Genomic DNA, 231,244 nt, shown 5'->3' on the forward strand with positions numbered 1-231,244 from the left:
AACTCTGCGAGGCCAAGCCCCATTGCTCAGCTTTCCCAGAGGCATCTGCTTGTACACAAGAGGATTCGGGAGAAGCTACCAAGTGAGGGGGCCCAGTCCGTGGCCTTTCAAGAACCACTACTGACATGTAATGGGTAGCCATCGCGGGACAAGAAGCTCCTTCTCCAGCTGGCCAAACTGGCGGGCACCCACTCTGCCCACAATTTGGAATGATTTATGCCAAGTCAGGGTCAAACTGCGCCCCAGTCTTGCGGCGGGCCGGCTGCAGAGTGCATTGCCTCACTCAGTCCTCACAGTAAGTTTTACCTCCCATCTTGATTTGTCAGCTGAGGGGCTGGGCTGCAAAGAGGAACGTGTCTGGTGACACAGCCTGCAAGTGGCAGAGGCAGGCCGGAGGCTCTCCTGGTGCACGTCCTCGAGCTTTCTGCCCCATGTAGGGACCTGGCCCCTGGAGCAGGGACCTGGAGGGTGCGCCAGCTGTCAGGTCAGGGCGGTGTTAGACCCTCCAAGCTGTCAGCGCTGACAGGAGCATGGCCCAGGGCAGGCAAGGAGCCGGAGGTCTGAGGCTCGAGGGCCCGCAGCCATCCCCACCTGCACCCACTCCTCTGAGCCCCAGCCCCCGCCCAGTGTGGTCAAACATACAAGGCATCCTGGGACATGCTTCCCTGAAGCCTCCCTGTTCTCAGCTACAGAAGCAGTTCATGCACTCACTCATTTAGCAGGCATTTATTGAGCACTTACTGTGTGCCATGCAGTGGTCTGGGGATTCAGCAGTTAGCAAGAGGCAAGGGCCTACCTTCTGGGAGCTTCTATTCTAGTGGGGATAAGCAAGGAGACAAGGGAATGGACCTCATAACTACTCATGAGAGTAAGTGCTAGGAACAGGTCATAATACTCACCCAACAGCTTTTTCTGCCCTCCTGGAGATTCTAATGCACCAACGTCCCTTGATGGCAAGACAGAGGCAAGCTGCTGCAGGAGGGCCAACCCGACAGGGCCTCTCTGAGGAGGTGACATTGCCATGAGAAGGAATTCTTGGTAAGAACTAAGGGAAGGGCAATCCAGGCCAAGGGAACGGCAAATGCCAAAGGCCCCGGCGGAAAAGAGCCTGTGGGTTTGAGGCACTGACAAGAAGTTGAGGCTGGGAGCCAGGGAGATGTGGGGATGAGGCAGAAGCAGGAGAGGAGATGAGGGAAGGCCCGGGATTCCAACATTTGGCACTACAGCCCACGGGGAGACACCACCTTCTGGCTCAACCAGCTTGCCTGTTACCAGAACGAAAGTCTCCTACTATCACCCAACCCGGGCTCCCTGCGGTGCGCGCTGGTGTTTTCTACTGTCTGCTCTCCTGTCGTTAAACGGAGGCAGAAAAAAGAAAGGAAAGAAATGCAACCCACGCGATTAACCTCCTGACCCGCTGAGGGACGCAATTTAAGGAACACTATCGTGGATGGTAATGAAGATTCGCGTTTGCGTTCCCAGAGCAATGGGAGCCCACGGAAGTGTCGGGGAGGGAGAGACTGGACCGGACTGAGGTTTTAAAGACTGTTGTGCTGTTGTATGCCAACCGGAGTGACCCGCGGGACAAGACAACGCACCGAAACGGGGGGTGCCGAATCAACGACAGGGCTGGGGCGCGGGTGGGGCCGGCGAGGGGCAGCAAGCAGCGACCCCACCGAGGCCGGGAGGAGCTGCAGGACGGCGCACGTCCGACCCTGGGCCCGGGAAAGCCCTTACCGCGCTCCGCTCCCGCCTCCCGGTGCCTGCAGCGCCCTCCTATTGGCCGAACCGCTCGGGCGCCGGGGCAGGTGCCGCGTCAGCCTCCATCACCCGCAGCGGGCTTGAGACGGATGCGCGCGGAGCAGCCAGGCAGAGACGGTGCCGACTCTGAGCGGGCAGTGGCAGAGGACATGAAATGGCTTTGGGAGTAAGGGCGCCGGCGGAGCTTCAGGCTAGCCAGGGATCGGATTGGGCTCCTGTAAGGAAAAGGTTTTGTTTCCTCTTTGAAGGCTCACGGGAAACACAAGGTGCGACACTGGCGGAGGGAGCAGGATGGGGTGGCGTGGAGAGAGCGATGTCAAGGCACACAGGCCTGGAGCCCAGCCCTGCTCAGCGCCGTGAGGGCGGGGAGGATGCTCACAGTATCCGGCCGCTCCGCCGGTCAGAATGCCACCGAGCTGGCTGTGCGACGTGTCCCCTCTGTTGCTGGGCCACAGGCAGCCCAGGGCAGAGGCGTGGCTGGGAGCAGGGGACCTTGCGGGTCGGGACAGGGCAGCTCACAGCTGACTATTTTGGTCCGTCCATTCCCGGGTATCCTGGGTGTGTCACCCCCAGGTGTGTCATTCGGTTAAGGGGATCATGCTGGGATATTCTGAAGGCAAAAGCAAAGACAGAGACGGAGCTCAGCCTGGGATGGCATTGGGGTGGGGGGCCCAGCCCAATCCAGGGGGATGAAGGAAGATATGTGACATTCCATTATCTCCACGACCCCGACATGCTCGGGGAAGGGGCAGGAACAGAGGCAGGCCTGGATGGCGCACTTTCCCTTCATGGTCGTTTGCAGATGTCTTTATCCCTCTGTCCAACTACAGGTTAGAACCCAGTCGTGAGTCATGGGATCCCTTCAGTAAAGTGTAATCAGCATTGTTAAGAACAAAAAACAAAGAAAAGGATGCTATCAAAAGGGAAGGGAAAGAAAAGGTGTGTGTGGTCGCTACCGAGAACAGGCTGTGTGCTGGGTGCTGAGGAGAAGGTAGCAGACAAGACCCACACAGCCCATGCTCCAGGCACTTCCATAAACACCTGTCAGGAAGGAAGCTTAACCTTAATGCGGATGAAGAAAACCAGCCACAGACTGAGGCAGAAGGAAAGGGGAGCAGGAGGCATAGTTACACTGCAACGTCGAGATGGCTCCTCTTAGGGCATTTACATGGAAGGGCCCGGCCAGGCTGAGTCCCACAAGAGCATTCCTAGCCGAGACCTCAGCACGTGCTAAGGCACTGAGGTGAGGCAGACTGACAGGCCAGTGTGTCCGCAGCCTGGTGAGCACAGGGAGTGAAGCGGAGGTAAGCAGGCCAGACGGAAAGGCTTGCTTCCAGCCGAGGGCACTGGGAAGTTGTGCAGGGCCCTTTGCTACCCTGCCATCAGCCCTGGATCCGAGGTCCTGGGCACCCCATGGTCCAGGACTGCCACATTCTCTCTGCCTGCTTCCCAGTGACTTAGGAGTGGGCTCTCCCTGGTTCAAAACAGAACGCACCACGTGCCTGCCCTGAGCTGAGCCCCGAGTAGGGCGCTAAGGGAATGGAAGTCTGGTACCATGAGTGAGAGCATGCCCAGCGTGCCCACTGCTGGGACCGTAGCCACATGCGTTCACTCAGTGTCACAGACTCTTCTGTGTAACTCACGCACACAGCAAATAAGCCAAAAGGTAGAGAAGGGTGTTCAGTGAATAACCAGTGTTCCTCCTATTGCCCCCCCCCGCCACAGCGCCCCTTCCCAGAGGCCACCCTGTGGCCATTTCTATGGATATGTTAAGCAGAAAAGGATGGCCTTCTTTAATACACAATGTGGATTCTAACGCACACGCACACGCAAGCACACACGAGCACGCATACACGTGCTGCTTAACACTCTCCCTGAGGCCGTTCCATATGGATACGGGGGACATTCCCTGACATCTCAGACAGTTCCACTGTGTGTATGACTCACCATTCACGGTCAGCCCCTCCCGTGGCATAATGGGCTGGCTGGGCAGGGTAAGGGGAGTAGGGGCATCAGGTCAACGGTATTTGTATTTTTTAAAAAGATTTATTTATTTATTTTAGAGACAGAACGAGCATGGGGAGGAGCAGAGGGAGAGAATCTCCAGCAGACTCCCTGCTGAGTGTGGAGCTCAACACAGGGCTCAATCCCAGGACCCTGAGATCATGACCCGAGCCAAAATCAAGAGTTGGACACTCAACCAAGCTAGCCACCCAGGCGCCCCAAGGGTATTTGCATTTTTAAAGTGGACTAATACCTGAAAGGTATCTCACTGACTTTAGATAAGAAAATCAAAGAGGCAGGGGCTCCTAGGTGGCTTAATCTGTTAAGCCCCTGGCTTTTGTTCTTAGTTCAGGTCTTGATCTCAGCGTCCTGAGTTCAAGCCCCATGCTGGGCTCCATGCTGGCCATGGAGCCTACTAAGAAAGAGAGAAAGAAAGAAAGAAAGAAAGAAAGAAAGAAAGAAAGAAAGAAAGAAAGAAAGAAAGAAAGAAAGAAAGAAAGAAAGATTGGGTTAACTGACTCCTAACCCTTTTGCCCACCAGCAACCCTGCCTAGCTCCCATTCCTCTTGTGGGCTAGGAAGGAGGAATCACTGGCCGGGGAGGGGGGATCACTGTCTCACCCCTGTAGGGCCCAGCCTCTATACTTGGGGTAACTGGAGGCCTCTGCCAGAGCATGTAGTCTCTGAATCTTCCTGCATCTTCTCCCACCGACCCCCACCCAGCCTCAGGCCATCCTCCATCCTCAGGATCAAGACCTCTTCAGCTGCCTGAAAATGGGTCTTTAGCTGGTCCTGGTCCTCGCTGGGACTTTTTTCTATGCCTCTGGCCACTTCTTGCAAAAGCAAATATTTTCCAGACAGTACTGGGCATGTTGCCAGTGTCGGAGAAGCCAGGAAAATTCAGGGGCGCGAACAGCTAGGGCTGCAGAAGTCTGATTCGGATTGCGGTCTGGGCACTAGGAGCACGTGGCAGTCAGGCAGCGGAGGGGTCTGGGGTGCAGGCCTCCCCCTTCCATGCAAGGACCCTCAAGAATATTCCCAGTTCCGTCAGCATGACTTATCACTGCCTGGTGTACTCTCTGGGCATTTGAACCATGTCAGTGAACACACAGGCAAAGATTTCTGCCCTTGAGGAACTTGTAGTCTATCAGAGGAAGATAGGAAACAGACAGCAGAAAGACTCAGACAGACAATGATAGGGAAGGTCAGAAGAGAGAGATATTGTGGAGAAATAAGAAGTGGGGCCAAGTGATGTGTTCAGGTCGGAGATGCAGGCTGCAATGTGGAACAGGCCAGTAGGACCGGGGCTTGTTGAGAAGGTGACAGCAGTCTTGAAGGTGAAGGGAAGAGAAACAGTGCAAAGGTCCTGAGGCAGCTGGCCTGGTGTAGTTGAGAAATTCAAGGAGGCCAGTGTTGCCACAGCAACACGGGGAGAGTCAAAGGAGAAGGGTGAGGTTGGGTGATCCAGGAGACCACTTGGAGGCTCTTTCTGTAAACTGGATGAGGATGTCTGAGGCCGAGCCGCAGGCACAGTGTGGAGCCAGCAGGACCCTCAGCGGGACCAAGAGCTTAGCCCAGGCCAGGCTCTTCCAAGCGCTTTGCCAGTATTACTCCATTTAATGCTCACATAGCCTTAGAGGCCGGTGCACTCATGGTCCTGTTACATAGATAAGGATACCAGGCACAGAGAAGTAACGGAACTCACCCCAGGTCACACAGCTCAAAGATGGCAGAGGCCGGATTTGAACCCAAGTCCCCTGAAGCCAGAGCTCAGGCTCTTGAAGAGCTACATGTTTTGGACAAAAAAGTCACAACCCTCACCCTGAGAGAAGACATTTGTAAAGACAATAGAACAAAGAGTCCTTGTCAGAGAGACGAGCTCGGGTCTGACCCCAGGCAGTCTCCCCAGAGGCGGGAACTCAAGCAAGCCCCTTGACTTCCCTGAATCTCCATCTCACCTTGTGAGGAATGGGAGCCGTGATGGTAGCTACCTGGCACAGAGCATGGCTCGAGGAGGGGGTAGAAGCATTGCCATCCACCTGGGATGCTGCAGGCTGCCCACCAGAGCGGCAGGCAGGGCTGGACAGGGGACCAGAGTAGGGGGAGCCTGCATCCCAGGGCCTGGGGAGAGCCGTTGGCAGACAGGAGCCAAGAGTAGTGGTCACCAGAAGGATGCTGGGTCACAGAGTGGGGCCTGCATGGAGGGCCTCTCGGGGATACTGACCACCGGGAAAGGCAGAACAATGTGGGGGGGCGAGGCCCCAGACACACAGACCAGCCAGCTGTGCGGCCTTCACGTGTCCAGACCTGTCTGGGCCTCACTCTCGGCCCAGGGGCAGCTGGCTGAGACAGAGTGCCAGCTGCGGGTCGCAGAAGCTCCGGCCAGGATGAGGAACTCAGCTCAAGCTGGTCGTAAAATCCTTTTGTGTTATTCTTCCCCCCGGAGGGTTTCTGTCGCTCGGGACTGTTTCTTAGGAGCACTTTTTGAAGCTCATGTCTTTACAAGTGATCTCTGCTCTCTGCCAGGAAGCTTCGGGGGCTCGGCATGTTCTGCAAAATACAAATATGCAAATGTGCCAGCGGGGTGTGGCCACTGAGGCTGGAAGTTTGTCTTGTTCGGTTGATGTGGGCAGACTCTCACCCGCACGGGGTCCACCCTGCCTCGCTTCTTCCTCTGCTCCGGCCCCTGGCTCGCACCGCGCAGCTCTGTGTCTCGCCCCGAAGAGGAAGTCCTCTCCTCGTCCTCGGGTCGCCAGCTTCTGCCTCCTGCCTCCTGGAGGCTTGTCAAGCACATCCCCCGTGCTCACAGATCCCATCACTGTTCGGTATTATCGCTTGATTGTGTCCATCTTTCTTTTCTTTTTATCTTCCTTGCCCATGTGCCGTGGATTTGAGGCCTGCTTTATCTCATCAGTGATGAAATCAGCCACTTTCTGATACTTCTGTGTCAAGCAGCCTATTTATTCTGAGGGGAGAAACTTTTTTTCCTCTCCTCAAAACAACCCTTCAGAACGATACTACCCTCCGGGACCAGCCTTTTCCCAGTGACACCATCCGTGTGGGCCGCTCGTATTCCATCTTTTTGCCAGTGACTTTCAAATTCCTATCTCCTGCTGGGATCTCTCTCCTGAATTCCAGTCTTTAGAATCCGGTCACCTGTCGTCAGCACCGACCCTTGGTTATTGCTCTCCCTGACCCCAGCAGGCTTACCCCTAGTATCTGTGGAACTTGGGGTGAGAGGAAAATGGAGGCACCACCCACCTGCTTCTCCTCCCTTCCCGGCTCCATCCAGAGTCTCAGGGGCCAGTGCACTCAGGCATGGACCCTGGGGCCCAAGTTCTGTCCCTACCCACGCCCGCCTCCACAAGCAGCACCGTTCCCCTCCCAGGCCTAACGGGGCATATGCTTGTGATGCAGTGTCCCTTTGGGAGGGTCAGGCCTAGGAGTGGGCTCTGAGTCATCTGGGCAGAGAACTCTGGGTCCGGATCCTGAAAGGTCACCCCCATCACCCTCTTCCTGGCTCCACGGCTGACCATCACTCAGTCCTGTAGATCCTCTTTACGCCTCTCCCTCCCCAGTCCCCAGGACGTTGTCCACACCAACTCCCTCTCATCCAGAAGGCAGAGCGGCGGCTCTTCCCACATCTACTCTTGTCTGCTCCAATCCATCCCAATTTTTGAAAGATGTTCATGAGCATAAGCCCCTAGTTAAGCGGTTTCCCCTTGCACAACACAGACTCCGCCCCCTGCAGCCACCCCACACCCCTCCTTGCACTCGAGTCCAGCCCACTGACCAGGGCAGGCACGTCATCCCTCCAGGCCCTCCCATCAGAAATGGAGCGGCTTCTCCATCCCTTGAGTCTGGGCTGGGCTGTGATTCACCCTGTTCCACAGAAAGTGGCAGCAGTGACGTGGTGCCACTCTGAGCCCGGGTGTCCTAGGCCTTGCAGCTTGCATTCACACCCCTGCCCAGCTGCCGAGGGCCAGGCCTAGACTAGCCCACAGGGGAGCAGGGGAGCCCTCTCTCACCCAGGGCCTCCGAGACCCCCCCGCTCCAACAACCTGCCTGCTGAGCTCAGCCACGTGCAGGTGCAGAACCACTCAGCAGAGCCCCGCACACGCGGCTGATCCACAGAATCTCCAGCAAAATCAGTGGCTGTGGTTTTAAGCGCTACATTTTAGAGTGGTTTGTTACATTGCAAAAGCTGACTGACACTTCAGGGTAGTTCCTGGAGCTCCCCAGGGCCTTCCTGACCTCGGGTGTCTCATGCGGACCACTGCCCCTCTCGGTCCTGCTTCACCCTGACCTCCCAGCTGGGCTCCTTCCCGGACTGTCGACTTGGTCTGAACTGCTCTGTAAGACGCCCGCTCTGACCACCCTGCCCTCCGTGTCAGCTTCCAGTTATCTCTGTCCCCGCTCCTGGGTCCTCCTAATCTGTCATCCCTCTCATGTCTCCGCCCTCCTCCTCCCCACCTCACCCCGCTCCCCCTCACACTGGCCTGCCTCCTGGTGAGTGCAGGGGCCTCCCTCCGTGCTTCTCCTGTCCCGTGAAGCCCTTTGCTCCCTCCCTATGCCCGTCTTCACATGATCCACATCTCTGCTCCAACGTGCTGAGAGCTCCATGGGGCAGAGACCATCACAGACCTCCAGCTCCTACCATGTGTCCAGCACATAGTAGGAGAGCTCAATAAATGTTTGCTGAGTGAAGAAATGACTGAACAAATGATTTCCATCTGAGTCAGCTTTCTCTCCAGTACTGCTGACAGCAGTAACTGTGAGCTCGGGGTGGGAGTGCAGGGGTGAGCTGCAGTCTGGCTCAGGGCCGGGCAAGCCCCGGGGGGGTGGGGGAGGGAGCAAGAACTCCTCCATCACCCAGAGGTCACTCACCGGGAGCTCAGGCCAAAATCATCTCCGCAGTCCTCCCTGGCTTCTCTGTCGCATGACCAGCACCCAGCAACATGCTCACAATGTTTCTGGGACCCTACGCTTCTGTCTCTTCCCAATGCAGCAGCCACGAAAACCCTCCTAAAGCATGAGTCGGCACACATCTTCCTCTCTCCAAAGCCCACCAACAGCTTCCCACTTCACCTAGGGAGGTGAAAGCCCAGACAATGAGCTGCAAGGCCCTGCCACCACCCTCCCCCTCACTTGCTCTGCACCCTAAGCACTGCCCGTCCTCCCTCCACTCCTGCATCCCGCTCCCCCTCAGGGTTCGCCCACACTGGCCCTCTCCTGGATTCAGGTCTCCCAGGAAGAGGTTGACTCATGCCATCACCATTTTCAAGTTGCTTTGCCGAAGTCCCCTTTCCCAGAAGGCCCCCGCTGACCGCTCCGTACAAAGTAACAACTCCCCACCCCGGCCAGACCCTCTCCGGTCCCCTCACCAGGCTTTTTAACTGGCCATCGCCTCTTCTCCATCTGGCCTGCTGCCTGTTGGGCCGTTTATGCATTGTCTCTCTTTCTCCCTGAGAAGGTTAGCTCTTTGAGGGGAGGGATTTTACTTCTTTTGTTCTTTGCTGCATTCCCATCGTGCCTGCTGGTGATGAATGCTCAATAAGTCTTTCTTGAATGATTGAAGGAATAACGTCACACTGCTCAGCCTGGGGCCACCTCCAGGGGTCCTTCCAAGGCCTCATCTCAAACCTCAGCCCAAGCAGCAGCACCTGCCTGGCTCCAACCCACCACTGACAGCCAGGCCAGAGAAGGTCCCTGCTGTCAGCAGCTCATGTCTTATCTGCTCCTGGACGTGGGGGTGCGGGGGAGGATTTCCTGTGCCCCTCTGCCCCGTTCTGGCCTCACCAGAGTTCCCATCACAGCAGCCACACTCTTCCCTAAAGTGACCTCCCCCTTCTGCTCCATCGGGGTCAGGAGTGACTGCAGGGAAACGACTGCTTTTCTGGCTCTTGCTAAGCCGTGGTGTGTTCCAGAGCCCAGCATCTCTGCCCGTCGCCTAGGTCGGAACGTGCCTCCTGAAGTCTTAGGAGCATGGCTCTCTAGCCCAGTTCAACAGACCTTTCCTAAATTCCTGCTCCAGTCCATGCTTGGGAGGGAAGAGCTGTGCTTGCTCATGTCAGACTTGGAGTGGGCAGAGGTGAGGTGCATTCAGGACCACCGCACTGCAAATGGGGCCAGCATGGGCCAAAAGGTTGCAGCGTATCTCTCTCCAAGTTCTTGTCACCTCCTTGTCACCAGCAAAATCTGATCAAACTTCCTCAGAGAAGCAGACCTAGCACTGTGCCTTCTACTCTCAGGCAATGCGCTGCTGGGTCCAAGCACACTGCTGTAAACAGGAGGGAACGTCAAGGCACTGGGGGATATGAGGGTTACTCACACTTTCTTGCATTAAGTTTAAAATTTTTTATATTGAATTGAATATATTATGATCTCCGTAAATGCAGGGAACAGCCTACTCACCTTCGTATCCTCAGGGCCTGCTTAGCCAGGAGCTGGTGTACGTAAAGGAATTCTGGTGGCATTGGCTACATAACAAATACCCCAAAACTTAGTGGTTAAAACAATGACCGCATTTATTTTGCTCACAGATCTTCAATTTGAGTAGGGCTTGGTGGAGATAGAACACTTCTGCTCCACTTGGCATAAGCTGGGGTGATTCAAAGTCTGGGAGCTGAAATGATCTGAAACATTGCTCATCATAGTGCTGGGAATTGACGCAAATTCTAGGCTGAAGTCTTAGCTGGGGTTACCAGCCAGAACACCCACACATGACCTCTCCATGTGGCCAGGACTTCCTCAGCACACGGACACTGGTTTCCAGGGCCGAGTGTCCTGAGAGAGAGCCAGGAAGTAACCGTATCATCTTTTCTGATGGGGCCTGGAAAATCATACAAGCTCACTCCGGCCACATTTGTCAAGACAGCTGTGCAGTCCCCCAGGCTCAGGGGGTGAGAAATGGCATCTGTATCCTAATAGACAGTCACCAGGTTCTAGAAGTGCCTGTGGGATAAGACATATTGCTCTGGCTATTTTGGGGAGATATTATCTGTCACAAGGGGCTACAAAATGCCTTCAGCACCCCAGAAGAAAAAATCAATCCCACCTAGAATTCTGTACCCAGCAAAACTAGCAATTAGGTGAATGTCTGGAAATTCTCAAAAGTTTACATCCTGTGACTTTCTCTCAGAGAGTGTTTGTCCATTAGGAAGTGGTTGCAAGGGTCTGTGATCATGACATAGAATGGAACTGATGACAGAAAGATCAATTGAATAAAATAGAGCCTGGACATAGGCCTACATGTAAGCAGATACTATCTGGCCATGATAACATTGCAGATCAGACTGGCAGAAATTTAAAAGCCTGACGATACAGAGTGCTGGCAAGGAACCAGATCAAAGAGAACTTAAATTCCCTGCTCACAGGGTGTACATTGGTGCAACCACTTTGGAAAACAATTTGGTATTACCCAGGAAAATGGAACAAATGCACGTCTTCTGACCCAGCAATTCCACTCCCCAGTGTGCACCCAAAAAAAAACTCTTGTATCTGTGCATCAGGAAACATAGACAAAATTGATTTTAGAAGCATTGTTTGTAAAAGAAAAAAAACAGACACAGCCCAATGTCCACAACAGTAAAACAGATCAACTGCATTACAGTCTTACAATGAAATGCTACCGTGTAACCATGAAAATGAATGGGCCACATGCACGTGAGCTGAGGTAGACCAATCTCTCAATGCTGAGCAAAAAAGCAAGTCCGCAAAGAAGAAGTGTAAACGCTCCCGTTTCTATGCTCACCACCAGGCGAGACGAAACAAGCTGCCGTCTAAGAACACACACGTGGGTAATAAAACTAAACAAACCAGGCAAAGCACATCCCAGAAGTCAGGGTGAGGACCTCCCGGATTTCTAAGAGACTGGACAAATTCTGGCTCTTAGCCTGGATATTTGTTCTTCTTCTTCTTCTTCTTTTTCTTAATAAAATTATTCTTGGGGCGCCTGGTGCCTCAGTCAGCTGGGCATCCGACTCTTGGTTTCGGCTCAGGTCATGATCTTGGGGGTCCTGGGATTGGCCCACATCTAGCTCCATGCTCAGCACAGAGTCTGCTTGAGATTCTTTCCGTCTCCCTCTGCCCCTTCCCCCACTCTCTCTCAAAATAAATAAATATTTAAAAATAAATAAATAAAATACTATAATACATTCTGCAGTATGATTTCTATATTTCGTAATTTAAAAAAAATGGATAAAACTACGAAGGCAGAAAACAAAGTGTTTAATTTCAGGGAGAATAGCAAACATTGTACAGGGAAGGGTCAGAGGGGAGCAACACTAATAGGACAAAGAATGGGTTCTCAAACCCTGAGTCAACCACACGGGAAGCTGATGAACAGAGCCCAGGGTTGCATGGGGTGTTCCATCTTCACCTCCCAGGATAGGGAGTCGGCTGATACTTACCTACAATTCAATCAAGAGACTGAAGTTTAAACATATTATTTACAGAAATGAAGACATATATCAGAAGAAACAACCAGAAGAGTTGAGAAGAGAGGAGGGTGTCATGGGGCAGGGAAGTGCTGGTTTTTATCATACAGCTCAAATAAATGTCGATTAACATTTAATAAACAGTCGTTGGGGAAAGTTGCAGTTAAGTCCTTCAGAAATGCAAATTAAGATGATACTTGGGATTTTCCTCGCCATCAAATTGGCAAAAAAGAGAGTGGTAATCCTCGGCATTGGTAAATGCGGAGGTCGCCAGCACTTTCCCACGCCACCACGCCACCACGTAGGTGGGAGTGAATTGGCACTCAGGACGTTCTGTGCACTTGTCTATTTTTCAGGGTTCTGAAGCATCTAGGTTGGTTTTGGAGGTGGTTCGTATTAAGTTTAATTACTATTGGTTTAAGGGTGCTCTGATTAGTCAGAAGACGGGGGTTTGGGGTTAGGCATGGGTTTGCCCTAAGAGGCGCAGCAAAGTTGGGGTACAGGCTCCTTGGGTTAGTGTTCGGGGAGGGTCACTTTCAAAATGTGAGCCTGAATCGGGCTGTGGAATATTAAGGCTCTGATGGAGCCAAGGCTAGGATGAACGGCGCTGGGATGGGGGTTGCTAGGATGTACATTTCCCATGAGGTTTGAAGCAGGCCGCTCGAGATAATGTGTGTTCCCATGTGGGCAAAAGGAACGGCATAGGCTTGGAGACATCCCGCCTGCCCCCAGCATCTCCCTGCGACCTTCTGCAGCAATTCAAGGCAGGCGTCTTCGGTCCCTAGGCGGGACGCTGTGGCCCGGGAAGGGGTGGCTGCGCTCACGTCTGAGACCTCGCAGGAGCGCCCGCAGGACTTCGGTCTGCAAGTCAGCTCGCGCTCGCGCTGGCATCAGCCGGACACCGGCCTCGGGCGCGGGAGCCAAGGTCGAGGTGGCACTGTTTGCGCGGTCCCGCTTGACGTGAGCCCGCAGGGCAGCGTCTTTTCAAGTTGTTTACAAGCCTGCGTCACCCGGGAACCTTTCATCGCTACCTAGGACACAAGGTTCCTCTTTTGTAAGTCCCCTTTGGGCAGAAGGGCATTCGCCGGGCCGGGGACTCAAAGGGGTTCAGGGCGCCACCCCGTGGTAGATTCGGAGAGCGCACACGCACCCATCTGTCCATTTTTCCTTTTGCCCATCTATACCCACCCCAAAATCTTCCCACCATACATGCATCATCTATCCACCCACCCATCCACCCACCTCTCTCCCCCTCCACCCAGCCATTGCATGTCCACCCATCAACACACCACCCACCCGTCCACCTACACATGTGTAACTCAGCCATACATACATTCTCCATCCATCTACCCACCCACTCATTCATCGCCAAGAATTTTCATTGTTTCATGTAAATATTTATTTTTCCATTCGTATCCACTCACCATCCACTATCCATTGACATTTGACAAAATATTTATGGAACACCTTCTGCATGCTATGTACTGTGCAAAGCGTTAGGGCTAAGGGGTCACAGGGCATAGTTCTTGTCCTCAGGACAGGTCCTCTAGACCTACAGGACAGCAGAAGAGACACACTCACAGAGGCCCTTGTGAAATGGCCATTGATTTGAAGGGAGTACGGGGCACTGTAAGAATGTATCAGCCCAGACCTGGGGACCAGGGATGGCTGGGCTGACAAATGATTTCTAGGCTGAGGTTTAAAGAATAGCCAGGGATAAGCCCGGCAAAGAGGACTAGGAGGCCAGCAGCTAGTGTCCTGGCACAGGATGCCACAAAGGCAAAGGCCTGGAAGCCAAGTGGGCTCCGAACAGAGCGGGTGGAAGGTATTTTGGCATATATGCAATATACGGAGAGCTCCCTGAGCATTCACGGGAGAGCCTGCGCTGGGCTCTTCAGTGCTAGATGGTTGGGGTATCAACACATCGTCCATTCAAATCCCCGCACCCCCGTCTCCTTGCTGACACAACTGATGGGGTCTAGGCTTGTGCCTTCTTCCCCAGAGCCATATGCCCCAGGGCTGGGATCTTTCACAGAGTTCTCTGTGCTAGGACTGGTTTAAGCAAGTGTGAAGAATCTCTTTCCCTAAGGAAATGTGACAGGTGTTCTGAGGGGCTTCTTGTTGTGTGAGATGATATTCCCTTCTTATTTAAGTCATTTTCTCATGGAATTTTCTGTTTCTTGAAGCAAAATGCAACCTAAATGGTGTCAGGAACCATTACTGAGAATCTCCTTCCCTGGGATCCTGAAGCTAAATGACATGCTGTTATGGGACACAGTCCAGGAAGGGACACCCTGCTGCCTCGGGTCTCCTGGTCACAAAAGAAAGAATGTCCTCCCCACCTTAGCTGCACACCAGCACCACCCCCACCTCCTCAGCACCATGGTCCCTCCACCTCATCCTTTCTCCTCTCCCTCTCTCTCTCTCGATCTTGCTTCCTCCGTGCTCTCAAGCCTGGTCTAGTCTCAGCCCCTCTTCTTGGATGACCACAATCCCCATGACCACCTGGGACCTGCACCCCCCACCTCAAAGCCTGTGAAGACCAGGCACTGGTGCACCATCTTTGATCCAGAACGATGCCGTTGCAATTTCCCAGCCAGCGCACAGAATCTCCCGAGTCCTGGCCTTCCAACTCCTGAGCTGTGGCACTGGGTCTGCCTCTGATGACCTGGGCTCCAGCAGAGCTGCAGGGAAGAACTTGGTCAGATCTCCCAGTCCCACTGTGGGTCAGCACCAGTCCTGCCCTCAAAAGGCAAGATAGGCCCGTGGCCAAGGCCCTTGTGTCTCCTCCTTCCTCAACCATCAGATCACGCCCAGTACTTCCTAAAACTACTCTCAAACAGGCTACTGACAGTCTCCTATTTGACAAATCCAATGAACACTTTTCAATCTGTTAGTCACTCAAGAGCATATCTTCTTCTTCTTTTCAACACATTTCTTGAGATATTCACGTACCAAACAATTCACCCATTTAAAATGCATTTAGTATATTCACAGAGTTGTGCAACCACCACCATAATATAATTGTAGATGTTTTCATCCCCCATAAGAAAAATCCTATGTCTCCATTAGTGGTCACTGCCAGTTTTCCCCCAACACAATTCCTCCCTGAGCACGTGGCAACCACTCATGGACTTTCCATCTGTGTGGATTTGCCTTTTCCAGGCAAACAGAACCAAACAATATGTGGTCTTTTGGAACTGTCTCTTTGCACTTAGCGTAATGTTTTCAAGGTTCATCCATGTTATAGTATTTATCAGTACTGTATTTCTTTTTATTGCCAAATAATATTCAATGTATGAGTGTACCATATTTTGCTGATCCATTCATCAGCTGATGAAAATCCAGGTTGTTTCTTGGCCATTATGAAGAATGCTTCTCTGAACATTCACATACAAGTTTTCGTGTGGACATGTTTTCATTTTGCTTGGGTCTATACCTAGGAGCGGGATTGCTGGGTCATGCGTTAACTCCGGTGTAGTTCTTTGAGGAGCTGCCAGACCGTGTTCCAAAGAAGCTGCACCATTTTACATTCCCACCAGCAATGTAGGAGGGCTCCAGTTTCTCCACATCCTCTCCAGCACTTGTCATTACCGAGTAGAGCGCTCCTCGTGGGTGTGAAATGATAGCTCACTGTGGTTTTGATCTGCATTTCCCTGATGACTGGGTGTGCTGAGCCTATTTTCATGTGCTTGTTGGCCATCTGCATATCTTCTTTGGAGAACTATCTATTGAGATCCTTTGGCCATCTTTAAATGGGATTATTTGCATTTTTCTTAATGAGTTGTAGGAGGAGGTCATTATATATTCAAGATACAAGTCCTTTATCAGATATATGCTTTGCAAATATTCTCTCCCATTCTTTCCACCTTCTTGATGGTATCTTTTACGGCACAATAGTTTTTAACTTCAATGAAGTCCAATCTATCTCTTTTTTTCTTTTGTCACTTGTGCTTTTGGTATCAGAGCTAAGGAATAGTGGCCTAAGTCGAGGTCACAAACATTTACCCCTATGTTTTTTTCCAAGACTTTCGTACTTACTTTTAGGACTCTGGTTCCATTTGAGTTAATGGGATGGGATGGGATGAGGTGGAGCCCAACTTCGTTCTTTTGCATGTGGAAATCCAATTGTTCTAGCACCACTTGTTGAGAGACCATTTCCCCCCCATTGAATTGTCCTGGCACCCACTCTTTAAGTTCTCTGTTCCTTTGACTTTCTGAAAAACACACTTGCCTGGTTTTCTTCCCACTTTTTGGTGTCTTCTCTCTCTTTCTGCTGCAGAGGGACCCTTCTTCCCCTGGCTGTAGTGTCTTGCACTCCCAGGGCGCCCCCCTCCTTGGCCCTTCACACCTGCTCCAGGGATGTCCTGCAGGCACCTCGCAGCCATGTACGACTCCACCTGTTCTTCCCCCCGCCCCTACTATCCATGTCATTGCAGATCCTCTGGGAAGCAAATGCCAAGACAGAAAAAGATGTATAAGAGATCCGTTGGGGAAAAATGCCTGTTTGGATAAAGGGCAGGGAGAGCAGGAGTCAGTGGGAAGAGCCTCATGCCCTGTGGCAGGACTGAGTCTGGGAAGAGAGCAAAGAAAGGAAGGGAGGTGGGGTGGGCAGAGCCCCAGGCTGCAGCTCTGAGGAATCTTGTCCAGGCTAACAGGAAGCTCTGGTGCAAAGCTCACCCATTGGAGGAGTCCTGTGTGAGGCAGAACTGGCCTCTAATGTTCCCACAGCACTGGGGCACTGGCTGGGGTGGCCCAGGGAAAGCAAGGCCTCAGTATAAGCTGTGCTTTGTCCCAGGCGTGCAATAGTTGGAGCCTGTCAGCCAGCTACACTCCTAGAAGCTTCTCTACGGAAAGGAGACCTGAGCACACACTCCCCCCACCCCTCATTTGCATCTCAGCAACATGCTCGGGCTGCCTGAGTCTGGTTACCTCCCTCACCCCCACAGCCAGTCTCTGCCCTTGTACCCCACATGTAGCTTGATCCAGCCTCTCTCTCCACCCTAACTGCCTCCACCTTCGTCTAAGTCAACGTCATCTCTTGCTCGGAAACAGCTTCCTAGTAACGTCTCCCCAGCCCATCCTCTCCACGAAGCGAAAGATGGAACGAAATAGTAAATCTGAAGGTGCCTTTGTCTTCTTTGTGCTCCCTGAGCAGTGATGGGAGACCCCATCACCTCTGGAACAATATTCTAGCCTCTGTGACCTGGCAGGCACCTGCCTACCTTTTCCTGGCACCCCTCCGTGCCCTCCCCATTGCCTCGGTCACCACATAGCTGACTCTCCAGCCTGACAGGGTTGCTCATGCTCCCTGAACGCAGACTGAGTCTCCCCTGCTCCTCAAACCCCTCACCCACGGCTCTATCTGCCTGCTTACATCCCATGCATCCTTTAATCTGGTCCCAATGATGTCACCCACCAAGACGTTCAAGCCAACCGAATCTCACCCTGGCTTCAAGACCTTCCTTATTATCCCACTTAACACTGTAGTCAAATGTGGATGCGAAGAGTCACTCCTGTTTTCTCCCCAGATGCCAATGAAATCATCTGTCCATCTGAGCCGGCAGGAAAGCATTCTAACGACCATGACATAGAAAACATGGCCAGAACACCCCAAGGGCAGGCGAGGCCAGTGGGGTGGGAGGGGTCCCCAAGAGGGAAGTGGCCTGGTGCTTCAGACTCACTGGCCACAACTTGGCAGCCTCCCCTCGATACACAGCAGATGGAGGTCCTGCAGACGCCAGCCTGAGCTGGGGCGACAGCCTCATGCAGCGGGTCAAGTGGAAACAGCACACGTGGTCAGGCATGCCCGTGGAGAGCTCTGACACACCGTGGAGCAGAGTAGACACGGGTCGGTCTCCTTCCATATCCTGCAACACCAGAGGCAGAAGGAAGAAGCAAAAGGAAACCCAGATGCCAGGTGCCCGGGCAAGTGAGGCATCTTACCGCCAAGGTGCCAACGCAGTCCTGGCCGGAAGGTCACCGAAATCCCCCCGCGTGTCTGCCTGCCGCAGGCTCACTCCCTTCTGCTCTGTGGTAAGCCTCGGACATGCAGGGGCTGTCGGGGTGTGTTGCATGCTGTCCAGAGCGCTTGTCGTGGTGGGTGGCACCACGTTTGGGGAAGAGGTTCTAAAGTCAGCTTGAGATATTTGGGCCCAGGGGTCAAACCGTCCAAGGCAGACAAGGGCAGGCAAGGCTGGGATGGGACCCAGGACCTGGCCCTCCCCAGCTGAGTGGTGGTCTGCATAGCCTGGGCTAGGGAGTCACACTGCCTGGGTCCGAGTCCCAGTTCTGTCACTTATGGGCTGGGTAGCTTTGGGCAAATGGCTTCACGCCTCCCACCCTCAGCTTTCTTACAGAGACCACAGCAACCTGGCCAGGACGCCCTATGTGCACACAGGACCAGGCCTGCAGATGGACCTTCTCAGTCAGACACAGCCCTCAGATCCTTCTGTAATATCGGCACACAAGTATATTTGAGGCCCGACTAGGTGCCAGGTGCTGTGCAAACCACACAATATCCTCCCAGGTCACTATTAGTAATCCCACTTTTTAGAGGGGGAAACTGAGGATCCGAGCACTAAGTAGCTTGTCCAAAGCCACAGAGCCAGTGAGCAGCACAGCCAGGATCTGGACCCCACCCAGTCTGACGCCACAGCCCATCTCCTTGGCCACTGTCCTCTCCTGCCTCTGACTAACGGGTCCAGAAAACAGAAGCCCTCGAAGGCTTTCAAAAGAGAGGGAATTTAATACAAGGAACGAGTTACACGCATGAGGGAAGTAAATAGATGCCAAACTGGAAATGGCAAGGCCATCAGAAATTAGCAAGAGCAGGCCCCAGGCTGAGGGGGGAGGTGGTGTGTGGGGGCCCAGGACCCAGGGCTCCCGACTAGGGCTAGAGCCATGGCAGGCCCGCCCAAGGCAGCCACGGTCTGGGGAGCCACAGGAAGCAGAGGGAGCGGACGGTGCCCTGGCTCCCTCGTACCTCCCGGCCTCCAGTCTCCTCCGCACCAGACCTGCCCAGCCAGCAGAGGCACGTGATGTCCCGGGGGTGGACGTAAAGGAGGCAGGCTGTAGTCTCACCGACAGCCACACCCGTATGCTTCAGGTCTGCTTCCCAGGAAGGCAACCCCTGGCCTGCGTCTTGAGAAATGAGTAGGAATTTGCTAGCAGAATAAAGGACATCCCCCCAAAAGGGGAAAGGTGGGGGGGGAAGGCATAGAGTTGGTGATACGGGGTCAGCCTTGGACTGGGTGCCGTGCAGCACGGATGCAGCTGCTCGTCCTTCCAGCCAGCCACCTACACCTTTAAATGCCCTTCTTGGGTTGGGGGACTCCCCACTTTAGAAGCCCCCACCTCCCACCCTAGAAGGTCTCTCTCCCAGGCTCCCTTTCAGCCAGGGTGGAGACAGGGACCCATAGGCTCCTGCCTATGAGACAGAAGGTGCTGGCTGGTGACCCAGGTTCTGACAGTCAGACTCCCACAGCCACACTCTGAATCACAGCCTTTCCACCTGGACACACGGACAGCCAGCTTTAGCCTCCGCTCCTGGCCACACCATCTTCCTGCCTGGTGCCCCGTCCCCTGCAGGTTCCGGGAGCCCCTTTTCTTCCCCTGTCTCCTTTAACCTGTTCTAGTTGAAGTCTGTCATCCGTTACCGAGACCCCTGACTGAAACATTCCCTTGAGGAGGGAACTATGAATCAGAAATACAATTTCTTGGGGCGCCTGGGTGGCGCAGTCGTTGGACGTCTGCCTTCGGCTCAGGGTGTGATCCCAGAGTCCTGGGATCGAGCCCCACGTCAGGCTCCTCAGCTAGGAGCCTGCTTCTTCGTCTCCCACTCCCCTGCTTGTGTTCCCTCTCTCGCTGGCTGTCTCTCTCTCTCTCTGTCAAATAAATAAAATCTTAAAAAAAAAAAAAGAAAGAAATACAATTTCCCCTTTAAGAAGATCCTCAGCTTTTCCTCAAATATTTTATTATGAAAAATTTCAAACTTCAACATACAAAAATAATTGAAAGGATTTTGTAATGAACACTCACACACCCACCACCTAGATTCTACAGCAAACACACCTGTCTGCATCGCCTGTCTGTCCATCTACGTGTGTGTCGCCATCAATCCCTCTCCTTTTAGATTCGCCTTTAATCTACAAATTGTGTCTATAGTTAGGTTTTTTAGGCTAAAATGGTAAGTTAAAAAAAGAAGACCATATTTTCTAGAGAGTTCTCTAAACTTCTACATAACCGACAAGCCAAAGCGAAGACAGGAAACACACATTAAGTAGAGAATGTGTCTTTACTACGAGGTACACTGTTGGGCAGACTTACGAAGCGGGACCATGCTGGGCCCATATTAGGAAGCACACCTTTGCACTTCTTGGCCTTTTTCAAGGTGTATGCATCATTGCTTTAGATAATTGCATAGAATTATAAAACACTTCCCGGTAAGAGCCAGTATGTGTCTGGTTAAGAGCAAAGATAAAACTCCACTGTGGTAAAGCCTGTCTCTGGTGCTCCCTTGCTCTGATCCAATCTCCCCACAGACAGCAGCGGTAATAACAGGGGCCTACCTCACAGGCAGGCTGCATTAAATGGGCACAGAGAACAGTGCCAGAAACACTCTGTGAAGGTTCACAGATAATCCACAATAGTTCATAAATGTACCTGCTAGTAACAATGAATTGATAGTATGCTCAGTAGCTTTTCCCTCTTGGGGTCACCTGTTTTCGGGAGTCCTAAAACTCTCATTGGAACTCCGAGTATTTGAAATAAACCCTTCTGAAACTCTGCTTTCCTGTCAGTCACTAATTAGTAAAGCTCCTGTGGCGCTCCCTGAGAGCTGACCCCAATGCCCAGCTCTCTGTTGGGCTGCAGCCGAGACAACAGGCTAAATCCTTTAGGACTTTAAATGACAGTGGAAGGAACCTCTATCCTGGGGCTAAAGGGAAGCCACTAGTCTGTTCAGGTACAGCTAGCTGCCATAACAAATCGTCCCCCGCACATACATGTGGGCACACACACACACACACACTCATGCACAAGTCACGTGTATGGCTTGGCATAATAAAAATGCCCTTCCCCCTTGTACAAAGCCGGCTGTGGATGTTGCCAGTGGGACGCCGTCCTCCAGTGGTGATTCAGGGATCCCCACCTCTTCCATTGCGGGGAACCCCTCCACACTCCGTGGCACTGGTCTCCCAATCCACCCCCCTCCCAGAGCCGGGAGCTGCCGGGATTCTCACTGGCAGTTACTTGCTCGCAGACTGCTCCAGAGCACCGAGTACCTCTAGAAAGAGAGCGCTGACTGTGCCCCAGCTCCAAGGAGCCTTTGTCAATCTGCAAATTCCCTAGACGCGTGGGACAGTCTGGTGACCATGGTGAGAACTCCAGGAGGGGTTCTCCTGTTTTGGAGGAACCAGGGGCCTGAGCTGGGGAGTCAGAGGGCACACCCTACATGGCCACATCAGCTGAAGAATCTGGGCTGTCTAAACTGGATCCCCTGCTCTTTATCACCCCGCCCCGCCCCTGTCTGCAGATAGCCCTTGTACTACTAACATCTCATTCAGCCTCGGGGTAGTGATTCTCAAGCCGTGGCCAGCATTGTATTCACCGGGAGGGCTGGTTACCGCCCAGGCTGCACGGCTCCGCCCCCCGGACTTTCCGCTTCGGGGGCGGGCACATTAGCTTTTCCAACGAGTTCTGCTGGGCCCGGGACCACACTTGCAAGAACCGCCCCTCTAGAAAGTGAGGCCAGGTCTGTTTTTGCACCACATGCATCCCACGGTGCACACTGAATAAATGAATCGGGGGACGAAACGAAAAGAGCAGGAGGAGTGCGGAATAAGGAATGACGGAGGAAGGAAACTTGTGCCCCAGGCCCCATCCCAGACGCTGGCCAGGCGGCGCCCGAGCTCTGACCGCGGGGCTCAGGCCTCTTCTCGGCGGCGGGACCCGGCCGCCCGCAGGCCCCACCCCCATGCAGCGGGGGCTCCTCGGCGTTGTGACGTCATCGCCCTGGCGGGCGGGGAGAATGGTTGCCTTGGCGACGTAAACCGAACGCCCCGGCGCTGGGAGCCGGGAACTGCGGTGCGGAGCTAGCCAGGGTGCGCGGGGCCGGTGGGTGCGCGCGGCGTCGGGCCGGGGGTGCGCGGGGCCTGGGGCGGGTTCCTCGGGCGCCCCTTGCAAAGCCCGTTTGCAAGGCTGCCTGCTCTTCCTTACTCATTACTGGATTTGCTTTATCACACACCTTGCTGCCTAGCCATCCCTCCAGCCGTCCTTGCCTTGGGCACTTCCGCTGTGTGGTCCACGGCGCATCCCCGCCGAGCTGGGGCGCTGCGACACGGGGCGCTGCTAACTAGTGCCTCTGCAGCGCTGGATTTCCTCTCTGCCTGGCTTGTAGCAGAATGTTGCTGGAAGGGCGCAGGCTTTGGAGTCAAGGAATCTTGGGCTGGAATCCCAGCCGTGGTCCTTCCTTGCTGTGTGACTTCGGACACCTCGCTGAATCTCTCTTTACTTCCATTTTTGCAAAATGAAAAATTAATTCAATGAATAGTTAAGAAGCTCCAAGGCTATGCCAGGCACTTCGATGAGCGCATTGGCTCCGAAGGAAAAAATACCCCTGTTCTCTTGGAGCTTACATTCAAGGGGGTAATAGGCAATGCAGCGATTTTTTTTTTAAGTGACAAATCAGATAGTGGTAATTGCAGAGAAGAAAGTAAAGTGAGGTCCTATGGAGGTGGGGAAAAGAAACTCTTTTGGATGGAGTGGTGAGAGAAGGTGTCTCTGAAGTGGTAACGTGAGCTCAGAGCTGAGGGAGAGAACCCTCCTCCACAGCTGGGTGTGGGTGAACATTTTTTTGGCTAAGGAAGTGGTATATGCAAAGGCCCTGAGGCAGACCAAGGTTGGCATGTTCTAGAAACGGAAAGTTAGGCAGGACAGCTAGAACTAAGTCAAGGAGGGGGGAGGCAGGGAGCTATAGGTGTTGGCCACATGGTAGACCCTCAGTAAATGCCAAGCGTTCTCAGCCACCCAGGGGCAAGGGGAGCTGAGGGCCTGGGGATCATCTGGCTCAAGCACTGTGTCGCTCCTCAGGTTGGAATCGCCTTTAGCCAAAACCAAGCTTTGCAACAAGCCTTTGTTCCTCTGCCCAGATGTCCAAGATCGTGTCTACTGTGGTCTCCAAGGGTATGACTTACAACAGTAAGTATGGGGCTGGTGTGGGCTCAGAGTCAAAGACGGCCTCACGAGCCTGGGACAGTGACATCCAGACTTAATTGAGGGTTAAGGTGATTCCAAATCAGGCCATGAGGCAGAAATCCTGGGTGTGCCAGGTTCTCTAGAAACTCCATGTTTTATCCCCTAGGGCTGCTGTAACAAAAGCCACCCCCCACTGGGAGATTTATCGTCTCACTGTTCTGGAGGCTGAAGTCCAAGATATAGGTGTCATTGACGGGGTTGGTTCCTTCTGAGAGCTGAGAGGAAGACTCTGTTCCAGGCTGTCTCCTAGGAAGCTTCTGGTAGTTCGGTGTTCCTTGGACTGGGAACGTGTCATCGCTACCTTCATCATCACCTGGCGTTCTGCCTGTGTGCATGCCTGCTGCAAATTTCCTCTTTTAATTAAGGTCGGGAGTCATATAGGATTAGGTGCCCACACCACTCCAGCATGACCTCATCTAAGTCACGGCTGCAATGACCCTGTTTCTTAACAGGGTCACCCTGTGAGGTGCTGGAAGTTAGGCTTTCAAGTCTTCAAAATGTTCATTGGGTTGGGAGGGGGGACACAATTCATCACATAACAGGCTTTGTGGAAGCTACCCCAGTGGGAGTGGGTCTCTTTCAGCCTCTCTGCAGCTATGGTCACTGGGCTGAGCCCGAGGAAGTACCCACGGGCTCCAGGCCCTTGTGGGAGATGTCCTGCCTCCTCGGAAGCCCCACGTCTGCTGCCGGGGCTCCCGCTGGCTGGCACGGAGGGAAGCCGCTGGGGCACCTCTGGGGGCCACGGGGGCTGGGCTGGGCAGAATGGGCAATGCTGCCTGCGGTCACCTCTGTGCTCTTTACTGCCATCTGCTTTCAATTTAATTTGTTTTTGAATAGGTAAAGGATTCCCATGGTTCAAAATTCGAAAGTGTTCAAAGCCCCATCTTGTGAAAGCCCCCCCAGATACACAGTGTCCCCTCGTCAGAGGAGGCACTCGTCTCTCACCTCCTGCTACACATGCTCCCCGCACACGCTCCGTGCGCACAGGCAAATACACAGAGATGTGGCTTGTACAGTTTGTCTTTTTCTCACACAAACGGTAGCACAAGAAACAGGCTTCCTGCACCTTGCTTTTTCCATTAACCCTGACGTTGTGGAGACCCTTTGTCATCAGCACATCCTGAGTGCCTTTAGACTTTCAGTGTTGTGAGCAGAACGGTGATCCATGGTGTGAATGTATTATAATTACTTAACCAATCCATGCGATTGGGCATTCAGCTTGTTTCACAACGTGTGTGCTCTCAACACTTGTCCCCGCCGTTGCAGTGGTGCCCTCATTCACTCTGCTCCAGAGCAAATTGAAAAATGAAGACAGTCTGAAATGGAGTTACCTAAATAAATAAATAGCTTTGAAATGTTTGCAGATAACAAATTAACTCTAGACACACACACACACACACACACACACACAACAATTCAACTGTCACAAGACAGCTGAAGGCTTTATAAACTATACAGACTCGTCCTGCGGGACGAGGAGGGTGACTGCATGGGGGGCACCCTGTGACCCTTCAGATTGGGTGTATCACTTCCCTTGGTGTTGACGTGCAAACAGGAGCCCCCCCCCCCCAAACTGATCTCCATGGTCTGGGTTGAAGGTCTGTGCATCTGCGAGGAAACCAGGCCAGGCAGTTATGGCCAAGTGGACAGACCCATGGCAGGGGCGCCCAGCCAGGCAGGCAAGTGGAGTCAGCCTGGATGGGGGCACATCAGCCAGGGGCTCAGATCAGGAGGACGGTTGAGCCTGACATCCTGGGTTCAGCTGCAGGAGCTGGGGGCTAAGGTAGGGGCCAGAAAGACTCTGGGGGAGAAGGTCCTCCTGGGACAGAAGGGCCTGGGAACACTGAGCTCTGAGCTGGGCCAGGTACAGATAAGGTTTCTGGAGCCCAGCTGAGAATGTCCCAGCTGAGGGTGGGAACGCCGGGGTCAGACACGCCTGGGGGAGTATAGCACTTCAGAGCCTCAGCTGCCTCATCTGTGGAATGGGAGCAATCCTGATTCCCTAAGGCTACTGTGAGCTGAAAGGGAAGCTATGGGTCAAGGGCTCAGCTCCTTGATACTGCTATTATTAGTGTCTCCACTCACTACTATGACACCCACCATGCCACCTTTCGGGCCTTTGGCTAGTCCCCCAGTGTATAAAGTCTGAGTCAGAAGAAGATGCTCGGGGAGTGCAGATGGAGGGGCTGTTAAGGGGTCTGGGCGAAGACTTAGCTGGAATTTGAAATCAGAGAAGTGAGCTCTGGGTTTGGTCTTCATTCACAAATCCTTATTAAGTGCCAGCTGGACGCAGGCTTGTGGTCTAAGCACTGGGGACTCAGGGGTGAATAAACCCCCCCTCCTCGTGGGACTTACACTGTGACGAGGGAGGCAGACATTGCAAATCAAACAGCCAGTCTGTATTTACAACAGCCAAGAAGCAGTAGAAAGGAAACCTACTGGAAGCTTTGGACAGGGGGCAGGGTATCATTTAAACAGGAGAGGTAGTCTGGGAAGGCCTCTCAGAGGAGGTGACATTTGATGCCTATCCTGAAGGATGAAAGAGGGAGAAGGGCATTCTAGGCAGTGGGGAAGGGCCAGCAAAGGCTGAGGTTGCAAAGTTAGAGGAAGAGAAAGAAGGCCAGTCTGGAACAACTTGACTAGGGCTTTATGGACAGTGGGGAGGACTACTCCATTCTGTTAAGATGCCGAGAGGGGTTGAATCAGGAAGATTGCAGTTTCTGGGTTTTATGACTTTTATGAGTAGGGATGCCAGTGTCTGGGACACAGGCAGAGGGGCTGGTTCACCAGAGCCTCCCTGGAGACCCTGGGCAAGGCCTCACTCCTAGTGCAGAGGGTGGAGGACACTTGACAGAGACCCTGGTGAGCCCGAGGAGCCCGTGAAAGCCCGGACCAGACTCAAGACTTCCCAGTCAGGGCTTGTGGGGCGGGGTCTGCAGGAACAGAACATGAAGGGGGTTGGAGAGAAAAGCAATGGACAGCTCCCCCCTCGGGGCTGCTCCAGTCCTGGGACACTCCCCTTCAGGTCTTGTCACTGCTGTCCCTGTGCCCTGAATGCTGCTCTCCCCCTAGATCTCCCCGTGGCTCCCTCCTCCACGTCCTTTAGGCTTTTATTCAAATGTCACCTTGTGCTTTATTTTTCTTGGTACCGCTTTCCACCTCCCACGTGCATCACCCACCTTCACGTTCACCTTTCCTTACTGGTTTCTCTCTCTCCAATGGAATGTAAGCTCCACCCAGGCAGGGGTGTTTGTCTGTCTTGCATGCTGCTGTCTCCCCAGAGCCTAGCACATAACAGGTCCTTAATAAAATTCTGTTAGCCTGAAAGCTTTCCCCTGAAGGTCAGGAATAGGGCCAGGGTGTCTGTTTTCACTGCTGTTCAATACTGTGTGCTGAAGTTCTAGCCAGAGCATTTACTTATTTGTTTTTTAAAGATTTTATTTTTAAGTAATCTCTATATCCAACATGGGGCTCAAACTTACAGCTCCAAGATCAAGAGTCACACGCTCTACAGACTGAGCCAGCCAGGTGCCCCTAGCCAGAGCATTTAGACAAGGAAAAGAATTAAAAGATATCCAAATTGGAAAGGAAGAAGTGAAACTATCTTATTCACAGATGACACGATCCTATATGTATATAACCCCCAGAAACCCACAAGAAAGCTGCGAGCGCTTACAAGTGACTGCAGCCCGGTTGCAGGGTGCAAGAGCAAAGCATCAATGTTAGTTGTGTTCCCACACACCAGCGCTGAGCAATCCAACGTGGAAACGAAGAAAGCAAGCCCGTTTACAACGGCATCTAAAGAAGAAAATAGCCACGTATGAGCTGACATCATGGGAGATTTTAACTAGAGTAGGAAGCTCCAGGAATCAGCCTCTCCTCCAAAATGACCGCTGAGTCCAAAATCGGAACTCTGGAGCCCAGACACATGCCGTTTCCAGGGCAGGACCTGAAGGAGGGGCTGGGAAATTTGGGCGAATTGTGGCATTTTGTGCCACAGCCTCCAGCCCAGCAACAACGGGGAGGGCAGCCCACGTTCCTGGCGTGGCTTGCTGGCGCCACGGTGGGCAATAAGGACCTTTTCCTCCCCAAACCCAAATGTGTGTTCCGTTGCTGAGAAGCCAGCGCTGAGGTTGGCCGGACTTTCAACTCTGGGAGCTGGAGTGACTTCCCTGCCAGCTCTGTCAGTCAGGATTAAAGAAACAGGACCTTCCCTCTCGGCCCTTCCAGACCCAGACATTTAAGGAAATCTTTGACAAAAGATCCGCATCCAGAACGCATCCAGAATTCCTAAAGCTCAACAACAAAAACGAACACCCACGCTTAAAAACAGGCAAAGGAGTTGATGGACATTTCTCCGAAGATCTTCCAAAGAGCCGATAAGTACATGACATGATGCTCACACTATCCTCAGTCATTAGGAAAATGAGATATCCCGTCACACTGGTAGGATAGCTATAAAAAAAAAATCCAAAGTAACAAGTGCTGGCAAGGATGTAGAGAAATGGACCCGTGTGCACTGCTGGCGAGAATGTAAAGGTACACAGCTGTGGAGAATGGTAGGGTGGTCCCTCAGAAAATTATGCATAGAATTATATGATCCAGCAATTCCATGTCTGGGTATATACACGCAATTATTGGAAGCCCAGCACTCTGTCCTATTGGTGTTTGTCACCCGTCTAGAACATAGGCTGAGGAGGCTTGCCAGCACCTGCTACAGCACCTCCCAGTTAGAGTGCTCATACATCAGCCAGCAGACACTGCGTGAGGGAGGGTGTCACCTGTCCTCCCCCCGCCCCACCCCCGCCAGCTCTCAGAGGCGACCAGAGGGTCCTCAGCACCAGCCTGGACACCGCTCCAAAGCCCACCGTCAGAGACCCAGCTGCCTTCTTGTTATCATGGATCCGATGCTGGGAGCTGGGATGGACAGGCGAGGTTCCTGTTGGTTTAAGACGTAGATTTCACTTTTTTCTAGACAGTTCTCCTGAGGCAGGGGAAACAAAAGCAAAAATAAACTATTGGGACTACATCAAAATAAAAAGTTTCTGCACAGCCAAAGAAACAATCAACAAAACTAAAGGCAACCTATGGAATGGGACAAGATATTTGCAAATGACATATCCGAGAAGGGGTTCGTATCCAAAATATATAAAGAACTTGTAAAACTCAATGCCCCAAACCAAATAATCCAACTTAAAAATGGACAGAAGACATGAACAGACATTTCTCCAAAAAGGACATCCGGATGGTCAACAGAGACATGACAAGATGCTCACCACCACTCATCGTCATGGAAATGCAAATCACAACCCCAGTGGGGTATCACATCACACCTGTCAGAAGGGCTAAAATCAGCAACACAAGAAACAACAGGTGTTGGTAAGGATGTGGAGAAAAAGAAACACTTGCGCTCTGTTGGTGGGAGTGCAAACTGGGACAGCCACTGTGCAAAACAGTATGGTGATTCCTCAAAAATTTTAAAATAGGATTACCCTATGAACCAGAAATTACACTACTAGGTATTTAACCAAAGAATACAAAAATACTAATTCAGAGGGTTACAGGCAGCATTATCTACAATAGCCAAGATAAGGAAGCAGCCCACGTGTCCATCAACTGATAAGTGGATAAAGAAGATGTGGTGTATATCCAATGGAATATTCCTCAGCCATAAGAAATAGTGAAGTCTTGCCATTTATAACAACATGGACAGAGCTAGAGTGCATTATGTCAGTCAGAGAAAGACAAATACCATATGATTTCACTCATATGTGGAATTTAAGAAACAAAACAAATGAGCAAAGGGGGAAAAAGAGCAAGAGCGAGAGACAAAGCAAGAGGTGGACACTTAACTAGAGAGAACGCACTGATGGTTATCAGACGGGAGGTGGGCAGGGTGATGGGTGAAACAGGTGATGGGGGCTGAGGAGGGCACTTATCATCATGAGCCTGGGGTGATTTGAGGAAGTGTTGAATCGCTGTATTGTTCACCTGAAACTAATCTAACAGTGTATGTTAACTGCAAAAAGAAAAAAAGCAATCATGAATACACCATGTAGATAGGTCAATGTAATGAGAAAGAACTACTGAAATGCAAAGGCATAATATGGATATTATAATTGACATACAAATAAAAAATATAAAATAAGTAAAATGTAGGTTTCATTACTACTCAGGTATGGCAAGATCAGCAGACAAGGGGATGGCTGCCGTTGGAAAGGTAGTTTGTGATCTTCCCAGATCCCCGGAAACAGGAGGCAGGGCACGGGAGGCAGGGCCCCATAGGGTAGGACCGGGCTAGGTCAGAAGGCAGAGGGAGCGAGGGAACTGAGGGCAGGAGCCTTTGTTGTGATTTCCGTGGGAAGGAGTGAGTGACGCAGGTGTGCAGGCTTAGGGTTGACTGGTTTGAGTATTGTCAGGACTCTGTGGCATAGGGCTATCCTGAGTTGTCTGGGACCTGGCCCTGGGCGATTAGAGCAGGGGCCAGTGGCCCTGGGCATGAGAACCTGACAGTGGAGGTGGGAGGTGGACATGTGGGCTCTGGATTAGTGGATCTGCATTTGTAAAGCACACTCCTGGGCACCTCCTTTACTCTGTGTAAGGATTGGCCAGCCCCAGGGTGGAGAGGAGGGGACAGTCCCTGCAGATGCGAGAGCGTCTGGCACAGAAAGTACAAAACATCGTTAATGACCGTCCTGGAACAGTTACCCACCTTGTGAAGGATCGTGACCCCTACATAAAAGCAGATGTGACACGTGCTAGAGAGGGGAGGGCCATCTCTGGGAGAGCATGAGGTGGGCCCCTCTGTCCTGGATGAGGGGGTCAGGAGGCCTTCCAGGGTCAACAGCAGATGAGGGGGCTTGGACTCCAGTGGGGAGAAAAAAGCAAAGGAGACAGCACGTGGTATTGCCTGTGGGAGGGTCCATGAGATCTTCCAGTGGCCAGAGGGTAGTGGGCGGGGAGGGGGGAGGTGAGGCTGGTAGCAAGATGAGAAGCTGCAGAGGTCGCTGCGTGAGATCATGCAGGGTCTCCCAAACCCTGCGGACTGGGGTTCTGGACCTACAGAGCCTGGGAAGCCCCTGAAGAGTGTGCTGGAGGGCTACCGCCGTGTAACAAATTACCCCAGAACTTAGTGGCTCCAAACAACAGTAAACCCATCTTAGCTCCGTTTCTTTGGGTCAGGGGCTCATGAGGGGCTTGGCTTGGGGATTCTGGCCCAGAGGGTCTTCTCCGCAGTCATCTAAAGGCCTGACCCGGGCTGGAGGATCAGCTCCAAGCAGACCCGGTCGTACGGCCACAGGCTGGGGCTGACCTCCTCCAGAGCAGGTGATGCCAGAGAGGCAAGGCAGGGCCCAAACGTCCCCTCTGACCTCACTTCAGAAGTCACATGCTGTCACTTCCTCAGCTGGCCACACAAACCAACCATGACCCCGTGCTGGGGGGTGTACCGAAGGGTGTGAGTGCCCCAGGCCCGGCGACACTGGCCGCTGCAAAGGATGGAAACACGTGACTGGTTTTGTGAATTGTGTTTTAAAATGGTCTGCCCAGCGCACCTGGGTGGCTCAGTTGGTTAACGGTCCGACTCTTAATTTTGGCTCAGGTCCTGATCTCGGGGTCGTGAGATCGACCTCCGCTTTGGGCTCCGTGCTGGGCATGGAGTCTGCTTGGGATTCTTTCTCTCCCTCTGCTCCTCCCCTCTCTCTCTCTCTCTCTCTCAAAAAAAGAGGAAAGAAAGAAAGAAAGAAAGAAAGAAAGAAAGAAAGAAAGAAAGAAGGAAAGAAAGGAGGGAGGGAGGGAGGGAGGGAGGGAGAAAGAAAGAAAGAAAGAAAGAAAGAAAGAAAGAAAGAAAGAAAGAAAGAAGAAAGAAAGAAAGAAAGAAAGAAAGAAAGAAAGAAAGAAAGAAAGAAAGAAAGAAAGAAAAAGAAAATTCTGCCAGGCTGCTCAGTGTGGTCAAGACTCTCCACATACCTTCCTCTTTGGGTTCTGGACTGTCTGGACTGTGTCTCTCCTTCGCCCTCTCATACCCAGGGATGGGCCAGGTTTCTACTGTTGAAAGCACTGAATTGCCCCTCTTTGCTTCTTGGATCCCTCAAATCACTTCACCTGTGTTAACCTTCTGTGTCCTGCCGAGATTCCAGTGGTGGCCCTTCCCCAGCTGCATGGTCCCTTTCTGACTGTGCACCTCTCCCCCCCATTCACAGCCACCCCTCGGGAGCTGGCCAAACCTACCACGCTCCCTAACCCAGTGGAATCTTGGCTTCTGCCCCCTCACCCCACCCTGCCAATCTCACTCTGGGGGCGTGGCCAAGGCCTCTCCAAGGCACCTCCCCTCAGACGCTCCCTCCTTTTCCCTCGCTCCCCTGGGGGCGGGCGGGGCTCTGGTCTTCTCTGGCCCGTCCTTCTGCTCTGCCGGCCTCCTTGCCTAGCTCCTCTACCGACGGGGTTCCTCAGGCTGTCCTGGGCCGCCGTCTGCCTCGACCGGGAGCACGGTCTCAGTTCCCATCTATTCGCGAGTGACACATTTCTGTCCTCTGTTCTCCTAGTCCCCAGACCTCCATCAAGAGTGGCCTCTTCAGGGTCCCTGTTTGGCGGTGCCCACGGGCGCCTAAACCCAGCACCTCCGCTGGAGCTCCAGGCCTCTTTCTGCCCCAGACCCCTCCTTCCCTTCTCTGCCACCTCAGCAAACAGCACCTGCCGCACAGGGGTGCACACCCTAAGGGACGGAGTTATCCCCGGCGCTCCCTTCTCCCCCGTGCCCACATCCAGTCCCTTACCAAGCCCCGGGCTCTCCTGAAGAGCACTGCATCCACCCCTCCCTCCCATCCCTGACTCCCACCACCGCTATCAAAGCCACCAGCCCTCTTCCGTGGGGGAGCAGGAGGGGACCGGCAGCGGGGACGACAGCCTTGCCGGTGTGCAGGGGAGGTGCTCAGTGAGTCCCATAGTGAAGGAGAGGGAAGGCTGGGACCTGGGGCCTGCGGTGGTGGCCCATCCCTCTTGCAATTGAACTGCAGAGAAGGGGGCTCAGGGGAGTAGTGAGGGAGAGACCCCTGGCTGCTGGAGAAGGAGCAGGTCAGCCCCTGGCTTCCCCAGGAAGCTGGCCTCTCCTCTCCCTGCCACACCACTAGGGAGCTGCAGGAGGCAGGAGGCAGGAGGCAGGAGGATATTCTGATGGCTGATGGCGGGAGCCCACACCCAGGCTCCCACTGTTGGGCGACTGGATGCTAAAGTTTTATCAATTTTTTTCTAAAGATTTTATTTATTTATTTGACAGAGATAGAGACAGCCAGCGAGAGAGGGAACACAAGCAGGGGGAGTGGGAGAGGAAGAAGCAGGCTCAGAGTAGAGGAGCCTGATGTGGGGCTCGATCCCATAACGCCGGGATCACGCCCTGAGTTAAAGGCAGACGCTTAACCGCTGTGCCACCCAGGCGCCCCAAGTTTTATCACTTTTTATGATAACGCTTTGCACCCAGTTCACCTCCCCCTATTTCTCCTGGAGAATTTTTCTAAAAGTAGGCTTACATTTTTAAAACTTTTTAATTCAGGGTGCCTCGGTGGCTCAAACAGTTGAGCATCTGCCTTCAGCTCGGGTCCTGATCCCAGGGTCCTGGGATCCAGCCCTGTGGTCGGGGTCCCTGCTCAGCGGGGAGTCTGCTTCTCCCCCTGCTTCTCCCCCTGCTTGGGCTCTCTCTGTCAAACAAATAAATAAAATCTATAAAATTTTTTATTTAAAAATTTAATTCTGTTAAAGTACTAGAAGGAAACAGGAATTTTTTAAATGTATTTAACTTTCAGATGCAGAATTCCTTTCTAAGCAAGACACAGAACGCCAAAGCATTTCCTAAGCAAACATGAAAATGTAAGGAATTTTCCTGTAAGGAAAATACGTGATAGACAATCCAGAGGAAATTGTCATGTCAGCTGGAGCAAAACTATCTTCAGCAGCTCTGACAAACAAATGAGCTACTGTCCTCTCATAGATAAAGGTTCTCAAGATCGTTTAAAAACTACAGCATCCCGATAGAAAAATGGGCAAAGGGTACTAACAGAGAGAAGCAAATGGATAATTAACATCTGAAAAGACACACAATAGTTTCCATAATTAAGAAGTGCAAATTAAAACTGAGATGCGTTTGTCACCTGTCACACTGATAAAACTCCAGGTGTGTGGGACACAGTCCAACTCAACTTGGTAATAGAGAGTAACCATTGCACAAGCTTGGAAACTGCGTACGACTGGAAACAGCCTCAGGACCCACCAGGGGACCTGGCTAAGGAGCAATGAGACTTGGACATGAGCAGATATGTTTTTTTTTTTTTTAACTTTTTAAAAATCGTGGTCAACTATCTATACATAACAGAATTTACTCTTTTGAGCATTTTTAAGTAGACAGTTCCGTTGTAAGCACGTTCACACTGGTGTGCAACCGTCCCTGCCATCCGTCTCCAGAACTTTTCACCTTGTAAAGCTGAAACTCCATTCCCAGTAAACACTAACTCCCCAACGCCCCTTCCGCAGCCCACCATCCTACTTTCTATGTGTAGATACTCCACGACTCGAGGGACCTCATGAAAGTTGTCCTTTTGTGACTGGCTTCTTTCACTGAGCACAGTGTCCTCAAGGTTCATCCATATTGTAGCCTGAAAGCAGATGCATTGTTCAGTGAAAAAGTAAGGGGCATTGAAGAATGTGTATTCATGGGGTGCCTGGGTGGCTCAGCCAGTTGGGTGTCTGCCTTCAGCTCAGGTCATGATCCTGGGGTCATGGGGCAGACTTCCTGCCGAGCCCCACATGGGGCTCCTTGCTCGGCAGGGAGTCTGCTTCTTCTGCCTGCCACTCCCCCTGCTTGTGCTCGCTCGCTCTCAAATAAATAAATAAAATCTTAAAAAAGAATGTGTATGCATAAAATACCTCTGGGTAGGTGAACAACGATCCATTCGGTAGTGAGGGATTCAGGTGAGGATTGTCTATCAGATCAATGTTCATCATAACACATCAAACGACATTGTTAAAAATGTCGCTATGTGTGTGCACTGCTTTTCAATTCAGAAAATCACCCAATTTTATTAGTTTGGGTTTGTTTGGTTTGGGTTTGGGTCTATCTAAATACTAGTGGTGTCTTCTGCTTTTAGGATATGGTTAGTTAAATGTTGCTACCTGGAAATTGAACCCCCGAGTCACTAAGATAGAAAATACTGACTGAATAGCCTGTGCTCCTGAACTCTCCCCATAGCCTCGCCTCTCCTTACCATTATGTATGCGGCTTGAACTGCAGGCATCAGGGTTTTCAGCCCCATGACCTTGACCTTCCTACCAGTGACACAGGACAGCTCTCCTCCTCATTCTCCCCGTGTCCCATCACCCAGCTGCTTGGGGTCTGCCCCTCAGTATCACATCCCCCACCTTGCGAGCCCTGCCTTCCCCTCACATCCCAGGTCTCCTCCTCCAAGCTGGTCCAAAAGGACTGGCTCCATGATCTCCCCACCAAAGCACACCCCCAGGCTCTCCAGCAGCCTCCACCCCCTCTGCCAGTGGCTGGCTGCCCTCCCCAGCTGGCATAGACTGGAATCTCCAAGCTACAGATAGATGATTTCTGAGTTGGGGTAGGAGGAAGTATCAGGCCCAATGCCCCCTTCCCCGTGGGTATCCGTGGAAGGGAGAACAATAAGGAAATGGGTGTCTCTGAATCTTCTGTTGCGGCCCTTAGGGAAACCCTGGGAGGCTCACAGCAAAATTGTGGGCCACGCCATGAGGCAGAGAGCCTGGGTCTGTGACCTCCCCATAAAACAGTCCTGCACTCCTCTTAAGGAGCAAACGGAAGGATGCAAAAGGGAAGGCACAACATGTGTTCTGTGTGCTGGGCACATGTACACGTGGACCCTTTCCTTGCACAGTTATCACGACTTGCCTGCAAAGTCAGCACGGTCATCTCAGATGGGGAAACGGAAGCTCAGAGAAGCTGAGGGACTTGCCAGGGCCACTCAGCAGGCAGGCGAGGATGCCGGTGCCAGCGCCTCTCTCCAGCCTCACACTGTATTCACAGCTTTACTTTTGTCTCTCCCCAGAGAACAGCCTGGAGTCCCCGGACAACAGTTCTTCTTCCATCACTGAAGAAAAAAAGGAGAAACATGGGGAAAAAGGTAAACATAGCCCTCAAGCTGGGAGCTGAAGTCTAAGCTGGTGGGAGTCAAACATCTCCCCTCATCAACGTAGTCTCCAGGGCGAGCAGCAAAGGGAAATGCTCCTAGTTCCATTAGGAATTGAGTTACTGAGACCTGAAATAATAGTAACATGTACAAAGTAGGATTTGTTTTTCCTCCAGTAATTGGAAATATGGGAGGCAGTCCGGAGCTCCATGAGGCTCTGCAAACAGCAGTTCTAAGAAATCACTCAGGTGATCAGTTCCCAAGTCTTTCTGCTCCACCAGTTTTAGTCTTAGGGTTTTCAACTGCAAAGTTATCATGTGGTCACAAAATGGCTGCTGCAGCTCCAGCCACCACATCTGATTTCAGACAGGGAGAAGGGATAAAGGGAAGAGCAAAACTGCCCACCAGCCAACTCAGCCCTCCTTGGAAAAAGAGCCTTCCCAGAAGCCCCACCCAGCAATTTCTGCCTACATTCCATTGTCTAGAAATTTGTCATGTGGTCATCAGTATCTATAAGGGAGGCTGAGAAGTATAACTTTTCAAAGAGGCACATGCCTGCCACCTGTTAAGAGGAGGAAGGGTAGGCAGCCAGCTGCTCTTACTGCTTGCACTGAGCCTCACCCCTCGACCTGCCGTGCTGCCCCCAGGCTTGCACGCCAGTCTGACCCTTCTGCAGAGGGGCTCAGATGTGAGCATGCTCCCTGAGCCTACCTCTCCCAGGCTGAGCCCCTCCCGTCAAGCTTCCCCCACCCCCGTGTTCCCTCTTGCTTCTAATTATGACAATCCAAACTGGCCCAGAAGCAGAGACTAAAATGCAGTGAATGTGGGTGCCCATCACCAGACTGGACAGTAGAGAAGATTTGGCCACATTTGTCGCATCTATCCTTTTGCTTTTTTCTTTTTTTGTCTTTGCCAGAATATTTATTTTATTTGATTTCAATTCCAGTATAGGTAACATACAGTCTTATGTTGGTTTTGGGTGTACAATATAGTGATTCGACACTTCCATACACCATCCGGTGCTCCTCACGACAAGTGCCCTCCTTAATCCCCATCACCTATTTCACCCAACCCGGCACCCCTCCCCTCTGTAACCAACACTGTGTTCTCTATAGTTAAGAACCTGTTTCTTGGTTTGCCTCTTTTTGCCCCCTTTGTTCGTCTGTTTTATTTCTTCAATTCCACATACAAGTGAGATCATATGGTGTTTGTCTTTCTATGACTGACTTCGCTCGTTGAGTGTAATACTCTCTGACTCCATCCACGTTGTTGCAAATGGCAAAATTTCCTTCTTTTTGCGGCTGAGTAATATTCCTGTGTGTGTGTGTGTGTGTGTGTGTGTGTGTGTGTCACATCTTCCTTATGCATTCATCTGTCCATGCACAGTTGCATTGCTGCATACTTGGCCAGAATATATTAAAGTAAAATCCGTGCATGTCATTTCATCCTTATATCCCGCAACATTCATTTTTCAAAAATAGGGATGTTTCCCTACAAGGCCACAATGAAGTTTCCCAATTATCTCAGAAATGTCTTCCTAAAGAAGAATCGTTCTAATCAGGATTCAAATGGGATCTGATCGTCTTCACTCTCTTAAATCTAGCAGAGTCCCTCCCCCATGTCCTTTCATTTTCTGTGCCTTGACTTATTGAGAAATGGTTAATTACCTTGTAGAATGTCCTCCGTTCTGTATGTGTCTGTTTACCTCCTGGCCATTGTCATGTATTGAAACCGTTCCTCTGCTCCTCATATTTCCTTGACTTGGACATAACCCGACATGCTTGATATCCCATTTTGTCCACAAGAATCCTTCCACCTCTCACAAGAAGACTGTGCATCCAGCTGTCTCAGTGGTGGCCACGCTCACTGGGCTCAGGTGGTGACCGCCTGGCCCCCTGTCCGATTCCCATCAGCCATTGACCCAACAGCGTCTTCTACCCATAGACGCCTGTGCCTAAATTGATTGCTACATTAAGGGTGAGGAGTCTGGGCTTTGGTTTGGTCTCTTCACTGAGGTATAACCCACAAAATGCACAAACCTCAGGCATACAGTTTGGTAAGTTTCAGTACAACTTTGTAGCTTCCATCCATCTAGAACATCTCCGTCTGCCCAGACATTCCCTTTCCCCCAGAGATAACACTGTTCTGCTATCACCAGAGAACCACTGTATCCACTCTCGAACCTTGTGTAAATGGAGTCCCATTCTGTGCCCTTGCAGTCCTGTCCTGCTCACTCAGCATCACGTCTGTGGAATGCCAGTCACCGGACTCCCTTCTTTGTTGTGCCATGTGTACCCTATTGTCATATGTCAACAGGGTATTATTCTTTCTGGAGTAGATGGACATCTGGGTTGTTTCTGGTTTTTCCATATTACAAATAATACTGCAGCGAACGTTCTTGCACATGTCATTTAGGGAAAGTAGCACTCATGTCTCCTGGGTAGGAAGGAGTGGAATTGCTGGTAGTATGTTTAACCTTCGTAGATACCGTTGAACAGTTTTCGAGAACATCTGTCCCATTTTACAGTCCCACCAACAGGTGTGAGCATTCCAGATGCCCCGGATCCTCTCCAACAGTCGGCACACTGTCGATACTTTCACTGTAACCCGGGCCTTCGGATATGTATTAGCATCTCACATTCCCTGTGACCAATGAGGGCGATTACCTTTCCATATGTTCACTGATGACTCTGTGTTATAAAGTGCCTGTTCCTGCCTCTGCTCACTTTTCTATTGGGTTGTCCTTTTAATTTAATGATTTCTAGGACTTCTTTACGTATTCTGGAAACAAATCATTCACCAGTTCTAAGTATGCAAATACCTTCCCTCACTTGGTAGATTGCTTTTTCCTTTCTTGGGGTGCCTTTTAATAAACAAAATTCCTAATTTTCATGGAGTTCACTTTACCAATCATTTTCTTATCATTGGTACTTTTGTGTCCTATTTGAAAGCTCTTTGCTGACCTCCAAGGTCCTGAAGATACTGTATCTTATACAAGTTCTGTGTTCACTTTACAACCAGACCTGCAAATCGTCTCTAATCTAATAGTAACCATTTTGTTTGTGGATTCTTTGGACTTTCTCCTCTACATTTACAGCACCTTGAGATGACATTATTTGCCCTTCCTTTCCAATCCTATACTTTTTATTTCTTCTTCTTGCCTAACTACAACATTGAATAGAAGTGCAAAGATAGGTATCCGTGACTTGTTCCTGATCCCAGAAGGGAAACTTGCAATATTTCCCCTAGAAGTTTCTTGTAGATACCTGTATTCCTTTCCCGTGGCTGCTGTGCCACAAACTCAGTGGCTTAAAGCAACACAAATGGATGATCTCACAATTCTGGACTCAGAAGTCTGAAATGGGGGCACCTGAGTGGCTCAGTCGTTAAGCATCTGCCTTTGGCTCAGGACATGATCCCGGCATTCTGGGATCGAGCCCCACATCAGGCTCCTCTGCTGGAAGCCTGCTTCTTCCTCTCTCCCACTCCCCCTGCTTGTGTTCCCTCTCTCTCTGGCTGTCTCTCTCTGTCAAATAAATAAATAAAATCTTAAAAAAAAAAAAGAAATTAAAAAAAAAAAGTCTGAAGTGAATCTTACAGAACTCGAATCAAGGGGTCCACAGGGCTGTGTTCGTTCCGGAAGCTCTGGGGAAGACTCTGCTTCTTTGCCTTTTGCAGCTTAGAGGTGCCCGTGTCCTTGGCTCCTGGCCCCTTCCTCCGTCTCTCCAAAGCCAGCTGCACAGTCTGCTCTGGTTTCCGGGATGTCACTCCAACCTACTCCTCCTGCTTCTGGCCCTCCTGCCTCCATCTTATAAGGACTCTTGTGATTACGTCAGGTCCCTCTGTCTAATCCAGGACCATCTCCCATCTCGAGGTCCTTAACTTCACCCCATTTGCAAAATCCTTTATCACATCAAGGAATCTAGTCCCAGGTTTGGGGTTTAGACATGGACATTACTGAGCTCACCACACTTCCCCTTATCAGATTGGGAAGTCCGCTCCTCTTCCTAGGTTGCTACGACTATGATTTAAAATCAGGTTTGAATTGTATCAAATACTTTAACTGCATCCTTTGAAAAGATCATATAATTTTCTCCATCATTCTGTTAATGGGGTATATTGTATTGACCGGTTTCTAAACGTGAAACCGACTTGGCATTTCTGGAATGACCTGCTTCAAATGACTGCCAGTCTCGGTTGTAGGCTCACCCTCCCATTCACACTTTTCCATTCAGAAGCATTCCTACTCGCTGGACTGCAAATGCACTTTCTGTTTTGGGAGCCAGTCTCCACATCACTGCTTATAGGTTGAGCGGCTTGCCTCTCTGTCCCTCTGGTCCTCCTCACTGGGAGTAACAGCAACTCCCGCCTCAGGGCTGTTATGAACATTAAGACAGGTGAAGTCCTTGGTCTGGCCATGGTAAGTGCTCCGTGCTTGCTAACTAGCATAATTAATCTCTTCGATGGGGACATGGGACGTGGAGCCCACGCATGGACTGGCCAGTATGGCCACATCAAGACTAAGTTTTCCCTGCCTCTCTTGCCCAAGCTCAGTCCTCACTATTCTGAATTTAGGGCCCCTGCCTGGGGTTGCTGGACAAGTACAGGAAGTGAGAAGAGTGAGATGAGGAAGTGAGGAGGGGGCGAGTTGCAGCAGTCCTGTCCAGGACCCTCATGCCCCCATTTCTGTGCCCAGAGCCATCACTTCCCGAATACCTTCTTCTCCACAGCCCAGCCTGGTTGGGCCCTACTTCCCCACTTCACCCCATCCCGGCCACCTTCCCTCTTCCAAGTCTCCCTGGCAGCTCCCGCCCCCCGCCCATCCAGACTCATCCCTTCTTGTCCAGAGTTGTGTGCAGTGTCTGAATGTATGTTCCATCATTTCTGGGGGATGGGTTGGCCTGGCTGGGGAGACAAGCCGTGTGCCCAGGGCGCCATCTACACCCGCCTCCCCAGGCCCCTGATGTGGACAGAGAGGCCCGTTGGCAGCGTCTTCTGGAACCTCACTATCAGAAGCCAATTCAGCGTGTAAAAGAAAGTCATGATCAGTCATGGGACCAGAGTCCATGCTTCAAACCAAACCTGCACAAGCCCCGTCCCACTTCTTTTTTTTTTTTTAGATTTTTTAATTTATTTCTTCGACAGAGACAGAGACAGCCAGTGAGAGAGGGAACACAAGCAGGGGGAGTGGGAGAGGAAGAAGCAGGCTCATAGCAGAAGAGCCTGATGTGGGGCTCGATCCCATAACGCCAGGATCACGCCCTGAGCCGAAGGCAGACGCCCAACCGCTGTGCCACCCAGGCGCCCCATGCCACTTCTGTCCCTCCTGTCCACTCCCCGATGGCTCTGTGTCCGGCACCACCCGTGTGACCTGTCCCTGTCTTGGGCTGCCTCCTCGTGCATGCTGCCCTCTCCAGCAGTCAGGCCGAGACCTGTCGGGAGGCCCCTGCCGGCTCCCTCCCCTCAGCGGGGCCCAGGCATAGATCATCTTTCTTTACTCTTCTCACTCAGAGTTTTAAACTATTTTGACAGGATTTAATTCTTAGAGAGAAGTTGAAAGAATAGTACAGAGATGTTGTAGACTTGGAGCTTTTCTGCCCCCTCCACATGATGGGTGCAGGCGAAGCATCTGGGGGGCCGTCCGAGTGACCCCTGGGTCACACTGGTCAGAGAAGGCCCACCCCTCTCGCTTCTGCTCTTGCTCACTCTGATGGCCTGCGCATCTCTACTTTTGGTCGTTAGTAAGGACGGATCTTGTGCGGCGGTACTCTGAGACCCTCAGAGCATAACTTCAAGTCCCCTCCGCAGTGTCGTTTTGCTGGTGAGGGTATAAAATGGGACAGACGTCCAGAAAGGCAGGTCAGCATAAGACTCCGAATCTTGGAAATGCTCACGGCCCCTGGCCCTGTTCCCCTTGGGAAAATCAGCGGCCGCCAGCCAGCCCGTGATGGCACACTGGTGCCTGGGGCGGCTGCTGCCCTCGGCCCACGCCCGGCCCTGCTGAGGTCATGCCTTCCTGCTGAGCACATGGGGCCCACAAAGAATTAGTAACTGCGCAAGCATCTACTGAAGGTGAAGTGTTTTTTTAAAAGATGTGAAATTATTAAAAATAGGTGTTGGAAATTACTAGAAGAAAATACCCCCGGAAGGTCACCAGCTATTGTTTCAAAGTGAAGGAGTTATTTTGTTATCATACTCTTCTACTTCCAAGAATGTTTTGTTTTGTTTTGTTTTGTTTTGTTTTGTTCTGTCTTACAACGAACCCCGTTTCCTCTAAATCGAGGATAGGGGGAGAAGGCATCCGTATTTTTAAGCCCTTAGTTTGGTGCCTCCTGGGTTCTGTCCCTGCTGAGCTGAGCAGCAGGGACTTCTCCCTTACCCACGGGGGTAGAGGGAGCAGCAGAGCTGGGGTCTTTGGCAGCCCCCATCTCCCAAATTCCTGCCTGCCCCCCACCCCCCAGGCCTCAGGTGCTTTGCCTCACGTGCCCACAAACTCAGTCTTCGCCTGGGAGGCTCCTGGAGAATCCTGCAGACAAGGCAGTTCACCCGGTCTGCCCACTGCCCACTGCCCTCTGCAGGGAAGTGCCTCTGCTCTGGAGTTGGCCGACCTCCCGCCAGCCGCCCCATCACTTCCCTTCTCTTGCTTCTCTCCTCTACGGAATGGGGGTTCCTGAGACATTAAATGAGAGGGGCCAGAGGTCTGCAACACAGGTGGGGCTGTGTGCACCCACTCTCCTTCAGACGCCAGGGACAGAAGGCCATGACCAACTCGGTGAAATCAGACGTGTGAGTTTGTGGAGTTGGAAGGTCCAGGGTCGGACTTCAGGCACAGCTGGATCCCAGAGAACAGTCGTCACTAACTTGTGCTTTTGAGTTCCTTGTGCTGCGCTGGGAGGGCGCCGGGACTCCCGAGGCACAGGCCACCGTTTGGAAGAGCTGGTTCATCTCTCCAATGATGTATCTCCCTCCCCAGTGACTGTGATTGTTCCTGACCGTTCAGCTAACCCTTTCCACACGTCTGGAGATGTGGATTTCTTCTTGCTCAGAGAACAGGAGCAGAATAAGTCTCGCACAGTGAGTATCTAGGACTGAAGCGTGCCCACAACTCTTTTCTCCATCACACATGCAGAGCCAGATTGCCCTTCTCAGAAGAGTGCTTGCTTTGGGTCACTCTCTCACTCTAGCATAGTCAATGGCTCACCATTTTTTGTTAAAGATTTTGTTTATTTATTTAGAGAGCACAAGTTGGTGGGGGGACAGAGGGAGAAGGAAAGAGTCTCACGCAGACTCCAAGTTGAGTGCACAACCTGTTGGGCTTTCCATCTCACGATCCTGAGATCATGACCTGAGCTGAAATCAAGTCAGATGCTTAAACAACTGAGCCACCCAGGAGCCCCAGTGGCTCACCATTTAAAAAAGACCCATTCAAAAGCCTGGCTAGCTCTCCAGTCCCAGACCTGCCCCGCTGCTCTTACCCAGTTCTATCACCACTGTTCCTGGGCTCGGCAGAGTGGGCTCTTGGAAGCCGCTGTTGGCCTTGCTTCTGCTCCCCTTGCATGAGATGCCATCCGCTCCTGAGACTCTCCATCCTGCCAGGCCCATCTCAGACCTCAGGGACCCTCGCGCCTCCCCCAGGAGACCACCACCCTCCCAACTGCTCCAGCCTTGCACAGTCCACCTCACTGGAATCCTTGAAGGCCAAATACACACACAAACATGCACACACGCGTGCACACACAGCCCGCACGCCCCTCAGCAGCACCGGAGTCCTGGAGCCAGCCCCAGCCCCCAGCCCGTGCCTTGTCCGCACCCGGGCATAGTCTGTCCTGCCTCCCCATCCAAGAGCCATCAGTCCATCCCCACCCCCTGCGGCATGCCCGGGGCTAGTGAGCGTCCCTGCAGCCAGGCTCAGGGAGGACTCACCCAGAGTCAATTTCACTGAGAAGTGGTCAGCAGGAACCATGTTTCTGGGACACGCTCTCGGGGGCACGGGCATGGCCAGTGTTCCAGGCTCCATCCTGGGCTGGTTCTGTCTGCCCCAACTCAGGGCTCAGTATCTGAGATTCCTTGGAGAAGTGGCTCCCACTGAGACCCAACCAATGACCAAAGACACATAAGGAAATTCACATTTTCCAGTCCCACCCCAGACCTCCCCATTAGAAGCTCCGGGTGGACCACCGTGAGGGTTTTCCCCACCCTACTGCCATGCTGTGTACCCACGCATGCCCTGGAAGGAGGCGCTCACACAAAGCCACACTGAGCAGCACACGCTTCTCCGAGGCCTCCAAGTGGGGAAACGCGACAGACACACACACACAACTTTCTCTGACGTTGACTTTGAGACCTTTCTCTTTCACCAGTGTGAGATTGGATTTTCTTCTCCCAGCCTGGCCCTGCACAAGGTTGCCTCTGCCTTCTTCTTAAATCCTCTAACCTGACACCCCTCTCTACACAACAGCAGAGCCCCCCAGTCTCACACTGACCCCAAGCAGCTGCCCAATTTCTTCTAAGCACAGACCTTCTGCCACTGGGATTCTAGCAGGTGATATTTCCCCACTTTGTTATTCTCCACAGCCATGCAAGCTAGTGGCCCCCGGCTGAATCCCCTCACAGCTGAGTTTTCCCTAAACAGCCTTCTTTCGAGGCCAGATGGGTTGTTGTCTGGCAGGGTCAGCAGGAAATAGAAATGCCCCAGGAAAGGCCAGATGAAGAGGATTCGTGAAGGCCTGTCTGACCCTGTGGGCTACGGTGCCCAGCCATGGAAGGATGTGGAGACCTCCAGGGCTTGGGCAGGGCTGGGCGCCCCTGCAGCCAAAGACCTGCGCTAGGCCTCAGGGAAGAAGAGCCCCCACCTCCGCACCATCCCGGGACCCTCCCAAGTGAAGGGGAGCAACCCGAAGGCAGGCTGGAGTCCAGGCGAGGGAGAGGAGCTGGAGGGGGCAGATGCCCAGTGACCTCACCACTGCCAACACTGACTCCTGAGCTTGCAGGTCAAACTCGGGATCTGGAGTTTTATTTATGTATGTTTTTAAAGATTTTATTTTTTTGAAATGTATCTATTGAGAGAGCATAAGCTGGGGTGTGGGGAGAGGCAGAGAGAGAGGGAGAAGCAGGCTCCCCACAGAGCAGGGAGGCCACGCAGGGCTCAAGCCCAGGACTCCGGGACCATGACCGGAGCTGGAGGCAGATGCTTAACTCACTGAGCCACCCAGGCGCCTCATGGATTTAGAGTTTCTTTTGGAAACTAGGAAGCTCTAGTTTCCCTGAACCTGGCGGTGTCAGATCTAGCAAATCACCACGGAGTGTGAATTTCAGATAAGGGTGAGTCATCTGTTAGGAGTATGTCCCTGCACTATTGAATGCACATGCAACTGGACATCCTGTACTTCACCTGGCGAACCCCACCCCACCCCCACCCTACTTTCTGGAAGCACTTCCTGCCCGCTTTCCTCCCAACCTCGGGAGCTGTGCTCAGGGCCCCCGGGCGCTCCCACAGGCACACACAGCTCCACAGCCTTCTCTGCGCGCAGTGAGCGCGCACCCCGGACCACGTGTGCACCTCGCCCCCCCGCCCCCAATCCGCGTGCGTATTCCCTCCAGGCCTTGGACCTTGGGACTCACGGCGATGACGCCGAGGGGAGGAGGCTGTCCCAGGCTTGATGGGGAAGGGGGTAGAACTAGATGCTGGCCCCACCCGACTCCGCCTGACCACGCCCACTAGGAGCGGGAGCAGAAGACGACCCTGCAGGTGCACCAAAAGATGACCTACTCGTCCAAAGTGTCGGCCAAGCACACCAGCCTGCGCCGGGAGCTGCAGCTGGAGGACGAGATGCTGGACCAGGAGGTGCACGCGGAGGCGGAGCGGCTGCGCGCCTTCCGCGACCACACTGCGTGGAAGCTCTGCATGACCAAAGGTGCCCCCTTTCCCTGGAGTCAGGTCTTGCCCTTCGTGAATGGGCAATACTTTTAAATTGCTTAGGCAGGGCTGCAGTGCTATGGGTGGTGGGGTGTGTGTGGCTTGTCTGTGTCCGACCCCTGCCTCCCACCGTCGCACAGATCAATTCCAGATGGACTGCAAATCTAAGAGCCTTTGAGTCCCAATATTGCACGCATTCAGAACATTAACCGTGCACGTGAACGCAGACTGCACACGTATAAAATATGGTCCCTCACTTGATGGTAAAGAGCGTCAGCCTGGTACTAAGTCCCCCCGAGTTCAGATCTCAGCTTCAGCACCGAATGACCTTGCCGTCCTGGGCCAGCTCCTCAACTCCTTTGCACAGCAGCTTCCTCTCCTGGCCAATGACAGTGCCGGCCTCCTGCGTTGTTTGATTCAATGTCTTTAGATGCTGCACACCATGAGAAGGAACTGTGTGTGTGAGCTGTTATTAATCTTATGACTCAGTAGCAAATCTTAAGTACTGAATATGCATTAATATTCTACCAGCCCAGACGGTAAAGTCCAGGAACCCAACTGGACTGCAGGTGTACTGAATGTGAACATTAATCAAAGAGACCCCCAGCCCCCACCCCGATCCCACGGCTTGTTTTTGGGTGGGGAGCCCTGAGCTCACTTTGACACTTTTTGTGCCCAGCTCTGCATGAGAGGGAACAGCAGCGCTGCACATTTTTCATTTCTGTCTCCATCCTCCCTTCCTAAGACCTAGGAGAGGCAGGCTGAGTCTGGATGGGGAAGATTGGATCCAGAGGGTTTAGGCACAAGACTTGTCTATATCCCAAATTTGACTTGCAGTGGGGAGCTGGGTCTCCTGGAGGAAAGGGCCTTCCCACCAGGTGGCCCAGGGAGACAGAGGCCAAGCCTGGTCTCTGCCAGGCTTCTAGACTTAAGATTCCCCCACCACACCAGGGTCTCTCGGACTGGAGAGGGTTTGAGAGACAACACAGAGAGCCACATCGTTCCATGGCCCTTTCCTCGGTTCCTGGCCTCTCCAAAGTCAGGGCACTTCTAGGCCTTTCTCTCCAGAAAGACAAGGGGAAGAGTCTTCCGTGGCCCTTAGCCCCAGCTGCGTTGCCTCTCTGCTTGCCCTCCCGGTGTTCCAGATGCCCAACTTAATTTCCTCCCACCTGGCTTAAACCCTGGTGTGCAACGTAGCAACTACCTAAATTGGATCCTGGGGGCTGACAGTACCCCAAAGAGAGATCTTGCTGCCCCATTTTTCTCTCTCAACCCTGATGCAGGTGCTGGCCTAATAGGTTTTTTGTTATTAGGTCCAGCTGGATGAAATGTCCAGGGCGGGGGTGTCCAAAGTCTCACTCCAGGTGAGAAGAGTACTACAGCAAGAGAGGCTCAAGTCAGACATAGGAAAGGACTTCCCGCCTGGCCCAGTCTCCAGCCATGCAGAGTGTAATATATAAACAGAGCCTTCTCTCCTTTTGCTAGAGACAGAGCTCAATCTCCCAGAGTCCCTGGGCCTCCCAGCAGAGCGTATGCCAGGAGCAGCACCCTCGGCCCAGCTCGGGTCTCTCTCGCACTGCCCACCGCGCCCCCCAGAGGCCTCCCTCCTCTCTTTCCAGAAAAGAAGATGGAATCTGATAACATGAGCAACTACATTAATCAGAAGCGGCAGCTGTTCCTCATCCAGGTTGGCCCAGCTGCAATGCGCAGGGGCCCGGGTGGGGGGGCTCTCCCAGCAAGGAGCCTGACTCCCACTCTGGTGGCCCTCAGTACGCCCTGGACATGAAGCGGAACGAGATCCAGCGACTGGAAATGCTGGCGGCCAAGGAGGAGGCGGAGCTGGAGCAGGCAGAGAAGTCCCTGGAGAAGGACGCAACCTTGTTCGACGAGTTTCTCCGGGAGAACGACCGCAGCTCCGTACAGGCCCTGAGAGCGTGAGCCCCCGCGGAGCGGCAGCCCGCGCGCCGGCCCCGGTGTCCCCGGGGACTGTGCACCTGCGCCCAACCTGCCTGCCTTCGCCCAGCCCTCTTCTGCCCCCTCCCCCCGCCCCGGCCCCCGGCAGCTCCCCCGCTCCCCCGCCCCCTCCCCCGCAGCGTACACGCCCCCATTGACAGTCTGCGATTGGCTCCCCGCCCCCACCCCCACCCCCACCCCCAGGGCTGAGAAGGAGACTAAAGCGAAGGTAGAGAAGATCATTGAAATCCGAGAACTGACCACCCAGATCACGAACATCAAAAGGTGAGCTCAGAGGGCGAGCCTGCCGCTCCCGGTCGCCGCCGCTCCCCTCCGCCCCACTCCCGTAGCCGAAAGGAGCCTGGGCACAGCGCAAACCTCGCCGCTTCACCTCTCAAACCTAAATAGCTTAGGGACTCAGGCCCTGCGGGATGCAGCTGCCCATTTTACAGATGAGGTGGCAGAAGCCAAGAAAAGATTCGGTGACTTTCCCAAGTCCACACCACTAGGAGACAGGAGAGTCCCCAGGGTCCGCTGCAACTCCAAAGTCCCAGAGGGCTGTAACCCTGGAGGTCTGACCCACACCGGTCCGCAGGGGGCAGTGTCCTCTCCCCCGCACAACAGTGCTGCAGTGCCTGTTCCCAGGAGGGCAAGGAGCACGCCAGGCTGGGCAGGGTTCGGAGGCAGTCCCCTCTGGAGGGGTGTCCCCGCAGGCAGAACCTGACCTCACCACCTCCTCCCCGGCTCTAGTGAAATCTCCAAATTTGAAGACACCTTGCAGCATTACAAGACCTACAAGGACTTCCTATACAAGCTGTCGCCCAAGGAGTGGTTGGAAGAAAAGGAGAAGCAGCACCTGGATCTCAAAAAGACCAAGGAGGCCCCCGAGCCCCCGAAAGAGAACACTTTATTCTCCACAACAGGGGACAAAGGTAGCAGAAAAGAGAAAGCAGGTCCCTGGGTCCATCTAGACCCCAGGCCCAGCTGGCAGTGGCCTTGGAGGGGTCCAGGCCTCACGCTGGGCCCCTTTCATGCCTCACAAAGCCCCACCCAGAAGCAGCAGGCCCCCCTTAGGGCCTCATGGCTCAGCCCACAGATCCACTCGAGGAAGATAGGGCCTGCTCTAACTCAGACCCCAGGGGCTTTCCTCCCATGCGTGTCTTTCTGAAACTGAGGGGAAGAGGGTTGGGAGGGTCCTGGGGAACCCTGTGCCCTCAAACAGTGTTGCCGAAGGTCTGGCTCCAGCCGAAACCACCTGGACCCCTCCCTTGCTTCCTGTAGGACCAGGGAACAAGAGCAAAACAAGCTCCAGAGGTACGTGGCTGCCCCAAGCCGGACGTGTCCTGCCCTGGGCTGGGGTGCGTGGAAACCATTCCTCTGCTTCCTCCAGATGGGCAGGGCCCAAAGAAACCCTGGAAGTTCCTGCAGGTGGCCCGGGTGGGGCGGCTCCTATCCAGCACCGTCAGTCTCCAGCACAGCAGCCAGCCCACCATGAGTAGTGGGCTGGACTCCAAAGGGTGAGTGGGTCTAGGGTAGGGCAAGGAGGTGGCTGGGGCCTGCTGGGGAGTCCTCGCCAGTGGCTCCAGGCCAGGAGTGCCCAGGACAAGCCCAGCCCCCCGGGAAGGGTGAGACCATGAGGAAGGGCTGTGCCCAACATGGAGGATGTAGAGTCAGACGTCAGCACCAAAATCAAGATGTTTTCTAAACAGTTTTATTTCTGTCCGATTCTATCAACTTAGCCTAAGGTGGTCCACTCAGGTGCTAATGGGACAGTCGAATATAAACGGGTGCAGGCAGCCCAAGCTGGGTGCACTGAACGGGAGGGCACGTGACCCTGCCAGCCCTCGGTGGGCAGGGAGGGCTGCTGGCCAAGGAGGCCAGAGCTCCAGAGCCTTTCAAGAGGAGCCAGATCTGGATTTTTACAAAAATTACCCAGATTTAAGTGTGACAGTTACTTTCCAATCTTGTTAGAAACTCAAGAGGGGACAAACAGAAACCCCAAACAGATCCGCGAGCCAATGCAGACCTGCCCCCACCCCACTTAAAAACCCCTCTGCTTGCAAGGCCAGGGCCATACCCCCCACCTCCCCCTGCTGCTGGGTCACCCCCAGTTACTCCTCCTCCCTCACTGAAAATTTGTTTAGTTTTAGGGGTTTTCTAAGTAATACATTCAGAAACATCGCAACTGTATGGAAAGGTATAAACGGAGAAGTCTTACCCTCCCTGCCCCCCAGCCCCAGGCCCAGTGCATGTCCTTCCAGCCCCTCCCCACCCAGACTGTTGGGCCACGAAGCCACAGCCGGCGCCGCAGTGAGATTCGTTATCTACTGTATACTCCAGCCCCTTTTCCTTTGCGTGAGGGCGGGGGGTGGGGGGAGGGAGAGAGAGAATCCTAAGCAGACTCCCCACTGAGCCTGGGATCGCGACCTGAGCAGAAATCACAAGTCTGACACTCAACCCGCGGAGCCACCCAGGCTGCCCCGTCCAGCCGAGTTTACGTTGACAGCACACTGAATCGCAGGAGGTTGCTGTTCGGTAGCTCACACGAACACCGCATTTCCACGGGGTCCAGCCTAAGTACAAGCAGAGGTGGTTTTCTGACACCCATCCACCCGTCCCTCCTTTTCCCGGAGAGCTGACCCTGCACCTCTCACACCTCTGTCTGTCCGTCAGCAGCACAGCCAGGGGTGCACACGGAGGCGGTCTCCTCAGCTTCCCCCGCTGGCTAGCCCCTGGCCTCTTGGTGCCGCTGGGGCGATATTCATGATATGCGATTATGCGGAGGGACACTGACCACAGCTCAGATGGCCGTCAGGCGCTTGCCTTCACGGTACCAGCAGCCACTGCCAGGGCGCTCACGTGTCCCATGCAATCTGGACCCCTCCTTGGGCCATCGTGGTGAGACTGGAGAGCCAAGGCAGGTGGCTGGCAGGTGGAGACCCAGGGAAGAAGGGCTGCTGCTGCAGCATGAGTCTGAGGGCAGTGAGCTGGCAGAATTCCCTCTTCTTCGTGGGAGGTCAGTCTTTTTCTCTTCAGGCCTTCAACTGATTGGACGAGGCCCACCCACATTATGAAGGGTCATCCGCTTTACTCAAAGTCTACTGATTTGTTCATCTCATCTAATAAACATCTTCACAGAAACATCTAGAATAATGTTGGGCCTAGGCAAGTTGACACAAAATCCACTGTCCCAGGGGGTACAGGGTGGGTCTGCTGGTCCTGCAGAGTCGTTCCGGTGTCTGACAGCTATCTCAGTCATCCTGCATGCTCCAGATGAAGGCCCTGCCTCCTCCTGGGACCAGGTTCCAACTTCAGTGACTCTTGCCCTATAGCCCCTCCAGCACCCGCCTCTGGGACCACCAAGCACCTCTCGCACACCTCCTGCATTTCTTCCTGCAGGGCCCTGACACCCCACATATGCACACCAGTGTTCTCCAGCCATGACCAGTGACCACGAGACAGACCTCCTCGTCCCCCAGCCCCCCTGCCCCTTCGCCAGCCAACCCCTGCCTCCCTCCCTGCTCCCTGCCCCCTTGCTACCCCGGTCAGCCACCCCAAACCGCAGTGCCTACTAAAGGGTACCCACATGGCAGGTGAGAAAACCGGGGCACACGCAGCCAGGTGGGGTTGGCACCCTCAGGTCCAGAGCCTACAGGAGCTGGGAAGCTTCAGCCAAGCAGTGACATGATCAGACTTAGGTCTTCTTTTATTTTTTTTCTTTTATACTGATGCTATCGGCAGATCACAAAATGAACAAATCTTAAGTGAACAACACTTGAATTTTTACACACATATGAACCCATGTAATCACACTCAGGTCCAGACATAGAACATTCCTGGTGCCCAGAACCCCCTCAGGCCCTCCTCAGTCAGACCCCACACCAGTAAGTTCACACTATTTTCGGTGTGAACAGGGTCTTCGTTGCCCTGGGACACTCCCCCTGTTCTGAAACTCTGTGCACGGAGAACAGCACCGTGTGCTCTCTTGGCACCTTACGGGCCAGCAGTGCCCTGAGGGTGAACCTGGGCAGGTGGCCAGTTCTCTAAGAGGCATGTTCCTCATTTGCCGAATGGACGTCAAGTGTTCAGTATGAGGCACAGGCCTCGCTGAGTGCTTGGGTTGTTACTGTGGCCCTTCCTCTAGGAAGTCCTCCAGGGTTCCCCCTCAGGGCTCCCACAGAGCCCTGCACTTACCACCTTTCCACATTAGGTAGGTCAGAGCCTGGAGTCAGGCAGGCCTCAGCCTGGGTTCCTAGGGCTGGAGCCCAGATGCCTCCGGCTGTGAGCTTGCCCCGCCTGCTTCTCAGCCAGCAGGACCTGCACATCCAGGGCAAGGGCCCAGGCCAAAGGTGGCCGGGAGGGGCAATGAAAGCAGGTTTGGGAGTCAGTTGAGGCCTGCTCCCCTCCAGAAGGGCTTTTAGGGCCCCCACTGAGTGCTCAAAGCTCACAGTTTTTCCCGCAACCCTGAGGGCCAGCCCAGGATAGTCCCTGCCCCTGTAGGGTGCTCAGGGTCAGTCAGAGGTGGCTGCAAGTATCACGGGAGAGCTCTGAGTAGGACCATCAAGGACAAGTGCCAAGGGCAAATCTAGATAGGGGCGGTGGGCGGAAAAAGCCCTGAAGGTGGCTCTTAGAAAAAGAATAGGAAATGGGGCAGGGCAACCCTAGCAGTGGTAGCTGTGGGTACAAAGGTCCTGAGTAGGGTCAGCCCCCAGAGAAATAGAAAGAGAGCTGGTAGGACAGGAGCGGAGTAACTTCAGGGGTAGCAGAGGGAGGCGAGGGGGCAGTGGGGGGCCCTATAGGCTCCAGGGAGGAGGCCGAGGTTTATTCTAACTGAAATGATGTGAACTAATCGAATTTCGAAACTCTCCCCTGACTGCTGTGTGACAGCTATGGGGCCAAGAGGGGAACTAGTGTCCTCACCTGGTCAGCTGGTGGGAGGAGGAGGGGATGAGGGCATAGGCAGCAAGCGGGAAGGTGCCCTGGTGATGCCCGGAGGCTTCACCAGTGGGGGCGGGGTAAGACGACCACCAGACCTCTGCCCCCCAGGCTGGCAGCAGTGCCCTGATCCCACATCTCTCTGCAGGTCAAGCTCTATCTCCACTATGTATGAGGACCCAGACAGCGACGGGGAGGTCAGTGGCCCCGCTCTGGGGGGGGCTGCAGAAGCCGGTGCCCCTGCGCTGCCCAGCCAGCCTGCACACACGGCTCTGGTTGCAGGAGCTGGAGCTGTACTTCACAGAGCCCCAGCAGCTCCTGGATGTCTTCACGAAGCTAGAGGAGCAGAACCTCTCACTCATCCAGAACACGCGGGAGATGGAGGAGGCCCTGGAGGATCTGAACTTCACCCTGAAAAACACTCAGATTCGCATGTAGGTCTCCTGCCAGGGCTGACTGGGCCGGGGGAGGGGAGGGTTCCATCACTGGCTGTCATCCTGGGCCCCCATAGCCACTGGGAGCTGAGCCGTGCAGTCGCCCACCCTCCCATCCGGGGCCCTGGTCCTGCACTAGCTTCCACTTTCTGGAAAGCTCCATGGGAAGCCTGACTCTGGAGAGAGGGCGTGTCCTTTCCGGCAGGCGAGTTGGGGGATGGGAAGAGGTCAGGTGGAGCCTCATGGGGCTGGGCCCCTCCCCACCTAGAGCAGCCTGCAGCCTGCAGCCAGCGGGAGGCATCAAGGAGCTCCCACGCAGGTGCATTCCACCGACGCCAGGCCCAGCAGGGCTGGGGCACTAGGTGAGGCCCATCAGGAGCAAGGGATCATCCCTTCACACCCAAACACGGGGTGAGCTCCTATTCTGGGTCAGACCCAGGGCTAGCTTCTCCAAGGATAAGCAAGGCCCTGCCTCATGGAGCTGACATTTGATGGTGACAGGCAGACAGAGCCTCGGATGTGACTCGTAGATACTGACATGCGCCAGAGAAAAACGGTGATATGAGAAGGAGGCTGAAGTGGAGGGGCAGGGAGGGCTTCCAGGGGAAAGCATCATTGACCTGGGCACTTCCTGAGCATGGAAGGCCGCACAGAGATCTGGTAGAAGAGGGTTCCGGGCAGAGGAAGAGCAAGTGCAAAGACCTAGGGTGGAAGCCAGCCGAAGGCTTTGATGCCCCCTAGGGAGTCAAGTTCTTAAGTATGCACGCCTTGTTGGCCCACATCCTGCCATGGAGACTGTCCCGCCCAGAGTCTCCTGCAGGTGAGGCAAAACCATCGGTGCTCTCAGGCAGGACTGTGTCTCCTAGAAAGCTGGGAGTCACACTGACAAACACCCAGATCCACATGGAGGTCTCCTGCCAGGGCTGACCAGGTGGGGGGAGGGGAGGGCTCCATCACTGATGTTTTTCAGTGTGAGTCCCTTCCATCTCAGAGAGAGAGAGAGAGAGAGGAGCTGGGGAGATGCAGGCAGCCTCCCGGATTCCAGGAACCTGGCAGGAGGACACACACACGTACCTGCACAGCAGAATCCTGGAGAGGAGCTCCAGTCACTGGTCTTTAGCTGAGATACCCCTGAGCACCAGCGCTTTATTTTTATTTCCAGGAGAGTCATGGCCTGTATGCATTAACTGCCATGAACTCAACTGCCCTATCTCAGCAAGAAAAGAAAAGAAAAAATATAAACATATACTTTTAAAAATATATGCAGCAAATAGAAAATCTGAATAGGCCTGTATCTATTAAGGAAATTGAGTCAATAATTAATAACCTTCAAACAGAAAGCACCAGACCCAGATGGGTTTACTGCCAAATTCTACCAAATATTTAAGGAAGAAATTTTGCCAATTCTCACAATCTCTTCCAAAAGAAAGAAACAGGGAATAATACTTTTTAACTCATTCTGTAAGACCAGCATTAACCTAATTCCAAAAGCAGGCAAAGACCTTACAAGAGAAGGAAACTACAGACCAGTATTTCTCACGGACGCAGATGTAAAAATCCTTGACAAAATATTAGCAAATTGAATTGGACAATGTATAAAAAGAATTGTACATATCAAGCGGGATTTTTCCCAGGTGCGCAAGGCTGTTTCAATGTTTGAAAATCAATTAATGTAATCCATCATATCAACAAGCTAAAGGAGAAAAATCACATGATTATATCAACAGATGCAGAAAAGGCATTTAACAAAATCTAACTCCCTTCATGATGAAAGCTCTCAGTTAACTAGGAATAGAGAACTTCCTGAACTTGATGAAGAACATCTACAAAAACCTTACAGCTAGCATCATACTTAACGTTTCCCCACTAAGATCAGGAACAAAAGCAAGGATGTCTTTTTGGTTAGAGAAACAGGTACTAATGTCGGTCTTTCATAAAAGGGAAGTGGCCTAATACAAAGTTTAGAAAAGCAGGAATGCCTGTATACGGACAGGGAAGAAAGAAAGAAAACTTTGTTGGCAGATGACATGATCTTCTATGTAGAAAATCTCAAGGAATCAACAAAAAACTCCTGGACTAGTAAGCCATTACAGCAAGGTTACAGAATACAGAGTTACTATATGAAACTTCACTTCCTACGTACCAGCAATGAACAAGCCTGACTCCCTTCCTGGAAACCATGCCAACCTTCCTCCAGGAAAACCCAGCCCAGCCAGTAAGTTGGAAAACGAACAGGAAGCAGCTCAGACGCCCTGTCACTGCAGTGAGCCAGAGGTGGAGACGAGGGTCCGTCTTGCAGCAGCCAGGGTCCCCAGAGCAAGGCCAGCCGCAGGGGAGGCACCAAAGCTTCAGAAAGCTCGTGCCAGTGCTGACCTCTGGCTGAGGCGAGACCTTGTGTGGGCTGAGTCTTGGCAGCCATGCGAGGCTCCTGCAACCATGGCTACCCCTCAGACGTGAGTCCCCACGGCTCAGGGGAAGCCCAGCCGGCACATCCGCCTCCAGCCCAGGCTCCATCTCGACACACAAAATGGCACGACTCATCTGAGTCCCTGGTATTGAACTTGCACCGACTTGCAGCTCAAAGGACACACAGACAGGAAAATGTCACCAGAAACGTGAGAAAATACATTCACTAAGGGATGCGGGTGAGAAGGCTAAGTGAATCAGGACAAGCCTCTTGGCTCCTCACGAGAAGCTGCACCCCTGCTGCGAGAGAGGCAGACCTGGGTGCAGACAAGCCCAGGGCTCAAGACCACAATGAGGGCTCTCTGCAGCCCGCCGCTGAGTGAGCGAGGGGGACCATGTCCATGGGACAGCTCCCAGAACTCTGAGGGAAAGGACAAGGAGTTGAAGCGACAGGACCCCGGGGAGACCACGTGCAGGGCACACGCGGAAGGAATTCCAGGAGACGGCCACACACAGAGCGGAGGACCAAAAGCCAGTGTAGTGACGGATGAAAATCTCCCTGTGCTGAAACAAAGAGCAGGCCCACAGGCAGGGAGAGGGGCTCACAGTGCACACCACCCACGGGGCGCAAGAGCGAGCAGAAGCAGCCACAATGTCAAAGCAGACAAGGAGAATGAACAAAAGCCAGGTACCCATGGGCGCCTGGGTGGCTCAGTCGGTTGTGTCCAAGTCTTGATTTGGGCTCAGGTCATGATCTCAGGGTTGTGAGATCAAGCCCCGAGTCTGGGCAGGGAGCCTGCTTAAGATTCTCTCTGTCTCTCTCACCCCTCCCCCCCACCCCATCAATCAATCAATCAATCAATCAATGCCAGCCAGCCATATAGGAACCAGAACTAAGTATGTGTCGCCTGTTTCCCCCAGGATCCTAAATGCCAGCCAGGGTCTAGGAGAGCATCACTCTTGAGTTTGTGGGGGCAAGAGGGTCTCCTTTTTATTTCCTTTTTCAATGTGATAAAATCCACGTAACACAAAATTGACCACCTGAACCACTTGTAAGTGTCTGGTCCGGTGGCTAAGTACGTTTGTGTTGCTGTGCAGCAGTCCCACCGTCCAACCCTCCAGCTCTTTGCATCTTGTACAACTGAAGCGCTCTCCCTGTGACGAATCCCTCTCCATTCTCCAGCCGCTCGGTCCCTGGCAACGCCACTGTGCTTCCTATCAGTCAGAAAGGGTTTGACTACAAGTACCTCATAGAAGTGGCATCAGACAATACTTGACTCTTTGTAACTGGCTTATTTCACTTAATGTTTTCAAGTTTCATTCATGTGGTAGCATGTGTCAGAGTTTCCTTCCTTTTTAAGGTTAGATAACATTCCATTTATGTCTAGACATGTTTCTCCATTCACCCATCAGGCGCCCTTGGGTTGCTTCCGCACTTTAGCTCTTGCGAGTAACGCTGCTGTGAATGTGGCTGTGCAAATGCTTCTTCAAGACTCTGCTTTCAGTTCCTCTGCATAGATTCCCAAAAGTATAACTGCTGGAGCTTACGGTATTTCTGTTTTTAACTTGGGGTGCTTTCGCAAGTGGAATTGTTTGGATGCTATCGTAAATGGGACTGTTTTTGTTTTCCTTTGCAGAGTGTTCGCTATTTGTGTATAAAACTGCATTTTGTTGACTTTGTTGACTTTGTATCCTGCTACTTTGCTGAATTCATTTAATTCTAACAGCTTTGTTGTGGAGTCTTTAGGGTTTTCTTCAAAGAAGATTATGTTTTCTGTAAACAGCTAATTTTACTTCTTGTCCAACTTGGACGCCTTATCTTTCTTTGTCTTACTTAATCTCCCTGGCTGGAACTTCTAGTACCGTGTTGAATAGAAGTGGTGAATGCAGGCATCCTTACCATCCGATCTTAGAGGAAAATCTTTCAGTCTTTCACCACTGAGTATGATGCTTGCTGTGGGCTTTTCATATATGGCTTTTATTATATAGAGGTGGTTTCCTTCTATCCCTATTTTACTGAGTGTTTTATCATGTTTGTCAAAGCCTTTCTCTGCACCAATTGGGATGGTCATGTGATCTTTTTCCTCCACTCTGTTGATGTGGTGTATTACCCTGATTGATAACACACCCTTGCATTCCAGGAATGAGTGCCACTTGCTTCTAATCCTTCTAATATAAGTACAGTATAACTATACTATAGGATTTTTCTAATGTTTGATTGAATTCCGTATGCTAATAAGTGTGTGTCACCTGTTTCCTCCAGAATCCTAAATGCCAGCCAGGGCCTAACAGAGCATTTGTTGATTTTTTTGCATGAATGTTCATAAGGGAGGTTGGTCTATAGTTTCTTTTCTTGTAACGTCTTTGACAGGCTTTGGTATCATGGTTATGCTGCTCTCATAGAATGAATTAGGAGGTGTTCCCCCCTCTTCAGTATTTTGGAAAAGTTTAAAAAGGATTGGTATTAGATTTCTGACTACTGATTCAATCTTCTTACTAGTTATAGGCCTATTCAGATTTTCTATTTCTACAAGATTCAGTCTTTTTTAAAAAATATTTTATTTATTTATTTGAGGGACAGCAACTGAGAGAGAGAGAGAGAGCACAAACTGTGGGGGAGGGGCAGAGGGAGAAGCAGACTCTCTGCTGAGCAGGGAGCCCGATGTGGGGCTCCACCCCAGGACCCCAGGATCATGACCTGAGCAGAAGGCAGACACTTAACCAGCTGAGCCACCAGGCGCCCCTACATGATTTAGTCTTGGTAGATTTTGTGTTTCTAGAAATTTGTCCATTTTACCCAAGTTGTCCAGTTTGGAGGCTCACAGTTGATAGTACTCTCTCCTAATCCTTCTTATTTCTGCAGGATCAGTAGTGATGTTCCCACCTTCATTCTCATTTTAGTAACTTCAGATTTTTTTTCCTTAGTCCATCAAGCTAAGCGTTTGTCAATTTTATTGATCTTTTTGAAAAACTGTTTTCTATCCTCTATTTTGTCTTTCTCCTCTAATTTGTATTAAATCCTTCCTTCCACTAGCTTCAGGTTGAATTTGTTCTTTTTCTATAAATTCCTTAAGTTGTAAAGTTGGGTTGTTAGTTTGAGATCTCTTTTTTATTTTTTTATTTTTATTTTTTATTTATTTATTTTTTTAAAGATTTTTTTTATTTGACAGAGAGACAGTCAGTGAGAGAGGGAACACAGCAGGGGGAGTGTGAGAGGAAGAAGCAGGCTCCTAGCAGAGGAGCCTGATGTGGGGCTTGATCCCAGAACACCAGGATCACGCCCTGAGCCGAAGGCAGACGCTTAACGACTGTGCCACCCAGGTGCCCCGAGATCTCTTTTTTAAATGCAAGTTTTATCATCATAAATTCTCCTCTTAGCACCATAAATTTTGCTATGTGTCCAAAAAGTTTTGCTCTGCTGTGTTCTCAGGTTTCTTCATCCCTATTTTTTTCTAATTTCCCTTATGATTTCCTCTTTGATCCATTGGTTGTTTAAAATGTGTTCTTTAATTTCTACAACTTTGTGAAATTTTCCAGTTTTGCTTTTGTTAACAATTCCTAATTTCATCCAGTTGTTGACAGAGAAGTTTGTATAATATCTATCTTCTTAAAAATCTATTGAAACTTAGTCTGTGGCCCTAATATTTGGGACATCCTGAAAAATGTCCCATTTGCCCTTGAGAGTGTATGCTTCTGTTGTTGGGTAGAGTTTTCTGTGTATGTCTGTTACTTCTAGTTGGTGTACTGAAATGCTTAAGTCTTCTGTTTCCCAATCTTCTGTCTGCTTGTTCTTCCACTATTGCAAAGGGGATACTGAAGTCTCTAACTATTATTACAGAATTAGTTCTCCCTTCCATCTGTAAGTTTTGGCTTCATATATTTTGGTAGTCTGTCATTAGGTGCATAAATGTTTATAATTGTTATATTTTCTTGTTGTATTGGACATTTATTAATATATAAGGTCCTTCTTTGTCTCTGGTAATTTTTTCTGTCTGATCCTAGTATTGCTACCCTTGCTCTCTCTTTTGGTTACTATTTGCATGGAGTATCTTTTCCCATCCTTTCACTTTCAACCCATTTGTGTCTTTGGATCTCAAGTGAGGCTCTTATAGACAGCATATAGTTGAATCATATGTGATCCATTCTGCCAGTCTCAGTCTTTTGATTGGAGTTTAGCCCATTTACATTTAAAGTAATTAATGATATGGTGGGACTTCTGTCATTGTACTTTTTGTTTCCTATATGCCTTATAGTTTTTGTCCCTCATATCCTGCAATACTGTTTTCTTTGTGTTTAGTTGATTGTTTGTAGTGACATGTTTAAATTCCTTTCTCATTTCCTTTTGTGTATATTCTATAGCTGTTTTCTTTGTGGTTAGCATGAGATTATATTTAATATCCTAAAGTTGTTACCACTCAAATTTGAATCTGTACCACCTTAACTTCAATAACATACAGAAACTCTGCTCCCTTACAGTTCCATCTTCATCCTTTTGGTTGCTGATGTCACAAATTTATGTCTCCATACATTGTGTGCTCTAAAACATAAACTAAAAATACTTTTAAATGTATGAGTCTCTTAAATTATGTCGAAAACAAAGAATACAGTTACAAACCAGTGTTACATGTTTACTAGCTTTTAAAATTGTCCACATTATACCTTTATTGAGATTTTTACTCTGTCATAGAACTTTAAGTTACTGTCTGATTTGCTTTCATTTCACTGTGCAGGACTCCCCTGAGCATTTTTGGCAGGGCAGATCTCATGGGAACGAACTCCTTCACTTTTGTTAATTAGGGAATGTCTTAGCTTCTCCCTCACTTTTAAAGGACAGTTTTGCCAGATACAGAATTCTTGGTTAACAGTTTTTTTTTTCCTCTGAGCACTTCGACTATATCTGTCTTCTGACCACCAAAATTTGTAATGAGAAATCTGCTGATAATCTTATTGAAGATCCTCTGTATGTAATGATTTGCTTCTCTCTTGCAGCTTTCAAAATTCTCTGGCTTTGGCTTTTTTTATCCCATGATAGTTTGATTATAATAATGTCTCAGTGTGGGGCTCCTTGATTTCCTCTTACTTGGAGTTCCTTGAGCTTCTTGGATGTTTATATTCATGTCTTTCATCCACTTTTAGAATTTTCATCCATGTTCTTCAAATCTTCTCTCTGCCCCCTTTTCTTTTCTCCTTCTGGGACTCCTATGATGCATATATTAGTCCTCTTGATGGTGTCCCACTCATTCCTTAGGGTCTGTTCACTTTTTTCTATCTTTTTCTTTCTGTTCCTCGGTCTTCATAGTTTCCACTGTCCTATCTTCAAGATCACTGATTCTTTCTTCTCCCTGCTCAGATCGGCCTTTGAATCCCTCTAGTGAATTCTTCATTTCCCTACTCCTTTGTGCATTGTTTTTGTTTATATGAATCTTGTGGGCTGTCTCGGTGTTGAGAAGCATCCTGCAGTGTAAACTTAGGTCTTTTCTGAGACTTTCCCTGGGCATGCATGGTCACTTTCTAATTTTTCCCATATATGCTGTTGTTTTTGTCTGTCCTTGGTCTTTAAGGTCTGGCTCTCCAAGGGGGAAAAAGCAAAAAATGAAGGGAGGAAAAAGCAATGGCCCCTTAAATCCCCTGGAAGTCAAGTGGGGGGTGAGGGGTTGGCTTGCAACAATGAAGGGAGATGAAACAATGGCTGCCCGCCTATTTGCCTGTACCTCTGTGGTCAGACATAGCAATCACAGATCAGGGCACAGATTCCCAATATTTGGAGGACAAGGTCCTTTTGTGCCCACCCTACCTCCAACAGGCTGTGTGCTAGCTGCTCCAGAAAACCTGAACAGCTGCCTGCCACATGGCTGGGTGATGGCTGGGTAAATGTTATTATGCTTAGAGCTGAAATGGATGGAAATTAACCATAATTACCGTCCAAGCCTTCCCCTGGAAGTTGCAAGCTTTCAGTAGACTCCAGCGTTCCAAAATGGCTCTAGCAACAGGTTCTGCCAGTGCGATTACTGTCTAGTGGGGAGACAGATTCATGATGCTCCTGCTCTGCCGTCTTTCTCTATTTCAAATTTTTAAACTGTTGTTCTTTTTGCTGCTATTTCTGCAGGAATACGGTAACTATTTCTCTTTTGCTTGGTCTTTTGAATGATCTTGATTCCTATTTGGTGGTCTTTGCCTTTTTTTTTTTCATACCAGTCTAGTAAGCTTTCTGGCTATACGTCCCCAGGTATTTATGAAGAATCATTTTGTTACCTTTCAAAAACTTGTTATAACTTCTGCAATTCAGCCCCACAGCTCTAAGAAAATTTCATACATATAAACGTACAAAAGTAGAGAGAATAGTACCATGAGTCCCCAGGGTCCCATCACCAGCTTCAGCAGTGATCAACTCAGAGCCAATCTCCTTTTACCTAGATCCCACCAACTTCTCCATCTCCCATATTATTTCAAAGCCAATTCCAGGCATGTATCATTTCATCTGCAAATATGCCAGTCAATATCTCTAAAAATATATGGACTCTTTAACATAATCACAATACCATCCTCACATTTAGAAAAACCAGTAATCCTTAATATTAAATATCCATAATCCATAAATGGTTGGAGTTTTTTAACTTAGTTTGAATTAGAATCCAAATAAGATCATGCTCTGCAATTGGCTGTGTCATCCAATCCCTTTCGATCTATAGGTTCCCTCTCCCATCCTGTTGTCCTCCTGCAGTCCAGCCATTGAAGAAACCAGGTCACTCTTCCAGCACTGAAGTGCTCCTTAGACTCTGTGTGCACTGGATTCCCCCCTAGAATCTGCATTTCTGACAAACATGCAGGTGAGATACAGGCTAGTCTGAGGATCAACGCTGAGCAGTATGTCCCTCATGCTTTTGCATTCCCATAAACTGGTAAGATCTAGTTGAGAAAACACTGTGACCCAACAACTTTACATCTAAAGACGACTAGTAGGGAAAGGGTATCTTTTTTTTTTTTTTAAGATTTTATTTATTTATTAGACAGAGATAGAGACAGCCAGCGAGAGAGGGAACACAAGCAGGGGGAGTGGGAGAGGAAGAAGCAGGCTCATAGCAGAAGAGCCTGATGTGGGGCTTGATCCCGCAACGCCGGGATCGCGCCCTGAGCCGAAGGCAAACGCTTAACCGCTGTGCCACCCAGGCGCCCCGGGAAAGGGTATCTTTTTATCCCAGTTACCCTGATAGGAAATAGATCAACAACGAAAAGTCGCCCACCACCTGAACCACCACATCCACATAGCAAAGGAGGGTGAAAGCAGAGCAGCGCTGCGCCAGCTGTAGGATCACACTTACCAGTTAAGGCGATGAAAGTGAAGGAAGTATTAACAAAAAAAAAAGTTAAAACTGAATGCAAACATGTATCTTTTAGGACGAGTACCACTGACCCTAAACGTACCTGCCCCTACAACGGGCACATGTGGTTGGAGGGAAGTTGGTCCTGACACCCAGGACGTGCTCTCTGCTGTCATCCCAGGTGACCTGCATGAGTGCCACCAACACCTGGGCAGGCAGGCTGTGTGTTAGCTGCATGTGGTCTCTCTGGCCACCCCCCTCAGCCCCTCTCATACTCACAAGCTTCTGGTCTCGGCCGTCCACCCCAAAGCCAGGGAAATGTAGCCTGGAGGGTTCCTGGGAGTGGGGGAGCTGCTGGTGCTGGTGCAAATGATAGGCCATGGGACCCACAGTGGGTAAAGGAGCAGCAGCCCATGGTGCTTTGCTTAGGGTTGGGAAAATGTCAGTGGGTTCTATCAAGAAATGGGGGAAGAACCACAGAATCACCATGGGGGTGGCAGGGTCCCTCTGGGCCTCCCGGGCACTGCTGGTGGAGTGGCCAGATGCAGCTGCCCACACTGGGTGGACCCATGCCAGCCCTAAGAACAGGGATTCCTGCTCGGGAAATCCCAACATATGATGGTCAGTGTCTGCCATGATTGTGCAAGATTTTTATTTAATATTATTCTTTAAGTTTAGTATTTCACTTAAAAGTTGATTGTTGGCATTCTATTTCTAAATATATGCCCAAGGGTACATGGGTGGCTCAGTTGGTTAAGCGTCTGCCTTCAGCTCATGATCCCGGGGTCCTGGGATGGAGCCCCATGTCAGGCTCCCAGCTCAGTGGGGAGTCTGTTTTTCCTTCACCCTCTGCCCCCTTCCCTGCTTGTGTGCACATGCACTCTCTCTCTAATAAATAAAATCTTTAAAAATAAATATATGCCCAAGAGAATTGAGAACATGTCTTCACAGAAACCTGTCTATGAATGTTCACAGCAGCATAATTCCCAAGAGTCAAAAGGTAGGACCAACCATATGTCCATTTGGACAAAGTATGGTCCATCAGCACAGGGGACTGTCACACAGTCCTGAAAAAGAATGGAGTTCTGATAACATGCCGTAACATGGACAGACCTTGAAAACATTCTGCTGAATGAAGGAGCCAGACACAAAGGCTGCCACTGTATGGCTCCACACTTATGAAATGTCCAGGACAGACACACACTGGGGGGAAAGGGAAGGATGGAGAGTGATTACTAATGGGGACCGGGTTCCTCTAGGTGATGAAAATATTCTAAAATGAGATGATGAAGATTGTGCAATTGTGTAAATATCCTGACAACTACTGAACTGCAATTTTTTTAAGATTTTACTTATTTATTTGAGAGAAGAGCCCACGAGCAGGGGGAGGGGCAAAGGGGGAGGGAGAGAATCTCAAGCAGACTCCCCACCAAGCGTGGAGCCGACCCCAGGATCAAGCTTATGCCCCTGAGATCATGACCTGCGCTGAAATCAAGAGTCCGATGCTTAACGGACTGAGCCACCCAGGTGCCCCTTGATTTGTGCATTTTAAAAGAATTTTATAGGTATGTGAATTATACCTCAATAAAGCTGTTACTTATTTTTTGTAGTGTTAATTGTTAAAGATCTTAAATCTTAGTCCTGCATCTCAGCAGCATCTCTGGCCCCTGGGCACGCACTTTGCAGTCATGGCCCCTTAGCCCTCAGGACAGTAGCGAGGCAGTGAGGCTCAAGAGAGGTGAAGTGCTCAGAGCTGCGCTGAGTGGGCAGGGCCCTGCCGTCCCCCATCCAGGGACAGGGAGGTCAACCAGCTGAAGCAGTGGGTCACCACACTGATGATGTCCATCACCAAGGAGGAGGAGTCGGCCGCCGAGCTGGAGCTCAAAGCCCGAGTCTTCCACTACGGCGAGTACAAGGGTGCTCAGGAGGTAGGCTCCCCGTCAGCAGCCAGAGGGCAGCAGGCGTGCAGGGAGGGCGGGGGACCATGGGACTGGGGCCCAATCCATTTAAGAGCACATCTGGGAGCACCCAGTGCCCCTCACCACCTTCCAAGCTCTGTAGGCGTGATCGAGGGGCACCAGCTGAAGAAGGCCCTTGGTCCCCAAAGCAGAGCCACCCTGTAATTTTATGCCCCTTGGCCACTCAGCTGACCAGCACACCTCCTCCACTCCTTCTTTCATTCAACAAATACATCTGTTTTTTCAACACAAAATGTCCAGAAGGTGACCCTGCCCGGAGGAAGAAGTCATGTCCCTAAGCCATCCTGAAAGAGTGAGAATTCTGAGGGCACAGAGGGCCAAGAATGTTCCAGGCAGTGGTGCACCCTTCCTGACAGTGCACTTGGGGCCATAGTCACAGTCCTAGCTTCCTAATTCATTCAAGTTACTGTTGAGCACCTACTGTGTGCCAGAACCAGGCCAGGTACGCAGGATGCCACAACACACAGGCCGGTGCACCCCGCCTCCTCCCAGACAGACTCACTGGGTGCTGGCTGTGCCCCACTCCTGGCCTGAGCCTGTCTGTCTGCTAGTCCTCATTTAATCCTCACGCCCAGCCCATCTGCCCAGGGCCGCATAGAAAGTAGCTCATGGGACAGTGTCCTGTGGGGAGCTGAGGTTAGTGCAGGGGCAGAACAGAGCCCCAGAGGAGGGGACTGGGCCCCATGCGCACACCAAGGCAGCTGGGGTACAGCCCCAGTAGTGGCTGGAACCCTGGGTCTGGCTGACCACAGGAGGGCAAGGACAGCTCTGGCCAAGAAAAATCCAAGTGTCCAAGCTGTTTCTCCCATGCTTGCTGAGCGTGCTGGGCAGGGCTTAGGGAGGTCAGCCACGTCACAGCAAGGGCACTGGGTGCGGCAGGCTGCGGAGCGGGGTGGGGGGGACAGAGGCCCACGCGACCCCTCTGCCAGCCTGCCCGCCTTGCAGGACAAGCTGTTGGAAAGCCTCAACCGCAAGGTGCTGGATGTGTACCGGCACTGCATCGGCGCCCAGCAGGAGTCCAGCCTGGGCACCGTGCAGATGCTGACCATCATCGAGCACCACCTGGATGAGCTGCTGGAGAACCTAGAGCGGGTACCCCAGATCAAGATCGAGCAGGCCGAGAAGGCCAAGGAGAAGGAGCGCCGCCTGAGGTGAGAGCCCGGCTCCTGCCCCACCCGGCGAGGTCTAACTGGGCCTCTCACGCGGTAGGGAGGGCGCTGAGGGAGAGGACACCCTCCACACCCCTGCTCCTGCTCTGGGCTGGCCCAGGCTGGCCCTGAGGACAGAGGTCAGATAATAGACCTGTCCTCAAAGAGCTCCCAAACCAGGGGAGAGAGGACCCTGGTGCTCCATGCTGAAAGACAAAGCCAGGGGTCTACCAAAGAGGGCACCGAACTTAGCCCCAGTGAGGGAAGGCCCTCGTCTGAAGTGGGAGATGATGTGGGCTCAGGGAGCCCAGGAGCCAAAGTGAAGGTGTGGACAGCATGGCCTCAACCCAAGGACAAGGGACAGCAATGGCCATTTTCCCTGTTGGATTGGAGAGGGAAGAGACTGGCACTGCCAGAGCCCAGGGGAGGGAAGGTGAAGACTCGGGGAGAAACTGAGGAAGCCCAGTTTAGTGGCAGGGGCAGGCAGGAACACTTGGCAGTGTCAGAATGTTGGACACAGGCAGCATGGACCCATTCTCCAAGGGGAGGCCCAGGGAGCTCCCCAGAGACCCACTGGCTCCTCTGACCTGGGGGGCTGCCCAGTTCACTCACTCCATGCAGGGCCCTGAGACATCCGCAAAGAGACATCTGCCTCTCCCACAAGCACAGGGGCTCTTCTTCTGTGTCGCCTGTTCCATACCTGGGTGGGAACAGGCACGGGGCAAAGGTCTGATGACCAGAAGCACACACAGGTCAACCAGTGACCAGGGATGGGGACCAAGGAACGTGGTCCTCCAAGGGTTATGAGCTGATGGACCTGAGCCAGGAGCCCCTAAGAACAAGAGCAGAAGCCAACCTGGCCTGGCAGGGAAGAGTGGAGAGGAGTGGGGAGTTTTCTCCTAAAGGGAGGGCCATGGCCTGACTGAGGGCTGCATGCAAGGAGCTGGGAAAGGGATCTGGGAGCTTCCCCAGGCGCCTCCAGTCCTTAAACCGTGTTGCGCTGCCCCTGGCACCAAGACTCCGCGAAGAGAAGGTCCTGATGCAGAAGCAGCTGCAGGAGGAGCGTCTGCAGCGGGCCCAGGCCCGGGCCCAGGCTGAGATCAAGAAGAAGGTAGGCAGGGTGGCCCCGGGGAGTCACTTGCCGGGGGAAGGGCCCCACGACCAGGCACAGTGGGGCTGGGAGGGGCTGGGGGCCTGCAACCAAGCCTGGCTCACCCCCTTTGCAGGTGCTAATTGCTGAGGTCCTGGGGGAAAGATGGGGCCGTCAGAGTAAGGCTGGGATAGAGCAGTGTCTCCCGTTCCTGGTCCACCAGCCCTGCTGCCCCTCAGGACCCACTTCCTCTGCAAATCCTCCCCTGGGGTTGCCTGCCTTCCTGTACACGAACTCCTGGTGGGTGACGGCCTGGCGAGTGCCCTCCCAGCCCTACCCAGGTGCAGCCCTCAGCTCCCAGAGCAGGTGGGAGCAGCTCAGCCCCCGCGGGGTCCCACCATACCACCGACACTACAGCCAGACCCCAGCCTCCAGCCCATCACCCGTCACTAGGGTTTCCCCTGGCTGCCCCATGGGGAACAGGCTAGAGCAGCCATTTCCTTCTGGCCCTGGCAGCAGGAGGTATGCTCCCTAAAGCAGGCCTAAGCCCAAATACAGCCCCCAGCAGACAGATGAGGCCGAGGGGCTGCTCTCTGAATACAGTAACACTCTCCACGCTGTCACACGGGGACGGCAGACACTGTGGGGTCTCCCCCTTAAATCCCTGGAGCAAAGGAAGCGGCCTCCCTGTTTAGCCAGGTACATCCCGTGTTTCCAGGTGCACCCCACAATGCACACGTATCTACGGGCCCACGGCCCAGGGAGCAGGCTCTGGAAATGCTGGGGAGACTCACTCCTGAGTCATTTCAGAACAGCTCCAGCCCTGAGCCCACAGGCTGACAGGGAAGGCCGGGACGTCCCCTGGGCCCCATAGCCCCAGAGCACCAGCTTCCAGGCACGCTCGGGACACGGGCATCTGACGCCTCAGGGCCTGGGCAGTGCCTCCCGGTGCAGGGAGGCCGCGGGGCACAGGCTCACAGAGCCCGCTCACTCTGCAGAGAGGCAGGAGACTGGTGAGTCGCTCCCGGCCCCCAGCTCTCAAAGCAAAGCGGGAGCCTGAGCATGTGCTGATGGACGACGACGAGGAGGAGCAGCTGCTGTTCTTCACGTAGCCTCCCCACACTGGCTGGCCATCGCCCGCAGCACAGCAAGGACAGCAGCAGGAAGCAGGGGCAGGGCGGGCTGGCCTGCGGCAGCTGTCACCATATCCCCGTGCCCCTACCAGCCTCCCACTGTACATTTACTTACTCGTGTGAAATAAACGCCCCCTCTTTGGTAGCCTCATGGCCTGTTGAACGAGGCAGTCTGGTTCCACCGTCCACACCCTGCCCTCTAATCCCTGAACCCTCAGCCCATGCTTGAGGAAGGAGCTCATCCTGGCCCTCGGGTAAGGTGGCTGCTTTGAGACAGACGGCCAAGTCCACACTGAGATGTGATGTGCAAAGACAAGGAAAGGAGGCAGCAAGCTGGGAGGAGGAGAGGGTTCTCACTACTGAAGACAAAACATGACGTCCACGCCACACACACACTTCTGTGAGGTAAAGCCAAGCGACACTGCCAGTACCTGACTATACAAAAACTTTTATTCGTTTGTACCACAAGTTGGGCCCACTGCCACCAGGGAACCCAGTGCCCAGAAAACTGACAGCCAGTACCAATCACATCGTGGTGGTGGACATTCCCAGGGGGACGTTCCGGGGGAAGTTCCAGGGACCCACCCCAGAGAGAGCATCTCCGTGGCCCAGCCCCTCCTCCCATCGGAAAGACAGTGCAGTGTGGCCATCGGGCCACCCGGCCCCCAAGGGCCACCCTGGCAGGCAGGCTGGCTCCTTGTGGAGGGAGGGGGCTGCTGGGCAACCTGGAGGCTGACGCAGCACAGAGCTCTGTGGGTAAAACTCTTTATAAATGGGGCCCAAGTTCCTGTGGGTGGAGAAGCACCTTGGAGACAGCACCTCAGAGCAGGGCAGAGAGAGGACTCACCACCAAATGCTGGGGTCATTCCCAAAAGCCCAAGGCCAAAAACTCAAAAATAAAGAAACACAGGCCAGGCAGAGTTTGGACACGTCCAAGTCCAAGAACCAAAACGGCATGTGAGTCAACGTGCGCCTCCAAGGCACAAGACAAAAGACAGCACTTCGGAGCGGCCCTGTGGCCAGTCCCGCTGACAAACAGATAAATCCGTTCTAGGTCATCAGCTCGCCGCCGGTGCAGAAGTGCACGGGACAGCGCGCGCCCATCTGCACCTGCGGCGTGCGTGCCGTTCTCCCTGTCCCCCGTGACTGCGTGCACGCAACCGTGACTGTAGAAACCGGGCACAAATTCTTAATCAACACGCACACTCGGATACAGAATTTAGAAAAATGTAAAGTTTTACCTCTACCATGCCCAAATTAGGGGCTTTAAATTTGGCCTCTCTGCGAGGGCTCGCGAACAGCGCCCCAGTGTGTGCCCCTCTGCACCCCCCCCCCCCCCCACGGGGCTGCCCGCCCGCTCTGCCAAAACAGGGATTCGAATTTGGCTTCACTGTGACAACGGGACGCTTCTGCCCTAGGGCGTGACGGAATCAGCCCAACCACAACCGCCACCCAAGGGGCTGGGAAACAGCCTGTTAGCTCTCATAAAGGGAAACGGTTTCTAGATCTCTCTCAGGCCAAATGCTGAAACACAGAAGGAGAAAGATCCCATTTGCTTTTACTACAGATGAAGTCCTATCCGACAAGGGAAGCTGTGCTCTACCCTACTTCCCGCCGAAGGCTGTTTTCCTCCTGCGGCGCGGGCTCCGTGGCTTAGATCACAGGAACGACGGCTGTCTGCGCACCGCCAAGCCCGGGAAAGGCGTGTGCTTTGCCCTGAGGGGCGATTTCAAGGAATACTGCCCCAAACTGGTTCCTGATAAAATGTACCAAAAACATGTTTGGGAACCGTGCCCCAAAGTCTCGGAGGAACTAGGCTAGCCTTCTGAGCAGAAACCCAGTGGGGTCTCCCCCAGGCCTGTAAACCACGTCAGGGAGTCTCGAGGCTGCAGACTGGAGGCGTGGCCTGCAGGCCCCAGGGCAGAGGGCCGCTGTCACTGCAGGTCCCGCAGGTTGATGGTGCTCCCCGCACACCGCACCTCCTCAGGCCCGGCAGCCCCTCCAGCTGCAGGAAGCACCTCCTGAAAACCAAGCAGAGCGGTGAGGGGCAGAGCTGGGGGCTGGGCAGCGCAGGACCGCCTCCCACAAGGCAGCCCTGCGGCCGCACACAGCCAGCCTCATAACCCAGTAAGGCCCCTGTCACTTGCCTAAAGCAAACTTGTTTTTCCCTTATTTTCACATACATCCCTTGAAGAAAGAAACTTTAGCATAAACAAAAAGGCGGCAAAGTGAACTTAATGATGCTGTGTTGCAGGTCTCCTCAGAAATGTGATGTCCTTGTCTCACTAAGAACCCTCTCCGCACTCTGCATGGGGAAGCACCTCTCCCGGTTCCTGCCTGTCTGTGGGCCTCATCAATGGCGGCGCCACGGCCCACCTAACCCACCTCCTCCGGCTAGAACACTCCCACAGCATTAGATTCAAGGCCATGGGGAACATCTTTTGGCCAATTATTTGTCCACTACCAGATTTAAGAACGATCTCATGAGTGGGAATACCAGGCAGAATGGAGTCAACATCCGTGAGGTTTTCTGAATGCACATTCCCAAACTGCATTTGAAGGAACCCCCACTCCAGCTGTCTGGGAGCCCCACCCACCCCTCTGTTTCCCAGCACTTAACTCGGTATTTATTTTTGACCTTTTAAGGAAAATGTTGAACAGCCCAATTTGAATACAAGAAAACTAAATTACCATGTGTAGGAATTTTAAAAATATGTATTTAAGGCAGAACTGTTAGAAATTTGATAAGCTACCTACTCTATGTTACAGCCAAATCTAAACTGCCCGCCGCCACCTATACTTGGTTTATTCACTTATTTAGCAAACTAACATTCCTGGCTGTGTTTCCCCATAGGTCCAAACTTGGCTGGCCCGGGGGCGCGGGGTGGCACAGTCAGTTAAGCATCCCACCCTTGGCTTCCGCTCAGGTCTGATCTCAGGGTTGTGAGATCGAGCCCCATGTTGGACTCTGTGCTCAGTGCAGAGTCTTCGTGGGTTTCTCTGCCTCTCCCTCTGCCCCTGCACCCCCCCCAAATAAATAAATAAATCTTTAAAAACAAAAACTGGCCAGCCTATTTCCCGTAGGAGAAAGTGACTAGAATTTTTTTTATATATATTTCAAAGAGCATTTTTTTTTTAAGATTTTATTTATTTGTCAGAGAGAGCAAGCGAGAGCGGGCAAGCACAAGCAGGGAGAGTAGCAGGCAGAGGGAGAAGGAGGCTCCTTGCCGACACAGGGCTCGAGCCTAGGACCCTGCGATCATGACCTGAGCTGAAGGCAGAGGCTTAACCAACTGAGCCACCCAGGTGTCCTGTGACTAGAATTTCTAAATATAAAATATTTGAAGAGTGTATTAAATTTCACCTTATTTACAAGTAGGAGCTACACTGGGGAGCAACCCTGAGCTTTATTCTTAGTCTTTTATTTCTTGGTCATTTACCCACTTTTTCTAGAAAGCAGCAAAACATCCTGGCAACCAACCCAATGAGTCTCCCCTTGAGCCCCACCTCAGTGACAAGCCTCAGAAACCCAAAAGCATCATGACAGTCTTACTAACAAACCCAGAGTTGTAAGGCATCCAGACCTGGAGGACATAGACGGGCACATCGACAGCGAACAGGGGGTGCAGGGTGGAAGGCTGCGGGCCGAGAACCAATGGCGAGGCTGCTTCACCTGAGGAGTCATCCTGGGGAGGCAATGGCATGTTTCATTTACCAAGCACAGCAACATTCCTCACCTTGGCCTGAGGAGTCCCCGTCACTCTGATATACACTCCCTGGATTCCAGGCGAGGCCACATAGGGAGCCAGGTGAGGCCTAAGGACCCAGCAGTCACTGGAATCGGGGGCTGGGGGCTGTTCACCCCTCCTCCTGGTCCTCAGTCTCTCACCTTGTTCCCAGCTTGAGGCTCACACCACCTGCCATCTGGCTGTTCCCCACTCCTAGGCCCTTCCCCTAGAACTCTCCCACATTCAATAGCTCCCCTCAGCCTAGGCCCCGATTTTCCTCCTGTAGGTTGTTCCTGAACTCTGGTGGAGGCTCTCGGCGCCCTCCCTGGGGGCTCTCTGGCTCTCCAGCGGCCACCTCACAGCACACAAGAAGGCCCACCTCTGCCCCAACCCACAGTCAAGCTGGAAGGGACAAGAGAGCACAGGTCTGTGGAGCGGGGGAGGCTCCTAGGCCCCTGATAATCAAGTAAGAAAAGGGACACCATCTGACATTTCAGCTTTCATCTCCAGCCCACGGTGGCCCACAGCCCCACCGCTCAACTCCCAGTGTCACCGCCACCATCAGCATGACCCATCCCCTCCCCAGCCTCAAGAACCTTCTGTGCTGAGCGCCATCATTCCCACTTCACAGACAATAAAACTAAGGCCCAGAGTACTTAAGTACCTTGCCCATGACAACACCAACTGGTAAGGGAAAGGTGGAGAATTAAAAGTGAGTTTTTTCCACCTCAAGGCTCCCACCTTCAACTGGGTGTCTCTTAAACAGCAGCTTCTCCATTTCCAACAAGCGCCTTTTCTGCAACGGTACCAGCTTCCCTGAAGCCTCCGCATCAGAAGCTCCAGTCCTGCCTTCCCCACATCTCGCCTGTCAGCCGTGACCGTGTTCAGAAGGGCTCGCTGCTCCCCCCACTTCCACAGCCCCATCTTGGAAGAGCCCTGACCTCTTCACTGCTCCAACCCCCTGGCCCCACACCTGGAAAGAGACCTGTTTTCCTGCTCACGTCTGCAGACCGGTCTTCCTAGGTCCCGCCCCCACCAAATGCTTACATTAGCTTCTTATTTTCTGTATGAGCAAGGCCACTCCCTGGCCCCGTCTTCCAGGCCCTCCGCACCCCTTCCAGACTCTTCACAGCCAGCTCGGCCCTATCTCCTCACGAAGCCTCTCGCAGGACTACAGAACCTAAGGATCTGGCCATCCTATTCTTCGGAGTCAGCTCGGCACTCAGAAGTCCTCGGATATCTCTGTGCCTCCCCAGGCACGCGGTACTCTAAGGCCCTAGAGCGCCGAGAACACAGGAGATGCTCAGGGGAGAGGGGGCACGTGATCAGGCCAGGTCGGAGCTACGTACCCTCAGCCTCCACGCCTCTTCTCTCCCCAGACAGTCCCAATTTATTGTCCCTCTTCCGGCCCCTCAGAAACGAGACTGCAAACAAGGGTGCGCACAGGGCTGTGGTCAGTGTGTCCAGTGAGTGTTCAGGGAGTGGCTGCCGGCCGCAGGCACCTGCTGGGCCCCGGGCACAGTCCAGGGGCTGTCTGGCCTGCCCTCTAGGGGCTCATTTTGTAGGGAAGAAAGGCCCGGCGGGGGAAGCCAGCATCTTTAAGCCATAAAGCCTATACCCTTGGCTGCACCGCGAGCGCTCCCCAGACACAGGACTGCCAAGCTGCGTGAGCAAGCCCCTTCACCCCAGCCCTGACAAGAGCGGTGGGGTCTGCGGACGGGTGGGGCCGTGCGAGGCCTCCCGTGGCTCACCGTGGGCAGCGCGAACAGCTGCAAGGAGGCTTGAGGCCGGACCAGGGCCTCACCCCCACCTCACGGCACTCCCAGGAAATGTGGCACACAGACACAGGGGCATGGGGACACGGAAGCGTCCATCCTAGTGAAGACGAAGCTCAGACAAATAGAGTGGGACAGAGCGGGAGGAAGGGAGGGACCGGGGTGACAGAGACATCATCCAGGGCTTGGGATGGTCTAAAGCAGGGTGGGGGCAGTTCCCAAGAGGAAGGAGCACTGGAGGGGTAGAGGCTCGGGAAACACCGCTCAAAGCCCGGCTCCCAGATCCCGCCTGGTGACCACCATGGTTCGCTCGCTGGCTCTTACCTGCAGTAGCTGGACCTGAACGCACTGCACACCGGCCACCGGAGCTGGTCCTGGCAGGCCTCCGCTGGGCACCACGACGTTCCCACACAACCAACCAGTCTGGCTGGTGTGGAAATGAGTAGGACTGACTTTGCCACCGTTCATTTTCCTCTGAGCGGACCCCGAGGCTCCTGCGATGAAACAGACAAACCAACACGTGCAGTGTACCACGCACTGCTCGGGCCCTGGCCTCACTGAGGCCGCACTCGGGGACACAGCCTCCCCATTGCCACTGTGCACAGCCCTGCAGACTTCAAACTAGTCAACAGGGAGAGTCACGGGCTTAAGAGGTGTAAAAAACCAAGATTTTGATTAGAAAGCATAGCAAACTTATCTACGTGTCTTCTGGACATTCAGCGATCAGACCCCCGGTGCCCGTGTCACAGGGGCAGAGGCTCCTCCTTACCCCGCAACCCCAAGAGCTGCAGGCACACAGGAGACCCCGGACGCCGGAGCACAACTACCGGGCAGAACCATACAATCGCAGAAAAGGAAGAAGGGAAGAAAGCCGGCCGGCCCATCCCACCCTCGGGCCCCTCGGTGTTTGCTAAATAAGCCACCAGATCCTTCAGGCTGTTTTCTGTCCAGCTTCCTCTTCAAAAGTCATCGCTTGTTATTTCATAAAAACGTGCTTTTTAAAATACTGAAGTACAAAGAAGAAACAAATAATCCAGACATCCAGAAAGGGTTTCTCTGATACTCGCGCAGTTCGAGAGCAGTGCGAAACCCCAAAGACCAGCGGCCGGGATCAAATCCTGGCTCCACCCCTGACTCTGCCACCTGGCCTTGGACAAGCAACCTGAGCTCCGGCCTCAATGTTCCCTCCCTGTGAAATGGGAACAATACTCCCTACCTCAAAGTCTTGGGAGGATTAAACAGATATGTCATGCAAGTTTAGAAGAGTGCCTGAGTAAGCGCCAAGGAATTTCAGGTGCTGTGACAGCTGTGTCCAGGGACATGCGTACATGAATGACTTTATAAAGACAATTTTGCAATGAACATCATATAAGTTAACAAGAATAAAAGCATCTGATTTTTGTTGAATTTAATAAAATGAAAAGGAACAAGTGAAACTGCAGGATGTGCTGAACTTCCAGAAAATACATCTTCATGAAAATATCGAATGACCTAACGTTAAAGGGAAAAGAGGAAACACATGAAAGGCTGCATTCTTTGTGTAGGTTTTTGTACTGGAAGGTTCCATTTTAAATAGGAACAGCTGATTCCGGCACACAGCACGAGCCAGCAAGTTACAGCAAGTGTGCCTTCGGTCTTGATGCCAACACCAGCGTAGAGGTCCCCACTCCGGAGCTGTGCTGTGTGCGCGCCCCGCGCCACGCCCTGCCCGCTTCTGCCCATCGCCCTCGTGGCGTCTCCGCATGCCCGGGAGCGCTCACACCCGGGGCTGTCTGTGGCTGCAGCACGCACCGGACAACCTGGCTGCCATGAGCTCTGGGGCCATGTCTCCTTAACCCCCAGCACTTGACAGACTCCGCTGGGGGGGGGCACTGTAAGCCGCGGTGCATTTTCCGGCCCACAGCCTGGTACTTCCTTCCTGGGCGCCTGAGGGATTCTTCACCTTGGTGGCAAGTCTTGGTTTTCCAGGGAGTACATTTGGTGCCCCCTTCAATGCAGGGAAACGTAGTTCCATTATAGCTTTGAGTATGTCCGTCCCACTTCCGTCTGCCAGCTTCTCTGCCTCAGGGACCCCAGTGCCCTCTTGCTGGATGAGCTCTGGCTGTCATCCATGCTTCTCCCAACTGTTCTGCAGCTTCCAGACAGCAGACCAGGGCTGGGACTGGGGTGAGCAAGCAAGGTGAGGGGCTAGGGCCCGGGATCCACCCACTCTTCTTTAACAGTAAGAAACTCCGTGTCACTGGCTCTTCTCCCTGACCATGCACGCTACTCCCCTCAACTCTGGCTTTTTACCTGAATGCGTTGTTATGCTTTAAAGTCTTTTCTCACCCTAGCATATTTCCCTGTGATAAACACATGTACATAAATTAAAATTCTAGCTTTCTACTTAAATATACTTTCTAGGAGTTGAAATCCTCATGTGAAAAATCAAGTTACCTGCAATTTTTAGTAACGCAAACCCATCCAGAATGACAAAACCTATTAGAAACTTCGATGATGATGAAATATCAAAAGCAACATTGCCCCGAGAACGCATGGAGAACAGCAACACTGCCTGTTCTCCAGGAGGCTCACGGGGCTGTGGGCGAGCACTACTCATTGCCAGACTCAGACACGGACAGCATACCTTTTTACCAATTAAAAAACATCTTAAATAAAATGCTCGTGTGCTTTAAATGTCATTTCATCACAATTACAGGTCTTTGCAGCTGCAACTTGGGGGGGACTGTGCCACGGAGCCCAAGCAGCACGGGCAGTCAGTACTGTCAGGACAGTGCTCATTCCCCATGAAAGGTCCGATTTCATTTTTCAGTTCAAACAAACATATTGAAACATGGTTCAAGGGATATTATGAAAACCACTATGAAACCAACTAAGGGAAGCATTAAGTCATGTATCTTTTTAAGCTACTTTTAAAAGCAAGCAAGATATAAATATGTATATCTAATGCTCATTATCTAGCTTTATAAGATAAAAACACCACCATTCTCAGCCATTTCTCATTTATTTCACAATGATTCAATGAAAGCTGTGGAGCTCATGCTCTATGTTACCTGTGAAGGAAGAAGAATGGTCAAAGCCTTGTGTCCCTTCACTAGATGTGTGCTGGCACGTATGCTATGTAAATGATGGGGAAATTAAGTAAAAACATGTGAACAAAATCACAAACAGATCCCATTTAATTTTGCCAGACATCAGCGTTACAGGTTTCCATAAAAAACAGTATACACTGCTGAAAAACTAGTCGGTAACCAGAATATAATTGTATTTTTGTTAGAAGGATGTAAGAGCATTAGTTTTATAACAGGAAGTAAGACAGACTGGAACTAGAATACCTGGTGACACATCATCGCGAAACTGGCTCTAATTACTGTATTAGCACACACTTCATCACATTCTCTTCTCACCCTGTCCCTTCACCTGGCCCCTGACAGTCCGGCAGTCCTGCAGACGCCACAGTTACACTGACCGCAATCACCGCCCTTAAACGGAAGTGCTCTAGCACCTTCTCCAGTTAACAACTCTTCCTGGGGATGAGATGTTCACAACTAAAAGGAACTGCTCAGGCTTACACATATGAACACCGCTGCTCTCATGGGATTCTCCTTAAATGCAGTTCCTGCCAGGACAAGAGCAGAAGGGTGGAAAAGGTGAGGGCTGACACCCCCAGGACCCCCCCTATACTGTATCTCAGTTCAGAACATCTCACCATGCCCTCCCAGGAAAGCCGGTGCATGAGGAGGGCCAAGCTGGCCACAGAGCCCTGAGACGGTCTTGATGCCTGAATGAATCCATACAAGATGCCTCCCTGAAGCCAGCACTCTGAAGTGTCCTGGGTCCGGGGCTCTGGAAGACGCCCCGGGATGCTGCGCCACAGGGAGCCTGGTGGTACGGGAGGACTCACTGTCATGCAGGAAAGGCGGACAGGGCAGCCTGCAGAAGTCCTGGACCCAAGTGCACGGTCTCAAAGACTGCAAATGGAAGAGGACAATGGGAAAGCAGATTCCCTTCAGACTAGCCACGCTCGCCTCCCCTTCAAAGTCTTCTTTGTCCACCCAAGGTCCTGGAGGCCAGGCTGAACACTGCCCATCGGCACCCTGCGAAAGCTGCGAGGGAAAAAGGCAGGGCCAGGAGAGGGGAACCTGAGCTGATGCACTGAGGGCCCTGTCCCTGGCCTCCAGACTCCCTGCTCAGGAGAGAAAACACCTTGACCTGCTGGTGCCGTCGAGGCAGGGTGCTGGGTTACGTGACCCCAGACAGTACACCGTGCCATCTGGTAGTGTACCATCACTATGTACAGTGGCTGAAAATCACACCCTTCCGAGTCAGCTACACAAGCCCACCGAGCCACGGATGCTGGCAGGCTTAAGCCAACACATGGTCTCTACGCAGGACCCCACAACGATCCCCAGCCATCCTCACTAGTAAAAGATGCCATGGCACTACGTGTAACATGACCAACTTAACTCATAGACCAACGTCAACAAACATAAAAAATTTCTTTCTCACAGTGGAACTCCAGAAAACCTTAGAGGGCAAGTCATCTTCACAATGAACTGAATTTTGCTTCAATAATCTCAACATTTACCCGAACACTGGATTGGGCTAGATAACATGGAAGAGCAGGGAGACGAGTGAAGGACAAAACCAGCCAGCAAGTCAGCTTCCGGTTACGGAGACCTAAAAGACAATCCTATTTGGGCATGAAATAGACAAGTGAGCTGGAGTTCGCCACTGCACACCGAGTCCCCACCGACTCATCTGTGAACCGCGCTGCAGCACGACCTCACCTCACAGAGCCATGATCAGAGTTAGTTGAGGCCAGCAGCACACACTGGCTCAGGCAAAGAGCTCTGCCCGCACACTCCCCGAAGATGCCCCAATGCTGACAGCTACGGAATCCAGTGCCAACCCAAGCACGTGGCATCCCCGCCCTGGGGGGGCTCTGTGCTGAGTACGGTCAGCTCTCTATCCTGCATACCACTGGCTCTGATGTCTCACTTTCCCTCACCAGATGTGTAGGGGGGCATGGTAACTTTGGGCTCATGCGGGCTTTCTCTGCTGGGGATCCTCACTGAACCACAGAACACAGTGAACGATCTGAGTAACTATTCCCCAATTCTCCTTAAGGGTGGGAAGCTGGACCCATTACATGTCCTGGATGGTGGAGGGCACTGGGGCTTAACACTTTCATAGTTCCTGATGTGTTCAGTCCTACACGGCTGTCAAAGGAGAAACCACAGACATATATTTGTTCACAAGAAAAAATATTCATGTTTAATAGCAAAAAGCAGATAAAAATATTTGTGTATCATTTCTTCGAAATAAGTAACAGGGGTAGTTTATACACGTGGGAAAATGTTTAACATGAAAACGCCAGAAGTGGTTTTCCCTGGGTGGTGGAACTACAGGGGAGAAGGTGCGTAAGAAATCCACCATTATTTTTCCCTAAGAGTAAACCAACATTACCAGAACCACTTACAGACCACGCATCCTTCCCTTACCGGCCCGCATGCTCTGCTCCGGCCATCCCCACCTGTCTAGCTGGCCAGCTCTCCGCCAGAGCACTGGCCGACTTTCATCAGCAGCACAGTGGCCTCCCTGCCCCATTATTTCTCTTTTTCGAAGTCTGCATGGAGATTTGAATTAAGTCATTCTTCCAGATGAACTTAAAAGGGACAGGTGGTTTTTTTCTTTTAAAAAGTTCCTTTGGGATTTTAAAGGAACTGAATAAAAGATGTAAATTAACAGAACTGAATGTTCCATCCAAGTACATAGTAAGCTACAGACAGGGGCTGATCTAGGCCCAGCATGTGTGACACTGGCGATCCTGAGATACTATCCTACTTACTGCCATTATGAGTGAGATCTATTATTCATTATTGTGTTTCTGATTATTCTAACAGAAAACCTGCTCTTGTGATATATGCAAACATTTTTTTGTACAATTAGCTACTTAGTTACCCTTATTTGTAATTATTTGAGTCTATTCCCTTGGGTTTTCTAAGCCCAATAAACATCATCAATAGGTAATCACATCTTCCTATTTGATTATCTATTTTTTTCTGAAGCTTCCATAAAATAGCCAATACTATTGCAGTGTTGGCTTGGTTGCCTCTTCCAATCATAATGGGAACACATCTCCTCACTGAAAATAATGTTGACTGCTATTCTAACTTGCTCATTATTAGGGGAATCTTCTTCATTCCTAGTTAAGGTTTATGATTTTTAAAATCAGCAGTGATGAGTTTTATCAACTGCCTTGTTTGGCATCAGTGAAGATAACAGCATTGTCCTCTGGCTTCCTGACGTGGCAAACTACACTGACAGCTGTCTGACCCTGACCCACCTGGAACCCTGGACAAGTCCTAACCACCCGGAATTCAGGTGCTAGCATTTTACTCGGGAGTTCCACGTCCACTTCACTGGCAGAAGGGGAGACACGCTGTTTTGTGTGTTGTACAGCCGACAGGCTGACTGAAGGCTCTGGAGTCAGTTAGCCTCGGATTCTGCCCCCGGTGCAGTCACCCATCAGCTGTGCAGCCCCCATCAACTTCATCTCTCTCTGCCTCAGGTTCCTCATCCGGAAAATGGGGCACGAGCACCTGCATCTCAGAGGGTTGCTGTGAGAACGACCTCAGAACCACGCTGGGTGGACGATCGGCTTGAATTAACTGCTACACTTCTGTCGGGGGGGCGCTGGGGTGTGCTAACTGAATGGCTGGTACTTGAAATATGTCCCGTGATTAGCTATCTATTCGTGCTTTATCGTTCTGTCAACACTTATCGACTGCATCTTTACTCCACTGGGTACCGGGCTATATAATGGCGATCCTTACCACGAAGCTTACGATCGGCTACCTGTGTCCTCTAAGTACAGATGTTTCCCAGGGACATACAGATGAACCTACAATCAACACGTAACGATAAAGCACTGCAGGCACCCTGGAAACAGGGCAGGCCAGGGTGGCAAGAGGCCTTGGAAAAGACTTGGGGTAACACTGCAGCCATGATGTAGTCACGGCCCTGGAGAAAACTATTCACAGTTAGGGGATCTGTCAGGTCCCATCAGGGCCCCAGGAATGCTCTAGGTATTGCACCTAGAGGGGCTCCATGCCGACAGTGGGGTACACCACTGACGCCGCACTAAGGAGCAAACACCCTAGTCAGCAAGGCAGGTAGGCACCACCCCCCCCAGAACCCAGAAGGACGGTGCACGTAAGCCAGAACCATATCAGGGGCTGCCCAGCAAGAACTGGGACCACAGGGGAAACACAGCCATTGTCATAAAACTCCTACCAAAGCAGAACGAGAACAAGGTCCTGGTTCCTCCTTCCTCCTTCCACCTAATCTCCTGCCAATGCTCCCACTGGCCAACCCTGGCTGGGAGCCTAGGAAAGACAGTTCCTGAGGCTGTGAAGGTCAAACCAGCAAGCCGGGAAGGGTGACTCAGAATTCACAGAAAAAGGCTATCCAGGAGCTCCCAGGGTGACAGGGAAATGGGGGCAGGCTTTGGGACAGAGTACGTTCCCGGGCACCACCCACAGCTCAGGACCACCAGAGCACACACATCTGGCCAAGGACGGCAGGCCTGGGCTCCCGGGGCATGGTTCCCACATCTGTCAGCTGAACTCTAAGAGCCAGGGGCCTGAAACCGCATAGATACAAAGCTCTGCCATTATTTTCCTTATTCTGCTCCAACAAAAGGCTAACTGAAGCATGTGTTGTGATAAGAAAAAACCCTACATGTAATTAAATGAAGCACTGGGTCCTCCAATCAGCACTGGGCTGTTTTGTTTTAAGATTTTATTTATTTATTTGACAGAGAGAGCAGGAGAGCACAAGCAGGGGGAGCAGCAGAGAGAGAGGGAGAGGCAGGCTCCCCGCTGAGCACGGAGCCCAACTCGGGGCTCAATCCCAGGACCCTAGGATCACGACCCGAGCCAAAGGCAGTCACTTAACCAACTGAGCCACCCAGGCGGCCCAGCACTGGGCTGTTTTATAGGAACCCTTGTGCGTAACCCACACGACCACCTAGAAAGGCAGATCCTCCACTGCCCCCGTAGCAGAGGAGGGTGCTGCAGCCAGAGAGGTGAGGCGCTCGCCCAAAGCCACTGCAACCACAGAAGCAGACCTCAACTGCATTCCGGACTCCTGAGTTGGTGCTCTGATCCCCAGACACTGCCACCTGGCACTGTCACCACGAATCACCTCAACATGGCAGCACAGCTCTAGAATGTGTGGCCAAGCCAATCACATCTTTCATGAGCAAAGGCCTCCTCTTCACCAGGGTCAGAGACCTGCCAGGGAGGGCTCTCAGCAGGCTGCCAGAGTCACACTTGCATGCTCACCAGACGGCAAGGTGGGAGGACCTGCAGGGGAACCGGCGTCTACCAAGGAGACAGAAAGGAAGCGAGACATGCACTCCAGCAGGGAACAGCAGAGGGCAGGCATAAAGCTAAGAGAAACCAAACTAAGTGACAGCTGCTCATCAGTAAATGGCGGGCCTACAGGACCAGGACTGAGAAAATCTTTGTCACCTGCTCACTGTCTTGGTGCAGGACACCTCAACTCACAGCCAATTCAGGGACAGGGGGTCTCATTTCTCCACCAGCACAACAGGAAGTTGACTGCCACCAAGCCCCTGTACCCTGCCAGGAGACCTCTGGCTATGCCAGCCCTCAAAACCACAGTTCCAGTGCAGGGACCACATGGAACCTCAGCTCCACAAGAGCAATGACCAGAGATGGGTGTGGCCCTGGCCACAAGTGTACTGCCAGGAGGCTCGCTCCGTGAAGGGCTGCTCAAGGGAAACATGCTGTGCTCACCTTAGCCTGCAGGGTCCACCCCTGGGTAGGTGAAGGTCAGCAGTGCAGAGGGAACTACCACGGACAGCGAGAGCAAAGTCACCCAGTACCTAAGCAAAGGCAACACCAGAGGGCCTCCCCAGAGCCTGCAATCCACTTTGCTCGCCATCCAGGGCACCTGAACGGAGTCTGTGGGGGTGAAAAAGCCCTGAGTGATTCTGACGCACACTTTCCCACACCACCAGGGAGGGTCTTCTCCAGCTGTAGTCAGACTCCTCATCCACTCCACTGGGGAGCTTCATGACACTCAAGTTCACAATCCATTCTTTCAGGAGTGCCTGTGTGAATGTTCCCAGAATTCTCCTCCAGAAAAAGCTACAATTGCTGCCGCTCCCCAGTTAACAGACAGCCCACATGGAGGCCTTCCTCCTGTCTCCCTCAGTGTGGCCCTTCTGCTCTCAGCATGGCAGCAATAGGAAGAAATGGGAGGAGCCTGGTGATAGATGCCCAAAGATGATTACTTTAATGTGAGAAAAATTTTTTTAAATATACGTATGCATACATATTGTAAAAAATAGATCACTGACTTAATTTCATGTGTCAATCCAACCCAATTATTCAAACATTCCAGTGGTGTAGACTGACCAGTGGCACCAAGCAGGTCTATCACCTGGCCCTCCATCTGCGTGCCCATCTTCCAGTGCTGGACAAGCTGCAATGCTAAAGGAGCCACAGAGGCGCCCACCCCATTGCTGCCTGGCCCCTGCCTGTTCCCTGCTGCTCTCGTCACCCCTTTCTGGGAAAGGAAACCAATGCCAGACTATTCCTGTCTCAGTTTACAGGTGAAGCAGCAGCTGGAGAGCCCACCCAAGTGCCCCAGGTGCAACCCAAAAACCTCCACTGGTACACTCCCTCCCAGGGTCGGGGTGGGGCAGAGGGGACAGCTGTTCTGGTTCCCACTACTTAAATGGGGGCTTAATATTTATTTTTTAGTTACATAGTTCATGTATTTTCAAATACAGAAAATAAAAATGATGAAAATGATTTAAAAACTCATGATCTTACCACTCAGAAAAAAACACTAACCATGCAAGGGCAGGTGTTCTACCATTTTTGTTTCTGTGCAAATACATACACAAAAGTGTATGTACCCAGCTTTTCTTACGAACACAGACTTACCAAAAATATGCACAAAGCGTGCAGCTTTCCTGGCAGACACGAGCGGTAACTATTGAGTAGCACACAGTTCGGCACTGCGCAGCAGCCTGCACGTGCCCGCGTACGGAGATGCCTGGATATCTCGAGATGAGTTACAACACAGTCATTGCACGACTGAACATTACGCAGATCTTCTGGTTCTGGCAAACAGGATCAAGTGACCATCCAGAAATGTCACACTGCATCCCCACGTGCCATGCACACCCACGTGGGCTCTGGGTTTCCTTGCCTCTGACCACCAAGCACACCCCTCTGCTTCCTCATTCGTTGGGGGCCTTCTGCACAGTGCCTGCTCATGTCCCGTCCCCATTTTTCTACAGAGGCATTCATCTTCCCTCTCATTTCATGCTGTGTACGCTCATTTAAAACCTTCCAGTGTCCAGTGATCCCCAAGCCCTGTGCGTCTGCTGCGCTCTGGGCATCTGTACCCTCTGAGTAGTGAGTGCACTGGGGGAGCGGCTCTGGCGGCCCAGCTGAAGAGCAGGCTGGTGAGAAGTCTCTACCCTAGGGAGCGATTGTGAAGATGAAACACGAGCTCAATCGTGTGAAGCACACAGATGAGGACAAAGCAAGTGTTGGCTATCCAGACAGCTTTCCATTAACTCTCACCTTCTTTATCCTGTATGGAATTTTAGTCTTTTTTTCCCCAAAAGGCCATTACTCATTTGCCAACAATCAGAAGAGCCACCTTGACACACAAAAAGAAGAGCATAGGTCTCAGGCCTATCGATCAATGTGCGTCCCTGTGTCCTGGCCTAAGGGGCACAGCACCACCACCGTCTCAAAGGTTGTCGCCTATGCAATGTCCCTGCAAACACAGGGCAAATCCTCCAGGCTAGTTTCCCATGAGTCCTCGGGAATCCCTGACCGGAGATTCCTACACAAGTGCTCTGAAATCGCCTCAGAATTTCAAATGGACTTGCATGAAATACTGTGGGACGTTAGCCTGTCCGCGATAATGACTTCTTCCTCTCCCGAACCCCACAGCTGTCAGTAAATCTTGTTGGCTCCATCTTCCAGATAGATCCAGGATTTACCCACCTCTTGTGGCTGCCTGTGGCCGTGGTCATTTCCTACTGGGGACTACAAGGAACCTGCTACCTGCTCTCCTTGCCCCTTACAGTTTATTTTCAGAAGAGGAGCTGGAATGATCCTTTTCGAAAGATCATGTCACTTTTCTAATTATGACTCTATGTCTCCCCATCTGACACGGAGTGAAAGCCAAAGTTCCAACAACGACCCGAGGCCCTAAGCAGCCCTAAACAGCCCAGCCTCCCACCAGCTCTCTGATCACTTCTGAAAACGACCCCTGGGCCTCCCCACTCTGACAACAAAGGCCTTTCTGTTGAGAGCACCCTCCAGCCTCAGGCTCAAAGGGACCTTGCCCAGATCTGTCCACATGGCTCCCTTCCTCACTTCCATCAAGGGTCTCCTTCTCTGTTGAGGTCTCTCTCTATCCTATTAAAAACTGCAAACCATTACAGACCCGTTTCCTTGTTTTACTCAGATTTACCATTTGATTTCCTGTTTTCATTTATCCAAAGCAGAATGCAAGCAGTGGTGTCCCTGCATGGCCCTAAGCCGGGATGCATATCAAAACAGAGTCAGGACATCTGGGAGCATCATCTCTTCTCTCAGTCAAGTTTTGTTGTCTCCTCCTCCTCCTTTATGACCTGCCCACTTATGAAATTTCCCCCAGTTGTTCTAGAATTTTTGTTGCTACTGTGCATGAGCTATTCTCCCCTCCGCATTCCTAACTAGCTCTTGCCGCCACACAGGACACTGCTGATGGTTATAGGTTTGTGTTTTAAGTAGTCACTTCAATGTCTTTTAAGTTCTAAGCAGTTTTCAGTTGATTCTATGGGGTTTTCCAATAAGTGGTCAAATCATCTCTTAAGTTACTGTCTCCTCCCTACAAGTTCTTATTTTTTATTTCAATGGCAAGAACTTCCAGAGCAACATTAAACAGCACGGGAAACGATGATAAAAGCAATTCTGGCGTGCATGTAGAATGCCTTCGGTAACTCACAAGTACGATGTCGGCTCTTAGTTTGGGCTACGGAATCTTTATTACATTGTTACTTCTACCAATAATGGATACCAATTTTTTCAATAAATACAAAATCTACTGAGAAAATAACATAATCCAAGTACCAGACGTCCTAACGTTAAATCGCTCTCAAGCTGTAGGACTAAACCCCACTTGGTCAGAATATTAAAATATTTTGCCAAATCATAAGTGTATTTTATTTAGAACTTTCCCCATGTATTTTTGTAAGTCATCAATCTACAGCTCTCCTTTTGAAGGGCATCCTTGTCAGGCTTTGGTATCCAGATCGTGGGGAGTTTCCCCTTTTCCACGGAGCCCTGAATACCATGTAATGTACATATTCCACAGAAGGGTACAATCTGTATAACCATCAGGTAAGCATGAGTCTCTGAAATACTAACTTAATCTGGGAGTTGTTGAACTGTTTACACTATTATTTTTGAATAATGGTGATTTCTGGTTTTTTGGAAAATTATGCATTCTACTTCAAGTACTCCAATTTATTACCATATAGTTTGCATGATATTTACTTTCCACTGACTCGATAGAATTCACTTTTGCCTTCTTTTCTCTTGTTAAAACCACTCAGATGGAGGTAGACACTAACAGGTGAGAGGCTGTATGCTTTGAAGGAGGTTCTGTTTGGCCGACACAGAATGCTTTTTAACCATGAATAGGTTGCACACTCAAGTGTCAAAATCTTCATCTGACTCTCCTGAGGTTTGTTCTTTTTCCATCTTGACATAATAGCTATTCCCCTTAGCTTCCTCCTGTGCATTTGACAGGCAGGCACTCAGGGTACAAACCTGCATCTGGCTCTCATCACATCCCCTGCCTGCATACATAACAAGAAGCCAAGGTTGACTGCTTTTAAGCACCTAACTTGTATTATCTCATTTAATCCCCACAAGAATCCTAAGTAGGCGCTTTTATTAACCATTTTACAAAGGAGAAAGCAAGCAGAGAAGCTGCTTGCTTAATTCACACTCATAACTGGATGGTGACCCAGTTTTTCTCTAAGTATCTGTAATCAGCTTTTATTTCTTTTACCAGAGTTTAGTAGGTTCTTTCGTTTTCCAAGTACTTTTTCCTTTTTTTTTTTTTTTTTTTTTTAAGATTTTATTTACTTGAGAGGGAGGGAGAGACAGCGAGAGCTAGACTGCAAGAGCAGGCGGAGGGAGGAGGAGACCCTCCACTGAGCAGGGAACCCGGCACGGGGCTGGATCCCAGGACCTGAGCCAAAGCAGGCGCTTAACTGACTGAGCCATCCAGGCACCCCTAATTTTACTTTCTATTTTACCACGTTATAGTCAAAAACATGTACTGCCAGGTTGGGTTTTTTTACCCTTAAGACTTTGTTATGGTTTTCCTAATGGCCTAGTTTGTTCAGTTTAATTTCGATAAATATCCTGTGGTTATGGAGTAGGATCTATTAAATCAACTTTATTAATCCCACTGTAAACACCCTTCACATCTGTATTTTTTTTGTGCTTCATCTGCAAATGAGTTAAATTACCCACTTCCAATATTGCTAGGTTTTCATTTATCCAATTCTCCTAGATTTCTACCAGTTTTTACTTTATCCTGTTTGATATTATAGGTTTTCATATACTCACATGGCTACAAATCTTAGTCTTGCTGTTGATTACATGTGAACAGCAACCAAAAATAGGGAAAATCTTCTCTGTCCCAAATGCTTCCTGAATTCCACACCTCTGACATTACTATTAACCCATTGTGATTTTTGTTTCATCTGGTCTTAAATTTTAACCTTCCTAAATATTTCCATCCAGGGTGTGCCTCTTCTAGACAACGCAGGAACTGGGATTTTCCTTCTTGACTCAGTCAAGAAAAAGGGCAGTCGGGTAGGTTTTGCTGTTTACTGTGTTGTCCTGTAAGTCCTATCTGTTCTTTCCTTTCCCCAGCTCTTAGAGATGAAAATGTACACATCTATTCACAGTCCTGAAGTTGGTATATTAAAAAAAAAAAAATTTTGTTTTGCTATCAGATTTGATGAAAGTTTCTCTTTACTTTTTATGTTGAGAAAATATTCTTGGTTTATTTTGGGGGGAGAGCCACAATACTAAAGATAAAGAAACCGGCACATTTTATTTTCTATACACAACAGCAACCCAATGGGAATAATCTTGAATTTTAGATCCTATACCTTATTTTTCAAATCATTCAGATTGCACATTTTCTAAGAATCAATATATACACTCTGCACTTAACTACAGTGACAACAATAAAATCCCAACTGTGTTTAAGTGACTTCATCCCACTAAGTCCTGTTTCCCTGCAACTTCTCTGTTCCTAGACTATTACACAACAATCCTTTAATCCTGAAACCCAAAAAGCTCCCAAACCCACATTCCCCCCACCAGATTTGGTGCCAAAAATATTCACCAGCCAACACTGACCTGAACTCATATTAAATGAATATATTTAACAGAAAAGTGCCGATGTAGTAACTAGGCGTGTTAAGAAATATAGAATACACGTACCCTGTTACATTCTAAAATGTAAAATATTCTGAATTCAAAACACGGCAGCATGTTAACGTACATGAAGATATTGCCCAGCACTGTCTGCTGGGAGGGCCGAGACACAATGAAAGCTGGGTAGCAATGAGCAACAACCACACGGAGCACGCAGACCTTGGTTTCTAATACATTTTTCTAATAAAAGGAACAGCCCTCCTTGGGGGAATGGCTGAATCCTGGCTGGCGCAGGGAAAACACAGATGGTGTCAGAAGGTAGGGAAATGCCCCCCTAAAAAACCAGGGCACGTACATCCAAAGGGCATAGGAATCCAACCGAAAGAGCTCCCAGTGGCCAAAGCCAGAACAGTCGGAGCAGCAAAATAGATACTGATAATACTGATTACAGGCCAACACCCCTTGTAATAGCCTAAAGGACAAACACCTTTGAGTCCATACTGACATAAGTGAGTACATAAATGAGGGAGAAGAGACAGCTTGTCCTTACAGAAGTTGTCTAATCAACGTACAAGAGTAAGGGAAAAAGAAAATCACCACCAGAACATCACAGTAACAAAATCTACCCTGAAGCACTGAATTGATGGGAGGTTTAAGGAGAAACAGGATATCTGTGGGCAGATTAACCTTGCCCAAGGTCAACTCTGGCCTTTGCCCCTGGCTCCTGGGAAGAAATCACAAGGTCCTTGGAAGGTCCTGCCTGGTAAGCGTGTCTGTTCACCTGGGAGCTCTCAGCTACTCCAGATAGTCTAACAGCATGACTTACGGGGTAGGTCTTGGGTCACAGTGTCAGCTCGACCTTTGGAGGGGCTGGAGACGAAGTCAGCCACATGGACAGGCAGCCATCTGTGCAATCAAGACCTGATAAATGTCTGGACATGAAGGCCAAGTGAGCTCTCCTGGTTGGCAACACTTTGTGTATACCGTCACAAAATTGGAGAAGTTAGCGCTGTCTACATACAACTCCAAGGAGAGGCCAATGGGAAGCTTCACACTAGGAACTCACCTGGAGCCTGCCCTATGCCCCTCCTCTTTCCTTGGATGACTTTATTCTATACCCTTTCACTCCAGTAATCTATAACTGTGAGGTCTGAGCCCTCCTAGAGAATTACTGAACCTAAGACGAATCTCGGAGACCCTTGAACTTGTAGCTGGTGTCAGAAGTCAGGGCCATCTTGCAGACCCCTGAGAACTGCACACCATCTCGAAATATCTACCTCAAAATAAATATTTATTCATTGTAAAAGGAAAAATAGTAACTTCATGATGGAGAAATCTGGCAGACAACCTTAACCCAGTGATAATGGTTAGAAGCACCTGTAATATGTTTACTGCATGGACCCTAATAAGACACAATGAGATGGGTACCTCACTTCTGGCTCCAAAAAAATCCATCACCTCAGCCTAATCAAAAACAACAGACAGACAGACAGGCTCAAGCAGAGTAAAGGACCAGCACTCTTCAAACGTATCACAAAGGGCAAGGAGGGCGGAGGAACCGACCCAGACTACAGGGGACTAAGGCGTTGTGACATGCAACTGCAGCCTGGGGTGCCACACAGGACTCTGGAACAGCAAAGGGACCCCAGTGCGGTCCCGGTCAGATCCAGATAAAGTCTGCAGTCCACTTCGTAGGGCTGTGGCAGGGATCACTCCTTAGCCTGGGTAAACACGCTATGACTGTGGGAGATGGTAATATGAGGGGAGGCTGGGTGAAGGGCCTACAGCTGGAAAACACAAGCGAGTGACAACACTCACAGAGTATGGCCAACTGGGATCATTTTTCTGTAAGTCTGAAATTCTAGTAAAATAAAATGGCAGGGGTGGGGGGGAAACAGAGTTAGCCCCAAAGATTCTGGAAAAGGGATCATTCCTCTCTCTCTTAACTGATGACAAGACTTTAAGAGGGCTTTTCAAGAAAGATATGTGGGGGCAAGATATAAGCCTTCATAAATACAAGAAAATTCTTTTACTACGTACACATTTGAAGGTTGGATATGCGGAAGGTTCCAGATTTCTATTTCCCCTTAAAAGTCTATAAAATGTTTAAATCAATGAGTGTATAAAAATACCCTGACCACCACTGGAGGATGCAAAGAAACCAGTCATTTTGAAAACTGATAAAGAAAAAGACTCAGACATTTATCCTGACATTCCGCATGACTGTACTTCAAGGTAAAGAATAGCTAAGAAGCTGCTCTTTACAGAAATATTCTAGCTAGTAATGAGAAATGAGAAATACCCTTCTGCAAACCCTCAGGAATTAATAAATCCAGTCACTGGTCATCAACAGCTGCTAACAACACAGGACAGACTGACCACCAGATGTCAGGGACCCTCTGGAAGAGCACCCCACCACTGGCAAATGACTTTTGTCAACCCCCGACAGCTGACCCACCAGATCGAATTCAACCAGATGAAGCCTCTAGATGTAATTACTGATTTACAGGGAGCACAGAAGACAGAGGAGCCTGTTAAACTACAGCAGAGTGATACCGTCACCCAAATCTAGACTGGCCGACTCGACAGGACAAGCCACTGGCTTCTTTAACAAATGCTTGGGAGAGAAATGGAGGGAGAGACCTATAGATGTTAAAGACAATTAAGAAACACTACCAACCACGAGCAATAGGAGACTTGATTCTGATTTGAGCAGTTATAAGAAACATTTACAGCATTTGAGACAACTGAAAATTTGAACTTAATAGATATTAAGGAAATACTGTTATTTTTTAAAGAAGTGATAACAGCATATATTTTTTAAGTGACCTTATTAAAAGATAATGCTGAAATATTCATAAAAACAATTAAAACTAAAACCACCTCTACAGATGCCACCCCAAAGCACTGCAATCAGTGTAACATGTACTATGCACCTGAATGCTCCACGTTCTTCTTCCTTCAGGTGCACATTACCGATTAGGTTAAATAAAGGCATCTGGCTCCCTCCACAGACTCTGCCTAGTTTGTGCTGAATTCTTTCACTCTAGTATCTCACCCCCCCACCACACCTTCTTTTATTATCTCTGCAAGTGCCTTCCTGAACCGCCCTGAACCCTTCCCGAGTCACCGTGAACAGACACGGATGACATTCAATATAGGGCAGTATCTGCTTTAAGAAAACTGATTAACACAAAATAGGGCGTTAAAGAAGCCATGATATTAAGAACAGAAAGACATAAATCTGTATTGCTAACCTTACATACCCTTTAATATTATTTTTTAAACATTTATTATTTCAGAGAAAGCACTTGCAAGCAAGCACACACGTGTGTCCGAAAGGAGGGGCAGAAGGAGAGGGAGAGAGAGAATCTCCAGCAGACTCCTGGCTGAGCACAGAGCCCAACTCAGGGCTCTATCCCACGACCCATGAGATCATGACCTGAGCCAAAACCAAGAGTCGGACACTTAACCGACTGAGTCACCCAGGAACCCTACCCCTTGATGTTCTTCAGACAAATTTTAGATAGACACATGAAATATGCGAAAATGGTATTAGAAGAAATCACTGTTACCTTTACAAAAGGATTACCACACTTTCTTTAAGCACTGCATCCCACTACTCCACTTTCTGGATGGATGGACAGATAGATGTATGAGGCCACAAACTAGAGGTCCATTGAGTATTTTTTTTTTTAATTCAAAAAAAATTGCTGGCAATTTAAAATGACAAGTTTTCAAGAGAACTCAGAACTGGGTATCCATAATGCCACGTGCCACCCAGGGGCTGGCTCCATGGAACCCTGCTCCTGGGACAGCAGCAGTCCCTTCCCCAGGCTCTTCCCAATGCCAAGGTCAGGGGCCAGTGGCCAGTTAGCATCAGGTCCACACCTCTGCTCTTCTGACACCTGGCCTGTCTGTTCTTTGTCCTAGGCAGCAGACACTGGAGTCTGCAACCACTAACTTTCACACAGCTTTTTTTAGATAAATAAAACATGTCCATACTGATGCTGGAAATTTTGCTGATAATTTTTTCTTAAGTTCATATAAAACTAAGGAGTGGATAAAGGGCATTCTGAACATAAAACTAACACAAAGAACATAGGAACACCTATTCTGCATGTTTCTTCTGTCCTTAATTAAGGCCCAGGGTGACTCGGATCCCTCAATCCCCCAGCACACACAGCCTCACCTGCGTTGCTCCCAGTTCCTTTCTGCTTTTTTTTCTTGGCTAGTTGAATGGCTCGGGAATCAGTTCTTGCTGAGCCCCCACTTTCCTGAGACCAAAGAAAAGTGTGTCAGTCACTCGTTCCAAATAGTAAAGGAAGGGTAGCAAGGGAACTACAGAAATGTACTAAGTCTGCCTCCTGCACAGAGTAGAGTCCAATAATCTTTGAGGATCTCCAGCAAAGGTTCACGGAGAATCAAATGTTACATCCAATTATAGTGACAACTAAACAGAATGAGAGTTGGAACAATATACATAATTTTATTATCCAGAGAAGCAAAGTTTATTCCTCCAAAGTCTAAAACATATTAAAATACTTTACACAGAAACTGTTATAAAAGGAGTGACATACTTCTCTGCTGTCTGAAACAACCAGCCTTTCCTTGGTGGTTCAGGATTAATTAACTGCAGCACTTCTCAGCATTTTCCAGAACATGCCACACAACACTTGTACGGCAGACCCAGCGAGGTCCTATTTCATATACCCACTACAGAGGCTGCTCTGGTGGCAGGTGCTGGACTCAAAAGTTATAGACACCAAAACAAGAACTACATTACTGAATTCAGGAAGTTTATGGAGGGAGCCGAACAGTATTCAAATGGGACTTCACTTCTGTAAATTTGTGAATGTTTGATAAGAAAAACAGCTTAATGCTTATCACTACAAAAAAAAAAAAAAGAACATCCTCAACAGCTTGTGGCATACCTGTAACCCATTCACCACACACCATCTGTGCTCAGAGAATCGAGGCAGCCCAACGTCACACAGCTAGCGAGAAAATGAACAAGGAGTCAGGATCAAGGTCATGGCGGCTCCTCCTGCCTCCGCCCACAATTACGGCTCTGGAGATGCAGTGGCACCAAGGAACTATGGTTTCCCAAGGTACCAAGGCCCTCCATACAGGCCCTGCCTCCCCACTGACCTCTGTACCTCTGCCATCTCCCCTTCTGGCCCAGCCACCTGGGTGGCTTAACAAGTGCTCTGGCCACCTAAGCAAAGGCTGGCAAGTACGGCTATGCCACTGACAAGTGAGAGCTGTCAGGAAAGGTATGACAGACTGTGCTTCTCTCAGACTGAAAGGCTCATGGTAGATGGGTTACCACATCCCTCACAATTGATTCAAATTCAACGGATTTAACTTTAAAAAAAAACTGTGGTAAAATAAGATTTAACATTCGGAGCAATATAAATATCACCATCAAATTTAACCTGTGCCATGAAGAAAACACCAATTTGATCATTCCCATCTGAGACTGAGGAAATAATCAGACTCTCCCCCAAGAATCTTTAATTAAATTATTTTAAATTAAATTATATTAAATGTATTAACTGACATAAATATAATTAAAGTATATTAACTGTCGAGCCTCAAAATTGGAGAAGTACTCTTATAACCCTCCAGAAACAAAAGCTCACAAACCACTCCTTTTCCTTAATTCTAATTTAAAACAAAAATTTTTTTTTGCATGGTTTTAAAGTTTCCATTAAACCTGATGTCACAATTCCTCTTCCTCTGGCCATTAGTAAGTCTAAGGACCTGTTATTCCGTGAAACGCACAAAGGCAGAACATTTCAACATTACGAAATACCCCCCCCTTTTTTTTTTCAAGAAAAGAAACACATCATCACAGAATCACAGAACTCAAAAGGACCTTAGAAATCATCTAGCCAAAACCCCTCATTTTAGAAATAAATGAGAACTTAGGGCTCAGACAGGATAAGTGATTTCCTCAAGGTCATAAAACCTAGTCAGTTCCAGACTCAAGATCAGAATTCAGATTTCCAGACTTGTAGTCCAGGGCTCCGTCTTTTCGCAAACCAGTAAGAAATGTCTGCACATGAACGATTAATCCAGAACATCCTCAAAAGAGTGTAAGAGAAGCGAGTTACACGGTGGTGACTGAATAGAGCACTTCATACCAAATAGAAGTTGCCGGTCCCCGCACCGAGCCCCGTGTCTTTCTGAGGACTGTGCCTTTCTGCAGGGCTGCAGAACACCGACCTGGGCGCCCCTCGGCTCCGTTCCTGCTGCCTGGCGGCGTTGGGGCCAGGAGGCGAGTCCGGTTCCACTTTGATTGGAGCCAGCAGTTCTGGGCCACCGGTGTTTCCAGGTGCGGGGCTCGGAGAGGTCAGTGTGGTGGTGGTGTCTGCTAAGTGACCACCTGAGGTCAAAGCCTGTGGGTCCGGACTCAAGTTCTTCACAGGCAGAGCCACCAGACAGCCTAACGCTCCTGCGCTTACAGTCGGCACATCGTCCATACCGAAGCTGCTTTGCTGGAGAACCGTGGCTGCTGTCCCAAGAACGAGAGGGCTATCCAGGCTTGGAGGAATGTCACTGTGGGCCACCAACACCAGTGGGTCCATGGGCCCCAAGGAACTATTATTAGCAGGAAGGTTTCCTCCGAGTGAGGCGCTCACAGAAGTAACATCAATAGTCAGGATTCCAGAGCTCAGCGCCTCGTCTGAGGCCCCCGCCACACTACCACCATCACCGGGTGCATCAGAGAAGAGCGCTGCCAGGTCTATGTTGTTGAGCTCACTTTGGCCTGGGCTGCCAAGTTCACTGCTGTGCGTAAGAGAACTTGGAGCTCCAAGCTGAGGGAAGAGATCTGAAAGAGAAATGAACACTCCAGTTGTTTTATGCACCTTAGCAGACTCGGAAGTTTGTACTAAGATGTTAGGTAGCAAGCAACCCATCAAGCTAACATCTCCTCCCTCTGCCCCTGCTGCCCGGTGCATCAAAGGTGGCCATACAGTGAAGAAAGGCACTGCCTGGTGACCTATCAGGCACTCTACACACATGGTTTCAAATCCTTGAGCTCAAAGGGATTTCTCCAGATAGGACATGACCTGAGAGTCTAAATAACATTTCCTAAAGTCACACCACTGGTAACAGAAAGAGGCAAGACTTGAGTCCATGTCTTTCTGGCTTCAAAACCTATGCTCATTCTGCTACACAACAAGAACTGCCCTCAGAAGCCTGTAAAACCTTCCACAGGGGCGCCTGGGTGGCACAGCGGTTAAGCGTCTGCCTTCGGCTCAGGGCGTGATCCCGGCGTTATGGGATCGAGCCCCACATCAGGCTCCTCCGCTATGAGCCTGCTTCTTCCTCTCCCACTTCCTCTGCTTGTGTACCCTCTCTCGCTGGCTGTCTCTCTCTCTGTCAAATAAATAAAATCTTTAAAAAAAAAAAAAAAAAAAACCTTCCACAGAACACAAATCTTCAGAAATCAGACACAAGCTGAACTCTGGCTCTGGGATAGCTTTGGAATTGGAGGGTGTCAGCTCATGTCTCATCAAAATCTATGCCCCACTCCTCAAGTAGCTGCAATTCCAAAACAAATTTGAGTCATATGGTGATACCAGTGAGAAAAAAACTGTCCTGTCTGGCTTGCTCTGGGATCAGGCCTTGGCTCAAGGTCCCAACCCTAGGGACTACAGAGAACTAAGACATCGGCCCCCTGGGCACTCTGGAGCTGTGTCCCCTCCACGGAGCTTCTCCTGATGGGCTCCCCTTCTCCCCCCACCACTATATTTCCAACCTCTAACACTCCTTCCTCCCCCAGGCCATGATCTTCCTGAGGGTAGGGAGTCTATCTGACCCACAATGTCCCTTCAGCAGCAGGCACCAGCGCCTGGCCCCTAAGCAGCACTTAATGACTATAGCAAAAAAAAATTCTAATAAATCCCTCTTTAGTCTTAATTGTTCATTTAGCCTCAGTTGTTGGTCATATCATTCTTCAAATATTTGATTCTCTGTTATTCAATCAAGTAACTTAAACAGTCAGACTACCCTTGGAGGAATAATGAGCATTAGCATACTTTTACAAAATTTCATTGAGGGGTGCCACGCTGGCTCAGTCAGTGGAGCACACGACTCCTGATCTCGATTGGGGTTGTGAGTTCGAGCCCATGCTGGGTATAGAAATTACTTGAAAATAAAATCTTTAAAAATTTCAATGAATACTCAAGTCTAAGATTTATTCAATCATCCCAAATCCTAGGACTCTTCAAGCACCAAGCAAACAGGAAGATGGGAGTATAAAATATTTGGATAAGGGAGCCAAACAGGGCCCTGAAGTTAATCCTTCCCAAGGCATTTGCAGCTGAAGCTTCTAGAACATGCCAGTGCCTGGCCAGAGGGAAAAGGCTCTCTCAGTTCTCTGGCTCTATTCCTCCTACACCAACTGTTAGCTAATCCCAAACTCAGTGACACTGAGCTAGTGGACGCCAGATCAGAGTGCCTATTATAGTTCTAATGTAAACCTATGAAAGAAATCTACTATAGACCCTCCCAAAATAAATTAATAACCAAATTCAAATATTATCTTCTTTAGTTGTCATACTCCTTTGAAGTTTAAAAACAGTATTGATATATTATGGCTTCTTCTCTAAGTATCTCAGAACCAAAAAAAACAACTTCAAAAACAATGGAAGAGATTCAGAAATTAAAAATGGAAAACTGTCTCTTTTTCAAAACCTTCCAAAAATTCCCTTGACTATCCTGATACTTTCATAGGGATAAATAATTAATAATAATCTTGGGGCAAAACAGACAGCAATTTGTTCACAAATTTCCTAGTGTTGAAATCACAGATATTTACTGGACACCTGCTATTGCAAGGCCCAGATAGTCAGAAATCATTAAACGTTAATTAAGAGAGTGTCTAGACCACGGTTACAATCATGACCTCGCTCCAGCACTTCTCAGTGTATGGGACCTCAGACAAGTCCCTTTCCTTTCCACCTCAGCTTCATCAGGGATGGAGCAGTGAAGACGCCCCTGCCCCAGGCCCACTGTGAGGGGGACTCCAACAGCAAATCCAGGGCCTGGCAGGGCCCCCGGCAGCATCGGTGCACAATGATGCGTGTTCCGAAGCACCCATTTCTCACGAGGCTAGCACTGGGGCACTACCTGACCACGGCGGGGAAGAATGACACGCAAGTCAGTCAATGCCACAATATAAATTCAGAGCCTGGGAAACACAGGCACTACAGAACCCCTAAGAGGCTCTCACATGGAGACAGAGACTAAGGAAACTCATGTGGAATGAACGATCCTGCTGCTGACTTTTGAATGAGCCGAGCCAGGAAAGGGAGAAGAGCAGGAGCAAAGAGGCCCAGGTGCGCAGTATCCCACAGTCCCAGCTCAGAGCCAGGAGTAGCGAGAGCTAAGTTCTAGAGACAAAAGTAGCAACCTGACCACTGAGGCCTCTCAACACCAGCCTTCGACTCTTGACAGGACTCTGAGTTGAGGTGACAACCTCTGATAGGAGTCCTCATAACACCTAGAGTTCAGAAGGGCAGCTTCTTAAATCCCAAGCGAAATGGCAATGACTATTAGAGCCGAAGGAGTCAAGTGACTACATCTGTAACAGGATGAGAAGAAGCCAGAGGAAGGACACTTCCTTCGGAAAACTACACAAATGCTCTTCCACGTTTTAAAGATGGGGAAACCGAAGGTCAAGGACCTGTGCCTAGCCTGGATCTCACCGCTGGGAAGTGGCTGTGCCCCAAGGCTGGTGCTGCCTGTCACACACGTGGCAGGGAGGCAGCACACTCAAGTAACTGTAAGGCCAGCGAGGACTTCCCCTGACGGGAGCAGCAACCCCACCACGCCCCAGAGAGCAGGGTGGTGCAGGCTCCCGGGCAGAGGCAGCGCACAGCCGCCCAGACCCCTCAACGGTCTGCCCATATGGCTGTGCACGCAGTCAGGCCCACGCCACCATGCAGCCAGACGACCAGGCCTTCGTGTGCCCAGAATCCCCGCTCCGGACTACTGCTATGGTTCCCTCGCCCCCCTCCCCTCCCCAGGCCCTCAAGCCTTACCCCCTGCTCACAAGGTGAAACACCACTCTGCACAACTGGACAGAGAGAGGAGTGAAGACAGAAACAAGGGAGGAGCGGGTTCAGAATTCAGGACAAAGGTCAAAGAGGGAGACAGACTTAGGAGACACATGCTAGGAAAAGCCAACCAAGTAAAACACTGAAAATAAACAAACAAATAACTGAATGCTCCTCAAGGGAAGCACTTCAGAGACAAGGGAGGGATTGAGGGTCAGAGGCAAGAAGTGGCAGAACAGAGTCCAAAAGATGCCACTAGGCTTGGCAGCCATGGTCCATGGGCCAGTAAGACTTTGCTGTACTCAATTAATTTACCCTATAGCCAGACAACTTCTTAAGGGGTGGAGGAAGGAAGGACACACTGGCTTCTGACACATGTCGAGCGTGTGCATCTTTGCAGCGCCATAAGAGAGAAGTGAACCGAGCAGACCTGGGCGCCGGCTGTGCTGGCGGACCACATGCGCCTTCATGCTGTGCTTGGAGGTGAAGAGTCTGTTACAGCTGGACACCGGGCAACGGCTTTTCGGAGCACCCACATCCTGCAGGTGTTTCTTGGAGTGAATATAGAGGCTGCTACGGGCAGAGAACCTGGCACAGCACCCTGGAACAAAAAGAACGATGAGTGGGAAACCTGAGGATTCCCAAGAAAACAGTGCTGACATTTCCTCCCATCAGAATCATAAGACAATGCATGCCCATACTCGGGCCACTGGCCAGGGATAGACACATACCCCTTGGGGCAGCGTCACAAATGTAGGGGTCAAGGCAGGCTGCCCCCAAGCCGGGCCTCTTTGGCATGCAGATTATGACAGCTGGAAGCAATCAAGGCCCAAAAGACTCAGGAAGAAACTTTGACATCCCTCTGCCTACTACCTGAAAGACTTTAGATGGAGGACATGCTCCAGGAAAAAAGCTACCACCAAAGATAACTACATTATGATACGAACTAGTTATGGGGGACAGGGAGGACCTAGCAAGGCCTGTTTAATCAAAGTCCGTTTGTGTCCCATTGTTTCTGTGGGCCCAGCAAACACCTGTTCACCAAACAGTTACTCGTTTTCATTCTGATGAAATGCTTTCCTTCTCTCTGAAAGTCCCAGGTCCCTACCACCCTTCTCTTTAGCTCAGGATGACATATATACTTCATTTTACCTGTCTCTGGAACCTCACGTCTGTGTGGGTTTACCGTACACATGAAATTAAGTTTTATTTTCTGTTAATCTGTCTCATGTCAATTTAATTCAGTCCAGCTAGAACAACCTTGAAAGGAAAAAAAACCTCTTCCTCCCCGACACAAGGAATTAAATTTGAAAGCAAACTGCATTTAAAAGAAGATATGAAGTTCCCCATCAATTGCGCAGAAGACACATAACCTTGACAAGTTAACTTTGGGCCTGTTTCTTCACCCACTACACAGGGCTCCTGGGGAAAATAAGTCAAATTCAGTGTTAATCCCTTAAAAGTTCAACTGCTAAAAATTTATACCAATTATCTGTACATAGCTGGAACAATATCTGTACACTACTGGAACCCTATGACATTCAGAGTTGGAAACTATCTCAACTGATCACCAAAGCCAATTCCTCTCATTTTACTACTGAGAAACTGAGGCCCAAAGGGACCAAGCAAATGACCCAAAATCAGGAGCACAAGTGGAGCCTGGAGGCGGCACCGCCTTGCTGACTTAGCCAGAGTCGGTAAGACCACAGACCTGCACGTGTGTGTCAAAGGGAAAACAAGACAAATTAAAAAATACCACCACCTTCCTCTTGCCCTCATCTCCCACTGCTGGAGCTCTGCACCGCGGGGACACGCACAGGGTAAGCACGGTTCTCGGCAGCTACAAGCTTGTGACCTCGTAGGGATGTGTAAACAACCACCTGTCCTAACAAAGGGTAAAATAAAACCAGTGCTAGTGCCATGCAGTGTTCTAGAAGCAGAAGAAACAGCACGCCTCTTGAGAGGAGAGAAAAAAGGTTTCAAGAGGTGGGTAGCATTTCAGGTGACTGGCTCTTGACAAATGGTAGGGGCCACACAGCACAGCAGGATGGTGTGCAGGCCGAGGAACTGCCATCCAAGGCATGGAGGCCACGAAGCAGGGTGGGCAGCTTGGACTCTGGAGCCCAACTCCAGCTCAGACCCTACTGGCCATGTGGCCTTATTTATTCTTTCTGGGTCTCCTTTTCCTTTTCTGTAAAGTGGGAATGACACCCACCTCACAGGGCTTATAAAGACTACATGTAAACAATTCCAACCTAGGAGTGCTCGCACGGTGCCCATGAAAGTGGAATGGGCATCGTGGCACTTGTGGCAGCTTCCTGGGATGGCGAGGTGGAGCTGCTGGAGTCTAGGCCCTGGGGGAGGCCTATATAGAGGCTATGAAGACAGAAGATGGCCAAATGACAAAGGGTTTTGGCTGAGAGGAGTTTTGAACTTATTTCATTTTCAAACAAAGCTTCCAGCTTGTTTCCAGGTCAGGCTCATGAGAGAACATTTGGAAAACACATGAAAGAACAGATGCCTCCAGGCTCACGCCTAAGTGCTCTGTCTGCAATGTGTGCTTTGCTCCACACGGTGCCCAGGGGTACTCTGTACCTGCAGTGTCCCTCGGCCCCCTTTCCAGCTGGGACGCCACACAGACTTAAGGAGGCACAACAGAGCAGAGGCGCCAAAAACACTTCTACCAAACTGCTTTGCCAAGGACAGGGGTCAGCCACAACAGGGATGTCTGCCACACTCGTCAGCAGTGGTTTCCGTTTTTAAAAATATTTGCTAACTCGATAGGGAACAAAATATACTTCATTTTCATTTGTTCATCCTTTGATGGCCAGGAATGTGACCATTTTTTCCACGTGTGTTAATGGCTGTCTTTTTCTAACTGCAACAGTATCTATCGAGATTTGTATCCATTCTTAACAAATCAAAGCTATTAATACGAGCACCCCACATTTACATCAAGTTACCCCCACCCAGGGGAGGGGCAGAAGCAGCCCGTCAATGACAAACGCCATGGGGATCTCCTCAACTCGCATCTACCACTTACATGAGGAGCACACACGTCTTCCAACCTCGACTCGGTATGCACTGCCAGGGCATACTAGAGGTGACGCGGCCACTGCCACTGCCGCCACCACCCACCCGCACGCGCACACACACATGCACGCACTGTCCTCAGTCTGCCACCCTGCCCTCCCTCATGCTCACTCACTGCTGTGTGGCCCTACCCTCCCTGTCTCCTCCAGTTACTATGAAAAGATGGGTGGTTTTTTGACTTTTTATTGTTTTTAGACTTTTTATTGTTTTTAACTTTTTATTATGAAACATTTCAAACATTACGAAAGCAGAAAGAATGGTCTAGTCACGTATCTGAAACAAGAATAATCAACTCTCAATAAAAAAAAAAAATAGAATCATCAACTCTCAACCGACCCAAAAAAGGCTTCTAGGATCCTTTCCCGAGGCTCCTGCCCTCACCTCCACTCCCTGAAGAAGAGCACTCTTCAACTAAGCACCACTGGTCACCCCATCCACACCTGCCTCTACCAGCTCAACACCGCAACATGCTTCAAGTTCTCAAGGCTACAGTTACTGGAAGGCAAAAGCCACCCCTCCTCTGTAGCCAGCTACCACCCCCTTCCTCTTTCCCTCCACCACAAGCTACCGCTCAGGGCACTAGAGCAGGGCTCTGCCTGAGCTACTCCACCAAACCTCAACCCTCACCCTGCAAGACTCCACTGACCCTGCTGGAGGAAGCGACGGTCCTCACCGAACTGTCGCACCTCAGCACTCAGGACGGACTCCTCTCCTTTCCCAAACATCCTCCTCTCTTGGCTTCAGGGCTGCCAAAGCTACGCTCTTCCCATTCCTTCTTAGGCCCCTCCCAGGGTTCCCCTTCTACTTTTCCGCCTGGAATTGTGGCGGTCCCCAGGGTTTTTGTCCTAGGCCTTTTTTGTTTAATAGCAATGGTAACAGTGGAAGTAGCTGACATTTGCTGTTTTCTATATGCCTCGATTAAACCTGTTACCTAATAGAGCCCTCTCACAACAACCCTCTGTGGTTTTATGACCACTTCAAAGATGAGGAAAAGAGGAAGAGAGTGCTTGAGCCACTTGTCAGAGGTTACAGAGCAACTTCAGTGGCAGGCTTGGGCCCGGGGTCCAGGAAGCCTCAGGCCTTCAATCACCACACTCCACCGCCCCTCTTCAGCATACACCAATGCCTGAGTGCTGTGTCCACCTCCGTGGCTTAGATCCTCACCACGTGCTGCCTGCCGCACTCCCAGCCCACCTCCTCGCCAAGCCCAGCAAGCAGTACCCCCCCGCCTCCTGAGCATCTGAGCCCGGGAAGCCTGTGGGCACCTAAAATGCAGCACGTCCTCTACCTCCAACCACCAGCCCTCTGTGCCTACCTCAAGTGAGACGCTGGCCACAACTACTGCTTCACCCGAAACCCATACCCCCAAATCGATCACCAAGCCCTGCCGGTGCACTTCTGACTCCTCTCTCTCTCTCACCTGTGCCTCTGCTCCCACCTCACCGCCAAGCTGCAGTGCAGGTGCCAGCCATCTTCCCAGGTAACCAGGCGGAGCCTCAACTCAATCATGGTCCCATCACTCCCCTGCCCCAAGTACCCAGCCTGCTGCTCTCACCATTCTGGGAGAGGCCCCTACACTGGCCTCTCCTGCCTCCTTCTTTGGCCGACTGGGAGACCACTCCCATGCCCCCATGCTCTAGGAGCAGTCTGGGTGACCTGTGTGCCCCCACAGCACCCTACAGGTACTGGTCTACCTGGCGTGCCCCAACTGGAGCTCTGATGACAGGAGGAACTGAGTCTTGGTTAAACCATCTGTATTATCTTCATGACATTCTAGGAACTGGTCTCGGCTTCAAACTGATCTTTATTATCCTTTTTCCAGGTAAGGAAACTGAGGCCCAGAGAAGCTGGCCTGAGATCATCACCTGAGGGAGGGGGGAGCCAGGAATGAGACTCACAAGCACACACTGACCTGCTCTGCCCCTCCGGCACAGCTGCAGCACTTACAGTGGGGCCAGTACACGCAAGCCATGGAGCACACTTCCGGCCCATGAATCACGCCTTCGCTGTGCAGGAAAAAAAAAATCCGAATGCCCTTTTTAAAGAGCTAACCTAACTTGACTGCTGTCCAATCACAGCATGCACAGCTACTATTTACTGAATCCATGATAGGTGCCAGATGCCAAAACAGGCACTTTCCACAGGTTATTTCACCTATTCCTCACAACCACCAAATTAAACAGGTAATAACTAGAACCGCAGACCTCGTGAGTGCACTTCAGAGCCAACAGTCAAACCGGTCTGATTCTGAAGTCTGTTCTTTTCAATACACTGCTCCCAAGATAAAACAATTAACTAAAAACTGGCCATTAAATCTAATGCTGCAACTTACACTCACCTTGTTTTGAAGCAAATAAAACCTACCTTTAAACAACTTAAACTTACAACAACGTGGACATGTACTAGTTTACAGCTCAAAGTGATGTATTAAAATCTACCTTCCACAGGACACTCGAACGGCTTTGTGCCCAGGTGGGTAATGCTATGGCCTTTCAGGTGCTCTGCTCTCGTGAATGACTTTCCACAGCCTTCAACAGGGCAGGTAAACCTCCGGTCATCATCGTGTTTCCTGCCAGAAGAGAAAACCAGGCAACACGATTACTCACACAACCTGGAGGCCAGACCTCAGAGGTGACTCTTTGTTTAAATTCTGCAAATTACAAACTCTTAGCATGTAAAGAAAATGATCAGTACATTTCAGAATATCTTAATTCTCTCTAACCCACGTGCACAGGTTTGCAATTTAGCTAACTCTGTAATTAGAAATTCTACTTTAATGACAAGGCTGACTCGACAGTCAGACACAACAATTAGTGCTGCTTCAATCTAGGAACAAACAGCTGGGTCCCAAATGTACTGATGAAGCTACTTCCAATGTTTAGAAATTCTGGTAGCAAACAAAGTTTCCAAGCTGCAGAGGGCAAAGAGAAGCATGCACAGAAAATCAACTGCAATGCTAAAAGGACCCCCTCAAGTCCATGCATAAACACAGTTCTTTCCTAAGTAACGCTGTTATACTTAGGTTGTTATACAACCCCTCAAATCCCCAGCTGTGCAAGCATGGACAAACCACCCAACCTCTCTGTGTCCCAATACAAACTGGGGACAGTAAGAACATCAAAGCCAGAGTCGTCGTGAAGGTTACAGGAGACACACATGTAAAGTGCTGAACATCACCTGCACATAGGCAAAGCCCTCCAAGGACATCATTATCAGCATGGAAAGTTTGTAATGACATCAGGAAAGCGTCTTCCACAATGTTAACTCTTTTTAAATATTGAATTAAATAAAGTATGCAAATTACATTTAAAAACAAGCATACGTAGAAAACCTGACATTAGGTGATCATATTCTGAGTGGTTTTCTTTTTACAGCTTTCTGAACTTTCCGAACTACCTGCAATGGACTCCTTTTCTTATAACTTAAAAAAATTGACAGATATTTAATTCATAGGCTTCTGCTACTGACAAACAACTCATTCATTTTCCATAATGGGTAATTCAAATGAAACGTAAAGATTACCTTTTGTGTCGTAGGAGTTTAGACATGCTGGTGAAGGTCCAGCCACAACTGTCAGAGTCACAAATAAAAGGTCTTTCACCTTAGAAAAGAAAAAAATTATGCCACATAATCATAAATGCAAGCTACCGCAAAGACAAATCTTAGGTGCCAATGCTATATTCTCTAGCTTATTACCTGTATGACTTCTCAGGTGAATTTTCAGGCGACAGGCTTTGTCATATTGTTTGCTGCACCCAGGAAAGGAGCAAGAAAAGAGTTCTTGTTCCCTGAAGTGAGCTCGGTTATGGGAAAACAGAGCACTCACTGTGATGAATGTCTTCTCGCAGCCTGAACAAAGAAAACACAAACCCTGCTCACTGGTGTGACAAAAATCACATAAACAACTAAACCAGTCACCACTCCAGGACACTATTCACACTGAAGCAAACAACAAAGAAAATGAGTCAGAAGCACCTCCAGAAAGTTATAACCATTATCTGGCTTTGTAATAGTGGCTAAGGGAAGCCACTTAGCACACGCAGGCCACCTGCTATGATAGGACTTAGACATGAAGCGAGTGATCAAGGGGAAGTCCTCCAATCACAGCCACGGACTACCCATTTCCACACCACAGATCTGTCTTAAATTTTGTGAACTCAAATGTCAATGCTGTCTGAGGCCAAGGAAAACCCAACAAGACATATTAGATACTAAGAAACAAGGATTCTTTTGGGAGGGTTGAACTCGGAAGGGCCACAAACCATTGTTCTATTCGAGACTTGTTTGCCCCCGCAGGTGATGCTGTGTCCTCAATTACAAATGGTCCTCCCTGACATCCTCTGCAAAAGGCAGCAGCCCCTGCTGTCACCTGGCTTCTCCTTTCCCTTTTGCCTATTTCACCAGGGTTCCCTTTTGTCAAAGGAGTCTACAAGGGTCATCTTTATTCACATGGCCTTTAACTTCACTCCCATCTTCAACCCCAACTGAGCCACCGGAAAGAAGCCTACCCCACCAATCCCCCGACTTTCCACATCAATAGCTCTCCTTTGACAAAAAGGTTCAGTGCTTAAATAGAGTAGAAAATACCAGGATGCAAGATGCTGACCAGGTATCTTTGTGGCAGCTCTTTCCAGAGCCTGTAACATGCTACCATCGTGCCTGTAAACCACCAAGCAGATATATGCTGCGCATCACCGCCTCAAAGCACTAGCCCCAGGAACCCTACGTCCTCTAGCAACACTCAACTGGGAAATGCTCCTCTTCCTAAATGCCCAAAAATCATCCTCCCTGCTCCTCTTTCGCAGAAATCTGCCCTCCCTTCCCACCCCCCTCATTCCCTATTTTGGGCTTTGATGTATTCACACACTCCAACAGGTAAATCTCTCTGCCTTAGCAAGAATCACCCACCCTACAATCAACAGTCAAGCCCTTTGATCCTGCCTCTGCAATCTTTCCTACATGGAACCCCCTCACCATTCCCACTGCCTCAGCAAACCGAGGTCTAGAACATTTAATGGGGGCTTCACTGGTCCCTCTCCTGAACACCACTGATCGTCCAGCCCAAAACTCTCAGGCGGACTTCCTACCCTAAAGCAAGCTAGATTCCTGATCTTCCTGGTATTATACTTGGAACGATGCTCTTTGTGCATTTTACTAGGGAGCAATCTATAAGTCAGATTCAGTGTATAACTGAGAAAGGTTCTGAAACAGTGGTCTAAACCTATATTCTCCACAAAGAGGGATGGATGCACAAGACCATCCACAAGCACGAAGGAAAAATATATTAGAATCTATTAATATGCTTTTCATTTCACCCTTTCAAAATCCCTATATTTAAGTGTATCTTACAACAAATACTATGAGAGCACTGCACATACATAATGCATCAATACGCACACAGGGCACATGCTAAGCACACAGTTGAAGCTGTTTTAATGAAGAAGACCTGGAAGGTCCCTCCCCCTCTACTGGGCCCTCCCACACCTTTACAACTTCACTCCCCACCCCACCCCACCACCACATTCCCTGCCTTGGCTTTTCAATGTCACCCACCAGCACTGCCTTCCACCCCAGCTTAAGCAAGCCAACTCCTTCCCAGGCAGGAATCTTCTCTTCCTCCTGGGGAGGCACACTCTCCCTCTTAGAGCACCTAAATCTGCCTCTCCTGGTGGAGTTCACTGTTTTGGAGCCTGCATTCCCTCCTACTACAGACAATGAGAGGGGAAAGAACCCTTCACTGGATTTTATCCACATTACTGCACCTCAGACTCTTCATCTGTAAAATAATAATTTTTAGAACTTCCCAAAATTGTGAAGTCCAAGGCCAGAAAACTGCAATGCACTACACACCTGTGACTATCCCCTCAGGGCCTTAAGGCGTTGCATCTGGTCAGATTCATCTGCGCCACCTAAATATCTGATAACTGAATTTCTAACTGATGAAAGACCCAAGAAAACAGACACCTGACTCATAAATCCAATCTCTAGGAAGATGCTTTATCACCTTCATTAACCTGAAGCACCGTTAAAAGGGACCTGTTGCCTCCACCGTGGGGAAGGCAGGCTGTAATTATCAGTGCTACCTTTGTCGAAATCCCCACAGCAATTCAGGGTTGAGGTGTCAAATCGAAATCACCTGGAAAGAACTGGAACACAAACACCAGAATGCTCCGTTCCCGCCCCTCACTCTCGGCCCACGGAATTTAAATCCTGCCCAACTGAGCAGCCGGAGGCAGGGCGACGCCACACCCACACTGGGCGACCGGATTGGGACCTGGGGCCCCGGGAGCCCCCCGAAGCCCGCCCGCAGGCCCGTGGCGCGCGGTTACCGGGAAAGTCACACTTGTAGGGCCTCTCGGGCTCGAAGTGGCTGCGCTGGTGGGAGCTGAGTTTGGCGTGCGTGGGAAAGCGTTCGGAGCACACCTCGCACTTGAACAAGTTCTCCTGCTCGTGGCCCTTCATGTGCGCCTTGAGGTTGTACACGGTGGTAAACTTCTTGCCGCAGCCGCCCACCGGGCAGCCGAAGGGCCGCAGCTTGTCGTGCGACTGCAGGTGCCGCTTGAGCTTGTAGGAGGTAGTGAAGGCCCAGCCGCAGCCGTCCAGGGGGCACTTGAAGGGCCGCCGGCCCTGGCTGCTGCTGTGCGTCAGCAGGTGCACCTTGAGCTGGTGCTTCTTGGCGAAGGAGAGCGCGCACTGCGGCTCGGGGCAGCGGTAGCCCGGGGCACCAGAGCCGGGACCCTGGGGACCGCGGCGGCCCTCGGCCGGGCTCGCGGCCTCCTCGCCCGGCGGTGCGGGCGGGCCCCGGGGAGGCTGGCCGGGCTGCGGCGGCGCGGCGGCCAGCGTGAAGACGCCGTGATCGAAGCGCACCAGCAGGTCCTGGCTGTTGATGGTGACGGTGCCCGCGAGGGCCGCGCCGGACCCGGGGGCGGCGGCTGCGCAGCTGGGGCCCTGCTGGGGGCGGGTGACGGGGCTCGCGCCAGCGCCGGGCCCCACCTCCCGCCGCCCGGGGGTCTCGGCCGCGGTGCCGCGCGCCACTTCCAGCAGCACCACGAAAGAGTCGCCACCGTCCTCGGGGGGCGGGGGGCTCGGCCCCGGGCCCGCCGACGCCGTCCGGGCCTCCCCGCGCAGCGGCCCCGGCCCGCCATCTTCGGGGCCCCGCAGCAGTAGCAGGCGGCGGCGCGCGGGGCCCGGGCTGGGCGGTGGCCCGGGGCCTCGGCGGAGTCGGCCGGGGCCACCGCCGCCGCCATGTTGGGCTCCGCGTGCGACCGGGGCGGCGAGCAGCTTCGGGAGGTCCATCTTGGGCCCAGCCGCGGCGTCCCAGCCCCCGCCTCGGAGGAAGCGCGGTCCGCCCCGCCCAGTCGTGGGCGACGCTGTGCGGCCGCCGCGACGGGTTGACGCCAAAGCCCGGCGCGGAGCGCGGCCGGACTCCAGCCCGGAGCTGCGCGTGCGCGTGAGCCGCGGGGCGCCGCGCGAGGCCTGCCGGGCCGGGGGTGGTCAGCGCCGCCCAGGCGTGGCCCCGCGCGTGCTGCTCGCACCCCGGCGTTTGGGGCTTTCGGCCGACCCCGGCCTCGCAAGCTGCGATCTGACTCCCTGAGTGGGGAACGACGCTCGCCGGATTTAACAATCGCATCTTTCATCTGGGTGGTGGATTAATAATACCAGCCAATTATCTTCACACTCACAAGTGTGAGGAAACTGAGGCACAGATAGCTTGAGTCTTTTGTCCGAGGTCACGCCGCCAGGAACTGGGAGAGTCAGGGCTCGGGCACCAGGCTGGGCTCACCGAACTGCGAAGAGTCCAGCCGCCGCTGGCCTTTGGCTCACAGACCTTGTGCGAAGTGTCCCCAGATCCTTCCCCGCCACCTGCAGCCCCTCCACGGGGACCCCTGCCTACGCTCTTCCAACTGCATTTCCTACTAACCTTTGTCCCACACCACCTCAGCCCTTCTTCAGTGTTGCCTGAATTCCTCCGCCCAACCCCCTCAACCCGGGTTCAGTCTGGAATCCCTCCACTTGGTCTCACGTCACTGCCCCCCGGATCCAAATCCCTTTTTCACGCCTAGCTTCTTAAGAAAATAACACCGCAGCTGGTCCGCAGCCTCCACCACGCCTTCCACCCAATCTAGTCTCAAGAGGGCCGCCTTGTGATCTTCCAAAAGTGCAAATCAATTGTGCCCCAGTCTTTGGTGCGCTCCAATCCTCTTATGGCCTAGCTGGTCTCCCCCACATTTCTCACCACTCACCCCTCACTCTACAATCCCAGGGCTCCCCCATCTCTTTCCATTTCCTCCAGCAAGTCGAGCTGGTTCTGCTAGACTGCACAGCTGGTCTCTGAATTCCTCTGGGAAGACTGGCCTTCTGATCATGTACGCCCTCACCCAGCCCCTTATTCTCCACCCCCCCATCTGTTAGCTCTTATAGCTCTTAATTGCTATTGTTTTATTTGCCCCTTTCCTGGATAATTCATTGTCTGTGTCCCCCTCTACAATGTAGACTCATTTAGGACAGGAACTGTGTCAGTCTCATTCACAGCTATATGTTCAGAGGCTAGTAGCAGAGACTCTCAGTAAATATTTATTGATGAATGCTTTATTAAAAGTTCTTTTAAAATAAGATATAAATAGTATTGAATAGGAAGCATCATATATAGATATGAAATATGAATTTATGCCCCCAAATATATTGTTCCCAGGAAAGAATGATCTTTTCAACAAATGGTTCTGGGACGACTGGATATCCACACATGAAAGAAAGAATTTGGACCCGGACTTCCCACCAGACACAAAAAGGAACTCAAAATGGATCAAGCACTTAAATGTAAGAGTGAAAACTATAAAACTATTAGGAGAAAACCGTACATCTGTGTGACCTAGGCTTAAGGGATGGTTTCCTAGATATGAAACTAAAAGCACAAGCAACAAAAGAAACAAATTGGGCTTTGCCAAAACTGAAAACTCTTTTAGGTCAAAGAACACCAAAAAGAAAATGAAAAGACAACCCACAGAATGGGAGAAAAATTTGCAAATCATATATCTGATAAGCAACTACTACCTAGAATATATTTTTAAAAACCCATGACTCAACAGCAAAAAGACAACCCACTTAAAAACAAAGGATTTGAATAGACATCTCCCCAGAGATGTACAGATGGCCAATAAGTACATGACGAGGTGCTCAACATCATTACTCATTAGGGAAATGCAAATGTAAACCACAAGGACATGACATTTCTTATCAACTAACAGCAATAATTCTTTTAAAATGAAAAAGGAGTGTGAGAATGAAGGAAAAATTGGAACCCTCATACATTTCTGCTGGAAATGTAAAATGGTGAAGCAAGTGTGCAAGAAAGTTTGGCAGTTCCTCAAAAAATTAAATATAGAATTTCTATATGACCCAGCAATTCCACTCGTATGCATATACGCAAGAGAAATGAAAACACACACAAGAACTTGTTTGGGAATGGTCATAGTAGTATTCATAAGGCTACCAAATGAAAAGTGGAAACAACCAAGTGCCCATCAATAGACGAATGCATAGACAATGCAGCATATCCACACGATGGAGTATTATTGGGCCATGAAAAGGAATGAAGTACCGATACAGGCTACAACATGAGTGAAACTGGAAAACACGCAAGGGAGGGAGAGCCAGATGCAAAACACCACATGTTATACTCATATGTCCAAGAAAGGTAAATCCATAGAGCCAGAAAGTAGATTAGTGGTTGCCAGGGGATAGAAGGTGAGGGGAAATCGGAAATAACAGCTAATAGCTACAGTGTTTCTTTTGGGAGTGATGGAAATGCCCTGGAATTAGACAGTGGTGATGGGTGCACAACACAGTTGAATATACTAAAAAACACTGTCTTGTACATGTTAAAATAGTGACTTTTATGTTACGATTGACTCTGCTAAAAATACGTTGTTGGGAAAAATCAATGCAGAACATTGTTTAGAAGGATCCCATTTGTAGAAGGAGGGAAAACTATACCTATGTTTACATGCTTGCATATCCTTAGGAAGTTTCTAGAAAGATACAGAAGACACTGCCAGTACTTGTGACTGCTTCTAAAGTGAGGTGGGGAAGGGCACCTTCACTTAATACTTCTCTCCTTTTGGTACTATTTGCTTTTGTTTTAGATATGAGAGGGATTTTTGGTTTTTGTTTTTGTTGTTTTATTTTAATTACAGTGTAATTAACATACACTGTGTTTCCAGTGCACAACATAGTGAGTTATTCAACAATTCTATCATTACTCAATGCTCATCACAATAAGTGTACTCTTAATCCCCTTCACTATTTCACCTATCCTCCCCCTCCCACCTCCCTCTGATAACCACCAATTTGTTCTCTGTATTTAAGAGTCTAGTTTCTTGGTCATCTTTTTTCTTTGTCCGTTTGTTTCTTAAATTCCACATATGAGTGAAATCATATGGTATTTGTCTTTCTCTGACTTATTTCATTTAGCATTATATTCTCTAGTTCCATCCAGATCACTGTAAATGGCAAGATTTCATTCTTTTTTATGGCTAATATTTCATTGTATATATACACCACATCTTCTTTGTCCATTCATCTGTTGATGGACACTTGGGCTATTTCCTTATCTTGGCCATTGTAAATAAGGCTGCTATAAACACAGGGGTTCATGTACCTCTTTAGATGAGTGTTTTTGTATCCTTTGGGTAAATACCCAGTAGTGGGATTGCTGGAGGTACGGTAGTTCTATTTTTAACTTTCAGAGGAACCTCCATGCTGTTTTCCACAGTGGCTGCACCAGTTTGCATTCCCACCAACAGTGCACAAGGGTTCCCCTTTCTCCACATCTTTGCCAACACCTGTTGTTTCTTTTGTTGTTGATTTTAGCCATTCTGACAGCTGTGATGTGATATCTCATTACAGGTTTGATTTGCATTTCCCTGACAATGAGTGGTGGTGAGCATCTTTTCATATCTCTGTTAGCCATCTATACGTCTTCTTTGGAGAAATGTCTGTTCACGTCTTCTGCCCAACTTTGTTAGATTATTTGGTTTTTGGGTGTTGAGTTGTGTAAGTTCTTTATATATTTTGGCTACGAACCCTTTATCAGATACGCCGTTTGCAAATATCTTCTCCCATTCCATAGGTTGCCTTTTAGTTGTTTTGTTTCCTTGGCTGTGTAGAAGCTTTTTATTTTGATGTAGTCCCCATAGTTTAATTTTGCTATTGTTCCCTTTGCCTCAGGAGACATATCTAGAGAAATACTGCTACAGTCAATGTCAGAAAAATTACTGTCTGTGCTCTCTTTGAGGATTTTTATGGTTTTGGGTCTCACATTTAGATCTTTAATCAATTTTGAATTTATTTTTGTGTATGGTGTAAGAAAGTGCTCCAGTTTCATTCTTTTGCGTGTAGCTCTACGGTTTTCCCAACACCATTTCTTGAAGAGACTTTTTCCCATTGGATATTTTTGCCTCCTTTGTCAAAGTTAATTGATCATATAATCATGAGTTTATTTCTGGGCTCTCTATTCTGTTCCATTGAGCTATGTGTCTGTTTTTGTGCCAGTACCATACTGTTTTGATGACTACAACTTTGTAATATATCTTGAAATTTGGAATTGTAACACCTCCAGTTTTTTTCCTCTTTTTCAATTTTGCTTTGGCCATTTGAGGTTTTTTTGTGGTTCCATACAAATTATAGGATTATTTGTTCTAGTTCTGTGAAAAATGCTGTTGATATTTTGATAGGGATTGCATCAAATCTGTAGGTTGCTTTGGGTAGTATAGACATTTTTTAAAATATCTGTCCTCCCAATCCATGAGCATGGAATGTCTTCCCATTTCTTTGTGTCATCTTCAATTTCTTTCATCGATGTTTATAGTTTTCACCTCCTTGATTAAGTTTATTCCTAGGTATTTTGTTATTTTTAGTGCAATTGTAAGTGGGATTGTTGTCTTAATTTCTTTTTCTGCTACTTCGTTATTAGTGTATAGCCATGCAATGGATCTCTGTATATTGAGTTTCTATCCTGCAACTTTACTGAATTCATTTATCAGTTCTAAAAGTTTTTCTTGAAGTCTTCTGGGTTTTATATACATAGTATCCTTTCATCTGCAAATAGAGACAGTTTTACTTCTTCCTTACCAGGTTGGATACCTTTTATTTCTTTTTATCGTCTGATTGCTGTGGCTAGAACTCCCAGTATTATGTTGAATAAAAGTGGTGAGAGTGGACATCCTGGTCTTTTTCCCGACCTTAGGGGAAAAGCTCTTTGTTTTTCCCCATTGAGTATGATGTTTTTCATATAAGGCCTTTATTATGTTGAGGTTGTCCCCTCTAGAGGGAAAGGTTAAAGGTTTTTATCATGAATGGACATCGTACTTTGTCGAGTGCTTTTTCTGCATCTATTGAAACGATCACATAGATTTTATCCTTTCTCTTATTCATATGATGTATCATGTTGATTGATTTGCAAATACTGAACTACCCTTGCATCTCAAGAATAAATCCTACTTGATTGCGGTGAATAATTTTTTTAAATGTATTGTTGGATTCAATTTGCTAGTATTTTGTTGAGGATTTTTCTATGTTCATCAGAGATATTGGTAACTACAGAGTTCTCAAGATCATGAGTGTTTTTAAATTAATTTTTATAACTAAATAATTTTTTTCCACTGTGGAAAACAGTACGCTGGTTCTTCAAAAACTGAACATAGAATTACCATATGACCCAACAATTCCACTTCTAGGTAGATACTGAAAAGAATTGAAAAGAGAAACTCAGACAGCTATTCACACAGCCATGTACATAGCAGCATTATTCACAGTAGCCAAAAGGTGGAAGCAATCCAGGTGCCCATAGATGGATAAATAGCTAAATAAAATGTGGTTTATGGATACAATGGAACATCACTCAGTCCTCAAAAGGAAGGAAATTTTGATGCATGTGACAACGTGGATGAAACTTGAGGACATCATGCTACGTGAAATAAGCCAGCCACAAAAAGGATAAACCCTGTAGGATTCTATTTATATGAGGCCCCTAGAGTTGTCAAATTCATAGAGACAGAAAGTAGGATTGTGGTCCCAGGGTCTAGGGTGGAGGGGGTGGGTCAGAGCTTAATGGATATGGGGTTTCAGTTTGGGAGGATGAAACAGCTCTGGAGACGGTGGGGATGGCCGCGCCACAGTGTGAGTGGACTTCAGGCTGCCGGACTGCACTCTTAGAAATGGTTAAAGTGGTAAATTGTATGTTATGCATATTTTACCACAATACAAGAACATTTTAAAATTTTTAATGAAAAACATTTGGTGGGAATATGGGTGAATTTCATCTTTTAGAATTTTTCAGTTTTTAAAAGATATTTCTGGGGGTGCCTGAGTGGCTTTCTGGGTTAAGCATCTGCCTTCTGTTCAGGTCATGATCTCAGGGTTCTCAGATGGACCCCTGGATTGGGCTCCCTGCTCAGTGGGGAGTCTGCTTCTCCCTCTCCCTGTCGCCCTCCCCCCCTCTCCTGCTCACTCTCTCTCAAATAAATATTTTTTAAAAAGATACTTCCAGTATCTTTCATAACACTTTAAAATGGGTGAAATCAACCTTATTGAACATGTGGCAAGGACACATCTCACCCTTCCTACTGCCTGAGGTTCTCCATTGCTGCAAGTAGCGGGGCTTACAGTGAGGAGCAGCCGTGCCAGCTCATGGGCTGGGCTTGAACAGTTGTTGTTCAGCGGTGTCTCAGTCAGAGAGGAACTCTCCCAGCATGTGTGTGTAGGAAGGGGTTTTGGGGAGCTAGGGAGGAGAAGCAGCTGACCCAACTGCTTGTCATATTTGTTTGCATTTGGGGAGAAATCCCACCAGCCCAGATGTTGCTGGGTGCCCAGCATGATAGCAGGGGGAACAAGGTTACAAGAACACCTGGCTCCTGGGGTCCCAAACAGACCATGTTGGGCCACTCACCACTGAAAAAACCCAAAGGCAGAAAAATGAGTGGTGGCGAAACAAGAAAGGAATTAACTTACTGAGGCCACCACCCGGAAGACCGCGGACTAGTGTCTCATAGATTGTCTCCAAAGTGCTGGAGATAGTTCCCGGTTGATATAAGGAAAATGTGGGGTACGTGCAGGTGGGCAGTGAAGGTTTTATCCTGGGTAGGGTCTTGCTGGCCCAGGGCAGTCCTTATTGCTTCAGGGGGTAGTTTCATTCCCATTAGGGGTTGCTTTTCCGCAAGGGTCCTTTGCCTGAATTAAGAGACAAAATGAAAAGAATTTAATCAATTAGAAAGTACAGACTGAGGGGCGCCTGGGTGGCTCAGTTGTTAAGCGTCTGCTTTTGGCTCAGGGCGTGATCCCAATGCTTTGGGATCGAGCCCCGTGTCAGGCTCCTCCACTGGGAGCCTGCTTCTGCCTCTCCCACTCCCCCTGCTTGTGTTCCCTCTCTTGCTGGCTGTCTCTCCCTGTCAAATAAATAAATAAAATCTTTTTTTAAAAAAAAAGTACAGACTGAGGTCAAAACGGGGGGAAGGGAAGTCCGCTTTGAGCATTCTGATGGCATCCCTGTGGCCTTTGAATTGCCACTGTCCATGTGCAGGGCATCTCAATTTCTGGCAGGAATAGGGACGGGCTGTGGTTGGGAGTTCCAAGGTGTGTGTTCTTTCCAACATCACTGAGACAGGGAAACTAAAGAAGGGACCCCATGAAAAACTGCTTTTTTTGCTCCTTTCCCTGCTTCCATTCTTTCTGGGACCTATATGCCTGCCTTACACACACCTCATCGAACAGATAATGTGTGTCCTCCTTATAAAGGTCAAGGACTGAATGATTTCTTTGGAGGCTTCCAGCACAATAGGTAGAATCTAAGGAGAGGCCGGTGGTGTCATTATGAATGTTTTCCAAGACCACAGACTCACCAAGACCCCTGGCTCCAGGGCAGAAGTGACTTACGGAGGGCACCTAAACACTCATCTTTATTCCTGGATGCCCAAGATGACACGTGCGCTGAACCACAATCCTCAATAAAAACCCCGGACTCCAAGGAAAGATGCGACTCACTCTTTTTTCCTTTCTGGGTCTCCCAGCTGTTCTGTCTGTATGTGCTCTCTCTATGTCTGCGATAAACTCTGCTCTCACTTCCTCTCTGCACATTTGATTTCTATCCTGCACAAAGCCAAGGATCTTGGTCCTGCAGGAAGCCATCTGGATCCTCGGACCTGAACAGCCCCCATCACCACTAGTCAATTAAGCCAATTCTGACACTATCTACCTGAAGATAGCATCAGATTGCCTAGGTTATGGGCTCAGTCCTACAAGACTGCCCACCCCCCGACACACGTCAGTTTCCAATGCTTCTGATTGACCAACAATAGACTGGAGGTTCCCATGACACCCTCCTTGGGTTTGATTCATGTGCTTGAGTGGCTCGCAGAATTCAGAGAACCTTTTTTTTTTTTTTTTAAGATTTTATATATCTATTTGAGTGAGAGAGAGAATGAGAGAGTGAACATGAGCCAGGGGAGGAGCTGGCAGAGGGAGAAGCAGGCTCCCCACTGAACAGGGAGCCCACTGCCCGGTTCGATCCCAGGATCCTGGGATCGTGACCTGAGCCAAAGGAAGACACTTAACCTAGGCACAACCTCAGAGGGACATTTTACTTACCAGTTTACCAGTTTATGATAAAAGGACATAACTCAGGAGTAGCCAGATGGAAGAGATGCATAGGACAAGGTATGGGGAAAGGGCAGAGAGCTTCCATGCCCTCTCAACATGCCATTCTCCCCAAATCTCCATGTGTTCCCCAGTCCAGAAGCTCTCCTATCTCTGTCCTTTTGGGTTTCTATGGAGGCTTCAATACTCAGGCATAATTGATCAAACCATTGGCCATTGATGATTGATTCAACCTCTAGCTCCTCTCCCCTTTCCAGAGGTCACGGGGTAGGACTGAAAGTTCCAACCCTCTCATCACTCCTTGGTTCCCCTGGCAACCAGTCATCATCCTTAGGTAATCTTTAAAAGTCACATCATTAACATAAACTCAGGTGAACTTTAAAGAAGTTTGTTATGAATATCAAAACACCCTTTTTAAAATGATTTTATTTATTTGAGAGAGAGAGAGAGAGAGAGAGAGAGAGACAATGATCAGGGGGAAGGACAGAGGGGGAAGCAGACTCCCCACTGAGCAGGGAGCCCAATGTGGGGCTCAATCCCAGGACCCTGAGATCATGACCTGAGCTGAAGGCAGACGCTTAACTGACTGAGCCACCCAAGCGCCTAGAATATCAAAACACCTTGATCATTATTATTAGCTAGGAAATTCCAAGGGTTTTAGGAGCTCTGTGACAGAAATGCAAATGAAGACCAAATATGTATTTTTTATTATAAATCAAAATATCACAGAGGGAAAGAACACCGCCATCAGGGATTTCTGTGATGGTTAATTTTATGCATCAATTTCAGTGGGCCATTTTTTTAAATTTATTTTTTTATAATAATATTTTTTTATTATATTATGTTAGTCACCATACAGTACATTAAACATTGTTTTTGGGTATGTCCCTGTGGACATACCTGTGGGTAACTCTAGACAGGATTAGCATTTAAATGGGTGGCTCTTCTGCAAGTAGGTTGGCATCTGCAATCTCTTGAGGTCTCAGTCTATTGAGGTCTGAACAGGACAAAAGGCAGAGGAGGAATTCGCTGTTTCATATCTCACTGAGCTGGGACGCCTCATTTCTTCTTCTCCTGCTCTTGGACGGGGATTTACACCATTGCTCGCGTGGCTCTCAGGTCTTCAGACTTGAACTGAATTAGGCCTCTGGCCTTTCCAGGCCTCTAGCTTATGGTTCCATGGGACTGCCATGATATATATATCAACAATGTCTATCTATATAAAGACATCTATAGATATCTATCTTATATATGTATATATGTACAGATACATCTCCTATTGGTTCCATTTATCTAGAGAACGATAATACACAGAGATTCGAATCTCAGCAGAGACCCTGAAAGTGACACACAGTGGGAAGCAGGCAATGTACGAAACCAGGATCTCAAACCCAAGAAGGCACACACTTGGCCTCACCATTGGAGGGCAGTAAGGACTCAGAGGGACTGTGGCAAACTGGAAAAAACAAGCCCAGCCCCAGGGAGCTTCCAGCTGATTGCTGACAGAGAGGTGGTGAGGGCACAGTGTCACCCCACCTCTTGATTTCTTTAAGTACACGGAAAATCTGGATATTTAAGTGAAATCTTCCAACTTGTAAAAATTGATGACAAAGTCAAACATTTTTAAAGAGGGCAAACAAGATGCAGCAGCCGGTCAAGTCTGGCCCCTTGCCCTCTTTATAGGAACCTAGCTGAAAGCCTGGGGCAACAGAGCTCATCACTCAGCTGAGCCCTCCTGAACGGACCTGCGCTGGCCAGAGGGGAAAGCATCTGATTCCCAGGGCAGAAGCTACCCAGGGAGACGCCCTGACACATTCACAACCTCAGATTTTCAAGGCAACTGAAGCCTATGCCGGTCATGGCCAATTGGTTTCCATTTTAATCATTCTGAGAGAACATTTCTCAGTAGACTACACATCTCTGCTTCCTTAAAACTAAGACTAAACTGGACACAGAATCCCTTTGAAAACTATTCAGTTCTGGTGTGTGCCTGAGACACCACTGGACAAGACCTTCTGTTCCTTCCGCTCCACCGAGGCTGTGGTCAGCTGCCCCAACACCCCCCTGAGCCCCATCGTGGCCCCACTCTGGATGTCTGGCATCGTTTCTCCCTGTGACAGCAAGCAGCAGGCTGATATGCTGTGGCCCAGGGAAGTAGCCTGCTTACTGGCAGGGCTTGGAGTGGAGCCCAGAGGGGTCTGAGGCCTTTGCACATGGCTCACTGCCTCCTGAGCCATGGCCTGAAGCTGGCCATCGAGCCCTGCCTGCCTGTCCTTAGGGGAAGGTGCTGGATGGGAAAAGGAGGATGGTCCTGGTCTCAACACTGAACATAGCCTCTTTGTTTTGCCATAGGAACAGATACAGGCACCAGGGTGCTTTCCGTGGACACTTGTTGACGGACCACATGAGGATTTAGAACAGAGCTTGCTGCATACGACAGAAGCCCTACTGGGATGGCTTCAACAGATGAGGACGGCGGAGGCTGGAGTGGGGCCAGCGGCTGGTACAGCAGCTCCATATGCTGCCAGGAGCCCGGGCACCTCTGACTTTCCGTGAGTGTCCCCCATGTGCTTCTGCGGTCCTGCGGTCACAGCGGGGCTGCTGTGCTTCCAGGCACCACACCTGAGGTGCTGGCAGGGGGAAGGGGTGAGGGCAAATAGCAATCCAGCCTCACCTGTCCACTTTTATTAAAGCAACAGCTTTCCCAGAAGTCCTACCCTGTAGACTTCCACCTCATCTCACGGCCACAACTAGACCAACAGTCACTCCTGATGACAAAGCAGTCCTGAAAATCAACTATGGGGTAATGTATATACTGCTGCCCAGACAAAATTTGGGCTTTGTGAGTGAGGGGGAAGGAGGAAATAGCCACTAGGGAGGAGACAAACAGTGTTGAGTGCTTGAAGACACAGACCCCAGCTAGACTGGCCTCCTCTTTGCAGGCGTAGAGGGGGAGGGATGTCAGGTTCTGTGGCTCCTTAGACGCCCATTCCCCAATCGCTTTCTCCATTCTCTGTGTACGGTGGGTCATTGTCAGTGAGCTTCAGGGGCTGAGCTAAGGCTAGGAAATAATGAGAAGGAGGTGCGCGGTCAAAGGTGCCCTGCTTTGCACCGTGAAGTCATGGTGGGGGGTCTCCTGGCCTGGACAGCCAGTGAGAGTGTTGGGGCCACCACAGCCTGACTTTCTTCATGGCCCTGGATGTTTACAGGGAAGGGAGCACGTCCCAACATCAGTAGGTGGGGTGGGAAGGGGGGGAAGAAGAGGGCCAGGAAATTCATCCCGCCACTTGGCTCCTTTTTATAAGCTGGCTGAGAATCAAGCGGAACCTCGGTCACCCGTTGACTGAGATGCAGGTGTTACACTCTGTTATACAGCTTAGAAAACCGAGGTTCAGAGAGGCCAAGGTCCCCGAGGTCCTGGCAGGCAGGCAGGGTTAGGAGAAAGATAGGGACTGCCAGGCCCCTCACATCCACCTATGAATTTAGGAGAAAATTTTATTTTATAAAAAAAAAAAAAAAAAAAACACCCATACATTGGGACTCCAGGAAGCAAGTTTTGGCCTCTATAATCCTTCTCCAGTAACTAAATTAACATAATTTAAATAGACCAAAGTTTTATCAGAGGCTTGGCATTTCGTTTCTAAAACCTAATTTAATTACAAAGGAAAGGGGAAGTGTTGTCCAATCACTGCGTCATACACCTGAAACTATTACTGTAAGATTGTGCATTGACTCTCCTTCAATTTCAAAGGAAAGAAACATCTCATTAGTTGCTAAGGACAGAGAAGCAGTCCCCCAGTCCCCCACAATCCCATCTTCCAGCCTGGTCCCACAGCAGGGTGTGGCCATGGTCTGCCATGGATTAGAGGGAGGGGCTAGAAGTCCCCTCCCCAAAGGGGCTGGTTCTGAGGAAGGCAAAGAGTTTGGCCTGGGTCCCACTGTGTGAACCAAACAAGACAAATGTCCGCACTGCAGCATGCTCTCCTCTGCCATCAGAGGGTAGTGCTGCCTTTGGGGGTCTTTCTCCTCACTCTCTCCCACCCCACCCCACTGCTGCCTTGTGTCCTCCTCCTGCCTTGGTCTCAGCTCAAGGGGCTAGGTAGTCACATGGGGAAAGCCACTCACACCCAAAGCCTGCAGCAGCCCAGAGGACAGAGGCAATAGGCAACTGGGAGTCGAGGAGGCAGGAGGGCGCCCTAAAAGTAGGGGAATCCTTAAAAGGGGGTGCCTACTTCAAAAGGAATGCCTGGAAAAGCATGACCGTATAACTCCCTTTTCCTGGCTGCTTTGTATCTGAGCCTAGGCTATGGGTCCAGCCGCTACCAAGATCAGAAATCTGGGGGAGAGGGGCAAGAATGCAGCCACAGGCCCACAGGGCTCCTGCAGGACACCTGGTCACAAACAGGGTTCTGGAGTGGACCTCCCTCTAAAGGGACCAGGCTGCATTCTCTTGCACTTCAGGCTGTGCCAGCTGTCGGGGGCACCCCTCCTCTCTCCTTTTTTCCCACAAAGTACCGCTGACCCTTTAGGGCAGAGTCCTGCATGCCCCCATCCACCAGCCCATGGCCACCCTGCCCATGACACCTTACATGGCTTCTTTCCTCTCTTTCCTAAGTCTTTATTACCCTGTCTTCCTCCATGGACCTTCGAGCCCAGGGCCTGGCCATGTTCCTTTGGGCCCACGGCTGGAGGCACTGAGGTACAGAAAGTACGTCACAGACAGCTAGACAGCCCAGCAGATGGAAGGATAGCTGGACGCATGGATGGAAGGTGGACAGGACGCAGAGTGATTGATAAAAACCAGGCCAAAGGAAACTCTGCCCCCTTGGTAGGAGAAGGAATGGCAGAGGCTTTGAAGGGACTTGGTTGATGTCCAGTAGTCCTGGCATGCGTGGCCCCCAACAGTTCCTGGAGTCTACTCTGTGGTGGGCTAGAGGATTTGGCCCTGGACAAGACTTTTGCTGCCCCCCGCCCAGGGTTCCCAGGGGACACAGGCAAACAGTTCCATGTCTTCAGGCCTTGGCTGGCTCATTTGTAAACTGCAGACGGTGGTGGCATGCCCTCCAGGGTGTTGAGAGGCCAAGTGAGGGCTTGTGTGTGAAACTGCTAACCCAGGAGGCAAAGGCGTGTAGTGACAGGGGCGCTGTGGCTGTGAGGGTGAGGACAGGGACCAAGGGGGACGAGGGAACCGAGGCTGGCTCTTGGGTTCCCCTCATGGCCGCAGGGCCTGCTGGAGCACGCGCTCTTCTGCCACCGCATGTGGGAGGGTCACCACCAAGCCTTTGTTGTCCTGCATCGTCTGGCAGATGGTCTCATAGGCCTTCTGGTTCCCGGACCAACAGCGCCGAGCTACCTGCGGGAGGGTGGGGAGAGGGCAGGGTAGCCACTGGCGCCAACACCAGCTTCCCAGCAGGGCCTTCTGGACACACTGCAGCTGGGCTGCAAATCCCAGCCCTCGTCCCCTTCAGGGCCCCTCTGTGCTGTGTGCGGGGTGAGCAGTCTTGTGCGTCTGCCCCACCCCCACCTCTAGCGCAGACCTCCCTCTCTGTTGGCTGGACTATGTATTTAGTCACCTCTCTGATCTGACTGGCCGTCCTTCTACCCAGCCTACCCCATGTCCAAGAAAGACCTTACCTCCACGCAGGGGCACCAGGCCAGGTACCCAGGGAGCACCCTCAGGGAATCCACATTCACCTCAGCTCCGCCTTAGAATCTCTCTCCAGTCAGCTTCCTTCTCTCCACCTCAGTCCTCAGGGCTTCCCCGCCCTCCTTGCTGCCCTCAGGATGAAGACCACCCCCTCCGCTGGTTTGAGCCCCTCCAGGGACCCCTCCACCCCCACTCTTATGCTCATCCTCTCATGGGACATCCAGCTGTCTGGGCCCCTGCACACAGAACCCGTCCCCTTCCCCCTCACATCTGCCAGCACACATCCTTCCCATGACCACCTGGCCTCCCGAAAGTGCTCACCACCCCTTCTCCCTGCCTGTGATGTGGTCACGGGGAGGGGACGCCCCCCTGCAGGGCCACACATGCAGGTGCACAGCCAGAGAGGGTGAGCTGCTTGGCCTGATAGAGCTGCCCCTTGTGACCTGCCTTCAGAGAGGCTGGAAAGAAAGCACTGTAAAAGGAGGTCCTCAGCACCAGCAGTTGGGGGTGCCTTCACTGGGAGGGAAGGGCTGGGGCGGACAGAGGCTAGGCTGGAGGGGTAGGGCCAGAGGCAGGAAGACACAAAGGAGATTCAGAAACAGCCCAAAAAGATGCAGGGAGAGACCCAGCAGCAATGGGAGAGGAGACACCGGTAAGCAAGAGTGGCGGGACTGTTTTGTGGGAAGAAGGGGGCAGAACTCTCTCTTGGGTCTGCAGTCTGGAGAGGCAGAGCCCCGCCTGGAGAGAAGGCCCGTGGAAGGGCCTGGATGTGACTTACTCCATTGGAGACATCCCAGCTAAGCATCATCTTGGCCTTCTGCTCAGCCTCCTGGGTCCCGTCCAGCACGAGGCCAAATCCTCCGTTGATCACCTCACCCCTACAAGAGGCAAAGAGGTTTCCAGGCCTGCCCCTGCCTGGAGCAGAAAGACGTGCATGCACATTTGGGGAACGCTTTGGAAGCGCTGGCTCAAGGAGACAGTGTGGCTGGCCCCTGCAGCCTGGAGCCCGTGCTCTCTCCCCAGCCTAGGGACACAGGAGCCGCTGCTCTGCACTGCCTACTTGCACCTCCATGCTTTATTCCCTGCACCCCCACCCACCTTCAGGACCCTCGGCTGCGTCACCTCCCACGGGCGACCTCCTTCGCTGCGGCTCTGCATGCATCCCATCCAGGCACGCTTCCTGGGGGCTCTTGTGATGCCCAATTCAACTGTCATTCTTCCCGGTTTCTCTTTATGCTCTTTCTTTCCTTTGCCTCTTCTTTCAGCTTGCTTTAGGTGTATTTTGGGGGTCCTGATAACTTGATTTGAAGGCCGAGTTCCTTTATTTTCTGTATTTTTTATTTTCTAATGACCAGATTTCTCTGAGCACTGTTTGGACTACCTCCCCTGAAGACGTGCCATGCTCACGTGTTCATCCATTTCTTCAGTAGGAGTCGTGGGAATCGGTGAAGCATGTTAATGCTATCCTACCGTCCACGTTTGCCCCGTGCTTCTGCACCATCAGCTCTGAGCACCCTCTCCTTGCTGGCACCCCTGATCTCCATCCTCACCCTTGGCGTCGTGATCAGGCCTGGCTGCTCTTCCTGCTGTTAGCATCACCATACCCCTCGTACCCACTTCCACTACACACGTAGGAAATGCCCTCCCTCTTGTCGGCACCTGCCAGCGCCTTACTGCCAAACACGAACGGACACAGCGTCTGGCCATTCAGTCCCTGCTTCCAACGAATTTGCTCTTCCTTCGTCCTGCACCCAAAAGTGCGTCTAGTTTCCTTAGCCTCACATCCTTCAGGCCTTACCTGCTTCTCTGCCCTGTTCAGGCTCTACTGACAACTTCAGCCAGTTCCCACCAGGAAGGTGAGCAGCCCTCTGCCGCAGGAGCTAGCTAGTGCCCCCCACGCCCGGCGTGGAAGTCGAACACCTCTGTGAGTGGGCAGCTGCCCCTGCCCTGCCCTCAGCCTGTGTCCCCCGCAGCTGGGTAGCCCTGGGCCTGCCGGTAGGCTCCCATCACATCTACCACCCCCCCGCCCCCCGCATCCAGGTGGATTCAGGGTCATCATCAGTCACCTGTCAGGGGTGATGTTGGGTGACAGAGGGGAAAGCAGATGCCAGCCAGCGTTGCCAAGCAAGGACTTCAGTGTGTCCTTCGACCAGAGAGGCCTTTTGGAGATGAGAACTTCACCTTCTGTTTTGGGAGCCCGAAGCCCTGACTGCTAGAGAGCAAAGCTGCTCAGCTCCAAGTGACCTCAGCAAACCCTGCCCACAGGAGCACCCTCAGCACACTGAGCCCAGGAAGACGGGACAGTGAAGGCAGCACCACGGTCAGCAGAGGGAGACAGCAGACCATAAAAACAGAGGGGGGGGGGGGCTCAGATGGTGGAGTGTCTGCCTTTGGCTCAGGTCATGATCTCAGGGTCCTGGATCCAGCCCCATGTCAGGCTTACTGCTCGGCAAGGAGCCTGTTTCTCCCTCTCCCTCTGCCCCTCCCCTCTGTTCCTGCATGTACTCGCCCGCTCTCTGTGATTGATAAATAAATAAGTAAGTAAATAAATAAATAAATACCGAAAGCACATCAAGAAATAGCAGAGGGAGCTTATAACTTAGAAATGGATTTGTGTAGAACAAAGAAAAAAATTAGCTGGCAAGTTGAAAGTGATTTCCTCCAGAGCAGGAATGGCTGAGGCTCAGATTTGTTTCCCTGCTGTTTTTGCAGCAAGCCTTGCGGGAGCATCTGACAGATTAAATTATGTGGGTGTGTGAGGATGATGGAGTCCAAGGTGAATTTGAGGCACTTTCCCAAAAGCTCCCCTGAAGACAGCCAGGATCAAGATGTTGGTGCCAGCCTCTGGCCAGGCTGCCGTCCTGTCTGCAGAGCCTGGGGGGCAGCCAGAGGGTGGGAGCAACTTGGGAATTGGCAGGGAGCATTCCCTCTCTTGGGAGCGCCCCAGGCAGGGGTCCTGCCCCGAGCCCCTCATGTCATGGATGATTTCTCAGGCCGGCTCTGCTCTGACCCTCTTGCTCCCTGTGGCTCAGTTGGCAATGACAGGTGGATCCTGGGAGGTGACAGATCTGGGTTCGGATCTTGGCTCCACCACCAGCTCTGTGGCCTGGGGCTGTTAATCAAGCTCATTCTCTTCACCTCCAGCACCAATTCAGCAAATCCAGTGACAAAATGCCAGGTACCCACAACCAGGCACTCTCCGTCCTGGTTTTCTCTAGCCTGTATATCGGAAAGAACACACGCTCCCGTCACATTTTCCATTCATTAGAGCCGCCTGACTGGGCTACAGCTCAGAATTCTGGCCTCGAAGCCGCCCATCGGAATGTCTGGGAAGCTCCAGTGCTGAAGGACTTGGCTGTGGAGGGCAAGGCCAGGCTCAGTCTGGCCAGAACCGGCTCAGAGGTCAGTTCAGAGATGGCTGGCCAGGGAGCAGCCTTCCGCTCCAAAGCCACAGCGCCCCCTGCTGCCCCAGATAGCTAGGAGTCCAACTTGGAGGAAGAGCCCAGACCTGCCAGCCCCCCAGGTCAGGGAAGAGGGGACAGCTGGGATAGCTGCAGCTCATTAACCTCCTGGTGCCTCAGTTTCCTCATCTGTAAAATGTGTTTTCTTCTACGATTAGGTGAGAGAGTAGATTCAAAGAGTTTTGCATATGCTTGCCACACCGTCCATGTACAATAAATATTATTCATTATTCTTTGTGGATGTGATATTGTGATTTATAGTAAGAGATACATATTTGGTCTTCGTCCCACTTCTGGCACAGAGCTTCTAAAACTTGGAATTTTGTAAGTACCGAGAGTGGTTAAAGTGTCTTTTGTTATGTGAATGAGGTGACTTTTGGATGGGGGGGTTGCCAGTTTCCAGCAGAACAAATCATATCATTATAGGATTGGAACTTTCAGTCCCACCCCCAAGGCCTCCAATAAGGGGAGAGAGGCTGGAGGTTGAATCCGGGGTCAGTGATTTAGTCAATCGTGCCTGAATAATGAAGCCTCTATTAATACCTAAAAGGACTGGTTTCAAGAGGTTCTAGGTTGGGAATGAGAACGCTTCCCCGTGCCACAGTGCCAGATCCCAAACTCTGCAAGGACAGAAGCTCCTTTGTTTGGGACCTCTCCCTATGTATCTATTCTTCTGGCTATTCACTTGCACCCTTTGATAGCCTTTCTAATAAATTGGTAATCTAGTGAGTATACTGGTTTCCTGAGTTCTGTGAGCTGCTCGAGCACATCAATGGAACCCAGGAGGCTATCGTGGGAACCTCTGATTTGTAGCCAATTGGTCAGCATCTGAAGTGGGGGCATCCTGCTGGGACTGAGCCCTTACCCTGTGCGATCTGGTGCTGTCTCTGAGCAGATAGTGTCATATTGAGTTGAATTGTGGACACCAAGGGGGTGTCGGAGAACTGCCTGGTGGTGCGGGAAAGCCCCTGCATGTTAGAATTAGGGGTGCAGAATGATAGCAGACCTCCTCATGATGGAACTGCCACTGTCAACCAGGATAAGACCCTCCCACAAATCCCAATCTCCTCATGGCACAGACTGGAAACAGGCCTGGCAAGGCAGACCTTGAGCTTGGGACCCAGGAGAGCCCAGAATCCATCTCCTGTCTCCCAGCCCAGCTGCCCAGGGCACGTCCGTGGAGAAGGCCTAGGCCAGGACAGCACTGAGAATTCCTGAGAAAACATCTGTGATAGCAAAGGGAAAACTGACACGATAAAGGGTAGGTACGGTTCTTACAGCCTTTGTATCCTGTGTGACAGGTGAGACCCTGAAAGGTAGAGTGGCTCGGTCATGTCCTGTGATTCCCAGCTCACAGGAGGAACACATTACAGCAAAGCCCCTAGCAGAGGGAGCTCAGGGGAGGCAGGGCCCAGGGCCCTTGAGGGAATTCCTGAGACCTCTACACCAGCCCACACCCACAGCACCCAGTCCTCTAAAAACCTTACCAGCCGACACCCCCGCCATTGTGAAGAGCGACCCAGGTGGCACCTCGAAAGGCATCTCCCACGAAGTTCTGCACAGCCATGTCTGTGGAAACAGAGGCCACCACCCATCGTTCCCTGAATGAGGTGGCCTGGGGGACCAGGCCAGGCTCTGAACAGGGCGACGATGGACTGCGTGGGGCCTGAGGACAGGGAAGTAGGGACAGACTTTAGAAACAGCAACAATTTATGTTTGCAGAGCCAAGCAAAGCTGGAGTACTGACAAGTGCTCGAGTACTCACTGTTATCCTTCTGCATACAGTTACGCTCCCCAGCACCGAATGCCAGATAAAGTGCTCCAGAAGCAGAAAGAACAATAGAATTAAAGGGGGTGGTGGTACTGATTTTAGCTCATGGATGCAGAGAGCCAAAGAGAATCACTCCCACCCTTAAAACAACAACAACAACAACGAAATAAGGGTGGAGGGCAAGCTACAGATTAGTGATTGTCCTTGACCCCAACAGGGAACTGAGCTCCCAGGGCAACTAACTAATGACAATCGGGGAGAGGCAGGCGCTTGCACAGAGAAACGGAACCCAGGCTGGTCACCTTCCATGTGTGTCTAACAAATTGCTAAAGGACAAGCATGAGCTTGCCTGAAACCTTGAGGCCTCTGGGACACTGCCTGTCGGAGTATAAGGGGTATAAAGGGGTGTGCATGTCCTAGCAGGCTCTCTCTCCAAAAACAGGGCTGGGTGCTGCCAGAGAAGGTCAGGGAGAATCCTAAGAACACTCTCCTCCTTATACTGGGCTGTGAAATGCAAGAAGTGCAGCTCTAGAACCTGATAAAGGCAGGAAACATTCTCCTCTCTGGCCTCCTGAGATGTCACAGCCCAGCCATGTCTTGGCTTTAGCTTACTGAATCTGATTTCAGACTTCCAACCTTCAGAACTGTGAAAGAATACATCTGTGTTGTTTTAAGTCATTAGGTTTGTGGTACCTTGTTACAGTGGCCATAGATATGAATATAAACTATATTCATGTCAGAAAATTTCAGAGCAAGGAATATTATTAGGGACAAAGAGGAACATTACATAATGATAAAGATGTCAGTTCTCCAAGAAGACATCAGAAACTGAAATGAGTGTGCGCCTAACAGCATAGGTTTAAAATACTTGGAGCGAAGATGGATAAGACCTGAAACATGAAATAGATCCGCAAACGCAGGTGGAGACCTCACCACTCTCTCTCTTTCTGCCTAACAATTAGGCAGAAAATCAGTAAGGATCCAGATGACCAGAACAGCATTATCAACCAACCCGACCTAGCCAACATCTGTAGAACCCACCAAATAACGGCAGAACATATGTTCTTCTCATGTGCACCAAGATAGACCATCTTCTGGCCACAAAACAACCCTTAACAAATTTAGAAGAAAAGAACAAATACAGAGTACGTTCTCAGACTATATGGAATGAAACCTGAAGTCAGTAACAAAGATATCTAAAAAATCTCCTAAAACGTGGAAACTTAAAAAGATACTTCGAGGGGTGCCAGGGTGGCGCAGTCAGTGCAGCATTCTACTCTCAATTTCAGCTCGGGTCATGATCTCAGGGTCCTGAGACTGAGCCCTGTTTTGAGCTCCACACAAGCATGGAACCTGCTTAAGATTCTCTCTCTCTTTCTCTTTCTCTCTCTCTCTCTCTCCCTCTGCCCCTCCTCCTCACTCATTCTCTCTCTCTCTAAAAAAAAAAATAATAATAATAAATTAATTAAAAAGCTACTTCAAGTAACCAATGGATCCAAGAGGAAAACTAACAAATATTTTGAAATAAATGAAAAGAGAAATATATAAAAATTTGCAGGATGTAACTAAAGCAGTGTTTAGAAGGAAATTTAGAGCATAAATACTTATATTAGGGGGAAAAAAGGTTTCAAATCAGTAACCTCAGTTTCTGCCTTATGAAGTCAGAGGAAGAAGAGCAGGTTAAACCCAAAGCCAGTAGAAGGAAGGACATACTAAAGATTAGAGCAGAAATCAATGAATTTGGAAGCAGAAAAGCAATAGAAAAAAATGAATGAAACTAGAAGCTTCTTTTTTGGGGAAGATCAATAAAGCTGATAAATTTCTAGCCAGACTGATCAAGAAGAAAGAAAGAAGACACAAAAGACTGATATCAAGAATGACAAAGGAGACATCACAACTGACTCCACAGACATTAAAAAGATAAAGGACTACAACTCTATACTATAAATTTGATAACTTACATGAAATATATCAACTCCTTGAAAAAAAGTGATACAGTTGGGGTTCCTGAGTGTCCTTGGGATCCTTCTTTGGGATCCCATCCGTAATGGAAGGAGCCCCCAAGTGCTGGGAATGAGCAAGCTACTCCAGGCCTAGAACCCGCCAGCCTATATGATGATTGTAATTGTAGCAGGTTTCGAAGCAGAACAGTAACGGCAGCTGTAGCAGATAACCTCATTGAACGCTGGCCGCAAGACACTGACCTAATGCCGCACATGTATGAATTCATCTCATTCTTTACAACAAGCCTCTGAAGTAGGTACTATTGTTATTTCCATTTTACAGATGAGGAAAGTGAGGTTCAGAGACTTTAAGTGCCTTGCTGAAGTGACAGGGTCAGGTGCACACCCAAGTCTAGGACATCCAACTGTCCCATTTTGCCTGACACTAGCCCAATTTAAAAACCAGAAATCCCAGGTCCCAGAAACCCCTGTGTGCTGGGCTGGTCACCCTATGCCAAGTCTCTCAGAGGCCAGAACATTTTTTCCATCATTATGACTGATGGAAATGAATCAATTGACTTTTAAACAAAATCAAATCTAACGTTAAAAATTTTTTTAAAAATGTTTGTCTTCCTCACCTGCACAGAAGGCAGAGCCATCATAAATGTTGGAGGTCTCCCTAAAGGGGCTGTCTGTGCCACTCACATCATGGTGGTCTCGGCTCAGGACCACTGGTGCCTGCAGCAGGGAAGGATGTGAGATGTCAGCCCACAGTGTCTACCACAGCTGCCTGGCACACACCAGAAGCCATCCAGATCCTTCCCCCGGACATAGACCTTCTTCAACAAGAGGAAGCATGGATGTTTCTGATGGCTTCCTGCAGCTACTAAGAGATTCCACAGATGTGGGTGCTTTCTATACGCACAGGCCACCCACGTGCTATGCCTGTGTGGGCTCACCGGGCAGTCTCAATGACTCTATCCAGGTAGGTATGCCTGTTACCATGCCTGTTTTATAGACAGGAAAACTGAGGTCCAGTGAGGAGAAGAAACTTGCCCAATGCCATAGAGCTGGTAACTGGGCAGCCTGGGATTTAAATCCACACACAGTATACTGGAGTCTGGGCTTTCCCTTGAGTCTGAGCTCTAAGGAAAGGGGGAGACAGCCCAGGGGTGCTGGGTGGATGCTTCCTCTCTGGGCCTTGGTTTTCTGGACAAGGAAATCACTAAGATCCTTTCTGTGCTGCCATTCTCTGTGAGGACAGAGACTTTTCACATGGTGAGAGCACAGGGGGGTTGATTTTTCAAATGCATGTGTTGGCAACTCTTCCTGTTCCCCAAAGATCTCAGGCCGCTTGGGGTCTGTGATGTGCTGTCAGGCAGCTCTGCAGCTCTGCGTCCCCAGGATGGAATACAGCGCAGCCCTGGGGAAGGTTGAGTGGGGCCGTGGTTAAGGAGAGGTCAACGGGGCTCCTCTGTGCCAGGCACAGGGCGGTTCCATTACAAAAAACAAGTTCTAACTGGCACAACTGAACGGTAGAGGTGAAGGAGCTGGGGCAAAGGGGAACGTTCCATGCCCACAAGCATGAGGTGAGTGCTAGCCTGGGCCAGCTGCACCTGCCTCTTGGCTGCCCCAGGAGGGCAGCGCCGCCCGGCTGCCACTCTTCCCAGCACCAGCCTGGGACCCTTCTTGAGTGTCTCACAAAGGAACTAGGGCTGGCCCCATGAGTGTCGCTCTTCCCAGCCCTCCCAGCAGTCATAGGATTTCACAGGCTCCCTGCGTATGAGGCGGTGCCTTGCTGAAAGGGGAATTGCCCATTGCTCTGAATTAAGAGGCCCTCTTCTCCTTTCCTTGAACAGGCCAAGCTGCTCTTCATATTTGCTCTGAACTGCCAACCCTCAGGGATTCTAGCACCTTCCAGATATTTAGGTCTCGGTTCTACATCAGCAACTCAGAAGGCCTGTTCTGACCACCACATCGAAAGTCACCACTCATTCCCAGCCCTTCGCCCCCTCCTTGCCACTTCTACCCCACACCCCCATTCACTTTCTTCCCATGTTCTTCATCATCTGAAGTTGCCTCTGAATTTACGCCTTCATCCTGCATGGTCAGTTTCCCTTCCCTAGTGAGTGGATGAGGCCCAGGCCCTGTCTATTTTGTTCTCTGCCACATGGTCCCCAGTCCTTTAGAACAAGGCTGGCATGGAGGAGGTGTTGTCAAATGTGGAAGGAATGATTCAGACACCCAGCTCTCCGTGACCACCAGCCAGCCGACTGTAGCCCGGATGTGAGCGTGCCGAGAGAGCCGTCCTGGCGGAGCTGCCCAGCCCTCCTCTGGACACGCCGAGCAGGTGCTCTGGCAGCGCTCCATGAGAGGGGCTGGGGCTGCTGTCCTCGCCGCCACCAGGACAGGCGTCACGTTCATCCAACCTGATCTCCCCTTCACGTCTGATCATTAATACTGGCACTCCCAAACACAGGGACGCCAGCAAGAACTCTGCGGCTTGAGCCTACGGAACAGGAGCAAGACGGCCCTCCAAATGAGTGTCCCCAGAGCTCCATGTCCTCTGTGGTGGGACAGCTGACTGGGAGGAAAATGGGGGGAAGCCAGGGAAGTTGTCACAGTTTATACAAAGATAATTTAAAAAAAAAAGAATTCAAGAAAGATGAATCACTCAATCCTCATATCTAGGCTTTGAGGTTAACATTATTCTCTTCTCACAGAAGATGGCACCTGAGGCTCAGAGAGAGCACCTGATCGCCCAAGCTCACACAGCAGGGAACACGTCAAAGGCTGGGTCACTCCTGCTCCCCAGTTATCTGCCCCCCACCTGACACAAACACAGGGCTCGGGGCCTTGGGGCTGTGCGGTCCCTGATGGGAAGGAGACTAGGGGAGGCCTCCTGCCTGCAGCACAGGACGCGTCACCTTGATCTTGCCACGGGCGATGGCTCGGTTGAAGGCCACGGCGATGGCCACACGGCCTTTCTGGTCTGAGTACAGGATCCTCGCCTGGGACCCCACCACCTGTGGGGAAAAGGGAGCGAAGAGGCACGTCGGTGACCTAGTGATACACGGGGGAGGCTTGGGTGACAGGTCCGCCAGCAGCCAGGTAGTCCCCTCGAGGGAGGTCGTGGAGGACCCCGAGGTGTGTGATAGCTCTAGTCTGCTGGCCTGAGGCGGGCCCTCACCTCCAGCCCGCCAGGCCGCCATGCCAACCCCCTGCGTGTCCGCATGCAGTCTGGGCCCCCAGGCGTCCCTCTGGGATCTAGCGCCTCAGGGCTTAACCCCGGGAGGGGTCTCCAACACCCTAACCCCTTTCCATAAAAATAACATTAACACCGCCTAATGCAATTCTGGATTATGCCTGGCACAGCCCCCAGTACTCTGCACACCGTCGCTCACTGGTGGGTTAATGAGGAAGGTACTATTATTCTCATCCTAGGTTCCACTGTACAGATGAGAACACCAGGACGCAGAGGCTGAGCCGCCTGCCCACGACCATCTGGGCGGTAGGTGGCACAGCCGAGCGCCTGTGGACGGACACACCGGGACCAGCCCCTCTGGAGGATAAGACAGGTCACTCCCAGGAAACGGAAACTGCAGCAAGTAAAAAGGAATTCCTGTCTGGCACAGTGGTTCTCAACCAGGATGACATGGGGCAACGCCTGGAGACATGTTTGGGTGCTGCCAGCATGGGAGGGGTGCTGCTCAACACCCCGCGACGCCCGCCATGACAGGAAGTTATCCAGCCCCCAGGCACTCGTGCAGATATTTGCACCCCCATGTTCACAGCGGCATTACTGACAATAGCTACAGTGTGGAAGCACCCAGGTGTCCACTGACGGATGAACAGATAAGCAAAATAGATACATTCTATGCTGACGATGAAATATTATTCAGCCTTGAAAAGGAAGGGAATTCTGACACACGCTACAGCGTGGATGGACGTTGAGGACATCGTGCTGAGTGAAAGAAGCCAGTCCCAGAAGGACAAATACTGCATGATCCCACTTACGTGAGGTCCCTAGAGCTCAAGTACACAGAGACAGAAAGTAGGGTGGTGGCTGCTGGGGGCTGGGGGAGGGGAATAGGGAGCTGTGTTTCATGGGGACAGAGTTTCAGCAGGGGAAGATGAAGAAGTCGAGACACAGATGGTGGTGACCGTTGCACACGATATAAGTGTACTTAAGGTCACGAGTTGTACCTTAAAAATGGTTAAAACGGAAAATTTTACGATAATGTGTCTGTTGCCACAACTGAAAAAAAAAATGATTTGGCCCCAAATGTCAGTAGTGCCGAGGCTAAGCAACCCTGGATTCTCCAAAGAGGATGTAGGTGTGTCCCTCAGCTGCCTGGCTACTCGTCCTGGAACGGGGAGGAAGGTTCAGGAGAGGGTGATGGAGCCAGCCGCACCCCTGACCGTGAGCCTGAAAGCAGAGCTCAGGCCGGGCCGCCACGCCGGCCTGCACGGTCAGGAGAGCCGCTTCTTCGTTGCACATGGCTGCGATTGAACGGCCTTACTTTACTCCCGCCGGCTGCCTCAAAGCCCTGTGGGAAGGACTGTAGTAGAAATCAGCACTGCGGAGATTTTCTGATGTCTTAGATCCAGAAAAAGAAAATCGAGGAGGAACTGGCATAGGATTGCCAGCTCCGTCAAAAGTACACCTTGCAAGAAACTCAATTAAAATGTTAAAAAAGGATGGCCTTCTGCGATCACCATCTTTCCTAAGGCAAAGAGCCACATGAAATAAGTATGGAGAACACAACGTCCAGAAAACTTCAACTCAAACACAGAAGAGACAGTCCTGCTTCTCCGTCACCCTGGTAGCGGCGTCCAGAGCGCCACTCCCCACGCCCCTGACCTCCCACACTCCCGCCAGCACCTTCCTGCTCAGTGGGAGCCCTTCCCTCAAGGCTGGGTCTTTCTCTTCTCCAAGCCACCTCTGGACGGCCCCGCACATTTCTGCTCCTGCCCTGTCCTCCCCACGGTCCAGATCCTCAAGTCCAACAGTCGGGTAGTCGTCTCAGATTCCGAGCGGTCACAGAGCCCACTGTTGGCACAGGGGCTGTGGCTGAAACATGCATGCAAACCACTGGCCAAGGAGGAGTTTGGGTGGGTGGTGTCGGGCCACAGAAGCCCAGGACGCAGGGGCAGTGCTCAAGGGAGTCCCCCTCTGGCCTTAGAACCCCCAGGCCACCACACACTCGTCCAGACGTGTGTCTACCAGGCAGTGTCTGGCCACTGAGGTCTGTGGCCAAAGGCATGTGAGCCGAATGCCCGTGTTCCGTTTGTCATCAGTACACCAAGCCCGCTGCCGCCTCAGGGCCTGTGCTTTGGCTGGTCCTCTGCCTCCCCTGACTGTCACACGGCCGCTCCCCCACCCCCAGCCAAACCCACAACCCTGCTCCTCAGAGCCACCTCTCTGACCCGTCCGTGTAAAGCAGTCCCCACGCGGCATCACCTTGATCCGCACTCACGTGCCGTGAGCACACTCCAGACACGAGGCAGCAGCAGACCCCTCTGCTCAGCCCTGGCCCCGGCCGTGCCTCGTGCACAGACTGTCCCAGGGGCCTGCTCCAAGCACGCGCGCCACCACAGCTCGGGCGTACGGACCGTCACCAGGGTCTCCACTGCGCGGAGGAGACGGGAGCCTCAGAGAGGCCGAGCCACTCGCCCCAGGTCACACAGCTCAGAAGCCGGGAGGCCTGACTTGAGAGAGCTATTTGCAGAGTAATGGGGTGAGCAATAACCTAACTGACCCTGGTGGCTACCCCAGAGCCCAGGGCACCTTTGGAAAGGCCCTGGGCTTCTCTGTCCAGCGGCCTGCGGGGGGAGGCGGCTGCCGCTGCCCCCTGTGAGGTCAAGGAGGCTGCCACCTCAGCAGTCTCACAGGTAGTTGGCACCGTCTCGGGGCTCACACCTACCAGCCTGGGTGTGGCAAGCAGCACCCACCTCTGGGGCGGCAGTCCAGGGGCCACCCCTGCTTCCCACCAGGCCAAGCCCTCACCAGCTGGTGCTTGGCCGCCTCCCGGATCCAGCGGATGTTGTCCGCATACTGCAACTTCACGGCCGGGTTCACTGCAGGGAGAAAGGGGGGTGTCACAGGCCGTGGGGGCCCCTGCCCTGTTGGCCTCGGGCACAGGCCCTCCCTCCGGCAGCTGCTCAGCACAGACACCTGTCCGGCAACCTTTATGGAGTCCAGACACGGGGTCGGGAAGCCCCCATCCCCAGCACCACACCAGGCCATCTAACTTCTGGAACCGGTAATGCTAACAGTCACATGAATTAATGCACAGACGTGTGCAACCCACTGCCCGACACATTCATTCCCTCAACAAACATCTGTCGAGTCCTCGCTGTACGCCAGGTGCTGTGCCAGGCGCTAGGAACAGAGACTGCTATGCACCACGAAGGAAATAACAGCGTGGTTTGGTAGTCACTAGGGTGGTGGGTCAGGGGGACCAAAGGCCAGTCTGTGGAGGTAATGGTCAAGCTACATCCTAAATGCTAAGAAGGAACTAGCTACACAAAGATCTGAGGGAACAGCAAGTACCAAGGCCCTGAGGTAGAGAAGCTTGGCCTATCCCAGTAAGACAGGCCAGCACGTGGAGGGCGTGCAGTCGGGTGGTAGCTCTGCTGCTCGGAAGCTGCTCGTACCAGCTCATGAGAGCAGACTTCAATCTTCAGGAATCGTGTGACACAGTAGTTGACACAGACATCATTAAAATTTCAACGAAATAAACTCACACTTTTAAAAAAAATTTTATTAAAAATGAAGGCAGTGCTCACAATTCATCACTTAGTATACCTTTCACTAGGTTCTCTGCTCTTGAGACTACCTGCCTGGGGGAAGCTCTGCTGTGGCTCCACGTGGAGCCCCGCTGGAAATCAGCCACCCCGAGAGTATTTATACCGTGGCCACCAGCAGGCGTAACAGCCTTCCCGAGGGACGAGGGACGTTTTGATGACACCCACCAGCCTGCCTTCTCTAGCACCAGGAGGCGTCTGGCCAGATTTCTAAGAGAAGACCCCCGCTACCCGCTCCTTCCCAGGAGGTCTCCCTGCCCCCCAACCCCGCCTGGCTCCTCCCAAACAGGAGCCCCCCCCACTGACGTCCCCTGGTATTTCCAGCCCTGCATCCGCGTAACCTGGACCCACCCCAGCCCACCGAGCCCGGATGTGGGCAGCAGGGTGCGATGGCCCCTGGAGACTGAAAACACGCAGCCAAGGCTGAAGGACCCACACAGAGAACTGGAGAGAAGGGGCCTGGGACCTGCAGAAAAGCTGCAGAGAAGTAGGCGTAGGAGCTAGGACAGCTGAGGAAGTTTCATAAAATACTTGCCTCCTCTTCTCCATGTGATAAGCAACACGTCCAATCCACTACACAGGAAGGGTCTGAGGTTAAACAGGGGGCGGGGGCAGGTTGTCCGCCGGGACGATGACCACTACCCCTGTAGGGAGGCAGAGCCACCCTATCTACCAGAGAAACCACACACCGCAGGAGCTCTGCCGCAGGGAAAGCAGAGCGGGCACAGCAGACAGCTGCGAAGAATCCAAAGCTGTCACAGGCACAAGCCGGAGGCCACAGGGGAGGAGCAGAGAGGGCAGCCGCGTCAAGGGGGTGGGCTGCTTGTCGAGCCTTTGCGGGGCCACCTGCCTGTGAGCATCTCCCAACCTACAGCCTCACCTCCATCAGCAACAGCCTCCTCCAGCACAGATGTGGCCAGCTCATCCGTGACCGCCAGGTCCTGGGGGTCCCCTGACGTGCACACCCAGCGGAAAGGCCCAAATCCCAGGGAGAATATGTCCCTGCAAAGACAAAAGGCCTCCTGGCCTCGGGGCTTCCCAGCCCGGCTGCACCCACTGATGGGGTGGGGCCACCGCGAGCCAAGGAGGGAAGGCCTGCATATGCTGCGGAACTGAGAGGGGGCTGAAGGCTCTGCACGCTGGTTGGGGTGTGTTTTGGGGGCATGGCATGTGGGCACACATGGTGCAGTCGGGGCTTCAGTATCCAGAATTGTTGCTGGTAGCCCCTAAGCCACCAGCTGGACAGCATGTTTGGAGGCCCCCAGTTGCCCCCTCCCTCTTGCTCCCTCCCTCCCTCCTCCCCTCTCCCCCTCAGCCCCCTCCTTCCTCCAGTTCCCCCCTCTCCCTCAGCCCTCTCCCCCTCAGCCCCCTCCTCCCCCCAGTTCCTCCTCCCCCTCAGCCCCCTCCTTTCCCCCAATTCCCCTCTCCCCACTCAGCCGCCTCCCTCCCACTTCCCCTCCCTCACTTTCAGCCCCCTCCCTCCCCCGTCCCCCTCAGTCCCCCTTCCCTCAGTGTTCCCACCTCCCTCTCAGCCCCTTGTTCCCCTCCCCATCAACCCCCCTTTCCCTCAGTATTACTGATGTGGGAAACAAAGGCATTAGAAAAATCATTAAATTTCCTTACTCCCTACAGCCCATTGACAAGTCCTTGAAACAGGCAGAGTGACCTTCCTCTAGGGACTCAACCGCCTCCATGTTCATACTTGGCTAAGGGCAAAAGGCAATCTTAGCCCAACCCCTCCTCCCCCAAGGATTCCGTCAGTCTACTTCAACATATAAAAATTCCTTTAGAAACTTCCTTTATCTCTACCCCCCAAGACACCTGTTGGCAATCACCAAGCATCTGGCCCACTGATATACATCTGAAGGGTCTCACGACTACGGTTTTATTAGACAGTAATAAATGACATGTTCCCAACAACAGCTCGCCCCCTCACGATCCTGGAAACCTTGCTTCCAAAATTCCTTAGAGACTTGTGCTATCCCTAACCCCCTCCCAGCTTGAAAGTATATGATGGGCCACTCCTCCCGACCCCGGTGCAACTCTTTCTGCCCCTGGGTCCTGTCCCTGTGCTTTAGTAAAACCACCTTTTTGCACCAAAGACATCTCAAGAATTCTTTCTTGGCCATTGGCTTTCAACCCTAACGTCTTTCCTACACCATTATCCCCTCCCCTTCTGCTCCCCTCTCCCCTCTCCTCTCAGGGATGCCCCCTCCCCCTCAGCCCCCTCTCCCCTCAGTGTTTCCCCTCCCTCTGGTTCTCTGGCCCTCCTCTTGGATCTGCACCACCTCTTGCCGCAGGAGCAGGGAGCTGGGACACAGGCAGAAATTCATTTTCAGTGTTGTGACAAAGACAACCTCAAAATCAGTGAGCCTAAAGCGAGGTAGTCGGGAGAAACAGTGAATGTGGGGGCTTGGCCAGGCTTGCCTTAGGCGGACTGACCTTCCTAGGTGGTCCCCAGTCCCCTGGGCCCACCGTCCTCTCTGGACAGCGCCCAGCAGCCCCCTGCTGTAGGTAGGCTGGCACTGTGGCCCCCTGAGCCTCTCCCTCCTCACCCACAGTGAACCTAAGAAGGAAACCATCGATGGCCTTTCTCCCCTCCCTCCCTCTCTGGTCCCATCTTGTGCACAAATGGCCTGGCAAACCTTCCAGAAGCATCCTGAAGCCTCCCATCCCCTGTCCCTGTGTTGCTCGGTTTGACCTTGAGGCCTCCCCCCTCAGCCCAATCTCCCTTGGGTTATCTCTTGTTTCTCCCTACCTGAGAACTTTCCCACCTGAGTGTCTAGGACCCAGAGGCTGGAAGTGACCCCATCACTTACCCCATGATGTGCTGGACATACGAGGGGTAGCGGAATTCCGTCCTGTTGGCCCCTTTCTTCTCCACATCAGCTCCTATGGGCAGAGCACCGGTACAGATTCAGCGGGAGGGTCTGAGGGCCGGCCTATCAGCCCCAAGGCGAGGACTCAGGCTGCTCTCCAGAAGGGAATTGAAACAAAGAGGCCAGGGAAAGACCATGCAAGTGCTCTGCTTTGATAGGGAAGCCTCACTGGGGCTGGGAGGCAGCAAGCGCTGCCCTTGGTGTGGGGCCGGGTGGGGCATATCCACGTCGCCCCATATGCCAGGTCCACCTGTGCCCTGACAGGCCCAGCAGAACCTTGGAACTCCAGGAGGGGAGCTGGTGCCAGGGACAGGGCTGGGACCTTCCACTGGGTAGTTTTGTACCTTCTGAACTTTACCTTCCAGCACGAGCCACCTGTCCTAGAAAAGCTACCTGCAGACATTAATAAGGGCATGTGATGGAATGAGCCCTGGGTGTTATATAAGACTGATGAATCACTGACCTCTACCTCTGAAACTAATAATACACTGTATGTTAACTAATTGAATTTAAATTTAAAAAAAAGTTTCCTTCACGGAAAAGTTAAGCTGCATTTTTTTTCCCACTGGAGCTTACATACAAGCAACCTACCAACTGTCTTTGTGGCACTTCACGATCTGAAGGCAAATGGAAAAACTGAGGCCCAGAGAGACCAGGGACCTGGCAGGCCCAGCTTCAAGAAGGCCTGAGCAGGGCCACAGTGAAAGCCACATGCTCTTCCCCCCCTTACCCCGGGCACCTGCCAGGCCCACTCCTGGCTGGCGAGAAGGGAGAGTGCCCAGTGCCAGGGTCTTGGCCCCTCCCAGCCTGGCCCCCTCACCTCACCTTTGTTGTGTCTCACCTGCTCTTTGGGCCTCTAAGAGGAAGGCATTGCCATAGTCCCAAAAGAAGAAGTTCTCCTTGGCCAGTCTGTTGATGGCTGAGACTTGCCTCCTCAGGCTGCAAGAGGCCAGCAATTCGTGGTCAGCCCTGCCCACCTGTGAGGTTCTGAGAGCAGGCCCTCTGTACTTCACCCCTGTCATTCCTCAACCCCACCCCATGGGGCTCAGCCAGCTCTGCTGTTTCCACCCCATCTGACAGAGGAGGAGACAGGTTCAGAGAGGTTAAAGGTCTTGTCTAAGGCCACACAGTTGGCCCCTGGAGAACCAGGCAGAGGCCAGAGCCATCCAGTCCAAAAGCTCCTGCCAGCTGTGTGCACCCCCACCCCTTCCACACCTGAGTAGCCCTGGGACCTCATCACCTTTCCTGGACCAGGCTCTTGAATGCAGCAGGGTCAGAGGCCATGAGGCTCTGGGCCTCTGCGAAGCCCAGCTGCACAGGGTAGTAACCGCCATTGAATGGGTTGTGGCAGGACGTCTGGTCGGACCCCAGATCCACCAAGAGCTCCCCCGTTGTGTCCAATTCATGGACCAGGCGCTCCCTGGGGAAGACATGGGGTGATCAGCGAGGGGAAGCACCTGCCTGAGGCGGGGTAGGCACTCTTTGGGGCTTTGGTTCATGGCCCATCTGGGAGAGAAACTGCCCTCCTCTCTCAAAGAGCATCTGCAGGAAGGCTGCTGTGGGCTTGGGCCAGGGTGTGGGCCTTGAAAGCTGGGAGCAGAGCCTTAAGCTGAGTACGTTGGAAGCTTTGTGTCCGGGGAGCACACGGCCACCATCAGCACCTTGTCTGGAGGGGCAGGTTCACCCAGGGTCCCCAAGGCTGCCACTCCCATCCCCCGCTTACCAAAGATCCACCACATTGCCATGGTAACCAAGGCTGAGCACCTCCTTCCTTTTCCTTGCTTCCCTAGAAGGGCACAAGAGCAGAGCGGATGGTCCATCACACCTGCCCGCAGCTGCCCACCCCCACCAACACCAAGCTGGCGAGAATGCAGACGGCCCTGGAGGTCACGGAAAGCACTGTGTGCCAGCGTTGGGCCCTAGTTGCAGGGACCTCTGAGGCGTGTCTTCTGAGGACCCTGAACTGTAACAGCAGGCTTGAATGGCCCAGACAAGAGAACCGAGATGACGGAGGTGACAAGCCTTCTTGAGGGGATTCACAGAAGCACAGCTGTCGCTCTTAGTGCTCTGATTTGGATCATTCTAGAACTCATTCAAGGTGATCCTAGAATTGCAGACATCACTAAAGAGGATTCCAGAGGCACCCGGGTGGCAGTCAGTTAAGCGTCTGATGCTTGATTTCGGCACAGACCATGATCTCAGGAACGTGAGATCCAGCCCCACATAAGGGCCCTGCCTCTGGCTCTGTGCTCAGTGGGGAGTCTGCTTGAGATTGCTTCCCTCTGCCTCTCCCCCGCTTGCATGTGCTCATGCTCTCTCTAAAATAAATAAATCTTAAAAAAAAAAAAAAAAAGATGAGGGGCGCCTGGGTGGCTCAGTCGATTGAGCATCTGCCTTCAGCTCAGGTCATGATCTCTGGGTCCTGGGATCAAGCCCCAGGTTGGGCTCCGTGCTCAGCAGGGCGTCTGTTTGGGATTCTCTCTCCCTGTACCCCTCCCCGGCCCCCAGTGTTCTTTCTCTCTCTCTAAAACAAGCAAACAAACAAAATGGCATCGATCAGCAGCCCCCAGGGCAGTCCTCCCCCCATTCCCACTAAAATACCTTAGAAGACATCAAACCAGAGGGAAATGTTGCCAACCCCCTGCCCCCCACCCTGAGAACCAGAGCATGAGTGGGGAGGAAGATCAGCTTACGCCTAACCTGGAATCATGCTGAGGAACAGTTCTTTCAAAGGCTCATTTCCCCCCAACAGATTAGATGAGCACCTACTGTGTGCCAGGCTCTGGGCTAGGCACTAAGGCCACAACAGTGAGAAATACAAGGCACAGACTTCGGAAAACAGTGGCTCGGTATCGAGACAGTCATTTAACAGCAAGTGTCTGACCACCAGGTATGGGAACTCTGCGTATCCTGAGAGAAATTCCATGGAATTAGAAGGGGTGCCTGGCTGGCTCGCTCAGTAGAGCATGCAACTCTTGATCTCGGGGTCGTGATTCAAACCCCATGGTGGGTCCTGTGATGTTGGTACTGTATGACCTCTGTGGGGTCTCTTGGTGAGGCACCACCTGTGGCCAAGTGTCAGGCATTTAACAGGCCCATGCAAAGCAGCCCAGGCTCCAGGCCCCTTCTCGGGGTCTCCCCACTTTTCCATGCTCACGTGTCAGGCACTGTACCTGAGTCTTGCAATGCAGTGGTCCAAGCTGTCGGTCACTTCCATCAGCCATCCTTGCTCGTGGCGTTTCATGAGGGCGGCTTTATCTACCTGAGACCATGAGACACAGGGTCTCCCAGTTACTGGGCACGTCAGCCTCCATTAGAAAGATGCCATCCCCCATGTAGGTCACCCACTTTTATAACACAGTGTCAGGGCAGATGCCGTGAGCTGCTTTCCAATTTGTATTCCCCCTCCTGCTTTCCTTATCAACAGGACCCGGATTTTCAGGGGGACGCTGTGCTCAGCCCCTGTCCAGGCAAACCACGACTACCCTGTCCACTGTCTCCAGACTCCCTTTTAGGTAAGAACTTCCATTTGATCTAATACTGACCATGAGGTAAAAGAAGGGGTTTCTTAAGTATTATTTTCCTGCTAAAATAGAGTCAGTCATAGGTGGCACTTCCTTTCTCCATCCTTCCTGCCTTAAATGGAGATGGGATGGCTGGGGCTGGGGCAGCCATTTTGTATCCACGAGGGAAACCCAAGACAATCTAGAGATGTTGGCCTTGACATCACTGAGCAGCTGGACCAATGCCAGCGCTGCTGGCCGTGTGGGAAAAATAAAACCCTATTTGTGGAAGATGCTGCCGCTCAATTTTCTGCTACCTGAAGCCAAGTGGGCTCCTGACAAGTACGGGATGACACAGGCTTAGTATCAACTAAGTGTAAGTCACAAAGGTGTGTGTCACCAAGGCTACTCTCTCTCTCCCTCTCTTTTAGGGTTGCTTATTTTCCATTTGGGAGTTTTATTGCAAATATTTACTGAGTGTTCGCTCTGTGGCAAACACTTTTTGAAGATACGGAGGAATGTAGATGAGGATAAGGGTTGAGGATGAGGCAAGGGGAAGTCAAGACTTTTTAAAAACATAGGCTGTTTTCCTGCAGATTCCGGGGGATGAGCTCTGTGAAAGCTATCATTCTTTGCTATAACTTATTTTCTCTGTAGGGGTCAAGGGCGGGCCCCCCAAAATGTGCCACTCTGGCATATTGATTATTTTAAATACAAGTTGCCTAAGAGACACCTGTGCGAGGACACTTGGGCCCTCCTCTGCCCCCTGAAAGCAGGAAATACATCTCCCACAAGAAGGTAGCCCCCACCCCAACCGAGATTTGTCTTAAAGCTCCTCACCTCCTCTCCCTGCCTCCCTTCCCCTCCTTGGCATTCCCAAAGAAAGCCATGAGAGCCACTGAGCAAAACCTGCCTGCACCCACCTCTACTGATGTCTGCTTCCCCCACCCGACTGTGAGTTGTCTGAGCTGGGGGCGTCTAAGTTCATGTGTCCACATTTATTATCCACCACCGTATTCCAGGGATTCGATGGAATAAGGGAAGCAGTGCCCACAGAAGGTCAGTTTCATAGGATAGCATCAGCCAGCGTGACTGTGAAAGGTGATGGGCACTTTGAAGGCAGCAGGCATATGCTGCCATGGGAACTCACACTGGGAGGCTTCGGGGTGGCTGTGGTGAGAGAAGAGACGGCTGTGAGTGGCTCTATAGTGAGGGAGGAAGCATGTGGGCAGGAACCGAGCTCCTGTTGGGCTCACCTCGGCTATCACACCGATGCACCCCACGATGACTGCAGCTTTGGCCTGAGCGCCACTCATTCCGCCCAGCCCAGAGGTGACAAAGACCTTCCCAGCGAGGTCCTTGACGCCCAGGTACCGTCGGCCGGCATTCAACACGGTGAGCTGCCCGGAGAAGAGAAGGCACTTAACATCCCCTGCGGCACATCAGCCTCCCACCCCCTGCAGCCACGTCTGGCCCTGTTTCTCACCACTGTGCCATGGACGATTCCCTGGGGACCGATGTAGCAGTAGCTGCCTGCTGTCATCTGGCCATACCTGACCGCAGAGAAGGCAAGCCCACGGTGAGCCCAGAGCCAGGCACAGCTTCCACATTACATGGTTTAAAATTCCTTTTTAATTACCCCAAAATGCATTAATACATTTTCCTTTAAAAAAAGTAAACAGAGATAAAGCTACAGTCCCCCAATTCTGGTCCCCTCTGGCCTTCTGGACCTTTTATAAATGGATCTTGTTTTATTAAAAGCTGTACTGTGATGGTTAAAATCACTTTGGGGACTGTTGGGCCATGTCGACGGAAGCCGAGCATGACCCAGCACTTCCACTGTCCAGGCTCGCGCCCACTTAAAGACATGCACACCACTGTTCACAGCAACGGTATTTGCAGCGGCCACACCGTGAAACAGCTGGTTTGCCCATCATGGAGGACAGAGAAGCGACTGCAGCTATGGACACAATGAAATGCTACATTGCAAAGAAAACGACCGAAGTCCTCCTGCGTATCAAGTGGCTCCATGAAAAAGCCAGACGTGAAAGAGTACGTTCTGTGGGATTCCATTCAATAACCTTCAGTGACCTTCCAGTGGGGAGTCCACCTGAGGGAGGGCGGGCATGGAGCTGCAGGAGGCAGGGGTGGTGTCTTCAGAGAGGGGCTGGCACAGCACACGCGTGTATCTGAACTCACCGAGCTGCTCACGTCAGGTGTGTGTGCCCTGCCTCGGTGAGGCAGACGGCCATGACGGGCATTCAGAGCACTGCTGCACGTGCGGCCACTGTTTCATCAGTATCAGTGTTATTTACACAAACGGCCTCATTGTGGAGGTGTCCCTACTGTTTCCGCAGCAGGGCACAGCAGTGGTGGGGTCCTTTCCACAACGGCACACACGGATCCTGCTCATTCCTATTTGTGGCTCCACAGTATGCAATACCGGAAGCCACAGAATGTTCCCCCGCTCCGTCCGGTCTCACTATGCAAACAATGACCACCGCAGTGGCAGTGAGCTGTCTCCTACCCTCTACCTGGGCCTAGAAGAAGCCGGGAAGGAGCAGCGCTGGGTCATCAGGTGCAAACATTTCAAATATGAATACTCTCACCTGCCAAAGGGACTGTCACCTGCGATGCATGAGCACGCCTGTGTCCATTACTTGATAATTATCAAACACTGGAATTTTCTGGCAATGCAATGGGGGAAGGACAGCATTTTTCTGTTGCCTTAACCCTCCTCTTCTCTGAGCACCACTGAGGTAAGGAGATCTTCCAGGGCTTACTGACACTTGCTTTTCTCCTTCTTCAGTTTCAACTCCCTATCTCTTTTCTATTGGGTTCCTGTCCCGCAGCAACTCTCCCCAGCCCCTCCTCTCTCCTGGATCAATGGTGGATCCTGATTCTTTCAGATCTGTCTGAGGCCAAGTCTATCCCATAATTTGGATAAGGCACCGGACCGTGTGGAACCTCTGCATCTTCTTCCAAAAAAGGGGGAGGAATTATCCTTGCCTTGGAAGGTTGTCTATTAAAAAACATTAAAAATAGTGCTAAGATAATAAATATCCATCCAGGAGATGGGTGAAACCATCATAACCGCCCGCAAGTCTGCACGGTCCCCCTAACCTCCGCCACAGGGTGTGCTCCCTCGTGGGCCCACATCCACTCGAGCAGAGTGCCCAGGGGCTCCCTTTGTGCCACGTGGGAAAGGGTGTCCCTTCTATCGTCTCGACTCCTTGAGGCAGGAGCTCTTAAATTCCTTCTTTATAGATAGGATCCAAGTTCCAAGGTTATACAGCGATAGGCGGCAGAGCTGGGAACAGATTTTACATCCTTCTGATTCGTCCTTTGTGCTCAAGTTATCTACTGCATGTTGCTCCCAAAATAACCCTTGGAGGTAAAATTGTGGGATCAAGTTAACTGCACTTCGCACTTTGACCCCAGCTGCTAAGATAGAGTCCTCCCAGCCACCCCCAGCCTTGGTGTTCTGACCTAGACCCACCCACAACCTGTGACTGCGTTTTCCCACATACTCCCTAGTACTTCCTGTTATCTGTAGCTCTGTTTTTGTCAGCCTGACCGTGAAAAGGCTTTGCTTTATCTAGGTTCTCAGACCCCCTTTACATGTAACGCTCTTCCCACTTCTGTGGGCAATTTGCATCTGTTTGGTCAAGTACCCACAGCACCTGGGTCAAGCCTCAGGTGTGGTAGACCAGGTCTGACTCTGCAGTTCCACTCTCCTTGAACTTCCATCCCGAACCTACAAAACAGAAGCACACCCACTTGCCCAACGTCACACCTAGGAGGCGGCGGGTCCAGGACACCGATCCTGCCCCTCTGACCCCGCGGCTGCTTCCGCATGCAGGAGGTTCTCGGGCCTCGTAGTAAATAAGAGTAACAGTACTTACAACCAAACAGAAAAATAATAGGGATTCTGAGCCTCGGTTTCTTCCTCCACAAAATGGGTTAAGAAGGGCACCTAGTGCTGAGGCTTGTGTAAAGGACCAAATGTGAAGGTATCTATGAATCTTAGAACACATGGGAGTGACTATTATGATGATTATATTATAAAGTATTAGCCCGAGGCCTGGTTAATTGGCTCCCAATACGACAGACCTGATCACACTTGGTCACTGGCGAGACCCCTTGACCCCCTGAACTCAGGAAACACCTAGAGGCTCCTGCCTGTCCATTTCCTCTTTTAGAAACTAAGGAAGGAACTGCTGGAATGGGAGAAGGCATTTGAGAACCACCCCCCTGCAGATGAATCAGAAACCGCCTGACAGTTACTTCAGCCTCATTATAATATTAAAATCCTTCTCTGAATATTCATCCCAAGCCCTAATAAAAGGGGCCTGCTTGCCCCTGCTGGGAGAATGGCTTTGGACGGTATTCCCTATGATATCCTTATTTGAGCGAATAAAGTGGCCCTGGGAGGCAATGCCACCTGGTGTGGTCTCTGTCTATAGCTCACCGAGGAGTGGACCCACTTTGTTGGTCCCAGTAACGACTTCAAGTGGGAATTAGTCTAGAGCCACGCTCCCAGAGACCCACAAAAATATACAGATCAGGACAGTCACTGTAGCATTCTTTTTAAGTCCAAAGAACTGGAAACAACCCAGATCAGGTGGCAAGGGGCCAAATAAATCATGCTACAATTGAACACTGCAGGTAAAATAAGGGCCAATTAGACTCATGTTTCCTGAAACAGAATGATATTGTCAAAGGTGGAAAGGCTAGTGCAGAGGGCCTGTAATGGTCTACGTAAATCTGTAACCACGTGCGTTAAGAAATGTCTGGAAAGACATAGACTTTACCCCTGAAATGGAGAGTATAGGGTGGGAGAGGGATTTCCCTTCCACTGTAGCTCTTTTTATAATGTTTGAGGAAAAAGCTTGCAATTCAGAGCATATGCATTAATTCTATGACAGATGAAATGGTTGTGCTCCGAATCTTGGGGTTTGGGTTGCAAGGTGCACACATTTGTTAAACTTATCAACTGGTGCACTAGGATATGTGCATTTCATGTAAATTTCACTTCAAAAGGAAAAAAAAAAAACCTGTAAACAAATATTGAATTCCAGGCCATGGTATCTACAGCTTACTTTGAAATGCATCAAAACCCAACTTGGTCAGATGGATGGATAGAAGGACAGATAGATAGACACGGTATACAGAGTTTGGTAGTGTGTTAAACACAGAATCTCGCTGTTCACTGTTAATTCTTCCAATGTTCTGTCCATTTGAAATTGTTCATAGCATAACAAAATGCTGGGAAAAAGCAGGATCCCAATTGTTCACTTGCTCACAAGTGTATAAAACTTTAGTATGCATATCCACAAAAACTCCTAGGGAATATGTCAACATGAGATTGGGCTTTGGTGCTGCCATTGTAAGTATTTTCAAATTGTTTTTAACATTGCTACATAGTTTTATAATAAAGTATGGTTGAGGTGGAAACACCATAATATAAACTGAAATAGTGAGATAGGACTTACATTGTAACTCCCATGGCAAAGAGCTTCTCATACTCTGTCCTGGAGGAGTAGTTGGGAATGACCTGGAAAAGAGGGATGGGAGCCAAGGGCTGGGGGCATCACAGAGGAAACGATGGGGAGGCAGGTGTTGGGAGCACCTGGCTCTCCTGCTGCCCCAAGGCAGGACAATGCCTGGCTGCCCCAGGACCCACCATCCCATTAGTGATGACCAGCCTGGGGGCCTGGGGGCTGCTTGGGAAGAGGCCCAGTGGGTGTCCACTATACATGACCAGGGTCTGCTCCTCCGTCATCTGCGACAAGTAGGACATCATCAGCCAGAACTGCAGGGGAGAGGAAAGCATGGAGTGCTCTGTAAGGGGTGGGGGGCACACTGCACCCCAAGTCACCACCCAGGCCCAGAGAGCTCCCACAGCCCCAGCAGTCCTGCCAGTAACCCATCCTTCCAGGCCTTCATTACTCTCCAATGGCTCCTGGTGCCTCCAATAATGCCACTCATGACCCTGGGACCTTCAGTACACTGAGTATCTCCAGTGTCGGCATCTCAGGCATCAGGGAGGCAGAGACCTGAGTCCAGAGCCTGGGTTGTAAGCTCCTACCAGACCAGAAAATGTGATGGGGGGAAAGCCATACAGTCCAGCATACCTGAGCCCAGTTGCTGAACACCTGCCCATTTCCTCCATACGTCACGAGCTCCTGGGGAAACTGGAGAAGACATGGTGTCATCTGAGATGGGGGCCTAGGAGGGCGCCCACCTCTGCATTGTGCTCAACAGAGCAAGGTGGCTGATGGCCCTTGAAGAAAGAGTGTTAAGGGCTAGGAGACAAGGCAGAAAGGGCGAAGCCCAGGGAACACTGGCCCACCTGTGAGTGGGTAAGAGCTCAGTGTGAGGTGAGGGTCAGAACTGGATCTGGGGGGGCGCCTGGGTGGCACAGCGGTTAAGCGTCTGCCTTCGGCTCAGGGCGTGATCCCGGCGTTATGGGATCGAGCCCCACATAAGGCTCCTCCGCTGGGAGCGTGCTTCTTCCTCTCCCACTCCCCCTGCTTGTATTCCCTCTCTTGCTGACTGTCTCTATCTCTGTCAAATAAATAAATAAAATCTTAAAAAAAAAAAAAAAAAGAACTGGATCTGGGATCCGTCTGGGAACTTAACCCAGGGTCAATGTCAAGGGTCCATCTGTGACCAGATTCTGAGGCCTGGGAATATTCAAATTCTAGGGCTATATTTCTCTTAGGCTATCCTTTCTCAAATATGGGTGTCTGATATACAGACTGGCCCCCAAGGACGCCAGACACATGTGGCCAGACTTGGTCATCCATGTGTGGCTATCAAACACTTGAACCATAGCTCATTTGATATGCTCTAATGTAAAATACACCCGACTTCAAAGACTTCATAGAAAAAAGGTTGTAAACTATCTCAGTAATGTTTATACTACAGGTTAAAATGATAATATTTCTAATAACATTGGGATAAACAAAATACAATAGTAAATCTGTTTTGTGTTTTTTTGTTTTGTTTTTTACTTTTTCAAGCGGCTTTTACAAAATTTAAAATGACATGTGTGTCCATCATACCAGTGTGGATGCCCCGGTGTTGGTGCTGTGTGGTAGCTGCGGAAGATGCGGCGTTGGGGGCAGCTGGGAGCAGGCTCTCGGTCCCCTCTACACTATCTCTACAACTTCCTAGGAATTTATCCTTATTTCTAACTCAAAAGCTTAAAAGCATTATACGTATGTCTTGAGTTACATCTCTCTCGGGCAGTGCTGGCCCACAGGCCTCAGTTTCCCCCGGTTGTTACCTGGGCCACGGCGGGGTCCAGGTTGTTCATGATCATGTGCATGATGGCTGCAGCAGCTCTCGTCCGGCAGGGGTACTGCTCGATTGGGTAGGCCCTGCAAGGGGAGTCCGGCCACCGGGTGTGATAATGGGAGGGCACCGGGCTCCCTGCCCCCTAAAACTCAGGCCCACCCTGGCCATAGCCCAGCACCTGGCCACACAGGTGTGGACAGCAAGACTGGCATCGTGCAGAAGTCGCCTGGGAGTTGCCAGCAGAAGGCGGTTCCAAACCACCCAGGCCAGCCCACTCTGGTGCTCACGTTGTGCTTTGCACCCCTGCCCTTCCAAGGATGGGGAGTTAGGCCCCTACCCACCTGGACCGCCCTTCCTCCCCACTTGGTAAGGTCCAACCGAGAGAAAATGGACTTCGAAGCAAAGCTGATGTCTGCTTTCCAGAAGCCTCTACTCCAGATGGAGTTTATTCATCCCTTCTTTCCTTCATGCCACCAATGTTCCTGGGCATCAATTCTAACAGATGCCAGGCCGACAGGCCCTGACAGGAATGAGGGGGCGTGGTTCCCTGGGTGGTTCCGGACAGGTCTGGGCCTCTGGCATATTTAAGAACAATGGTGCTTAGAGTGTGAGCTCTGCTGGGTGGGGGCAGCATTGCCTGGGAACCATGAGAATGGCAGATCTTCCTGCCCTCACCCCCCAGAACTACTGAATCCACAATGTGGGGTGATGTCCAGCCATCCACATTTTTTTTAACAAGGCCTCCAATGCCATGCACTGTTCAGCTTGAGACCCCTGATGGGGAACCTAAGCTGTTTGAAGACACTGACAGAGCCACCCCTCTAAAGCTCTCCTCATCTCCCAGCAGGGCAAGATATGAGGTTTAGAAAGGGATTTCATATACAATTGGGATCAAGAATTGCTCAGGGTGGACTCCCCAGGACAGGAGGCCAGAAACACCTGTCTGAAAAGGATTCCCTCATCTTCTGGCCAGGCTGGCAGCTGCAGCCAGCTCGAGGCTACACCACCCCCTCTCCGTGTGCAGGCTGTCCACTCAGCCTGCCACAGCTGTGGGCCTCCTAGTGTGGACAGCCTGGATGTCCCCCCTCCTGACCTCAGCTCGGTCCCTCCCACGTGCTTGCCATGCTGGGCCCCTATGAAGCTGCACTCCCAGCACTGACCTCATTTTCATGGCGGGGCAAAACCGGTACATGTAGATATGCCCGTACAGTCGCAGCTCCTGGGCAAACTCAGGGGCCAGTAGCTCCTGGACATCCGGGGGGAAGTAACGCAGGGCATTCCTCAGCGCTAGCTGGGGGAAGAGAAGGGTGAGGGGCAGCGGGGGGTGGGGGATCTCCAGGCCAAGCATTGTGAGGCTTCTATAATGGGCTCTCCTCCTTCCCTACTTAGACTGACCTCTGCTCCACGAAGAAACCTATGGCCCCACCCAGAGACTACCTAGTTCTCACTCCAAGCCCATCTACAATGTCACCTCCTACAAGAAGCCTTCCCTGATTGCCCACCCCCCTTCATGTAGGCAGACCTCTAGTCCCTGCCTTTCTTTATCCGAATCAAGGACCAGAGAGGGGTCTGCCCTGAGGCTTGTAGCTACAATGGGAGATGCAGACTCAAGGGTGGGGAAAGCAGATCTGCCGGAAGCCCACGGGCACCTTGTACGAGTGTGGAGAAGCAACACTCCACCAGCACCCAGTTTGGCAACCAGCCTCAGACAACGTACAACTGCACAGCTGCAGCTCTGAAAGTGAGATTCCGCCAGAGCCGGGCAGGCCGGGGGCAGAGCCTGGAGCCAGGGACAGCAGGCCAAGAGAAAGAAGAAACCTTTCCAGGGCTTCTCATCCAGCCCAACTCCCAAACCCTCTTGTCAGTCCTCCGGACATCCCTGACAGTCCTGGTCCTGCTGCAGGGCCTTGGCACTTACCCTTCCCTCTGCCTAAACCCTCTCTGCCACCCTGCCTTCTCTTGGAGGGTCTGTTCCCTCACTCAGGCCTCAGTTCAGATGCCCCCCTTGACCTCCCATCCTCTCCCCCTGCCTCCGTCTCCTTCCCAAGCATTTCACTGTTGGATGTTGTAGAGGTTGCTTTTTTTATTGCTTACGATCTGTCTCGCAAAGCGCAAGGCGGGCCGGAATCCTGACAGACCCCTTCGTAGCGCTCTTCCTTCCAACACCTGGACTACAGCCTAGAGGCAGGCCAAGTGGGAGAGGGGACCAAGGTGACAACCTGGTGTCTGGGTGGACTTTGAGGCCATTTCTTCAACCAGCTGACCCTGGGGCACCAACCACTTTGGGGGTGGGGAGATGAGGAGCGGGGTGTGGTGAATGTATCCCTTCATTCCCTCAGTGCATTTCTGCTGAGGGAAAAGGTGGTGTGATACTTGAGGAAGACAGGTGGGCTTCGGACACTGGGAGGCAGGAGGTGACAGGAGAAGAGGCGAGGTCCCAGGACTGGGTACACCAGCATTTGGGCAGGGAGCATATGTGCTCCCAGGGAGATGCCCAGCCAGGAGCACAGGTGCCGAGGGCAGAGGCTAGGAGCAGGGCCACCTGTCTGATGCACCCACCAGTCTAACACTGCATGGGTAAGACACACCCAGGTCTGAGTGACAAGGGTGTCACTGGGGCCTCAGGGGCTGGGTGGGATAGGAGGGCAGAAAGGAGATGGGTAATTCAGGAGGCAGCAGATGGCAAGAGAGGCTATAAAGAAAACCCCAGCTAAGGGCATTAATTTTCATGTGGAACAAACATGCACCATCCCTTCTCCCTTGGAAAAACAACTGATGAGAAATAGGGGTTTCTCCCTCAAGAACAGTGGCTAGGAATATGCTGCAGCGGGAGGGTCTCCAACTCCAGCAGAGGTCGGAATCATCCAGAAGGTCTGGTGCAGCCTCTGATCTGTGCCCCTGACCAGTTCCCAGGTGCTGCCCGTGCTGGCCTGGGGACCCCATCTGGGAACCACTACAGGACAGCAACGAGGATAAGCCATCCACGGTGACGTGCAGCAGCCGGGTGGCCGCTCCGAACCCGCTGTTGAGTGGGAGAAGCCCACACTAAAGGGACGTACTGCATAACCCTGTTGATAGGCCATTCAAGAGCAGATGTGGCCAAGGCACGCATTAGAAGTCAGGACTGCGGTCCCCCCTCAAGGCCCGGGCCTGTCCCCCTCTCCCTGTGCGCCTGTGACATTCACATCTGTGCACTCGTCGTTTCGACTGCTTTCTGTGCATGTCACACCACAACGCAAAGACGGTTGCTGTTTTCTGGCTGGTGGAGAGCCTCTCATAAGCACTTGCCAAGTGAAACTGAGCATTTAAAGAAAAGTTTCAAAAGCAATACATAACATACACACACACACAATCTACATAAGACTTGACCTAACTACACAGCTCCTAATGTGTTCTATGCTGTTCCAGCTTCTTTTATCCCATTGTCTAATAAATATTGATTGCAACTCCCTACGCAGATTTCACAACCTGTTAAGAGGGCGCAGCACAGTGGGAACCCGCTGTCCTCACAGCAGGGCCGGCTTCACTACCGGGCCTCAACTCAATCTTACTGAGCTCCTGGACTCAACCTTGTCAAATTCTATGATTTTTAAAATGTATCAGTTGATAGAAAGGACTCGGCCATTCTTCGAAATGTCTTTAAAGGCTGTACGAGATTCAGCCTGTTCTGAAGGAAGAATGCATGTATGCCGTACATGTAAAGGGGATTCTGGCAAGTTCCCGAATCCTAAATGCATCACAAAAGCTCTGGGTGCCATATTTCCCCTTGTAGAAGATTTCCATCTTATGACCACTGATATTTCTTTATCCCTGAAATTCACTAATTTAGTCTAGACATGTCTTAATGTCAACTATTCTACATCAAATTTTCATTTTTTCTTTCCAGGATAAACTGTATCTTTTTATCAACAAGTTCATGTTTTTACTTAATTCAGGAACATTGTCTTCTATTATATTTTTGTTTGATAACTTTATCCCCTATGTCTACGGTTATCCAACAGACATGCAGTAAATATCTGTTTACCGGCCTGGATTCAATATTTCAAGTCTCCGACTGGGAGCAGCTCTCAGCATTAAGACGAGAAAATGGCGCTCAGACAGGATGTGTCTACCCACGATCCCGCCACAGGCCTGAGGCAGGCCTACGGGGGAGCCCAGGTGCCCCTGTGGACCCTGGGAACCTCAGCAGAGGAGGCTCAGCGAGGAAAGGCTGGGTGGGCGACAGGGCTGGCAGCCCCTGAGAAGCAGGGGACAGCTGAGCCTGCCCCTGGCTCTGCCAGCTACTGTGTGCACTCGGGCTGGGCACCCTGCCTCAGTCTCCTCATCTCTTGGCGTGGTCTACTCACCTGTGACGTTGGAAGGATTAGATGAGATAATGCACACTGTCCAGCACACAGTGCCTCTACTCACCTGCTCCTTTAAAGACCCCTAAACCAGAACCTAAGGGGTATTTCTTGCTTCCCCCTCAACCCGGCTTTGTAGCTTCCTTGTTTAGAGGTCTTCGGGTTATTTTAAGATGTCACAACACCCACAGGGAGAGCCAGCAGGCACCCCGCTTGGCAACTCAGACTCTAGGTGGTCAGCTGGCATGCTAATCACAGGGTGCGACTACAAGCACTTCAGTTCTCCAAATCTCAGTCTACACCGGAGGGTCTGCTATGCAGCATGGAAAATGTCAGAGGTCAGGGCACCTGGGGGGCTCAGTCGGTTAAGCGTCTGCCTTCGGCTCAGGTCATGATCCCAGGGTCCTGGGATCGAGCCCCACTGGGGGTTCCGTGCTCAGGAGGGAGACTGCTTCTCCCTCTCCCTCTGCCCCTCGCCCTGCTCGTGCTCCCTCTCTCTCTCTCTCTCTCTCCTTCTCTTTCAAATAAATAAATAAAATCTTTTAAAAAAAGAAGGTCAGAGGTGGATTAGCTTTGGTGAAATTATGGCCCACTATTCATATAATGCATGTTCTAAGGGGATTCTTATTGATGAAATCAGATGTATTCAAGACACATAAATTGGAAAGAATATTCTAGACAACCCTTCACTCCCACCTGGCCTTAATAGGCCAACAAATCTAACAAACTCAGTGGCCTGTTCCCTTAGGGCCAGAGGATTAATTCATAAAATGTCCCGGGTTCAGTCATCAGGTTGGAGAATTCTGGATGCCTGATGGTGTGGTGGGCAGAAAAATGGCCCCCAAAGATGTCTGCATTCTATTTCCCGGAATCTGTGAATATGTTAAAGTACAAGGCAAAAGAGATGTGATTTTTGCAGATGTGATTAGGGATTTGAAGATGGGAGATTATCCTGAATTACCCAGCTCAGCCCGAGACCAGAGTCCTCGCAAGAGGGAGGCAGGAGGATCTGAGTCAGAAAAAGAGATTTGAATTTGGCTATGCAGCTGGCTTTGAAGATGGAAGACAGGATGAGGCCACGAACCAAAACAAGCAGACAGCCTCTAGAAGCTAGAAAAGGCAAGGAAAGAGATCCACCCCCACCCCCTGGAGCCTTCAGAAGGAATGCAGCCCTGCTGCACATATTTTTTCACTCGATATTTTACATTATATTTAATGCTGCTGAAAATATATTACAAACTTTTGAGACATGTAAACATAAACCAGGACCATCTCATGTGTAATATTTGTGCCCCCAAAATGGGAATCACGAGACTCAATGAGGAGCAAAAGAACCAGCACGATCTCAATATCCTTGCACACGCGTTAGTGTTGCTTGCTCTGCGTGTGGCCCACAGAGACCCATTTCAGATTTCTGACACGCGCAACTGTAGGAGGACACATTGGTGCTGTTGTGAAGTCACTCCATTTGTGCAGATTTATTACAGCAGAGCCCTAGGAAAGTAATAGATGGTGACAGAATCCTGTCTTGGGAGCAGCGTTACTTCTGCATAAGCGAATCTTTCCTAGGTGGTGGCTGATCCTAAAAGGGTACCAGCCTGTGACTTTGTTTAGCTCACAGAACAGGTGCGTGAGAGAGAGAGAGAGAGAGAAAGAGAGAGCGCGCAGAGGGAGAGAGGGAGAGAGGGAGAGAATTCGGCTTAGCACTTCCTTCCGTTCTAACCTGGCAGTGTGCCGGTGGGACCAAACTCGCCCACCTGTTAAGTGTTTGTCACTCTTTCTGTCAGAACTGACGGCCATGATCCACCTGGCATGGTCCTGTTTGAATCACCCCAGTCCTCGCCCCCAGTCGTCAGGCTTCATTAGGCCAGCTCTGGCCCGAACTGGAGCCAGACCTCCTGGGTCTAAATTGTGGCTCAGGCCCTTGCTAGCAGGGGGTAGGGCAGCCTCTGCAGAGGCTGCGGCTACAGTGCTCCAGCCCTTCAGATCTCAGTCTACCCCAGAGGGGTGGCTATGCGGCACATGCACGCTTCACCTCCCCGAACGTCAGTCTCCTCTTCTGGAAAATGAGCACAATAACAGCACACGTGTCATAGGGCTGTCTTGGCAACCAACTCAACAGGGTCTGGCACATATATGTACCGTGGGAATGCCAGCCATCAAAATAATCATTTCCCACACTCATGGCCCTCCATGCTGCCAATTCTTTCTTCTAGTTGGGCCTCTTGCCCACCCTGCCCTTGTAGGAAATCTGTAGAAAACTTTATACTCTTTGTGGGGAGTACTGTTAAGCAGCAGGTCATGCCCCTACCCAGAAACCCTCAGGGGCTCCCCATTACTTATCTGATAAAGTCCACACTGCTCTTGGCTTTCAGGGTCCTCAAAAATTTGGCTGGGCCTGACTCTCCAAGCTCCACAGCCAGCTTGGACCTACACAGGGCCTCCTTCACCCCCACGATACGTTGGACAGACCCATCTCTGCATTTTCACTCACTGCCTCCCTTTGTCTCCAAATGGTCTTCCTTCTTGGATTTCCCATCTAAGAACCTTGCTCGTGTTGCCAAGACCACCTCCTCCAAGAGGCCCTCCTAGGTTTCTCCTGCCTACTAAACTCTTGTAGGATTTGGTTGGGGCACTTAGCACAGACTCTTGCCTTTTCATTCAACAAACACGTACTGGTGTCACCCAAGACCCAGGAATGAACCCAACAGAGTTCCACTCTTAAGAAGCTCAAGATAGTGTTATTAGTGCTGGGGAGATGGACACAGGTGGGAGGTCTTCAGGTCTTCGTATCTGATGTCCAGAACAGCCCCTGCAGGTGGGGCAGGATTTGGGGGAAAGGTCACGAAGCGCGATTGCATAGGCACCAGGAGGTACTAGAGACATTTCTAGTAGAGCAACTGCTCCTGTTAGGTGACGAGAATTTCCCTCGGCACTATAGCTGTCCTGTGTTTGTGCTGAGAATACACTGACTAAAATTATAACCAGCCCATACTCTATATTTACACAGAGAAATGTACTTAAAGAAGAACAAAGAGTGAAGCACACCCAAGTAATGAAATACTGCGCAACAGTTACAAGAACGGGACGACTCGAAACTCACCCATAATGAACACCTAAAAAAACTGACGTGTATAGAATGCGTCTATATTCTTAAAAAGGACACATACACATTTTGTATGTATGTAGAATGTGTGTGGAAGGATATGCCCAAAAAATGGCCACAGTGACTCAGGAGGAGAAGTGGGGAACTTCCACGATTACAATACTTGACTTCCTTATCTTATAGAAGTACCTGGAAAGTTTACGTCAGTAACCAAAGAAACATGTTTAAATTTTTAAAAAATCGAAAACAAGCTGAAGGAAAAGTATAAAGCGAGGTGCTGATGAAGTCACTGGGTGTGGGACTGGCAAGGAGAAGACTCTCGCGCTTCTCCTCTAAGGGGAGTGTTCTCCCACAGGACCCTCCTGGGACTGGTTTGAGGGATTTCCCCACATGACCAATTCTCCACACCAGCTGGGGCGCCCAAGATTCAGTTCAGGTCTGACACCATCTACCTGGAGTCAGCTCGCACCGGCGCTAACACACTGCGTCCCCAAGACTGCCGCTCCCACCTCAGATGCCCGGGCGCACATCCCAGGCTTGCACCTGTGCTTCTGACCAACCAGCTACGGATCAGGGCTCCCACACCCTCCTTCGCTGGGTTCCTAATTTGCTAGAGCAGCTCACAGAACTCAGAGAAACATGTCTACCGGTTTATAATATAATAAAGCACATGAGAAAGGATACAGATGGCCAACCAGACAAAGCGGTACACAAGGCAAGGTCTGGGGAAGGCGCGTGGAGTTTCCATGCCCTTTTGGGGCACCACACCTGCCCCAGCACTTCCGTGGGCTCAGCAACCCAGCTCTCTGAACCCTCTGGTTAAGGGATTTTTTTATGGAGGCTTCAGCACAAGTCATGATGGATTATTAACTCAATTTCCCACCCCTCTCATCTCTCTAGAGAATGGGGGGTGGGGCCCAAAGTTCCAAGTTTCTAAGCATGGAATGGTCTTTTCGGTGACCAGCCCCCATCTAGGAGCCCACCCACAGTGGCTTCCTTAGCACAAAAGAGGCTCCTATCACCCAGGAAATTCCAAAGAATTTAGGATCTTTGTGTCAGGAACTGGGGTCAAAGACCAAGTATTAGCAGAAAGGAGGGTCAGGGCAGAGGTCAACATACATCTCTCTCAGTTTCACAGGCACCAGCTGAAGGCTGGCTGACCCTGACACCCCAGGGAAGGTTTAGGGGCTTCAACAGCCCAAACTCCCAGACCTGCAAGTAGCCCCTACTCCAGGGGTTTTGTGTCCTTCAAGCAAATGGCGACATACGCAGGGCAAAGCTGAGGTGACCCAGCTCCTCAGCTCCCCAGTGCCCTTCTCCCAGGACAAGAGGCCATCACACAGCCATAAAAGTATCACCTGAGATGGGCAGCTGGCAGAGTCCTCCAGGCCCTCAAGGTCAAAGGTCGAGGCCTTGGCGCCCAGCGGGGAGGTGACCCAGGGGGAGGAATCTTTAATGACTACCTTGACGTAGTTGAGCTGGGGCAGAGCAGACCCAGCGCCCCGCCCCCACCCTTCCCCTGCCTCCCCTCCGCCCAGCCCCGCCCCAGCGCCCCGCCCCCAGCAATACCCCTCACCCCCCAGCGCCCCGCCCCCACCCTTCCCCTGCCTCCGCTCCGCCCAGCCCCGCCCCAGCGCCCCGCCCCCAGCAATACCCCTCACCCCCCAGCACCTCGCCCCCACCCTTCCCCTGCCTCCCCTCCGCCCAGCCCCGCCCCAGCGCCCCGCCCCCAGCAATACCCCTCAACCCCAGTACCTCGCCCCCACCCTTCTCCAGCCCCCGCTCCGCCCAGCCCCGCCCCAGCGCCCCGCCCCCAGCAATACCCCTCACCCCCAGCACTCCGCCTCCACCCTTCTCCAGCCCCCGCTCCGCCCAGCCCCGCCCCAGCGCCCCGCCCCCAGCAATACCCCTCACCCCCCAGCGCCCCGCCCCCACCCTTCCCCTGCCTCCGCTCCGCCCAGCCCCGCCCCAGCGCCCCGCCCCCAGCAATACCCCTCACCCCCAGTACCTCGCCCCCACCCTTCCCCTGCCGCCGCTCCGCCCAGCCCCGCCCCAGAGCCCCGCCCCCAGCAAGACCCCTCACCCCCAGCACCTCGCCCCCACCGTTCTCCTGCTCCCGCTCCGCCCAGCCCCGCCCCCAGCAATACCCCTCACCCCCAGCACCTCGCCCCCACCCTTCCCCTGCCTCCGCTCCGCCCAGCCCCGCCCCCAGCAATACCCCTCACCCCCAGCACCTCGCCCCCACCCTTCCCCTGCCTCCGCTCCGCCCAGCCCCGCCCCAGCGCCCCGCCCCCAGCAATACCCCTCACCCCCAGTACCTCGCCCCCACCCTTCCCCTGCCGCCGCTCCGCCCAGCCCCGCCCCAGAGCCCCGCCCCCAGCAAGACCCCTCACCCCCAGCACCTCGCCCCCACCGTTCTCCTGCTCCCGCTCCGCCCAGCCCCGCCCCCAGCAATACCCCTCACCCCCAGCACCTCGCCCCCACCCTTCCCCTGCCTCCGCTCCGCCCAGCCCCGCCCCCAGCAATACCCCTCACCCCCAGCACCTCGCCCCCACCCTTCCCCTGCCTCCGCTCCGCCCAGCCCCGCCCCCAGCAATACCCCTCACCCCCAGCACCTCGCCCCCACCGTTCTCCTGCTCCCGCTCCGCCCAGCCCCGCCCCCAGCAATACCCCTCACCCCCAGCACCCCGCCCCCACCGTTCTCCTGCCCCCGCTCCGCCCAGCCCCGCCCCCAGCAATACCCCTCACCCCCAGCACCCCGCCCCCACCCTTCCCCTGCTCCCGCTCCGCCCAGCCCCGCCCCCACCCCCCCCCCCCAGCGCCCCGCATATCCCCCAGCTCCCCGCCCCCACTTTGTGAGCAGCGCCGGGTGGAAAGTTTAGGGGGCAGCCGCTGAAGCGCAGCAGTCTTTATCTGGGGTGGGCTGTGCGATTCCTTTTTTACTGTTCGTGCTTACTTACATTTTCTATTACCCCCCCCAAACACTGTTCCTGAAATTCTCTAGTAATTCTGAGTAAAGGAAAAGGAGAATACTGTTGATATAACCGTGCCACTTACTTCATTTCATCGGGCCTCCACTACCGCGTGGTGTAATTAACCCCCCAGCTTACGAGGGAGACAAGTGCGCTCCCAGACGGTCAGCTGGGGTGCTGGCTGGAGCGCCCCCAGTCCCGGGCCGTCGCCGGCCGGCTCTCGGGGCTGTGGGCCACGATGGGGACACCCGGCTTCTGTCCAGTTCTCACCAGCACCTTCGCGCCCCCACTAGCCTTGCTGCCGCAGACTCACTGCAAGATTTGGGCGGAGGGACACAGGAGAAAACCAGGGCTGATGTCGTAGGTTCACAGTCGCGTGCGTGTCTGGGCAGGAGGGTACACCGCGCTGCTGTGCTTTGGGGCACTTCGCCCCGGCTTCACTCCTCCGACTGGAGGCAGCCAGAGCCCCTGCTTCCTCGCTGAGTGACCTTGAGCCTCAGGATCCTCATCGGCAATGGGTACCTAACCTTGCACCCAAGGATGGCCGTTGGGGAGAGAGTGAGGAAGTAGGTGGGCCGAGTGTGGAACACGTTGGATCCCCCTGTCCCATCGACGCCCCCTCGGGAGCTCCGGGCGGCAGGGGTGGCAGGTTGAGTTGAGAAGCTGCAGCTCCCGAAGAAACAGCAGGGATAGGAAATGCCCACCCAGACCGCCTAGAGGGCACCCAGACAGCAAAAGGCCCAGCGAGAATGGGGTCCGACTTCTTACCTGCTCCTCAGCGGGGCTGAGGCCAGGGGTCCTGACCGGTGCGTGCGGCACCCCAGCCCAGCGGCCCCGGTTCTCTGGCAGTGGCCGCAGCGGCAGGCCGGAGCATAGTGCCTGGAGGCTGGACATGTCTGGCTGAGACTGAAACGGAGGCCAGCTCTGTGGGGAGGCCAGGCAGAGACCTGGCAGTCATGGTCCAGCTGGGCGGGGACCTCCCGCGCCACAGCCACCTCCTCCAGCCCCTCATTGGGCCCAGGGTCTGCAGAAGGAGCCATGTGTAAGTCATTGGGTCATTGGCCCCTAGCCTGGCTGCCTGCAGTGTTGACCTGAGGTGAGGGCGGTGCTCTGGGCAGAGGCAGGCTTCATGCAGGGGAGACTACATAGGGGTCTGTTTTTCATGTTAGTGCGGGGTTGGCCTTGAGGGGTTGTGTTTTCTGGGACAAGCTTTGGAGAGCTGGTGGGGCTCTCATGTTGGGGTTTGCTTTCGCGGTCTTACCCCAGGCGGGTAACATTGGGTTTGCATCTTGATGATGGGGAACCACGTGATACTGAAGTTGGCACAGAAGGCAGGGTCTGCGCAGAAGGCCGGCAGTGCTCCTTGTGCCCCTCCTCCCTGCCACCTGTGGGGGGGCATGGCAGAAGCCCCCCCCAGCAGCAGGTGTACCTTCCTTGACTCCCAATGAGGTACACACTGCTTCATCCCCTTCCCAAAGCTGTGAAGAGCCCACCTGGAGATGGCTCTCATCCTCAATTTCATTAACAACTTTGCAAGAAAGTGCTCCTAATCAGTCCTGTGCTACGGATGGGGAAACTGAGGCCCAAGTCTCACACAGCCAGGAAGTGACCGCAGGAGAATCCTGGTGGTCCTGGGAAAGCAACACACCTGGGTGTTATTCCAGCTCAGCTCCTGACCGGCCCCGTGGCCTTGGGCCGTGTCCCAATCTACATAAGTGGGTGGTAATTCACCACTCAGGCTGCAGGAGGCACAGATGGGTTGTGTAAGCACCCAGTGCAGTATCGCACGAGGCAAGGGGAAAACAACAGACATCTTCTAAGTGCGGACGCTTCGGAGCATATCACGTGATGCAGTTCGCTTTGTCCCCTCATTGGCCCTGTGGAGTTCACTGTCCCATTCTATGGATGTGGACACTGAGGTGGAGAGAGGTGGTGGGAACTGTCTGAGGCCACACAGCTGGTCACTGGTGGTGCTAGAATCAGAACCCGCAGAACTCAGGGCTCTGGCTCTATACACCCTCCGGCCACTCTTGCAGTCTCCCTGGCAGACCTCATCTGATGGCTCAAGGCAAGCCAGAAATCAGTTTTTGTGAGATCTCATTTTGAAATGCTTGCAATCAATTAAAATATGGTTTTAAACACCGTGGCGAACAAGATGGGTGGATTTCATGCACGCCAACGTCCTAGTTGTGATACTGTGCTGCAGTTCTGCAAGATGTTACCAATGGGAGAACGGGGCGCACGGGGTTGTTTCCTACAACCTGAGTCTACAAGAACTGCAAAATAAATAACTTCATTTTAAAACATCATACAAGCTATGTAAAAGGATGAGGCGGCCATGAATGTTACCTATGCCAGACTGGCTGTACAACTCACTAGCTGTGTGTCTTTGGGGTAAGCTACTCAGCCTTCCTGTGCTTCGGTTCCCTCATTTGTAAAATGAACGTAGTAATAGTACCTACCTCATGGGATGCGTCCAAGGAATTAGTGAGAACACACGTAAAGGTCTTGGTGCCTGTCACAGAAAAAACATCTGCTAGGTATTGTTAGTTTTCCAATTGTTGCCAGTATCAGAAAGTAAGCAACAGAGCAATGTACGTAGTACAGAAAACAAAGAGAAAGTGTGTGTGTGTGTGTGTACACTACAAAGAACGGGGGAGGGAAGGAGACCTCACTGTAAAACTCTGGCACTTTCAACATTGGCAATGTACTAAATGCCACTGAACTGTACACTTTAAAATGATTAATTTGATGGTATGTAAATTTCACCTCAATTGAAAAAGCCTCTGGTGGTTTTGAATTTTGCTCCATGGACAAACCAAATAAATAAAAAATTTAATCTAATAGAGAGTAAAGAAAGGCAGGCAGGCACTACAGCCAAACCCAGTTTTGCTCAGTACGTGCCTCCCTGGTGCTTGATGTGGCCTCTCTCTAGCCAGCAAGTGCCTGCCTCAGTTTCCCCTCTGGTTGCCCCCAGTGGCTGCTTCTGTCCTAGCCAGCCTCTCCTCCTAACAATGCTTGGTGACCAGCACCACATAGCCCAGCCCTGCCTGCCTGGCACCCCCAGTCCAGGCCATAGTGGACCCCAATCTCTGCAGTATCCGGCTGGCTTCCTGAGCAAGGCAGGACTTCTGTCTCTTGAACCATCAGCCTGGTCCCAGCTTCCCCTCCTTTCCTCCATCCACTCTGCCACCCTGGGGACCTTACCCTGAACCACCCTGACCCAACCCCTCTAATATGAAAATATACCCTGGACCCTGACACCACCCCACCCTGGTCCATGCCCATCTTCTCTCCCAGAGATAGCGCCCAGCCTCTCTCCTGGTCCCCCACCTTCTCCCAGCCACCTCCAGTCGATTAGCAACACACCTGCAGATTGCTTAGAATAATCCACGTGTGGCCCAGGATACTCTGGGGATGTGGACTCCCTGTCTGCCTCTCTGACTGCTCCATCCACTCTTGTCGACCCCAGAGCCTCCTTGCTGCTCCTTGTTCACACCAGGGTGGTTTTCAAACATGCCAGCAAATCCTTGCTTGGGTGCTTCTCCAAGTGATGCCGGGGTATGGTCTTGCCTCCTGAGTCTGGGCCAAACTTAGTGGTTATTCGGTAACCAACAGAAGGAAGCCTGAGACTCTGCGGAGCAGCCCAAGTACCCTGGGGTCCCAGGCTGGGGCGTGCCAGGTGGAGGTGCTGAGGTCAACCGCCCAGCTGAGCTCTGGCGCATGAGGGAGCCATCAGGGATGGCCAACCCCAGCCAGCCTCCAGAAGGCCAGTCCCAGCTGCCATCTGATGCAGTAGAATGAGACCCCGAGTGAGAACCATTGAATTTGGCCCCTTCCCCAAATCTTGACCCACAAAATGGTGAGCAAAATTTATTTTTTTAAAAATTTTATTTTATTTGAAATCAATTAACATATAGTGTATTATTAGTTTCAGAGATAGAGTTTAGTCATTCATCAGTTGCATATAACACCCAGTGCTCATGACATCAAGTGCCTTCCTTAACGCCCATCACCCAGTTACCCCAACCCCCACCCACCTCCCCTCCAGCAGTGCTCGGTTTGTTTCCTAGAGTTAATTATGGTTTGTTTCCCTCTCTGATTTTGTCTTACTTTATTTTTCCCCTCCCATTCCCTATGTTCCTCTGTTTTGTTTCTTAAATTCCACAAATGAGTCAAATCATGATAATTGCCTTTCTTGGGAGCAAAATTTAAATGGTTGTTTTAAGCTGCTAAATTTTAGGGCAAATTGTTAGTTAATAGTTAACTGGCACATCGCATCAGGGCCTCAGCAAGGGCTGGTGCTCTGCCTGGAAATGTCCTCCTCCACATACCTGTGTGGCTCCTCCTCACCTGACTCACATCTGCTCAGGCGTCACATCCTCCCCGAGGCGGCCCCTACCACCCTCGCTCCCTATGTGCAGTCTACGTTATTCCCACCCCTTATCCTGCTTTATTCTCTTTATTGCACAATTTACCACCTGGCGTGATCTTACATATTTATTCCTGTTTTCTATCCCCTCCCCATTCTATAATATAAATTCCATAAGGGCAAAGAGCCTATCTTGTTCTCTCCCCTGGAACCCCCCTTCAACCTCCGGAGTGGGTAATTCAGTATCTGCTAAATGAATAAAGGTGAGCCCCTTTGAGAGGACAGAGGCTGCAGAAGCCGTCTTCTTAGGGAAGATAACTGAGGCCCTGGGCCTCTGGCAAAGCATATTCAACCCCCTCATCCCAAGACCCCACACTGAGGCACCCCCATGGGCCTCCAGGGATCAGGTCTCCAGGAATTTTCTCCGCAGGCATAGAGGCTGGGACGTTGTTCTCCACTTTGGCCACCAGGTGGCAGCCCAGGAGACCAAGACTCCTGCCCTAAGGACCCCGAGGCTGGGACCCCTTACAGAGAATGCGGGGGCGTGGGGGGAGTGTCTGGAATGCATGTGTAGATGAGATTTGGGACCCACTGGGCATGCGGATGACTGGAAATCCTTGGAGCAGCAGCAGCAGCCCTGCCTGAGCCCAGATTGGGGCTGAGCTGGATGTATCCCAAGGCTCTCTGTCCAGGTCATCCGGAAAGCCATAATAATGAGCTTCTGGTTTTATCTGTGAGCTGTTTCCCACTTCTCTGCCATCTGAGACCTATCATCACCATTTGGAGCCATATCTTTAAGCCAGCAGAACTATTATTTACTTAATATGTTTCCTTAAATAGACCTTTAAAACGTCAATGTAATAGGAAGGAACTTTTTTATCACCACTGTAAGAGAAACCAGTCTTTTGCCAGAAACAGGCAGTAACTGTAAAAATAAATTAATTCATCAGTAACATCCAGGATTTAGATGGCACTCACTGATCCATTGTACAGGGAATTGGGGCACAGAGAGGTTAGGCAAATTTCCTGATCTCACACAGTGGTTAAGTGGCACCTGCAGGGTTTGGAACAGGATTTTTCAAGAGCAGCTCTAAAGCTGTACTTCGCAGCAGCACCCGATCCCACACACTCACACCGCTCAGTGTTGACTCAGGCGCACACACACACCTGCACACAGATCAGCTGCACCCTTGGTTCCCTGTTAGCCTGACTTCTGGGCAGCAAGGCACTACCGTCAGACCTGCTCCCTCGTCTACCCACCCCACAGGGCTAGCTGGATGTTTATCTTTCAAAGGCAGGACTTCACTCTCCTCTCTCACACACAGGAGTCCTCAGCAAGCTGAGTGCTGGCCAGGACTTGGATCCCTTGCCCAGACGGGGTGAGGCACCACAGCCCTGACGCCCAGCAAGGCGTGAACTGAGAACTCCCACCTCTTCTCCCAGAGCCGGCCCGGACCTGCAGGAGCCAGAATGCAGGCACGACCTGGAGACACCTGTGGAAAACAGGGCTCCAGGGTGGCCTTGGCCGAAGTAAGGGGCACTCTAAGGCCTGATCCTGGGGATGAAAGGTCCGGGGGGCGTATGCACAGAGGGTGCTCCCCCACCCCAGCCCTTGGCCCCCTGGCATGCAGGGCAGCAAAAACACAAGAGGGCACAGTGCTCTTCCGACCCACCATCTGCCACTTTGATGACAAGGCTTCTTGGCCTTGGGTGGAGGATGGTACCCCAGGGCAAACTGAAGAGGGAGGAGCCTCACTGGCGACCGGGCTCTTTCCGGCCAGTCTCCACCCTTCTCGCCCGGGACTGCTGCCCCCCTTGATGGGGTGTGGGGCGTGGAGGCTGGACGAGCGACGCTCGCCACCCGCCGTCGCCCACCTCCGCAGCCCCCACCGGTCTGCCGCCGAGCCACCCCGCCCCCCCCTCCCCGAGCAGGCACTCGCACCCCCGCGCCATGGCTTGGTACGCGCCGCCGGGCGGGCAGGACCGGGCGGGGCGGGTCCCGGGGCGGGTCCGGGGCCGGGCAGTGCTGCCCCCGCCGAACAAGGCGGACTGCAGTCCCGCGGGCCCCTCACAGCATGGGGAGGCGCTGCTGGCGGCGGCGCGCGCTGGCGGCCGCGTGTCTGGGTGCCGCGCTCCTACTCCTGGGCGCCGCGCCCCGCGCCCTGCGCCCGGGTGAGTGCCCGTCGGGCCCCTCCACGGGGACACCTGCTGTCTTCTCCCGGGCTGAGGGGTGAGGGGGTGGGCCCAGAAAGGCTCTAGGCGGCCGCGCCCGTGCTCCAGCTCCCTGCAAGGGTGTTGCGCCCCTCGAGAGTTGGGCTCTCAATGCCCAGGAGATGTGATCGTTTTGGGCCTCACAGCCTGTGCCCGGGGACCCGAGTCAGTTGTGGGTGGCAGAGGGCGTTTGGCCCACCCAGGAAGGCAGCTTCATTTACCTTGCCCCACACCTCTTAGCGCCCCGAAGCCCTTTGGCATAAGCTTGGGTAGGTTGGGTTGGGGAAGTTTGACGCTGCCTGGTCCTGAAGGTGGTCTCTCTCTGCCTGGAGCGCCCTGCTCCGCCCTGAAGTTCACACGGGGAAGGACTTAGGGCTCCTTTGCACCCACTGCATGGTCTGGTTGGGGAAACTGAGGCAGCTAGTCAGGACTCCGCAGTGCGTAGTAGCCGTTCTCGGCCAGGGGTGTGCTAGGTCTTAATCTACTTAATCTCCTCCCCATTTCACAAAGTGGGGAACTGAGGCGGAGAGATTGAGGGACAGGTGTGGATGGCTAGCCTGCAGGCTACGCAGTCTGCCTGGGGGTTGAGATGCCCAGTCAGCAGTGTGTTCCCATCTCTGGCTCTGTTTGCCTTTCCCAGGTGTAGCGTGTTGGGGTAGGGGGCAGGGACAGGGAGGGGGGAGGGGGGAGGTCGCCACTCTCCTCCCCCACCCTGTGTGGGCTCTGTGAGAGTCTCAGAATTCTATCTTTGGGGGACTCCCAGACAGGGTCCCAGGGAGTAAATAACCACACCCCAGGGCGGGCAGGGACTGTGGGCAATGGGGTCAAGGTGGCCCAAGAGATGAGGCTGAGGAATCTGTTTTTGGGGGGCACTCACCACCTGGCTACCTGGCTGGGTCTACATTAGTGGGTAAGGGTCATTCCACAACCCTACCTGCTAGATAACCTATTCCCTCTCCTCCCATCTATCACATGGAGTGCTCAAGTTCTTCCTTATGGAGCTTCTGGGGAGGTAAATTTAAATGAGACAAGCAGACAGAAAGTGGGTGGTCGTGATTAGGGGTTATGAGGGGTTGTGATTACGGGTGGCACTGTGCTCCCTTCATCCTGGGGTGAGAGGCTTCCTTCTCCTGCTTTCCCTCAAACCCCCATGCCTGCCTCTAGGCTGGAGGCCAGGGTTTAGCTGGGGTCCGGGTGAACAGGGCTTGGAGAGGCTCCCTAGTGTTCACCTCTGCCCAGTCACCCTGCCACTCACACCATTTCGCTCATGTCTGGACTCAGGCCCCCAGACCTGGACGCCTCTCCAAGCCCGTGGAAGGGAGCTGTGGTCAGTCTTTCTACCACTACCCCTTTCCGTGAGCAGGCTGACCATCTGGGAGTGGTGCTCCTGGTCCATGGCAGGCGCTCCTGTGTCCCAGCTGAACGGAGTGTCCCCTAGCACAGTGTGGGCTGTGGTCCTACGGTCTGTGACCATGACAGTCTCCAGCCAGTCATTCACATACAAATGTTTACTCAGGACCTGGACTCCCAGCCCCCAGGGCTCAGCCCCTGGGGTGGGGTGCGCGAGAGAGAAAAGGCTAGAGCATCTGGGCCCTGGTGTGTGGGCTGTGTGTCTGGGGGGTATCTACAGAGGGGCAGGTACGTTCGGGTAGGCATCTGTGTGTCTGTATCTCTGGGGTTGCATGTGTCTCCCCTGCCTGGACACAGCTCTCCTGCTACCTCCCCTCCCCAGGTTTGCAAGAAGAGAAAGGAACCAAGGTACTGGTCACCCTCTGCACTTTGTTCCTTTTGACCCTCTCCTGCAAAACCCAGGAGAGCAGGAGCTAGAGAGAGGGATTTGTGCTCCCCCTTCCTAGTCTTTGCCTGGGCCGTGTGCCCCGCTGGGCTTCCCTGCCACGTGAATAGCTTGCCTGTGACAAAAGAAGGAATCAAACCAACCTACCCAACCTCCTCTGCCAGCTCCTGTTCCCGCTGAGCCGCGAGCTAAGGCCCCTGACCTCCGAAGCGGGTGAGGGTGTGCTAAGGCTGGGCCCACAGCACCTGGCAGGCGCCGAGGGGAGACAGCTGGGTGGAAAGGCCTTCTGCCAACCGTCCAGCTGGAGGGGGATCCTGCTGTCCAGGGACTCTGAAAATGGCCTCAGTAGGGCCTTCAGCATCTCTGAGCATGTCCTTGAGGCTCTGTTCCAAGTTGGAAAGGGGTGGGGGGCCTCTGGCCTGGGAATAGGGCTCCAGGGCACAAGAGGAATGTCACTGTCTTACTCCAGGCAGGCGGGTCTGGCACAGTTCCCTTCTCCAAAGCGGAAGGTGTTGCCACACATGGGGCAGGGGACCCCTGAAAGGCTGTACTATAGGCCTGGGGCCTCTGATGCCCATCTACTAGTGGGGAAGTCTGGAGCAGCCCACCCCGACGCCCCTCGGCCCCCAGGATTCCACCAATGCTGACCTAGTGCCTAGGGTCCTGGAGATGAGGAAGATGCTGGGGGCCAGGTAGGACAGCTGCCGAGGATACCGCTGCCCTCAACACCCACTCTTGCCCCGGGCTCCCAGGGGCAGCTCCGCTGTCACCTCTTGTCCCCTTCTACCCTTTGCTTCCTCTGCGCCCCAGCCTGGGCATGGCGATGTAACCCTGTCGACCACATATTTGTGGGGCACGTGCTCATGCGAGGTGCCTTTCTAGGGCTGGGAGCAAAACTTACTAATATCCCTGCCCTTGCAGACCTTACATTACATGCAGACCAGTGTGCATCTCTGTCCCCAAAGGAACACTCAGGGGGAGTCTCCATGCCGCCACATTAAATCCCCTACCTGCTGATCATGGGGGTGGCATTGGGAGGGGCCCGATCCCTTTCCTAGGTTTGCAGGAGTTGAGTATCTTTCCTGAGGTTGGAAGTCTCTGTCCACTTTCAGGGGACCTGGGTTGGGGGCAGGGAAGGGAGAACGTGGAAGAGATTGGGGGGGGGACTTATTCCCAGGGGAGCCCATCCCTTCCTTCCAGGCTGGACTGCAGCCCTCCTTTCCTCCCCCTTTTCTTGGGGTCCAGTGCTTCCTGTCCGAGCTCCAAGGGTGATGTGTGTTAACAGAGATCTTCTCCCCTACCATCCTTCCTGGAAGGTCTCCAGGTGGGGAAGGACCCAGGAAATTTAGGTGGGGACCTTGGCTCTCTCTCCTCTTCCCTCTCCATCCCCTTCCTTCTCTGGCACCACAGCCTCTGGGGACTCAGGCCACAGAGACAACTGTACAGATTGAATGCAGTGTCCCAGATAGTCAGGGTGCCCCTGCAGTCAGGCAGCCTAGTGGCCCTAGAAGCAACCATTGCTTTTAATGAAAAACCAGTATTTTGGTTCTATGCAGAATAAATGCAGAAATGCCCAATAACAACTGGGGAGATGGGGTGCCAGGGCTGAGGTGGACCAGTGAGGATGGACATAGGCCTGGCCTTGGAGCTGAGCAGAGCCTCTCTAGGACCCAGCAGCAGCCCCTCAGCACAGAAGCCAGGAATCTTTGCAGGGGTAGCTAGAGGAGGGCAGAGTAGGCAGCTTGCCCCCTGCTTCCCACTGAGCCCCCTGCAGGACCCCATCCCATAGATTCTCCCTCATCTCCCTTGCACAGTGGGGCCCCAGTGCCTGACTCCTTTCTCAGTCCTGGCCCCTGGTCCCGCACAGGCAAGTAAAGAAATGTCTCAGAGGACAGTGTCTCAGTGAGGACATCTCAACTCAGGCCCACTTAAGCCAGATGTGGCTGCCTTCAGGAATGGGTGGATCCAGGGGCTGAAACCATGTCTCCAGCTCTAGGTTTGGCTTTTCTCTATTGTGGCCTCACTTTTAGCTCCCTCACCCCAAAGGGAGGGCTCTTTTACGGATAATTCCAGGCAGAATCTCAAGGATGTGTCTCATTGGCCGGAATTGGGTCACATGGTGGCCACCTCTGAGCCAACTGCTGTGGCAGAAGGGAATGGAATGCTGTGATTGGCTAGGCCTGGTCACATGCCTAACCCAGCAGTTATGGGAGGAGGACACCTATCAGAACCATGTGCATGGTAGGTAAGCAGGTTTGTTCTTAGAGGGAAATGAAGTGGACTAGCCAAAGGAGGGGGAGTGGCTGCCGGCAGCCAAATAAATAGATGCTCACCACACTGCTGTCCATTGTCAGATACTGCCAGAGTGCCCAGGACTCAGGCACCTTCCAGGCCTCCAGAGAGTGCCATGAGAAAAGGCCAGCTGGCAAGGTGGGTCGCTCACTAGAGTAGGCATTAGTAATGCCATTTGCAGAGAAAGAGACTAAGATCAGGAGAAGGGAAGTGACTTGCTTAAGGTCACCCAGCTAGGAAGTGTGCAGGCCAGGATTTAAATCCTAATCTAAATCCCTAACCCTTATGCTTTCTACTCTACAGGGCAGGGGTATTTGGGTTGGGCTTTGAAGGCTGCATAGGAGTTCACCAGGTGAGAAAATGGAGAAAGGGAATTTTGGGCAGAGGGAATGGCACAGACAAAAGCATGGAGGAGTGAAAAGGCCTGCTGTGGGCAGAGCTCTGGGTTCATGAGAAGATGTGGTAGGGTGGAAGCCAGAAAGGTCCTATAAGTTGGGCAGTCATGGGTGGCCTTGAATGGCAGGCCAGGAGTTGGGGTACTCTTCCTAAGGCCACAAAGGGCTATCAATCTTTAAATAAATATTCACTGACAGTAGTTGAGGTACAGGGATTACAAGAAAACAAGACAGTCCCCTTCTTACAGAGCTGACCTTCCAGAGAGGCAGCCAGACATCAGCCCATATATAAACCACATAATTTCAGCAGTAATAAATGCCATGAATAAATTAAAAGGAAAGATGGAAAGATCCTGGTGTGGCATGCGGCTCACTGGAGACACCCTCTTTCCAGAGGGGACTTCTGAGTTGAAATCTGAACATGAAGTATTTACTCTAAAGTATAAGGGTTCCTGGAGGAGCATCCCAGCCAAGGAACAGTGCAAAGGCCCTGAGGTGGGAACTCAACGAATGTATTCATTGCTTGGCAGAATGACCAGTGTGACTAGAGCTGGGAGTGGGGGGAAAGGGGGTGCACCAGGAGGGGCTGTGGAAAGGAACAGGAACTTATTGTTAGCCAGTAGGAAGCCATGTAGGTTTTAAGATCACCAACGTAGAAGGAGGAGACATAAGCTGGATAAGGAGACTGCAGTGATTGTCCTGGACAGAGCCAATGGGGCTTGCTGCCCTGAGCTGACTACCATGCAGGAGGCCAGGGGTGGGGGGGCGGGGCAGTTCCTGATCACTCTGCAGGCAGAGGTGATAAGACTATACCCAAGAATGATCTGGCCAGATCAGGGGTTCCATTCCAGGTGGTTTGTGGAGTTCAGCAAATGAGTTTGAATTTTAAATACAAGTGGAGAGAGCTCAACTTCTCTTTGGGGGAAAAAAAACAAGTAGAATTTTTTCTTATTTGTGAAGGGCTTGTCAATATGTTCCTCCATGGGCCTGATTACCAGAGGGAATGTCCCTGACCCGGGGACATGCAGGTCAGGCCTGAAGTCCCAGGTCACCCGGGGAACTGAATGGGCTGGGGAAACCCTCCCTCCCCCTCCCCCAGCAAGGTCCCTGGGGCCTGCCAGTGATGTTTGGGCCTGGCTGTCCCTGCCTGTCTGGTCTTGCAACACTGTGCCCAGCTAGAACTTATTAACCAGAAACCACATGTTGTAATCTTTGCTTGCTGGACTGGGAACCACCAAACAGTATTTCCCCCCAAATGGTGAAGTTTCAAATGGCCCACAGAACTACTTGCACCCTGCCTGGCTCCAAGGGGCAACCAACGCCTCTCCTGAGGGGTGGGTGTGCGCAGGGCCATTTAGTGGGTTTCTGCTTTCAGTTTCCTTGTGTGGCGGTTCACCCACTTACCTGTAGGTTTCATGAGGATGGGCGGGGCTGTGTGCTGCGCAGAATGGGTGCCTGAGAGATGTGCCCTCTAATGCATACGTGTGCAGTGGCTTGCAGTCAAATCCTGTTTCTGGGCTTTACTCGCTCTGAGGCCTCAGGCATGTTTCTTTTCCTCTTTGAGCCTCAGTTTCCCCACCTGTCAAATGCAGATAATAGTTTCTACCTGATAGGAGTAAATGTGTCAATGTGTGCAAAGCACCGAGCACATGCCAGGTGCTGGCTGACCCCAGGGCTGTGCCCCAGGTGCTCCTTCCCTGGCTCCCCGACCCTGCCAAAGCGCTGCCTCCTTTGCCAGCTGCCATGCTCTCTTAGGGGCTTCCTGCCCACACACCGTGGGCACTGCAGGGTGTTGGGTTGGTCTTCGCACTAGTCTACTGGACTGGGACTGTGGTCTGCTCATGAGGCTGGGGCTGCATGGTTTCCATGGCCTGGAGCCCTCCGGGCATGGGCACTGGGCTTTCCCAGACTCTGGGCAGCTCACCCTGTGCTGCTTCCTCCCCTTCAACCCCAGCTGGTTCGCTTTGAGCTATTTCAAAACTCCAGCTGTTTCACTACTGTGATCTGTTTCTCCTTCTGCCAGCCTCTGTCCCTGTCACTGTGTGTAGCTCTGTCACTTTCTGTCTGCATCTTTGGCACCCCCTAGTCCTTCCCACCTCCCTTCCACTACCCTCTTCCCACCCCCCTCCATAACCTTCTGCTATTTTTGTTTCCTTTTTTCAAAGCAGAACTCCATCGCGGGTTTGCCTGTGGCTGCCCTGGGCTGGCCCAGAACCTCACTGGCTGTGAGACCAGGCCTGCTGCCTGGCTCTCGCTGGCTTGTCTGCTCCATGGTGCCCTTGGCAGGGAGCCTGGGACCTGAAGCTTCGTGGAGGGGCTGTGGGGTGGAGGACACAGGCCAAGAGAGGCTTGGGGCAACCAGAGTGGAGTTTGGGGGATGCCTCAGTGTGGCCCTGTTTGTGGCCACCCTGCCCTCAGAGCTTTCCAGAGTGGGGCACTGGATGCAGGGATCTTCAAGGCAATCCCCTTCCAGCCCTCCTAGACCCATCTGTCCCCCTCCAGGGCCAGCCTGCCCATCCCACTAGACTGTAGGTTTTTCTGATCTGTGTGGCGGGAAGGGGTGGGGTGAGTGGGGTGGCCCAGCCCTATAATCACTGGCCACAGCTACTCTATAAATAGGGCCTCCCTCCAGTCCCTGTTCCTTCTGACCCTCCACCCACTGGCCCCTGAGGTCTGGTATGGGATCCACTTTTCTGCAGGCTGTAGCCTGAGCAGGAAATGAGTCCCCGCACAAGGGTTAGTGTTTCCAAAGGCTGGGTGCCTCCCTCTGAGCTGTGAGGCTTGGGGTAGACATGGGCCTAGGTGGGCTTCACTGTCCCTGGGGCATGTCCTCCGACACCCTGGTGGGAACCAGCCCTTCCTCAAACCCAAGCTGTGGCTCTGAAAGGAACTTGAGCCACAGGTGACACACGCGCAGAATGGTGAGGAGGGCGCCTCTCCTCCCCGCTGTGAGTGGTGCTGTGCTCACGTGACCCAGCATCTCCTGCTGGCTGCTGCTACCCTTAGGCCAGTGGTGGCGGCCACCCTGCCAGCCCGAGCCTGGGGCCTCCGCTGCACTTCGAGGGGCCAGCCAACATTGCTGCCGCCGCTGGTCAGCTCATTGTCCCATGACAGTGGTGTTGCTGGGACGTGTCCAGCTGCCAGGAGACCGAGGTTCCAGTCGTAGGACCACTGATGAATCCCAATATACAGGCAGGCCCTGAGGGCCTCACCTTCTCCCCACACCTTGGCTACAGAAGAGCCCAGGCCTTGTTCCCAGGACACTGGAGTGGAGGATGCCTGAGGCTGCCAGAGGCATGCCAGGAGGCCCTGGACAGTGGGCTTCAGATGCACACAGAAGGTTCTGGAGGCCAAGGCGAGGCCAGTCCTGCTGTCGTTTATTCATTCCTTCAGCCAGCGTCTGTCAGGCATGGCTCTAATACAGCAGTTCTCAAAGTGTGCTCCCGGGCCAGCAGCATCAGCATGAGCTGGGAGCTGCTAGAAATGCAGATTCCTGGGCCCCACTCCAGTGCTACAGGGCTAAAACCTCTGTGTGTGGGGCCAGGTAATCTGTGTTTTCATCTACGCATGCTAAAATTTGAGAACCACTACTCACGGTCAATTTGCCAACAGTTAATCTAATTTTCAGTTAATCAAATTTTCCAAGTTTATTTCTTCGTCAAAAACACGTCTTAAAGAAAACGCTTGAATCTTTTCGATGAACGTATTCTTGGCAGCAGTTTGAAGACTCTTCATTTTTCTGAAAGCCTAAGGTCATAGAAATGTTCATTCATCTTATAAATATATTCTTTTCTCGTATGATCCTGAATTCTTGAAGATATTCTTCTTATGAATAAGCAATAGTCTTATGAATTCAGGAATATATTATGGTAGCCATTGACTAAATTTGTAAGCTAGATTTATATAAAATGTCCTTGCATATATTCTTTTTTTATGATCAGTATTTTTATTTATTTTCATTGAGATCTAATTCTCATTCCATAAAATTCACTTTTTTAACGTACACAATTCAGTGGTTTTTGGTGTATTTAAAAATTGTGCAACATGACCTCTCTAAATTCCAGAATATTAGCCATTAGCAGTCACTCCCCATGTTCCCAGTGATTCCCCCGCCACGTCCCCCAGCCCCGGGCAACCCCTATCTTCTGGCTCTACGGATTGGCCTATTTTGGATGCTTCATGTAAATGGCATCAAACAATACGTGGCCTTTGGAGTTGGGTTTCTCTCACTGAGTGTAAAGTTCGAGGTCCAGCAGTGTCAAGGCCAGGGTCAGTACTCTGCTCCTTTTTATGGACGACTACGTATGGATGTACCACGGGACTTAACCATTCGTCTGCCGAAGGACATTTGAAGTTTGGGTTATTAAATAGAATGCTGACGGGAACATTTATGCGTAAGTTTTTGTGTGAACGTGTTTTCAGTTCTTCTGGGTGTGTACCTAGGAGTGGGGTTACTGGGACATAGGCTAATTCTATGCTTAACATTTCCCCCCCGATTTTTGTTATTGTGGTAAAATACACGTAAGATAAATTTTGCCGTCTTCATCATCTGTAAGTGTACAGTCCAGTGACACGATGCATTCACAGTGTTGTGTGACCGTCCTCTCCACAGCTCTTCCCGTCTTGTCAAACTGAGACTCCGCACCTGTTAAATGACTCCCTGTTCTCCCCTCCGCACCCTGGCGACCATCACCTGCTCTCTAGCTCACGGGTTTTTACGAGTCCTGGTACTGTGCGAGTGGAATCATTCATGACTGGTCCTTTTGTGACCGGCTTCTTTACTCAGCATACCCTCCTCAGGGCTCATCCATGTTGCAGCGTGGGTCAGAGTTTCCTTTCCTTTCCAGGCTGACTGACACCCACTGTATGAATGGACCCCATGTTGCTTCTCCGTTCACCCCGATGGACTCTCGGGTTGCTTCCACGTTCTAGCCGTTGTGAATAATGCTGCTGTGAACGTGCGTGTGCAGGTATCTTTTAGACGCCCTGCTTTTTCAGCAATTTTGGGTATGGACCCAGAAGTGGAATTGCTGGGTCGTATGGTAATTCCACGTTTAATTGTCTGTGGAGCCTCCATGCGGTTTTCATAGCAGCTGCCCCATGTCATCTCCCCACCAACGGTGCACAGGATTCCAGTTTCTCCACGTCAACAACACTTGTTCTTTTTTTTTTGATAGTAGCCATAATAATGGGTGTGAGGTGACATCTCATCATTTTGAGTTGCATTTACCCAGTGATTAGTGATGTTGACCATCTTTATATGTGCTTATTGGTCATTTGTCTGTCTTCTTTGGAGAAATGCTATTCAAGTCCTTTGCCCTTTCTTGATTTTATTTTTTGCTGTTGTTGAATTTTAGGAGTTCTTTATATATCCCCTATCAGATACATAATTTATAAATATTTTCTCCCATTCTGTGTGTTGTCTTTGGTGCACAAAATTTTTTTAAATTTAATTTAAATTCAGTTAATTCACATATGGTGCATTACTAGTTTCAGAGGTAGAATTCAGTGATTTCTCAGTTGTATATAACACCCTGTGCTCATTACATTATGTGCCCCCCTTAACGCCCATCACCCAGTTACCCCATCCCCCCACCCACCTCCCCTCTAGCAACCCTCAGTTTGTTTCCTAGAATTAAGAGTCTCGTATGGTTTGTCTCCTCTCTGATTTCATCTTATTTTATTTTTCCTTCCCTTCCCTTATGATCCTCTGTTTTGTTTTTTGAATTCCACATATGAATGAAATCATATAATTGTCTTTCTTTGATTGACTTATTTTGCTTAGCATAATACCTTCTAGTTCGATCCACATCGTTCCAAATGGCAAGATTTCATATATAATCTCACATCTTCTTTATCCATTCATCTGTCAATGGACATCTGGGCTCTTTCTGTACTTTGGCTATTGGGGACATTGCTACTATAAACATTGGGGTGCAGGTGCCCCTTTGGATTACTATGTTTGTACCTTTGGGGTAAATCCCTAGTAGTGCAATTGCTGGGTCACAGGATAGCTCTATTTTTAACTTCTTGAGAAAGCTCCATACTGTTTTCCAGAGTGGCTGTACCAGCTTGCATTCCCACCAACCGTGTAAGAGGGTTCCCCTTTCTCCTCATCTTTGCCAACATTTGTTGTTGCCATTCTTGTTAATTTTAGCCATTCTGACTGGTGTGAGGTGGTATCTCATTGTGGTTTTGATTTGTATTTTCCTGATGCCAAGTGATGTTGAGCATTTTTTCATATGTCTGTTGGCCATTTGTAGTTCTTCTTTGGAGAAATGTCTATTCATGTTTTCTGCTCATTTATTAACTGGGTTATTTGGTCTTTGGGTGTTGAGTTTGATAAGTTCTTTATAGATATTGGATACTACAGGTGCACAAAGTTTTTAAATTTCCATCAAGTTCAATTTACCTATTTTTTCTTTTGTTACCTGCACCTTTGGTCATACCCAAGAAACCATTACCAAATCCGATGTCATGAAGCTTTTGTCTTATGTTTTCTTCTAAAAGTATTATTGTTTTAGGTCTTATGTGTAGGTCTTTGATCCGTCTGAGTTAAATTCTGTATATGGTGTGAGGGTCCAACTTCCAGTTTTCCCAGCACCATTTGTTGAAAGGAGTGTCCTTTCCCCTTTGAGTCATCAAAATCATTTGACCATGTATGTAAGGGTTTATTTCTGGGCTCTCTATTCTATTCTATTGATGTATGTTTGTCCTTACACTACGGTTTTGTTACTATAGCTTTGTAGTTAGTTTTGAAATTAGGAAGTGTGAGTCCTTCAGTTTTGTTCTACTTTTTCAAGATATTTTCTGGCTATTTGGGGTCCCATATGAATTTTAGAATGGGTTTTTCTATCTCTGCAAAAAAATGTCATTGGAATTTTGACAGATTGCGTTGAATCTGTAGATCGTTTTGGGTAGTATTGACATTTTAACAATATTAAGTTTTCCAATCCATGAACATGGGACATGTTTCCATTTCTTTGTGTCTTCTTTAATTTATTTCAGCAGTGTTTTGTAGTTTTCACTGTGCAAGTCTTTCATCTCCTTGGTTAAGTAGTTCCTAAGTATTTTCTTCTTTTTTACACTATTGTAAATGGAATTGTTTTTGTACTTTTCATATCATTCTTTGTTTATGTATGGAAATGCAACTGAATTTGTGTATTGACTTTGTATCCTGCTACTTTGGTGAACTCATTTATTAGTTCTAACAGTTATTGTGTGTGGAATCTTTAAGGTTTTCTGCATATAAGAGGTAATTCTGCAAACAGAGGTAATTTTATTACTTCCTTCCGGTTTGGATAACTTTTCTTTCTTTTTCTTGTCTAATTGCTCTGACTAGAACTTCTAGTATTGTGTTGAATAGAAGTGGCAAAATGGGCATCCTTGCCTTATTCCTGATGTAGAGGAAAAGCTTTTAGTTTTCACTATTGAGTATGATGTTCACTGTGGGGTTTTCAAAAATGGTTTATATTGTGTTGTGGTACTTTCCTTCTGTTCCTTGTGTTTTGAGTGGTTTTTTTTTTTTTTTTATCATGCAAGTATGTTGGATTTTGTCAAATACTTTGTGTCAAGTGAGATGATTGTGTTTTTCCCCTTCACTCTCTTAATGTGATGTGCTATAGGAACTGGTGTTTTTATGTTAAATTATCCTTGCGCTCTAGGGATACATCCCACTTGGTTGTGATGCATCATCTTGTTTAATGTGCTGTTGAATTCCGTTTTCTAGTATTTTGTGGAGGATTTTTGCATCAATATTCATAAGGGATATTGGTCTGTAGTTTTTGTTTCTTGTAGTGCCTTTGTCTGGCTTTTTCCCCCCAATCAGAGTCATACTGGCCACATACAATGAGTAAGGAAGTGTTCCCTCCTCTTTAGTTTTTGAAAAGTTTGAGAAGGACTTGCATTAGCTCTTCTTTATATGTTTGATAGACTATAGCAGTGAAGCCCTCAAGTCCATGACTTTTATTTGTCAGGAAGTTTTTGATGACTGATTCGATCTCCTTACTAGCTACAGGTCTTTTCAGATTTTCTAACTACTTCATGATTTAGTCTTAATACATTTTGTGTTTTTAGAAATTTGTCTATTTCATCTAGGTTATCCAATTTTTTTTGGCATACAGTTGTTCATAGTATTCTCTCTTTTTTTTTTAATTTCTGTAGTCAGTAGTAATGTCCCACTTTCATTTCTGATTTTAGTAAGCTGTATCTTCTTTTTTTCTTGGTCCATCTAGCTAAATAAAGGTTATTCAATTTGTAGATCTTTCCAAAGAACCAATGTTTGGTTTTATTGATTTTCCCTATTTTTCTATTCTCTATTTCATTTATCTCTATTCTAATCTTTATTATTTCCTTCTTTCTTCCAGTTTTGGGTTTATTTTTTCTTTTTCTAGTTCCTTAAGTTGTAAAGTTAGGTTGCTAATTTGAGATCTTTCTTGTTTTTTAATGTAAGCATATATACTATAAGTTTTCTCCTAAGCACTTTCACTGCATCCCATAAGTTTGGTATGTTGTTTTCATTTCTGTTTGTCTCCAAGTATTTTCTAATTTCCCTTGTGATTTCTTTCATCCACTGGTACTTTAAAAGTGTGTTCTTTGATGTCTATAAATTTGTGAATTTTCCAGTTTTCCTTCTGTTATTGATTCTGACTTCACCCTGCTTTGGTCAGAGAACATATAATATGTATGATATATAGCTTTTAAAATCTGTCGTGACTTATTTTGTGGCCTAACATATAGGCTGTCCTGGGAAATGTTCCTTATGCATTAGAGAAGAATGTGTATGCTGTTGTTGTTGCATAGAGTGTTTCGTATGTGTCTACAGTTGGTTTACTATGATATGTAAGTCCTGTTTCCCTCCTCATCTTCTCTCTGGTTGCTCAATTCATTATTATGAGTGGTGTATTGAAATCTCCAACTATTACTGTAGAACTGTCTACTTCTCCCTCCGATTCTGTCAATTTTTGCTTCATATACTTTGATGTTTTGGTAAGTAAATGTTTATAATTGTTCTATCTTCTTGCTGTCTTGAAACTCTTATTTGTATATAAAGTTTTTCTTCGTCTCTTGTAAACTTTTTTGATTCAAAGTCTATTTTGTCTGATATTAATATAGTCACCTTTGCACTATTTTGTTATTATTTTCTTGGAATATCTTTTTCCATCCTTTCGCTTTCAACCAGTTTGTGTCACTGGATCTCAAGTGAGTCTCTTGTCGACAGCGTATAGAGTTGGGTCAGATATTTTTATCCGTTCTGCCAATTTCTGCATTTTGACTGAAGAGTTTAATCCACTGACATTTAAAGTAATTACTGATAAAGAGGAACATCTGTCATTTTGTTATTTGTCTTCTCTATGCCTTATAATTTTTTTCATCCCTCATTTCCTGTATTACTATCTACTTTTGTGCCTAGTCAATTTATTTTTTATTTATTTATTTTTTAAAAGATTTTATTTATTCATTTGACAGAGATCGAGACAGCCAGCGAGAGAGGGAACACAAGCAGGGGGAGTGGGTGAGGAAGAAGCAGGCTCATAGTGGAGGAGCCTGATGTGGGGCTGGATCCCGGTACGCCGGGATCACGCCCTGAGCCGAAGGCAGACGCTTAACGTCTGAGTCACCCAGGCGCCCCCTAGTCAATTTATTTTTTGTAGTAAAATGTTTAAATTCCTTTCTTACTTCCTTTGTGGATACCATGGGGATTACATTGAACATCCTAAAATTATACATTGTATTTTGAATTTATACAGGTTTCTTCATTTGAAAGGGCCATACTTGTCCTGTTTCTTTGTATGACTTATAATTTTTTTGTTGAACACTGGACATTTGAATCTAATAATGTAGCTCTGGAAATCAGTTTCTCTTTCTCCGTGATTGCTGTTTTTAGTTTCTGTTTTTGTTTTTGTGATTGTTGTAGCCTATCTCCGTGCTGAGGTTCAGCCCGAGGTATAAATTTAAGGCCTTCTTAGGTCTTTTCTGAGCCTCTCATTGGACATTCACAGTTTCTAATTTTCCCCACCTATGCAGTTGTTTTGAATGTTTTAGTATTTAATGTCTGGCTCCAAAAAAGGGAAAAGAGAAAAATGAAGGGTGGAGAAAAGGAAACCATCTCTTTAAGTCTCCTGGAAGTCACTTTATGTGCAGGGGGGGGCTTGCAACAATGTGGGGAGGTACAACTGATCAAAGCACAGATCTCAGGTATTTGGAGAACAGCATCCTTTTTGCCCACTCTGGCTCTTGCATGCTGTAAGCTGCTCTAAGAACACATGCACAGCTGCCTGCCATGTGGCTGGGGTGGGGGATGGAGAGCTGCCCCTGTGCTAAGAGCTGAAACTGACTGAAATTTACCATGATTTACCATTTAAGCCTTCCCATGGAAGTTGCAAGCCTTCAATGGACTCCCGAATTCCAAGTCTATCTGATGTATCAGACAGATTCTGCTAGTACAATTGTTGCCTAGGTGGGGAGACAGATTCTTGGTGCTCCTAGTCTGTCTTCTTTCCAGAATCCCCTAGGCTTAGCTTTTAAGGAATTGCCAAACTGTTTACTGTGGCAAAATATCTCTATTTTACATTCCCACCATGGAAGTATAAGGGTTCCAACAGCCATCTTAGTGGGTGAGAAGTTGTGTCTTACTGAGGCTTTGATTTGAATTTTCCTAACAGCTAGTGATGCTGAGCATCTCTTTATCTGTTACTGGCAGTTTGTATATTATTGGAGAAACGTCCATTCATATCCTTTGCCTACTTGAAAAGTTGGGTTATGTCTTTTATCATTTGGTTGTAAGCATTCTTTATATATTCTGGGTGCTAGTCCCTTATCAGATATATGATTTGAAAATATTTTCTCCAAGTTGGTGTGTTGTCTTTTCACCTTCTTGATGGTGTCCTTTGAAGCAGAAAAGTTTTTAATGTTGATATAGTCCAGTTTATCTATTTTTTCTTTTGTTGTTTGTGATATTGATACCATATGTAAGAAATCATTGCCAACTCAAAGATCATGGAGATTTATGTCTATGTTTTCATTATGAGTCTTATATTTTTAGCTCTTGCCTTAGGCCTATGATCCACTTTGAGTTGGTTTTTGTATATGGTTTGAGGTAGTGGTACAATTTCATTCTTTTATCTGTGGATATACAGTTTTCTCAGGAAAATTTATCATAAAGAATAGTCCTTCCCTATTGCATTGTCTGGGCATCCTAATCAAAAATCAGTTGATCTTAAATGTAAGGGTTTGTTTCTGAACTGTGAATTCTCTTTCATCAATCAATGTGTTTCTCCTAACTCAGCACGACAGTCTTAATCATGTACACTGTAGTAAGAATGAATTTAGGAAGTGTGAGAGCTCCAAGTTTGTTCCTTTTCAAGATTGTTTTAGATATTCTGAATCACTCGAATTTTCACATTAATTTAAGGATCAACTGTCAATTGTCAACAACTGTCAATTTCTGCAAAAAAAGGCAGTTAGGGTTTTTATAGGGACTGCATTGCATCTGTAATCTGGGGAATACTGCCACCTTAATGACATTAAATCTCCCAATCCATGAACATGAGGTATTTTCCCATCCATTCAGGTCTTCAGGTTTTCTCAATGAAATCTTGTAGTTTTCAGTGACAAGTCTTGCACTTCTTTTGTTAAATTTATTTATTTATTTATTTATTTATTATTATTATTATTTTTACAAATCACAAATTTAATTTTATTATTTTGATAACTGGATTTCTTTTGAATTTTACATATGTCATTGTATGCTATTTAAATATTATTCTTTTTTTAATAATGATATTTTTTACATTATGTTAGTCACCATAGAGTACATCCCTAGTTTTTGATGTAAAGTTCCATGATTCATTACTTGCGTATAACACCCAGTGCATCATGCAATATGTGCCCTCCTTAATACCCATCACCAGCCTATCCCATCCCCCCCCAAAGCCCTCAGTTTGTTTCCCAGAGTCCATAGTCTCTCTCTTTTTTTTGAAATTAATTAAAAGATTTGTGGTTTTTTGGTTTTTTTTTATATTTTAATGTTTTTTAATTATATTATGTTAGTCACCATACAGTACATCCCTGGTTTCTGATGTAAAGTTCGATGATTCATTAGTTGCATATAACACCCAGTGCACCATGCAATACGTGCCCTCCTTACTACCCATCACCAGTCTATCCCAATCCCCCACCCCCTCCACTCTGAAGCCCTCAGTTTGTTTCTCATAGTCCCCAGTCTCTCATGCTCCATTCCCCCTTCTGAATACCCCCCTTTCTTTATCCCTTTCTTCCCCTACCGATCTTCCTATTTCTTATGTTCCATAGATGAGAGAAATCATATGATAATTGTCTTTCTCTGCTTGACTTATTTCACTTAGCATTATCTTCTCCAGTGCTGTCCATGTTGCAGCAAATGTTGAGAAATCGTTCTTTTTGATGGCTGAGTAATATTCCATTGTATATATGGACCACAACTTCTTAATCCAGTCATCTGTTGAAGGGCATCTCGGTTCCTTCCACGATTTAGCTATTGCGGACAATGCTGCTATGAACATTGGGGTGCATATGGCCATTCTCTTCACTCCGTCTGTATCTTTGGGGTAAATACCCAGTAGTGTAATGGCTGGGTCATAAGGTAGCTCAATTTTTAACTTTTTAAGGGATCTCCACACTGTTTTCCAAAGTGGCTGTACCAACTTGCATTCCCACCAACAGTGTAGGAGGGATCCCCTTTCTCCACATCCTCTCCAACATTTGTTGTTTCCTGCCTTGTCAATTTTTGCCATTCTAACTGGTGTAAGGTAGTATCTCAATGTGGTTTTGATTTGAATTTCCCTGATGGCTAATGATTTTGAACATTTTTTCATGTGTCTGTCATTGGAAAAGTGTCTGTTCATATCTTCTGCCCATTTTTTGATTTGATTATTTATTTCTTGTGTATTGAGTTTGAGAAGTTCTTTGTAGATCTTGGATACCAGTCCTTTATCTGTAGTGTCATTTGCAAATATCTTCTCCCATTCTGTGGGCTGCCTCTTAGTTTTCTTGACTGTTTCCTTGGCTGTGCAGAAGCTTTTTATCTTGATGAAGCCCCACAAGTTCATTTTTTCTTTTGTTTCTCTTAACTTTGGAGATGTGTCATGAAAAAGGTTGCTTTGGCCGATGTCGTAGAGGTTGCTGCCTATGTTCTCCTCTAGGATTTTGATGGATTCCGGTCTCACATCGAGGTCTTTCATCCATTTGGAGTTTATCTTTGTGTATGGTGTGAGAGAGTGAGAGTCAAGTTTCATTCTTTTGCATGTAGCTGCCCAGTTTTCCCAGCACCATTTATTGAAGAGACTGTCTTTTTTCCACTGGATGTTTTTTCCTGCTTTATCAAAGATTAGTTGCCCATAAAGCCGAGGGTCCATTTCTGGGTTCTCTATTCTGTTCCACTGGTCTGTGTGTCTGTTTTGTGCCAGTACCATGCTGTCTTTGTGATGACAGCTTTGTAGTACAGCTCGAAATCCGGCATTGTGATGCCCCCAGCTTTGTTTTTTCTTTTCAACAATTCCTTGGCGATACGGGGCCTTTTCTGGTTCCACACAAATTTAAAGGCTGTTTGTTCCAGTTCTTTGAAAAATGTCATTGGTATTTTGATCGGGATAGCATTGAAAGTGTAGATTGCTCTGGGTAGCATGGACATTTTAACTAATCCTTAATATTTTATTCTTTTTGTGCTGTAGTAAGTGGAGATGTTTTTGTAATTTCAATTTTGAATTTTTCATTACTAGTATTTAGAAATACAATTCATTATTGAATATTGATCTTTTATTCTACAACCTTGCTGAACTCATTAGCTCTTAACTCTAATAGTTGGTGGATTTTGTGTGTATATATATATTCATGTCATCTACAAATAGGCATAATTTTACTTTTTCTTTCCAATCTGGATGCTTTTTCTTTCTTTTTCTTGCCCATTTACCCTGGCTAGAACTTCTAGTACATTGTTGAATAGAAGTGGTGAAAGTGGACATCCCTTGTTTTGTTCCTGATCTTAGAGGTAAAGCATCCAGTTTTTCACCATTAAATATGTTAGCTGTGGGTTTTTTCCTAGATGGCCTTTATCAATTTGATGATGTTCCCTTCAAGTTCTAGTTTGTTTAGTGTTTTTATTATGAAAGGGTATTGGATATTGTGCAATGCTTTTCTTGCATGTATTGATCATTATGTGGGTTTTTTCTTTTACTCTATTATTATGCTGTATTACCTTGATTGATTTCTGTATGTTGAACCACTCTTGCATTCCTGGAATATATATTACTTGGTTACATATACATTTTTATATGTTGATGGATTCAGTTTGCTGGTTTTTGGTTGGTTTTTTTTTTTTTTTTTGGGAACTTTACATCTATGTTCATAATAAATACTGTTCTGTAGTTTTCTTTTCTTGTGATGTCTCTGTCTGGTTTTGGTATTAGGGTAATAAGGGGCTCACATAATGAGTTGGGAGGTATTTTCCATCCCCCAATTCTGTTTCATTTTTTTGAGGGGGCTAAAGAGTTTGAAAGAGACTGGTGTTAATTCTTCTTTAAATATTTGGTAAAATTCACTCGTGAATCATCTGATTATGAGCTTTTCTTTGTGGGATTTTTTTTTACATTACTACTTCAATGTATTTATACATATTATTATACATATTCATTATATATACAATTGTTATATGTCATTGGTATTTTCTATTTCCTTTTGAGTCAATTTCAGGAATTTGCATCTCTTTAGGAATTTGTCCATTTTATGTAGGTTATCTAATTTGCTTTTTTACAATTGTTCATGCCTTTCTCATTTCTGTAAGATTCAATTCTAATGGTTTCTCTTTCATTCCTGTTTTTAGTAATTTGAGACTTCATTCTTCTTGGTCAGTCTAGCTAAAGTTTTCCAATTTTGTTGATCTTTTTGAAGACTGCATTATACTTTATTCATGTATTAATAAGTATAATCATACTTTAGAAAACTATGATCAAGAAGCATAAGATCATGCTTGCCTAAATCAACTACATTACTAATAATATAGTCATATTAATTGAATATGTAGGAAGATATTCCTTAAAACACATTTAGAGTAAAAGAATAAATTTAGTAAACAGAGTTTTTGGTAGTTTTAGGAAGATTGAAAGTGCGGCACTGAGACAGATAGATTGTATCCCTGAGCACTGTCTTCCAGTCTGGTAGACAGCGAAACCAGCATCTACCATGAAGTGACACTGGCCAGGGAAGTACAAGCTGCCGTAGGGGTCCATGGAAGTCATGTGATCTGGTGGACTGTCACTGAAGAACCTGCAGCTTGCCTGTGTCACCTCTATTGCTACCCAGCCCTTTCTGGCTGCCTACACCCAGGATCTGGGGAGACTGGACAGCCAGTCAGCTTGGTGAGCCCCTTAGGGCTCCATGACATGGGGCTGGTAGGGGTGGGGTATGAAATGAAGGCAGATGGAGATGGGTAAATTGGGTGATCAGGTCTTTACCAGAGGGCTGTGGGCTGGGTCCCACCATTCCTCTCATCCCTGCCTGCCTGGTGTCCTCCAACTCTGAAGGAAGGACATGGGGGCAGGAGCGATACCAGGTACCCTGCCCTGGTGGATTAGGGGGTCCTATCAGTGCCCCATACTCCACCAACCCCCTGGAGGCAGATGAGACACAAGAGGGAAACTGAGTCTCAGAGGTAGATCAAATGTGCCCAAGGGAATTGGCCAAGTCCCCCAAGGGCTACAGCCAGTCCATCTGATTCCTCTTTCCTTACGCCCCATAGCATTTGAGAACAGCCTGGGCTCTGGCTGGCTTGGTGGGAAGAAGAGGAGTCCCCTGCAGATGCTTTATGACTTGGACCAGGTAGGTGGACAGGCCCCTACCCAGTGATGCCTCCCTCTACCTCCAGCCACGGGAAACTAACCCCAGTGTAGACCTGCTGTCTTGGCACTGGAGCCCACAGTACGGCATGAAGAGGCTTCCTCTGCAATCAAGGTCCTATGAAGAGAGGAGAATGCCCGTGACAAGGGCAAATCTTGGGAGAAGCTGAGAGACCTGGGGTCTCCACCCACCTACCCATCCATCCACCTACCCATCCATCATCCACCCAGCAACCGACTGAAGCCACATGGTGCCAGACATTCTTCCATGTGTTGAGGATATAAAAGAGTAAAGGACCCTCAGGAAGTTGACAGTCTAGTAGGGAGACAGGAATTAAGTGACCCCCCCCCAATTTTAGTACCTGCTGTGATAGGGAAACATGCAGGGAGCCCCTGCCCTCGCGCTGTTCTTAGGCACCCGGACCAGGAGGCTTGCTGGCCCAGGCAACTCCATTCTGTGGGCCTGCTGGGACCGTGCACAGCCCAAACACACAGGCGATTAGACCCCACTGAGAGCCACAGGCCCCTGGCTCACACACACACGAGTAGGCACAAGGAGAGGCACCCATTCAGACAGCATGTGTAGAGCACCCACTGTATGCAGGCTGTGCTCAGGATGCTGCTGATCTTGTGGCAGTCCAGTCAGCTGGGTCCCTGACCTGGTGCAGCTGACTTCCCCAGGTGAGGAAGACATCCCGTCATTGCCACCTGGACTAAGCTGTGCGGATTTGCATCGAAAGGGGCAGTACAAGAGATCTACCGGGAGGGTCCTAGTTTAGATGGGGGAGAGAGATCCTCTCTGAAAAAGGGACATTGGTGCTGAGACCCGCTGAGAAGGAGTTACAAAGCAAAGAGGAGGGGTCCGAGGGGCTGGCAGTGGACAGACGACAGAAGAGGGTGTGCAGGTTGAGCCAGGAACGGGCAGCAGCGTGGCGATGCCTGGCAGGTGGGGCAAGGGCAATAGGGAAACCATAGAGGGTTTTAAGCTGGGGAGAATGATCAGACAGGTAGGGTGGGTTCACTGAATCCCTGAGGGCTAAGCCAAAGGGGCCTGTGGAGCTTATCTGACCCACGCCCTTGGGTTGCAGGCGTGGAAGCCTTGGTTCAGAGAGGGTAACTGGCTTGCCCTGGGTCACACAGCAAGCTGAGGGCAGGCCAGGCTCTCAGCAGGATCCTGGGTTCCACGAGTTCCACAGGCTTCTGAGGGCAGATGGGGCTGGCTCAGCCTCTTCACAGTCTGAGGTCCCACTGACTGTTGGCTGTCAAGGCCCTGGGAGCTTAGCACCTTACGGCTGGGGAAATAAGAGTAATAAAAATAATCTGGCCAACAAGGGCTAACTGTGTACCAGACACTAGTTCTGTGAACTTATTTTGTCTTCATGGCAACCCTATAAGGTAGGGCTGTTGTTATCCCTGTTTACAGATGAGGAAACCGAGGCACAGGGAGTCCAAGGACACAAAGAAGGTCACAGAGCTCATAAGGACTAGAGTCAGGCTAAGGATCCAGGCAGCCAAGTCCAGTCAGGCTGGAAGAGATGAGTGTTGGAGCTGCAGGGTTTTTTCCTGGACCAGTGGGCATAGCCCCAGCCTCTGAGTCCTAAGGGACCTGGGTTGGGAGTCCCAGCTTCCCTACTTGAGGGCTGTAGGCAACTCATTTCTTCTCAGCCTCAGTTTTCTCATTTGTATGAAGATAGCATTAACTGCCTTGGTATTTACAGGGCTCTAAGCAACAGAAAAGCTGACTTTAAGCCATAGGGCAGGCAGTGTTTACTTCCCAAGATGCTCAGAGACTAGCAGCCCTTGCTACAGCAGCAACATGTTGCCCATCATCATCCTCTGAATGCTGATATATGATACACCTTGTTGCCTCATGACTTCAAGATGACTGCCAGGGCTCCGGACATCTCACGGGATGGTACCCCAAGCAGAAAGGGAGGGGCTGGGGCAAAGAGTTCTTTCCTTCAGGAGCCCTTTCTTTTTGTGCTGAAGGAAAGTCTTTCCTGGGAGCCATCTAGCAGACTTTCCTGTACATCTCCTTGGCCCAAACCAAGCCACATGTCCACCGCTGGACCCATAGCTTTCATGAAGTTGTGTGAGGCTGCTGTGACTGGTTCTTCCCCAAGGCTCAGCACATGACCTACCACAATTGGGGTCTGCTGGCAAGGAAGGAGGGTGACTGACAGGTGGGTGGTTGGCCAACCTTCCCGGCCACAAGAAATTTGTGGGGATGTCTGGAAGCTGAAAGCAGACCTTGGCTGTGGGGCCACTGGATACAGCCTTCTCCTGGCACCCATGTGAAGCCAGGCTCCTGAGGCCAGCCCTGTGAGTCTGCCTTAGAGAGAAGGACATCCTCTAAGTGCTCTCACGCCCCTCACTGCTCTGAGGTTGGCAGCTACCCCCCAGTGAGATTTTGAAAAAGTAAGATAAGCACATGATAGGGCATTCAACCCTTCAAAAGAGTATATGCAGTGAGGAGTACCTCTCCTTCCCACCCTGGCCCTGGTTACCCCTGGAGGCGACCAGTTCGTTCCCCGTGTGCCCTTCCAGGCATATTCGAGGCATGTGTGTAGTGTCCAATGCTCTGTCATGTGCTTAGGTCACTTTTCCAGAATCATACCTACAAGTATATATGTCCTTTTATTCTGCTTTATGTTTTAATTGAGAAAAATTCAAAAATAAACAGAAGTAAAATGTACAATGAACCCCCACATTCCCATCACCCAGTTTGAACAGTGATCAACTCTTGTGCAATCCTGTTTCATCCAAACCCGTCTCCCTCCATTCCTACCTGGGATGATTTGGAAGCAAATCCCAGCCTTGTTTATTATGTGATGATTTCAATAGATAGCTAAAAGAGGGGCACCTGGGTGGCTCAGTCAGTTAAGTGTCTAACTCTTGATTTGGGTTCAGGTCATGATCTCAGGATGGTGAGATGGAGCCGTGCTTCGGGCTCTGTCCAAGCTCAGCAGGGCATCTGCTTGGGATTTTCTCTCTCCCTTTGCTCCTCCCCACCATGCTCCCTCTCTCCCCCCCCCCCGAAACAAATAAACAAATAAATCTTTAAAAAATAATAAAATATGAGAGGCTCCCTACAACCTATCCTTTCTGCAGCATTTTTTATTTCCTTCCTCACCCTTTGTAACCCAAAGTATGACATGGTACCTCCTGTTCTGTACCTTAGCTTTTATCACTTGAAGTATCTTGGATTTCTACAGGATACTTTTAAAGTCATGAGAAGCACAAATGAGCACCCCACACACACATACGTTCTTCCCCTCCCCACCTGGCAACGTCAGATGCTCTTACGTAGGCACTGGACGCAGTGTCCCACCATTTCGGATGCTACTTTGTCCTTCTCTGAAATAGAAACACTCACCAGGCTTTTTCTGTAACTAGAATATAACTCACATACCATAAAATTTGCTCTTTTAAAGTGTACACTTCAATGGTCTGTAGTGTACTTACAAGGCTGTGTGACCATCACCACTCTCTTACTGCACAACACTTTCATCACCCCAAAAAAGAAACTCAGCACCCATTAGCAGTCCCACCTCCCTCCCCCCACCCCTGACAACTACCAATCTACTTTCTGTCTCTATGGATCTATTCTGGACATTTCATATAAATGGACTCAATCATATAACATGTGACCTTTTGTGTCTGGCTTCTTCCACTTAGCATGCATAATCTTTTTTTAGGGTGCATCAGAACTTCATGCCGTCTATGGCTGGGTAATATTCCATTGTATGGATAGACCACATACTATGTATCCAGTCATCATTGATGGACATTGGGTTGTTTCCACCTTTTGGCTATTATGAATAATCTTGCTGTGAACATTTGTATACAAGTCTTGGCCTGACATATGTTTCCAGTTATCTTGGGTATATACCTAGATATGGAATGGCTGGATCATATGTTTATTTTATTTATTATTTTTTTTGAGAAGCTGCCACACTGCTTTCCACAACAGCTGTATCATTTTACACTCTCACCAGCAATAAATGAAGGTCCCATCTTCCCACTTCCTCCACAATGTTTGTTATTGTTTTATTATAGCTTGAAGGTTTTTAAGGCAATTTTGAGAAATTAAAAACACTTTTCCTAAGAATTCTTGGACTGAAAATCAGGAAGAGGAGGGGCAGGAGGGGGAGTCTTGGAAGTGAGACCCTGTTTGGTGCAGAAGGGACTTGAAAGAAAGGAGGGGGCGGGCGTGGTGGCTTGGGTCTTAGCACTGCTAAGGCAGGCTGGGAGGGGCTGGCCCCTGTGTCCTAATACTACCTAATTTATAGAGTTGTGAAGCGCACAGCAAAGTGCCTGGCACACAGCAGGTGCTAGATAAATGCTGGATGTTACTATTTCACAGAGGAGAGACAGGCTTCAGAGAGGGCAAGCTTCCTGCCCAATCACTGAGACTAGAATTTGTTGGTGGAAAAAAAAAAATCAACACCCAAAGGAACATACCCATTCATAAATACAGAATTTGCTAATTATTGAACAAAAACAATATCTCAGTAGCCTGCAAGTGGCTGCCTTTTTCAACTCTTTATATGGAATTAAAGTTGTTGTTCTTATACACCATCCTGCTTTTAGTAAACAGTGACCAGATATTCAATTTGTGCCCACGCTCACCACTATGATGACATACTTATTTATCAGGCTTACTCTGACACCATCATATTCATTATCAGGACCTCCTTGGTCCTGAGTCCCTAACCCTATTTGTTACATCCTTCCAACTGCCTCAGTGAGGTTAGAGTCATTTTCCCCCAAAACCTGGTCTAGGACAGATCCCTGGGTCCCAAATCACAGTGATCGGTGGCAGTGCTGGGGTTCGAGTCCCCTGTTCCTTCACCGCCGCCGGGTGGGCGCAGGGCCCGCAGCGCTGACCCCCCCACCCCCGCTGTCGCCCGCAGGGCCCGCGCTCGGCCCTGGCCGAGGTGCACCGGCAGCGGCGCGACCTGCTGCGCCGCGCCTGCAGCCGCCACACGCGCCGGCAGCGCCTGCTGGGGCCCGAGGACCTGCGGCACGTGCTGGTGGACGACGCGCACGGCCTGCTCTACTGCTACGTGCCCAAGGTGGCCTGCACCAACTGGAAGCGCGTGCTGCTGGCGCTGAGCGGCCACGCCCGCGGCGACCCGCACGCCATCCCCGCGCACGAGGCGCACGCGCCGGGCCGCCTGCCCTCGCTGGCCGACTTCACCCCGGCCGAGATCAACCGGCGGCTGCGCGCCTACCTGGCCTTCCTCTTCGTGCGCGAGCCCTTCGAGCGCCTGGCGTCGGCCTACCGCAACAAGTTCGCGCGGCCCTACAGCGCGGCCTTCCAACGGCGCTACGGCACGCGCATCGTGCGGCGCCTGCGGCCGCGCGCGCACCCCGACGCGCTGGCCCGCGGCCACGACGTGCGCTTCGCCGAGTTCCTGGCCTACCTGCTGGACCCGCGCACGCGCCGCGAGGAGCCCTTCAACGAGCACTGGGAGCGCGCGCACGCCCTCTGCCACCCGTGCCGCCTGCGCTACGACGTGGTCGGCAAGTTCGAGACGCTGGCGGAGGACGCGGCCTTCGTGCTGGGCCTGGTGGGCGCGCCGGGCCTGCGCTTCCCTGCGCCCCCGCCCCGGGCCAAGGCGGCCGCCGCCCGAGACCTGGCCGAGCGCCTCTTCCGGGACATCAGCCCCTTCTACCAGCGGCGCCTCTTCGACCTCTACAGGATGGACTTCTTGCTCTTCAACTACTCTGCCCCTTCCTACCTGCGGCTGCACTAGGCCGGGAGCTTGCGGGGCCGTCACACCGCCGATGCCCCGAGGGCTCAGGTGGGGCCGGACAGTGTGCATTTCTGGTGGCCACCCCCCGCTCCCCGCAGCCCCATGCTGGTGCTGCCCGCCCGGGACTCCACCCTGAGCACCACTGCCCCGGTGCTTCCCTGCTTGGCCAGCCCGCCTGGGCCTCCATCCCACCGGGCCAGGTTTGCGTGCAGCCCACCTCAGGCGGCTGTGCGCCAGTGTGCCTGCCTGTCACTTGATGCTTGCTTCCTCTGACTGCGCCAGCTGGCAGGCGCTTCTCCAGACCCTGGGTGGGGAAGCATTGAATTACTAGTATTTTTTAGTTTGCGAGGGGCCATTTTGGGGGGGTCAGCTTTGACTCCAAATCTGTTCGTGGTGTAACAGAGCAGATTGCTCTGCGGCCTGTCCTAGTGCCCTTTTCACCTCCCCTGCCCTGGCATTGACAGTCGTGGCCCAGGAGGAAAGCCGTCTGTCACTGGCTCAGGCTAGGGCCATCCCTGTCAGTAGGCATGGCACTGGAGCCCACCCTGAGTTGCCTTCCTCTCTGCCTCTCCCTGTCGCTAGCCCCACCTTTGATCTCAGTCTGGCCAGATCCTAAGTCTTCCCTGTGTGCCCACAGAGCCAAGAGTGCAATATGGTGGCAGGTTTTCTGGGGCCTTGGTGAGCTGGGGAGCTCATGTTTTTGAAATAAATGTTTTTTACGTCTGACATATTGGAGTTTCTCCACTTCATTTTGCCATTTGCTCTGTCACATGGGGCTGTTGGATCTTGGGCATCTTAACAAACCTCTGAGCCTCAGTTTTCCTTTGCGAGCATGCCAGGTGGTCGTGAAGATCAGATGAGAGAGATGGAGAGCCTGGGCTTCCTTCACAGCAGCCCACAGGTGTGAAGGGCTCTATGGGGAGTGGGGTGAGGCGTGGGCGCACCATGGCCACTGGTGCTAAATTCTGGCTGGAGGGGCAACGGTGAAAACTTGGGGGGAAATCTGACCTTTCATTCTGCCTAGGCTAAAGATTAAAGCTGAAAACAGCCCAGTGAAACCCTGTGCCTTGGGCTGCCTCCCACCCTTGGTGTGTGGGTGGGTGTGTGAGTGTGTGGGTGTGATTTGGCAGTGTGTGTCAGGGCACTTGGCAACGAGAAGCCACCCTTCTGGCTTGGGAAGACAGCCAGCCGTGGGAGTCCCTTGGGAAGGACTAAATGTCCCCTTAGTGACTGTTTGAATATACGGTGTCCTTTCTCAGTTTCCTTCGATGGTAAATTAAAATGCCAGAACTTTGGGAAGACCAGGGCAGGGTATGCTTGAGGATTTGAGAAACAAATCAGAGCACGGCCGAGGAAGGGCAGCTTGGCTGGGCGGAGGCCAAAGCTGTGTTGTGGTGCCCCCACAGCCTGTGGTGGGAGCCCGTGAGCCTGGTTACAGGGCCGTGCTGGCCTGTGGGGGCCAGGTTGGCCAGGGACTGGCAGCTCTGTCACAGTCACGCCTCGCCCTTTGCTGATGTTTCCCCCCTGCCTACAGTGGATGCTTTCCCTTTCCAGGCTAGTCCTAGGGCTCCCCCTTCTCAGGAGCCTGCCGAGGCCTTCACGGACACCGTGTCCATGGGCCCTGCCAGCAGGGGTCAGTGACCGCCAACCCTTGTGGACCTGGGAAGGGGTTGCCACGGGGCTCCCTGTGAAGCCCCACCCCCCTGGAGAGCCGTGGATTACCAGGATGAGGGGGAGGGGCTGGGCCTGTGACATGCCTGGAGGCTTGTTCCCGGCCCCTCTTGGCCGCACGCACCCTCATACGCCATACACACGCTGTGTCACGTGCCACCTCGTGGTCAGTTAGTTGTTCACATGCTTCGATGGCACACACCTTTGTTCAAAGCTCCCTCAGGGCCCACACAGCCTTTGATGTGACCTGTTTGCTGAAGTTATCAGCCATCCAGATGCCCTCTGCCCCCCCCGAAGGTCATCACCATTAGAAGTCACCCTCCGGCTCTGCAGTCACAGCACCTGCTGTCCTCTCCTTCAATGCCTCCGGCATCCTGAAGCTTGTCACATGCACGCACACTCCCTCACGCGGGGCGGGCACTCCACTGCCCACCCCGCACTGTTGGCACTTGACCTCGAACCCTCTGTTGTGAGTACGAGGGCCATGGTCCAGGCTCGCGAGAGCTAGAGGCGCCTCTTCTTCCCCTTGTGCAGCCCCTGGGGAGTTCCTCCTGCTCTGGCCTCCTCTGACCTGCTTCCTCTCCAGCTGGCGCCAGAACGTGTCTGTCCTCACAGATCACAGGCCGACGCCGCAACAGCAGGGTCCCAGCTGGTCCCAGATGGCCCGAGGAAGACAGGGTCCCACATGAACAGCTGGACAAGACAAGAGGGTGCCCGGGGGGGCTCAAGCTGACACCCTTCAGTGATTTTTCTGCTAAAAGGCTACCCCAGGTCCTGAAGGAATCAAGCACACAAACTGGAGGTCACTCGGCATTTCGGCTTGCTGGCAACCGTCTTCCATTTCGTGGTTTCCATCTCTCAGAGCTGAGTGGTGCCGGCCAGCAGCCACCCCAGCAAGGAAGTGACACCGTGGATTGGGTTACAAAGTCTCGTGTCAAGCGTTCCAGTGTTCTTCTGCTCTTTCTGGCTTCGTCAGGAAAACATTTCCCGGATTGTTGTGGTTACGGCGTTACTTTGTTTTTGTTACGGTTTGTTTTGCAGTTTTGTGTTGTGGCTTTGTCATCCAGGCAGCTTCCTGGGAGGCATATTTCTGTGAGTTAAAATTTCGCTGAAATAACCCCCCGGTTCTTCGTCACAGCGCTTCTTCACGCGTGATGCAGTTTGGGGATCACAGCCGGCTGCATCTGCCGGCCTCGGCCTCTGGCTGCGTGGCCCCGGGAGAGGGGAGGCCCGGGGCTGCTCAGCTTGCTGGGCTGCTCCATCACCCCACCGGGTCGGTGGGCCAGGGGTCAGGGTGCCTCCCCTCCCCACGGGGCTGGAGCTCTCTTTCCGGGGTGAAGGCGCCGCGGTCTGTGGCAAAGGCGACTTGCCTTCCGATCAGCTTCTCTCTTGGGCAGCAGGAGGTGGTCAGGACAGCTGCTCCGTGGAGCCACTGGGGGTACAGGCCCCTTCTCTCCTGCAGCCCCCCCACCCCTGGGCTATATGCAGCCCTTCTCCATGTGCTCCACAGAGCGAGCCGTTCCCTTCCCAGGCAGCAGAACGTTGAAGACACAGACCGGGGACCGTGCAATCCAGAGCCAATCATACCTGCAATGCTCCCACCGCAAGGGAGGCTGGGCACGATACCCCCGCACCCACGTCCCTGTGGCAGTAAGCTCTTCCCAGTAGCATTCCCGATGGCTCCCTGCTGCCCCAGCTGCCGCCCTCCTGTAGGTTCCCTCAGACCTGCTTGGCCTGAGCACAGGGATGTTGGGTGTGCAGGGGGTCGGTGTCCCCAAGCAGCCTTCAAGCTATGTCTGCTGGAAGCTGGGGGGTAAATACTGCAGCTTGTGCCCCTCAGGTGGGATAACACTGAGGCGTGCCCTATAGAGGTCTCCCCTGGGATTCAGCCCCAGGTGCCCAAAGTGGTGGCCAGCTCGAGAGTACACCCTTTGCTTCCTTTCCCCTCCCCACATCTCTGGGGGACTCCCCAGAATCTCCCTCCCATTGAAATTACTTGCATCCGTATTTTTATCTCCAGGGGAACCCATGATTCTGTTGCAGACTTGCTGCTTTTATTTCACTGGTCCCTAAATAATAGACAAGTAGATTCATTTGTGTCCTTTAGTGTTGCATTGCTACAGTGACCATCCCTGCGTACATCCTGTGATCGCAGGGTACATCCCTAGAAGACAGAGCCACACCCTGATCACACCATTCACCGTGCCTGGTTCTCAGGAGGCTGCAAGCACCTGCTGATGTAAGTTTTACTGTCGCTGTGCTCAGGGCACGAGGACAGTCGGGGATCAGGCCGGCCACACTTAAGTGCCGGTGGCATGCCCCAGGTCTGGGCCGCCGTGATATGCTACTTCATGCCTCGGCTGTCAGACATTCAGGGGTTGCCCATTTCCCTGTGAGGGCGTTTGCGATGCATGCTTCCCGGAGAGTTGGTTTTCTTCTTTGAGGGCATCGTGTGCATAGAAACACTGAGGACACAGCAGGACCAACAGTTAGCTCTTCGTTCCCTAAATGCTCTTTAGAAGCCCCTACAGGGGAGAAACTACTGGAGACCATGCACATTTTAGGACTCGCTCTGGCTGGGTGACTGGTATGAGCTTTTTCTACCTACAGGACTGGTTCTGCCCTGCGTCCTGGAAGAGCCCTGCCTGCCCTCCCCGCCTACTTCCTAAACTCGGGGGCCACAGCGAGAGTAGCGCACAAGGGGAGCCAGGGGAGCTTCTTTCTGTAAGCTGCTCTGGAAAGACAGGCTGGGGCTGGCTGGCATGCAGGGGCCCTCTGGCCAGGGACACCTCCCTGGGAACAACGTGTGCCTGGGACAGGGCAGCAATGCTCAGAGCAGCTGCGTCCACAACAGCAAAAACTGGAAAGCAAGTGTCTGTCGGAAAGAGGAGGGACAAGGCATGCAGTATTATCCGTGATAACTAAAAGATGAAATGAGCCGTGTGCACCATCACGTGACTCGTAGCAACTTGCTGCTGAGGCAAAAAAAAAGTTGCATGGAGCGTAATACCATCCTATATGGCTAATAAAAAAAGAGAGAAGCATGCAGTGTATTGTTTTTGAGCTACTAGTTTTAGAAGGAGAGGAGGGAGCTGTGGTGGAGGGGGAGGTGGCGGGGGCGGCTGGAAAAATGGCTCGTGGCAGACGGACACATCGGCCACGTGTGTCACCGCACCACTACGCTGCATCACAGGCACACGGGGCAGTATTTTGCGCATGTCAAGTAGGACATAGCGGAAACATTGCAGGAAAAGTCCTGAGACTTACACAGTCCAAATGGAGATCAGCCTGCCTCCGACCCCAATGGGAGGGGACCCCGGGGTCTCTGCTTCCTTCTACCACCAGGCCAGTGCTGCCCGGTGCACGGTACACCGGGCCTGCCTCTCACCTGGGCCTGGATGGATGGAGGCCCAGGGTGCGCCCCATGGCAGTCCTCTACACCCTTCCCCCAGGCCCCAAACACCCCAGGAGCACACAGCAGGACTGACTTCTGCCTGCTGCAGGCTGGGAACCACCATCCCATCCCGCCCCAGGGCTTGGGGAGGGCCTCTTTTCAATTCTCACTCCACATGGGACTCATTCTACCTTCTTTCCAGAACAATAGGGCCACTTGCCCACCTAGCTCAGTGCAGCCACCGTAGTCATCTTCAGGGCCCTGCACCCTTCTGTCCTAGCGAGAGGGCTATAGTTAGTGTCCCCGCGTTTATTTATCCTCCCAAGGACTCCAAGATGACCTTCTGTCCCTCTGTCTGTAGAAGAGAGTGGGGGAAACCCTTGTGTCTCCTGCAGGCGCCCTCCTGCAGGCTGCTGCTATCCCGAAGCAGTTACAGCAGTGTCCGACTTTACTCCATCCCACTTCTCTTCGAAGACTGTGTAGAACACCAGCAACGCGGTATTAGGTTCATGTATTAGAATTTCAGAAAATAGCAGGCCTGTCCCCAGGCCCCAGTTCTTCTACCCAGAGGTACTGACTGTTACCTACACACACAGGCGCACGCACACACACGCGCACACTGTTTCCTAACGCACACAAGATGGGAGCATGACGACACACTGCTGTTGTGCTTTAAAAAAATCGGAATATGCTTTGTAGATTGCTCCAGACCAGTGTATAAAGATCTGGCTCTTCATTTCAGTGGCTGCCTGGCAGTGCAGGGTACATCGGCGAGCAGCCCCTGGCAGTGGGTATACAGGTGGTCTCTGATCCTTTGCTGTGGCGCTGTTGTGAATACGTTGTCCAGATATCTTTATTTACACGTGTGAGTGCATCCTTGGGATCAGTTCTGGGAAATGACGCTCCTACTCTCTCTAAACCTCACACCAACCCCTCGAGATCAAACATCACCTCATTTAATGGAGGAGAAAATGGACGCTGGGAAGGCAAAATGCTCAGACCAAGCGGAAATAGGATATGAACCTGCGAAGTTCATTCACGTGGCGTGGGCTCTGAGGAGGTGAAGAGCCCCGCAGGGCAGCTCCCCTCCCTAGAGTTCACCTCTGTCCAGAAGGGAGTGCTCTGTGCCTGGAGCGCCAGGGACGGGTGGCCGAGAGGGAGGCCGCGTGGAGCCCGGCTCTAGGAGAGGCCCCTGGAGGGGTGGGCAGTGGGGGCGCCTCGGCCGGGGAAGCGGCGACACAGTAGCTTGAATTCCCAAAGTCGGCTCAGGGGAGGCGGTGGCAGCGGAGGGCACAAGCAGGACGGTGACGTAAAATCTGGGGCCCCAAGCCTAGAAAAACCACACAGAAGCCCACGGGTCCGGAGACATTGGCTGGGGCCACGACCAAGACTCTGCTCCCAGCCCAGACTTGCCCTGGGACCCCACTCCCCGATGTCCACATCAGACCCCCAACAGGGTTCTGTGCCTCTGACACGGCCCGGACTTGGGGCACCAGGCCTGCTCAGACAGTGAGTGAGGGCCATCCTCGTGCCTGCCAGTCGCTGGATGGCCACCAACAGGCGAACCAGCATTGTATGGCCACTCCCCCTGTGAGGGCACTGCTCTTCTCGTAGTCGGTGTTTTCCAACAGCTACATCAGGTCTGGGCATGCCACTCTCCTGCTCCCCAGACTTCAGTGTCTCCCCATTCCCCCTCAGACAAATGTGGGCATTTAGCATTCTCCCCAGCTCGTCTCCTAACCATTCTGAAAACCAGCACTTCAAATTCCCTAAGCGAGACATTATTCTGTCCCACCCCAGGACATTGGCACTTGCCTCCCACTGTCTGGAGTATTTCCTCCTACAGGGTTCCCTGCTTCTCACCTGGGCCCCCATGCCCTCTCCTATCCTCTCTCCCCATCCACTCTCCTCCCTACTCTGGCATCTGCTGACTGTGGCCCTCCAGTCCGACCCTCCCCTTCTGGTTAATTCCCCAACAGAGGGCTGGTGGGAGGTCGGAGGGTAGGCGATGAGGTGGGAGAGCTCCCCCCCCCCCCGGTCCCCACTAGTTCGAGGCCGCACAGTCACAGCCCCCTCCCTTGGCCCCTGCCCACCTCCCCCATGAAGGGGAGGGGTCGGCTCCCCACTGGTGCTGGGCCCTGGTGGACTGAGAAGTGCACTGCCCCCTGAGCTCCCTGACACACCTGCTGACGGCTTCAGTCTGTCCTCCAGGTCTCTGCTCCCTGTCACCCTCCAGGAGAGCTCGTCCCATGGCAGTCCCCCTGGGGCAGGCCCCAGCACTGAGGGTCGGCCTATGCGTGCGGTCTGACTGGTCCCCCACAGGACACTGGGCTTGAAGCTGATCCCATTCTGCAGAAGCCGAGACCCACGAACATCCGTGCTCTCAAACGCCAGCCTCTGCAGCTCGGCACCCCATTCAGACATTTGGACCAAATCCACAGCCGAATGAGGGCGGGAACGTGAGACCCGCGACAAAAGTCAGGGCCAGTGTGGGCAGGGAGTAGGCATGCAGCTGTGTTCGTGTGTGTGTGTGTGCCCGCGCACACACGTGTGAGTGTTTATGTTGCCTCTCCGCGTATCAGGTTGGGATTTTGCGGGCGTCTCTGTGGACTGCCAGGGCTGATCCGCAGAGCGGTGAGCCGTGGGCAGGGCCAGTCGGAAACACACCGGCCCTAGAGTTGGAGGGAGGGCTGAGGCAGACACAGTGGAGCTGGGGTCCTTGGGAGGTGGGGTGGGTGCCCCCTCACCAACTGGTCATGGAAGCCCTTCGTTCTGTCACAGCTGGTGTGTGCCTGCCAGCCCAGGGACAGCCTGGATCCGAGTCCAGGTTTAGGGCGAGTATGTGAAATGTTCATGCGTGTGGGTCTTTCCGAGGGTGTCTTGGTGTTTCAGTGTGTGTGTGCCCGTGTTCGGGGGGTGCATTTGTGAGTACACGGTCAGTCTAGAAGTGTCTGGTGCGAGGGTCCCCGTCAGTGCCTCCATCCTCACAGCAGGCTGCAAGGAGACCAGAAACTTGCTGGCTCTTCTGTTTTGCCTCTGCCGTGTGGAAGGATAGCGGCTAAGCTGCCCCCTCAGGCCTGTTTCCCTGCGTGTGGACAGGGCCCTCTCCAGGTGAGGCTGGCGCTGTCCGCAAAAGGGTCCTGTGCAGCCTCTCCCACAAACTGCCTTGCTGTGGGAGGGACCGCTGGACTTCAGTGTCTCCTTTCTGGGCCTCGGTTTCCTCAGCTTGGAAGTGGAGCCTGCTGGGAGAGTCACGTGAGTGTCTGTGGGCAGACCTGGGGTGGACGGCCAGCAGCTTGAGTGTGGTCGGTGGGTGGCAGCAGCTGTCAGCATCCTGGGCCTATGACTTACCCTCTGACTGGAATGGACCGAGTTGGTACCAAGGTCTTCTGCAGCGGCAGCTGATCCCTCAGTGAGGTGGTCGTCTTCGTGACCTCCCAGGGCTTCAGGAACTCTGCAGTGGGTTCCGTCAGCCAAGAGAACCTGCAATGGACACTTGGTATCTTTAGGGAGCCTGCAGCCACCAGCCGTATGAGTAGCTCTCGCTCATCTGGAACTTTCTACCTGCCAGGCATCGTTCTAAGTGCTTTATCAACATTAACCTGTATGTCAACTCACAACCATTTATAGATGAGGAAATTAAGGCACAGAGAGGTCAAGTGACTTGCCCAAGGTCACACAGCTAGGAAGCCTTCCAAAGTTGCTACATTTTTCTTTCAGGACCCATCAGTGCATTTGGTGGGATCCAGGACACAGCCTGGGCACATAGAACATTTAGTAACTGCCACTGGCCGAGGCCCCAGATCTGCCCAGTCTGGGGGTCTCTACTGGTTCCCGAATACCTTAAGGCTTTACAAACTACACTCCACCCCAGTCTGATCCCATCACGTCTTTGGCAGGGGCAGGTGTTCAAGAATGTATTCCTCCTTTGGCAGGTGGTTCCTGTGAGGCCAAGGGCTCAGAGGGAAACAGCCGGGTAAGGCTCCGGGATGGCCCCAGCATTCCCGGGCACCTGTCTAGAGGTCCTCAGCTCAGACTGGGATTGAAGAGGATGAACCCCAGACTGTCACAGAACTGCTCAGGGAACTCCCTGTGGATAAGAAGCCTCATCCCAGGTCCACTCTATACACCGCTGGAATGCACTTTGACATGGCCTGGGCGGGGGCAGGACTTGGCCGTAGGGGTCTCAGGGTCTAGTACCTGTACGGAAACTTCCTGGCAAATTTTTCCTGGGCCTTGTTTCTATTCTTCTTATACTGCGGGCCCTTCTTGGGGTCCTTCGAGTCCATCATGGAAGGAGGTTTAAGCTGTGGCACACTTTTCACCCACGGCTGGAAAGCAAGAGGAGGCCCATCAGAGGAGGGGATGGTGGTGGGAGGAGCCAGCTGGACCGGGACCAGGCACTCAGCTTCCCCTTGAGCCCTCGAAGGGGACAGAGCACCTGCCGGCCTCCCAGGGCTGAGTGAAGGCTGGGTCGTGCTGGCCCTTCACCCATGTCCGGCCTCACCACACTGCACCAGTTACGCACGTTCTCATGTGTGAGTGTGTGTGTGTGTGTGGGGGGGTGTGCAATTTTATGTGTACAGCTTTGTGTAACCACCACTTGGGATGGTTCTCAACTGAACAGCCCATCCCAAACTCTGGCAGCCACGAATTTGGGCTCGTCTCTCTACTGATGTGATTTTGCAAGTGTTATAACAATGGAACCACCCAGAAGGTATCTTTTAGAACCTGGCTTCTTCCTCTCAGCATCATTCCCTCAGGACCAGCCCAGCTGTGCGTATCCGCGGGTGGTTCTTTTTCAGTGCTGAGGAGTATTCCGTGGGATGGCTGTGCCGTGCTTTGTTCAATCCTCAACTGGTGAAGGACGTCTGGGTAGTTCCTGGTGTGGGGCTATTACCAATAAAGCTGCTATGAATATTCATGTACAAGTTCATGCAGGAAGTCTTTGTTTCTCTCGAATATGTAAGGGTGCCATTGCTGTGGCTTATGGTAAGTCCATAAGCTTTAAAACGAGCCGCCAAACGACCTTCCAGAACAGCTGCGCCATTTTCCATGCCCACCAGCATCAACGAGTGACTGTCTTTCTAAAGCACCTGGTGCAGATGCAGGTAGGTGAGGGCGGAGAACAGCAGGGGTTAAGACCTCACTGCTGATGTTTCCTTTGCCATCAAATCGTGCAACCCATGCCCACCAATGGCTGTCCTAATATATCTTCACCGTGGTCTAAACAGCCAGTGTGCTGTGCACATGTGACCTCAGAGCCCGTTGTGACAGTGCCAGCCTCCTGCCAGAAATGCCAGCAGCCCTGCTTGTGGCCTGGCCCCTCAGGCCCCCAGGAAGTCTTCCTGATCTTCCATGGACTTGCCCACCCGGCAAAGAGCTTTGTTCAAAGTGCAGCTCTCTACACCAGTGCTGGCTAGTGGGGGCGTCCGTGGCCTCTGACCCTGGACCATGACTGTTATAAGGACACCGGGGTCCCTTTCATGGGCCTGGCCCCACAGCCCTTCACTATCAAGTAAACCTGGGCAGGCCAATAACCCCTGGCCCTCCTCCTCCTGAGCAGCCCGGCGAGGGCCCTGGTCCAGGACAGGTGAAGTGTCTGCTAAGGTCTGTGTGTGACCTCATTTAATGTTCTCCACCTGATGGAGAACAGATTACAGTCACCCCCATTTTCCAGGGAAGGAAATGGAGGCTCTGAAAGGTTAGGTGCTTTGCCTACATCCCCACCCACCAGGGGACCAGAGTGGCCATCTGGGCTCTGCAGCCTCACAGAGTTCCGAACGAGGCTGGGAGAGGTACCCACACCAGTCACTGACCTGAGGAAGCAGACCACTACAGGAACCCAGTGGTCTGGAGGAAGCAGGGGAAGGGGCACCCCTCAGGCCCACCCCATACCTACTCAAACTGACATGGCTGAATCTGCCTCCCTCAGGGGCAGAAGGGCCACTGCAGAGGCCAGGGAAGGACTCTGACACCGTGGCCATCTGTCCCAGGCGCCATCTTTCTCCTGCTTCCCAAGCTGATCCGGGACTGTCCTTCCCAGCCACCCAGGCTGTCCCCCCAAATCCTGGTAGTGACCATGATGAGGGTTTGGCTCAGGGTGCCCTGGCAGTGTCAGGAAGACACCAGGTATGAGAGCTGCCATGCCCTGTAACCCCCCAAGACTGGTCCTCCCTGGCTACAACACTGTCTTGGATCAGCGACATAGAGAGGCACGGGCCTGGGTACACGGAGCCTCCAACCAGAAGGGAGTAGGTGAGTGGACCATCCAAGCTGCAGGCTACTCACGGGCTGGTTTATGTGATGCCAGAAGGGCGGAAGCTGGCCATGGTCCTGGCTGCCATGCTACCACAGGAGCACTGGCCCTGAGGCCCCAGCAGGCCAGGCCCACAGGGTCATTGCGACATCAGAAGCCCTTGAAGTCACAATCAGTGACACTGCAGTTGCTGAACCATGTGGCTCAGAATCCAGCCTGAAGCCCTCTGCCCAGCGCGGCTGTAGAGACGGCAGCGGGTGGGCCAGGGCTTGCTGGCGTTCCCATGCTCAGCACCCTGGGTGGAACATCCACCTGGACATACTCCCCCAGGGATCTCTCCCATGCAGCCTGGGAACAGAAGAGATACCCCAGAAATAGCTAAAACCTTACTTTGGTTGCAGAAAAGTGATCCTGGCCGACTCTGACCTGAGCCCTAGCCACAGCCCAGCCATCACGGAGACGAGGGTTTGAACCCAGGAGAGTGTGAGAGTTGAGGGTGGTGCCCAAAAGGCCAACTCCCTGTCTCCCAGTCTGGGCCACTGCCTTCTGTGCGGCCTCAGGCAAGCGGCTCCGTCTCTCTGTGCCTGTGTCCCAGACTACAGATGTGTTTTGAAAAAATTGCTCTGGTGGCAGTGTGGAGAACAAAGTGAACGGGGCCAGGAGTAGGTGTGGATAGACCAGGAGACCAGGATGAGGGGTGGTGGTGCCTTGGAATGAGGTGGTGCTGGAGATGGAGGGAGGGGGGTTGATTGGAGAGATTTCAGGAGACCAAGTTAACACAGAGTGGTGACAGAGGCTGTGGGAGGGCCAACGATGACTCTGGGTTTCTTTTACTGCCACTAAATGGGACTAGACGAGGCCTTGGAAGGAAACCGTGGGTTCAGCCTTGGTCAGGTTGAGTTTGAGATGCCTTTGAGCCTCCCTTCACTTAGGCACTTGTGCGTCTGGGTCTGAGATCCAGAGGGGTGAGGTCTGGGCATAAAGTACGTTTGGGTGTCACTGATGTATCAGTGGTAATTGAAGACAATCATCCGAACGGGAGGCGGTGTGGAAGAAGTGTGAAGAGGGCATTGGGCTGAGTGTTAAGATACCCAATATTTAATGATCAAATAAATATTTAGCGCCTGCGACCCAGACAGGGGCACGGACAGAGAGGACAAAGTCAGTGGTGTCACAGAAGACGGGGGATGATCCCAGGTCAAGAGGCAGGGTTGTCATCAGTGCCAGTGCCGCAGATGGTTGTGACCAGGTGAGAAGGAAGAAGTAACTTTGGGATTTAGGGGCATTTCATTTTATGCAGAGCTGTTTCTGTGGAGGAACACATGGCAGATTACAAGGAGTCGAGGAATGAGAAGGTGAAAGAGTTGAACCAGAGGTGGTATGGCATTTCACCCAAGAATGCAGCTAATGCATTCTCCACCCATTTCACTCACACCACTCTCCATTCTCTGTTCTGTCTTCGTTCTACTAACGTGATGAATTACATTGATTGAGTTTCATATTACGAAGCACCCTGTCATTGGGGGCACAAATTAGTCATGACACATAATCCTTTTAATATGCTGCTGAATGTACTTTGATAGTATTTTTTTTTTTGAGGATTTTGGAATCTATTCATAAGGAGTATTGACCTGAAGTTTTCTTGTCTTGTAGTGTCTTTTTCTGGCTTTGCTATCAGGGTAATCATGACCTCATAAAATGAGCTTGGAAGCATTCCTTCCTCTTCAATTTTTTTGGAAACTTTGATGAGGACTAGTGTTAATTCTCTGTAAATGTTTGGTAGAATTCACCAGTGAAGCCATCTGGTCCTGGCCTTTTCTTTGTGTGTGTGTGTGTGTGTGTGTGTGTGTGTGTCTGTGTGTCTGTGTGTGTCTGTGTGTCTGTGTGACTCTTAGGAGTTCGTAATCGCTCTGGATAGAACTTCCAGTACTATGTTGAATACAAGTGGCAAAAGCAGGCATCCTTGCCTTGTTCCTGATCCTAGTGGGAAAGTTTTGAGTCTTTTTACCATTGAGTTGCACACTAACTGTGGGGTTTTCATATATGGTTTTTTTTATGTTGAGGTAGTTTTCTTCTATTACTAGTTTGCTGAGTGTTTTTTTTTTGTTTTGTTTTGTTTTGTTTTAATCAGGAAACTGTGTTGAATTTTGTCAAATGCTTTTTTGGCATCATTTGAGATTATCATGTGGGGTTTATTTTCATTTTTCTTTAATGCTGTATACTTGATTGCTCTTCATAAGTTGAACCATCCTTGCATTCCAGCTATAAATCTCACATGGTCATGGTGTATAATCCTCTTAATATGCTGCTGAATTCAGGTTGCTAGTATTTCAATGAAGATTTTACATCAATATTCAAAAGGGATATCAGTCTTAGTTTTTTTTTCTTGTAGTGTCTTCTGGCTTTGGTATCAGGGAAATGCTGGCCTCATAGAATGAATTAGGAAGTGTTTCCTCCTCTTCAATTTTTTGGAAAAGTTTAGAAAGGATTGATATTAGTTCTTTAAATGTTTGCTAGAATTCAGTGAAACCATCTGTTCCAGGGGTTTCCTTTGTTGGGTGGTTTTTGATTACTGAATTCATCTACTATTTATCAGTCTATTCGGACTTTCTATTTCTTCATGATTCAGTCTTGGTAGGTTGTGTGTTTCTGGGAATCTGCCCATTTCATCCAGGTTATCCAATTTGTTAACGTACAATTGTTCATAGTATTCTCTTACAATCTTTTTAATTTTGTATAATCAGTAGTAATGCTCCCCTTTTCAGTTAAGATTTTAGTAATTTGAATCTTCACCTTTTTTTTCTTAGTGAATCTAGCTAAAGGATTGACAATCTTGTTGATAATTTCAAAAATCGACTTGGCTTTGTAGATTTTCTACATAACTTTCTACTCTGTGTTTTATTTATCTTCAGTCTAATCTTTATTATCTCCTTTCTTCTGCTAGCTTTGGATTTAGTTTGCTCTGCATCTTCTAGTTCCTTAAGTTACATATTTAGATTATCAATTGGGATCTTTCTTCTTTTTGAAGATACGTATTTACTCCTATAAATTTCCCTCTTTACACTGCTTTCACTGCAACCTATAAGTTTGGTATGTTTTGATTTTGCTTTCACTCATCTGAAGGCATTTCTTAAATTCCTTTGTGATTTCTCCTTTGATTCAGTGATTATTTAAGAAATGTTGTTTAACTGCCACATTATTTGTGAATTTTCCAGTTTTCTGTTGATTTCTAGTTTCATTCCATTGTGATCAGAAGATACATTTTGTATGACTTGAATTTTTTAAAACTTCTTAAATTTAGTAAGACTTGTTTTGTGGCCTAATGCATCTTGGAGAATATTCCAGATACACTGGAGAAAAATGTATATTCTGCTATTGTTCAGTGGAGTTTTCTGAATGTCTGTTAGGTCTAGTTTTGGTTTATAGTGTTGTGCAAGTGCTCCATATCTTTACTGATCTTCTGTCTAGTTCTATCTACTATCCATTATTGAATTCTCTATTATTGTAGACCTATCTATTTCCCTATCCAATTTTGTTAAATTTTGATATATTTTTGGGCTCAGTTATTAAGTGTGTATATGTTTATAATAATTATATCTTCTTGATGGGTTGACCCTTTTATCAATATTTAATGTTCTTTGCCTGTTGTAATCTTTTGACTTAGAGTCTATTTTGTCTAACAATAATATAGCTACCCAGCCCTCTTTGGGTTACTATTTTCATGGAATATCTTCTTTCATTCTTTTGCTTTCATCTGCTCTGTGTTTTATATCTAAAATGAGTTTCTTGTAGACAACATATAGATGAATTATTTTTATACATTTTAAAATAATCTCTGCCTACTAATTGCAGAGTTTAATCTGTTTACATTTAATATAATTACTGTAAGGAACGACTTTCTTCTGCCATTTAGTCTTTATGTCTTATATGTTCTTTTCTTCAATTCCTTTTCCTCAATTCCTCTATTACTCTCTTGTTTTTGTATTTAACTGACTTTTTGGTAATGTACAATTTTGGTTCCTTTCTGTCATTTTCTATATATTTTTCAGTTACTATCTTAGTGGTTATTTTGGCGGTTATGATGAAAACCTTACATTTATAACAATCTAGTATGAATAATAGCAACTGAGTTACAATTGTGCACAAACACTCTGCTCCTATACATCTTCTCCTCCCTTTATACTGTTATTGTCACCCATCACACCAGTACCACAGATTTGCAATTATTGCAACATGCACTCGTTTTTTAATTCATACAGGAAAAAAGAGGAATTATAAACCCAAAATACAATCACATTGAACTTAACATTTACTTATGACTTGCCATTACCATTGTTCTTATTTCTTCTGATAGCTTTGAGTTACTGTCTAATGTCCTTTCAATTTTGACTAAAAGACTCCATTTGGCACTTCTTGTAGGGCAGGTCTACAAACTCCCTCAGTTTTCATTTATTTGGAAATGTCTTAATTTTTCCTTCATTCTCAAAGGATACTTTTGCCAGATATAGAAATCTTGGTTGAGAGTTTCTTTTTCTTTCAGGTCTGCAAATATGTCATCCGTCTGCTTTCTGGCTTCTATGGCTTCTGATGAGAAATCAGCTGTTAACCTTATTAAGAATCCCTTGAATGTGATGGGTAACCTTTCCCTTGCTGCTTTCAAGATTCTCTCTTTGTCTTTGAGTTTTAACGATAAGATTATCATGTGTGTTGGTGCGGATCAGTTTGAGTTTATCCTGCATTGAGTTCATTGAGGTTATTGGGTATGCATTATCATATTGTAGGGAAGACAGAGCTGGTATATTGAATTAAGAATATATAGATTGTGGGGCGCCTGGGTGGCATGGTGGTTAAGCGTCTGCCTTCGGCTCAGGGCGTGATCCCAATGTTGTGGGATCAAGCCCCACATCAGGCTCCTCTGCTATGAGCCTGCTTCTTCCTCTCCCACTCCCCCTGTTTGTGTTCCCTCTCTCGCTGGCTGTCTCTATCTCTGTCGAATATAAAAAAGAAATCTTTTAAAAAAGAAAAAAGAAAATATAGATTGTGACCTGATGAATGAGAGGGCACAACCCACCCACATGGGGGTAGGCAGGTAGCTCCCTCAGCATCCAAGTTCCCTCTGAATGGGAAGTGAGACCCATGAGGTCATTTTGATCTAAGACACAGTTTCAATACACCCACACAAGGAAGTAGTTACCAGAGTTATTATTACTCAGAGATCCCAGATGTGAGGCGGTGCAACTGAACCAGTGGAGGGAGGGCAGCTCCCCAGGTCACGAGCAAGCAGGAGATAGAGAGCAGGTAGGAAAGACCTATTACTTACAATGTGGTTGGGGTATAGGCCACTTTTTGTTGGCTCAACAATAAAGTGGTTATTTTAAAAGGTGCCTGGGAAAAGTAAAACAGGAACTTATGGTGGGCATCCTAAACTCAAGTCCTTAGTCTAAACTCAACTCCAGAGTCTGGGTGTGTGCAGGGTTATCACACTAGGTAAAAGGCCTAAGCAACAACTCAGAAAAACAAAGTTGTTTTCCCCAAATATTGTTTTTCCCATCACATCATGCTTTTTATCAGATTTGGGAAGTTGTCAGCCATTATTTCTTCAAATATTTTCTGTCCCTTTCTCGTTATCTACTAGTGGAACTTCCTTGGTATTCTTTTTATTTTAAGATTTTATTTGTTGAGTAATTTCTACACCCAACATGGGGCTTGAACTCACAACCCCAAGATCAAGAGTCACATGCTCTACCAACGGAGCCAGCCAGGCAACCCTCTGTTGGTATTCTTGATGGTATCACACTGATATCTCAGGCTTTGGCCTGAGGCATTTTTCTTCATTCTTGTTTTTTATTTTTCAAACTGGATAATTTTGATTGCCTTACCTCCAAGTTACAGGTTGAACTGTGTCCCTTCAAAATTTGTATGTGGAAGTCCAAAACCCCAAAATGTGAGTTTATCTGGATATAGGGTTATCGCAAATGAAATTAGTTAAGATGAGGCCATACTGGAGTACAGTGGTCCCCTAACCCAATACAACTTATTTTATATTAAAAGGGAAAATTTTGGATGCAGACACAGAGAGAGAATAACATGTGAATGTGAAAGAAGAGATTTATAAGCCAAGAAATGCCAGAGATCACCAACAAACCACCAGAAGCTGACTGAGAGGGATGGAACATATTCTCACTCACTACCCTCAGAAGGAACCAACCTTGATGACACCTTGATCTCAGACTTCTAGCCTTGAGAACTATGAGTTAATAAATGCCTGTTGTGTAAGCCACCCAGTCTGTGGTACTCATTATAGCAGCCCTAGCAAACTAATACGTATGTTTGTTCATTTTTTTCTTGAGAACTGGACGTTCTAAATATGTGATAACTCTGGAAATCACATAATCCCATCCTCAGAGTTTGCCGACCTTTGTTTGTTGAAGGCTAGAGCCATCCATTTGGGACTTTTCCAAACTATTTTGGAAAGTGTGTGTTCCTTATTGAGTGTGGTCACCGAAGTTTCTGTTTTCTGTGGTCAGCTAGTAACTCGACAAAGATTTCTTTAAGCGTCTGGCCCCAAAGGGGGAAAAATAAATAAAATAATAAAATAAAATAAAATGTTTAAAAAGTAGTTCCTCTTTACATCCTCTCGTGGTAGGGAAGTTGCTTCAGATTGTGGGGGCTGAATGGTCAGCCTCTGTGCTAGGCCTTCAGTAGTCAATAGCAGCAACCAGCAGTCAAAACAAAAAACCCTGAGTTGTGAAGGACAATGTCCTATTGCCCCAGTAAGGCACACCGTGAACACAGGCCTCTGTGCCTGTGGCTGCCTGCCATGGTGCTGGAGGGTGTAGGGTGTTAGCCCCTGGAAGCATGGAAACATGGAAATTCACTAAAGTTTCTAGGCCTCTTCACCCAGCCCTCCCCTAGACGCTGTAGGTGTCTGACTAGATTCTAGAGTGCCCAAACCCTTGCTTCAGACAGTTCCTGCTGGCTCAATTATTACTTCAGTGGAGGGACGGACTCCTGGAGCTTCCTACTCCACCATTTCCGTGATGTCACCCCTGTTCGTCTACCTTTACTTCTGAGTATGATGCATCACGGTCTCTTTAACCGTTCATCCACCGTAGGACACTTCAGCTGTTTCCATTTTGGGGTTATTAGGAATAAGGCTCCTATAACAATCATGTACACACGGAGATGAATAGAAGTCTTCATTTCTCTGGGATAAATGCCCATCCAATAGGTTTTTAATTTCTGCTACCATATTTTGCATTTCTAAGAAGTGTCCTATGGTTCTCAGGATGTTACTTCTGAAGGGATGTCCTATTCTCTGTTCCTGAGTGCAATACATCATCTCTGAGCATATGGACGGTCTCCATTTCTTTCAAGTCATGTACTTTGTATGATTTGTATGTCCATGTGAAATGTTGGAGACTAAAAAGACGTTTCACTTGGGGGATGACGAGACTGTTCTTTATCCTGATTCCAATGGTGGTTTTACAAATGTTTGAACCAAACAAAAACAAAAACCAAAAAACTTCATTTTGTTATAAGTAAATAATGCTGCAATTAAAAAAAATTTTTTTTCAAGTTTGAATGCTTTGAGCTTGCGTTTACAGCTCACTGAATTTGGATTTCACTGTCCAATTTTCTAACTGGAAGTTTATTTGGGGACCCTTATTCAGTATCTTTAGGTGTTTCTCTATGGGCTGTCAGAGTCCCCTGAGAAATCAGATTCTACCAACCTCTGGCCAGAGAAGGGTGAAGGGCCGGTCGCCAGAGTTCCAGGAGCTCAGAGCGAGATGTGTAGGATTCCGTATGTATTTGCTCACTTCAATATTGTGCTGGGATAGCACCCACACCTTCATTTCATCCCAGTGCTCCTAGTCAGGAGGCATTTCGTTTTAACCATCTCCAGAAAATAAGCCTCCAGATATTTGCCAGTGTGTGGAAAGTGCTCTGTAGAGCGCCTGGAGGTGACAGTCTTATTATTTCTGAAATGGATTTTTGGTCTTCCTGATGCCCCCCCCCCAGATGTACTTGGTGTCACTCACATTTGATGACTTTGATGAGAAGCCAGACTAGTTTCTTGACTTTTCCCTTATGTGCTTATAATTTTTTTAAACCCTTCTCTGTGTTTTTCTTTCCAAAATTTCACTGTTATTTGCCTCGGATGCTATTCTGAGGGAAATTAAATAACACCTAAGTAAAAGAGGACACAACCCTGTTTCTGAACTGGAAGTTTTTAAAAATTAATTAATTGATTAATTTGAGAGAGAGAGTAAGAGAGCACAAGCAGGGGGAACAGCAGAGGGAGAGGGAGAAACAGGCTCCATGCTGAGCAGGGAGCCTGATGAGGGGCCCAATCCCAGGACCCTGGGATCATGACCTGAGCTGAAGGCAGACGTCTAACTGACTGAGCCACCCAGGTGCTCCTGGAATGGAAGATTTAATATTGCTAATGTGGCAATACTACCTAAAATATTCCACAGGCTCAATGCAATCCCTATCAAAATCCCATCAGATTTGTACAGAAATCAAAAAGCTGATTCTAAAATTCACATAGAATTTCAAGGGGCCCCAATTAGCCAAAATAATCCTGAAAAAGTAAAACACACATGAAAGACTCATAGTTCTTGAATTCAAACTTGCTACAAAGCTACAGTAATCAAAACAGAGTGGTACTGGCACTGGGAAAGACCCAGATCAATGGAATAGAATTGAGAGTCCAGAAACAAACCCACAATTACAGTCCAGTGGTTTTGACAAGGATGCCAGGACCCCTTGGTGGGAAGAGCATAGTCTCTTGAACAAATGGTTTTGGACAACTGGAAGTTTCACATGCAAAGGAGTGAAAGTGGGCCCTTATCTCATATGATATACAAAAATTAACTCAAAATAAATCCAAACCCTAAATATATCTAAGACTCTTATAAAGTGTCTTCTAGGGGCATCTGTGAGGCTCAGTGGGTTAAGCATCTGCCTTTGGCTCAGGTCATGATCCCAGGGTCCTGGAATCGATCTGAGTCTCCCCACTGAGCCTGCTTCTCCCTCTCCCTCTGCCCCTGTACCCCGCTCTTGTTCTCTCTCTCACTCTCAAATAAATAAATAAATAAACAAACTTTTTCAATAAAAAGTCTTCTAAACTATAAAACTCTGAGAAGAAACATAGGTGTAGCTCTTTGTCACCATGGATTCACCATGTCACAAGGGCTTCTTAAATATGACACCAGCAGCATAAACAACCAAAGAACAAACAGATAAATTGGGCCCCATCAAAAGTAAGACCTTTTTTCTTCAAAGGACACTACCAACAAATTAAAAAATACCCCATATAAGGGGAGAAAATAATATCTCATGATGGTTTAACACCCAGAATATGTATGGAACTCTTATAACTCAACAACAACAAGACAAACCATTAATTTAAAAATGGGCGAAGGACTTGGAGAGATGTTTCACCAAAGCAGAAATACAAGTAGGCAACTAGCACATGAAAAGATGGCCAACATCTTAGACATCAGGGGAATGCAAACCAAAACCACATGAGAAACCACTCCAGGCCCATCCGATGGCTATTATAAGAAAAAAGAGAAAGAAAACCAAGTGTTAGTGAGGTTGTGGAAGAATCAGGACCCATGGGCACTGCTGCTGGGAATGTAAAATGGGACGGCCTCTGCGGAAAACGGTTTGGCCGCTTCTCAAAAAGTTAAACATAGAGCTATTGTGACCCAGCGATTCCACTCCTAAGATATACCCCCAAAGAATTGAAAACAGGGACTCAGGATGATACTCCCGTGTGAAGGTCACCGAAGCATTATTCGCAATATACAATATTTCACAATTGCCAAAACGTGCAAACAACTTGTGTCCATCAAGAGATGAAGGGATAAGCCAAACGCGGCATACCCATACAATGGAATCTCCCCAGCCTTAGGAAGGAATCAAATCCATGCTACCGCACAAGCTTTGAAAACATTAGACTAAGTGAAATAAGCCAGACACAAAAGGGCAAATACCGTGTGATGCCACTTTTTTTTAGAGAGAGTGAGAGTGCGTGCGTGTGCAAGCGGAGGGGCAGAAGGAGGAGAGAGAGTCTTAAGCAGCCTCTGCGCCCATCACAGGGCCTGATGCGGGGCTCTATCTCACAACCCTGAGGTCCCGACCTGAGCCAATATGAAGAGCTGGACTCTTCACCGGGCCACGCAGGCACCGCTGTGTGATTCCACTTACGGAATCTACAACAGACAAACGCATTGAGGCAGAAAGTAGAATGAAGAGTTTCAGGCGCTAGGGAGGAGCGGGGAGTTGGGAGCTGTTGTTTAATGTACGACACGGCACTGACCTGTATGCTTGAAGATGGTTGATTCATGTCATGTGAATTGTCTTGATATTAGAACACACACACACGCACACACACACGCACGAAGTCTAGACCATCTCTTCTGCCAGAAAGGAAGTGATCAAAGAATGGTGAGGAGACATCAAAACGACATAGAACTAGCTGGAACTGGTCAAATCGGGACAACCGTGTTTTCTTAGTCCGATGGGCTATGACTCAGCCCCAGCGAGGCCCGAACAGCTGGTGACCACAGCAGCAGGGGGAGCCTGGCGTGCATGTGCTGACTGATGAAGTGAGTCCTGTCTGATTCCATTCGCAAAACTCTTGTGACGGAACGGCCCGTTGCTGCCAGGGGTCAGCCCTGGGGGGGACTAGACTGGTTTCAGATGGGCACCAGGGGCCTTCTTTAGGGAATTATTCTGGATAATGATCACAGTGGTGTCGACCTCAGCGAACCTCTAGCTGCCTGTATTTGAAAGGGATTCACGTAGAAACACAAATTCCTCGTTTCTCTTAACTCTCTGCGGGAGGGTCCTTCCCCCACAGGCCCACCTTACCAGGGGGCAGTAGGGGCAGGGAGACTGGAGCCCGCCCCAGTGCCGGCCTTCTGACTTAGCACCCGGCCCTGAAGACACCCAAGGTAGAGACTCGACTAAAAAAGTTTGCCTGCCTCCAGATGGATTACAGGACAGGACTGAAGCGGCACAGGGACAGAGAGCTGTGTCCTGGGAGCCCGAGGCCGGGGCAGCCTGCGGGAGTTGCAGGAAGCTCACACTCCTCGTCTAGAACCCCCGCCTCCACCCCCACCCCTGCACCAGCCTTGCTCTACCCTTTCCCGGCCGCGGGGGGAGCTGGCTCCCTGGCGCCATCGTGTGGGCACGGGGGGAAGAGCAGCAGTGGCTCCTTGGAGATTTACCACCTCCCTTTGGGACTTTGCAGGCCCTAGAGATTTTGAGCATCTAGAGAGGGCAATAAACATAGGGGTGCATATATCTTTCTGAATTTGTGTTTTCATTTTCTTTGGGTAAATACCCAGCAGTGGAATTACAGATGGCAACTACACTTACCGTGGTGAGCACTGCGTAACATACACTTGACCCCTTGGACAACACAGGTTTGAACTGCGTGGGTCCATTTGTATGTGGGTTTTTGACTGGATAGTACTGTGAGTGTATTTTCTCTTCCTTATGATTTTCTTAATAACATTTTCTTTTCTCCAGCTTACTTTATTGTAAGAATACAGTTTATAACACACACAACATACAAAATACGTGCTGACCGACTGCTGATGTTATCAGTAAGGCTTCTGGTCAACAGTAGGCTATTAGTTTTAAGTTCTGGAGGACTCAGAAGTGGGTTTTTGTGCATTTTCAACTGTGCAGGTGGTGGGCACCCCTACCCCCGTGGTTTTCAAGAGCCAGTTGTATATAATTGCTGCACCACCACGCTGGCACCTGAAACTCATCTCCTAGTGTATGTCAACGGTACTCCAGCTAGAGGGGAGAGGGGAGAGGCAGCCAGCAGCCCAGCAAGACTGTGCTCTCTGCCAGGGTGTCTGGGCTGTGGGATGAGCAGGAGCTGAAACCACGTTTGCCCGCAGAGTTTCTGGAGCTTCCCAGCCAGCCAAGAAGTTCTGCTGTTTACATTCCCAGTATGGACAAACCCTCTTCGTCTTGTTCAGTGTCTTTTCCTTTCGATTCTTTTTTTCTGACATGATGACTGTGACTGGGGCTTTTGCCCGGGGAAGGAGGTTTCTTCTGGGATAATGCAACCATCCCCCCCCCCCCACCTACAAGGCTGCGGGAGGGCCAGGCACGTCCAGATCTTGGGACCTTGAATCCTGCTGAAAAATGGAGTCTGGGGCCTGAGAGTCCATTCAAGAGACAACGTAAACTGAGTACGGTTAAACACAGAAACCCAAATTCAACTTTGCGAGGAGAGTGCTATGTGTGTGGGGTGGGAGAGGACCCTTCCCAAACCGGGGTCTGGCTTGTGACTACTGTCAGCGCAGGACATTTGATCTTGTTGACATTTCACTTGTGCGAAATCCTCAAAGTTTGTGTCTTGGTCCTGAGTACATGGTGTGGCCTGGGCCTGGGGTGGGAGTTGCACCCCCTGGGTAGGACGGTGGTCCAGAGACCCTGTCTTCTCAGGACAGCAGTGACGAGAGCTGGCACCACGGGTCGCTGGGTGAGAAGCCAGGAGTCTGACATCTTTCCCCAGACGCCACAGTCAGGTGGCCCTGGAAGCCGGAGGCATAGGCCACAGGGTTTCTGTGGGGCGGTTTTGCACCTGGCGCCGTGGCGGCGGTGGTCCAGGAAGCTGGGCAGCAGGGGCAGATGCGGAGAGGGGCTGGGGTGGCCGAGCAGCCCAGCCCGCAGCCAGGGCGGTCGTGAAAGCTGTCCGGGCGATGAGGGCAGCGGCGGGAGCCTCGCCCCAAGCACACGCCGGTCCCTCAGGCCGCTCACCGGCCCCTCTGTGGGGCTGCACGGTCCTCAGCTGCACAGTGGGGACTCCAGGGGCCCCGCTTGCTGGGAGGTCTGCGGGGCTGGGGGAGGGGAGGGCGCACCCCATCCTTCCTCCCCTGCGGGGCTCGTGTCCTGACGCTGTGTCCTGACTCGGGGCTCCAGTGCTCGCAGCGGTTTCAGGCAGGAAGGCACGCGCCCGGCTGACGGTCGAGTGTTCGAGGGCGACGACCTCCACCTGGACGCGCTCCAAGACTCAGCCAAGAGCACAGAGCAGGCCTGGGCCACGCGGGGAGCCCGAACGCTCGCGGGCACGGCGGCCTCAGTCTCCTCCCCGACTGGACGACGGTGGCGAGTGGACAAGGAATCCCTCCGCATCATTTGGCCAACATAACGGAGGAACGTGACGTGTGTAGGGCCAGATTCCAGAGCAGGCCTAGGGGGCTCCTGGAAATAAAACGCCCCGAAGCCCCAGGCTCTCCCCCCCCACCAGTCAGGTTCCCGCAGGAAACACCAGCCGGCCTGCTCCGGGGTCCAGGGAGAGTCCCGGGGGGGGTGTGCAGGAAGATGGGGTACGGTGATGCCCCCCCAGGGTCACAGTGGGGAGGGAGGGGTGGCAGCAGCAGTGGGAGGGCGGGGGGGGCTCCCAGCCCCTCTGCTCTCTTCTGAGTGCCTCTCGCCGATTGGACCCAGCTAGAGGCAACGAGGCCCCGTCATCTCCAGGACACAGGGCAGGTGGACAAGGGCTGGAAGATAAGCACAATACCCAGCACAGTCATTTTGCGGTGGGACTTGCTTCGCGGGGCTCGACGTGCTGCCAGAGCAGAAGAGAGGCAGCCGTGTCCTGCCCTTTGCTCCATTCCACGCACGGAGCAGGGATCCCCCCGCCGGCCGCCTTCGCAACGACAATCCAGACCTCGCTCCGCAGGTGTCAGCCTCCATTTTCTCGCTTTCCCCCAAGGCCGTGAGTGCGGCCTGCTTCCGCCGCCTGATCCAGGACTTCTACCTCAGCGCGTTGGAAGCCATTTGGGAGCAGTGCCATCTCGGGATTCTGCCATTTCACTGACCATCTACTGGTGTCTGTGGCGGGAGAAGAGGGCGCCGCGCCGCTCCCACCTCCGCAGAGTAGTTCCGTGAGAACTTTCCGTTAAGTCACTGCGCATTGCCTACATCGCTAAGCTTGAGCAAGCATTAACTTTTCCGATCCTTTCCTTTACTCCAGGGCCAGAACCTCTTCTCCAGGTCGTTCCTCCCAGAGGCTCAGGCCCCCAGGAAGGCCTTTCCAGTCTCCTGGAGTTCAGCAGCTGAAGAGGGCCTGACGTCAGCCTTGGTCACTTACTTCTGGACTAGTCTGTCAGTCCCTCCGAGGGGCTGGACCCTAGTCCAGAACCCTTTGTTCCACAGTCTTCAGAGAGCACAGGTCTGCACTGATGGGGACCTCCCTGTGATGGGGGGGGGGGCTGGCAGCCCAGGGTGTGACTGCTTCTCCACCATCTTTCCCAAGTCCCCTCCACGCCCTGTCCCTGTCCCAGCATGGCAGTGTCTGGGCCTCTGAGTCACCATGCCTTCTGTCACTGATCTCTCAGTTCTGCCCAGGGACCCTGGAGACGCCTCTCCCAACACGCCACCCCGAGCTAGTCACGGCTTGTCCCTCTGGGCCTCTAGTGCTTCAGCTCCCACAGTCAGGGACTGGGGTCTCCTGCACCTCCCAACCCCTGGTGAGTCTGTGCTTTAATGAAACCTCCTTTTGCTGCAATTTGAGAGGGCTTTGAACAGGGAGCAGGGACTATTATTACATTTGTCTTCAACCCACCATCTTAATGCAGAAGCCATTTTATTTTTTTCTTTATTTTTTAAATAATAATATATTTTTTAATTATGTTAGTCACCATACAGTACATCCCTGGTTCTTGATGTAAAGTTCGATGATTCATTAGTTGCGTATAACACCCAGTGCACCATGCAATACGTGCCCTCCTTACTACCCATCACCAGCCTATCCCATTCCCCCACCCCCTCCCCTCTGAAGCCCTCAGTTTGTTTCTCAGAGTCCATAGTCTCTCATGCTTCATTCCCCCTTCTGATTACCCCCCCTTTCTTTATCCCTTTCTTCTACCGATCTTCCTAGTTCTTATGTTCCATAGATGAGAGAAATCATATGATAGTTGTCTTTCTCTGCTTGACTTATTTCACTTATCATTATCTCCTCCAGTGCCGTCCATGTTGCTGCAAATGTTGAGAAATCATTCTTTTTGATAGCTGAGTATTATTCCATTGTATATATGGACCACAACTTCTTAATCCAGTCATCTGTTGAAGGGCATCTCTGCTCCTTCCACGATTTACTTATTGTGGACAATGCTGCTATGAACATTGGGGTGCATATGGCCGTTCTCTTCACTACGTCTGTATCTTTAGGGTAAATACCCAGTAGTGCAATGGCTGGGTCATAGAGTAGCTCAATTTTTAACTTTTTAAGGGAACTCCACACTGTTTTCCAGAGTGGCTGTACCAACTTGCATTCCCACCAACAATGTAGGAGGGATCCCCTTTCTCCACATCCTCTCCAGCAATTGTTGTTTCTTGCCTTGTCAATTGTTGCCATTCTAACTGGCATAAGGTGGTATCTCAGTGTGGTTTTGATTTGAATTTCCCTGATGGCTAATGATTTTGAACATTTTTTCATGTGTCTGTTAGCCATTTGTACGTCTTCATTGGAAAAGTGTCTGTTCATATCTTCTGCCCATTTTTTGATTTGTTTATTTGTTTCTTGTGTATTGAGTTAGAGCCTTTTATTTTTATGCTGATATCTTTTCTTTGGTACTTTGGCTATTATAATTACTTTCTGTTTAAGGGGCGCCTGGGTGGCGCAGTCATTAAGCGTCTGCCTTCGGCTCAGGGCGTGATCCCAGCGTTCTGGAATCGAGTCCCACATCAGGCTCCTCCACTAGGAGCCTGCTTCTTCTTCTCCCACTTCCTCTGCTTGTGTTCCCCCTCTCGCTGGCTGTCCCTCTCTGTCAAATAAATAAATAAAATCTTTTTTAAAAATTACTTTCTGTTTAAGGCAAATAAGACTGGTTTCTATTTGTAGTGATAATGTGAAGTTTCCTTTTAAAAGACATATAATTAAGTATATATTTATTAAACATGAGTTGATTTATGAAGATGTTATTGAGTAAATAGTACAAGTGAAAAAAGACTAGAGCAAAAGTCATGAGTGACGGAAATTCAGAAAACACAGGGCTTAATGAATTTCAAGATTTCTTGTATTTCTGAAATTCAATTATTTTTTTTAATGATTAGGAAAGAAAAAAACATACCTAAAACTGAATCTTTAAATTTGGTTGCTTTAAAAAACTCACACCATCACTTTAAGAGACAGAGGAAAGCATTTGACAAAATCCAACCCTCCTTAGTGGTAAAATCTCTCCGTGAACTAGGGATAGAAGGAAATTTCTCAAACCAATAAAGGGCAGCTACGAGAAACCTACAGTTGACAAAATACTTTATGGTGAGAGACTGCATGATTTCCCCTGAAGACCAGGAAGGATGTCTGCCCTCACTACTCTTATTCAGCTATACCAGAGGTTCTAGCCAGTGCAATGGGGGAGCAAAAAAGAAATCCAGATGGGAAAAGAAGTAAAAACATCTTTATCTGCTGACAACATGATTCTGTAAGCAGAAAGTCCTAAAGAACCTATCAGAAAAACCTACGGAACTAATAAACCAGTTCAGCAAGGTTTCAGAAGACAAGATTAATTTTTAAAAAATCAATGGTACCTCTATACACTAGCAATGAGCAATCCAGAAATGAAATTAAGCAAAAATGCCATTCACAAGAATATCAAAAAGAATAAAATATTTGGGACTGAATTTAACCAAAGAAGCACAAGACTTACACCCTGAAAACTACAAAACACTGCTGAGAGAAAGTAAAGAGGTCTTTATAAATCCCATGTTTATGGATCCTAAGACTTTATTTCTAAGATGGAATTACTCTCCAAAGTGATCCGTAAATTCAACACCATCCCTATCAAAATCCCGCAGCAGCCTTAAAAAAAATTTTTTTTCAGAAACTGATAAGCTGATCCTAAAATATATATAGAAATGCAAAGGATACAAAACAATCTTGAAAAAGAAGAACAAAATTGTAGGACTCACACTTCCTACTTTCAAAATTCCTACAAAGCTACGATTATCCAGACTGTGTGGTGTTGGCATAAGAAGAGATGTACCGAACAATAGAAGAGAAGGAGAGCCCTTCTGTACTTACATTTACAACTAATTGGTTTTTGACAAAGGTGCCAGGCAATTCAATGGGGGAAAGGTAGTCTTTTCAACACATGGTGCTGGAAAAACTGGATATCTACAGGCCAAAAGATGAATTTAGACGCTTACTTCACATCGTACACAAAAATTAAAAACAGATCATGCACTTAAATATAAGAGCTAAAACTATAAAAATTCTAGAAAAAAACAGGAGAATAATTTTCATTATTCTGGGTTAGGCACAGTTCTTACATGAGATTCTAAAATCATAAGCCATAATCTGTAATATAGAATAAATGTGGATAGAGCCAAAAAAAAAAAAAAAATAAAATCATAAGCCATAAGAGGAGTGATTGATAGATAAGAGACTTCATCAAAATCACACGTTTGCACTTTCAAAGACATCATCATGAAGAGGAAAAGACAAGCCACAAACTGGGAGGAAATATTTTCAAATCACATATATGCTAAGTGACTAGTATCCAGAATATATAAGGAACTCTTACAACCCAATCATAGGAAAACAACCCAATTACAAAATGGACAAAAGATTTGAATAGATATTTTATCAAAGAAGGTATATGATTGGCTAAAAAGCACAGGAAAAGAGTCTCAGTATTGTTAGTCATTGGGAGACTGTAAATTAAAACCTCAACAAGACACCACTTTGCCCCCACTAGATGGCTTTAATAATTATTGGCAAGGATGTGGACAAACCAGACACGTCATAATTGCTAGCAGGAGCGTAACTGGTCCAGCCACTTTGAAAAACAGTTTGGCAGTTTCTTAGAAAGTTGAACATAAACTGACCATGTGACCGGCAATTCCTTTCCTCATTTCTTTCAAGAGAAATGGAAACACAGGTGCCCATGAGGACTAGTGCGTGAATGTTCATAGCAGCCTTATTGATAGTAGCCAAAAAATGGAGATAGCCCGGTGTCTGTCTGCTGGCAAGTGGATAAATAAAATGTGGTCAAGCCAGACAATGGAATATTACTCGGCCATAAAAAGGAGTGAAGTACTGACAACACGGATGAAACCTGAGGACTTTATGTTCAGGGAAAGAGGGCAAAGACATAAAAACTACCTATTGTGTGATTACCCTCACACGTGATGTCCAGAACAGGCCAATCTTTGTAGCCAGGAAACAGCTGAGCGGCTGCCTGGGTGGAGGGGGGAAGAGGGACTGACTGCCAGTGGGCTCACGGGATCTTTTTGGGATGGAAATGGTCTAACTCTGGATCGTATTGATGGTTGCACAACTCCGTCAGTGTATTTAGAACCACTGAGTTGTACGCTGAAAACAAGGTGAATTTTACAGCTTGAAAATTATACCTCAATAACGTTGTTGGAATGTTTGTTTGCTTCAAAAACATCAGCTTGGATCTGAATTTGACCTTGCCTAAGTTAAAAGCTCTATCTGACAACAAAGCAGGGCCGATTCCTGCACAGGTGTCTAGGGGCTGGAAGAAGACTGTGGGAGATGCAGGGCCAGCACATGGGTACAGGGACAGCACCAGGTGGCAGCATGCCTCAACGGAAGGCCACACTGCAAGCAGGGTCATCACAACTCTTTGTTCAAGAGACCCTCAATGCAGAACTTTTGGACAATACAGACTATTAAAAATCTAAACACACCCTAACTTAACCAGCCAAAGAAAACCAGCAGCACGCTGGAAACCGGCCTGTGGCCTCTGGGACTACTGGCCTCGGGCACAGACAGGCTAGTGGTGACTGTGGACATACTACTTACCCTCTCTGTGCCTCAGCTTCTTCCTCCGTAAAATGGGGGCGATAGTCAGTCGTGGGGAGGATGAAGTAGCCCTGTCCAGGCCCCCCGGCCTGTGCTGGCACACAGAAAGTGCTAGGTGGTGCTTGCTCTTCCACGGGCTGGGAGAAGCATGTGCCTGACAGCTTTCAGCAGCAGAGTGCCACCCACTGTCAGGTGTGTAGACACAGGGAGGGCAGGTGGAGAGTGCAGGGCATGCCAGGAGGGACTTAGCAAGTGGAAGAGGGAGGGATGTGGAGAGGGAGGTTAAGGAAATGTCAAAGATAATCCGAGTTTGGGGCCGGATAGGGGTGCCATTGGCTACGATGGGGGTCCTGGGAGAGAATCAGACACAGGTAGGACAAGAATTGGTCTAGGCCACTGGGCCCAGGTGACGAGTGCTAGGGGAGGCCAGAGCTCTTGGGTCAGCTCTGGAGACCAAGGCAGGTGAGCGCTGGGGGCCGTGGCACGGATCAAGTGTCTGGGAAGGATGCAGCAGCGAGGACTGAGGGGGTCGGGAGGAATGGGGGTCTTTAGCCTTGGCAATGCTGACATTTAGGCCACGACCCCTTGCTGTGGGGAATGCCCTGTGCTTGTGGGATGTTTGCCTGCATCCCTGTCCTCTATCCAGCAAATGTCAGTAGCAGTTCCCCATTCACCATTTGTGACAACTAAAATGTCTCTAGTAATTGCCAAATGTAAAATCACCTCCTCCCCCCTCCCCCCGATCAAGAAACATTCTCCAGGCCTGCGGGCCAAGCCACCACCCACAGGCAGTCCTAGACCCCCAGCACACCCTTCTCCTGACACTGCAGCTGAACCTACCAGCCTTTCAGTGCAGATGTCAGTCTTCAAAGCACCAGCCCATTAGCCCCTTCATGTTATTGTGCTCAGATTGAACCTTCTACTCCCTGCTCCTCAACCCCCTAGACATGAGCCAGAAGTACCACTCTACAAGGGCAGCCCACACCCACATCTTGTTCAGAGGCCCTGGGAGCAAGGCCTCCCCTGCCAGGAATGGTCAGAGGCAAAAGGCTTTGCATAAAAAATTAACACAAAATACAGCTGCATGACCAGCTGGGTCCCCTGTGGGTACGCCCCAGCAGAGAGGGCATGTGGAGGGTGAAACCTGACCTCAGCCTGCCCTGGGCCTGCTCCTGTCCTGCCACCTACAAGCTGTGTGACCCTGGGCAAGTCCTTCATGTCCCAGAACCTGTTTCCTCAAATGGAGATAGGGAATATGCTGTACTGCCTTGCGGTCTTGTTGTAGGGTTAAAGCAGACAAGAGCAGTTCCCAGGCTGGGTGCCTGCTGGCTTAGCCACTCAGCGACACAAAGCAGGGGAGAAGACTGCTCTCGCTGGGCCTCAGAGTGTCAGTCCCCAGAGACTCCCATCACTGTGTTCGGGAAGGTCCTAGGGCACCTGTGCCCTCAGGAGGGTCCGGTTTGGAGGCTGGAGGCAGGACGTGAGCTGTTGAAAGGACTCCAGCCCCCGACCACCCTCTCCAGGTGCTCACAGGCCTGTTTCCAGATTGCTTTCTCTGAGCTCTTCTTGTGGTCTCACCAAGAGTCATACATACTGCCTTTCCAAGAGAAAGGACCAAGCCAGGAGGAGGGCTCTGTTGCGCCTCCCCACCCACACTCACCCTTTCACAGGCCAGACTGTGGGTCTGCTCCCATGGCACCTCTGGCTCTGGGGGTCACCCAGAACCCTCCTCCTCTTCACCCTCTCCCATTCCCTCAAACCAGGGGCCAGGTCTAAGGGGGGAGGGCCCTTGATCAAGGGTCTGCAACACGGAATCGGAAGACAGAAGCCTGGGTTCAAATCCCAGCTTCCCCACCTACCAGCTCTGAGTTTTGAGCAAGTTTTTAAAATCTGACTCTGTTTCCTTACATGTCTCACGTGGATGATAAACACAGTACCTACCTCATAGGGTTGTGGTGAAGATAAGTGAGAAGAACACACAGAATGTGTGGAGCTCAATAAATATTAGCTCTGCTGCTGGTTATTTGAGTGGGAATTTTTTTTTTTTTTTACTGTTTCACCTTAAAGTATTTTGACTAGGGTGATCATTCCTGTTTTACCGTGATGAAGAAATGCAGGCTGTGCTCCCTGCACCAGGTAAGCTAGGGGGCACTGCCCAGATCACCTGGAGGACGGCCAGCTCAAAGCCCAGTGCTCACACTCGTGGGGGTCCTCACTGCCTGCCTTCCTCAGGAGGGGAGCCCAGGACTGAGAGAAGTGAGGCGAGCAAATCAAAGGGCTACGATTCTGCTATCTCATCCAGCGCTCTGAAGGGAGCAATTTATGTGAAACAGGACAGCTTTGGCAAATAAATATTTGCTGAATGGAGAAAGTAACAAACATCACCGCTCCTACCCTAACGGCAGGCATGATCTGCTTCAGCTACAAAGAGATCTTGTGTTTTTAACCCACCAGAGAGCTGAGAACGCCAAAACAAAAAGGAGAACGAAAAACACCCCCCAAAAAAACAAAACTAAACTAAACTAAAATAAATTCCAAAAAGTGACAAGCCCTTGCTAGGAGAAAAGGCTCAAAGCAGCATTCCTTCAGATGAGTGGGCGGAGGCAGAGGAATATACCTGGTGGGGGGCGTGGGGACCAGCCACACTCTGAACAAGCTTCTGAGGCCACATGGGAGTCGTGCAATGTATTAGAACCCCAAGGAGCCCCAGCTACAGGGCAAGTCTGTACCCCCCCCCCCACCGGGATCCCCCACTGAAGCTCACGCCAAAGACTGAGAGAAATCCCTCCAAGGCACTCAAGGCCTCAGCAAATGCACGTGGTTGTCCACTGGAAGTGGGAGGCCCCACAGGAGTGTGAAAGGGTCTCTCCAGATGTAGAACTTGAGAGGCAGGACAGGAGGGCAGGGAGAACACCTCAGCAACCCGAGAAGCTGAAAGCCAGTCTGCGAGGCTGGGAGCTCTCTTGTGTTCAGAAAGAGATAGCAGGCTGTCAGCTATAAAGAGATGTGTGGAGTCTCACCAGCGCTCAGATCCTAAGCCCTACTGCAGGGTCAGTCCTGAGCACACCCTCAAAACCTGGGAGGCCAGTGGGGGATAAGTTTAACTACAGCCACAAGGAAGCCCAGCCTAGCTTGGCTACGTTCTGATTGAAAGTGCCACCCTCACTGACAGACTAACAGAAGAGGAGCACTCTTTTCTGAGGTGAAGTATGATTTACTTCAGCCGCTCCTGTTCCTCCATACATAATGTCCAACCTACAAACTAAGAAGATAGGCAAAGAAGCGAACGAACAAAATGTAATCCATCAACAAGAGACAAAATTCAATAAAAGCCAACACAGAGATAGCTCAGAGACAGGGGCCCGAAACCTGCGGTAAATATGTTAAAGAGTCTAAAGGAAAAGGTCAACGTGATGTGTGAACGGATGGGGAATTGGAGCAGAGAGATGCAAATACAAAAAAGAACCTAAGAAGATGAAAAATACACCGTTATAAACAAAGAATCCAGTCAATGGATATAACAGTAGGTTGGACAGAGCAGAAGTAAAAAAAAGAAAAAAATCAGTGAACCTAAAGACAAGTAGTAACCAACTTGAATGATAACAATCCAAACAGAAATACAAGGAGGAAAAACACTGGGGGTTTGAGAGAGGAAAGTCTAATCTCCTGTGCTTGGAATTCTCAAAGCAGAGGAAGGAGAGAACAGATAGAAGTGATATTTGAAGAAGGAATGGCTGAGAACTTTTCAAAATTCATGTGAGACATCAACCCACAGATCTAAGAAGTTCTATAAAGCCCAAGCAAGATAAGTACAGAGAAAAACATTTCCAGGCACATAAGAGCCAAACTGCTGAAAATTTGAGATAAAGCCTTGGGAGCCCCAGGACGTGCGGGGTAGGGGCATGCTACACAGGGAACACAGTAGGGTGGTGGTTGGTGTCTCATCTGCACCAAGGGAAATGGGAAGATGGTGGGGATCCCTTCAAGTGCTGAAAGGTGGGGCTTGGGGGATGTCAAACTCAGCTTCTCCGGCCAGCAAAAATGGCCCTCAAAAATGAAATTGGCATAAAGACATTTTCAGGGAGACAAAAGCTGGGGAAATCTGTCTCCCACAGATCTGTGAGAAATGCTACAAGCTCTCAAGACAGATAACACTGAGTCCTTTTGTTTTTGCTTGCAGTACAAATGAAAAATGACTTAACCTCCTAGAAATCAAACTACGTAAATGTGAGTCCCAGAGGTGTGTGACCTTCCCGGAGGAGGAGGCTGAGGAGGTGGTCCCGGGAGGCAGGCCGAGATGAGCAGGGGAGCACTCTGAGGTCCAGGAGTCCCCAACACATGCAGCTGGAGCCGAACAACCTGCAGCACGACACAGTTCAAGAGCAGGTGACGCAAACCCTCCTTCCCAAAGAAGCCTCTCATCCTCGCCAGGGAACAGCCTGAGCCCCAGGTCTTCCCGTTGATGGAGACAAGCAGCATCCACAGCTGAGGGATTGCCGCTGAGGACTTTGTCTGAACCACTTGAACAACCACAGCCTGGTCTCTGATCACCCAGAGAGGCTAAAATTCCCATCAGTAGAAGAGATTCTAAGTGAGGATGGGTCTCTGCCTATGAATGCGCACGCCTCTCACACTGGTGTTTTATCTTTCATGGCAATTTTAGTGAGTGGAAGATGGCAGACAGGCTATGCCCCTCCCCACCAATGGTAGAATGTCCTGGTCACACTAAACAAAAACAGAGCCCTGATCCATGACTTGATTAACATTCTTCCCTGCTCCCTTGATGCAATGCAAAAGGAACGTGTTTGGAGTCAACAAGCTTAGGTGTGAAACCCAGCTCCACAGGTCACTCTCCCTGTGGACATGATTTCCTCGTCTGTGCTTGTAATCAAGATGACTGGGTGAACTAAATGTATGACCCGAGCATCAGTCTGGCTTACGGTAGAATTCAAGAGTCATTTGTTTCCCTGTAGATGACAAAACTAATCTGCATACTTGACTATGTATCTGTGTCTGGTCTTCCCACTCAACTGTAAACTCTTTAAGGGCAGAGACCATATATAACTCCCAGGCGAGTGGGTCTAAGCCACACTGTGCCCCACACAGGCTGAATGAGCAAGCATGATTCAACAGCCCCGTGGTAGTCACACAGCTCACTTAACCTGGCAAGTCCGAGAGACCAGCAAATGGCTGTCAGTGATAGTGAATGAGTTCACCGGTGTTCAGTCTAAGTCAAAGGAGTCCTGCACACCACCTTACAGAGTCATCACAGCCTTCTGTGGCAGGGGCTTTTGCCTTTAGAAGGGGATGAAGGCAAGCTAAACAGTGCAGAGAACATTCCCCACCTACTATAATCAGCCTCCAGGGAAGAGCTGATTCAATAGTCTGTGGTCATTAGTGTCACACAGAGAAAACATACGAGGAAACAGTTGTGTTTTAGGACGGCAATTTGGGGCAATAGGGCCGCAGCAGGTTTGCCATGAGCGGGTGCACTGAGTGCGTTTACTCGCACACACACTCTGTCTGCACAGCTTTGCCAACCTCCAGCCGTGATTTCATCTGAAGATTTACATCACCGAGCCAACAAGTACAAAACTGCCAACCTGCGTTCATCCCCGAGGTAGAAACTTCTTCCTGGGAAAGCCACAATAAATTTCAGTTTTTTCCTCACTTACTTGGCAGGTGGTCTGACAAAAGAGAATTGAAACCAAGTTCACCACTCCCCAGACTGTGGCAGTCATGTATCATCTTTGAATTTGGGGGGAACGTAGAAGGACTAAAGAAATCTGGGTGAACTAGGATAGAGGTAGCCTGGTTCAGTCCATAGGATAGCAGGTAGTGCAAATAGAAATAACGATGCCACTTGACCTGGGCACTGATGCCACATGGTCCTTCCCAGATGCCATTCACATTAGGGAACAAGTAGTCACACCTCAGGGCAGTCAAGTGAGCAGGGGGGAGGGGCAGAAGGAGAGGGAGAAAGAAACCCAAGCAGACTCGGTGCTCAGCATGGAACCCAACACGGGGCCCAATCCCACAAGTCTGAGATCATGACCTGAGCCAAAACCAAGACTAAGGTACTTAACCTACTGTGTCACCCAGGCACCCCATTCTGTTTTGTCTTTAATTTTTCACTGGGGTGTAGTGTACACACATTGTTACATTAGTTACAGGTGTACAAACCATTGGTGATTTGACTAACTCTACATGTTATGCTCTGCTCACCACAAGTGTAGCTGTCATCTATCTCCATATGACACTATTACAGTACCACTGACAATGTTCCCTGTGTTGTGCCTTTCATCCCCATGACTTACTCATTCCATAACTGGAAGCCTGTACCTCCCACTTCCCTTCACCCATTTCACCCAAACCCCTTTTGCCTTCCTCCCCTCTGGCAACCATCAGTTTGTTCTCTGTATTTATGGGTTTCTTTCTGTTTGATTGTTCATTCGTTTGTTTTTTACATTCTACATGTAGTTGAAATCATACAGTATTTGTCTTTCTGTATATGACTTATTTCACTTAGAATAATACCCTCTAGGTCCATCCATGTTGTTGCAAATGGCAAGATTTCATTCTTTTTGATGGTTGAGTAATATTCCATCACATATATGTGTATATATATACACACACACACACACACACACATATATTCCATTATATATATATAAATATTCCATTATACATATTAAAGTATTTATATATATATATATATATATATATATATATATATATATATATATCCATTATTCTGTCCATGGACACTTGGGCTGCTTCCATATCTTGGCTACCGTAAATAATAATGTTGCTATAAACATGGTGGCATGTATCTTTTCAAATTAGTGTTTTTGTTTTCTTTGGGTAAATGCCTACTAGTGGAATTATTGGATCATTAGTATTTTTATTTCTAATTTTTTGAGGAATCTCCATACAGTTTTCCCCAATGGCTGCACCAATTTACATTCCCACCAATGGTGCATGAGGGTTCTTTTTCCTCCACATCTCACTAGTGCTAGTTATTTCTTGTCTTTTTGATACTAGCTATTCTGACAGGTGTAAGGTGATATCTCATTATGGTTCTTATTTGCATTTCCCTGATGATTAGTAATACTGAACATCTTTTCATGTGTCTGTTGGCCATCTGTATATCTTCTTTGGAAAAATATCTATTCAGGTCCTCTGCCCATTTTTAAACTGGATTATTTGTTTTTTCACAATTTATTTTTTTTTAAAGTCTGCTGGGATGTTCTAGTTCTGCATAAGAAAAAGCTAGCACATTCCATCGTGTCTCTCCCAGCTATAAAATCTGGACAGAATGCAGAATAGCAATGAGGCCTCTGAAAAGTAAATAGTAGCAGAATTGGAGGAGAAAATAAAAAAAGAATTGGAACACTAAATTGGCAGTGAGTTTACTATTTATTTTCTATTTGGTAGCTTTCAGTCTGGACTCAGTGTGGCCTAAAATGCTAAACCAGGTAATGGTGAGGACAGAGAATGAGCTAGTGGAAACCTTTCTACTTCTGGCTTGAGGAGTGGGGATGAGGTCTCCTAACCCTCAGAGAGAGTGAGTTTTCTTCTCTGTTCTCTCTGCCCTATGGCAACAATAATGGTGGCAGGAACAGCACAGAAGACAGATGCCTAAAACTCTGAGGGAGAGGAACCACTGGGCCCCTGATGTGGACACAGTTGCATAAAGTATGTGGTTGAGTGAGGTAAATAAAGCCCCAGCTGTGGGACCCAGAGAACAACAACAACAAAAAAAAAATACTGCTGAGATCATGGAGAGGGAAGAACATGGGGAAGTGACACCATAAATTTGTTCATAAACCCCTGGGCTCAATGCCCTCACTGTATATTCATGGATATGACCCTATAACAATACTACTGATGTTGAGAATTGAATTACAGGGCAGC

General features: G+C 50.5%; 5 protein-coding genes and 2 long non-coding RNA genes across 11 annotated transcripts; 4 read left to right on the forward strand and 3 right to left on the reverse strand.

The window, feature by feature from the left end:
* The first annotated feature begins 23,352 nt into the window (after positions 1–23,352).
* Positions 23,353–67,899, forward strand: CFAP100 (cilia and flagella associated protein 100). The gene is made up of 16 exons (XM_045812417.2): positions 23,353–23,401; positions 35,527–35,601; positions 42,581–42,681; positions 45,329–45,521; positions 47,143–47,210; positions 47,294–47,457; positions 47,681–47,761; positions 48,227–48,408; positions 48,758–48,790; positions 48,867–48,993; positions 52,560–52,608; positions 52,694–52,845; positions 64,363–64,498; positions 65,495–65,700; positions 66,715–66,808; positions 67,786–67,899. Exons 1-16 carry the CDS (start codon positions 23,353–23,355, stop codon positions 67,897–67,899), a joined length of 1,824 nt encoding a protein of 607 aa, XP_045668373.2.
* A 449-nt stretch (positions 67,900–68,348) lies between these two features.
* On the reverse strand, positions 68,349–108,482 carry ZXDC (ZXD family zinc finger C). Of its 2 annotated transcripts, XM_045812302.2 has the most exons (11): positions 107,432–108,481; positions 104,799–104,951; positions 104,625–104,703; positions 103,541–103,671; positions 98,440–98,610; positions 94,086–94,774; positions 92,871–92,933; positions 92,129–92,213; positions 73,748–73,917; positions 71,505–71,606; positions 68,349–69,941 (listed from the first exon to the last, which is right to left on the reverse strand). In XM_045812302.2, exons 1-11 carry the CDS (start codon positions 108,396–108,398, stop codon positions 69,855–69,857), a joined length of 2,697 nt encoding a protein of 898 aa, XP_045668258.1. In that variant the 5' UTR covers positions 108,399–108,481; the 3' UTR covers positions 68,349–69,854. The 2 variants fall into 2 exon arrangements, with proteins under 2 accessions (XP_045668258.1, XP_045668259.1); XM_045812303.2 differs by lacking the exon at positions 92,871–92,933 and having other exon boundaries at positions 107,432–108,482.
* Positions 108,483–108,553: 71 nt separating this feature from the next.
* Positions 108,554–126,091, forward strand: LOC123801997 (uncharacterized). Its single transcript, XR_006782394.2, has 4 exons — positions 108,554–109,468; positions 109,795–109,919; positions 119,103–119,302; positions 123,753–126,091. It is a non-coding gene; the product is annotated as an uncharacterized LOC123801997 (long non-coding RNA).
* Positions 120,228–161,408, reverse strand: UROC1 (urocanate hydratase 1). Of its 3 annotated transcripts, XM_045812348.2 has the most exons (21): positions 161,259–161,315; positions 160,576–160,802; positions 151,230–151,360; positions 150,059–150,152; positions 148,902–148,961; positions 148,451–148,579; positions 148,260–148,321; positions 144,251–144,317; positions 144,021–144,164; positions 142,435–142,523; positions 140,985–141,047; positions 140,502–140,681; positions 140,103–140,200; positions 139,202–139,274; positions 137,263–137,384; positions 135,583–135,653; positions 132,500–132,598; positions 130,211–130,310; positions 127,346–127,427; positions 123,176–123,275; positions 120,228–122,103 (listed from the first exon to the last, which is right to left on the reverse strand). In XM_045812348.2, exons 3-21 carry the CDS (start codon positions 151,259–151,261, stop codon positions 121,963–121,965), a joined length of 1,806 nt encoding a protein of 601 aa, XP_045668304.1. In that variant the 5' UTR covers positions 151,262–151,360; positions 160,576–160,802; positions 161,259–161,315; the 3' UTR covers positions 120,228–121,962. The 3 variants fall into 3 exon arrangements, 2 of the variants coding, with proteins under 2 accessions (XP_045668304.1, XP_045668302.1); XM_045812346.2 differs by lacking the exon at positions 160,576–160,802 and having other exon boundaries at positions 161,259–161,408; XR_015726581.1 differs by lacking the exons at positions 120,228–122,103; positions 123,176–123,275; positions 160,576–160,802 and having other exon boundaries at positions 127,347–127,427; positions 135,528–135,653; positions 161,259–161,408.
* A 5,496-nt stretch (positions 161,409–166,904) lies between these two features.
* CHST13 (carbohydrate sulfotransferase 13) lies at positions 166,905–193,912 on the forward strand. Of its 2 annotated transcripts, none has more exons than XM_045812440.2 (3): positions 166,905–167,034; positions 187,328–187,407; positions 192,341–193,912. In XM_045812440.2, the coding sequence occupies exons 1-3, from the start codon at positions 166,938–166,940 to the stop codon at positions 193,184–193,186; spliced, it is 1,023 nt and encodes a 340-aa protein (XP_045668396.1). In that variant the 5' UTR covers positions 166,905–166,937; the 3' UTR covers positions 193,187–193,912. The 2 variants fall into 2 exon arrangements, with proteins under 2 accessions (XP_045668396.1, XP_045668397.1); XM_045812441.2 differs by lacking the exon at positions 166,905–167,034 and adding an exon at positions 172,338–176,525.
* A 1,334-nt stretch (positions 193,913–195,246) lies between these two features.
* Positions 195,247–197,853, forward strand: LOC123802058 (uncharacterized). The gene is made up of 3 exons (XR_006782419.2): positions 195,247–195,949; positions 196,965–197,096; positions 197,468–197,853. It is a non-coding gene; the product is annotated as an uncharacterized LOC123802058 (long non-coding RNA).
* Positions 197,854–199,430: 1,577 nt separating this feature from the next.
* C14H3orf22 (chromosome 14 C3orf22 homolog) lies at positions 199,431–202,540 on the reverse strand. Its single transcript, XM_045812416.1, has 3 exons — positions 202,452–202,540; positions 201,603–201,734; positions 199,431–199,581 (listed from the first exon to the last, which is right to left on the reverse strand). Exons 1-3 carry the CDS (start codon positions 202,538–202,540, stop codon positions 199,431–199,433), a joined length of 372 nt encoding a protein of 123 aa, XP_045668372.1.
* Between the last annotated feature and the right edge of the window lie 28,704 nt (positions 202,541–231,244).

The sequence above is a fragment of the Ursus americanus genome, chromosome 14 (genome assembly GCF_024610735.1).
Source record: "Ursus americanus isolate L20-20 chromosome 14, mUrsAme1.1.p, whole genome shotgun sequence".
Taxonomy (NCBI): domain Eukaryota; kingdom Metazoa; phylum Chordata; class Mammalia; order Carnivora; family Ursidae; genus Ursus; species Ursus americanus.

Excerpts from the sequence above, each read along its gene's own strand:
- UROC1 (XM_045812346.2), bottom strand. The coding sequence starts at position 161,384 with ATGTCCAGCCTCCAGGCACTATGCTCCGGCCTGCCGCTGCGGCCACTG. Across the intron at positions 141,048-142,434 it reads CACTGCATTGCAAGACTCAG|GGAAGCAAGGAAAAGGAAGG; the intron begins GTACAGTGCCTG and ends GTGCCCTTCTAG. Across the intron at positions 137,385-139,201 it reads TATGTCCAGCACATCATGGG|GGACATATTCTCCCTGGGAT; the intron begins GTAAGTGATGGG and ends TTGTCTTTGCAG.
- CFAP100 (XM_045812417.2), top strand. The coding sequence starts at position 23,353 with ATGTCCAAGATCGTGTCTACTGTGGTCTCCAAGGGTATGACTTACAAC. Across the intron at positions 52,609-52,693 it reads ACCCAGACAGCGACGGGGAG|GAGCTGGAGCTGTACTTCAC; the intron begins GTCAGTGGCCCC and ends CTCTGGTTGCAG. Across the intron at positions 64,499-65,494 it reads AGTACAAGGGTGCTCAGGAG|GACAAGCTGTTGGAAAGCCT; the intron begins GTAGGCTCCCCG and ends CCCGCCTTGCAG.
- C14H3orf22 (XM_045812416.1), bottom strand. The coding sequence starts at position 202,540 with ATGGACTCGAAGGACCCCAAGAAGGGCCCGCAGTATAAGAAGAATAGA. Across the intron at positions 201,735-202,451 it reads GCCAGGAAGTTTCCGTACAG|GTTCTCTTGGCTGACGGAAC; the intron begins GTACTAGACCCT and ends TGTCCATTGCAG. Across the intron at positions 199,582-201,602 it reads CGGTCCATTCCAGTCAGAGG|GCTTGGGGCCCCAGATTTTA; the intron begins GTAAGTCATAGG and ends TGGTTTTTCTAG.
- CHST13 (XM_045812440.2), top strand. The coding sequence starts at position 166,938 with ATGGGGAGGCGCTGCTGGCGGCGGCGCGCGCTGGCGGCCGCGTGTCTG. Across the intron at positions 167,035-187,327 it reads GCCCCGCGCCCTGCGCCCGG|CATTTGAGAACAGCCTGGGC; the intron begins GTGAGTGCCCGT and ends TACGCCCCATAG. Across the intron at positions 187,408-192,340 it reads TGCTTTATGACTTGGACCAG|GGCCCGCGCTCGGCCCTGGC; the intron begins GTAGGTGGACAG and ends TGTCGCCCGCAG.
- ZXDC (XM_045812302.2), bottom strand. The coding sequence starts at position 108,398 with ATGGACCTCCCGAAGCTGCTCGCCGCCCCGGTCGCACGCGGAGCCCAA. Across the intron at positions 104,952-107,431 it reads CTACAAGTGTGACTTTCCCG|GCTGCGAGAAGACATTCATC; the intron begins GTAACCGCGCGC and ends TTCTTTGTTCAG. Across the intron at positions 98,611-103,540 it reads GTTCGAGTGTCCTGTGGAAG|GGTGCTGTGCCAGGTTCTCT; the intron begins GTAGATTTTAAT and ends TTTTTGTTCCAG.